Source organism: Rhineura floridana, chromosome 1 (genome assembly GCF_030035675.1).
Source record: "Rhineura floridana isolate rRhiFlo1 chromosome 1, rRhiFlo1.hap2, whole genome shotgun sequence".
Taxonomy (NCBI): Eukaryota; Metazoa; Chordata; class Lepidosauria; order Squamata; family Rhineuridae; genus Rhineura; species Rhineura floridana.
In genome coordinates, this window is record NC_084480.1 from 278121227 (window position 1) to 278371489 (window position 250263).

Here is a 250263-nt window from a genome sequence, read left to right on the forward strand (position 1 = left end):
AGACTATGCTTTCTAACATCGTAATAGCATTCCAATGATTGTTTCATCTTCATTGTAAGTCGTTAATGAACAAAGTCTATCAGCATATTCATGATTGATTGGTGATGATGTCAGCATTGCCGGGGACTCTGGGAGTTGCTGTCTGTGTAGCTGCATTAGCTTTTACCCCCTTTCCTGCAATTATTGTGCTTAGGCGCAGGGAGAGAATAGGGTTGTAAATGCCTTACAGTGGTGCAGCTATGTTGTGCCGTGTACTGGGAACTATGACAGACCAGGCTTGCCTTACCAGTGAATAAGTTATGAAAATAGATGCAAGGAAGGAAGGAAGACCAAATTCAACAGAAATGGATGATGAAGCTGGGCCACAACACAGCCCTTAGAATAACGAAACAAATTTTTTTAATGGACATAATATATCTGTATTGATTTTTTTAAAGTCAAAATTTAATTTCCTACTAGCAGTAATGATCATCCCTGCTGATTCTGCTTTTTTCTTTTTCTTTTTCAAAAAGAAAATTTAGCCTCCTAGATGGCAGTGTGTTAGAGTTAATAAAAATGTACTGAGCAGCATATCTGTGTGCTTAGGCTCTATTATTATTAGTAGCAGTAGCAGTAGCAGTAGTGAAGGCTTCCTGGCTGTTTTGCAATAGGATACTTTTCTAGAAAACTGGATCTTTGTGTTGTGTATGTATAGATTTTAGCAAATGAATACAAGCACGATTTTATCTATATCTATATCTATATATATCACTGTCATAAAACATTTCACACTTGACTTGTGTGCATTCAGGCACTCTACTGCTTTGCAGTAGCAACAACATGGTTATACTGCAGCACTTCACAAACGTACACATAGCAATTCTCTGAAATTTTGCTCTCAATCCAGCCCTTTTGCACACTGACTGGGTGGTGCAAGCACGACACTTTATGGCAGAATTGTCCAAGAGTAGAGTGGTGCCTACAGCCCCCACTGGCAATGCAGGCATGTTGCTGCATGCCGGTCTTCATACTTAATGCAGAGGGAGGGAGGGGAAGACTCCAAGAGTATGATGGCTCCACTGGAGTTGCCACAGAAGGAAGGAGCTGTGCACTCTGGCCACCTTAGTTTCAGCTACAGAAGAAGCCAAGCAACCAAGACATATTACCTTTCCAGGCTCTTTCTGCCTCCTTGGGGACCCAGTAGGGACTTTAAGGGCTCTCTCAGTTATTATTCAATGGTTACTTTGGGATAATAATATACTTTTAAAATCAAGTGGTCCTGAGCCATCTTAAAAACTATTCTGTCTGCGTCTGGTTTTTGAAAATTTTATAAGTTCCTGACCTAGAAATTTATTGATCCACATTTCTATCTTGCCCCCCCCCAAAAAAAATAGTTATTGCTGTTTCTCTTAGGTTCTGCATAATCCACATATTTCTTCAGGTCAGATATTATTAGTGTGGTGCCATCTGCTGGACATATTGATAGACACTCCCAATAACTACAGCCAAACCTGACATTTCAAACCCAAATATTTGCTCAGCGGTCACCAGGTACACTGTTGTAACATCACTGCAATTCTGATGAAATATCATATTTTGTGCAGAGTCTATCTTACCATGTAGAGCACTTGCTTTGGGTAGTGGATTCCAGAATTTTTGCATCTGATGTTCAGTCATCTCTGAGAATGTCATTAATTATTGAGATCCGGGCATGGGTGGGGGTGTAATTGTACCTTTTTGCTTCAAGTGCAAAAATGTCTAACACTGCAATTCTATATGTATCTACTCAAAAGTAGATCCCACTGGGCTCAAAAGACCTTCTCCCAGGAACCTGTGTATAGTACTGCAGGCTGCTACTTGGTTTGTGAAATAGCACTGGCTTAACTGTTCGCATTCCTAGTCTTAATGCAACATGAGACATGTAAGTGCAGGCAGAGAACATTGTGAGGGCCACAATACACAGGTCTGCCCACATCCAGCATTCGTCCTCTGTTTTCCTTGGCAGCAACTCCCAGACTGGTTCATTCATGTGAACCCAAGACATCCATCTGCTTTTATAATCAAAACTTTTTTTAAAAAAAAATGAATAATTTGTTGTGGTCCAGAAATAGGGGTGAAGAATCCAAACAGGGGATTTATTCAAAGCATTGATTTCAAAATAAATTTTAAAAAGCAATATCTTGTCTATAGAATCCTTGAGATTCTAGGTCCTTATTTTTCTTATTGTGGTTGGCGCATCTGTTTTAATTGCTTTTTACTGATAGTTTTCTTCTGGGTCCTACAAGTGACCCATGCTGGAAACTGTCATCAGGAAAGACAAAATGGAAAGTATGTGTGCACTGATCTTTTGCACACATACATGTGGAACATATGGATTGCCAACTGTATTCTGCACGTGCAATATTTGGACCACATCCAATACATCCAGTGCACATGGAATCTTTGGACTGCAGCAAGTATGTTCAGTGCACAAAGGCCTGCTTATCTAAAATGCCTTGAAGTTTGAGTCTAGTAATAGGCCATATATCTGCCTTTTGCAAGACTTTTCCAGCTTCAGCCCCATGTAAACTAAAGTCAACCCCATCAAAACAATAGGACTTCATCGTAAACATGCATAGGATTGTCCTATCTGTGCCTTTGTTTCATAACGACAAGCTGTTTCAAATGGCGACCCTCCCAGTGGCAGTAACACCATGGCTCTAAAATAGCCAGATGGTCTTCAAGTGTTTCTTCTGTGATGAAGAAAGAGGTCAGGGTGCGGAGAGAGAGAGATTGAATAATTGAGGGTATTCATGAAAAGCACATTAGACACTGCATTCAGTGAGCAAAAGGAATGGATTTTATTTATTTACATAGCGGCATCAATACAAAAGTGGCACTTTCACAGAGCAGCATTAAAAAAGGTAGGGAGGGAGTCCATGGCACAAGGAACTTACAATCTAAATTTAGACAGTGCAGGGAGACAACAGAAGGGAGACAATAAGGGCAGCAAATCATTAGAAACAAAGAAAGAATCAGCAAGTCAAGCGTAGTGAGGGATAACATGAGCAAATATAGTTCATTTAGGGAATTTGATGTCCTGTCTCAGAGCAGATACCATCTCTTTCATGAATGCAAAACAATTAAGGTGTTCAACTTATTATATAGAGCAGGGATAGGGAAAGAACACAGCCTGGGATCTATTGGTAGATTCTGAGTGATTTAAAGCACATGGGCAAAGGTTTCTGGGCTTCCAGTTGTTTAATGATAGCAATAATTAAAAGGTGGGTAGGTCTTCCACTACCACCCCAATTAGGCTACTGAAATGAAAAAAGTTGGGAGGGAGGGAGAAATGGATGTTTAGGTGAAAGGGCTGTGAACCTAGTTCTGAAAACAAATTCTGGGGCTAATAAAGCCATCAGTAGCATCCCTAACTTATATCAATCCAAAATCTGAAGAAGTGCCCATTTCAAAGGAGAGCCTCATTTCAGTTTGTGTAGTGTTTAGGAAAGATCCTCTGTGGCGCAGAGCGGTAAGCGGCGGTAATGCAGCCGAAGCTCTGCTCACAGCCAGAGTTCAATTCCAATGGAAGGAGGAAGTCGAATCTCCGGTAAAAGGGGTCGAGGTCCACTCAGCCTTCCATCCATCCGTGGTCGGTAAAATGAGTACCCGGCATACGCTGGGGGGTAAAGAAAGGCCGGGGAAGGAACTGACAAACCCACCCCATATAAACGGTCTGCCTAGTAAACGTCGCAAGACGTCACCCTAAGAGTCGGAAACGACTCGCACTACAAGTGCAGGGACACCTTTACCTTTAGTGTTTCGGAAAGTGTGAATTAGGTGGGTTTGTGTTAAAATGTGAATGAAAGCAGTGGAGACTAGTGGCTCTGATGTCAGTGGGGCAGTGAATCCACTCTGGGTTTTAGACTAAAACCTGGAGATTCACTTCCCACTGACATCAGAGCCTCCAGTCTCCACTGATGGAAAGCAAATTTCCTCCATGTGGGGAGGAGGGTCCAGGAAAGCCCCTCTTTACGAACAGCATCCCGCTCATGCTATTCTAGATCCAAACCACATTCTTCAACTGATAATGCAGCCAAGTACAAACCTTTGCCCTTACTCATATTTATAATTAGGTGGTGAAACCTCCAGCAACAACTGCAGATAGCAAGTGATTTTGTCAAGAAACGCAAAATGAATTTTAAAATGGACAAAAGGCAGATATAAGAGAAGACCCCCAAGCATGAAAAGGGAAGCATATACATACTGCACCTTTGGAGACCAGACTATAGGAGCTAAAACTAAGAACAGTGAAATTGCCACCATTCCAAAGGCGACAGGTAAGAAAACCTGCAAAATAGAAAAGACAGGTTTTGGAAAGTAAGTGTCAGCTATACAAAAAAGAATGGGAAAACTGTATATTCTGAACACGGACGATGCTTGTGCTGCCAGCAATCTATTTTTGGATATAGGTGGCAAGAACTGAAACAGCCCCAGGCAGAATCTTTTTAGAGTTGCATTATACAAGACGTTTCCTCCAGACTTCCTGGGTACTGAATGATCAACTTGCAGTCACAAGGGACAGTAGAGAGAACTCTTCCATCATTTTTCACATGTGAAACTTACAGTGCAATACTTAGAATTAAGCCTCATTGACTTCAGTGGGGCGCTGGACAAACCCAAGAGATTGCGCTGCCTGAGCCACCACTACAAACCCCACTCCTCTTCATCTCCTCTGCCCCTCCTCTTCCTCTTCATGGTGGTGGCAGTGAGTGACTTCAGCAGCCCCTTTCTTGGCTTACTCTGTGTGTGTGTGTGTGGGGGTGAAACAACAGCTTGAAACCAGTAGGGGCAGGTGGCGCTGCACTGCCAACCTGGTTACCCAATGCTGTGGGACACTGCTGGTTACCGAGAGAGACGCAGGGCAGTGGGCAGCTCAGCACGGTGCAAGTGCAAGGGAGAGCCAATCCAACACTCCTATCAATGTGCCCGCACTACGCTGAACTCTATGCTGCCTTGCCCCTCCCTAGGGTTGCCAGGCTCATGGCCTGAGAATGATTCTGTATCTTTAAGAGAAGAGACAATTCAGCCAAGTGCAGGTTTTCTTGCAACACTGTAATGGGAAAAACCACAAGGTGGAATTCTCCCTTCCCCCTGCACAACTTTTAAAGATACAGAAAACCTCTTGGTTGCCAGGCCCAGCCTGGGTCCCCAGACTACAACTCTCATCAGCCCCAGCCAGCATGGCCAATGGTCAGGAATTATGGGAACTGTAGTCCACCAGCATTTGGGGACCCAAAGGCTGGCAAAGGCTGCCCTGGACCCCTTCCTAGATCAGGGCAGGAATGGAGGAGGAGGAGGAGGAGGAGACTAGAGAACCTCATCATAGGCAGGAAGGAGGCAGCAGGGCTGGCCAAAGAGGCAAGCAGTGGGTCCCTGGGGGCAACGCATTGCTGCCCTCCCCTGACACCTTAATCATTTGCTTCAATGTGCCTAATGATAGGTGTGGCCCCGATGGGGCTTACTTCTAGGGAAGTGAGTATAGGATCGGGACTTACCTCCAAAGAACTGGGTATACAATTGCAATCTTGTACCCACTTCCCTGGAAGTAAGTCCCATTTAACTCAATGAAGCTTAATTCTGAGTAACCATGTTGTTAAAGTTGCTTTAGTTTAAATTGGTGACTAAAATGAATGTAAGACCTGCATTCATTGCCAGGGCCGGCTCCAGGCATGCGGGGGCCCTTGGGCATCAGCTTGCCCTGGCCCCCGGTGGGTGGGTGTGCACGCGTCCCCCACGCGCCCCCTCCACAGCCCCCCTACCTGTCTAGTCTTTACCATTGCCCTTAATGAAGATGGCGGCTGCGGTTTCCCTAAGGGGAATGAAGCCTCTGCCACCATCTTTGTTGATGGCACACGTGCATGCTACACGCACACATCTCTGCCATCAACTAAGATGGCAGCAGCAGCTTCAGTACCTTAGGAAAGCTGTGGCCACCATCTTCATTAAGGGCAATGCTAAAAAGCCAGCTGACAGGTAAGTGGGGGCATGGGGGGGTTGCGGATCACGGAATGGGAGCGGAGGGCCCCTCAGGGGCTCCTGTAGCTCCGGGGCCCTTGGGCCAGTGCCCAACCTGGCCGCCCTTTAGAACTGGTCCTGTTCGTTGCAATGTACATTCAGACTTTCTTCCACACTTTCTACCATGTAAACAGCGCTTCTACAAAGCACCAAACACTTGAGAAAGGCTCAGATATGCTTGTTAGGCTCAAATGAGATGTGTGGGGCAACTACATGTGTATTAGACATATGCTTGTTCTTGTTAACATAAAAAGCTATGGATGTAAGTATGAAATTTTTAAAGTAAGGGGCCACATAACTCAGTGGTAGAGCACATGCTTTGCATGGTAGAAAGTCCCAGGTTCAATCCCTGGCATCTCCAATTAAAGGTATTACCTTTCAGGTGTTGAAAAAAAAACTCTGCCTGGCCCTCTGAAAGAGCTGCTGCCAGTCAGAGTATGCAATATGGGCTAGTTGGACCCATAATCTGTCTAAGCATAAGGCAGCTTCAAATGTTCAGATGTCTCACTTGATATCAATGGGGCTAAAGCTTGCTTAGTTAAGAGATCACAATGTCCAGGGCCGGTTCTAAAGGGCAGCCAGGTTGGGCACTGGCCCAACGGCCCCTGGAGCTACAGGGGGCCCCTCAGCCACCCCTCTGTTCCCCTTCTGTGATCTGTGGCCCCCCACATACCCCCACATCTCCCCACTTACCTGTCTGCTGTCTTTTACCATTGCCCTTAACAAAGATGGCGGCCGCGGTTTCCCTAAGGTACTGAAGCCCCTGCCGCCATCTTAGTTGATGGCAGAGATGCACACACGTAGCACGCATGCATGCCATCAACAAAGATGGCGGCGGAGGCTTCATCAGCTTAGGGAAACCGTGGCCGCCATCTTGGTTAATGGCAATAGTAAAAGACAGGAGACAGGTAGGTGGGGTGGGCTACACGCACATGCACACACGCCAGGGGCCAGGGCAAGCTGATGCCCAAGGGCCCCGGCATTCCTGAAGTTGGCCCTGACAATGTCCATCACTTAGAGGTTTGCAAACCCACATATTATTTGTAAGACAATTAATTACACATTTTAATTTCCTTTTACCTTATATGGCCTGTGTAGATTAGGCTCTCGGTACCGGAGGACAATCAGGCTAGTGCATGTTAATCCAATCATGAGCCAAATGGAGAAGCCAAAATAATTGGTTAATGCAATTAGATCTGATGGGATAATAAAAATGGATGCAATAACAGTTGAGAAAATCATGGCTGGTGCTGGAGTCCAATACTGGACATTAAGCATGGATACTATGGTGGGCAAATGTCCGGACTGGCTTCCAGCATAGGCTAGTCGTCCGAGTGTAAATACACTGCTGTTGAGGGCGCCAAATATTGAAACAGCCACAGATACAGGAATTATCCAAGCAACTGAAGGTATCACTCTGTCAGCCCAAGTGACTGCTACAGCAACTGCAAGAAAACATCAGCATCATTAACAGGCTCCTGGTAACAGCTCAACAGCCTTTCTGGAGCTGTTCATGCAAAGCAGGATCACCGAGTGAAGCCCACAGTGAGGCCCCCATGTTGCAGTGAATATTGAAGAACAAATAGTTTTATTCCAGACTGTTGAAGCACCAGTGCTTCAAGTTCCTATATTAGATAATCATGTGCCTTTTAATGTGCCTGTACGGAAGCCAGTATTTCAAATTGTGTGCTTTCTACCACCATAAGATTGTCCTGGAGACAGTCAAAATTATTTATTTGTTATTACATGCACAGATATCTTCCCCACCTTTCAGGATACAAATCCTACCAAGGCAGATTCTATACAGTGTGCAACTGTAAATGGCACTGAAGTGCTATTCCATACCAAATGAGCCCATCCAGTACTGCTGACAGGACACAGTTTTGTAACTGTTGATTCTTAGCATTCTTCTTTGGTTACTGAAGTGTTGCAATTATTTCATCTGTATGCCCAGAAACAAAACCGAATGCCTACAGCAACCAAACAAAAATCAATAATAATGCTGATCATATTTAACTGATGTCTTTATACTTTGTTGTTGTTATGTGCCTTCAAGTCGATTACGACTTATGGCAAGCCTATGAATCAGTGTCCTCCAACAGCATCTTTATACTACAAATCATATATCATTACAAGGAAGCAAAATTCATCAATAAGTTTCAGTGAGATTTGAGTCTCACGTCAAAGTAATGGTAAATTATTTTAAACTTAATATCAGATGAAAACTTAAAAGCAGGCACTTCTACTTACAGGAAACTACATTCAAATTTTTGCAAAACTAGCCTGGAATGGTGGCTTATTTTTTTATTTCATAGAATCATAGAATAGTAAAGTTAGAAAGGCCTATAAGGCCACTGAGTCCAACCCCTTGCTCAGTGCAGGAATCCCACTTAAACCATACCTGTGCATGCTTAATCCCTTACACCTGATCTCTATGAAGCTAAACAACTGGCAATTTTAAATGTACTTCAAAAACAGCCAAATGAGGTTTCAGTCAAATATACACACAAATGCAACTGTGTTTTTCTGCCTTCTTCAACAGAATTCATAATCACATGCATTTCAAACTCTGAATTTATTGGAATGGTCAAAATCTCTGTTTTAGTTTGCCTGAGACTCTGACTTGCCTGCCCTTGTCCAAGTGGGATGGGGTTGGAATTTGCTTTGGTTTGCTTTTAATGTGAACTTATCTAATTCTCACTTCCTGAAACGATACATGAACCAAAGCACAGCCATCCTTCAAAATGCACACTTCTCTGAATTTTGCCATGTGGTTCTCTAACCAAAATATGAGTTCAAAAATGCATATATTTTAGAGGAAAGTATACATAGCAATGAATATATTCATGAAAATAGCATACAAAAATACATTATGTTAGCTTGCAAAACTGTTTATATTAGTCAGAATTGTATACAAAAATGTGTATATCACACATACACAGAATTGAGTACATAAATGTGTAAAATGCTGAGTATTCTTTTTTTACAACAAAATCACAAAACTGATGCAGAAATGTAGTGAACTTGACTTAAGATTGGGAAAATGAGAAATGGAGAGAAACCAAAACTGACATATGCCTCCATCCCTATTTTCTACTGAATTCTGTGTTGTATCTATGGTAGGTATGATCAGTCCTTTTCCTGAATCAAAAAAGCAAACCAATCAGCATACCTGAGGAGACAACTTCCTTTGGTGTGAGAACTGTTAGGTATGAAATGTTTACCAGCAAGTAAAACACAGTTACTGAAGGAAGTGCAGTCATCACAGTCCAAGGAATGTTTCTGCTGGGGTTTTTAATCTCTTCTGGAATACAAAAGTTAGAAATAATTCCAAAACATTTGTTTGAAAAGAGAAAATGTGTACATCATAAATATATAGACTCATGACTATTGTTTCTGTTATTTTTCATGAACTGAAGCAGGCACTGAATCTTGTGAGTGCCAGCTTTATATTTATTTTAATACCATGCTTCTAGCTGGCATGATTATGTTTTTTCCCCTCAAACTATCCAGTAGTTCTACAAAACAAAGAATTTAAGCTACCCATAGGGCTTCTATTTATGCTTCTTTATTCATATCTTCTTCACTGGCTTATGTTCCTCCTGATACCATACTGATCCTTGCAAAATAATTACCCACACTACAGAACGAAAACAGAGAAAAATTAGATAGATATAAATATTATTGCTTTTCTATACCAACTCCAAGCCAACAGATCTGGGGTCAGTGCAGAGGTCTGATGCAAACAAAGGCTGTGCCATTCATTCCATTGGTTTGGGATGTTCTCTATGTACAGCCTTTCTTGAAATGGAGGAGAATGCGGTGTATTGCCACATGACTGGAATAATCTAGATGTGCAAGGAAGTTTAGGAATGGCATGTGCATGGCCTTTGTCCCATAATTCACGCCTCATATTCCTCATATCAATAATATATTGGGGTGCTTATTGCTTTGCACACTGTAATGGCAATGTGTTGAAGTTTAGAGAACTCAAAGGACAGGCTTTGTGAGATTATTTAGAAGAAGCTAAAAAAGAAGTTTCTACTCTGTGTTCAAAAACAGCACTTTGGGAAAAGTTATTCAGTTAACCAAAGCAATACAGCTTGTCCCATGCTTCTGCTCTGTCAGGTGGGATTGTTTATGGCTTTCTCAAATTTTGAAGGGATGGTGAGCTAATTGGCTTACGCATGGTCTCACTTGGCTAATGTAAACAAGTAGCCTGATAGTCAAAACAAGCCACTGAACTGAGGGTACAGCTGTGTTCTCAAGCCAAAGTTGTACCACTTGCAGAATCACGAGAGATCACCTGATAATTAAACCAGCTACCTGGATGATGGGAAGATAATGATCTAATAGGTGTAAGGTGCCCCTCCCAGGGGGGCTTGGGGGTATATGGGACCCCTAGATCAGGGAGATTAAGCCTCCAGGGGGCTGACACAGCCTCGACATATCATCAAGAAGCAACATGAAAAAGAAGACTGAAGACTCAACCCCTCCCAGGCACGAATCTTCAGTGTGCGGTTGGGAGGTTTCCAGCCAGTGATGAGCGTAAGATGGGGGGGGGAGAGAAGAGAACTGCTAGCTATTTAGTTTCATTTTAGCTACTTGTAAACAGCTTGCTCCAATAAAACCTTTAACTTCTTCACCAGCAGTGTTCATTACCTTTTTGAAATCTGTAACTTATTTGTCTTGGCAAGGGCTAGGCATTTGGCGTTACATGGAGCAACCCCTGCTTCAGCAGATTTCATTGTGTACCTTGAGGCATATGGAATTTTAGATCACAGCCATTGTGTTGCACTGAATCAATTTGTAATTATTACATCTTGAGTTACTGCTGGCCAGATCACTCCTCAACCAGTAACACCAGTCAATTTGATGCTAGTGCATGGTCTGAGTTCTGTCTTGAAAATACAAAACGAGTTCAAAGACCTAAGCCAATTATCATAATATTTATACTCCTCAGATTTGTTCAACCTTCACCAACAGCAGCTGTAACCAGATGTAACCCAATGGAAATGTTTCACCTCCACTGTGGAATGTTCTAAGTTGGTAGTAACTATGTACCAACCTTTCCCCTTATCTTAAGTCCCCGCTCTTGGCACAAAAATACATTCCTTGCACCACATATGAGAGGGCTGCTTAAGTGGAGTTATATAGCTCTGTAGCTTAGCTAAGTGTGTCCTAGCATACGTTACAGTTTGGCTAACAGAGGTATGCAATCTGGAGCTATCTGGGGCAGGGAATGGAGGGACTGGGAGAGGTGGGGGGAGAAAGCAAGAAGCTGCAGGGAGCAGGATAGAGAAAAAATAGTGAGTGGGGGAGGATGGAGTGTTACAGGAGAAAAAGGGATAAGGTGCATGAGAACATATGTGCTGGCTTAGTCAAATCCTCTTGAAACTGCATGTCTTCCATAGATCCCCCACTCCCAACCACCAGCAAATTACAGAACCATAAAAATCAGATCCATGTTCTGGTGCTTTCCAGCACTGCCATGGCACCAAAACATGGATTTGAGGGACGGATCCTTATGGATCCTCATAATTTTTACAAGGGATCTCCTCAAAACCACTATTAAATGATAGGTCACCTTTATATCCACAGATGTAGATTTGTTGATGTTTTTGTTATCACCCAACTGAAAAATCTTGAAAATCCACGAGGATTCATGCCTTGGATCAATGCTTTTGAGGTATTAGCAAGCACCAGATCTGTGATTTTTTTTTGCTGAACAATCTATCAATATAAGCTTCAATTAGATTGTGGTTTTGTTGGTGGAGCCCATGTAAAATCATACAAACTCAAGATGATATGTGTTAATTCTGCTGGATCTGACTTTCACTCAGACCGTATGGGGGAAAAAAGATGTGCATGTGTGTGTGTGTTCTCCTTCTGTCTGTCGCAGGGAAAGAAGCAACAAAGAGATGGTCCCCCCCCCTCAGCACTCTCCCAACATTCTGAATGAGCCCATGTGCTAAGAAGTGGTTGGCAACCCCTAGATTATAAGCTAGTCTTGTCAGTCACAAACCAGCTCTCCCTTGTTCTTCTCCCCATCTTGTTGTTTTCCTTATATGGCAAGCTTGGGGAGAAATGTTTCATCTTTTGCAAACATACGATCTGTACAGTTTTTTTAAAAAAACATCCAGATCTTTGAATCACGCCAAATAGCTTTGAAGGTCCCCACTTTAGTTCTGGGTGCTTCAGAGAGATCCCACTTCAGCTTGGAGAAGTCCTGAATCTGTCCATAGCAGACACCTCAGATCTTCATTCAGGATTTGTCTGAATCCAATGCATACCTCTAGTGTATATCCAGGATCATATTTTACAACACACCTGGATCAGATCCCAATAGCATGGTTTGCATCAGGGATGGGAAACTGGTGGCCCTCCAGATGTTGTTGGACTTCAACTCCCAACAGCACCATTGAGCAAGGCCAAAGGTCGGGGATGATGGGAGTGCAACAACACCTGCAGAGATGAGGGGGCATAAATTTCCCACTCATGGTTTATACCCTCTCACTTTTATTCTTGATAGTGCTGATAAAAAGAAAAAGCACCAGGCCACCTATTTTATATGCATATAAAATGAAAAGAAACATGTTTTGGGTACTATTTACAGTCATACCATTTAGGCTCTGGGAATATTAAAAGTGGCTTTTCAGCACAGTGCACAATGGAAGCACAGTTCCATACAATGATAAAGCATGTTCCAAAACATAACAAATTATACCTGACGGAAAGCCACAAGGATACTTCTACATGGCTGAAACTGCCCCTGAATGTAGCCTAACATGGAGCTGCTCTGTGCATTCATTGACTTAATGACAGTGGCTCAAACAGAACATAAACTGGTAATTCTAGGGTTCAGAAATGTGATGCATTCTGTAAGATTGAAGAGACTGTTGCTCTGTATTCAATCACTGTGAATTAATTCTTCAATGTCCTCTTAAGAACAATCCACCCTGCAGAGTCCTCCCTCTCTCGCTTTCCTTGGCCTAGAAAATCCCTTCTTCAGGCCTCTATTAAAAACCCTGACCGGAAGGTGTACATGACTCTATTAATCAGCTAGTAAAGTCACACCTGTGCAGAGCCTAAATTCCATAGCCAAGTTTCAGCAAACAACATAGCTGCCATTTGAGAGCCAAAATGAGAAATATACCTGCCAAATAATTGAGACCCCACCAGCCGCCATATGCATACAGCCCTTGGTAAAATGCTTCTGCAATCTGTGCAGCGTCAGGGATCTCTGAGCTGAAAGCGTTCTCAAATCTTCCTAAATTCTCTTTCCTTCCTCTTATCAGCAGGACAATTCCACCAATTGCAATTACAGAGAGAGCCATCATCTTCAGGACAGTAAAAACAGTCTGCACCCAAGCAGCCATCTTGACACTTCGGCCATTAAGGATCCCGAGAAACCAGAGGACTGCCAAAGCCAAACATTTCTTCAGCACATCTGGAGCCAGGCATTCACCATAGAAAGGCTTGGTAGCGTATTCAGCAAACAGCAAGGCTCGAGCAGCATTTGAGGCAGGCTTGTTAAACACTGCTGTCCACATGAAGATGAAAGCCAACGGAGAGCCAAGGGCTCTCTTGATGTGACTGTATTCTCCACCTGAAAGTGGTAAAGCCGTGCCTAGCTCTGCATAGCAGAGAGAGCCCATCAGAGATACAATGCCACAAGCTGTCCAGATGATCAACGCAACGCCAACATTGAGCAAAGAAGATTTCAGCACGCCAGTGGGGGAGACAAAAATCCCAGCACCTACAATGGTGCCCACTATAAAGCTAACACCTTCAAAATATCCTATGGTTCTTTTGAGCTCCATCTTGCCATTTTCACTTTTATTTCTTTCATTAACCTGTTCACACTGGTCTTTCCCCATGTTTTTTCTTTCTTTTGCTGGTTTTCTCCCTCACAAAAAAATTGTTGGTAATTTGAAGATCTAAGTCTCCTTCCCTGACTGTAGTGAAACATTACTTGGAACTGTTTGCAAGGTCGTAACAGAGCTGTAGCCTTTTAAGTTTAACAAGAAGAGTGCTGATGATTAACCATGTCTTTGCAAGAAAGTTGGCAGAGTGTTAAGAAAATGACATTCCCAACACCAATGTGTTCTTCAGTTAAGGCTGGAAACCTATTCAGTATATATGTACCTGGAAGTCAGTCCCACTGAATTTCTGAGTAGACATGTAGGGGCTTGCAATGTTAGTCGGTTAAATGGAGTATTCTTCTTATGCTCTTAACACTTACAACAGATATAAGTTTATAGGCAATAAGGCCTATGAGTGATCATTATTTTGGTAGTGCCTGTAACAAGAAGAATCTGTACTGTCCTTATTAGTCATGGACCCATGGAAGCATGCTAACTCCCAGCATACTACTCATGCTCAGTAGTAATTGGTGAACCCTGCCCTCCTTCCTGATTGGATTTGGAATTACGAGCTGCATGCCACACCATCCATTTAAAGCACATCCCCACCCAAAGAATCCTGGGTACTGTAGTTTGTTAAGGGCCCTGGGAATTGTAGGTCGGTGAGGGGTATACTACAAGTTCCACAACTGTTTGGAGAGGGAAAATGTGCTTTAAATGTATGATGCGTAACACAACCAAGTTGTGCCAGGCCAACCAAGCAATTCTTTTGTTACTCCCAGAAGGAGGACAGCTCAATCCATTTCAAACCCAGTTTGGTCCCAGTGCCATATTTTTTTTTTAATAATTTTTATTCAAATTTTTCCAAAAACAAACAAAACAAAGTCAAAAAAACATAACAATACATCAACAAAAAATGAAAATAAAATAGTTGACTTCCGATTTGTCGCAGATCAGCTATAAGTATATAATATACATCAAACCTGTCCCTTAATGTATACATACAGAGTCCCTTTTCTCCGTAGGCTGTCTTAATTAATCGTCAAATCCCAGTATCATCATTTTATTTTGATCTTTCAACAAAAAGTCTAAGGTCCCAGTGCCATATTGTCAGAAGTGTGACAGGGTCAGAGTCCCTACCGCCAACCTCTGGAGAACCCCCATCCCCCACCTTGCTAATAAAGCAGCACCAACAGCTTCAGTTGCTATTGCAGCCAAGAGCGGCCAGTGCAGCAGGGCAGTAACATGGAGACTGCCTCCTGACATGAGTGTCACTGCTGCTTACTAGAATGATGCAGCGGATAGGCAGGACAGTGACAAGGTCAGGGCAGTGCATGTCTCACTTACCATCCCAGTAAGCAGCAGCAACACTGTTGTTGGCAGGGTAGCTCGGTGGCACCATACCACCTGCTCCTGATTGCACCCTTGGTGGTGAGCAAGAGGGCCTTTATCCCTCTGCTTACACCCCCCTCTCTGGTGCTTTAAACATTGCTACAGCTGTGTTCCAAGTGCCAGAGCAAAAAGGAGTGGGGAAAGAAGATGGGGGAAAGACCTCCTGTCCCACCACCTTTGCAGAAAAATCTAGGCAAATGAATGGGAGGAGTGGGAGTTATTTCTGGTTCAGATTATAATCTGAGTTGGAGAAGAACCAGGTAGGGGTGGGAGTGGCCCATTATGGGATAGTGGTGTGCATGCTAGTGGAATAGCATGCCAAATTCATATTCCAACCTAAGCCATGACAAAATGCAGTGATATTTGTAATGGGCAGACCCAGCTTGGGAGTTAACAAATTGAAATGTATGCTATAAAGCTCTTACATTGGCTCACATCACTTAGGGGTAGCTATGACCACAGTGCCATACTTCGTTTCATACTCAGACATATAAAGATAACTGAGCTCTATTCATGTCTTATCCAGTCTTTTTTTTAAAATTGAATTTATATCCTGCCCTTCCTCCTGAATGAATGCACAGATGATGGGTTGGGAGAAGCCTCCTCTCCACCCTGTTGCCAAATCTTCAATGTGTGTCCACACATACGTGTAGCAGACTGGTAAAGCTCCATAAGATCAGGAACCCTTTAAACTGGAGGTCGCCAACCCAACACTTCAAATGCCTTCACTGAGATGGAGCTTGACATCACTCGGGATGGGAGAGAAATATGATTCAGTTCACATTTAAAGGCAAACCTACCTGATTTGCACTTTTCAAAACAATAAGAGAACTAAAATAGCCATCCTTCGGTATTCACATTCATCCAAATTTCGCAGCAGTCTCCAGCCAAGTAATATGTGCATAAAAACGTATATATTAGTAAATTAGCAAACAAAATGCATTGCATTAGTGAAAATTGCTTTATTATTTTTTATAAAATTGCAAAAATGGAAAAAATCATACAAAAATGTGTATTTGGAGACATTTGTGCAAAAATGCTGATGAATTTTCATGAGTTTTTTAAAAAATCACAAATTGATGTGGAAACATGAAGAACTAAAATGAGAAAAAGAGAGAAACCAACATTGATAGATTCACCCATCCCTGGCCACTAGGGTTGCCAGGTTCATGGCCTGAGACTGATCCTGTATCCTTAAGGGAAGAGAAAGTCAGCCAAGGGCAGGTGTTCTTGCAACTCTGTAATGGGAAAAGCCACAAGATGGAATTCTACCTTCCTCCTGCACAACCTTTAAAGATAGACAAGACTTCTTGGTTGCCAGACCCCACCACCAAGAGGTCTTCTGTATCTTTAAAAGTTGTGCAGGGGGAAGGGAGAATTCCACTTTGTGGTTTTTCCCATTACAGTGTTGGAAGAATACCTGCACTTGGCTGACTTTCTCTTCTCCTAAAGACACAGGATTAGTCTCAGGCCATGGACCTGGCAACCCTACTGGCCACCACTCATACAACCATTCATACATCCCTATTAACTGGTATACACAAATCAGGAGCTCAGCTGACATGCTGTCTATGTACCCCTTTATTATTTGATGCATAAGCCTTTCCAATCTCATTGTGCATCCTCCTGCTATTTAACAATGCAAAGCTATATTGTTGGTCACAGTTTTTGAACCACCAAGCAGACTTCAAGAATGTTCTTAAACATGGGAGGATTGTGTTGTGGATAAACTGAAAATCATTGTAGACATACAGGTCACATCCTCAGCACACATTTAAAGCACTCTTATGCTACTTCAACAGTCCTGGCTTCTCCCAAAGAATCCTGGGAACTGTAGTTTGTTAAGGGTGCTAGAAATTGTAACTCTGTGAGGGGTTTCCTCACAACTCAGCACCCTTAACAAGTATAATTTCCAAGTTTCTTTGGAAGAAACTGTGGACCACTAGGGACTCTCCTGCTGCTCCCTGTTTTTTACTTACTTGGATGCAGGATCTGGGACCCATTCCACAAGGTTTGCTCCTAGGGACTCTGATAGAAAACAGCTGGAGTTAGATGCAGCCCTGGAGAATGACCTTGAAAATGCCTTGGATTCTTCTATAAAAGTTGATCTGGCGGGAGAAGAGTAGTAATAGAGAGACAGGCTAGAGTCCTTATCAAGCCAGAGACTGCTAGAGAGAAAACACCTGCAGGAAAAGCTAAAGTGCCTAAGTGAGTTGTAGTCCTTGTATGAGAAAAGGAGTATTCTGAGTTCCTGAAGGAGGTAAGTATGGACAGGGAAGCAGACTTTGATTCAGCAGACCATTACCTCAATATCTGCTTAACTAGAAAGGTCTTGGCAGGGAAATGCAAGAGAGTCCTTTTCTTTCTTTGTGCCTGCCCTAGCAAAAGGCTGAGGCAGAGCTGCTAGAAAAGGACAGGTCTTGCTTGAACAAGTAAAATAAGGGCTGCACTTACAGTTTGCATGGGAACCCTTGAATTGGGATCAGTGGCTTGGACTAGGGTCTTGAGGGTGTGCTGTAACACCGAATGCCTAACTGAAGCCATTGAACTGAGCATTCCATGTGACTGAGTCTGTTTGCATACAGGAAGAGGAGGACAGTGGGAATGGAAGCAGGTTCCTCTGATGTGCTCCTGTCCATGGATGCCCCACAGAAGCCATGACAGTTAAAATAGTATCAGTGTGCTCTAAATGTATGGAGTGGATGTGACCATAAAAAGTAAAAGAAATATGGAATGCAATATTAATAACAACAACAAAATTTATATCCTGCTCTTCTTCCCAAAGGATCCCAAGGAAGCACTTGTAATATCCTAGCTTAGAGTGTGAATGCTAAGACAGGGTAAATTTCCATTTTGCCTTAAGTATGCCTTCTACAAGTAAAATATAACTTCTCTGCATTAAACAAGGCCACGTCTTCCACATATTCTCAATTATGTCTGTAGAAACTGAGGCACAGCTAACAGCAACTAGTGACAATCCCTTGGTAGCAAACTCTCCCAGTTTTATATTGATTAATTATATTCATTAAATCTTTTGAGCCAGAGTCTCAAGTAGGATCAAAAGCAATTATAAATACTTGTTTGTCTATCTGAGATAACAATAGGATTCATCTTTAGACAAACAGACACATGGGTAAACAAGCTTTTTGGAATCCGATTACCAAGTTAGAATCTGATTGCACATTCAGATTTCCTTCCTCTAGGAAATATTTACAAAACTTTTAGAAGAGAAGATCAAGAACATGATAGATGTTTTTAAATGTCTGAAGGGCTGTCATGCAGGAGATGGTTGTGTTGCTCCAGAGAGCTGGACTAGAAGTAATGGAAATTGCAGGAGATTTTCGGAGGAACTTCATAAGTGTGAGTTGGATGGCCAGATGCAAAAAAGAACAAGACTCTAATAGTTGTGCAGAGGAGGGGATTTCGGCAGATGTTCCTTTTTATGCAAGCTTAAAAATCACCACAAAATTTTCTACAAAAACAGCCAAGAGAAAATACCTGGGTTAATTATGTCAGAACAAATATAAATTTAGTGAGTATACTGGATATCAAGGAATAAAACAGAAACTGCAGATAAGAGACAAATATTAATTCTTCCATGCATATTTCATCCAAAACCTGTCAGCATGCAATAAATATCTGATTAATCAAATTGACATGCTTCCCATTACTCTCCCCAGATTATTCATTATAAGAAACATATGGTCATAAAACTTTACTGATTCTTTGCTGATTTAGCAAATGGTCTCACTGGGTCTCAGCCACACTTCAAGGACTTTATATGTGCCATTAGTTTTAAAAAATTCTAAAAATGCCATCTGCTGCAATGTTTTGATCCTTGGTAATTTAGGCTGCAATCAAATACCTGTCTACTCAGAAGTAAGCTCCATTGGGTTCAATCGGACTTACTCCCAGGTAAGTGTGTATTGGATAGCAGCCTTAAAAACTATTTTCTTACCTTTTCTATTGCATTTACAGCACAATCCCATGTGTTTATTCAGCAGTATCGCTGAGTTCATTGAGATATACTCCCAGGTAAGTGTGTGCATGCAATATTTATCTGGGAGCAGGTCCCATTGAATATAATGGACATCAGAGTAGACTTGTATAGGGTTACAGTGTAAGTTTTATAAACTGATAGCAGTGTCTATTTCTCCAAAATTGCTAGCAGCGAGCTTAGTCTAAGGATGGAGTGAGGAACCTTTGGCCTTCCAGATGGTGGACTACAACTCCCATCAGCCCTAGCAAGCATGGCCAATGGGCAAGGATGATGGGAGTTGTCGTTCAGCAACATTTGGAGGACCAAAGGTTCCCTACTCATGGCCTAAGACATAGCTATGATGAACTGTTCTGATGTCCTAACCCAGCCTGTTTGACTGTGCCATGATTCCAAGTTCCCTTGCAAATCTGTGCATGAAGTCCCTCTCAAGCAAGCATGCAGTTTTGTCATCTAGAAAACCTATTCTGCAAAACATGGGTGCAAATTAGGGTTGCCACATTCAGGGCCTGAGACTGATCCTGTACCTTTAGGAGAAATGAAAGTCAGCCAAGTGCAGGTGTTCTTGCAATGCTGCAATGGGAAAAACCACAAGGTGGAATTCTCCCTTCCCCCTGCACAACTTTTAAAGATACAAAAGAACTCTTGGTTGCCAGGCCCAGCCTCCAAGAGGTCTTCTGTATCTTTGAAAGTTGTGCAGGGGAAGGAAGAATCCCATTACAGAGTTGCAAGAACACCTGCACTTGGCTGACTTTCTCTTCTCCTAAAGATACAGGATCAGTCTCAGACCCTGAGCCTGGCAACCCTAGCACTGCAAATTTAGATGCCCCTTTAGATTAAAAGCAAAACAAAACACCAAAGTGGTTTATTATAGAAGAAGCTGGAAAAAATAGGACAGAATTTATTAGGCAGCTGGCTGTCTTCAGTGCTTGGCTTGGGTGATCATTCTAGGCTGGGTTCAATACTTAAATAAGTGACCCTTTGTTTCAGGTGTCCAGGATAGTTCCAACTCAACAATTCCTCAGCCTGGAGCAACTCCAGGCAAGCCGTGGTGTCCTCAGGCAGAAACGGGAGAGAAGTAGAGAGAGCTACAAGCCCTTTTAAAACTTCTCCAGTCCACCTCATAATCTTATCCTTACATCTCCAGGGCCCAATATATTATGATGATTGATTTCTTCCTCCCAAAACGAACCGAGGACAGCAAAGATCAAGTGATAAAACAAGTGAGGTATGCCCAAGTCTGATTCCAGACTACCACTATTTTGCAGGTGAGATTCAATCGCATGCTATTCAGGTTGCACAATTAAAGTGGTTTTGGTGCTCTTGCACAACAAACCTGCTTTCCAAAAGAGAAATAAAATTAAAGTCACACTTGTGGTGGCAAGGACATTGATGGGGAAATGCACTAGAAAGTGTGGGATAACAATAGCTTGGGACGTAATGATGCGTACAGCCTCCCTGAAAACAAATTAGAATAAAAGCTCAATAAACAGCTGACATCATATAAACTCCCTGCAAGCTCTGTGCAAACAAATAACGAATGTTTAATATACAGGTCACCTGGAAGCAACCCAACTCACCAAGCCATAAGGATTTCTATTATGAATTTGTTTGGTCCCTCAGCATTAAAGAAAATGCTGTAAGCTTTCCCCCACCTGCCTATCATTGATTCTAGTGTGTGGTAGTGGTGAAAATGAGAGCAGACAGAATCCATGGATTGCTGCCTCCTGGGTAGCAAACAGGATTAAGACAGTGGAAATTAGACCCATTCTAGCCCAGGCACTATCATCACAGATGGCACTGCACTTAGAGACATGTGTGCCCTTCAGATTAATACTCAGAGCAACCTGTTCATTTTCCAGAGAATGGCAAATGCCTTATGAGAGAGTATATATTTTCCCTAAGGGGTGCCAGCTAGGTTGCTCATAATTCTTAATGAAAAATAATTATTGTATTAGATTTCTTACTTGCCCTTTACCGTAATGTCCCAGAGCAGGTTACAACAGTAAAAAACAATTCTAAAACACAACCATAAAACAAGAAAAGTGTAAGAGCAATTAAAGGCAGTTCCATATATTTTAAACAATTCCATGTATAAAAACACTACAAACATTTAAATACGGTTAAATAGTTTCAATATAGAGACAGCCAGTGTGGCGCAATGGTTAGAGTGTTGGGCTATGACCTGGGAGACTAGGATTTGAATCCCCACTCAGCTGTTAAGCTCCCTGGGTAAGATTGGGCAGTCACCTTTTCTCCATCTAATCTACCTCAGGGTTGTTGTGAGGATAAAAGGAGTGGAGAACCTTACACAAATAAATGTCCTACTCGAGCCTATTTACACATTACTTGTGTGAGGTCAGTGTTGTGTTTCCTTTGGAGCAGGGCCATGCTTCTAGCTTTCCCTGGATATAAACTATATTGGAAGGGCAGGGGTGATGTATTGGAGGTGGTGTTGCTCTATATGTGAAAAAGGGCATTGACTCTAGCAAGCTAGAAACCCTAAAAAGGGGGGCTCCTCCACAGAATCATTTCGGGTGGTGATACCGTACCCTAAGTGTAACTTAATACTGGGGACATTCATTGAGATGAGAAATGAAATTGAGGAAACATCCAAACCAGGAACTGTTGTAGTAATGGATGATTTCAACCACCCTGACATAGACTGGCTACATATGTGTTCCAGTCATGACAAAGAAGCAAACTTTCTAGATACCCTAAATGACTGTGCCCTAGAACAGTTGGTCATGGAACTGACCAGAGGGATGGCGATTCTGGACTTAATTTTAAGTGGCACCGCAGAACCTGATGCAAGATGTAAGTGTTGTTGAACCAGTTGGGAACAGTTACCATAGTGCTATTAAATTCAACATATATGTAAATAGACAATTGCCAAGAAAATCCAACATGGTCACATTTGACTTCAGAAGAGGAAACTTCCCCAAAATGAGGGGATTGGTAAAAAGAAAGTTGAAAGACAAAGTCCAGAAGGTCACATAACTCCAAAATGCTTCAGAATTGTGTAACAACACAGTAATAGAAGCTCAACTGGAATGTATACTGCAGATCAGGAAAGATACCACCAGGGCCAAAAGGATGCCAACATGGTTAACAAGCAGACTCAAAGAAGCTATTAGAGGCAAGAAGGCTTCCTTCAAAAAAAATGGTGGTGACGAGAGATGAAGTTAGGCTTAATAGACAAAATAAAAACTGACAAATTGCCGGGTCTGGATGACATCCACCGAAGAGTTCTAAAAGAATTCAAATGTGAAATTGCTGATCTTCTAACAAAAATATGTAACTTGTGCCTTAGATACCCTCCATACATGAGGGCTGGAAAGTGGCCAATGTAATGCCAATATTTAAAAAGGGATGAAGGCTGGATCCTGGAACTTACAGGCCAGTTAGCTTAATGTCTGTCCCAGGAAAACTGGTAGAAAGTATTACTGAAGACTAACAAAGCATAAAGAAGAACAAGTCTTGCTGAAGCAGAGCCAGCATGGCTTCTCTGTCCCAGGAAAACTAGTAGAAAGTATTACTGAAGACAAACTAACGAAGCATATAGAATAACAAGCCTTGCTGAAGCAGAGCCAGCATGGCTTCTGCAAGGAAAAGTCTTGTCTCACTAACCTATTAGAATTCTTTGAGTGTCAACAAGCATATAGATTGAGGTGATCCAGTTGACATAGTGTACTTAAGACTGTCAAAAAGCTTTTGACAAGGTACCTCACCAAAGATTCCTGAGTAAGGTTAACAGCCATTGAATAAGAGGTCCTCTCGTGGATCAAGAATTGGTTAAGAAGCAGGAAGCAGAGAGTAGGAATAAATGGACAGTTCTCCCAACCAAGGGGTGTATAAAGTGGAGTCCCCCAAGGATCAGTACTGGAACCTGTGGTTTTTAAGGCTGTGACCACACTAGTTAGCTACAGCAAAGTGGTTCCATCAGCCACACCTGGAGTGGGAACTGGTTGATCTGCTGATCAGTTGTGAAATCTCTTTAAAGCTTAATAAAACAACAAAAACACTCAAGCAGGTTTTACAGTAAAAAGGGGGCAAGGTTTAACAAGCCCCCATTTTCAGAAGAGAGAGGTGGAGATGCACTGGAACCGGTAGAATAGTGAATGTGTTTCTACCCTAACTTGTTCATAAATGATCTAGAGTTAGGGGTGAGCAGTGAGGTGGCCAAGTTTGCTGATGATACTAAATTGTTCAGGGTTGTTAAAACAAAAAGGGAATGTAAAGAGCTCCAAAGGACCTCTTCAAACTGAGTGAATGGGTGACAATATGGCAAATGAAATTCATTGTAAACAAGTGTGAAGTTACGCATATGGGAGCAAAACATCTTAATTTCACATATGCATTCATGGTGTATTGTGGTTCATTTCAAATCTTGCAAATATTACACATAGGGTCTGAAATGGCGAGACCTTGGGGTTGTAATGGATAGCTCGATGAAGAGGTTGACCCAGTGTGTGGCATCTGTGAAAAAAGGCAAATTCCATGCTAGGAATCATTAGGAAAGGTATTGAAAATAAAACAGCTGATATCATAATGACGTTGTATAAACCCATGGTGCAGCCGCATTTGGAATACTATGCACAGTTCTGGTCACCTTGCCTCAAGGATGTTGTAGAGCTGGAGAAGATTCACAAAAGGGCAACCAAAATGATAAAGGGGATGGAGCAACTGCCCTATGAGGAAAGGTTGCAGCATTTGGGAGTTTTTAGTTTAGAGAAAAGGTGAGCAAGAGCCAACACAACAAAAGTGTATAAAATCATGCATGGTATGGAGCAAGTGGATAGACAAAAGTTTTTCCCCTCTCTAATAACCCTAGAACTTGTGGATATCCAGTGAAGCTGAATGTTGTTAGATTCAGCACAGAAAAAAGAAAGAACTTCTATGGAATTTGCTCCCACAAGGGGCAGTGATGGCCACCAACTTGGATGGCTTTAAAAGAGGATTAGACAGATCCGTGGATAGGGCTATCAATGGCTGCTAGCCATGATGGCTGTGTTCTGCCACCATAGTCAGAAGCAGTATGCTTCTGAAAACCAGTTTGGAAACCGCAGGGGGAGGGGGGAAAGAGTTCTCTTGCACTCAGGTCCTGCTTGCAGGCTTTCCATGGGCATCTGGTTGGCCGCTGTGAGAACAGGATGCTGAACTAAATGGGCCACTGGCCTGATCCAGCAGGATTTTCTTATGTTCTCTCCCCCCCCCCCTGCACATCCATTTGCGCGGAGACCCTGCACAAGAACAGCAGCTGGCACGTTGGAATTTATTTATAAACAACTGCGCGCAACATGGTTATGTGAGAAAGGAAGCGCGAAATAGGGCTCAGGTTGATTGGAAAGTAAATGTAGTTAAACCGTCCCTGACAGCGCTCCTTTGAATACAGACTCTTTGGCCTCTATTCATTTTGGTGCCGATGCAGAGAATGGGTGTGTCCGTCCCACCACCCCCACCACGCGAAGCGTAAAACCGAGATCTCAAATTGAACGGTACTCTCTCTAGGCAATGCGTGTGAGATCTAATTTTTCTAGCTTTTGGAGACCACTGATTCATACGGTAGCCATAAGTCGTAATCGACTTGAAGGCACATAACAACAAATGGGTTGTACCCACGCCCCCGTCCTTTTCCGACGAAAAGTCTTCGCAGCCCATAGAGATGGAAAAAATAAGAGGCACACAACCATACTTCCGATATCTATTTGAATATGCGGGGTAGGAGCAGGGAGCGAAAATAGGGAGCTGCTCTTCACACTCTCCCTCGATCTCCATGGTGCTCTGATTTGTTCGTTTCACAGATATAAGAGAAGAGTGGTGCACGTAATGGTTTGAATAGGAACTTCGGGGTTCACGTTAGCCATTCTGAGGTTAATGCCCTGGCAAAGCTATTTTAAAATATTTATAAACTTAGCTGAATTTTTCACAAGGCACGAAAGTTAGAAAGAGCAGGAAAAACTCCTCTCTTCGCCGCTATGTTTTATTTATATTTATCACATAGTCTTAGACGATACTTTTTCTCTCGTCACAACAACCCTGTGTGGTAGGTTCAGAGATAGCGAATGGCCCCAAGTGAACTTGCTATCTGAGTGGGGGATTAGAGGCCAGATCTTCCGAGTCCTGGTGTAACACTCTAACCGCAGACCACATTGGTTTTTCTTCCTTTTGGGCAGGGGTGGGGAACCTGTGCACCCCCTAGACATTGTTGGACTCCAGTCAGCTACAGGAGGGATGCAGTTCCCCTTCTCTGCTTGCACAGTCACAAGAACTGCAGTCAAAACTTAATTTTTGCATTGATTTTTATGGACACTTCTCACTTTCGTCCCCCAGGGTGGGGGTGGGGAATGAGAGAAAACGAAAGAAGAAATCAATTGAAACTGAATTTTAAAGAATAACGCAATGTGTCTCTCTACCCTTTTTTTGCGTCTATGGTTTGTTTGCTATGGAGAATTTTTTGCGACTGCACCGCTCTTGCTCCGTCTCCACCCCCATCCCTTCCTCCGCATTTGCTCATAGGAGCCGCAAAGTAGAGCCGGTCCTCCCGCCATGCCTTGCGGTTGGCAGGATCACAGGGAAAGAACGGGGAGGTGGGAGGAGTTTAAAGCTGAGAGCGGCAAACACCGCGGCTGAGAGTTAGTGACAGAGGGGGCTTGGGAGGGAGCGGGATGGCGGAGCCCGGAGCAGGTGAGCTCAGCCTCATGGACAAAGGCATCAAAAGGTGAGCGGCTGTAGGGAAGGGAATACAGAATTTGGTCCAGACTACTTGGAGTAGACCCATTGAAGTAATTTTGGAGGGTCTGCTCTAAGTATGCCGTCCTATAGCCACGTACTTGGGAGTAAGGCTTATTGGACTCGAACGGGGCTTATTATCGAATAGATATTTTTGGATCCAATCCAGAGGTAGAGATATGGCTAGATCCTTTGAGATTTCGCTGAGCAGTTTGGATGCAGGATACATTCACTTTCTCTAGATCAGTAGTCTGCAGTTTCTTCAGTCTCTTCTCTCCACTTTTAACCCAAACATATTCGGGAACCCGTGTCTTAATTTGTTACAATCCATTTGTATGGACCCACCAACTGTGCCCCATAGCCTAATTTCATGCAGGTGACAAGGAATGGAAAGAGAGCTGTTGGAGAGGGAGGGAGAGACTGCTCCACCCACCAGTGGCACATGGCCCCTGACAAATTAACCCAGAGGGAATGTCACCCTTGGCAGGAAGGTTTTTCACCCCTGGACTAGGGCAAGAGAGGCCTGGGTTTGAATCCCTACTCAAAACCTGAACCTTCCGGAGTTAGCAGAGGCCAGTCGCTATCTTTTAACCTGACCCTAACTCACAGGTTTGTTGTGAAGATAAAAAGTGATTGATGGTGAGTGACTGAAAAATGGAATGGAAAGACATGGCAATTGCACTGTTTAATTGTTACAACAACTCTCTGAGGTAGCACTGAGAGGGGAATTGGCCCAGGATCATCCTGTGACCTTTTACAGCTGAGTGGGGATTTGGACCTGCATCTCCCCAGTACAAGTGGAACACTAACCATACATCATACTGGCATTCATCACTGCCATTTGCAGCCAGTGCTTAGTACTAAAGACCCAGAGACATAGACAGACTTGAACCCTAATAATGATAATACTGATCTACCTTACATATCTGCTAGGGGTTCCTATGAGCTTTGAACATTTGATATGTGCTATATAGATACTGTTATTTATTATTATGATTATTAAAATTTTCAAAATTGTTATATTCTATCACATGCTTTTTTTTTAGTTTAGCAGAGATACCTTTAAGCTCAGAACTTCACACACTCAATTTGCACTGTAACCAGATCTCCAGGATTGAAAGTCTTGATCATATGTTGAACCTGCAGCATCTAGATCTATCATCCAATCGCATACATTGGATTGAAGGATTAAGTTCCCTTGCTAACCTGTGTACCTTAAACTTAGCTTGTAACTTGATAACAAAAGTTGAAGGTTAGTCCTTGGCTTGATTGTTGTTTTGTTGCTAGTGTGAATGTTGCATTTAATTAATGGTTCTGATTATACACTAAACCATACATTGACTAGTGCATGCCACCAAATCGCTTCCACTGCATTCTTCCCCGATAAGAGCAACAAACCATGAACCTTGGCTTACCATGTGTGAAGCAGTGCTTGGCTTCAGATCATGGCTTGGTCAGAGGAAACAGACCCTAAGCACCAGTTCACATCATGGTAAGCCAAGGTTTATGGCTTGTTGCTCCCACTTGCACTAGGGGAGGAGTGCAATTTGTTCACTGCAAGCTATACTTTATGGCTTATTCCAGTGTCATCCAAGCACAGCCAAATGTCTTGTGAATTTCTGAAAGGCTCATTCAAGAGTTCTTATAAAAGCACATGTTGTTGTTGTTGTTGCTGTTTCCATTTATATCCCACCCTTCCTACTGCAGGAGCCCAGGGCAGCAAACGCATCAATAAAAAAACTTTCAAAAAATCATTCTAAAAATAATTAGAAACATTCTCTCAAGCAGTGATCTCAGGAATACTAAGAACAGTGTCTTTCAGCCATCAAATGCCTGGGTAAACAGGAATGTTTTTAAATACCTCCTGAAAGTCAATAATAACTTTCAGGAACATTTTTATTTTATATTTAATTATGTGCATCGCTTGAAAGGCTGTGCATAATGTAGACTTACTCCATAGGAATAACTGCATTTTGAACAGGACTTACAACTTTCCGTGCCAGTTCTGAAATACTGATTGATTCTGAATTTTCAGTTCTGAAATTCTGATTGCTTCAGCATCAACAACTCTTTTTGCCATCATGGGTAATCTGTTGCCCCTTGGCAAGTGTGACAAAAGAGCTCCAGCTTGGAGCTGGGGTGGCAATCGTTGCTCAGAAGCAGAGAGCAACTGCAAGGAAGATTTCCTTTCTCCAGCTCCAAGCTGGATGGGAAGGTTGTGGCTTCGCATCTTGGTGATTGACAATCCTGCCAAGATGCTCCAAGTGCTTTGGCAGCCCAGTGCTCAGGCAAGCCTCTGTTCCCTTCCCCAGCTCCAAGTTGATCTGGAGAGGTGGAGATTGTCTTACAGCTGTGCTGGGCCTCAGAACTAGAGACACAGGCCCCATCCGCACTCATAGAATCATAGAATAGTAGAGTTGGAAGGGGCCTATAAGGCCATCAAGTCCAACCCCCTGTGCAATGCAGGAATCCAAATCAAAACATTCCCAACAGATGGCTGTCCAGCTGCCTCTTGAATGCCTCCAGTGTCGGAGAGCCCACTACCTCTCTAGGTAATTGATTCTATTGTTGTATGGCTCTAACAGTTAGGAAGTTTTTCCTGATGTCCAGTCAAAATCTGGCTTCCTGCCACTTGAGCCCATTATTCCATGTCCTGCACTCTGGGACGATCGAGAAGAGATCCCGGCCCTCCTCTATGTGACAACCTTTCATGTACTGGAAGAGTGCTGTCGTATCTCCCCTCAGTCTTCTCTTCTCCAGGCTAAACATGCCCAGTTCTTTCTATACATTCTATACTATACATTTAAAGCAGCATTATACCACTTTAAACAGTTATGGCTTCCCCGAAAGAATCCATGTTAGAGTATAGATTTTTAAGGGTGCTGAGAGTTGTTAGGAGACCCCTATGTCCATACAGAGCTGCAATTTCAGAGTGGTTTAACAATCAATCCTTCTTCCCAGACATCTCTGGGAATTGTAGCTTTGTGAGGGAACAGGGGTCTCCTAACAACTCACAGCACACTTGACAAACCACAGTTCCCAGGATTGAATAGGGGAAGCCCTGACTGTTTAAAATGGTGTAATATTGCTTGAAATATGTAGTGCAGAAGGATCCACAGTGTGAAATCGGGGAAAAGAGAAAGTACAGGATCTTGGTGATTATACATTCTTATTTCTATATTACCTAATTAGTATATATACTTTATCTGTTCTCTGTGGTCAGTAAACTTTTGTTTTGTTTTGCTGCTTTGTTTTTTACTTTTTTCCTCTCCAGGACTGGAAAAGCTGTTTAACTTAACTAAACTGAATTTGTCTTACAACCGCATACATGACCTTACAGGTAAGGTTTTTCAGCTCAATCCTGTGCCTATCTGATTTGTTTATTTCGGTACAAGACCAGCAAATTTAAAACAATAAGATTGTAAACAATGACCAGATCAGGTACAAAATAGTTACAAGAAGTGTTAAAATGCTTGGGCCAAGCTCTTTCTGCGTGCCATGGCCGCCACACAAAATCTCGCCACCATATCCCTAATGAATGGATCACGGTCGTCAAGTAAAACATGCACCTGGATATCTTCAAAAGGTCTGAATCTTTTTAAAAGGCAAGGAGATATAAACAAAGTGCGAAGGTCTGTGTAAAAGGAGCAATGTAATATGACATGCTCTACTCTACATGTGCCTATCTACAGTAGGGCCCCGCTTATACGGCGGGTTAGGGACCAGGCCCCCGCCGTAAAGCGGAAATCGCCATCAAGCAGAACCCATTGACTTTAATGGGTTGCGTCGTGCGAAAATACCGCAAAACGGCAAAATTGGCTTTAAAACAGGGAATTTCCCCTGATTGAAAGCCACCGCATCAGCGGAACACTGGAAAGCAGAACACCGGAAAGCGGGGCCCTACTGTACTTGGAATTAAGTTTTACTGAGTTTGATATGACTTACTCCAAGGTAATTGTGCAAAGGACTACAGTCTTTGACAGAAACCATTAGCAATTATAATGCAATACAATTGGAGCTGGAAGCTTAAAAGTGCAATCTGATACGTATCTATTAAAGCCTCACTGAGTAAGTGTGTTTAGGATTGCAGCGTAAATCTTGGTTGCACACTACTACAAAGAGGTTATTTAGCCATGGTAAATTTTGAATGAAAATAATGATGGGGCTTAGTAAATGCATTAGTTAAAACACCAAAAGTTATATTCTAAAACATTCTAGTGGAAAAATTTACTGTTAATACAAATGTCCCACTGAAATTTATCAGAGACCTTTGGGTTTGAATAGGGCTACCAGAGCTGGCTGGCAATTTTCCATACTAGAAGAGGCTTGACCTGTTTAACAGCTGTATGGCAGGCAGAAATTCAAGCCACAAAAACCCTGTTTTCCCCCCAATGCCAAACCTAAATCAAAGCCTAGGCTGCCATCCTGTACTCCCTTGCCTTGAAGTAAGCTCCATTAAACACAGACTTACTTCTGAATAGACATGTACATTGCTGTACTGTGTGTTAACTATACAGTGAACTCTTAATAAATCCCTGATATTTAGCTTCTGCAAAACAGAAAATATGCCTAAGCTCCTTTGCAAAACTTTCACATTTGTCTTTTGGTCAGAGGGATATTCTTCAATGTAGTGCTTACATAACTAGTGTGGGTGACTTTGCAGAAAATGATTTCTAGTTACTACGGTGAGACCACAATGCTGGCTGAGATGGACCTTTGGTTTGACCCAGCAAGGCTCTTCTTGTGTTCTTGAGAATGGTTTTTGACACCTTGCATCTATTTCTACAGGACTTCTGTATCTTCGTGGAACCAATTTTAAGATTAGTCACATTGAGCTACACAGCAATTGTATAAGTAATGTCAACCATTTACTCCAGTGCTTGACAGGATTACAGTACCTCTCCAATCTTTCTTTAGAGAAGAATGGAAAAAGTAATCCAGTGTGTGCAAAAATAGGTAAGAATAGTGTACAGGATATATTGGCAATATACTCTATTTGTGTTTTGAAGGTTAGTACAACCAGTGTCACACCAGGCTATGGCTCAGATCCAAAGAACTGTTAGCAGAAGGAGAAAAGTGTGAATGCTGCTCTATGAATATTTATGCTAAGTTAGTAGAAAACCTGTTGCAGTGTGATCGTGCCCCCACACACTATGAAATGTCTGCTCCTTGGAGGCCTGGCTGGTGTTGACATTGATCTCATTTCGGTGCCAAGACCTGGCTTTTGGGTCTTGTTGACTGTAGCTTAGCCTTGATTTATTTGCTTGGTTTTAATTATTATAGTGGACTGTAATTCCACTGTTGTGTTTATGAACTGAATTGTTTTCCTGACTGTATTCCACTCTGAGATCTATTGATAATAGGGTGGGTTAAAAATATTGTAATAAATAAAATATTGGTGGGGTGCCTAATAGTATGAAAAACATGCTGAATAAGGAAAACTGTAACATACAAAGTTTAGTGGGCCATAAGACCCTGAGAAAGAGCTTGCACAAAAGGAAGAAATGCTTTGGTCCCTTCTCATGCAGCACCCTTCTGCTTGATTCAGAAACAGCCCTTCTGTGAGTGGAAGAGGCTTTCTGCTAGCAGGAGGACATCTTAGGAATGGATCTGAGCCCATAATTTAGTTCCACAGTGAGTGATGTTTCAGATAATACAGAGGCAAGGAACCTGTGGCCCTCTAGATCAGAGCTTGGAAAAGTTACTTTTTTGAACTACAACTCCCATCAGCCCAATCCAGTGGCCATGCTGGCTGGGGCTGATGGGAGTTGTAGTTCAAAAAAGTAACTTTTCCAAGCTCTGCTCTAGATATGGTTAGACTTTAACTCCCATAAGCCTCAGCCAACATAGCTAATTGTCAGGAATGATAGGAATTGTAGTCCAAAACATCTGGATGGCAACTGGTTCCTCATTCCTGAGATAATGAAATGTATAGATATGTTATACTGAAATGAATTTGCAGTACTGTCAGATCTTTAGAAACAAGCATGGAGCTTAATATCTTTATTGTTTTAAGGCTACAGAGAGATCCTCCTCCAGGCTTTGCCACAGCTAACCATCCTAGATGGAAGGAATATATTTGGTGAACCAGTAAACTTCGTGGAAGCAAATTCATCAGATTTGAAGTGTTTAGAAGGCCTTTTGGACTGCTTGGCTTCATCCAGTTCTCCTATAGATGAAGAAGAGGTGGTGTGACTCCTTGGGGGGGAGGAAGGCTTTGTCTCTGAAAGCATAAAAGCAGTGTGAATTTTCCCCATATCACTAATGCATTATTTCTTTTACACAGGCATGTATTAATTTGCCAGTGATAACACCCCATATTGACAAGGTGTTAGCTCAGTTTCACCAGCATGCATGTTTACCAACCTGGCCCACCTCTTGCTCTTCCCCTGAGGTCATATCTTCTTCTGAGCCAGAAAGAATTAAATTGGACAATGACACGAGAATAAAAAAACTAGAGGATCAGATATCACACCTGCTGGAAAAGGTACATGTTATGTTGTTCATTCTGGCTTGACAAATGTTTGTTTGCTGATGTAGTTACATCTGAAACACTTGCCTCATGTGACCATAAAACAAATGCTTGTAGAACTGCAACCTTAGACAGGCAATAGCAAAGATATGTGGCTTTTTGGAGTTGCTGCAATATGATCTATTACTTTTTATATTTCACTGTGCAAAAATATTTGTAGGGCAGAATTTTTAACATAGCATCTCCTTTTTGGGCGTTTTGAAGTAGAGACTAACTTGCACTCTTTTTATTTTTACCACATACTTTTCTGCTCCTCCTTGCAATAATTTCAAGGATCCATGTCTAGGGTCTGTGCAGGGATGGGGCGCCTCAGGCCTAGGAGCAATATGCAGTCCTCCAAGCCCCACTGTCTGGCTCTCGGGACTCCCCGATCACACACCCTGCTGAGCCACACCCCTCACCATCCCTGCTTTGCCTGAAATGTGTCTTTGAACTGTGATTATTGCTTCTTGCTGCTGCGGATGGAGTATAGAGAGGGACATGTGAGTGTGAAGAGGCTAGCCTACTGCACAGAAGTTAAATTCACGTTTGTTGCTTTGCTGACTTCCGCCTCTGGCCATGCCCACCAATGGCTTGTGGTTATCAGAAAGTTACTCAAAAGGGATTATGTTCCTTGGTATGAACAAGGATTTCCTCTTCCAACAAGCCTTTTAAGTTGAGACCTATCCCAGCCTGCGTCTGTGTTAGAATTGCTTTTAATATGTCTTTTAATATCTTTAACCTTTTTTTAAAAGATGTTTTTAAAGTTTTTTTCTTTTTATGTTTTTAACGTTGTTTTAATGTATTTTAAGGTCTTTTTATGATGTTTTAAAGAGTTTTTGGTGTTTCTGTTTGCTGCCCTGGGCTCCTGCTGGAAGGAAGGGCGGGGTATAAATAATAAATAAATTATTAAAGGATCCATACCCTGGCCTATGGCATATACCCAGTGACTTTCAAACTGTCCTTGAAGCCACCTGAAGCTTTCCAGGGATTCCTCAAGGAGAATAACAGTAGTGATGAACAACTACAATAGAGCATGCTTCCCTATTACTAGTCTAGCCACAGGGAGTATTTGGGTCATGTGGTCAGTTCATACTGGCCAATGGTCAGACTCAGTGTTACAGCAGCTTTTTCCAACCTTTTGGTCCCCAGGTGTTGCTGGACTACAGTTCCCATAATTCCTGACCATTGACCATGCTGGCTGGGGCTGATGGGAGTTGTAGTCCAGCAGCATCTGAGGACCCAAAGGTTGGGAAAGGCTGCAGATGTTTCCCAGAATACTCTTCAATGTGCAGGAATGCTCTACAATATACATACTAGGCATCTGGAGATCTTGCAGACAGGTTGATGTGGAATATTTTGAAAACCACCAGTCCTAGAATTCTGTTTTCATTTCCCATTTTTTGATGCTGCTAGTCATTTTTTTTTTTAATCATTAATTTTATTCAAATTTTCAAACACAAAACGAAACAAAACAAAAAAGAAACAAATTAAACAATAATATAAAATGTTGACTTCCGGTTTGTCGCAGATCAGTTATAGGTCTATAATATATAACAAACCTGTCTCTTAATATATTACAAAATCACTTTCCTCCAGTAGTTATCTTAATTAATCATCAAATCTCATTAACATCACTTTATTCTTTCCGCAAAAGTCAAAGAGAGGTTTCCACTCGTTGAGAAATATATCCATCGATTTTTCTCCAAATAAACATGTCAATTAATCCATCTCATCAAGTCTGCTAGGTCCAGTAATTTCAATAGCCATTTTTCCATTATCAGTGTTAATTCCATCTTCCAACTTCCATCCTTGCACCCATAATAATCTTGCTGTCATAGTCATATAATAAGAGTCTGATGGGAATTTCCTTCATCACAAATATTTTCTTGCCATCAATTCTGAATGTGTTGCTGAAATATTGTTGTAAAGTCATATCTCTGTTCCTCTTTTTTACGAAATGCACTAGCACATCTCTTGAGAGTTTTTCCATTGTCACATATCTGGAATTAATTCTATAAATTTTCTCTATTTCAAGTTCCATCAAATCGTTCCAGTCCAGAAATTCCATCGAAACATTGATAGCTTTATCTCTGATATCTTCATCAATTTCTCCAGGGACAGCGCCGAATTCCAAACAGTAATCTTTATCTCCAGGGTCCACAAACTCCAAATATTTTTCCAGTTCCACACTTGATATATCTATTCCAATCTCCAGGACTTGCATCCTCCCTTTAATTTTTCTTTCATCTTCTATTGCTTGTCCAGTTATATCTTTGATCTCATCTACATCCTCTCTCATAGAATCCCCTATTTCTTTCAGCTCCTGCTTCATTTTGCCAAATTCAATTTTCATCTCTTGTCTACCCTGTCTCAGCTCCCGTTTCGCCATCTCAATCTCATCCATTATTTTCTGAAACATATTTAGAGAGAGGACCCCTTCCTGTACATCCAGGGTCTCAGCCACTTTCTTGATTGTCATTCTTAAGACCGAGAAAAAAAAAACCCTTCAATTTCCAATATAGCCACTATTCCCAAGCAAAAAGCAATTTATTTCTTTTTCCAGCAACAAAGGAGTTAATATTCCAAAAAAAGCCTTTAATTTCTGATATTAACCACTGTTCCCAAACATAAAGGCTTTTTTCCAACAACAAAAGAGTTAATATTCCATGCCTGTTGACATCATCTGGCCAGCACAGTTCTTATCTCCCGCACGTCCAAGAATGCAAAACAAATTTGGTTCACAGCGCCGAACAATTAGTAACATACACGAACAGCAGATTCGTCTAAAGAAAGTAGTCCAAGAAAAAATAGTCCCAGACATATATCAATCAAATAATCATCTAAATCAGATTTTCTCTTCGGGTAAGTTGCCCCTCATCCGTTTTAATCTTTATAGTTTCCAAATTCAGGCCGGCTTTTTGCCATAAAAAAATAAGATAAGTTTTTTTAAAATTTTCTTTCCTCCTCCTTAATTCCTTGTATAAAAGAGAGAAGTGTAACTCACCCAGGTATCTTGATTGCTGATTCTTAAACAAATCTCTTTTGCTGTAGTAATTTAAGCCAAATGATAAGATTAGACAGAAGAAAGCTCGCCTGTTGTAGATCGTTTAAAAGAAAAACGTCTCGCTTTTTTCCAGTCCAGCTTGCTGGAAGTCCTAACTCCGTCCTCGGCTGCTAGGTATGCCTTCTTTTCCCAGGGAATTCCTGATCAATTCCAGCCACCGACAGCCCAACGAAGTTTCTGTGGATAATCTCTTCGGTTCACCCTTGCCTGGGAGAACATTTATACCAGTCAAAGTTCCCTTTTGACTGATTTTAAACTTAAAAAAGCTTCCTCTGAGACAGAGCTTATCTCAGAGGTAGCCACAGGCGGAGCAATCCTTCCGGGAAGTCCCGATGCTGCTAGTCATTGACTGACAATGATTTATCCACTATCTACTACTTTTCCAGTGACTCAAAGTAACTAAGAGCTAAATGTCAAACATCAGAATCAAGACATCCATTATATATTGTGCACCTATGAGTTAGAAAATCGCAATGGCTGCAATAAACCTAAAACAATTGAACACTTCCCTTTTCCCCCATTTGATTGCTTCTGACTCATTCTTCTTGTTTTAACTCTGAAAGTCTGAATGGACATTGATCTGTATTCCATGACTTTGGATAAAGTATAATCAACAAACCACTTGAGCTACTGTAGACCCAGAACTACAGTGTGAGTAGGCCTCAGAGTGTAGGTTGAGTCAAGTACTTGATAGCAAAATGGTGCTAGTGGTCTGAGTGAAACTGAAGCTTGTAGCTGAGGAGCTTAGGTTGGGTATATTGGGAACTTAAAGGGAAGGAGTAGCTTACTTAATTGCTGCTTGAAGTAAGAAAGGGCACTTCTTACTTTTGGAGCGAATACATTTTCACAGATTATCCTGCTATAAGTGGCTTTTAGCATAATCAGCCTCTCAGACTAGAGACCTTTTTGTCTCAAAGTGATAGGTCTAAAGATTAAGTAAGACAAAAAGAAGACTCTGAATTCTGTTGTTTTTAGATTACTAATTCTTCAAAGGCTGACATCGCTCTTAATGTTCTCAAAGCAAAAAGGGACACAGATCTCACTTCAGAGAGTGGTGGTGAAAGTGGAAAAGAGAACAGAAAGGTAGCTAAGAGAAGCAAGTTCCTTAATTATCGAAAAGCAGCTTCATCTACCAAGTACCATTCTCAGAGAGACAGAACCTCAGACAGGTATCTTCAGTTCAGTGATGCATACTTTCATATTCACATGCAATCGTATACCCACTTACTTGGGAGTAAGCCCCATTGAATCTGGTGGACTTACTTATAGACATGCCTGCTCAGAAGTATGTTGTCCACTGACTTTTTAATATACTTCTAATTGGTACCTATTGGATCTTAATTTGCAGGGGGCGGGGAACCTTTTGCTCTCTAGATGTTGCTGAACTACAACTCCCATCAGCCCCAGCAAGCATGGCCTATGACCAACATCTGGAGGGTTAAAGGTTCCCCATACTTGTTTTATGGTATCACTTAAATTAACTTACCAGTCAATCATAAATATGTTTGTCTTGGATGTATGTTCCATAACTTCATGTTACTTGGATCCTATATAAACATAGGAGTGGGCTGGAAAGCCAACCGGCTCTATTGACAGCTGTCTTGTCTTCTTTGTATAGATAATTTCTAGTTCAATTGGAGTAGCTTGGGTATTAAAAATAAAACAAATTGTTAATATGCTTGTTTATGATGGTAAAGAAAAAGCACAACAAATTCAGCTTCTACTTTTAAGATAACTGCATTTTATTTAACTGTAACATTAACTATCAAACTTATTGTGCAGCTAGTCCGCAGGCACAATTTTACAAATAGTTCAGATCGCAATTGTATTCTGTTTATTACCATTAAGTATTTAGAAGGCATTCTAAATATCCTTTTGTAACATTTAGAAGTTTTTTTTGTCATATATATTAATGTGTTTTAATTCTTGGCTGCATGTGTGAATTTAATTTCTGTATCATTTTAGGGCACAAGAGCAGACTTGCGTGAAGTCAAAAAATCAACGCACTCAGGTTAAAGAGAAAGAAAATTCAAGCCCAACTTCAGAAGCACCAAGCTTGGATATAGTGGGGAAATCACTCCAGAATTTGGGTGGGCAGAAAAATCCAGTGAAAACACTGAAAAGTTTAGATTCGGATACTCAGGAAGAGTCCACTTATAGGGTAGATATATTTTATTATTTTTTCAAGGTACTAAGGGCTTAAGGCTAAAATGGTTTTCACACTTGCCATAAAAACATCACTAATATGAAGACTGAACAACAAAACTTAAGAGTAATTTTTCAAATCAAAGGTAAGATGCGAGAACCCCTAAATGGGTAATGACATTGTAAGCATTCTAGCTGTCAATCTAATGAGCACAGGTTCTCTTGCAGCTGAATCTGATCATGTATTGAGGCTTGCAGATATCGCTACAAGGATCCACAGAAATGCATTTTTTTATTATATTTCTTACTAGCCCTTCACCTTACGGTCCCAGGACAGCTTATTTCTATATCTGTACAGAAACAGCCTCCTAGCACTGTGGTTCCCAACCTGGGGGCTCCGAACAGTAAAGAAATGAATTATTAATTTTTTTCTAAAAGTCTTCATTTCCTGATACTGACTGCTCCCCAGTTCTGCTGCAGACAACACCTCCCCCTTGCTCCAAACAAGAGGGGAAGACTTTTGCTGAAGCGCCAGAACATCTTTCATGCGCGCCAAAGGCAGGCATCTGCCTATAAAACATGTGGCAGATGCCAAAGGAGGCTGAGTGAATTGCTGCCAGGAAGAAGAGGGGATTACTATCCCAACTCCTCGCACTGCCACTGTTGATGATGTCCTTTCTCAGAATGAGAGGAGAGGGCTTTTCATGAAGCAAAAAGAAGCAAGACTGCAAGGAAAGGCTGCCTTCCCCCTTCCTTCCTGCCAGCCAGCCTGCCTGCCTTTCTTGGCTCCTGATTCACTGCCAACATATTTTAAAAATTCTTATTTGTGAGGCTGCCCAGCTGGAGCCAAGGAGCAGTGAGGAAGCTCAGGACTAGCTTGCCCCCCATCTCTGAGGCTAAGTGTGTGTGCCAGCGTCCCCCTTTCTTCCACCTACAGTCTCCCCCCACCAGGCTCTCTCTCCAAGATACTGCAGCAGTTGAGGGCTTCCCCCCTCCCACATGCCCAAATGCATGCATGCCTGCAGATGCTTGCAGGAGGGGCAGGTGTATTTGTGTGTGTGCATGCGCTGATCAGTCTTCTGCTCCACTCATTTCCCAAGTGTGCGCTAACCAAGTCATCAGTTCTGATGATCGTCCCAAGGCCTAAAAGCCTACTCAATCCCCCCTACTCAATCTTTCCACCCTTTTGTCTTCACAATCTAGCATCCCCACCACTACCACATTGCTGCTTCTTTATTATTATTATTATTATTATTATTATTATTATTATTATTATTATTAAAGCTCAGCAGGTTGGCTGAGGCTGGGGTCCACATACTGCAGCTGAAATGTATTTATTTATTTATTATTGCATTTATATCCCATCTTTCCTCTAAGTTGTTCATGGTGGTGCATATAGTCCCCTCCCCCCTTTCCATTTTATCCTCACACAACCCTGTGAGATAAGTCAGGCTGAGTGACTGTGTCTGGCCCAAGGTCACCCAGTGGCTTTCACGGCTGGGTGGGGATTTGAACCTGGATCTTTGTCCAACACTGTAACCCATTGGTGTTGGGAGACAGGACTCTACATCTTCAGATTGTCGGGGGGGAGGGGGATCCCAATTTGATTGGACCTTTGCATTAAGAAAAGAAAGCAGCACCTCCGTGTCTACAGGGAGCTTTTTATGGAAAGGGCTATTTGGAGATGTGATTTTTGCCATGTACCATTTTTTCAATTACGAGATTAAAATTACAATTAGCAGGGGGTCACAAAATGTTTGAGCTTATAAAGGGTCCTGTACTCACAAAGGTTGGGAACCACTGCCCTAGCATATGGTGCACAGAAAGACTGAGGTGAAAGTACTAACGTGCAGTACCCCTTACACACATGCTTCTACAGTTGCCTGTTTCAGTTCCTTATTTTTTTCCATGCATTAGCTCTTCCTTCAGCTTCTACTTATTATACATTTCTTCACCCTGCTATTTTGGAGTCTGTCTTTTTCTTTGCAGTATTTACAGTAAACCCTGAATACCTGGCTAGCATTCTTACATGGGCATTTTTCATTTTTTCTACGTGGAAACTGGAAAAGATGAAACTATTGTATGCCTGTTTCCTTCTCTTTGTTACACACAGAGGGCACTGATAATGCAAATTGCACAGGTCATATAAGCAGCTTAAACATGAACCTACTTCTTTTCTTGGAAACCGCACATTTCTATCACATTTCCTCCTTGTCGAATAGCTTCTATTTTCTAGCATGTCTTGACTTTACAATTGTCAACCTTCATTGTGCTGAAGGAAACCATTTATTGATAAGCCCAGTACTGGTTTTTAAAGTTGATTTGGTAAGCCCATAGATAAGCCCACATCTTCCCCTGCTACAGAGGCCATAGTATGTCACAGAAAAAGATTTTAGCCTAGAAATCTGAAATCCTAGGAAAAAATAACAAGGTTGATTTTTTAAAAAATCTGGGCTTTCACATCTCTGTTCAAACCTAGATTTCCTCCTTGCACCTCATTTTCTATCTAAAAGATTTTTGTGTATGGAGGAGACTTCAGTTATGGGAACCCCCATCTGAAGTCTGAAATTGTTCTGGTTGGGCACCTGTGGTAAAGTAGGTCCTAATTCTTTGTATTAAATGGAGACCAGAGTTGATGCCTTATTTTGTAAGGTCTCTGTCTGAAATTCTAGACAATCTTGGCAGAGAAGTCGCATCATTTGCTTAGTCTTTCCATAAACACAAATTCATAAACTCAAATCTTGCCTTTTATACCAGACTTAAGTAAGAATACTGAAGTATTCTTAAGTCTTTGTCTTCCCTTTAGACAGAAGGTGGGAGGAGGCAAAGCCATGTTTTTTCCTTTGATATAATCTTGTTAGGATTTGTTAGTTATTAGGGGAAAGTAATCCCTGTGCCTTGGCTGTCTAGTATCCCAGTTTTTAAACCTTTCCTCTAGTGTAGCAGCCTGTGGTGTCAAAGTAATGGTCATATAACATGTTATCTTTGGGAAGGGCAAATGGGGTATCTATTATCCCCCCCTCAAAAATGCACCTACTTCTTAGCAACAGAAGCAATTCTTTTTTATTTGTAGTTTCACTTTCAAAATGTTGTCTCTCTTGTTCAGGCACTAATTCAAGAACTGGATCAGGAGAGAGAGAAGAGGTGGAAGGCTGAGCAAGCTGAAAAGAAACTGAGAGAAAATATCAAAGAGCTGCAAAACCAAGCAAAAGAAGAAAAGGGTATTCAAAGTATGGCTGTGTATACTACAGATCGGTAAGAACCCAGCATGTTCAAATGACTTCTTTAAAATTAAGTACAGATTTTTTTCACTTGCATATTTTCAGGTAACAGAGGAAGCACCTTAGTGCAATAAAATGTAACCTAGTCATGTAGGTGCATGTAGATTTATTTGCAAATCACTTCCAATGCGTTTTAGGCTATAGACTTTCCTGCATACTTCTTGTGTACTACTACAGACTCTTCAAACTGAGAACAAACGGTGGCAAAGGTGGATGTAGGAGGAGCCCTGCAGGAAACTGATCCCAGTACATTCAGAACAAGTTCACTCTTCATCAGGGTGGTACTATTAACAATAGGGTGTTTGACTTTCCCTTTAAATAACATTGAAGTGCATTTGGAAAACACTTGTTAACACTTTTGACTTTTTGGACATGATTCTCCACAAATTTTATATGCATAGCTTATCTTTCATGAAAAGAATATTACTTCTACAGCATCACATTTCAAACATAGGCCTGGTTTGCACAAAATGCTAATTCTTGGTTTGTTAAACCACAGGCTTTCTTTTATTGTCTGAACTGTGCCCAGTAGCTTAATTATGGTTTGTTTACTGCCAACAATATCTGAAGGCGTAGCATGTTGTGGAATGCACAGTCCCATGCGGTGTTTTTCAGGTTAAAAGAGCTGGTTTTGAGAGAGAGAAATGTGAAGACAAAACTTCAGATGGACGTTCAGCAGCTGAAAGATGAAGTTGAAAGACTTAGCAAGGAGTTAGATCAATCAAAACATAAAGAGGAGGTTCAACAAAAGGCACTGCAGACTTTAGAGGAAACGCTGTCCAAGCTGGAGACACAAAGAGTACAGCGGCAAGCTTCAGAGGTACAATCTTGAATTCCGATGTGCACGCCAAATTTCTGAATGGAGGTATATTTGGTGGCAGGGAGCAGTGCACAGGAAGGGGAGGGTTAATCCATCTCTTCCCAACTGTGACCCACATGCACACCTGCAAATGACCCCCATGTGGCATTAGCCTTGAAAACGGCCTTCTAAATGGCCTTATTTTTGTGCCAATGGAAGGCAGTTTTCAAGCCCAGTTAATGGAAGGGAGGATGGAAGGCTGCAGTTTGGATGGAGCCCTCGTGGGCTGCCTACAGCTGCTGGTATCTCCCCGACTGTATACAAATGACAAGATAAAGGGTGTTATATAAGGCTTCAGTGTTGTTATACTAGAATTATAATTTTGTAATTCACTGAAAATTCAAAATCACTAGCCAGAATGATAAACATCAGGAGTTTTCCATGACAAATCATGGCGTGATAAATCATGGGGAAACAGGCAGCTCCACCAAGACATTGTAGTACTAACCCTTAGCAACTGTGATTGTCCTTTCCTTACCTTGCTTCAATGCATCACACAGAGGAAGCAAATTCAAGCTGCAGAACTCAGAGCTTCCGCCGCTGAAAGAGAAGTGCAGTTGCTTCGAATTTCTCTGCAGCAACAAAAAGAGAAGGTGGAACAAGTCCATGAGCTTCTTATGTTGAGAGAGCAGGAACACAGGTACGTGCCTCCTGACAATTCAGAAAGCACACGTCACGGAGTACATTAGGAGTTTTACATTTAAAAAATATTCAGCTTTGGGTTGTTGAAAATAGCTAAGGCTGCAATCCTACCCCCACTTACCAGGATTAAACCCCATTGGATTCAATAGTACTCACATTAGGGTACGCATGGTAAGGATTGTGCTGTACATTTATCTTTTCTAAAAAATAAAACTCAGCCACCTTCTACCACAGAAAGCATTTTGCAAGTTTTAATAGTGAGGTTTCTTGGTTGGATCTTGCCTAGCAAAGCTAGCCTTTTTTCCATGTCGCTCTACCTGTGGTCTGACAGAATAATAGTATCATAGGATAGTAGAGCTGCAAGGGGCCTATAAGGCTATCAAGTCCAACATTGATAAAATGTTCTATTAAAAAAAGGTGGGGCAGTTTATTCTGTATTTCTTACTGAACTTTTGTTTTCCCAACAAATCAAAGGTATCACTCGTCTTTTTTAGCAAGATTATAAATTAGCAGGTGTGCCTTTTTAAAGTGTAGTATGCAAGCTCCTTTTGGAAGGAGCCTGGGGAAAAAGATCCTCTTGGCAGAAATTGTCCTGTAGGTGAAGCACTATCCACTCAAGTTTTGTATCTGAACTTGTTGGGAATCTCAAGCACTGTTTGTGCCTCATCTCTACATATATGAGCTTCTAAGACATATAGAAGAACTCCACTTACAGACGAGCAGTTCTCATTCATCTTAGGGTGTAGTTTCTTACCCATATGGCTTGTCGTTCCAGAAAGGAACTTGAAACTAAAGTTACATTGAATGGCTCAGAATTCCAAGAAGCTTTGTCAAAAGAAGTGGCTAGAGAGCAGCAGAGGCACGAATACCACATTAAAGAACTGCAAGGAAAAAATCATCAGTTGAACCAGAATTATAAGGATCTAGAAGACGAGTTCCGCATTGCATTAACTATAGAAGCCAAAAGATTTACAGAGGTAAGAAATAGAGTATATGGGGAGATAAACCTTAGGAACTCCTAGGCTTGCACTAAAAAAAAAAAGTTATTAGCTCTTTTTTTATCATTTTGAAACATTAAATTCATTCCACATTTGCAAGACATCATACCTTAAGTGTGGTAGCACTTGCTCTGTAACTTGCTGTACCTTCATAAGAACATAAGAGTCTGTTGGATCAGGCCAGTGGCCCGTCTAGTCCAGCATCCTGCTCTCACAGTGACCAAACAGCTGCCCATGGGAAACCCAGAAGTGCAAAGAGCACTCTCCCCTCCTGCAATTCCTAGCAGCTGGTATTCGGAAGCATACTGCCTATGGAGGCAGAGCATAGCCCTCATGGTTAGTAGCCACTGTTAGCCTTTTCATCCATGGATATGTCTAATCCTCTTTTAAATCCATCCAAGTTAGTGGCCATCACTGCCTCTTGTGGAAGCGAATTCTATCATTTAACTATGCGCTGTGTGAAGAAGTACTTTCTATTGTCTCTCCTGAATCTTCCAACATTCAGCTTTGTTGGATGTCCACGAGTTGTAGTGTTATGAGGGAGGGAGAGAAACTTTTCTCTATCCATTTTATCCATACCATGCATGATTTTATACACTTCTATCATGTCACCCCTCAAGTTCAGTTTTAAATCTGGAAAATTGGTTTTATTTATTTATTATTTTATTTATACCTTGCCCTTCCTTTCAGCAGGAGCCCAGGGCGGCAAACAGAAACATTAAAAACACTTAAAAACATCATAAAAAGACCTTAAAATACATTAAAAGAAAACAACATTAAAAATATTTTTTTAAAAAAACTTTTATCCCTCTGTATTTTTCCTTTTTTTGGTTAACTGTTGAAATTCAAAAGCCTTTTTTAGTTCTTAATTATGGAATGACTACTAGACATCTCTATTCCCAAAATGCAGGTAATATTCAGTGTTCAATGTCATATGTTTTCAAATTAACCTCCTGCCATTTGTTGAAATGTTGTTTGCAGTTTTTATTATAGAAGAAATAAGTTGCACATAGCGGTAACCTTTCTAATAGTCTGTCATTCCCCCCCCCCAATTAAATAGGTTAAAGAAGCCTTTGATAGTGTTGCCACTGAGTTGGCAGATCATAAGCATCTTCTTGTTCAGTCTCAGCAAAAAGAAAAGCAATCGGCTACCCTAATCCACGAGCTGACATCCATGGTGAAAGAACAAAAAGTAAAGATCACAGAAATAGTCAAATCAAAGCAAGAAAGAACATACAGCTTGAGGGTATGAAATTTAGGCTCGTCCAACCTTTATATGTTGTCTTCTGTAACCTGCATTTTGTATTAATACACAAAAGACTGATGTTAGTTTACAGCATGGAAACATTTCACAACGCTGCAGCTTCAACTGTCATGGATTATTTCATATACTCATTCCATACTTCCTTTTGTCTCCAAAGACAATGAAAGCATTTTTTCACAATAGCTTGTATTCTGTATGTGATCACTAGATAAATTGTGCAGCTAGTAAGCTGGCCTGAAATTCAGTTGTATATTTCTTTTTTAAAAAAAATCATAATAAATAGAAAAAGCTAGAAAGTTTAATATCACAATACAATAGTTATTCTAGGGGTAACCATCATGGTGCTCTCCATATATTCTTGGACTTCAGCTCCTATCATCTTTGACTGCCGGCAGTACTGGCTAGGTGTATTTGGGGGTTGATGTTCACAACATCTGCACAGCACCACATTGGCTGCCATGGATTAGTCTTTCAGGTGCCATGCAACTCTGGCCGAGTTCAGCCATAATGGAAAACCATGGTTTCTCTCTGTGTGAATGGGTTGCAACAAACATCAGACTCACATGCTCCCTCTTCTGTCTGATCTTTTACAACCTAAGGAGGAGACTGGAAACTTTGCTTCCACACTGAATCAAAACACAGCTTCTCCATTAAGTCCAAACTTGGGGAGCTGTGTTTGATTTGAGCTATGCTTTGTGAAAACAAGTTAAACTACAGTTTGATCCTGGCTTGTTTCTTACTAACCAGAGTTTGAAGTACAGTTCCCCAGTTGTTTAAATGTGGCAGAGAAAGCTTCCAATCTCCTTGTGGCTGCAAAAGATGAGAAGGCAGGAGTGGGGAGCACATGAATTCAATGTGGCTCCTTCACATGGACAGAAACTTTGGTTTTTCAGTGTTTTATTGCAACACGCTAAGCTTCTGGACTTTAGCTTTATATGAGAAAACAGGAGTCAAAGAATTGGCTAGTTACTAAAAATATGTCACTTTCAGTAGTCTCAGGAGGTTCCCCAGGCATATTTACATTTCCTGCCCCTCTTTCCAGTTGCTTTCCTGTTAGATTCCTTTTCCTTATCACCTTTTTTCTCCTTTATTCTTCTGGATTGATTCTCCTCTAACCCACAGATTTCCTTGGTATTTTGCCTTACTGGGTTTCTGCCTCATCTTTTCCTAGACCCTTCTGACTGTTCTTTTCTTAAGATCAGAGAAGCTTGGCCAATAGTTGCAAAAGCCTGTCCCACCCTACTGTGACATCAGGGCAGATCAGTCACTTGCTGCTAGAGGCTTCACCAACAGCAATATGCAGTCCATTAGCTACTACAATATTTGTCTAGAGTACCTCTTTTTAAGAGTGCGAAGACTCATTAAAGTTTTTTTTTGTAGAGTCAGATCCGAACACTTGAAAATACGTTGGAGGAATATAAACAGAAGACTATTCAACTTGGGCTTCTTAAACAGGAAAAATCAAAACTTATTTCACAGATAACAGCCCAGGAGTCTGTAATTGATGGATTAAAAGCAGAGAGGAAAATATGGGGACAGGAGCTGGCACAACAGGGTAAATGTCTGCCTTCTATTTTGGTCAGATGCAGATAAAGAACAAAGCAAAACTTAAACCTGCATGTTAAGCCTAAGAGTGCAGTGTCTACATTCTAATGGTGTTATAGTGGGCTATATTGGTAACAAGCCCCATAATTGCATAGCTTGTGTCTGTTTCCTGATGCATTGGCAGCTTTATGTTTTGTCAGTACTTTACACAGTTAGAGGCATTCATTCCGTCCAGCACATCTCTGCTGAGAGCAGGAAATCTCACACATAAAGCTGCTTCTCTTTTAATTTCTGAAAATGTCTAGGTGCCTATCCAGCACTATTGTGAGTTTCTAGAAATTAATTTCCAAAATGCTAACTACTTACTAATATAAAGTTGTTCTGTTAATGAGACTTGGTTATGCTTTTTCCATTTTTAAGCTAAATAGAGGAACAATTTTCAAATGATTTCTACAGTGGCCTAAGCAGAGATATGTTTGAGAAACTGTCTTTTTTCCTGACTGGCCACTGGTATTTTCTGCTCTGGGAAGAGCTTGGTTAACGCTGGCCAGGCCATTTAGAATGTTTGAGAAATGGAGAAGAAGTGGTAGATTTAGTTACTTTATAGTCTTGACAAAATTACCTTCAGTATCTGCAGCTCTGAAAACAACCAATTTGTTTTGTGTCTTCCTGCCCAGGAGCTTCTCTTGCTCAAGATCGGGGAAAACTGGAAGCCAAAATAGAAGTACTAACTAGTGAGACTGAGGCTCTGAAAAAACAAAACGAACGCAATAATGATGCGTTGAAGATTAAGTCTAAAATAGTGGAGGATCAAACGGAAACCATTAGAAAGTTAAAAGAAGTAAGGGCTCTACAAAAAGTCTCCTAAAAACAGATGTTGAATAAAGGTTCTTGTAATAATGTGTGGGGAAAAGAAGGAAATGGCATTGATTGTGCATGGGTTGTCTTCACAATGTTGTTCATCTATGTTAGGGGTATAATAGCCATTCCTCCCCTCCCCCTTTTTTTCTTGGCAAGTGCCTTCTGCTTTTAACAGCATGAGGTTGAGGATGTGTGTGTATATAGTCGGTAGAAATGTTCCTGCTGATGCCCCTTACATCTTTTTCTGCAGTTGAAGGCAATTGAAGAAGCTTGGTGGAATGGTCTCTGTGTTGATGACAAGAATTAAACTCTATTGGGTGGTATCCAGCACTCTTTCTGTAGTGCAAGGGGGTTGCACTAGTGAAACAACTTTCCTCTCCTGTCCCCTGCAGTCCTCTGTGCTCCCTGGTCCAGCAGGCTCTTCCATCCCTATCTAGTTAAATGGTAAACCGCTATGAGAACTGGGCCTTAGTAGTGGGATTGCTCCCAGTGTGTCTTGAGGTCAAATAAGATATGGGAGATCTCTTTTTATTTTACGTTAAAAACAGTTGGGTTGGTTCCACTTGGTTATACTTTTCCTGACTTAAATGTCTTTTCCCCACCCTCGAAAGCTGCTATTTATTGCAAACAGGGAAAGACACAGACACCCATGTTGTACATTTTTACCCTTCTTAGGCTAATAGAATCATAGAATAGTAGAGTTGGAAGGGGCCTATAAGGCCATCAAGTCCAACCCGCAATAGCAAATTTTGGGTGCGGTAAGGAGAGAGATTTAAACTGGGAAAAGGTTAATCCCGCTATCTCCAGAATCCCCAAATTGAAGTTCACCTACAACCAAAGACATGTGGAGGTTAGATCATGGATCTAGAATGCACCACCTAGTTGGGTCTTTGGAGCAGAAAGCGTAAGATAATAGCAGCTCTCGAAACTTTTATCTATTTGATCCCAAATTCCATGATCAAATAGATAGACGTTTTAGCAGTGAAAGAGTAGCATGCTGTCTAAAACTCACTAATATATTTCTAAATTACTAAGTTTTTCTCAAATATGTTTCTGTGCTTCTCTACTGAGACGTACGTGGTCTTACTCATGATGACTGGCCAAACCAAGTCATGTCCATCTTGGCTTCTTGAACATTATGCATCTTGCTTAAACTCATAGGCCAAATAACATCAAGTTTAAAAGTTTGACTTTTTCCCCTTGTAAAGGCTATGGTCAAACCCTACTCTAAATTTGGTTAAATAATCTTGCGATAAAGTCACCTATTATTCCTTGAAAGCAACTAAACTTTTGTCAAACTAAGGTATTAAGGTTTTTTTAGCTGTGGCCCAGTACACATACATCAATGAATAAAATTGTTCTCAAGGCCTTACAGGAGCGAGATGAGCAAATAAGAAAGTATCGTGAAGAAAGTACTGAAATACAGAAGACACTTCAGGTGCAGCTAGAGGAAAGAGATGCACAGCTGGATGACCTTATGGAAAAAGTGGAAAGGCAAAATAAGAGGAAAGAGGAATTAAAACAACAGTTGCAAGAAAAAGAAACGGAGCTTGAAGATATCAAGAAAGCTTATAGGTACTTAAAAGTAGTAATGTTGTAAATGCATGTTCAAATGTTAATAGGTGATATTGAGGCATGATGGGGAGATACAGTTTTTCTTTTCCCACTATGAAAGCTTGAAAGTAGGTATGTTATTTTCCTTGTTGTAGTACGAGTAATCTCTGAAGCCTCTGTGAATATGTCCCTTATATTTCAGTGTGATGAATAAGAAGTGGCAAGATAAAGGAGGATTGTTGAGCAAGCTGGAAGCACAAGTTAAACAAATGAAAGAAAACTTCGATATAAAAGAAAAGCAGCTGATTGAGGAGAGAGATAGAAGTCTTCAGGCACAGAAGTAAGTTATTTGCCTTTCTGATTGTGTTAATATGAACTCATTCAAGACAATCAGAAGCTTGGGTGTATGTATTCTCCATGCAAGATCTGAATAATAGGGTGTCCTTCAGGAGAATAGGATTGTATTTACTGAATGGTGGCTGCAGTTTTGGGGATACTTCTTGCTTGCAGTATAATGGATATATCTTATTAATGAAAAGTGCCAGCAACTGTCATTACAATATGTCTATTTCTATAGCTAACAAAATAGGAAATTCAAAAAGGAACACTTGTAGCCTAATAAAATTAGAAAGCAATTATTTAGCAGAGATAAGTGTTGGTATTTGGAAAAAGAGAGTTTCCCCATGGAAACACAGTATATTTCTGTTACTGATCTTATATTTGGAAAAATAGATAGGGCTCTTCCTTTTTGCCAAATGTATTCCAATCCAACAAAGGCTTCCACACAAAGGAAGGGGGGAGAAGCTATTTTTTGTGATTCCTGTTCCCTCTGCAGTCCCCTGTGCCTCCCAATAAGCTGCTCCAAGGGGTCTGAGTGACCCTTTGAAAACAATGTGGGAGATGGTATTGAGGCCTGTAGAGGAAAGGAAGAATTGGTGAAAATTGCTTTCTGCTTCTCTCTATCCCCTTCCCCTTCCTTCCAGTATAGCATCCTGCGTGTGGAACTGTGTTCATTGGACGTCTGGATTATATGGTTTAAACTTTAGATCATGGACATCACCAAATGATCAATATAGGAATCAAATTGATTATATAATTGGTAACAAAAGATGGAGCAGTTCCATACTCTCTGTGAAAACAAGACCAGGAGCAGACTGCAGTACAGATGAACTGGTAATATCGAAAATCAGAGTAAAGCTAAAGAAGAAGAACAAAGCAATCATAATGCCAAAATACAATGTAAATAACATCCCAGAAGAATATAAAGATCAAATAAGGAACAGATTTGAGGCTTTATATGTAGTTGACAGAGAACCAGAAGAACTATGGAGTGAAGTCAGAGACATTATCAAGGAAAAATGCAAAAAGACAATACCTCTAGTTAAAAAGAGAGAAAGACCTCAATGGATGAGTGATGAAACTCTTAAAATGGTTAAAGAGAGAAGGAAACAAAAGGAGATAGAAACATGGTTAGAACCCTAAATGCAACTATACAGCAACTAGTACGTAGGGACAGAACTATTACAATAGTTATTCTACAGAAATAGAGGACAACAAAAAGGGTAGAACAAGAGCTCTATTCCAAAAGATTAGAGAAATGAAAGGGAAATTTAAACCAAGAGTAGGGATGTTGATTAATCAACAGGGGAACACACTGACGGAGATGAAATAAAAGGAAGATGGAAGCAATACACTGAAGAACTCTATAAAAGAGATGCCAGGATGACAGATTCATTCATGGAGGAACTGTATGATGAAGAACCAGAAATTTTAGAATGCGAGGTGAAAGCTGCTGTTAAAATACTTGGAAGAAACAAATCACCAGGAACAGATGGCATACCAATAGAGTTGCTACAAGCTACTGAGACTGAATCTGTTCAAATTTTGACAAATTTGTCAAGAAATATGGAAAACTAAACAATGGCCCACAGCCTGGAAGCATTCAGTATACATCCCAATTCCAAAGAAAGGGGATCCCAGAGAATGCAGTAATTATTGAACTATTGCTTTAATATCCCATGCAAGTAAAGTAACACTCAAGATTCTACAACAAAGGCTCTTAACCTATATGGAGTGAGAAATGCCAGACATCCAGGCTGGATTTAGAAAGAGAAGAGGCACCAGAGATCATATCGCAAACATACAGTGAATAAGAGAACGGCCAAGGAATTTCAGAAGGAAATCACCCTCTGCTTTCTAGATTACAGCAAAGCCTTTGATTGTATAGATCACGAAAAACTATGGAATGCTTTAAAAGAAATGGGGTGCCACAGCATCTAATTGTCCTGATGCGCAACCTATACTCTGCACAAGAGGCTACTGTAAAGACGGCATATGGAGAAACCGATTGGTTCCCCATTAGAAAGGATGTGAGACAGGAGTGTATTTTATCACCCTGTTTTGTTTAATCTATACGCAGAACATATCATACGGAAAGGGGGATTGGACAAAGATGAAGGAGGTGTGAAAACTGGAGGGAGAAATATCAATAATTTAAAATATGCAGATGATACCATGCTACTAGCAGAAACCAGTAATGATTTGAAACGAATGCTGATGAAAGTTAAAGAGGAAAGTACAAAAGCCGGACTACAGCTGAACGTCAAGAAGACTAAAGTAATGACAACAGAAGATATATGTAACTTTAAAGTTGACAACAAGGACACTGAACTTGTCAAGGATTATCAGTACTTTGGCACAGTCATTAACCAAAATGGAGACAATAATCATAAGAAGGTTAGGACTGGGGAGGCCAGCTATGAGAGAACTAGAAAAGGTCCTCAAATGCAAAGATGTATCACTGAACACTAAAGTCAGGATCATTCATACCATGGTATTTCCGATCTCTATGTATGGATGTGAAAGTTGGACAGTGAAAAAAGCTGATAAGAGAAAAATCAACTCATTTGAAATGTAGTGTTGGAGGAGAGCTTTGTGCATACCATGTACTGTGAAAAAGACCAATAATTGAGTGTTAGAACAAATTAAACTAGAACTATCACTAGAAGCTAAAATGATGAAACTGAGGTTATCATACTTGGACACATCATGAGAAGATATTATTTACTAGAAAAGACAATAATGCTGGGGGAAAACAGAAGGGAGTAGAAAAAGAGGAAGGCCAAACAAGAGATGGATTGATTCCACAAAGGAAGCCACGGACCTGAACTTACAAGATCTGAACAGGGTAGTTCATGACAGATACTATTGGAGGTAGGTGATTTATGGGGTCGCCATAAGTCGTAATCGACTTGAAGTCACATAATAACAACAAATGTCAGATGCACAGTTGCTGGAAAAGTTTTTGTATTCTTTTTTCTCTCTCTAGAAGGCTGTTGCAACAGATCCATTTTTTCCCTTCACGGGTGTCTCCTGATTTCTACTCTATACATATACTGACTCTTCTAATGTGGTCTCTGGAATGAAATATTTATAAGACTACATTAGAGAAAATTCAGTCATGAGCATTCCTAAGAAAATGCTTGTTATGTGTGGACTAGCTACTGGGATACAATTACGAAATAATATTCTGATTGTAGGCAAGAAGTGTGTCTTTTATCCCAGTAATAGTGATATTCACTAATAGGCAAAAAAAAAAACCCTTGCAGTTTCAGAACGTACCTATAGCCCACAGATATTTCTATCTAACTTTAAAAAGCAGGGAAATTGGGCAGCTATAGTGAATGCACCAGGGGAGCAGGAGACCTGGCCTCCTCTCTGAGATACTGTACTGCCCTACTAATTTGTCAAAATGCAAACACAATTTGGGTTGGTCTTTCACATCCAATCCACTTCCTGTGTAGCTTGAAAGAATTTGGTATCGTGTACCTCTGAGCATATGGTGAGTGGTGGCAACACCTGCCATCTCTAAAGATGGAGAATTACATTATTTGATGTTTGTTGATGTTCTTCTTACTTTGCTTCTTTCCTGTGTTACTACTGTTTCTACAGAGAATCTGACCTACAAAATTAGATTTATTTTATTATTCATCATAAAAACCTGTCAAATTTATTTTTATTTCAAATCCTTTTTATTGGTCAATATCATATGATGGTGAAGACAGTGTATTGTGTTTCAAACTGGAAGTTCTGTTTCTATTTTGGGTGCATTAACAGTTGAATCTGGAACTGTAGATTGATTGAAAATCAGACTGATTACAATATGTTGCTACTTAAAGCAATGAATCTAGCTGTTGGAAAAAACAAACTTGGCCAGCCCAAGATGCATGATTTCAGCCTGCTATGCTAAAACCAATTAAGGAAAGGTGGGCATGGTCAATTAAAAACAGAGCACACCTAGAATTTTGCTAGAATATATTTCACCTACTGTTTTATCGTGTGCAAACTGAGACCCTCCTCATGTCAGTTGGAAACTATTCTGCAGAATAGTCAGTGCCATTATTCTACAATTGTTTTTGGATTTTTTAGTGTTGCAATGCGTTGCTGTGCTTCACATATTCACAGAAAGAGAAGCAAAAGAAAATGATTTACTATAGGAAACTTCACTAAAATTGCAAAGTAAACCAAAGATATTTAAAGTTACTATCTGAACTATACCAACTGCCTTAATATTGTTGCTTCCTCCGTGCTGAAACAAGATCGGCACAGCACATTTCTTGTTTGTTATTTGGGCTGATTGCAGGTGTTGCCGCCACTCACCATATGCTCAGAGGCACATGTTACCTAATTGTTCCAAGCTACACAGGAAATGGTTTGGACTGTGAAAGACCAACCCAAATTGCTCCCCTGGTGCATTCACTATAGCTGCCCAATTTCTGTGCTTTTTAAAGTTTGATAGAAATATCTGTTGGCTGCAGATATGTTCTTAAACAGCAAGGTTTTTTTGGCTATTGGTGAATTTCTCTGCTTTTTAATCCGGGAGGTAAGAAATGGGATTCTGTGCAACTTTGCTGAGAATGGATTGATCATTTGCATGCTTATTGAGTTCAGTGGGATTTGTTCCCCTGTAATCAGGGGAAACTGACTACAGAGGAGGAGGAAGGAGGAGGGAGAGCAGAGGGGAGGGGAGAAGGGGAGGTTTGATCATTTGCATGTTTATTGAGTTCAGTCATGCTTAAGATAGGTAAAACTGATGGGGGGAGGAAGAGAGGGAGGGCTGGAGTGGGCAGGGGAGGAGGAAGAAGGAAGAGGAGAGGGTAAGTAGGGGAAAGGCAGGTCTGATCATTTGCATGTTTATTGAGTTCAATGGGATTTCCTCCCGTGCAATCATGGTTAGGATCGGTAAAACTGACCATAGAGGAAGGGCTTGGGGGGGAGGAGGAATGAAGGGGAGAGGGGAGTGGAGGGGGAGGAAAGGGGCAAAAGGGAGGTGATGGGAGAGAGAAGGAGGGGAGGGCAGGCTTGATCATTTGCATGCTATTTGAGTTCAGTAGGATTTACTCCCCAGCAGTCATGCTGAGGATAGGTGAAACTGACCTGGGGGAGGTGCAGGGAGGGGGGAGGAGGGCAAGAAGGGGAGGGGGAGAGAGAAGTCCAACAGGTCTGGGTTTTTTCTCTTTTTATACTTTGAACTCTTAATACTCTGTGACTGTTTTGTATATCACAATGAAAATCTAGAGGGTTGTTAAGCAAGTGTTTCTGAGTTCAGGACTATTAAGTTTTGTAAGGTTTTGTTCTGACATTAGCTTATGGGAAGCATCAGAATGGTATGCGGGGTATTTTCAATTTCACATTGCGGAATGCGAAAAATTCATGCTGGCTATAGTATACAGCCACTGTCATATAATAACATTGTGTATAATGACATTGTGGTGTTATGAAAAGATTTAAGAGTTTAGCTTGTGTTTAGGACTTTGATGGAAAAGATGCATTCTATGGATGATGCGTTCAGAAGACAACTTGAATCAACTCTAGCAGCACATCAGGCAGAATTGCTGCAGTTAGCAAATGAAAAGCAACAACAAATTGCAGCAGCAAATGGAAAGGTGAGACATGCAATTCCTCTTTTTTATATGTTAAAAAATAAGTCTGCTACTTTTTTTCTTTGCTAGTAACATGAAGATAATTCATTAATTACTGGGGCTGCCTCAAATGAATGGTTAGTGGATGCAGAATGTGGCAATCCACCTTTGGATATGGATGGGTCAGAGTAAATACATAAAACCAGTGCTTTGGCAATTTCACCCACTACCATTCACTGTATTCAAGGTGATGGGGTTAACCTATAAAGCTGGTGTGGGGTTTATGCAACTACAGCTTCCATCACCCCTGGTCATTGGTCATGCTTGCTAGGGCTGTTAAGAGTTGTGGTTCAGCAAGATCTGGAAGGCCAAATGTTCTCCACACCTGCTGTACAACCTCTGGGCTGGCTCCTTTCTCACATGACCTTAAGGTTGGCTGGGGATGTTTTGCTACCAATAAGTCCAGAAATGGTCAGTCCAATTTCTCAAGAGTGGTCTGCAGGAGGCCCATTTCCCCCCTAATTTCTCATTAGGAAAGCTTTTTAAAGTTTGAGTGAAATTGTTCTAGAATAAATGTGTTCTCGGGGGGGGGTATGTGTTAGTCTGTTTTTGTGGGAGAGTTCACAGATGAATCCAGAAAAAAAGCCCATAGAAAGGGCTAGCAAATGCTGATTTCCTTGCTCCATTCTTCCCTGGTAGTCCCTACGTCTCCCCATAATCACTTTCAAGTGTTAGGGAACCATACTAAATTAGGAGGGTTTTGACGGAAAGGGAAATTCTGGAAAATCAGGCAGAGGTGCTTGCCAGGGGAAGGAGGGGATGGCAAAGCCAGCTCCTGCTAGCCCATCTGTGCTTTTCTCTGGATTTAGCTGATTTATACTTAAGGCATTACTTATTGTATATATTTTTTAAAAGCAGTTCAGTGTGATATAGCTTTTAAAAACACAATAATAGGTTTTGCATAATAGGGACTATACATATCGGGTAATAAGGGTTGGAGAAAACGGCCATACTTTTGTGCCTCTGTCTATCCTTCCATCCATAACATTTTCTGAAGAAATGTAAATTCATAGTATGGGTGAAACAGCAATATGTTCCTACTGAATGTTTCATTATACAAATACTGTAAGTTCACAAGGCCGTTGTTCACAACCGATATTTGCTAAATTTTATTTCAGGTTTACCACGTTGAAGAAGAAATGCGTCAGCTCCTGCAGGAGACCGCAAACAATAAAAAGGCCATGGAAGACAAAATTAAAAGACTGACAGCTGCATTGAGTGACATTCAGCAAGAGTTCTGAAATACATAGAATCCAACACTCGCGTAAAGGCTTACCAGATTCACTAAGTTAGCAGTTATTTGATGGCTGCACCCATGACGTTAGCTGGTTATTGAAAATTATTCTCCTGGAAAAAAATGCTACATATTGGCATGACTTATATTTGCACTTTATGTATAATAGTTTCAAAATTGTTAACTTTCATAGAACTGTCTACTGTCACTAAAGTTCAAGAAAAATTAAATTTACTATAAAAAAGTAGTTCAATACTAAAGAGGTGATTCAAAAGTCTGAAGAACTCTCCAAACTTGGATAGGCTTAAAAATTGGTCTTTCCTCCTTTTAGTACTAAGGCACAGTAATCTTATACTTGCTGGGGCTGGGGGGAAACATACACCAGTGTGCGCACTGCTCTATGCAGTGGGTTCCCAGTCCAAGAGGCAGCCAATGAACTCATACCATTTCTCCTGCTATACTCACATACCTCACCAAATAGGAACATAGGATGTTGCCCTATACTTAGTCAGGTCCATTGGTCCATCTAGCTTAGTATTGTCTATACTGACTGGCAGCAGCTCTCTAGGGTTTCAGACAAGGAGTCTTCCAGATGCTGGGGATTGAACCTGCTCTACCACTGAGCTGCAGCCCTTTCCCACAAACAACGCTGCCGTAACACTCCACCTCCAGTGCCATATCCAGCAATGATCCTGTTACTGCTAGTCTGTCTATGGAAGGGGTTTGAATCCCCTTATGCTGCTCCCAACCACTGTTTTTAAACACAACACACAAGATGCTATATCACAGATTTCTCTGGGACAAGGGTTCAAGGTTTCCCTCTTTCCCCCCTCCGCGGAAGAAAAACTTTTTTTTGCCAACCAGTACAGGCAGCCACAGCCTCACATAACAGCAACCACCGGTACCTTGTCATCCTGGGCATGCGGTTAAGAAGCAGGGAAAGAGAGTTCAAGCCCCATCAAGGGGGGGGGAGGAAACATGCCCACTCACCTTCAGGAGGGTTCATAAGTACCCTTACCAGGGTAGTTGTACCACACAGGGTTGTTGTGAGGACAAAAGGGGGGTGGGAGAACCATGTTTCTACCCCACCTTGAGTTGCTTGGGGGGAAAAGGTGGAATATAAGTGTAATAATCAGGGCTGTAGTCATCTGGGGACACGGGGTCATAGACCCCTTACGTTTTTGGGAGCAGGATCCCAGCCAGATACCTACGCATGAGCCAATCATCATGAAAGGGAGCATGTTAGTCACTGAGAACAGTCCTTATCCTTTTGTGCTGATTGGAGCCAATCGGAGTGGAGGAAGGCAGTCATCCACTGAGAAGACTCTTCTCAGTAGCTAATATACAGACTCCCCTTTCCTGCTGATTGGCTCCTAGCAACATCTGTTGTAGTTGAGTATGGGCCCAGAGAGCAAGGGAGTTGAGGAAAGTGGAAAAGGGAATGTGACAGTGAGGGGGCAAGTGATTATTATGAAGGAACCCTGCACTTCTAAATTTGCCACTACACTTCCTGGATAATAAAATTAACAGGGACAAAAGTCTTTCAAGGACTGAAACCTACCCTGGTGTGTGGGTTTTTGTTTAAAGTACTTTTCAGATAGAGCAGGATTCGCTCTTCATGAAGTAATGACGGTTTAGTGCCATCCTGTGTATGTTTACTCGGAAGTAAATACCCCCATACTGAGCTCAATGGCGTGCTTATCTCATGTCAGCGTGCACCGACTTGAGGCGCAACCCATTAGAAGTTATTTGCGCGGAAGTAAAGCCCTATTATTATGCCCAAAGAAACGATAAAAGCGCGCTCAGACACTGGGAAGGTAGGTTTCCCTCGCTATTGACTCCTTCACACCATGGAAAACAATGTGCCAAGCCCTGTACGATTCGTGTTGAAGGAGGGTTGAAACCCACTCACCCATATAAACCCCTCAGGCTCCACCTTAAAAAAAGCAACAAGCCTCTTTTCTCTCTTCCCTACACAAAACTTTGTCTCCCAGCAACTGCGTGGGTAGCGTCACTTCCTTTCTCCTCAGACCAGCCAGCGGTGGGCGAAGAGGTCTGGTTCCACTCAGGGCCCAGCTGCGCTCCCTCACGGCCGGAGGAAGGCAGCCCGGGAGAGCCACGTGGGGACGCCGCAGCCGGGGAAACCCCGCTGGCCGAGCTTGGGGGGGATGCAGCATGGCCGCGGCGGCACTGGTTGAGTTGGTTTCCAGCAGTAGCAGCGGTGGGAGCCTGGAAGGCGGCGCAGGCACGGCGGGCGCAAACAGCAGCAGCAGCCGGCATGAGAAGAGCCTGGGGCTCCTCACCACCAAGTTCGTGTCCCTCCTGCAGGAGGCCAAGGACGGCGTCCTCGACTTGAAAGCGGTGCGTGGTACGGGGAGGAAAAGATGGTGGGCTTCTTTGGGGAGGCAGCCAGGGTTTGGGGGTGTTTGGGTTGCGTGTGGGGAGTCCTGCGATTGGGGGAGGAGATGAAGAAATGAAGGTGTCTGTGTAGCGTGTTTATGGGGGGGAGAGGCCCTTTATGTTCTGAGGGATCCAAAGGGAGAATCTGCGGACTAGGATCTGGTGAGGGGGGAAATGCAGAGTCAGATTAGGAAAGCTAAAGGTCCATTTGTAATATATGTTTATTCGCCCCTTTCCTCGAGCCAGCGTACGCGGTTTTGTTACCTTACCTCCCCTGCCGCACTTTATCTTCACAGCAACTCTGCGAAGTAGGCTAGTCTTAGGGTTCAGTTGCTTACCAATGCATTTATGTCCCATGTTAGTCTTGTTTCCTTCTGCATGCAAGTGACTTGATATCTCCGTTTTCTCTAAGGAACTGTGGGCAGTATGAACTTTCTGCTCTTTCTCCCACTGTCTCTTATCTCCGCAAACAGCTCTGTAAGGTTGGTTAGGCTGAGAAATGGTGACTGGCTCAAACGCGCACAATAAACTTCTGTGGCTGAACAGGAATTCGAACCCAGGTCTCTCTAGTCTAAACCCAGTCCTTAACTGCTACATTTGCTGAGCTAGCTCGTGGCCCGCAAACACTCTTTGCCTATATGCTCTTTACATCATTGTGTGTTTGAGACCAGCTGATGGAAATTTTGGGGGCATTACCATGCCCCCCATGAATTCTTGCAACATGTGGAGGATAACTCTGTATAGGACTTCTTCTCTCCCCCCCCCCCCCGAGTTTGTATTTCCTGGAAATGTTCTTAAGTAGAAGTGTGCATAACTTCTGAACTCTTGCAGCATCTCTGTATTGGAGAGGTGGATGGAGGTGTTTAGGAGGTGTTGGATTCAGGTAGCTTCCTTTTTTAGGGGGAGTAGGAGAAGGTGTAGCTAAGCAGTAGAGTTATGTTAAGAAATCAGTGTTGTGTTTTGAGGAGATACCAAGTTAGGAAGATAGGGAACTGCATGAAAATCACACCTGAGAATTGTTGGCCTAAGGCTGTAGAGTGAATTCCTTGGAGAAGTGAGATTTGAATCCAGCTCTCTCCTGTAATCCAAGCTGGGGTGATGAGAAATCTTAGGCAAAATAGACAATGTTTTTGTAAAGAATTTTGAGGGGTTGTAGTGGTGGTGAGTTTGGAGCAGCTATGGAAAGGAAGTTGTGGGGGGTCATGATCAGGTGGTTCTAGTCCTGGAGTTGGATAAAGGTTGTAATTCCGGCTGTATTCTGCACTCCATTGATGGCCCAGGGCCATCTATTTAAATGGAAATGATAACGGCCTGTTTCCCAAGACCCTTTAATACACAGGGAAAAGGAAAGATTGTAAAATATAAAACAATTCTCCCCCCCCCCCAAAAAAAAATACAAGCTCGCAGCAACAGCAGTAAGTCCCAATGAATTCATTAGGTTTTGTGTCCAAGTTAACATGTCTAGGATCAACTTATCTGAATACTCTTACTAGTAGAGTAGGTTAGTCCTTTGCTCCAGCACCAGAAATTGAAGCGTTTCCAACATATATTTAGCTCACGTTTATATTCACCTGGGTAAAGCAGTTGCATTCCAGCTAAGGATAAATTTGTACATTACCCAACTGAAGATCCTCTGCATGGCAGAGAAGCATGTGTGTGCACCTTCCTCTATCATGCATCATGAAGGAGAATGTAATGTGAATGCTCCTCATATAACTAGTTAATGCTAGGTCAGTTAAGCAAAAGATCCCCCTCATCCATGATGTGATCCCGGATGAGAGGGCAGGCCTGGCTTGCATCACAGAGACCTGGATGGATGAGGCTGCGGGTCCCATCTTAGTGGCCGCATGCCCCACTGGGTTTCTGTTTGCGCAGCAGCTGAGGATTGGTGGCCGGGGGGGGGGAGGAGTGGCAGTTCCCTGTTTCTCTCCAGGATACCACTCTGTGAGACTAAGATCACTGATTGTCTCTACTGGCGATTGGGCCCAACGGGCAGTCTCGGGTTTCTATTGATTTATCGGCCACCACGCTGCACCTCAGACTCCGTGGCCGAGGTGCTGGAGGTGGTCTCGGATGTATGTGCGCAATCCCCAAACTTGGTAGTTCTGGGGGATTTTAATGTGCACTCCGAGGCCCCTCTCTCAGGAGCGGCCCGAGACTTTCTGGATTCGATGGCAGCCTGGGAGCTACAACCTATTCAAACAGGACCTACTCATGCAGCAGGTCATGCCCTTGACCTGGTCTTTTTGTCAGGAGAGGTGGGCAGCGACTTGGAAGTCTGGTCACTGCCCCCCTGTCCTGGTTGGACCATTATTTGGTCAGAATAGACCTTCATGTGTCCCCTCCCCCTCAGAGAACTGGAGGGCTCACCAGGACGTTTCGCCCGAGGCGGCTGTTGAACCTGGATGGCTTCATACGCGAACTGGGAGATTTTCTAAATGCTATTGATGGCCAATCAGCTGAGACCTTGGTGTCCAGCTGGAATGCAGGGGTGACCGAGGCGGTGGACCGGTTGGCCCCGAAACGCCCCCTCCCTTTAGATAGATGCAGGACAGCACCTTGGTACACCCCACGGTTGCGTGGCTTACGGCAGGAGGTAAGACGGCTTGAACGCCGTTGGTGAAAGACACGTGCAGAGGCGGATAGAACTCAGAGTAGAGTAGCAGTGGCCGCTTACCAGACGGCAATGAGGAGAGCAAAAAGGGAGTTTTTTGCGGCCTCCATAGCTGCTGCGGAAAGCTGCCCAAGGAGACTGTTTCAGGTGGTCCAAAGCTTGGTGAGGCCAGCTGTGCCAGACCCGACAGAACATGCCTTGGCCTCCTGTAATGACTTCGCAAAAATTTGCGGACAAAATCGATTACATCAAGAATTCCCCTGCCACAGCCTCAGTAATGGAACCAGAAATAACCATCGAACCCTCAGGGTCTTGGGATAGTTAACAGCTTCCTTCCTCTGAGGAAATCACCAGGGCCCTATCCTCGCTTAAACCAACTTCTTGTATACTCGACCCTTGCCCAGCGTGGCTTATTATGAGCTGTAAAGACAAACTTGGCAAGTGGATTAAGGCAATGGTGAATGCGTCTCTTGATGAAGGCCATCTGCCATCAGCCTTTAAAGAGGCAGTAGTAACCCCAATTTTGAAAAAGCCCTCCTCAGACCCCTTGGATTTAAACAATTTCCGCCCAGTTTCAAATCTGCCATTCCTGGGTAAATTGGTCGAATGGGTGGTGGCGATTCAATTACAGGTGTACTTAGATGAAGTGAACTACCTTGATCCATTTCAATCAGGATTCTGACCCAGTCATGGGACACAAGTAGCCCTGGTGGATGACGTGAGAAGGGCACTAGATAGAGGGGAGCATATCCTCCTTGTTCTCCTGGACCTTTCGGCGGCTTTCGACACTGTCAACCACGATATCTTGTTAGATCGCCTTGAGACTCTGGGGATTGGAGGCACAGTTTTACGGTGGTTCCGCTCCTTCCTCTCTGGGAGATACCAGAGAGTGGTACTGAGAGAGGAGGTCTTGGAGCCTTGGCCTCTTACATGTGGGGTACCACAGGGCTCTATCCTCTCTCCCCGATGTTTTTTTATGTCTATGTAAGGCCACTGGGAGATATCATCAGGAGATCTGGACTGCAATTCCATCAATACGCAGATGATACCCAGATTTTCCTCTCATTTAAGTCCCCCCCACTGGTGGCGATAGAAAGGCTATCTAATTGTCTGGAGGCTGTGAGGGATTGGATGAGCAGGAGTAAACTTAGACTGAATCCCGATAAAACCGAGGTTCTGTTGGTGGGTGATAAAGAGAAGCTGGGGATTACGGATTTGGTGCTTAATGGGATACAACTGCCCCTAAGAGATCATGTCCAGAGTTTGGGGGTCATTCTTGACTCCCAGCTATCCATGGAGGCACAGGTAGCAGCTGTTAGTCGGGTGGCGCTTTACCAACTTCACCTCATTCGTAGGATACGCCCTTACCTCCTGAGCCACCTGCTCCCTAATGTGGTACATGCTCTGGTTCTGTCCCGGCTGGACTATTGTAATGCATTATATGTGGGTCTTCCCTGGAGAACGGTCCGTAAGCTGCAACTAGTGCAGAATGTGGTGGCTCACCTGATTAAGGGCTGCCGCCGCCATGATCATATTACCCCAGTACTTAAGGAACTGCACTGGCTACCTGTGGTTGCTAGGGCCAAATTTAAGATCCTGGCTTTAACTTTCAAGGCGCTCTAGAGGATGGCCCACTTTACCTACAGAGTCACCTCCACTCGCACCAGGGGCGCCGGCTTACAAGATCGTCCTTGAATGGTTCACTTCTTATTCCCCCAACAAAAGCAGCGAGATAGGGGAGGACACGGTCCAGAGCTTTTTCAGTAGTGGCTCCCTCACTTTGGAATTCTTTGCCAACTGACCTCCGTCAGGCCCCTTCCTTGTTATGCTTTCGTCAGACCTTGAAAACCTGGCTCTTTAACCAAGCTTGGGAAGGGGGTTAAGGTGGCAGAGGGTAGTTCCGTGGAGGTTTATTCAGTTTTAAAATTTTATATTGTTTGCTTTTTGAATCGTTTTTACATGGATTGTATTGTATTTTGTTGTACATCGCCCAGAGTGGCAGATTAACCTCTGACAGATGGGCGTCTAACAAATCTAATAAATAAATAAATGGGTTCTAATGGATCTAGTCAGAGGCTGTGTACATCATATGTTTCAAGCACATGACTTCCCCCCAAAAATCATGGAAACTGTAGTTTGTTAAGGATGCTGGGAATTGTAGCTCTATGAGGGGTAGACAACAGTTCTGAAGATTCTTTTGTGGGAAGTCATGTGCTTTAAATGTATGGTGTGTACACAACCTAAGTCAGATGTAGTGATGATTTCAGTGAGATTTAAATATAGCTAACAGTCTGGCTCCAAGCTTACCACATGTGCATGCCTTTTCCTTTAAACATGGGGATGGGAGAAGTGATATCTTATGTAAAGGCCTGCTTGTGAACTGGTCATGTTATACATTACGTTTTGTGCAAGGTGGAGAGAGTCATGTGCATCCATTGTACCATGGGAAAATGATCTTTGGGCGAGTATACCAACCAGCTCTTAGACCTACATTGCTGTATTAAGATTCCATCTTCACTCCAATTAAAGCAGGGATGGGGAACGTTTTTCAACCTGAGGGTCAAATTCTCTCTGACGGGTCCTATGCCAAAAGTGGGTGGGACCAGAGGCAAAAGTGGGTAGAGCAATAAATGTGATTCTTAGTTTTGTACAGTAGGTTACATTCCTGCCATGCGGAAGTTTGGTTTCTAGATATGCACCCGTCTTTACCACTATCCATTCAGGCAAAAAGCATTATCCCAGTTAAAGGGCATATTTTAGCCAGGCAAAACCACTTGCGAAGGGCTCTGAGAAGGGCTGGTGAGGAGTGTGGACAAGAGAGGTGGTGTGACCTGGGGAGAGTCCTGAGGACTACATGAGAGGCCACATTCAGCCCCCAGGCCTGAGTTTCCCTGCCCTTGACTGAAAGACATGTTAGCATGGAACTCTATATGTGTGTAGATGTGGCTGAGTCGTTGTCCTTTGTTTAGGAATTCTGAAAAGTTCAATCTCATAATTAATCCTGATTGGAAAGTATGGAAGAGCGTACTTAATGGGTGCACTGTGCACATTATTGGGTTTCATCTCTACGGGATTCACTCCTGCATCTGGTTTTGTGGTCTACACACAGTGTTGTGATTGCTTGAGTGTTGTAAAAATGGAGAGAGCAGGAGGATATATGAGACCGTAGTAAAGAAGATAAATCAAGTGGTGGCAGTTTGTGATTTCCTTTGTTAGTCACTTCTCTTAATATATTTCCCTTGTGCACTGGTCCATACCCGTTTTACAAAGATATGTGTAGTTTTGTAACTCAGGAATTTGGCTCCGTTTGAGTGGGGGGAAATATGTGCATCATGTAGTTTTGTTCCTTGGCAGCCGTATCTCTTGATATCATACAGTGTTAGGTTAGTGAGTGATAGATGAGTGTGACCAGCCAAAAAGAGCCTCCTGGGCCAAATTGGGCAGCCTGAGGGGCCTAATTTGACCCTTAAGCTGACGGTTTCTCACTGCTGACATAGCAGATTTCCTTATATGTTTTGCAACAACAAAAGACATTTCTTGTAGGCGTTTTAGAACATAACATGTATGGAGGTGTGTAAGAAAGTAGTCCATAGTTTTGTTTGCAATATTATGCCTCAATACTGGGTGATTTTTTTCGATCAGCTAGGAATGTCATGATAACTGTCCCAGGATATATTTAAATATGCTTTAGATGTTTACTGCTGGTCAGTATTCTTTGTTGTTACCTGTTTTCTGCCAAGTTTTGATATTCCCCTAATTTCCAAAAAGCACCCTTATACTGATTTTTTTTCCTTTAATTGAAACCAGTGCCAAAAATGTACTGAATTGAAAAATGTACTGAAATTCAAATGTTTGAATTTGCAAATGTACTGCAACACTTCTATAAAAAAAAACCTTTTTTTACTATGCTGTAAGAGAAATCCAGGTTTAGCAGCATAGATCAATTCTGGTTAAATCACATTTGCCTTATCTTCCCTCTGTTATTAGCTGGAGATACAGTGGAACAGGACTAATGGAAGCTGGAGTTTTAATTTTGTGCTTAGGATTGTGTCTTTAGTTTTGAATGATCATCTGTAAACACAGATTTGGAGAAGATTGTTATAGGCTGAATTGATGGTTGCAGCCTGGATCAAAACAACGAATGTGATTTACATTGCTTCTCCAGTATGGACATGGAAACATATCTTGGAGATGAAGAAGCTACCACTGAAAGCTGTATTTTTTGTGGTTGCTAGAAAGTATATGTGTATATCCCTGGGTTAAAGAACAATCCAAAGTCCTATTTGTTGGAATAGGAGGAGAAGTAAAAGAGGTGTCTTTCACAAAATAATACTAAAGTGAAATATGTCTGTTGGAATGGGGGTGGAGACTCAGGCAGCCTGATCCTCAAAGAATTCACATTGGTAAGAGTCCTGGACCCATGCCAATGCAAAAGTTTGACACTCACAGCTTAGGCTGCTAATCACGTTGGCTGTTACTTGCAGGTTGAACTTTACTCGCTTTCTGCTGTTACTTTCAGCAACACTGTGGATGCAATAATGCAAAGTGTCCTAGAGCACATCGCTCAAGCATCCCTGGTTTTAACTTTTTTTCTTTTCATCTTGTTACTACTTATGCTCATAAGGTCCGTGATTTCGTTCATTTAGTGTGTTCATCACTGAGGTTCCCTCTTAATCATTGCCCTTTGTATTTGGAATGATAACAAAATGATAACAAACTTATAATAACATTGTACTTCCATAAAAGATGTTAAGAAGTCTATCTTCCTTTGCTACAATGAATTATCAATTCCCCCTCCCTCCCACTAGTCTTAGTCCCATATTTTTTTTAAAATGCCAGATTATTCCTTCGTTTCCAGTTGAAGAAAGGCCATACTATCTTTTCAACTCCCCCCTCACCATTTCCCCACTTCTCATGCATGGCTAATTCTGAAAGAACTTGTTCCCATGTGGGGACTTCTATGAGCATGTTTTGAGAAAGTCATTCTAATAGGCATTTTGTTTGTTTGAAGGTGACTGTCCCTGTCCCAGAGTCGGGGAGGGTGGTCTGAGGCATCCAATTGGACATCTGTGACTGTGGCAGGTTGAAGATCTACCATTTTAGGCTTGTGATTAATATTCTCTAGGAGGTTTGTACAGCTTCACTGAAGCTGTTTAATGAGGCTCCCCTTTTGCCCTTCATCTGCATATATTGTTCTTTCTCTTACTAGGCTGCAGATACACTTGCTGTGAGACAAAAAAGGCGGATTTACGACATCACCAATGTTTTGGAAGGGATAGATCTCATAGAAAAAAAGTCAAAAAACAGTATCCAGTGGAAGTAAGGAACCAATTTTATTTTTTTTTCCGCATAGAAATGTTGAAGGCTATTTCCCTTCACAGGATGAATGTTATAATTGTTAGATATTTTTGTAATGGTAATAATATATGTCAGCAACCATCCATTTCTGTTATCTCTGCAGGCACTAGTCTGCAGACAGTGGTTTGGCAGAACCTGGAAATACATTTTGCCAGAAATACGAACTCTTTCATTGGTGGTCAGGCAACAGAGGCATCGCAATTTCAAGACATCACAAATGAAAACCCAAAAAGAGATGGCTTACCTCTGTTGTGCACAACTTTTGAAAAAAGTTTTTCCCTTACAAATGCAACTGCTAGCACATTCTTATATCACATGTTGATTAAAATTTGATATGATTGACATAGATAAAATTTTCAGTGCACCATCCTTGCCTTTTGTTCTGCTCAGCAACTTATAAGGCTGTATCATAATGGAAATGGAATACTTGCTGATCCAGTACAAAAATGATCCATATATGGTGAGTAAGAAAAATAGAATCTGAGCCTGGTGGTCCATGATTCATGTGTAAGACTTGGAGCCCAGGCAAACTCAGCAAACATAACAGATCAGGTCCCATAGACTCATCTTCTGCAGGTGATAAAACAAGACTGTGAAGAAGTCAGTGAGTTGCTTGGAGAGCTACATGGGACCTTAAAACTTTTTTTCACAAGTTGTGCACCTGAAAATTAAATGTTAATGCAGCATAGGAAGCTTCTAATGCTTGTCTGTGTGGGGCTGTCAATACATTGGGCCAGTTCTAAATCATCTTGTCTTGATCCCCAGTCTATTTTTCTAAGCTGTACATGAGCGATAAACAATAAGCAGAATTAAATGTCCATGTTTTAGTAGACATGTAGGTGAACATTGGTTAAAGTATGAAAATAACATTTTCTAAGTTGTTCCCACTGTTAAAAGAAACAACTAGATGAGGCAGCTGTTATGAAAAAGAATTTGAATGTTCAATCAAAGTAGTAGAAGAGAAAAAAACCAGATAGGCATGTGTTTTTGTCTGTCTTAAAAATGTTTACAATTTTGAAATTTGGATGTAGTTTTAAAATTGTTTAAATATGTGTTTTAATTGTAGATCGAAGTTTTAGTTTGTACACTGCCCAGAGAGCTTCAGCTATGGGGCGGTATAGAAATTTAATTAAATAAATAAATAAATAATTTTTCAGCTATATAATTTTTCATTCACCTCACACACGGGGACCTGTGGCCCTCCTGATGTTGCTGGACTTCAGTTCCCATCATACCTGATTTTTGGCCATGCTGACAGGCCAATGGGAGAGAAAGGCCAACAGCAGGTTCCCTACTCCTATCATACCAAATCAAAAATGTTATTCTAGCTTAGCTCAGGACACCCTTTATAAAATTAACGCTTCTTAAAAACACTATTATAATTTCTTTGCTGTTTTTGCCTATTTGTTGTTTGGTAGCATTAACTTTTTGCTCTCTTAAGAGGTGTTGGTGCCGGTTGTAACACAAAGGAAGTCGTAGATAGACTGAGATACCTTGAAGCAGAAATTGAAAATTTAGAACTAAAAGAAAAGGAGCTGGATCAGCAGAAATTGTGGTTACAGCAAAGCATCAAAAATGTTAAGGAAGATTCTACAAATAAAAGATATCCTTTAAAACATGCTGTGTGATTCTTGCAAATAGAATTATTGCAACTATCCTTTGGTGAAACAAGGCACACAGAAAATGGAGATGGGAGAAGTGATGGGCATTTTCTGTAATGGAGGTTAGGGGAGAAGGTTGCAAACAGTTAGGCTAATTCTCTGTCTGGCTATTGGAAGTGAGCGGTGGAGGCAGAGTTTCTTGGTGGAATAATGAGGAAAGTGAATTGTACATCGTGTATGCCATCTTACCTCCAGTCCAACTAAGGACAAAATGCCATTGGTAGCTTATTATTAGCTACCAGTTTGATCCCATTCATCTTTACTCAGGAGTAAGTGTCATCATATTTACTGTCTTGGATCAAAAGGTGTCATTTCAAGAATGGAAAGCATTTCTGCTCACACAAGGCAGGGCTCAGTTTTCACTTATTCCCCACCCACTGCAGCTTTCTGCACTATGTTGCATGTTGATACAGAAGGTCCCACAATCTTCAGATGCCGTTTCTGGGCTGCAGGAAATAAGGGTGCCAGCATTAACTAAAATAAGGTATCCTGACTTTTACAAAAAAACATTTTCCACTTACGCAATTGCACCTTTGGATTCAGGCCAATGAGCTTAGTCTCCAGTAAGATCATCTAGGCCATTTTATATCCCAAGTTATAAAATGGGAGGAGCCTATTTTTAACTGTACAATTTCTGTCATTGCCCCATTTTATACCAGGCAAAATATTGAAATAGAACTGTTGTAAACTTCCAAAAATTTAATTGAAAAGGTCAGCAGACTTGTGTTATCTGTTTGTTCTGAAAATTTCCTTGACGCAGACCACTTTTTCCTACATCACACATGAAGACATTTGTGACTGCTTCAGTGGTAAGTTGCTGAGAATTTTGATCTGTTTGTAAATGGTACCAAGGGAAAACCCACTAGTGTCCACTGTGGTCCACATAAGAGTTGCTGCCGTTGGTTTAATCACACAGCAGTTGATTGAAAATAATATTGAGTTAGCTTTCTGTTTTTGCAGATGTGGGGATATATCTGTATTATTAAAGAAATCCTCAAGAACCATTAGCAGAAGACCAACTTGCTTTCACTTTATGTTATGAATGGAGAACTTGTTGCCTTCTAGATGTTCTTAACTCCCATCAACTTTAATTATTGGCTATGGCTCATGGAAGTTGCAGTCTAACAACATCTGCTTTATGCGCCCCTGCTTTATGCAGACCTGGACTTGGGCTGCAATCTTAAAATACACAAAAGAGTAAGCCCCGTTGAACACAGTGGGACTTAACTTGTGAGTAAATATGTTAAAGAGAAGGCAGCACCAGATTTTAATTTTTTTTTTATTTTTTTGGTGGTAGGGGTGAGGAAATAAAGCTGGCAAAATACAGAAAAGTGAAATGGCCAATTTGGGATCACTTAGAGCTTCTTTCTCAGAAATATGACATTTCAAATTGATCATGTAAATTTGCAAGTATTAAGCTGGATTTTATGTTGTACATTTATTTTTATAGGTATTCATGTCCTATTGACCATGTCCTCTGCACAGTTTTTAAAAATTGATTGTGTAGCCTTCAGGAATGTGTGTGCATGCATGTAGTTAACACTTGACAATTACTCTATAACCAGGGGATACACTACTAGCAATTCAGGCTCCTTCCGGGACACAGTTAGAAGTTCCTGTACCTCATGTGGTATGTATATACAGTTGTTTTAAACTGCTTGATTAGAAAAAAAAAATTGTGTCCAAGCAGCACCTGTACTCTAATTGGGGGTTATGCTTGAGGAATGACTTTGTTTAATGAATAACACAGAATAATATTTCTAGTACCTTTTATGATAGTATTTTTTATGTTCTTAAAAACATGCAGCATTCATTATTTCAACTATTTTGATATAAATTATTACTTTGGTAAGGGTATTGGTTGTGTGTGTGTGTTTTATTTGTTTTCCCTTTTGCTCTTATGGAAATGATCTTTGCCTAGTTCTTACAGTATTGCGTCTCCAGGAGGGAGGGAAGTTGTGCTTGGGACGTGATCACCTGGGGAGCGGGGGAGGCAACTGCAGTGGTTCTAGGTAAGGAGAGGTATGGTGTAGGAGAGGGGGCAGACCAGGTAAAGGGCAGACCTCACAGACAATTGGTGCTTGTGCCATGTGCTGGCCCTCTCTCCAGTCTGAAGAATTGCAGTTGACTTATCAGCCAGCCCTTGGGTCTGTGGCTGGTGCTGTTGAATGTCTAGCCCAGGGGTTCTCAACAAGTGGAGAATTCCCCCCCGGGGGGGAATTTTAGGGTTCCGGGGGGGAATTGGGGCCACTATTCAGCAAAGTGTGGTGTCCTGTAGATTATGTACAATCTGTAAAATTGTAGTTAGTTTTTAATTTAATCTGCGACATTCAATAAAGTTTATTGAATGTCACAGATTAAAATCAATTCTTGAACATGCAGCATTATTTTCATTTGCAAAATTAAATTCTTATTTAAAGACCAGAAAGTGCTCCAAGAAATTGTGTTATAATATAAACTAAGAAATTTTTCTCTGACGAGAAACACCACCGTCAGTCACAAAACGTCAACACGCTATGAGAGACTATCTTGGGAAGGGGGGAATTATATTCTGAACAATGGTGAAAGGGGGGAATGGAGCAAAAAAGGTTGAGAACCACACTCTATCCAGTTTTTAAAAATATCTCCCTTTTTCATGACTTGATTGTGGATGAGGAGGCCGACCTGGTCTGTGTTACTGAGACCTGGGTGGGTGAGCAGGGTGGAGTGTGTCTCACCCAGCTGTGCCTACCTGGATACTCAGTTCAGCATCAAGGGAGATTCGAGGGTTGGGGAAGGGGTGTTGCTGTGGTCTATAGGGGTTCCATCTCCCTCTCCAGGCTTCCTGTCCGCTTGAGTGGGGATCTGTTCTAGAGTGTCTGTACCTGGTGTTGGGTAATCGGGACAGATTAGGGATTCTGCTGGTTTACAGCCCGCCTCGCTGCCCAGCAGTCTCCCTGCCTGAGCTGACAGAAATAGTCTTGGATATGGTGTCGAAGACTGCCGTGACAACCATGGGGCTATCCCAGCATGTCTTCCACTCAACTCATGTGGCAGGCCACACTCTGGATCTGGGTTTTTTTACTAGGTGGTGATCTCTGCCCCTTTACATCTGCAGATGTGGCAGTGGATGTTCTAGATCAGTGTCTTGCCTTGGTAATGGACTGGATGAGAGCCAATAAACTGAAGCTTAATCCAGACAAGACTGAGGCACTGTTAGTGGGTGGCTCCCTAAACCTGGAGGATGAGGCATGGCTTACTCTGGATGCGGGTATACTCCCTCTGAAGGAGCAACTATTTAGCTTGGGGGTACTTCTGGATCCATTACTGTTGCTTGAGGCTCAAGTAACAGTGGTTACATATCGAGTGCCTTTCAACAGCATCAGCTCATGGTGCAGCTGTGCCTCTATCTGGACAGGGATAACCTAACTTCAGTTGTCTACACTCTGGTAACCTAGGATGGACTACTGCAATGCATTATACATTCGGAAACTGCAGCTAGTGCAGAATTAGGGAGCAAGACTGTTGACCAGAATCGGATGGACGGAACATATAAGACCTATTCTGGCATGACTGCACTGGCTACCAATTAGTTTCTGAGCTCAATTTAAAGTGCTGGTTTTGACCTATAAAGCCTTACGCAGTCCAGGACCGCAGTACCTCAAGGACAACCTCTCCCCACAGTTTTGCGTGTCCCTCACCTGATGTCATCTGACATCAGGAGACGGACAGATGGATGTGACTTGGCTCAAGTGGCCTCACGGCCCAAATGGGAAGATCTGGTGGGTCTAATTATGCCCCTAGGTCACAGGTTCCCCAACTGTGGTATAAGTGGAACAATTGCCACCAAAAGCTGTGGTGACATTCACTGGAATTTTGATGTAGTTCTGTAATAGCGAATTCAGTGTGCATGGTCATTTCTAGATAATTTGTTTCCTGACATCTCGTGATGGTCTTGATCATGTGAAGATATAGGGAGTTTATTATGTGACACACTTTAGAAGTAGGAGCGAAGGGATACCTGTATTTTTCTTTATGCATTGATAATATTAGAAACATGATGCTCTTGTATTCAGAAGAAGCCAACAAGGGTCAACTTATCACGAAACAGATTCTCTACTTTCATCTACAGCTTTTTACTTCAATTAAATTTGGCTTAATTGCTGATTCTACTTCCATAAAGGATTGTAATTTTACCTTTTATCTATGTTTCCTTTCTAAAGAGACAAAACAAATACCAGATCAATCTAAAGAGTCATTCGGGGCCTATCCAAGTGCTGCTTATTAATAAAGAGTCCAGTTCCTCAAAGCCAGTGGTTTTTCCAGTACCTCCACCTGATGACCTCATGCAACCTCCAGCTCCATTGACTTCCCCTAAACCTAATGCAGATCCTCAGAAGTTACAAGAATTTAGAGACACTCATCAGGGGCAATCCCTTCCACGGATACCACCAGTCACAGTTATGCCATCAGGTAGATGCAGTAACTCCTTTGCCTCATAGAAATTAACAGGAAAACTAGGGTACAGTAGCAGTCGGTACTACTCTTCCTACTCTTTCTTGACTGTCTTATTAGGTTTCCAGGGATTTTGAGCTGTGATTCAGCAGCATGTTGAAGAATACCTCAGTGACCAGGAATGTCATGTTGAAAAGTATGCTAAAGACAGGACCAAGCAAGGAAGCCTGGTGGTTTCTTATACAATACAATAGTGCTATCTAAAGGTCTGTTTAGTTGTCTACTGAGACTGAAATAACATTACTGCAGATGTAGTGATTTCCTGTTTCCCAAACATACCTATTCCTTAGTGGTAGCTAGTTAACCATGCACTGTGTACTTTACAGGAGGTGGGGCGTAACCATTTTTTAGATGGAAGTACAATATTGAGTGACATCTTCTATATTTGACTACTCTAAAATCTAGCAACATAATCCATGTATCAAGAATTACTTTTTGAGGGTAATCAGCAGAACTGCTCCCTTTGAATCTTTAACACGTTTCAAGGCATACAAAACAAGACGTATATATTTTGCTACATTAATGTCACTGCAAACACATGTATGCTAATATTTTACAAAATGTGAGCTTATGGTAACGAGAGTTTGCCTTATATCAAAAAGGTAGTGTTCCATTAATTTGTCTATTGCATTGAGTTAATATTGTCAGTTTCTAATGGGAACTTTTCCACTCTCTAGACATGAGTTTCCAAGATAGCCCAACTCCTGAAACTCTTTATGCCAGCATTCCAGAATCAGAGCTGTATGACAGCGTGATAACAGAAACCACACCTAGCTCAAATACCTGCCAGTCCTTCTTTCCACTGGATGTTAATAGAATTCTGAAGCCAAATACATTTGACATAGCAAAGATGGATGAGCCTGGAGGTAAATAATATATTTCTCTTGATGCCAACTTTGAGAGGGGAAGGGGGAAGGTGGTCATTGTGCTAAAATGCAAAACAGAAAAGCAGCCTAGTGCTGCTATTTGATGACAGTATTGTAATTGTGGGCTTTCTATTTGATGGCTTAACACTGGCTGAATTTCTGTGAGAGAACCTTTACTCCTATAGTTGTTTTGTGAGATGCTGAAGCAAATGTTCATGGGCAAATAGGTTTGGTGGGAAAGGGGCTTTTGGATCCTCCCAATTACCCTTTCCACACCAGTCCATTCCAGTATCTACTGTGGTGCTTAAAAAAAGGCCCTTGCAATGCTGTAGAGCCAGTCAGTTTTGGCTATTTAACAATATCAGTCACTGAAACAAATGAAGCTCTTGCATTCTCCTCACTCTGATAGAGGGGAAGCGGAAATGCTCCCTGTCTTCTTGTACTCTGCTGGTAGCTTTATTGTATACCATCGCAACACAGCAAGACACGAAGAATATGTCCAGCTGCTTCAGCAAAACACAAATATGTTTCCTCTTCTCTCCTGTTCTATAATTGCACTTCACTGAGAAATCACTAAAAGGAAGGAGTGCTTCTGTGATGAGAAAGAAAAATCAGTCATCCTGTTTTAGATCAGCATTAGTTTTGTACATGCGTAGGATGGACACAGACCCTCCATGGCGCAGAGTGGTAAGTGGCGGTAACGCAGCCGAAGCTCTGCTCACGGCCGGAGTTCAATTCCAACAGAAGGAGGAAGTCGAATCTCCGGTAAAAGGGGTCGAGGTCCACTCAGCCTTCCATCCATACATAGTCGGTAAAATGAGTACCCGGCATATGCTGTGGGGTAAAGAAAGGCCGGGGAAGGAACTGGCAATCCCACCCCATATATACGGTCTGCCTTGTAAACGTCGCAAGACGTTACCCTAAGAGTCGGAAACGACTTGCTCTATAAGTGCGCGGACACCTTTACCTTTAGGATGGACAGAACATTCCAAGTGAGCATAGCAATCTTAGACTTCTGGTTTTCCTCTGTCATTAACGATAGCTAGAATTCCCAACTTTATACTACTTGGACATGCATTCTACCTGCTTTTTCTAAGCCTTAATATTCAGGCTTCAAAGCAACACCTAATCTGTAGCTCATTTGAGACACTGCTGCTTTTAAGCCTTGGTATGCAAACAAGAACAGAGAAAGTGGCTGCCTCAAAATACTGTTTCTACCTACAAGTTAGAAATGCAGTTCCACTGTGCACTGACTTGCCATTGTCATATACTGAAAAGCAATAGAAGTGCTGCTGTAGAGAATATTAATGTTGGGCAACTGGACATTTTGTGCTTGAATCCCTGTACAGGAATGTTGCGGAAACAATGACAAGCTCATCCCTGTATGATTTCAATGCATATGTGACTTCATATCTTCCATAAACTTGCTAGGTGACTGTAGACAGGCTTCTGTGTCTGAGATTAGCTCTGTTCCCCCCCCCCCCCCGCCCCATTCCCAGTAACACATACCAGACCGTATCTCCCTATATGAATCTGCCCGGGCCCTGAAATCTTCAGGAGAGACCCTTCTCATGATCCCAACACCTTCACAAGTGCGACTGGTGGGGACACAAGATAGGGCCTTTTTGGTGGCTGCCCCTAGGCTCTGGAACTCCCTCCCTAGGGAGGCAAGAATGGCCTCCTCTGTGCAGTCCTTCCGCAACAGCTAAAGACTTTTTTCTTCCGGCAGGCCTTTGGAACTGAAGGTTTTAAGGGTAGTGACTGAAGAGGATGCTGTATGTTATTGTTTTACTTGTATGCTCCTAAACTGGGTTGCAGTATTTTAAGTGTATATCTCATTGGTTTTAACATCTTAATAGCTTAATCCTGTTTTAATGCTGATTTTATGTTTATAAGTTTTATATTTTTATAGGTTCTTAATGATATGTACTTATTTTTATCTGGAAGCCGCCTTGAGTTCCAGTTTGGAAAAAGGGTGGGGTATAAATAAAGATAATAATAATAGTCTCGTCATACCGACCTATGTGAAAAGCTGCCTTCCCCAGCCTGCCTGCCCTCCAGATATTGTCAGACTGCAACTTCTATTAGCCCAACCACAACCAGGGTTAGTAAGAATTGTGATCCTAAAGTATCTGGAAGATGTCAGGTTGGAAAAGGTTCATTAAGAGGACGATCGCAAGGATTACTGACAATGTGAAGCATTTTCCATATGAGTCCGGCCATCACTGCGGGTTATAGCTCCACCTATCGTGCGAAGGCAAGAATGTTTTTGAAGTCAAGACTAGGGACGTCAGGCCCCTCCCACTCTTCAGTTCATTCTTGCCTTCGTACGAACAAGTTTCAAATTCAGTTGGCGTAGCTTCTAGCTAAGTTTTTGTACTTTTTCTGTGTATTGTCTGACAGAGTGTGGAGGTCTGTTTATGTGTGTTTCCCACGTTCTTTCCTCCCCTCTGTCTCGTGTTTAACATTGTCTTTGTCCTTATCCCTGGGGGATTTCCTTGCGGGGGCTCTCCCTTCCCGGGCCAATTTCTTTTTCCCCAGGTTGGAGCCTTACGGCTCTTTAACAGACCGCGGCTGCAGTTTTTTACCTTTTTCCGGCGAGAGCTTGCGGCTGCAGCTCTCTGCTCTCTCCCTTGCACGGGACAAGTTATTTTTTCCAGATTCTCGACTCGGCTCTGTAAAGACCACGGCTGCGGCTCTTTTGTTTTTTCAGGCGGGAGCTTGCGGCAGCAGCTCCCTGCCCGTCTTTCAGGAGCCTGCTTAGCGGCTTTCTTTGCTTTAGTCCCAGACCAGCTGCATTGCTGCCCGCCTCGATCGGCAGCGGTTTTTCCCCCTCTCTGCCCCTTTTCGGCCAGGAGCCTGCGGCTGCGGCTCCCCCCCCCCGGGCTACTCGACCTCCCTGCCTCGCTCCGCGGCTTTAAAGCCTTGCCGCGACGGGTTTTCAGTCAGCGGCTGTAGCTTATTCCCTATTACCCCCTCAGCCGGTCCTTCCCCAGCCGCTCTGCTTCCCTGACCAAGTCTCGCCTGTCTGCCTTTTCCAGCCGCGACTTCTTTTTTCCTCGCGGCTGCAGCACGCTTTTCAGACCCTCAGAGCCACCATTGCCCCTTCGTTGTAGCCGCCATTTTTGATTGCATTGTTTACCCACTCATAGCGGGCACCATTTTTACCAACTTTTTCCCGCTCTTTCTGTTCACCTCAGTACTAATAATAAAAGTGAGTCTAGCCCTGTATGTGTGCTGCAGATAAGAATCCACAGTTCTACATGCGCTAGTCTCCGCAACTACTGCTCCTGTTTCTCTCGGATGCTGCACGTTTGCATCCGGATCATCAAGGCTGTGGCTGGGCAATAGACTTTTTGATTTATACATTCATCCGTCCATGCACCAAGACTGCTGAGATTGTGCACGAGTTCTTTGATCTGTACATTCTGCCCCCTCTGTGGCCGTGTACCAGGACTGTATAAACAGTACATTCTGCCCCCGCTGTGGCCATGTACCAGGACTGTATAAACAGTACATTCTGCCCCCTCTGTGGCCGTGTACCAAGCTGCTAATACTGTAAGGCTGTTAATATTGTACGTTCTGCCCTCCGGTACATTCTGCCCCCTCTGTGGCCGTGTACTCAGCCATCTGCCAGTGCATTCTACCCCCGCTGTGGTCGTGTACTGAGCCTGTTCGGGTCTTTACATTCTGCCCCCTCTGTGGCCGTGTACTGAAACCCATAGAGAATATAAGATGGCGGAACAGCCAGAGATGCCTCAGACAGCCAAGCTACAACCATCTAAGACAACTAAGACTAAGCATGTCAAAGCTGCGGCCAAGACTAAACACCTTTCCAGCCACAGCAAACCCAAACGCCCACGCTATGCCTCTGCTCCGACCCACACTAGAGCAGTCCAGGAACAGTTAACAGACGTATTTCATTCTCCTGCTGCTTCCTCTGACGAAGAGGAATGTGCGGGTTTTCCTGCACAGCCAACAACTAGCCAGCCTCCTCCAATGTTGCTGCCCAGGGCTTATCCGATGTCACAGTCCACTGTGCCACCTACTCAAGCGCCTCCATCTGCGGCACCGGGGCTGCAGCTGTCTCATGAGTTCCTTTCACAGTTACAAGGCATGTTGTCATTTTTACAAACGCAGTCACCACAGGTCCCTGCCATACCTCAGCACAGTACGAACCAATATGTATATAATGAGGCAAATTCATCTTGCTCCCCAAATCCTTATGATACTGCCAGAGGCAGAGGTATTGATGACTTCTCGTGTGGGGCGTAGTCACCCTTCGTTGAACAAGCTGAAGGTGACAAATGAAGTGATTATTCGGAACATGAGGATACCTCGTACCGCTTGTTCAATGCCTCCGACTATCAGCCTCTTGTTCGCAGGGTAGTTAGCACCCTTGGTCTCCAAGCTATTCCACCTGCAGCTACCGCTCCAGCTATTAAAGGGGCCAGGGTTCTGAAATCACCTGCACCAGTAGAACATTACCTCCCGGTGCCAGATCCCATCGCAAAACTGGCCGCCGACGAATGGACTCATCCCTTGCAAGCTCGCCGCTTCAAGAACCTTGCGGACAAGCTTTACTCTCTGGCTCCTGACTTTACCAACAAACTGGCCGTTCCCGGCATAGACGAGTCTATTGCTAGTCTTGTTTCTCGCTCTCTTTTGCCACGGGAAGGGGAATCCCAACTAAAGGACGCTACTGAGCAGAGGTTAGACTTCGCTCTACGCAAGAATCATGAGGCCACCGCTTTCTCCATGCGTGCCTCCGCATCGGCTTCTATTTTCTCCAGGGCAGCAATGTTGTGGCTGGATGATCTTCTAGAGGATCCTAATCCTGATCCTGCATCGATGAGAAGGTCACTAATAAAGTTGCGCAAGACAGCGGCGTTTGTAGCTGATGCCACCTTGGACGCCAATCAACTGGGAGCACGAGCCATGACGGCTCAGATAGTCGCTCGGCGAACCCTTTGGCTTCGTCACTGGCAAGCTGATTCCACAGCCAGAGTCAATCTCTCCAGGGCACCTTACTCTGGATCTTTACTCTTCGGCGACGATGCCCTAAAGGCAGTGCTTGTTGATCCGAAGGATGCTCGAAAACTGGTTTTGGCCACTGTCAAAAATGTTGAGCACCGGCCTTTCAGGCGCTTCCCCTCTTTCTGCACGAACCAGCCCTTTCAAGGAACGCGGCCAGGAGGACGAGACCGCAACTTCCGATCCTATAACGCCCGTCCCTTCTGGGGAGCCTGGAACAGACGTTTCCAGGGCAGAGGTCAGTACCAAGGGCACAGAGGTTCCTCATATAGGGGAGAGTCTCGCCAGAACAAACAGTTCTAATGTACTACCGGTTGGGGGCAGACTGCTTATGTTTGGAGACCATTGGCTGCGTCTGACTAAGGTCGCCTGGATCAGGGACCTTTTTTGTTACGGCTATGCAATAGAGTTTTGGGCAACCCCACCAGGCAAGTTCCATCCCTCTCCCTGTCCCAGGGCGCCAGATAGGCACGGCATCATGCAGACAGCTATACATCACCTCTTGGACATAGCGGCGATAGAGCCAGTCCCTACAACAGAGAGGTCGGAAGGGGTGTACTCCCTCCTATTTGCTGTGCCAAAACAAGATTTGTCTATCAACCTAAAGGAAGCGTATCTCCATGTGCCCATTTGCATAGCCCACAGAAAATTCCTTCGGTTTGCTTTTGGCCCCCAGCACTTCCAATATAGAGCGATGCCGTTCGGCCTCTCCTCTGCCCCGAGAGTATTTACCAAAGTGCTACTCATCTTAGTGGCTTATCTCCGGATTCAGGGGGTCCATCTCTACCCATATCTGGATGATCTGTTAATACGGGCAAGTTCTGAGCAGCTGGCTCATCATCATATAATGCTCACCCTCAATGTCTTGCAGGCCTACGGCTGGCTTGTCAACTTTGACAAAAGCCATCTTCACCCAACCCAATGCCTACTACATCTAGGGGCGACGTTGGACACCCTGGAGGCAATGGTGTTCCTGTCTCCAGATCGCATCACTGCCATCACAAACATCGCAAGGTCCTTGATGCAACAAACATTCACAGATGTCATGCTTCTAGCCAGGGCGCTCGGAATGTTCATCTCTACCATCCATATTGTGCCATGGGCTCGAGCCAACACTCGTCACCTTCAGTGGGCTTTGTTGCCTTTTCAACAGGACATTGCCAGCTCCAATCATCGCAAAGTTCCGTTGAGCCCTGCACTGCGCCTTTCATTCCGCTGGTGGACAAGGGTCCAACATCTTTCCAAGGGCACTCCGTTCAGAGAACCCCGCAGAACTGTTGTCACCACAGATGCCAGTCTCATCGGCTGGGGAGCCCACTGCAACTCCCAGTATGTTCAGGGGGTTTGGTCCACCGCAGAGCAGACTCAGAGCATCAGTTGGCTGGAGCTAAAGGCTGTCCACTTAGCTCTACTTCATTTTCAGTCTCTGTCCCCTTTGGACCATGTTCCCATTCGAACGGACAACACGTGTGTAAAATCACATTTGAACAGACAGGGGGGCACCAGGTCCCGCCCTCTGCAGGACCTAGCCTTCCTCATCTTCGTCTGGGCAGAACAACATCTACAATCCCTGAAAGCAGAACATCTCAGAGGGATTTGGAATGTGACAGCAGACTGGCTCAGCAGACAACAGGTTTTTCCGGGAGAATGGAAGCTTCATCCAACCGTTTTCCATCGTCTTCAGTGTCGGTTCGGCGCCTTCTCAATCGACTTGTTTGCTTCCAGTCGCAATTGCCAGCTTCCCAGGTACTTTGCCCGATACCTGGACACAACAGCGGAAGCAGTGGATGCTCTGTCAATACCGTGGCCAGACGGTCTTTTATACGCCTTCCCTCCAATACCACTGTTAGCCAAAACCTTGAGGAAGGCGCGGAGCGAGAGGGCACGGCTGGTTCTGATAGCACCATATTGGCCACGCTGACCATGGTTCTCGTATCTTCTTGCAATGTCAGTGATGGATCCTTGGCCACTACCAGTCAGGCCAGACCTTCTATCCCAGGGTCCAATATGGCATCAGGACCCCACTTGGCTCAATCTAACAGCATGGCTTTTGAATGGGGACATTTGAGGTCGGCTAGCCTGTCTGACACTGTTATTGATATTATCTCGGCCTCGAGAAGACCATCTACCACTCGTATTTATCGACATACTTGGGTAGCTTTCTCCAAGTGGTGCCAGTCCCACCACCACGATCCTTCCCAGGCCACCATGCAACAGGTGCTGCAATATCTCCATAGTGGCTTACGTCCACATGCCTCGACTTTGTCGTCTATTCTTTCAGTGTCTCCTTCTGGTGCGACTATTGCCTCACATCCGTTCATCAAATGCTTTCTGAGGGGTGTTGCTCTACGATCTCCGGCTGTTGTCCATCGGTTTCCCTCATGGAGTTTGTCAAAGGTTCTGCAGGCTTTGCAACGTCCTCCGTTTGAACCTATCAGGACTGTGCCTCTACATCTGCTGTCCTTCAAGGTCCTGTTCCTGATCGCAATCACGTCTGCGAGAAGAGTTTCGGAACTGGGTGCATTGTCTTCTGCTTGCCATCTCTGTGTCTTCCACAAGGACTCTGTTGTACTGAAGACTGATCCTTCCTTCCGTCCCAAGGTCGATTCAGTTTTCCACTGCCACCAGGACATTGTTCTTCCTTCATTTTGTCCGAATCCTTCCCATCCTCTCGAGAAGGCTTGGCATTTGTTGGATGTTCGGAGGGCTCTCAAGACCTACCTGTCTCGGACCCAGTATATATGACGAACTGAGTCTCTATTTGTATCCTTTAATCCACGTTCTATGGGGCATAAAGTAGCTAATTCCACCTTATCCTGCTGGTTGCGGGCATGTATTGCCTTAGCTTACGAATCTCTTAAGCCTCCAGTACCAGCTAGCATAACTGCTCATTCAACCAGGTCAGTGGCTACTACGGCTGCTTTTGCTACAAACGCTCCTGTTGCTGATATTTGCAGGGCTGCTGTTTGGTCTACCCCACGCTCGTTTATAAGGCATTATAAAATAGATCACTATGCCTCTGCTGACGCCTCTTTTGGCAGACGAGTGTTGCAACAGGTTCTTAATGAGGATTAGCATGTGGGCGGTCCCTCCCTGTATGGGCTGCTTTGGTACATCCCGCAGTGATGGCCAGACTCATATGGAAAATGGACCATTGGTCTCACCTGAAGGGTGATTTTCATATGAGTACGGCCATCACGACCCTCCCAGTTGGAGGATGACTAGATTGTTTTATAATGTGTTATATATTACTGTTACGCTATTATATTTAAATTTTCTAGTGAAGTCAAGACTGCTAGTTCTGTTATCTTGCTGTGTTGGAGTCACGTTATTATGACTGTTATTATTGTGTTATTTTCCTGCTGGCAGGCCTGTTGGCCTTTTTCTTGTATTTTAAGATATTTCTCTTTAGACTCGCTGCGAATGAACTGGAGAGTGGGAGGGGCCTGACGTCCCTAGTCTTGACTTCAAAAACATTCTTGCCTTCACACGATAGGTGGAGCTATAACCCGCAGTGATGGCCGTACTCATGTGAAAATCACCCTTCAGGTGAGACCAATGGTCCAATTTCAACAAAGTTCTACATAAATGCTGAGCGTGTTTTTATTATGAAAATACTCTAAAGTGATCCTGGTTTCTCTCTAGCTGTCCCTTCAGGATATGTTAAAGAGGCCATGGGGCTGGTAGTTGACAATGTGTTCTTCTGGCCTGACGTTTTGTTTTGTTCTGAATCCTGTAACTTGAGAACAGTTGGGTGTGAAGCAGCTCTTTATTTCTGTTTCACCAGAGAATAGCCTACATGAAATATTAGAAGCTCAGGAGAAAGTTTCAGGAGCTTTCAATAACTGTAGCCAACTAATATGTTTACTTGATTAACTGCAAGTGCTAAGTAAAAGTACGAGAGCCTCACAGCTCCCTCCCATTTATTCACTAATTTGATCTTACTGCCTATGTAGATAGCCATGAATATGTTTTTGTGTTAACAGGCATAATTAACAGCGATATCATTGATGAATTGATGTCCTCTGATGGTAAGTTCCTTGTGTTCCCATTGTCTTGTTCTTTTTACAAAATGAGATGTCTCTGCTCCAGTTCCCTACAAACGCTATCCACTGTTTTAGATAGACAAATACTTGAAACAGACAGATTTTGTTACCTGTTCGGTTTGGCGCAGGTGGATTTTCCCTGCCATTAACAAGGCAGTGAGTTTCCCTCCTAATGTTATTTATTTATTACATTTATATCCCATCCTTCCACAAGGAGCCCAGGGTTGCAAACAAAAACACTAAAAGTACTTTAAAACATATTAAAACATACCAGATCCAGACTCTCAGGACTGACCAGGGTTAACTGAAACAGGATCTTTTTATTGCAGACTCTGAATGAGCAGATCACCACTTACATTAATCTATTTTTTTGTCATACCTTTTCCCACTTGGAAATTGTTACCAATTATTGCAACATTTTTGCAGAATTATTTAGTATTTTGTCCACCAACTTTCCAAGGTAAGGCAACACACTTGAGCCTTTCATTTTATCCTCTTAATGTTGCTGCAGAGTAAGATTAGGGACTGACTTAGTCAGGATTCAACCCATGATGCCCCCATGCCAACACATAGGAATAAAGAATTGGGGAAACTGAATCTCATATTATTAATCTCTCCAGAAATGCCCCAACTCTTTGCCCAAGTTTTCTTTTTGCACAAGCTAGTATGTAATGTTCTGACACTATACATTGCCAATGATGTGTGAATTACATCCCCAAATAAAACTTGGGCTATTACAAATCATGTACAAGGAGACTGTACTAGCATCATGTCTAGGCCAAAGCTTTAACCAAATATGATTCTCCCCCACCCCCATACCATTACATTTTTTTCCTTTTGGATTTGCCCATAAGTAAGAATGTGGGGGCTTTGCACCACCAAATTAGTACTGCCCCCAGTAAGATGTATTAATCTAAATGGTTGCATAAGTTTTCCTCCAAGCACAATTTTCCTGCAGCTAGAAATGTGAAAAGGGGTATGTGGCATTTCTGATATCCCTGCTATTATGTCACCCCTCCTTAGTAGAATCCTGACTGAGAATGTCATATATTTATCCTGGATGATGCAAACAAATTCAACAACTGCTTTTTTATAACCTCCTTACATGCCTTTAACAAACTAAGAGAGGATAGTAAAGCTGATATTATATTGTGATTTATAGGCTTAATTGTTTTAATGGTACATTTGATGTTACTGGTTTGTAAAAAGTCTCACAATTTTTGTCTGTTTGAAAAAATGACGAGGCCCCCTTTATATACACACAGCCCTATACCAGTGGGAATGTTCTTGTTCTTAAAGAATCCGTAGAAAATATCTGCTGTTGCCTGAAGACTACCACATCTCATGTTGTACACATCTCGATTCTACCATAAAAAAATCTGTTTTTTCCAAATTGTACAAGCGGATTTCCAGTGCTGTATAGGCTATCCCTTCCACTTTGTACCTAGAGGGAAAAGCTGCAGTTAAATAATGTGTGTTAAAAATTCCTTTTACAACCCACATTTTGATATATGTGTCAAAGCTAATTTCATGGCACAACTTTGTTTCTTATTCTTGTGTGTTGACTTTGGCATAATTACTTGTTAAAGCATGTTGTAGGGCAGAGTTGGACAGTGGCATCAATATATGTCTTGGTAGCCCAATGCTTATTTTACAGTCCAGAGGTGTGTAAACACAAGTTCCTTATTCAAGCTGCTTGTGAACAAGGAGCTGAGAGTCAGGAACTGCTTCAGTCTCATGCTTTATTTGATTTCACTTTGTTAAATTCCACCACAAGAGAATGTAGGCAGTCATTTTATATGCCTATTCTAAGTAGATTTCACCAGAGTAATTAATTGCATTGCACGGTATTTACTTTGCTATGGCGATTCGATTCAAAATTTGTATGGGCTACAAAACAAGCTGAGACTTAAATAGATATAGAATTTAAAAATCCACATAAAGATATACTTGCATTTGTGAATTCTATGTTTTTGGTACCAAAATCATTATCTATTGTCTATCCCTTCTAACAGTCGTTTGCCTTTCTGCCTAATACAAAGCCAGACCTAGGATGGATTTCTATTTGGCCTAGGTAGAGAGCAGTTCAGCAGGTACTGGAGTTGGACCTTTGACATCCTCAATTTCAGGAGAGATTCTAATGTCAAAACAGCGTTCCAAGATCTTGGAAGAATGTGGCAGCAATGATGCCAATTTCAGAGGGAGGAGATTAATAGGGTTTATTCAGAACCACCCATCTAGAACCCACTATACTTATGGTGCCTTGCAAAAGTAATCAGACCCCTGACAAATGCTCACATATTACTGAATTACAAATGGTACATTGTAATTTTCCGTATGATATCTTATTTTGAAACACTGAAACGCAAAATAAATTACTGTAAGGTGACATTGGTTTTATGTTGGGAAATATTTGTAAGAAACTTAAAAAACCAAAACATGTGGCTTGCATAAGTATTCAACCCCCACACATTAATATTTGGTAGAGCTACCTTTCACTGCAGTAACAGCTTTAAATCTTTTGGGGTAGGTATGTACCAGCTTTGCAGACAGTGTTAGAGAAATATTGGCCCATTATTTGGGGCAGATTCGCTCCAGGTTGGTTGGACATGGCTTGCGGACTGCAATTTTCAAAGAGCGCCACAGATTCTCAGTGGGATTGAGATCAGGACTTTGACTGGGCCACTGCAGGACATTCACCTTTTTGTTCTTGAGCCACTCCAATGTTGATTTGGCCTTGTGCTTGGGATCATGGTCCTGCTAAAAAGTGAATTTCCTCCCAAGCTTCAGTTTTTTAGTGGACTGAAGCAGATTCTTTTGCAGTATTTCCCTGTATTTTGCTCCATCCATTCTTCCTTCAATTTTAACAAGATGCCCAGTTCTTGCTGATAAGCATCCCCACAGCATGATGCTGCCATCACACTTCACTGTAGGGATGCTGTGTCAAGGCATGGGCAGTGTTAGGTTTGCACCACACATAGCGCTTTGAGTTTTGGCCAAAAAGCTCTATCTTTGTCTCATCTGACCAAAAAACCTTTTTCCGCATAGCTGCTGGGGCACTCTCATGCTTTCTGGCAAACTCCAGATATGCTTTCAGATGGTACTTTTTGAGTAACGGCTTTTTTCTTGCAACCCCCCACATACAGACCAGTGTTATGCAGAGCTCTTGATGTGGTTGACTGGTGCACCATTATTCCACTCCCAACCTCTAAACTCTGTAGGTCCTTCAGAGAGATTGTTGGCCTCTCTGGCTTCTCTCACAAGTCTCCTTGTTTGAGCACTGAGTATTGAGGGACGGCCTTTTCTTGGCAGTGCTGGGTGGTGTGATGTAGCTTCCACGTCCTGATTATTGATCCAACTGTGGTCACTGGGATATCCAAACACTTGGATATTATTTTGTACCCTTTTCCTAATCTGTGCATTTGTATTGCATTATCTCTCACTTCTGTAGAATGCTCTTTGGTCTTCATTTTCCTTCAGATCCACAGCTTGACCAATGGTCCTTCGACAGTGAGGTTTTTATCCTGACAGTGTGACAGCAACTTTAATGGTTCACAGGTGGAGGCCAATGGTAAGGTAATTGTGTCCTCGAGAGGGCAGTCTCTTTCGTCTGTATAAAGTGGGAGCTTCCACAGCACAGGGGTTGAATACTTATGCAAGCAACATGTTTCAGTTTTTTATGTTTCTTACAAACATTTCCCAACATAAAACCAATGTCACCTTACAATAATTGGTTTTGAGTTTCAATGTTTCAAAATAAAATATCATACAGAACGAAATCACAATGTACCATTCCTAATTCAGTAATATGAGACCTCTGGTCAGAGGTCTGATTACTTCTGCAAAGCACTATACATGGTTATTGCAAATGACTGTTTCTGTAGCTGTAGGACACAAACTCTGCTTAAATTAGAATTTAAGGACTCAAACTCTGTTTAAATTAAAAAACTTTCCCCCTGCAGTTTTTCCCCTCTTACGGCTGTCTCCTACTCCTGGAGATGATTACAACTTCAACCTGGATGATAATGAAGGAGTCTGTGATCTCTTTGATGTGCAGATACTGAACTACTAGATTTGATGCAGCCAGATTGCCTCATCTACCTCTAACTATGTAATATTGTAGACTTTCATAACACAAGTATTTAAAATAATTATTGTAAACTTTTGTAGTTCAAGACAGTGTACTTTTGCCTTGTTCTTTGTTATTTTGATCAACTTCTAAACTCAGTAAAACAGAAGTGGCCTTTTAATGCAGTGCAGGGACTGGTACTCCTAGAAATGTTACGGTAGCTTAATAGTTATCTGAAAACCCCAGTTTTCTTTATTTGTTCTTTAAGAACTGAAGCTTCATAATTATCTCAACTCTGCTTCCTGTACAACTTCAGACTGCTGCATTTTGTTCAGATGTGGCCACCTGGAAATTCTCTAGTCATTCCAAAATTTTGGCCTTACGTCTAAAACTTCCACTGCCAATTGTAGAATGAAGGGCATTAGCTAGGTGATACTACATTGTTTCAGTGAATACTTCTGTGGAGTGCCTTTTTAATTAGCACTTTAAGTTTCTTGTCTTTTCTTCTTTACTTCTTACATTCCACATTCCTAGCTTTAAGAAAGCACTATTTGCAGTTTGTATTAAAGAGTGCCAATGCTTGTACATTAACAAGATTTTTAAAATAAAAATTATAAAAGAGTTGCTTTTTGCTGATATACCGGGAGATGTGATATTGATTGCAGACACACTGGTTTTGGCACTACAATTGAGACAACAAGTTAGCCGCAGCATCCACATTGGCTGGTTCACAGTCCAGGGTCTTTGAAATCTGATGGGGAAGACACATACACTTTCATCTGACCATTATACATATCTCAAGACATCTCACGGAAGCCATCTACCCTACAGACATCTCATGGAAGCCTAAAAGCAGCATGTTCTAAGTCAAGAGTGTATTGAATATAGATGAGAATCTACTGGTAGCTATCTGGGTGACTTTTACAATAGATTGGCAAGGATTTCCAACTTCCAAATGTTTAATAATAGCAAAACTAAAAGTTAAAACCTGTGCTTTCTCTTAGCCTCAGTGTTCCTCACCTGTAAAATGCTAGTATTGCTTACTTTTGATGAGGTCTTTGCACAGCTCTAAAAAGTTTCAGTTTTGAATTTGATCTAAATTAAATGTAGATTTATATATATACCAGCCTGGTTCAGAAGTCATAAAACCATCATTAAAAAAAATAATGTTTTTATGTGAATAAGTGGTGGGCTTGTGCATGCTGCTCAAAAGTCTTGTTTTCTTTTCTTCCGGTCCTGTGTTATGTGTGAATTAGCACTCATGATTTGTTTTTCTCCAAATAATGCAAAGTCAGCCTCTGGTTTGTTTCCTTCCCAGTGGGGGAAGAAGCAAAGCAGGGACTTTTGAGCAGAATGCACTGATAACCATTGTTAATATGAACACAGTGTAACAACATATTTGAATCGGGGCATAATGTATGGCTTATTCAGTTACAGTACAGAACGATATCCCCCCCATCCCCCCTCACTATTTTGCACTTGGCTCTGATTAGTGGACCTCCACTTTCTATTAAAAACAAAGATTATACAAGCACCAAAATCTGCCCAATCCTGCCTCTTTAACTATTTCAGAACCCAGGTTCTCTAAGTCTAACTATGACACAGAGGCACTAATGCACAATAGCGCGAGCATCAAGCAAATATATGGACATGCAAAAGACTAGAAAAACTACAACTGAAGTTACTTCAATTTTAAATGTTACCCACAGATATTCACAATATTCCACGTTTCAGGATGCCTAGCACAATCTGATAGATATACTTCCTGTGCCAGCTTGTTCTGGGATGAAACTCTTCTAATTAGGAATTCCAACTAAAGGCTTCATTTTAGCAAAACCATGTGGATTTCCCTGCCCACCTCCAAAATTAAATTATTCAACAATTTTCACACTTAAATAATTTAAAGGATGTATCCGGCAGGATTAATATTGCATGTTCTAAAATGCTGTTCTTCAACCTTGGGTCCTCAAATGTTGTCTGACTACAACTCCCATCAACCCCAGCCAGCTTAGCCAATGGCCAAGGATGATGGGAGTTGCAGTCCACCAGCATATTGGGACTCAAGACTGAAGAACAGCGTTCTAAAAACTTTGCATGATAGCCATTTGTGCCCATCTGCCAATAGTTGAGAGACCCTCTGGAGCAGATTTGGGGGGCTGCAAGGGAGAGGAAAGGAAAGATGTCTCGCTATGCAAGCAGAAGCACACTTGTGTGACACTCATCTGAACAAAGACTGAAATCAAATTTAATAACAGTTAAAGAAAGATCTGACTTTTTTGCTTTTGTATAATCTAAAAGAATTACCTGATGCCTCTTTGGAGGGTCTGACAAAATGGCTTTGGACAATTGCTTAACTTCTTTTTGTACTTCTGTAAATATCTTATTTACCATGTTAACCTTTTCATCATTCACAATATTGATCTTTGGAAAAAGAAAACAAAGTTTAGGTTTTTTTATTTCAAGATGAATCTAAAGCATTTACTGTGCAATAGCTATAAAAACCGAATATACCAGATTTCAGTATAACTTTATTCAGCATAACCTAGTGTAATTTAACTCAAATTAATATTTCAAAAGTCTGGTAAAAAATGTATTAGAATAAAGATGTAAGTCACCAAGAAAACCATTCTTACATAATGGCTCAGCTTGTTAATTAGGCTGCCCTAGGAGGAAGAGTGGAATATAAAGTTAATAAATAAATAATATAATAAGCTGGGGTAGGGAGAAATCTTTGAAAAATATGCAAGAGCAGCTCTGCATTTTACACCTTACAAGAATGTTACAGATTTAAGAAACAAGTAAAGTGCTATGGGTGCTTCCAGACTCACTATGTTTGGGTGTTTTCAATCACATCACAGCCAATTCAGGCTTCACAATTAAAGCTAAGTTGAAGGTCTTGTGAAACAAATCCACTTCCCCAAAAGAGCAGACTTTTTGCAATAAGGAAAATAACCAGAAAATTCACTAGAAAGTGGGATAACACTTGCTTTGATGCAACATCATCTAATCTCCCCACAAAGAGGGCTGAAGGCTTATTAAACAGGTCATTTGGAAATGGAGATGTTCAAGAAGCAGCTAGACAGCCACCTGTCAGGTATATTTAAGCTGGAACCTTTCATTGGTTGGACTTGATGACTTTATAGGACCCTTACAACTCTATGATGATTCAGTCAGAGGGCTTAAGAGAACTCTCTTAAAGTCATGTTACTTCAACAAGCATGTTGACTAAATTTGTAGAGGGAGACCAGGAGCCTATTTGCTGGCCTCACAGTTGAAAGCATGGAGATTAAGATTTTGACCAGCAGGCATAATCTCCCTCCTGCATTCATTCACTTTGGATTTGAAAGCAAGAACAGGGCTAACAGAATTCAATACTACAACCTCTTCCATCATTCTGCAACTGAATATGCCATAAGCTAGGGCTGATTGCTTTAAACGTGCACAGTAGAGTTTACTAAGACGTTCCTGATGAATATTTTAAAACAATATCATGAGAGAATGTTCTGATACTAACCTTTTTTAGACTTGTTGTTACTGGCTTTGCTTTACTTTTAGCTTTTGCAATTTTCTTGTTGGCCACATGGAATACATTTATTTGCTTCTGCCCTTTTGCCTTGTTCTTGCCCATTGCCTGCAATGTATTTCTTTAACGTCATTTGTTTTGCCTATCAATGCTATTATTTTTCAACCAGTTCAGTAATACATTTTAGTTGCTGTAGTAAGCAGTAATAGTTAAGAGCTCAATGAATCTTTCATGCAAATATGGCTGCAATTTTACTCACTTACTTAGGACAAAGCCCCTTTAAAATAAGCCGGATGTGTTTTTGAATCAAGATGCAAATCCAAATGCCCAGTTATTCAAGCTCTAAGAATTAGCACACAGTGGCCAAAATTCTACACAGAGTTCAAGTGCACTTCAGCTGTTTCAATACTACAGTAGGGCCTCGCTTTTCGGCGTTCCGCTAATATAGCGGTTTTCAATTAGAGTAAGGCCCCACTCATACCGCACTTGTTCCGCTTTTACGGCATTTTTCAGGCATCGGGTGCCATTTTATTGACGGAGTTCCACTTTTCGGCGGGGGTCTGGAATGCAACCCACCATATGAGTGGGGCCCTACTGTATTGTGTTACAACTGTCAGCAATAAATTTAAAGGGCCAGCAGGGTGCAACTAATCATGTGACTCACCCAGTATAGCATCACAGCAATGCAACAGATAGATAATTGGGAGAAAAGACTCCAGCAAGTTGTCTGCCATGCAGGACTAAAGAATAATAGTAGTCTTAACTTCAAAATGTACATTTTCCTTCTGAATTTAAAAATAAATATATTTAATAATGTGAAGCATTTTTAGTATTTTGAAGGCATTTCATGTATATTTTCTCAGCAATCTTTACAACAATCGTAAGGTATGTCTGTATGTCAATGCTATTATGATATTGCAGATGGACAGGAGAGAATGATATAGTGGCTTGCCTAAGGCCATTCTGGATTCATGGCTAGATCAGAATTTATGAACTACAGATCTAACCCTGGTACCTGGAGAGAATACAGTTTTAAAAAAAAAAACTATTGTTTTTATAGCGCTTTCAGTTGTTCAAAACTTTATCTAGTTGTAATTTTTACAACAACCCAGTAAGGTTAGTCAGTATTATCTGCTATACCGTAAATAAGGAACACCGGCTGAGAGAGAATGGCTTTGTCTAAGGCCACCAAGTGAATTCATGTCAGAGGAAACATTTGAAGAGGCAATTGGACAGTCTCTTAGCCACAATACTACCAGGGAGAAGCAGGAAGCCCAATCATGCAAAGACCCTATGTGTGTCCTGTTGTATGCACAAGGCTGACTACAGACCTAAAAATGAACACATGGAGGTCAAATAAGCACTGATCCTATCCCTCCTAATATGTTCATATATTGTCTGTAAGGGCTCATGTAAACACCTATACATACAGCTTTGCACATACTTGGGAACTTGGGAGGGCAAAACCTAAAAGTCTTTTTCAGTTTGGAGATAATGAACACGTGTGTGGGCCACACTCCAAACACATTCAATTATTGCCATGTTAAACAACTTAAAAGGGTTCTCCAACCACGAGTACAGTTGTGTAGGTTCTGTTCAAACCTTCAGGTAAAAAAGCAAGGAGGTGAGAGGCAAGAACAGTCCTTTCCACACGTTCAGTTGTGCATGGGTGAATACACAAACCAGCCTGGAAGTCGGTATAAACGCTGTTTGTTGGATCAAGTATGAAACCTGATATTAGACCAACAAGACAAATATTAGAACCAGCAAGTCATCCTTTTCTCTAATAGCAAAGGCGAGTGATTGCCTATCAGTTTGGAACCAAAATGGGCAGCTTTAAAAAAAGTGAGTGGATTCTATATACTCTAGGACTCCCTCGTTATGCAGATGTCTAAGTCCAATAATAAAAATTCACACATACTATACAGAGGGAAAGAGGAAGGCCCTTTGCCCCTCCAGATGTTGCCGGACTACAACTTCCAGCGTCCCTAACCATTAGCCACGCTGGCTGGGGTTGACAGGAACTGGAAGTCCAACAATGTGTGGAGGACCAGTCTCCCTGGCCCCTTCTATACAGCGGCGTTTCAGAAGGAGGCAGGAGACACTCTCCAGAACCGCATGCCTCCTCCATCACAAGTTATCAAATGCTCAGTTTTGAGATTGGCAGTCCTCCAGCGCTTTACAGCACACCAGGTGGAGTAAGGAGAGGAGAAACAGAAAATTACTTTTCCCCTCCCCACCAAATTTACAAGGACGAGTCCAGGCTGGCTGCAGTCCTGAACAAGAGCGCTCCTCTTAGGCGCTGGGGATACACTGAACATTATCCTGCAGACCCCGCTTCTGGTCGGATAAAACACAACAGCTGGTACACACCTACGTCGCTCTCCTCCTCTGCTTGGCCTGCGACTTTAGCTTCTTGCACCCAACGTCCAAAAACACCGGCTCTGAAGCTCCGGCTTTCCGACTCTACCACGTGCGGCTGCGCCAGAGTCTTGACGTCATCCGAAAGCGCCCGGGAGTTTTACCACTGCAGGCTCGGACCAGAAGGCGGGTGTCTTGTGTATAAAGTGCCGCCCTTTGGAGAGCTGGGCGGCGCTTTCCTTGCCCCCGGTCGAACGGAAGAAACGGTGGGGAGAATCACCTGGAATTTGCGTGGTTGGGTGCTGCTGGGCATTCAGGTTTCAGTGGAAATGCTGAACTGACGCAAGATTGTTTCTAAGGCTACAGTTCCTAAGTACACTTGATAGACTCTACGGTGGTAGTGTACTGGCAAATTCAGAAGTGCAGGGGCCCTTCATGATAGTCACAGGCATGCCTCTCACCTCTTTTTTGCTGCGGGGTTGAGAATGAGATCCTTGTTAATGCGTTCTCCCACAAAAACAGATGTCCCTAGGAGACAATAAGTATGACAGGGGAGAGTGTTAGCTACTGAGAAGAATATTCTCAGTGGCTGACTCACCTCCTTACACTCTGATTGGCTCCAATCAGCAAGAAAGGATAAGGAAGCATGTTAGAAGACTCTTCTCAGTGGCTTACAGACTCCCCTTTCATGCTGATTGGCTGGTAGAATGCTGGAGACATAGGGACCCTGCCCCCCCAAAAGTAAGGAGTCTAAAGCCCCTGAGACCCCAGACAACTACACCCCTGCTCTGCAGACATAGAGGAAGCCCCATCAGAGCACAGTAGGGCTCACTTCTGAGTAAGCACGCTTAGGCTTACACAGGACACAAGATTGTGCAAAAGAAGGGCTCAGGATTTTAGCCTTCTTTTGTTTCTGGTAAGATTGATTCACGGCAGTTGCAAACAAACAACTTCCCTTTGCCATATAGCAAAAATACTTTGGATAGCGTCAGCTTAGCTGAGTCCAATTTATTTCCCAAAGTGAGGAATCTCTGGAGTACAAATTAGGATACTAAACGTTTCAAAAGTTATGTTTGATTGGACCACCAGGGGCTTAATTTGAGCTAGGGCTCAACCCCACTATCTTTAGTCAATGGTAAGGTTTAAACCTAGATGACTAGAATATCAATACTTGTGGCAAAGTCCATCGGACAATTTCTGGTGGGTCTTGCCCCACACAGCAAGGGCTATTTGACTAGGTGAATTTAGCTCTAATCCAGAAAAGCACTTTTAAGCAATAGTGAATACTCGGGAGCACTTGACATATATTTTCTTTATATCTCCCATTTATTTATATTCCATTATTTCTCCAGGAAGCTTAGGGTGGCTGGCAAGAGGGTAACCCCCCTCATTGTTATCCTTACAACAGCCCTCTGAGATAGTCTCCAAACACTCTTCACAACTGCAGCACCCCGTAGCTATAATATGAGATATTGAGTGTGTACTCTTATTTTGTTATTTAAAATATACCAATGGACTATGAGGATTTTAGTTTACTTAAAAAAAAAAAAAAGAACATCACAAGACCCACCCGTGTTAAGTACGCTTTCCTCATTATTGAGTACCCAGCCATGGCAGTGAGCCAGACCTGAGCCATGAGGTGTTAGGGAAGAACTTTCAGAAAGGACTGAGCCTAGGTGCTACTCAAGTTAACAAACGTTTGGTGGTAAGGTTGCTACTATGACAAGCTTTTTGACAACATCAGCCTATTTTTTTCTTTTTGTCTTCCTCCCCCATCCCCGCTTCCTCCTCCTGCTTTGCATAACATCCAGCCTGAAGAAGAGTTTTGCAGAATTTGAAAGCTTGCTCACTACTTTCTTTTTTTCTAATATAGGGAGCCCAACTGTGGGTTTTGAACTTTTCTTACGGACCAACATGGCTTGATTTGTTTTTTCAGAAGCTTTTGTTCCATGTGATTCTTATGTTTAACTTGGTATGAATGTCATTCAAGCTACTGATAATGTTTGCTTGGCAAAAAGATATAATAAGTGTGAAACTTGCAACAAAACACAAGTATAAGTAGGACCTTGAAAAAAATTGCAGTGTAAAGTGCTCCCTGTACAGGATCCCAGCTACTCCATTTCATTCCCAACCAATCTTCCATTCTATATGCACAGAGAGAGAGAGTCAGCATTCCATTGTCCATTCAATATTCAGTCCTCACTGGGCTGTTTTGGCTGTTTCTAATTGGGGGGGTTGTTTTGTGTTTTATTGGTAATTTTGCAAACCCCAAGGCTCCCCCAAACCTGCTGATACCTCCCTCTTGTGAGTAATACATAAGCAACAATACACCCTCTCAACACTAGAAGTAGAAGCAATGATGCTTGATAAGTTAGAGTAGCAAGTTGAACATGGCTGTATATGGCAGGTCAAACCGGAGTATGGACAATTGAAAACAAAATCCAAATTGCAATATCAGCACCAAACTGAAGGGGGCAGTGTGCTCTTATATTTTTATATATTTTAAGACAAGTATGAAAGTTTCTGGATCAGGCTAAAACACCACCTACAGTATTCTAGCATCCTATTTCACACAGTGGCCAACCAAAAATCCACAAGCAGGGCATGAAGACTATGGGTTTCCCCCACTGCTGTTTCCCCAAAACTGGTGTTTTCAGGGGCATCATGCTATAAATAGAAATTCCTTTTAGCTATCATGGTTCATTTACACATGCAGTAGAATAAGAATGAGGAACATAGGAAGCTGTCATACTGAATCAGAACATTGGTCTATCTACCTCAGTATTGTCTACACTGACTGGCAGTGGCTTTCCAGACAGGGAATCTTTCCTAGCCCTACCTGGAGATGCTGGGGATTGAAGCTGGGGTTTTCTGCATACAAGGAAGATGCTGTATCAGTGAGCTATGACCCTTCCCCTGTGGCCTTCCAGATGTTAGCTACGCTAGCTGGGACTGTTGGGAGTTGTAGTCTAACATGGAGGGCCACAGGTTCTCTGCAGCAGAATATAGTAGAATGGGCTGTACTACTTCAGGTGGAGATTACAATTAAAAAAAATACTTTGTGTAACAACTCCATCCATGTAGAACACTAGCACATGAGATGTTACATTCATGCTTGAGCACTCACAAACACATGTCCTTCAAACGACCACATGGGTGCATTTTCCCCAGAATTGTAGGCAATGCTAAAGAAGCCAGAGATAGAAAATAAGAGAAAGGTGCAATTAATGATGCCATAGCGTGAGTTCAGTTTGCCTGGAGCTCTGTTCAACATCAGACAGCACATGAGTCAGTCTAGCCCAGGATTCTGCCCAATTGTTGGGTAACATCTCGATACCAATTTATCTTTGTTCTATTGGCTTTCAGATGGATGCAGGCTTTGTGCAGTTTTCTTAGCGCTCAGAACTGCATTCATCCACAGCTCTGGTGATTGAGACGTATTTCATGCTTTTGCTAATTATCAGTGCAAAAAAACTACTGCAATAAGGAAATGCTTGAGTACATGGAGAACTGACATTTCCTTCAAATCCATTCTGGTTTTACCATTCTATGACAGAACAGACTTTCCTGGGCGGCCAGGTCATCATCTTCTTTTCTTACTGCATGCCACATTTTATGACCACATTTTGATAGCGCTTGTGTTACTTTATCTCTTCAACAACCCTGTAAGGTAGGACAGGATTATTACCCACATATTGCAGATAGGGAAAGCTGAGGCTGAGAGACACATGACTTGCCCAGGATCCCCTAGTGAGTTCTTGGCAGAGATGAGATTTTAACTGGATACCACATGAATCACAATTCTCTTTCTTAGCCACAGTGTTACTCTGATTGACTGCAACAGAACATTATTACTGAGGCAGATTAGGGGAACCTTAGACAGAGAAACGATTACCTGTAAAATAGTTCAGCGCTGTGTGTTCTAATTTAGAGACTATGGCACCACACACTTAGATTAGCAATTGCTGCCCAACAAAGTGATATTCTGAAGGCTCTTTGCTCAACACCAGTTTACCATTGCAGTAGTGGTTGGAACAGGTTTTTTAGTATAAGGGCAGAGGGGAAGAACAATCTTTTATCTCTCTGGCCAGTATTTTCCACACTATCTCATAGTTTCCACACATCCCTTACGTGTATTCTCAACAATCATCTCTCTCTTGCTGTCTTGGGAGCAGAGAAAACAAGAGGCAGCACAGAACGATTTGGTGTGCATATTCATTTCTTGCATACACAATTCATGACATTTGCTGTACAAAAGCTATTCTGCAATGTAGTGCACCTGCTTGCTCGCTCTTTGTGGTGCACTGTTGTCTGAGCTGCATAAGGTTGACAGAAGGGGAGGCTACTCTGGAGAGATGGGCTTGCCTTTCAAAGTAGGGGGTTAGGGCTGGATGATCTTTCTGTGGTTTTTATTGAATGTTTTTCATCTAGCCCTGGGAAACCTGCCACAGTGTGTGTGTTAACAACCACATTTCACATAGCAATGTCTGTCACATCACATCTAAAAAAAATTATATCAGATCTCCCCCAACCTGGTGCCCTCCAGATGTCTTGGACTACAACTCCCATCAGCCGAGCCAGCACGGCATATGATTGGAGTTGCAGTCCAAACTTTCTAGAGGGCACCAGGTTGTGTGTGTGTGTGTGTACTAAATGCACCCATGATACACTTACTCAGTTCAGACAGATGTTTTGTTAATACAATAAAAACCTCTTAATACAATAAAAACGTAAGTTACTTACAAGCATTCCCCAGTGATATCAGTGATAGCATTGACTTCTAATATGTGCCCATAGTCATATAATGACATTGCACACAAGAGATCACAAACAATGATGGTACTAGTGCAAATGGGACAAATTGCATTTTATTGGCAGTCTCCATGTACAGACATTAGTCTCCAAAACCCGCAATGCATCCAAGGGAAGAGATTCTGTATGCCCAACAATGAAGCGCATTGACCTCTCTCACAAAAAGAGAACTCAGTACAAGCCATTCAGATAAATGTGACCTAGTTGCTTCCTAGCTACAACCCCAGTATCAGACAAGAGTCAAGAATGCAGACACTGGGTTGCCCAGGGCTAGCCCTGCTATTAGACAGAGTTAGGTGATTGCCTCAGGCAACAGAAACTAAGGAACAGGCAGTGGCAGTGAGGGGACAGAGTTGTGAGTGCCATGCAGCACCGAATTTTCCTGCTTCTCTCAGGTGTGGTGGAAGGTGCTATACTGTCATTAGGGATGAAGTAAGATTTAGCTCAGACCAGTCAGTTCTGCATGTTGAGGCAGGAGGGTGCCACCTTCCCCTTTGACTCAGGGAGCAAAATATCTTGGGGTTGTCACAAGTAGGAAAAGGAATGTTTAACCAGAATAAGTCTGGCAAAAATTGGAAGCAGATCTATTCTACATCAGCCTGATATATTAGTTCTGCCCACCAAGCTGTTGCTGCTTAAAATTCCTGCCCATGGTGACAAACACACAATGCAATATCCTTGGGATGATGAAACAGTGGATGAGTTCTGTTTACACTTAGGGGCTGAATAATTGTCTTGTTTTGCATTTGGAATAACTTTACAAATCCCACCCTCTGCCACTGACCTGTTGGGCCTCACTTCCAATGTATGTGAATTGATAATGTTCTCTGAAACATATGAAATAGATCTCACCAGAACAGAAAGAAATATATGATATGCCTGTATAAAAATTACAGTAGAAGGGGTCAATTTTCCACATTAACTTGCTTCAGCTGTGGCAGTTTTGATTGGATCGGTTTGAAATTTGGCACATTCGTAGTCCTCATCAGGTAGACTGTGTATGCTATATTTCAAGTGATTTGTTCAAGAGGTGTCATTTTTCAAGTTATAGAATGTTGAGGTTTATAATGGTAGGATTTTTTTTAACGAAAGGGCCTTTGAATGCCCCTTTAACACTGCTACACATTTTGTAGGCTAAGATTGGTAGTGATGGGCAAGTTGCCTTTTGGGGAACCTTATCCCCCCCGAAACATCTTTTCATTGTGGAATCCCTGATAAGTTTCAAAGGACACTGCTCCACACACACTCTCCTGAGCCAACTGTGTAAGTTACTAATGAGTCAGTTGTTTAACTAGGGATTGGGAGCTATAGTATACAGGTGAATGGAAAGGGTGTGGCACTTGCTGACCCCTCCCCCCCACACCAATTAATATAAATTTCATAAATAAATAAATAATGTTGGGGTCCTGCAATTATTGATTGCAGCTCTGTGGAACACTATGGTTCGGATTGATCTGATGCTTTAAAACTGGACACTTTTTCAGCCCCTTCTTACTTGCTATGTTCCTTTTTATGAGAATAACAGTGCTATCCTATACATGTCTACTCAGAAGTAAGTCCCATTAAACTCAATGGGTCTCACTTCTGAGTAGACATGTCTAGGATTGCGCTGCATGGCTGCCCGGCTTGTAACCCTCCCAAAAGCAAAGCTGTTGTCAATGGATTTGGGAGATGATCCAGCAGGAATCTCTCCTGACCAGGAGTGTAGTAGCAAATTCAGAAGTGCAGGGTCCCATCATGTTAATCACAGCCATGCCCCGTCCCTGTGTTTTTGCTGTGGGGTTGAGAATGTGATTCTTGATAATGCCTAGTAACTAATAAGCATGAAAGAGAAGAGTGTAAGCTACAGAGAAGAATCTTCTCAGACTGATGGACTGATTGGCTCCAATCCACAGGAAGGGACAAGGAAGCATGTTAGAAGACTCTTCTCAACAATCTGCTTTCTTGCCGATTGGCTTGTAGGATGCTGGAGACATAGGGACTCTGCTGCCACTCTGGTCCCAAAAAAGTAAAGGGTCTAAGACACACACACCCCAGACCCTGCACGACTACACCCCTGCTCCGGACATTCTTAATCCTCTGCGGATTTCACTAGGAAGCAAACGGGATTAATTTCTGAGCAAACCTACTCAGGACCAGGTCTCAAAATGCAGTTTTGACCAAAGCAGAAGACCAAAGAAGGCGAGCCAAGCAGCGAAAAACCGGTGGCTCGAGTTTCAGAGAAAAGCTCTCTTCTCTAGTGACGCCACCCCGAGGTGGCTGCTGACGTGCCTTTGCTGGAACAGTCCCCTAGCGGCCGATTGAGGCACTGCAGGGCGCACTGAGCATAAGAAGGCGCCGCGGGGGCTGTCCTGGGCGCTATCGGTACCTGCCTCGTGGGTTGTCTGGTAGTTTCTCGTCTGCACAGAGACGGGCGTTCGCCTCTCTGCATCGCTTCCATCATCCTCAAGAGCATCCCGTTAGGGGAGTAGCCATGATGCACTGGGGATACGATGAGGACAACGGTGAGGGGGAGAGCTCCCGATGGCTCTCTGGGGTAATAGGACAGGACGGGAGGGGATTGTAGGGAGACGGAGCACTCAGCCCGGGGGGGGGGGAGAGAAAAGAGGGGGGGCTTCTAACCATGTTGCTCTTGTTTCCTTCCGCTTAGATTTATTATTATTATTATTAACAATTTAGTGGGACTGCAGCGAGTTACTTGTATGAAGTTAGGCAGAAAACAGCGGTTTTTCTGCATTAGTTTTCAGAGGACAACAACCGTGCTTCAGACACTTCCACCGCACGTGCATCTCAATCCTATGGGTTGTAGTAAATAATCTCTACTCAGTAGACCCATTGAAATTAATGAATCTGTTAGTTATGTCTATTAACTTCAGTGGGCCTACTCTGAGTAGGACTAGCCATGAATATGCGTGCTTACTCAATCCTATGCGGGTTAATCCTACACATGGAGTACGTCTATCCTTTGCGTGCTAATCCCGTCCAGTCCCAACTGTAGGGACTGCAGGCGGGCAGGAACGTCTGTCTTTAGCAATCCGTGGAATTTGCCCGTTCTTTCTTTCCCCTTCCATGATTGGATCTGTGCTCCTTAAAAGGCGAGCTCGATAATCGGATTAAGCATGATTTTTAAGAAGAAAACGCCTAGCTAGCTCCAATCCTGTTCTCTTTAGCAATCTGGCGAAAGGGGGAAAGGGTTGCTCTTTAGTAGGAGTTGTTAACCACAATTTGCCAAATATGCTTTGAAATGAGAATTTAAAGTGGATGATTTTGAACAGCGCTTCTAGAAGATAACTAGTTTTGCCAATTAGAAACAGCAGCTGCTTTTCATGTTATAGTGGTTTCTGCGGGGTGGGGGTATTTTAATATATATATACTCTGATTGCCAAATGAGATGCAAAGCTGTAGTAGTTTAATATGGTTGGATTTCTTTTTCCAGACTGCATTGACAACCTTTCTTAATTAATGTTGTGTTTCACAGTGTACATTCCTCCTTTCTAGAATGGACTCTATGGTTATAAATATAAAGCCCTTGAAATTGGTTCCAGGGCGGTGTTCACATAAGACCCTTTTCTCAGTGACTTTCAAAAACACATTTAGTGTGTCTCGGTTCTTTGTATGCCATGTGTGAATGTTGTCCATGTCAGAATGCAGAAGAGAAACTGGATTTTGCCCTCATATTTTAAACTGATTTAGGCTGCAGTCCTTATCCCACTTGTATGGACATAACCCCCATTGAATTCAATAGGATTTACCTTCTGAGTAGACATGGCTAGGGTTGTGCTGTGAAGCACAAACCTACCTGTTCGGAGATATTGAAGCTCCAAACTAATTTGCTGCAATATCATAGAGGTAAAATGAAGGGGCTCTAAAATTTAATTCTGCCTGAATTAATATTGCATACCATGGCTAAAATTTCTTGGGATTAAATTGAGAAGTGGAGGGCAAAGATTAAAGCAAAAATGAAAAACAAAATCCAGCAGTTGCGGAACACAGCCCCGCTGATTTTGGTGGCACCTCCACATACTTGCCTCAGTTCTGCTAGCTAATGCAGTCCTTGTATATATGCGTGAGAAAAAAAGGGGTAGCAAAAGAGAATCTGGGAACAGGATGACCATGCATTCAACAGCTCAGATGCAAGAACATTACACAACTAAAAGTAACAGGTGTTCTGTATAGTTGCTGCCTGCCAGTGCAGATCACCTGTTAGGGTAGTTAGAGGAAACGGAGGCATTTGGAGCCAATCTTGTTGCCCCATTGTCCCCAGCAGTGATTGGCATTGCTTTCTGGCAGGTGCTGATCATACATTGGGGGAGTAGGCAGGGCTCTCAGAACATAATTCTTTGGGATCAGGTTTTGTATGTTAGAATGAAGTTTCTGATACTAGAAAAAGGTGGTTAGGTATGAGCCAATAAGTCAGCCTTTAGAGTAAGCCTTTCCATGAAACACCATTGCCACGTGATGTGTCCCTTAATCTTTCTAACTTGAATACTGCTTTGTGTACCATAAGTTTCTAGGGGCTAGGTAGATGACTTCAGATACTCTTTCTATCTTCTGTAATAGGCAGGATCCAATAATATAACTAATAACACCTCTTTAAAACCAGCATTTCTTAGTTCATGCATACCTAGCAAGGCAGTTTAGTATATTGAATTCTTAAGCATTACCTTAGGCCACATACACACCATACTTTTAAAGCACATCAAAAGCAAATCCCCCCCCATCTTGGGAACTATAGTTTACTCCTCACAGTTCCTTGGATTCTTTGAGGGGGGGGAATGCTTTTGCTGTGGTGTGTATGCTGCCTTTGTCTGCAACCCTATACCCACTTACATGGTAAACCCCATTGAACTCAGTGGGATTTACTTCTGAATAGACGTGTAGGATTGTAACGTTAAAGTTGTATGCTTTATTTTATTTATTATAAAATTATTAAACATTGGGTTGCAGTTGTCTAATCCTGATGCAACAGCAGGGTGGATGAGGCTACTCATCAAATATAAAGTTGCACAACATTATGTTCTGCTGCGTATTGTGGAGCACCAAATAAGTTATTGTATGTCTGCCTAATAACATCTCAGAGCTTAGTAAGGTACCTCCTCTGCAAACTAAATAGATGGCTGACAAACTTCATGACCATCCAGCAGCTCTAGTGGCTCATAACACACTGATGTGCTTACAAAATGTTGAATGGATGCCCCATTTGGTTTCACTGGCAGAATATGGGTGGAATATTCTAGTACTGCAATGGAATATGTGGCTTCAGGAACCCCTGTGAGTGCACCAGACCTCTGAGGAATTTTGGCTTACTTATACAATTGTGCTTTATTTTAAAAACACTAAACAGTTCTGAACTGGAAATACCAGATGAATTCCCTAGAACAAGAATAGCCTTTATTGGATTAGAAGGTGAATTCCCATTTCAAGAGAACTATTACCCCATGTTCAGGTGATCATTTTTACATATATTCTACTCTTTATTTATACTTGACAGCTGATAAAATGCTCCTTGCTACATAACATGGTCTGAAGGCACATGAAGCCAGCTCCCTGCTGAAGCTAAGCAGGTCAGGTCTGGTCAGTGCCTGGATGGGAGACTGCGAGGGAACCATATGTAGGCCGCCTTGGGTTTCTAGCATGAAAAGAAAGGCGGGGTATAAATGTAATAAATAAATATAGGGTAACAAAGATGAGTAGTTTGCAAACTTTCTTTGAATTGAATTGAAATGGTCTGGATAGTGTAAATCACACACTGCTAAAGGCTTTGATAATATGCACACTTACATTGAACTCAGCGGAACTACTAAATAAGATTTTTCAGGATAGGATTGAACTCTAAATCAGCCTGCTTGAAATTAAAACTTTCTTGGTTTCAGTGAACAAAAGCCATTTTACAAGTACTTGTGCAGGCTTAGTTAACTGAAGGGTTTCACAGTTGAGAGGCTGGGTAAATTGGGTACAGCTTTTTGCAAATGAGTTCTTGGTGCTATATACTAAAGTGATTCCATAGACAGGACCGTTTTTTAATGTAAGAGCATTTCGTAGCTATAATTTGACTTACCATGTATGGTAAGAAACAGAGTCTGAAAGACTGGGATAGGTAATCTTGGTGGGACAGAAACATGTTTGATGTAAAACAAGCTGTGCATCCCAGATAATGTTAGAAGTGGTGGTGTTTTCCTAGAATTAGAGACACAGAGTAGGTCAAGATGTTATCTTGTCAGACTCAGCAGGTTGCCTTGGGTAAGTAAACCAGCCTCAACCCTCTGTCTGCAATCTTGGGATAAAAATGCTTGCCTACTTTACAGAGCTGTTGTAGGGATTGCTGAGCTAATGCAGAAGAAGTACATTGAACAAATGAAATGTGCTGTGTGTTATGATTCCCTTTTTTTGTCTTTTCTCCTAGCAGTAGTGGGAGTGAAGGAACACTTTGGTGCTAGAATTTACTGCCATGATTATGCTAGAGCAACAATCTTTGTTAATCTGTGGTGAATCAATTATAGCTCTAATTATATGAAGGTGTCTTGGGAGCAGAGCTTGGAAAAGTTACTTTTTTGAACTACAACTCCCATCAGCCCTAGGCAACATGGCCACTGGATTAGGCTGATGGGAGCTGTAGTTCAAAAAAGTAACTTTTCCAAGCTCTGCTTGGGAGTGTATAGGCATCTTGAGTTGCACACTAGTACATCAGTTGGAAATTGGCAGGGGGATCTCCTGGAGGCTGTTTATAATCTTTGCAAGCTTTCTAAGGATCTGGAAACTAATGGGATGGGAGCAGCAGAGGGGTCAGCCTACACTAAGCCCTAAACTTCACCAAGAGGATTTCTGACTTCATTAAGGAGATGAAGCTGCATTGAAGCCATTCGTCTCCTTGTGAAGAGTTCTTAAATAAAAAGAGGCGGATAGCTTTCTTTCTTATACAGTTAGAATTGCTTCTTGCTAACTATGGACTGAAGTCAGGGACATTATCAGGGAAAAACGCAAAAAAAACAATACCTCTTGTTAAAAAGAGAGAAAGACCTCAATGGATGACTGAAGAAACTCTTCAAATGGTTAAAGAGAGAAGGAAAGCAAAAGCAAAAGGAGATAGAAACAGGGTCAGAACCCTAAATGCAACTATACAACGACTAGTATGTAAGGACAAAGAAAACTATTACAATAGTTATTGTATAGAAATAGAAAAGGACAACAAAATGGGAAGAACAAGAGCCCTATTCCAAAAGATTAGATAAATGAAAGGGAAATTTAAACCATGAGTAGGGATGTTGAATCAACAGGGGAACACACTGACTGACCAAGATGAAATAAAAGGAAGATGGAAGCATGTAGATCATGAAAAACTATGGAATGCTTTAAAAGAAATAGGGGTGCCATAGCATCTGATTGTTCTGATGCGCAACCTATACTCTGGACAAGAGGCTACTGTAAGGACAGAATATGGAGAAACTGATTGGTTTCCCATCGGAAAGGGTGTGAGACAGGGGTGTATTTTGTCACCCTATTTGTTTAATATGTACACAGAACATATCATACGGAAAGCGGGATTGGACTAAGATGAAGGAGGTGTGAAAATTGGAGGGAGAAACATCAATAATTTAAGGTATGCAGACGATACCATACTAACAGCAGAAACCAGTAATGATTTGAAACGAATGCTAATGAAAGTTAAAGAGGAAAGCACAAAAGCAGGATTACAGCTGAACATAAAAAAGACTAAAGTAATGACAACAGAAGATTTATGTAACTTCAAAGTTGACAATGAGGACATTGAACTTGTCAAGGATTATCAATACCTTGGCAAAGTCATTAACCAAAATGGAGACAATAGTCAAGAAATCAGAAGAAGGCTAGGACTGGGTAGGGCAGCTGTGACAGAACTAGAAAAGGTCTTCAAGTGCAAAGATGTATCACTGAACACCAAAGTCAAGATCATTCAGACCATGGTATTCCCAATCTCTATGTATGGATGTGAAAGTTGGACAGTGAAAAAGGCGGCTAAGAGAAAAATCAACTCATTTGAAATGTGGTGCTGGAGGAGAGCTTTGCGCATACCATGGACTGCGAAAAAGACAAATAATTGGGTGTTAGGACAAATTAAACCAGAACTGTCACTAGAAACTAAAATGATGAAACTGAGGTTATCATACTTTGGACACATCATGAGAAGACATGATTCACTAGAAAAGACAATAATGCTGGGGAAAACAGCAGGGAGTAGAAAAAGAGGAAGGCCAAACAAGAGATGGATTGATTCCATAAAGGAAGCTACACACCTGAACTTACAAGTTCTGAATAGGGTGGTTCATGACAGATGCTGTTAGAGGTCGCTGATTTATAGGGTCGCCATAAGTCGTAATCGACTTGAAGGCACATAACAACAACAACCACTCCTATCATTTCTGCTAGCATTTATTTGTCCTTTAGAATTTTTCTTTATGGGTTAACATTTAAGGCTGGGAAAATCCCAACTGCTGGTCATCAGAGCACCTAAAAAATGTACTGGTGCCTGAGGTTTTGTCTGTGGTTTAACCATTATTCCCTTTCCCCAAGGAATTATGGGAAGTCAGAGCTTGGAAAAGTTACTTTTTTTGAACTACAACTCCCATCAGCCCAATCCAGTGGCCATGCTGGCTGGGGCTGATGGGAGTTGTAGTTCAAAAAAGTAACTTTTCCAAGCTCTGTGGGAAGTACCGTTTGATAAGGTGGGGTAAGGGATGATTAAAACAGAGGTGTCTAACACTCACCAGAATACAATTCCTAGGATTCTTTGAAGAGAGCTGTGACAGCTAGCAGGGCCGGCTCCAGGCATGCAGGGGTCCTTGGGCATCAACTTGCCATGGCCCCCTGGTGGGTGGGTGGGTGTGCGCACGGGCCCCCCCGCATGCACACCCACGGCCCCCCTACCTGTCTAGTCTTTACCATTGCCCTTAATGAAGATGGCAGCTGCGGTTTCCCTAAGGGGAATGAATCCTCCGCCGCCATCTTTGTTGATGGCACATGTGCGTGCTATGCAGGTAAGGGGGTGGGGGGGGTGCGGATCGCGGAAGGGGAGCAGAGGGCCCCTCAGGGGCTCCTGTAGCTCCAGGGCCCTCAGGCCAGTGCCCAACCTGGCCACCATTTAGAACCGGCCCTGACAGCTAGAATCATGGTATAAAATGAATCTGTTTAAAGTGTAGATATGGTAAGAACTTTGATTCTATTTTTCAAAAGCTGGTGCCTGTACCCTTTGCTCCTTGCTCCTAAAAGCTGGACTCTAGCCTATGTTTTCAGTCCTGTCATTCTAAATGTGTGTACATGATATGAGTTAACATTCAAATGACTGAGGGATTGCTGAGGCCTGGGCAATGGTGGCCATGTAAAATGGCATGGCAAAGATTTGAGGTAGTAGCAGAATGGACTGTACCACTTCAGAGTGCAGGTGAAGGTTGTTTTTAAAAATGCCTCCCTAGTTGGAAAAAAACTGTGCAAATGGAAAACAACACATCAGGGAGAGAGCTGAGATAGAACCTTTCTCCCCGCTGTACTCATTTTTTATGCACAAAGTGTTTTACGGGGAGGGACACTTTAAAATGATACCTCCCATCTATTGTCTGAAGCGGTGCAGTCTGTTCTACCACCTCACTTCCACCTCATTACTTATGCATGTGTAGACCAGGCCTGATGTATCCTTCTCATCACATCACGACAATAGTGGATGAAAATTGGGGCCACTATGTGGATGCCATATGAGGCAAGCCCAGTTCTGAGTGCCACCTTAAAGTGAAATGCAATAACCCCTGTCAAGTTTCCTTTCCCAACCCAGTGCTCTCCAGATGTTTTGGGCTATAGCTCCCATCATCCCCAATCATTGACTATGTTGACTGATGCTGATGGGAGTTGTCTAAAAAAATCTGAGATCACCAGTTGGGGAAGGCTGAGTGACATCTTTTGGGTGCTCCACAATTGGGCTCTGAACCAACACATGATTTTACAATCTGGTAGAGACACACATATTTCAGTGCAAAATGGGGAAGGGACTTAGCTCAGTGGTAGCGTACATGCTTTGTATGCACAAGGTTCCAGGTTCAATCCCAGGCTTTTCCAGGTGTTGTGAAGGATCTTGTGAAACCGTGAAGAGGGTTGGACAGTACTGAGCCAGATGGGCCAATGGTCTGACTCAGTTTAAGGCATCTTTCTACGTTCCTATGTCACTGAACCAGAATGAAGCATTTTAGATATGTGGATTGCACATTAATCAGCTAATGGGTGAATGTTCTCTGAATCTGTTGCATGTGTGTTAATTTCAGGTGCATGCTGCATTCCTAATGACCAGAATGCCTGGAAGTAGGCAGAAAATGACCAACCCTAGTGTTCTTACCCGCATCCTTGGGTATTTAATTTATTAGAATTAAGACTTGCTTGTGTAGAGAGCTGCCTTATAGCTCACCAAAGACAACTGGGTGGTGTACTTTCCATCCCTTTAAATCCAACAATTTTAATAATCTGAATAATATTTTTTAAGAAAAATAAGAAAATCCAGGTAGGTTCTTGTGCTTATTTTCTCATGACAATTCCTTTGTTTCTCGCACTGCATGGAATGCATTTTAATGAACAACTTTCCTACTACAATGCATTTTAGGGCCTTCTCGCTGGAAGGAAATTTTCCCTGTTGCTAATGGAGACCGTCAATCTCCCATTGATATCCAAACTCAGGAGACCAAATATGACCCCACTCTGCATCCTCTCTGTCCTAACTATGATCCTACCTCTGCTAAAGTCATACTCAACAATGGACATTCCACCAGTGTGGAATTCGATGACACTGAAAATAAATCAGGTTTGTTTCATGGTAAACTTAATTCTGCTTTCACTCTAGTATTTTGTTCTAGACAACTTTCAGTCTTACCTGAAGTGGCATCATATTCTGTGGTCTGGTTTATGAGTCATTTTAAACCATAGTTTAAAATAAACTGTGGTTTGATGTGAACTTGCAAAAGAAAATACTTTGCTGCTCTCCTGCACCTTCCTTCAGTGCATGGGGAGGAAACTGGCATTCATGGTCAGTTTTCCCCAGAAAACATGAGCATTAAGGCAAGAACAAACTTTGACTTACTGCTGGTCATCGGGTTTTTTTTGGGGGGGGGGGAACAAGCCATCAGCACAGGTTCACACAAAAACGAAACTCCGCTCGCCGCGCAGCTGACGAGCGGGGCATGATTGCAGGTGGGGGTGAAGACGCTGTCCCCATCTGTTAATGAGGCAACGTCGCACGTCGCGCCCGTGACGTCAGCGCGACATGCAGTGTAAGGGGCGGGGTCTATAGGGGTAAAGGGGGACTAAATAGAGATTTGTCCCCCTTCTGTGGCGGGAAGGTGCGGGAAGGGAAATAGGTAAGGACAGCTAGGTGGCCCCCTTAGGCACCTTTGGAGGTGATTGGCGGTTCCAGAGGCTTGTCTCTCAGGGCTTTACGGCTCTAGGGCAGGATATGGGCTGCTTCTGGGGCCAACTTATCCTCATCTACCCAGGGGTTATACGGCCCTGGGTGGGGATGATGTGGGAAGGCCCCCCTACTCACCTGCAGGGTGTGGCTGGGGTAAAGGGTAAGCAGATGGGCTTGCCCTTGCCCCAGCAGGGGCTGGTCGCCCGAGAGCTGTATGGCAAGCTACTTGCTTATAGACAGTTCCCGCACCTAGGTTTCCCTCTGCAGGTCACTTTAAATTGGGTTTTGTTCTATAATGTAAATAAAGTGGCCCTTGTTCAACCCAAGCTGACGTCTCTGTGTTTTATTTCACCCCTCAACTGCAATATAAAGCTAGCTTCTGATTTGTTTTCCCCCACAACTGAGGACAGGTAGGAGTGCTGGAGGAACGAAGCACTTGCAATTTGAGCAGTGTGAACTAGCCTGCTATCATTCACCTTAAACTATCATTTATTTTAACTACGGTTTAAAGTGATTTATGAACAGGGTCTACTAGTTGTAATATATCCAGTCTCCTTTTATTTTGCCTTTGGTATATCATCATTTAAAATTACCTTAGAATTCTCATAACATTCTCAGTTGCAGCTTTTTATATACACCCAAGTTCAGACGCGCTAACCCCATCCTGCTATAATGTGTTTCAGTCTCATTCACTGCAGACAGCTTAACATTTGCTCCAAACCCTGTTTAAATGAGGTAAAAATCCTTTTTCAAAAAAACAGCTTTCCTTTGCCCTGCAGCATAGTTGGAGCCTTTGTTTCTGACTGCAGGTCTGATTTCATGTGAGCAGTTCAAATTTCTTGTTTCTTTTTTGCCAGTAGTCACTGATCGAGTTATGTCCTAGCCTTCAGCTCATTTTCCCAAAATCAGATAATGGGAGGGGGGATAAAACAGTAAGTCAAACGATGACCTGCTAATTTCCCCGTCCTCACACAAGTTTCCTAGTGACCAAGGCTTTATGCAGTTTTGCAAATTCAGAGATCATTACGTTTAGTCGGAGACAATCTCTGTATTTCAGAAACATTTTCTTTTCAAGCTGATGGGCAAACTTGTTTATACAGAAAGTTCTCTTGGAGATACAGTCCAGCAATTTTCAGCAGAGGTCAACTGAGTATTCCAGGGAAACTCAGGAGGGCCACAGGTTCTCCACCTCTGAAGCACATTCTTCCCTGCAATATGTAGCTTGGCATAATGGTTATTGCCATCCCTTGCTTCTCCTCAACATTTGGCAATCAGAGAGATACTGTTGTAAACATAGATGTTTTATTCTTAACTGCCATGGCTAATAGGCATCGACAAGTAGAACTTGTGACAAGATGTTGCAGTGTAGGATTCTCCTGTTCAAGGTCCCATCCAGTTATGCCCTTTTCCAGAATACTCCATTTCATTCTTCCCTTCCTTCCCATTTTTCTGTTTTTGCCCCCACATTTTTAGCATGTTCATGATCATTTATGCTCATGGGGTGGTCATACACAATGCCTTTTTCAATACTATTTGCACCTGCAAATGTTTTGGAATAGTCATGCTGTTTCATTTCCAGTCAGTGCATACCTTGTGACTTCCTGCTGAAATCCTGTAGCTTTTCATACCACAAATGTTCTGGAGATGTGAAAATAGATGTGAAATCAGGAGATCCATGATTGAATATCACATCTGTTTTTAAAGCTTTGTGTTGGGTCTCTTAATTTTGGTCAGAGGAGTAGTTCTGGAGGAGGGCAAATTTGCCAGTTCTTCCTGTAATATTTTCCAGATCTAAACTGTGCACCCCCAACTCTGCCTGTATGTTTCCTGAATTTTCTCCCTCTTTGTTAGACCTAATAGTGCTCATGGAGGTGGGGATTTAGATTCAGAAAATAGTGTGTGAGGAGGAAAGAGTTAAACCTCTTCAATTCTGCAGATTCTGGAAAAATCAAGGTTCCTTGCAACTTCTTTAAAATTGGGAATGCCAATCACACTTTTCTCACATGTTTGTTTTAGCCCTTGGGTAGTACAAAGAAATGTTCAAATCTTAAATTTTCCAAGAGATTCCCAGTAATCTAACAATGCTACCCTCCTTTTTTGATATTTATAGTGCTGAGTGGGGGTCCACTCTCTGGAAATTACAGGCTGCGACAAATTCACTTCCATTGGGGACCCAGTGATGACATTGGCTCTGAGCATGCAGTGGATGGAACGAAATTCGCAGCAGAGGTAAAGCATTCCACTGAACTCTATATAAGTAGTTGTGATTTACTGGCTGCTTCCTTTAACAAAGCAGATCTGTTTTTTTAAACGTTAAAGTGATTTCTGCAATGAAATTATTCGTTTTCAATTGTAAATTTTGTTATGATTCAATTGCATGGGAAAAAGGGGGGGGAAATGCCAGCTGGAGTAATTTGGTGATGTGCGATCATGTGTGAACACAGGATTTATTTGGGTGTGATGAACTTGAATATTCAGGGTTGTCTGAATTTTTTTCTAATTGTTCGTTTCAGAATTTAAGTTCCATTTTATTCATCTTGTGCCCTGATAATAAGCATTTATTCTTGGTAGTAAATACCATGCATTTCAATGGGACTTACTTCCAAATAAATGTGATTAGAATTGCAACTTCAGCTGGTTTTTTCCCTAGAATCTGTGCCTTTTAAAATTTCTGGAAAATGTGCCCCGCTTTATTATAATTCTGCCTTTGATTTGTGTACTGTACATTTAAATTTCTAGAAATTATGCTGTCTAGTGAGGGCTGCTTCACTCATTACACAGCCAATATATTTCTACTGTTTGCCATGTATTGCTGAACACTGTAATGTTTGAAGGAAGGCACATTAGTAAATACGTAGGGATGCATGTAGGGAAGCTGCAGTATGCTCTGGCTTCCTAGCACATGTCTTCCATATGTCTGTGGATGCCCATCTCCCCTTCAAATGTTCCAGTGCTCTTTGCATGGTCACATGGTAAACACGGAGGACATACCTGCTGTGTAAAGGGCAGCAATCCTGAGAGAGTTAGGTGTTTTGTATGGTTTATTGCTGAATGCCACAGAATAGAAAAGCACAAACATTACATTTTATTATTGCTTCTGTGGGAATTTATTTTGTTTTAAAACATTAGTCAGATTCCTATAAACAAGTGGGGAAAAATAATTGGTATTCTGATAAACAAAAAATGCTCTAAAGCAACATGGACACAATTCAGTCCATTGTGGGTACAGCATTTACATGCAGACAAATTCTCTTCCGCTCAATAGATTCCTGCATTCCTCCCTCTAATTGCCTAAGCATATAAGGCAATACAAAAGTTCTGTTGGGATGAAAAGGAGGCTTGTGCATGGTTTCCGTTACCCTATCCCAAAGGGGATATAGGAAATGCATACAGGTTTCAAAGTTCACCTTAAAACACCTTCATGCTGTCTGTATGTGCATAGAATCATAGAGTTGGAAAGGACGTTGGAGGTCATCAAGTCCAGCCTCTTGCTCAGTTCAGAACTCTTGCAGCTATACCATCCCTGAGATGGCCATCCATCCTACATCCCTCAAAGGAAAGCCCACCCCTCCCAAAACAATATGTTCTGCTTGTCAAACAGTCATACAGGTCTCACTCCTGCAATTTCCACCTATTGAGTTCTGTTTCTACGATATTTAATAATATAAGAGCCCTGTTGGATCAGATGAAAGACATATTTTGTCCTGTTTCCCACAGTGGCCAACCAAAAGCCTATAAGAAGCGCACAAGCAGGATGCGAGTGCAGTACCCCTCTCCCATTGTTGTTCCCCAGCAACTGCTATTCGGAGGCACCCTGCCTCTGATCACGGAGGTAGCATACAGGCATCATGATGATTGGTGGACATTAGTAGCCTTACCCTTCATGAATTTGCTTAATCTCCCTCCCTTTAAAGCCATCTAAAATGATGGCCATCACCACATCTTGTGGAAGCAAATTCCATGTCTTCCATTTGAAGACAGCTATCATGTCTCCAGATAATCTTCTCTTCTTCAGGATTGAACAGTAAAAGGTAGGAAAATAGGGATCTGTTGAGCCTATGGGAATTCTCTACATGTAGGTGCTACATCCTCAGTATACTGGATCTTGTCCTTTATATGTTGTGCGATGTGATAGACACAGAGCGAGAGGTTTCATGAGTAAAAAGAGAGATTATAAAAATCAGGCAAAAGCCATCATTTCATACGTTTTATTGATTTGTTGGTATCCTGATGTGATCCAAATATTAGGTATAGTCCATGATCCAGATACTAAGTATACTCTGATGCACACAGTGTAATTTGCATGCATTGGCTGCCCTATTCAAAAGAATGTACACTTGTATCTGCTTCCTTCATTGAACTGAATGAAGAAGCACTTCCGGGTGAGGGAGTTTTCAGGTGCGCATTGGAACTTTGAAACTCTAAGGATTTTCTGTTCAATATGTTTGCATCCTCTGACAATTGGCTGTTTCATTGTTGAAGTGGAATGTCAGCAATTCTGACTTAGTGTGAAGAAGCTATTATTCATACATTAAAATTTTGAAACATTGATTCCTCCACCTTTTAAAAATGTAAATAGTTTCCAGTTAATTAACATTAAGATGTTTTAAAATGGAATCATATTCAGAAATGAGCTTGACAGTACAGTAGTACAAGTGCTAAAGACAGAGAGAAGCAATGTCCTTAGTGAGAAAAGTGTGGGAAAATGTTGATTGGCTAAAATCAGTGGGGGAAATCAGTGGGGCTAAAATCAGTGGGGAAAATGACATTCGCAGTGTTTAAAGACTTATGTTTTCCACAGGAACCAGGTGAGATGGAATATAACGAATTAATAAGAGGTGCTTAGAAAACAATATGTTCCAAAACAAATGCATAGCTGGAAAAAAATAAGTTCCATCTAAGAAACCAAATGGAAGGAGGCAATATCTAGGAATTTTTAGTCAGTCTAAAAAGGTTTCCCACTGCTGGTTATAAACATCTTCAAGAACCCAATAGAAACCCTTCTGATTTTGGAGAAAGGACCCTAGAATTGAGAGAGAGAGCCAGGCTAACCGTGCAGGTGGAGAGACCTCTGAAGGATCAGTGGTTAGGTAGCTATTTGCAGTACTTAGTTCTATGAAGAGGAAAAAAGGCTCTTTGACTCAAGAATGCACCTCTGCCAAACTGGCACATGCAAGAAGAAAGAGCTACTCTACAGTCAAAGAAGACAACGTAATTGCCCTTGGCAGATGAACTCAACAGGGCAATGGATCCGAGGTCCCATTATGCTGGGACAGCCTATCCACTGGACCCAGGTTTCTCCAGCAGGCTGTGGTACAGGAGTGCCGATGATGATGATGAGATGGTGATGCACACAAGAAACAGGCCTTAAAAGATTTCTCCAAAGCTGTGGTGCAGAAGCGGTGGTAAGACAAGATACATACATCCTTTAAAAGAGAAGTCACAAGCCATTGGGAATGGGCCTCCCCCACAGTGTTTCAGATTTTACTTGTGTCCTTTCTTGTTTGTTGTTTTCCATTAATCTACAATAAAAGCCATTCCGACCGAAAGCATTTGTTTCCTTTTTGTAACATTCATAATAGTTTAAGAATTATGCAGTCCAGCTTTTAAAAGTGAACCTAAAAGTGTGAGTGTTGTTGACACCTTAAGTTCCACAATACAGAATGATTTAATGAACCAAGCAGCCAAAACTCATATATCCTACTCATTTGCACTTCCATAGCAGCTTTCCTGCAAGGACCTTTAAGTCCTCAAATCCAGCGTGTATATCAGGATTCCTGTCAAGGGGGAAATGAGGGTGGGGACACAGCCTGGTGGGAGGGGCTGGCATGTGAGCAGGCCAGAGACTGTTGCTTTATTTTTTTATAAACGTGGCCAAGACTAGGACTGGCTAGAACGGATCTTCGGAGCTTTGGACCAACGAGCATGGAGCTTCCAAAGGACTTCATACATCAAGATGGCTTTGTGCTACTTGTTAAAAAAAAAAAATTAACCTAGCCCCAAATAATCCTCGTGAGATGTTACAGAGGGTTGTCTGGTTTCAGTAAAGTGACGATTGATAGTACTTGTCTTGCTTTTCAGCTTCACGTGGTGCATTGGAATGCAGACAAATACCCCAGTTTTGTGGAGGCTGCTCGCCAAGCTGATGGATTAGCTGTCATGGCTGTTTTCTTAAAGGTCAGGAGGTTTTTTGGGGGAGGGGGAGTCACTCTTTTCCCCCTTCCTTTCTGTAAATGTAAAACTAAGGTGGGAAGCCTTGAGCCAAACTATGTATGATGCTAAATGCACCACTTGAAGTTGTGTTAAGCTGTACACACACCAACCATACATTTAAAACATATGCCCCTCCCAACGAATCCTGGGAACTGTAGTTTACCCCTCACAGAGCTATAATTCCCAGCTCCCTTAACCAACTACAGTTCCCAGGGTGTTGGGGGAGAAGGAGTGTGCTTTAAATGTATGGTATGTACACAGTCTTAGTCTTTTAAAAATCTATAAATAAACAAAATGGTGTGTTGGCGGGGTAACCCTTTCTTCTTGCAACTAAGTCCCAACATAAATAATCCCCTCCCTTGAAGGTGCTATCTGGCACCGAAGTTCCCTTTTGTATCAATAGAAGTTTCCCTCTGAGCTAATAGCATTGGTGGAGAGAGGGGATATCAAGTCCATGGTACAGGAAGAAAGGATTAAAACATTCTCTTTACAGTCCTGATCCTAACCACCACCAGCAGCTGATGCTGTTTACAGCTTTAGAAAGATTCAAAGAACTTCAAGTGACGCGTTTAGCACCATACATAGCTTGGACCTATAACTAGCTCCAGATTACAGGTTCAAAGATTTTAAAAAACTGAAACCTGTTCCAAGATGTACTAACTAATATTTTGGAAATGTTTCTGTATTTCCTTGTGAGCCAAAACTCATTAATATTTTTGTTAAAACAAAAAAGAATCCAATCATTTTAACACATTTGTAATATATGTGGAAGATGAAATAGATTTTTTTAGTATCCAACAAGGAAAAATATAAGTCCAGTGGACCTCAGGAAACATCTTTTTCCAAATATTCATCAGTATTCTCCAAGGTCGCTCAAGGAAGCATTTCTTGTGGATTCCCTGTTCTGAAGTAAAATTGCAGTGGGACCACAACTGTGGAATAGCCTCCCCTAAAAGGCTCACTTACTGACAATGTGTTTGTATATTTTCCTGAAACATTCTGTTTGCCTGGGTATTCTGAAACATATTTATTTATTAAATTTATATCTTGCCCTTCTTCCCAGTAGGAGCCCAGGGCTGCAATGTTCAATCTTAACATTTTTGGCTTGAATCTGCTGGTCTAATTTTAAAGCTGTTTCTTCTATGCAGTTGTCCATATTTCTGGATTTTAAAAAAATCCTTTTCTTGTTTTATATGGTTTTTAAACCTACAGTTAATCAATCGAAATAATTATCAAAATAAAATGTTAAAAATGTATAAGGTTTTCTGAGCATGTTTATGGTTTTAATTACAGGTGGGTGAATGCAATTCACAGCTGAAGAAAATCACGGACCATTTGGATGCCATCAAAGTTAAGGTAATTCTAAACTTGATGCTTTTTAAAATCCACAACATTGTTACAGGTATAGGAGTGCTGCTGTGCTCATGGAAGCTCCACAGCTAATAACCGATTCCTTGTTCTTTGTGACAGGAGGCAGACCTGTCTGCATTTTCTGTGGTGCACAAAGATCTGCTTCCCCCACTGAATGAATGGGACACGCGCAGAAAACCGGTCTTTTTCTGCATGCTGAATTTCCACCCTCCTCCCCAAAAGCTGTTTTAATAATCTGCTGTGAACTTTACAGAAATATTCAAGTTTGTGTTATCATGAACATCAGCTTAAATGTCTTTGCTCATCTCATAGAACTGTAGAACTTTTAAAGTTGAAGGGGATCTATTTTGTTGAACCCTCTGTTCAATGCAGGATGTACCTATAGCATCCTTGATAAATGGCCATCCAGCTGCTGAATAAATGCCTCTAGGAAAGGTGAACCCATAACCTCCCAAGGCAGTCTATTCCACTGTCAAATAGCTCTTGCCATTAGGAAAGTTCCCTAATATTTAGTTAAAATTTACATTCTTGCAGTTTCCACCCATTGATTCTCTGCAGCAATTGAGGATGAGTCTGCTCAATCTTCTTGCCATCTCTTTGGATACTTGAAACCACTCTCATGTCTCCCTCCATTCCCCACCTACTTTTCCCAAGACTAAACCTATCCAGATCATTCACTTTTCCTCATAGGGTTTGGTTTTGAGGCCCCTCACCACTCCAGTTGCTCTCTTTGGACACTCTGTTAATGAACATGTGCAGAAAAGAATTTGACAAATGGCAGGACCAAGTGAGGGGAATAAATATTATCGCACCTCATGAAACCCTGTGAAAAAGTAAGCAAAAAGCTATATTGTCAGGCTGTATTGTTTTCCTCTCCAGCGCTTCCTGCTTATAGGGAGCCAGTTTGTCGTGATACCTCTGAAAGCAGTTGGCATTAGGGATGGAAGGTTCTATCAATTCTGGTTCTCTCCGTTTTTCATTTTTTCCAGTCCTAAATTCAGTCTCCGCATTTCTGCAGCGATTTGAGATTTATTTATTTATTATTATTATTATTTTTAAAAGCTCGTGGAAATATTTCAGCATTTTAGTGCCAATTTCTCCTCATACACACATTTTTGTATGAAGTTTTGACTAATATACACATTTCTTGCGAGCAGTTTCTCCTAAGAACCGTTACCACTCAGTGTCGACAGTACTGAGCTAGAAAGACAAATGGTCTGAGTTGGTGCAAGGCAGATTTCTGAAAGTCTAGAAGGTTTGTCTACTCAGGAGCCCATCAGCTGTGAGGACGGTGAAAAATCTGTAGACACAGCCCTAGGAACGGGTAAGATTCTTGGGAAAGAATATACAAGAGTTTGAGCTAGAGATAATGCAACCCACAGTGAGAGATGAGCTGCAGCCCACAGTCATGGCTGATGAACCTGCTAAACTTGGATGTGCCCACAGGAGAGAAGGTGGAGGAGGAAAAGCTAGAAGTGGCAAATCTTCTGGAGGCAGAAAGCCCATCCTATTCTGATTGAAGAACACAACAGGAGTAGAAATTACATGCATTGCCTACCAACAATAAAAACTACAGAGGGCCTTGTGACACCTTAAAGACTTAACACATTTATTACGGCATAAGCTTCCATGGACCAGAGTCTATCAGATAGATGGAATGTCATCCCAAGTTGTCAAGTATGGTCTCTTTCTCTCCACTCACATGTATATACCTGAAACGGAAGGTGCTGTTTCATACATTTGATGAAGTCGACTCTGGTCCACAGATTGTTTCATAGTAAATTTGTTAGTCTTTAAGGTGCACAAGACACTGTGTTTTTTGTGCTAGAACACACTAACACAGCTATCTCTCTAGAAGTTGCTACTACCAGTAAGGTAGCTATGAGCGATTTGGCAATATTTGCTCATTTATTTCTCTCTTTAGGGTAAGCAGCACAGGTTTACCAACTTTGATCCTTCCTGCCTGCTCCCTCATTCTCTGGACTACTGGACTTACCTTGGCTCTCTCACTGTTCCTCCCCTTCTTGAAAGTGTCATCTGGATCATTCTCAGAGAGCCAATAAGTGTTTGCTCTGAGCAGGTGCGTTTGATACCTCTGCCTTGTCAAAAATAAATGCCTTCCAAGTTTAAATCCATGTTTTCAGGACAGCACACACAACGGTTACAATCTATCACATTTTGATAATAGAATACACCTTCTGCCAACTTTAAGAGTTAAGAAATGTCAAGGTTGCGGGCCTAACCGTAATTATTAGAGCTAAATCCTAATTGTTTCTGCTTTCAATCCATCTTGCTACAGTACTCTCCCAAATGATCTCCCATTCAGTTACCTTCAGCTTAACTTCATCTGCTTGGAGAGCAGCTTTAGAAAAAATTCCAAGTTCAGGCTTGAGTTTTACAAATTCTATGGAATTTCAATATTTCGTACTAGCAAAGTGGCCTTCAATATGGCTTGTAGTGTGTGTGCGTTCCCATTAGCAGCTCCAATGTATCTATGTATGCTCAGCAGGCTCAAACACACACACACAAACCCCTCCATGCAGGATCCCTGCCAAGTTACCTGTATCACATAGGGATGGAGGGTGGGTTTTGTCCTCAGTGCATTTGCAGAACTGTTGTGCTTTACTTTTTGCAGTAGGATTGAGTGGCATTCATGCACCTGTAGCAGAAAGTAAAAACACGTCTGGGAATATGATTGTGTGACACCATAAAATAGATACCTATAATATATATATATATATATTAAAAATGAAATAAAGGATTGTACTTGAGGGAACCAACTTTGTGCTAAACCTGGCTCCCTGCCCCTGGTGGTCCCCTGACTCACTGAACAAACCTGCAAAGCCCTATACTTAACTTCACTACCTTAAACTTCTTGAAGGAAGTATACACGTTCCCCTCCACACATATATTTCATGAGTTCTGTTTCTTGGTCACTCCAATGTATGATAGAATTAAAAAAGTTGGCTCTTGGATAGGAGAATTTTGTGTGTGTTATATACCTTGTTTCTCCTGCTGAAGACATTTAAACAAACAATGGAACACTCAGTATTATCTCTAAGAGCTTAGGAAGAGCCCTAATGGATCCGGCCAAAGGCCCCTCTAGTCCAGCATCCTGTTCTCACGGTGATCAAGTAGATGCAAGCAAGACATGAATGTTCTGTTCAGTTATTGGGCATACTTGTGAGTTCTGTGTACAGATATAGACAGCAAATGCATCATTTACTCAGTTCTCCTTTGCAACAACATTTATGAAGTGGTATGTGTGTTTGCATGGAATCTTTTTTTACTAGAATGACATCTGAACTTTATGACAAAACTGAGACACCTACAGTAGGTTCCCTATTCAGCTCATGTAAGAGGGGACCTGAACAAGCATAAATAGATGTGCACTCAAAGCTATTCTGCTGAAGATAATAAAGAATTTCATATGCACAGGAGCGCCAGCTTTGTGGGTGGGGTGGGGAGCCTGCACAATGTACATATTTGCACAGTGGGCTGAGTTTTTGCATTAGTGTCATTTCTCTGCTGAATTTTGTATCATTTCCATCCGCAGCTTGCCAAATTTCGCAACCTTCTCTGTACCGGTGAGGGAGAGACTGCCTTCTGCATGCTGAAAAACTTTAGGCCACCACAGCCTTTAAGGGGCCGGGAAGTGAGAAGAAATTAAAGGAGAGAAAAAGCAAGGATAGTTCATAGCAATGGCTGATACTATTTAGGAAGCAGAACTGATTTTAATAGGCTATCTTATGTTGTTTTAATGAATTGTTTTTCTAAAAATAGGATGCAGTCTAATTAGGACAGGATTCCATTAATGGGAAGCATTTTTAAGTCTTAGGCATTTTGAAGGAGATATCAGCACATGCTTTAACTGTCCAACTGAAATTAATAGGCCTTAAAATACTTAAGATTTCCTGGATTGTGCCCCTAAATTTTAGCATACAAGTCATATTTTTGCTCAGTTATTTTAATTAATGGATACTGTTTTGTTGCTGTTTACTATGGTAGATAGGCACTCATTACTTAATATGAAGAATAGAATTGATATTGTAGTAAATACGATTAGGTACTATGTATTGTATTGTGGTTGATTAAGATACAGTCAGAATAGCAAAATTAGAGTTGTTCAGACCTGTAGCAGTTGAGCCAATGTTGTGTTTAGTGGCCTGATCCAATTTCACATCCTACTTGAAAGCACTGTAATGTGTTAGGTATGGTGATGCTGTCTTAACTGATGTCTGTCCAATCAAGGTGAGAATGTTAATTATGGGATGGCCTGCCTAAGGGAGAGGCTAGACCGGATTTTCCATTTGGGTCCCTTTCAACTTGCTTAGGATTCCAACTGGTTTGTTCCATATAATCCTAGGAATTGTAGTTCTGCAAACAGCTAATAAGAGATTCTTAGCCTTCTGACAGAATGGCAGTTCTGAGCATTTTTTGGAGGAAGCCATAGTAGTTTAAACAAAGTGGTTCAATCCTATTTAAATGCATAGTATAGACATAATGGGATTTGACCACTGACAATCTCAAATTTGTTTTAAACCCATTATGCCAAACATTCTCCACAAGTTCCCTGATCCTTCCTCCCCTCCACAAATTTGAAAGAAAAGTGGGCTAAGTTTTTTTTCCTATTGTTGCTAGATACTATAGGTAGATAATAAGTATGATTTAGGTATGATTTAGATAATTGGGAATATTCACTTTTCTCAAAATTTGCCCTCTCCTTAGAATTCCTGTAGAGCTGCCTCATTTGCTTTAACACCTTAAGCCTTAAAAATGGAATTGGAACCTTTTAAAAAAAGTGCCTTGAAGACGTAGCAACCTCTAGTGGCCATAGTTGCACTCTACAGGCAGAAATTATGCCATTGCTCTAGTCTGGACAGAAAACAATAACTGGGTCTCATTTTAAAAGAGAACTAAGGCTTGGAAAAGTTACTTTTTTGAACTACAACTCCCATCAGCCCCAGCCAGTATGGCCACTGGATTGGGCTGATGGGAGTTGTAGTTCAAAAAAGTAACTTTTCCAAGCTCTGAAAGGCCCAATTATATATAACAATGAGATGGGTGACCCGTGTCTTCCTGGTATCAAATATTTTTGGGGGTAATTTGGGCCTGAGAACTTGCCTCACTGGGTATTGGCAAGATATATCTACATGTTAAGCTAATTACAAAAATGAACATGTGCATGTGTATATGTGAGGATGTTGATGATACTTTGTCTATGGCGAATTTCCATATATATATATATATATATATATATATTCAATCTAGAGTTGTACCTGATACTTTCATGTTATCTGAATGTCTGCTTAAAAGATTCTAAATAAGTTATTTGTGTTGAGGCAGGAAACAGCATCGCTGACGTGACTGTTGCTTGTTCTGATATTAGAATGGGGCGGGGAGAGAAATATGTTCTAATTTATTAGGAATAAATTGAGTTTATTTTGCAACTTTATATTTATGAAGTAAAATAAAAGCAAGTGAGACAAATGTTTGTACTTTCCATGTAGTTTTTTTTTTTAACTCTGCAGCACGCATGAGTAGACAAGCTTGTTGCTCTTGGTTTGGGAATTTTGCTACTCAATTCCATGTTGGAATATTTTTTTAAATTTTATTTTACAGTAAATGGGAACAAGCTGCGGTTGGGCAATAGGTCAGGAACAAACACTCTGGTCCTACAGCACATTTCCGTGGAAGTAAGCTCCTCTTGACGCTAATAGAATTTGTGGCAAATGAAATATTTTATGGCTGAAGTTTATACAACACATTTCTGTGGAAGACTCCACACGAGTCAGCCCCCTTGATTTCATTAGGACTTGCTTGCAAGTGAGTGCATGCATGGCATTGCAGACTTAATTGTGGTGACTAGAAATGAGCTAGATTCGGGTAGCAGTTCTCTGCATACTTACCTAGAAGCAAGTCCTGTTGAACTCTTGGTGGAGCTTACTTCTGAATAGACATGCATAGGATTGTGTGCTGAATGTGCCAGTAAACCAGATTGGACTGGGCTAACCAATACATTTACACATCAAGAAGCTGGACCAACATTTTAGCTGTGTTGATCTGCTCTTGCAGGCAGATACCATGATGCAAATGCTTAATGTTAGGGTGTCTTCTGTTGTTCTTAGCTGCTGAGATATATTGGTGTTCAACAATATTGTATGTGTGTAGCCCAAGGAGTCTTTGACTATATCCCACTGCTTTTATCTCTGCTACACACTCCCCATTTTCCCAAGCAATGAGACATCCCAGGGGCCACATTTACCTGGTTTTGCTTTGGAGGAGAGACCATTGGACAACTGTGGCATTTTCTGTAAGATTTGGATTGATTTACAAATGTTTAAGTTGAGCAAAGGCAGAGGCAAACAGCACGTCACTCTTACATCCAACAGATCTATGGCCCCTCATCAGATCCACAAAGAGGCTGCTCCCCAAGCTGCTTTTAGTCTATCTCAAACTGCATTGTCTTAACACAAACACATTTCAGCAGGAAAGGAGAAAAGAGTCACCTTAATTATAAACCACCAATATCACATTTTGGGTCAGAAGGAACCAGCACCAGAACCTTGTACCAGAAACTATTTACCTTGAAATTCTGTGTCCAGGAGCAATGATAGATTAATTAATTATATCATAGAATATTAGAGATGGAAGGGGCCTATTAGGCCATCGAGTCCAACCCCCCTGCTCAATGCAGGAATCTTCCTTTTTGCACAAACACGCTAATTTTCCATGCAATACTGTAAACCAGGTGCAACAAAACCTTTGGAAATTAATCAGACAAAACTCAACATATTTTGAGGGAACCGTATTGGTTCCTTTTAGTGTCTTTCAATCAGTAGGTGTTACTGCAAGCAAAGTAATGTTCAACATGGGGATTAGAGAGCAGGGAAAAATTCAGTTCAGCTGGCATTCAAAGACAAATTTATCAAATTTACACTTTCCAAAACAGTATGAGAATTGAAATAGCTACCCTCCAAAATTTGCACTTACCTGAATTTTGCGATGTGGTTCTCCAACTAAACAATGTTTACAAATATGCATTTTAGGAGAAACTGCTTGCAAAAACTATGTACATTAGTCAAAACAGCATATAAACGTGTTTATTAAAGAAATTTGCACATTTTAGACACGAAGAAAATTTGCACATTTTGCACATGAAGAATGTTCATGAGGATTTTTTATTTTAAAAAAGCACATAAAAATAGCACATTGCTGTAGAAATGTGGAGAACTAAAGTTAGGAATGTAAAATTGAGAAGCTGAGAGAACCAAAATTGACACATCTTTCCATCCCTAATATGGATCTTGGAGAAACCAAATGATTTGGGTTATCATTACTTGAAGCCATTACGTTAGTTTTACGATGATCAATAGGCTAAGACTTTCAAATGATTATGAATTATATGTGGACGATTAAATTCTGGTGAAGTGTTTGACTCCTTTGCAGAGGTAATATCGGCCTATTCTTTTTTTTTCTCACAAATGCTGAAGAACTCGTGATGTATGAGACTCTGAAACAAAACATCTTGTTCTAAATTATCATAGCCCAAAGCAACTTTAATTATCTTAATTGTAATTCCACAGTCCTGTTGAACACTTACCGCTAGGGAAGCATGCGTAGGGTTGTGCTGCAAGGCTATTTCAGCACATTGGACAAAGTAGGATAGAGAAGAGGAGCACTCTGGAAAACCAGCTCCATTGGTGGGTTTTGAAAGAAACTCAAATCCCAATCAATCATCTGCAAGGATACTTCCGTAATTTTAAGGTAAGCACCAACCTGGGCATACGATTAATAGCACAGTTCTGCATCTTTGCTGACCTTTTTAATATTATAGACATCATTACACAGGGGTGATGTGTGGACTCTGCCTGCAGCTGCACTATACATTTAGAGTGCTATTATACCAGTCATGGCTTCCCCCAAAGAATCTTGGGAACTGTAGTTTATTAAGGGTGTTGACCTCACAGAACTACAGTTCTCAGCACCTTTAAGAAACAATAGTTGCCAGAATTTATTATTGTTAAAGTCCTAAAACACGCTAGAAAATCCCTGTTCCCCCCACAGAACTACAATCCCCAGAATTCTGTGGGAATAATTGATTGTTAATCCACTCTGGAAATTGTAGCTCTTTGAGGGGAATAGGGGGTCTCCTCTAAGCTCTCAGCATTGTTAACAAACTACTGTTTCCAGGATTTTTTGGGAGAAGCCCTTACAGTTAAAGTGATATAAGAGTGTTTAAAATGTATGATGCTGATGTATCTATTTCAACAGGTGTCCCATGAATAATTTGAGCCTGAGGTTTTCTTTCTTTTTTTTACAGGAATCTGATTTGAATTTCTTGCCAGAAAATGTCTACAAGGCCAGCTCACTCACTAGATACTCTTAGCTTGTACAGTTGGAATAGGTAAAGAGAATCAAGATTTGGCTTTAGATGGTGATGGACTGAGAAATGTGGTGGGTAAATGAGATGAGCATATATCAATATTTTTTCTATTTTGATTAATATAGCATGACCAAAAAGTATAAAGCAGTGGTTTGACAGATGCATCATGACTGACAATTATTAACATTTGATAACAAGTGCAGCATGAATACCTGTACTAAACATTTGCAGCATAGGCTCAAACACCAGATGGACAAAAGCAGAGACTGCAACAACTGACTCTGCAACTTCATTAAAACTATTTGCTCATTCATTGTCAGGAGAGCAGCCTCTTCAGTGTGTGTATCAACACTTTTTCAAGTGCAATGCTTTTTCAAAGACCATTCACTCTTTTACAATGAAGCAGCAGCATAAAAAATCTGGGAGAGCCAAGCAGGGCTATGAAATGTGTGTTGACAGCCCTAATGCCCGCAGACAACTGTGTCCTTTCACCACAATTTTAATTGCTTCACCGCCAGACATGTAAGCAGCACTATCCATCTGTAATGGTCTTAATTTGGCCTCATACTTTCCCCTCACAAGTAGCCAGCTAATTCTTATCTAACAATCTGCCCAGCAAAACCACATACGTTTCATACTGTTATGCACTCTCTACTTCTTTGAGCAGTAAGAAGTTCCCAGAGTAGCTCTGCTGGGGTTTGTTTCCTTTAGATGTGAGAGGATTGGAGACATAAGGTACCTTTGTAATATTTGTTGTAATTACAAAGATAAAAGCGGAACATAAGCAGAGGCAAAAGGCACTCCTGCAAAGCAGAAGATTCCTCAGAGCAATTTGGTCAGCCTCCTGGTTTCCCTTGCCCAAGTAACTCCAACTAGAAATTTACTAGCTGCATCTAAAATGCAGGGGGAGGCAGGTGATCCTCCTTGCCCTCTTCCCTTATAGGTGGACCTTAGTTCATTATCTGTTGTAATCACACCAAAGCTTGCCATTATATCCAAGCTGGAGCAATCCTTCCGAACCTGGATTGCAAATAAAGATTGTCACTTGCAGTCCAGGTTTGTACACGATCCCCCGGTCCAAGCCATAGTTAGATCAAGAGATCATCAGAATTAGCTTCTATTTTGCTATCTCCTCTTGAAACTACACACTGCAGTCTGTCTCTCTCCCCACCCAACCCCCTTCCCTGGGACAGCTAGAAGTCCATAAGGCCATAATAATATATTTGGAATGGAGCTAGGACATCTGCTCAGTGATGACATTTTCAAACAGTACCCACATTGGTGATCTGGTATGGGGACACTGACTTTTTTTGCAAATATTCCATACAGCCTTTCTAAAGGTTCCGAATAAGAGCCAAACTATCTGAGATGGTGGAAGATCAGTGCTTTTAAATGCAGGTCTGCTCCAATCACACGTGTGTTTGTGTGTGTGTGTGTGTGTGTGTGTGTGAGAGAGAGAGAGAGAGAGAGAGAGAGAGTATGGGCAGGAATGATAAACTGCTCCCTTGTATTCTACTTTCTCCCCACATTTCCCAGCCCCAGACTACTCCTAGTGTCTGAGCACAGCTAAGGGGCAAATAATCCAGCACCTTTCATGTGTTTGGAGTAAACCCATGTTTAAGGGAATAGGTCTGCTGTGTGGACACACCTACTTTTCTACAAATGCTGAATCCAAGTCCCACACACACACTTATTGAAATGGAAATCGCCTAATACTTCTGTACGGCTTGCACAATAAAAAATTCCAAAGGATTTTGCCCTTTATTTTTGCCCCATTTCCAACAAATGGGGGGAAAGTTCCATCTATTTTGATAGAATTCGTGTGGGAAACATTTATATTTGATTGTATTCATTGGGTTGAATTCAATGTAGTGCTAAGGTGAATGTTCCATCAGCACAAGGATTTCTCCTTGCACAACAGAATGTTTCCCCCCTCTTCTCCCCCTGTGTGCTCCCAAAATCTGTTCTGGAAGTTCCCCCAACCCACCAGAGCACCTTTGGAGATGGCACAGGGTGGGGGGTGGAGGGTGGAGGGTGGGAAGTCCCGTTGAGCTACCTGTAATCCTTGCACACACCCAACCATTTAGCTGAATGCTACCCATTGTTTGTTTTTGGATGGTTTTTTCCCCTTTTCTCTCCACTGCTATGAAAGCTTAGGTTTTGGCAACTGTGTCAGTAGCTCAATATGCCAGCAGGCCTTGGACTTCTTGTTTCTGTCACCTGTCAACACACTTTTGAAAGTCACAGAAATGTTTAAAAGCAAGTTTTGAAAAAAAAGGGGATCTTCTGCTCAGAGAAGAAATTCCAAACTGGGCATGTGTAAAGTGGCGCTTGCACTGTGGAACAGATGTTACGGCAGAAGAAGCATATGCCATAATAAACTCGGTAGTCCAGGGTGGGAACCTCTGTGGTCCTCCAGATGTTGCTGGATGACAGTGCCAATCATCTCTGACCGTTGGCCACATCGACTGGGGCTTATGGGAACTGGAATGCAACAACAGCTATAGGGCCACATGTTCCCCATCCCTGCTCTTTGTTCTCCCCTGTGTTTGCAGAATTTGAATAATACCTGATTCTGTCCTCAATAGTTTTCAGAAGTACTCCAATTTCTGTGGATCTTCTTTAAGTTAAACAGCCAATATGGTGTCGTGGTTAGCATACTAGATCAGCAGCGGAGAATCTAAGAACATCAGAAGAGCCTGCTAGATCAGGCCAACGGGCCATCTAGTCCAGCATCCTGTTCTCACAATGGCCAACCAGTTGCCCATGTGAAGCCCGCAACCAGAACCTGAGTGCAAGAGAACTCTCCCCCCTGCAGTTTCCAGCAACTGGTATTTGGAAGCATACCACGACTATGGAGGCAGGGCAGAGCCATCATGGCTAGTAGCCGTTGGTAGCCTTATCTTCCATGAATTTGCCTAATCCTCTTTTGAGCTGAACCGCAAACTCAGGGGGCCAAATTGAGCCCTCCTGGCCTCTGTCTGACCCTCAGGACCTTTCCCATGCCCCTCACCAGCCCTGTGCTGCACCCTGTTTGAGTGGTTTGGCATTTAGGGGCAGTTGATAGGTGTCACCTTTTTGTAACAGGAGACGGAGTTCTTCTGTTGGTACAGATTTTAGTACTAGTTTTAAAGTGCTTTTTAAGGTTTTAATCATTTTATATGTGTAAACTGCCCTGAAGTTATTTATGATGAATAGCAGTACAAAAATGTATTGAATAAAATAAAACGGGGTACTATGCTTATGCCTCTTGGGTAGATCAGACTGTACAGGTTTTATTACTTATATGAGCTTTATGAAAGTGTTTATTATGTTCGTTATGGCAGATACTGGAAACACTCATATGAAAAGATGGTTGGACGCAATCAGCAAAAACAGTATTTTTTTGGATTCTAGTTGCTGGGAATCACAGGTGGAGAGAATGCTGTCGTCTTCAGGTTCTGCTTGCGGATTTCCCACAGGCATTTGGTTGGCTACTGTGATAACAGGATGCTGGACTAGATGGGCCATTGGCCTGATCCAGCAGGCTTGTCTTATGTTCTTAAGAGCAGACTCCATTAAACTGAAGTTGCACCAGAACACATCCCTCTATTTTTTATGCAAGAAAGACATCCTGTGGATTATTACATCTACAACCCAGTTTAGAAATTCCCAGTGAACTAGACAGGCTGAAAAGAAGGGAGCACCATTATTGGTTTTCACAAAAGAGTGGTGATCTTAAGGTAAAGTGCATCCTTTTTTCCTCCTTCCAATCAATTTTCTGGAGTGCTCTGCACATATGCAAATGAAAAGGGGAAGGGTTTAGGGAAGACAATATATCCATCCAGCCATCCTGGGAAACAGGTTCGAATCCATGCTCAATTCTGGAGCTCACTGGATGACCTTGAGCCAGTCACTGTCTTCCAGACTAACCTAAATGGGGAGAATACTGGGAACTGTAGTTCGCCCCTCACAGAGCTATAATTCCCAACATCCTTAACAAACTATGGTTCCCAGGGTTCTTTGGGGAGGGAGGAAATGTGCTTTAAACGTATGGTCTGTGTGGAGCTGTGGAGAACCATGTATGCCACCTTGAGCTCCTTGGAGGAAAGGCAATATAAAGGTAATAATAAATACATAAATAAAATACCTATATAGATTATGCACACACAGCATGTTCCATGCCTGCTGTGGGCCCCAGACCCTATCAAGTATGAGGATTGTGCTGAAAATGTCTAACAAAAATGGCTACAACCCACAGCCTTTTCCCTTGGGTTGTATATGGCCAAGAAGACTCTTTGCAGCAAGGCACGGCCAGTCTTCAAATGCCAGTCTTGCATTCACTGCTCAGTTCAGAAGCTAACAAAAGGAAGTGGGCCCTGAATATGAATGCAATCATTCAAAGGGAAGCTGAAACAAGAGAGAAGTAAATGCAGTTTGCCAAGCAGACTAGAAGCTTCAGCCCTAAGAGACGTTTAACCATTAAGGGATAGGTAGCATCACATGTCACTGATATCTTGGCAACAGCTGTCAAGGTGGTGCGTGCAAGTTCACGATTTATCAAGCTGTGAGAAGTTAGCAGGGAACACAGAGTTCCTGTCCTTTTTTTCTTTTTCTTTTCTGCATTATCCAATATATGCAGTCAACACAGTGCAGTGCTGTCGAGCCTGATACGGGGGGGGGGGGGGCTCCACCCTTGTCTATGTGTCAAAGTTGAACAGCTTTGCGATTTCCGAACAGTACTAATTTTGAGGTTTGCAGCAAAGGGGGTTGCTCTGAGCTCCCAGTGCACACAACATGCAATGACCGCATTGGGGCAGGCCCCTAGTTTGTGTTTCAAAAAGCAGGCAAAAGCATGCAGAATTCTTACAAAGGCACATATTTTTATGAATGAGAAATGATCACTAATAGGACACATGCTTAACTCAAAGTAGCAATCCTATGCTTGGAAAACTGCATTGGTTGAGTTGTATTAATAATAATCTAGATAGCACTTCTTAATGTACAAAGTATTTTACAATCTTTTATCTTGTTTCCTGATACCCCTGTGAAGGATGTCACGATCAAATCCGGAAGCATTTCATGCCTCAGACTTGCAATTCTGTGTCAGGAAAATCTAGATTATCTACCCTCAAATAATATTTAATAAACCAAATAATATTTAATAAACTGAGTTTCTGTACTCAAAACATGGTATTCAAATGAAAGTTACAATGAATGTATCCCATTTCTTTCTAATTGTAAATGGTTGTGTGATTCAGAGGGTCTCATATGTACAAAGTCTAATGTGTACTGCATTTTCTCCCCCATTTCCCTCCCAGATTCCTGCATTGCACCTGAAACTGCTTTCAGAAGGAGCTTATCAAGGAATGTTGAGGTGAAAGAAAAGACTTGTCAAGTAGTGAGATAATTCTAGAATTGAGTATGTTAAGAGAATCCCTGCTAGATCAGGCCAGAGGCCCGTCTAGTTGAGCATTCTGGTCTCAGGGTGGCCAGCCAGATGATCATGGAAAGCCTGCAAGCAGGCCCTGAGGGCAATAGCACTTTTGCCTCTTGTGATTCCCAGCAACTGGTATTCAGTGGCACACTGCCTCTGACAGTTGAGGCATGATGATGATGACTTATTAGTCGCTTGCTATCCAAAGGTCTCCAAATGACTTACAACACATTAAAAACATCATTACCATAAAACCATAAAACAGTCGTAGGAAGTTTGGCAGCACACGAATAACAAAAGCATCATCGTAGTCTATCAAATACCTGGGGAAAAATAAGTCTTTACCTGGTGCTGAAAAGATGTCAATGAAGGCGCCAGGTGGGCCTTGCTGGGGAGAGCATTCCACAATGGGGAGCCACAACTGAAAAGGCCTCCTCCCTTGTCACCACCTTCCAAGTTCCCTCAGCAAGGGGATCTGGGGAAGGGTCAGAAGAAGATCTAAGGGTCCGGTAGGTTCATGTCAGAATAGATGTTCCAGATGATATTGGAGTCCTGAGCCATAAAGAGCTTTATAGATCAAAAGCAACACTTTGAATTGGGCTCATGGGATGACAGAGAAGGGTGGGCAAGGATACGAAGAGCAGCTGCCCTCAGCTCTGAGGGTCCTGGGACCCCAGGACTGTGGCACAGGCTTATTTATGTAGGGACATAATTGAATGCTCTGTCTGGTTGCGAATGCTTGGATAAAACTGTTGAGTAGCATTCTGATTATCTGAGTTTATTCAACAATTAATGCCTGCGAATGCAGGGCATTGCACAGATGTAATAGGAAATAAATCTAATAAGTCTAAAAAGGAGTTCAGGTGCAGATAGTTTCGCTATGACACTGGGATGCTAGCTTCAGATTACAGGCATGGAAAGTGTTGCTGCTGCTGATCAGCCTGATCTCCACATGCCAATAGCGTCCTGTAAGGCTCTGTACTGTCTGAACATGCTTGCAATGTGAGATCCATTCATTTACACTCACTGAGTCTAGGAGCTTCCTGCTCATCCCCTCCTTGCTTCTGAATGGCACTGAAGGCCTCTGACTACTACTGAAGTCCAAAGTAGCCCAGAGGGTCCTCTTAAGATCCTCTCTTCTGCTATCAGTGTGGCCTTGACCTCTGTAATGTTAGGCTGAAGAGGGGTGAAGGGGGGGAGGGTTCTATTGCTTTGGCATCTCTGTTGTAGTAATGGATAGCCCCTTAAAGTTTCTGTTATACTATTTTATGCTGACATTTAGTAAAGCATGCAGGTCCATTTGTTCAATGGGCCTATTCTTTTAATAGGTCTGACAGGAGATCCTTTGCAATCCACCTTGCGTTGGGGTATTTTTTTTTCTTTTTAGTTCACTTTAAGTCATTGCAACAATATCTGGTTCTCCTTTTAAGGGTAGAACAGTTATATTCTTGGCTTGCATTTATTTGTATTATAATTTCCAAATTAGGGCCTCAAAAGCCTATGCTAGGTAAGAGCTTGTGGAGGTGGAGAGGAGAGGAGCTGGCCACTCTGTTAACCTTCAGCTTTCATTTAAAAAGTAGGTTTCTCACCTTCTTACTTGTGGAGATCTAAGGAAAAACATGCAAACTATATTCTACCCGGTTGCTCACTGAGAAGCAACACCATTAGATCACTTTAAATATATTATGCCACCCTGCATTTATATGATGGCTATTCTGCAATGATTCCCCACCCCCACTGAGAGCCAGTGTGGTGTAGTGGTTAAGGTGCTGGACTACCAGGGTTCGAATCCCCACACAGCCATGAAGCTCACTGGGTGACCTTGGGCCAGTCACTGCCTCTGAGCCTCAGAGGATGGCAATGGTAAACCACCTCGGAATACCGCTTACCATGAAAACTCTATTCATGGGGTAAGTCGGAATCGACTTGAAGGCAGTCCATTTCCATGTTTAAATACATTAGAATTCCAACCCTGGAGCTTTGACAAATGAGACCTGCATCATGCCGTGTGGCATGTTCCTATTCAAGATTTCACACAGATAGCCTTGCCCTTTTGCAAGATACTCCATTCCATTCCCTTCACCCAGACCAGTTTTCCATTTTGCCAAGAATCAGTATGCATTCCGTGCCCATTGATCATGCTTGGTCATCATAGGGCTGTTTAGGGGTTCCCTCATAACAAGGTTTTCCCTAAAGATATTTGTATTTTTGTGAACCTTGGGGTTCCCTGAGTCTGCTGATACCTCCCTTTTGTGAGCAGATGGTGCCATTTTGGCTACATAAGGATTGGCACTCAGAAAAGGAATTCATTATTAATTTTATATCATATTGGAACTTAGGCAGATAGGAATTGCTATATTTTCCTTCTGTATTCCCTAGCAAGACTTCCATAGTATTTTTCCAGCATACCACAAGAGCACTGTGTAAGTATTGTGTAAATTCTAATCCTTGACAAAGACGTCTCCAGAGCCCTAGATATTTTCTCTTTTTGGCTGAAGAGCTTGAGGGTGGATGGGAAATGCAGTGCCCAGCTGCCAGTCAAAGGCCGATTTACTTCTAGCTGCATGTTTCGTTTTCCAAAACCCCTGCTGATTACTTGACTCCTTAAAACTTCTCTTTGCAAAAATGAAATTTTAGAGGGTTGACATGATTCTACAGCTGGAATGTGATTCCAGGAGAAATTCTGTCCTCTGGCTCTTCTGCTCTGGCCCTCCACTTGGGAGCATCTGTACTGACTCTTATTCTTGCAGATATTAAGGTAACTTTCATGCCAATCTCTAAAACAGTGATTGGCATTACTGCAATGAGCCTGGAGGTCTTCTCTACTGGTATCCTGAGTCATTGTGGTTGACACTAAAGCCACTTGACAGTGTGTAAGTATATAATGTGATTTTGCCTGATGAAGTAGAATAAAAATATATCCCTTACATTCTAAATTCTCAGAAAGTTAGTGATTTCAAGAATTTAAAAACTCTTTTAAAGAGTAATAAAGTTGTATTTCATACTTGTGCATGAATTGGTCGTTTCAGGTAGTGGTTTTTTTTTAATGTTAGCAGAAACTATAGCAGATATTCTATGTTATGCATATCTCAAAGGGCAGCTTTTTGTCCTGAAGATTAGGTACAATCTGCACTTCTTGTTGCCTGCAATTTAGGTAGTTCCTTATTTCATTCTATTATATGTTTCAAAGCAGAGTCTCTTTCCAGTTAATCTCAGTGCAAATATATATTTGGAACTTGCAAAACTGTAAGAAGGTGCAAAAGGAAATCACACCTAACAGCTAAACAGCAAGGAAATATATAAACTGGAATGAATAATATTCAAAACATATTGGGGGAAAAACCTGCAGTAAAGTTCACAAAATGGTGGAACACATTTTATAACAACAAACATTAAAAATAGCCTAATAGCCACTTTAAGACATATACAGGAATTTCTTCATTTGAAACACATCTATTAATAAGCACTGATGTAGTGCAGGGTAAAGTAGAGGAGTGCAAATCTGGGACTTTTTCCAGAGCAGGAGCAATGACATAATCTACAGGAGTATCAGAATAATTAGCAGATATCCCACCCATCCACCTTTTTCACTGGCCACTGAATGAAGTGACAATGAGTCTTTCACATTTGTTTGTGAAATATTAGCATATAGCTGCCTTCACCAACCTGGTGCTCTCCTGTTGTTTTGGATTTCAATGCCCATCAGCTCCATCCAACATTCCAATTATCAGGGAGGATGGGAGTTGTTGTCTAAAACATCTGGAGGGCACCAAGTTAGGGAAGACTTGCAAAGAGGAAGTCAGAGAACGAGGAAAATAATAAATTAGGGGTTGGATACTTCTTTCCTTTTCTTTGATGGGGTTCCTACTTCACTGTGACAATTTAAATGATACTTCTTTGCAAAAGTGTTTGCATTTCTGATTAAAAGCCAAATGTTGCATTTCAGCCAGCTAAAGAGCTTGTGTTAAAGCTCAATGTGTTTTACAAATTGAACCTATGCAGACAGAAGTAAGCACCACTGTGTTCAATAGTACTTATTCCCAGGCCAAGAAATTATGCATTGCAGCTACGCTTCAAAATTTACCACTACACTGCTGCTAATAATAGCTCTGAACTAATGTACTTGGATTACTTCATGTATTATAACCAAATGTGTTTTGACTATATATGGTCATTCTCAGTGGTCTCATAAAGTCTTAATGATCCAAATTCTCCTATAACACATAATAGGCAATACCCTCATGAACTTCTTCAACATTTTAATGCAAATTTCTTTTAATAAACATTTTTGTATGCAGTTTTAACTAATGCACACATTTTGAGAGCACTTACTCTTAATATAATGGATTTTTATATGTTATTTTCACTAATAGATTCATTTTAATGCACACTTTATCCTAATATATTCATGTTTGTAAACATTTGTTAGTTGGGGAACTGCATCACAAAATTCAGATAAGTGCAAAATTTGAAGGATGGCTGTTTTCATTCTCATATTGTTTTAGAAAGTGCATATTTGATAGATTTGGCTTTATATGCAAAATAAATCAAATTTTTTCCCCATCTCTACTTACAAATTTATGTTTGGTTGGCATATTATATTGCTGTGTAAACAAACAAACATGAGAAAGATGCAAGTCTTACATTTTAACACTTGGAAACTGCTCTTTGTGACTGGCAGCAGAGAAGACCTAAAGTACAAAATTCATCTGACAATACATTGATGAGTCACTGTACCAAATAGATATGGACTTGTGGATCACCATACCAAAAAGGTTGAGAACCACTGATGTAGGAGAGCAACAGGCCAGGGCCATTCTTGTCTGGCCTCATCTGGAGCTGGTTGCTGGGAAGACACAGAGGCCCGATTCACTCTCTGTGCTGAGTCCAAAGCTATGGCTTTTCTCCCCACCACTCCCAGGCACCTAATGGGAGAGCAAGATCGGTTGGACTGTTAAAGCTGCAAGACATCTCATGCTCAGCCTGTATATATGTGTAAATAAAACCATACGTCACAGTCTCCAGTGACCTTCTTTCCAAGGAAACCAAACCAAAGGTATGGGATGGTGTATCAGTCTCTTTGGTTCTATGAGGCTACTTAATAAACAAATAATGCAAACACAATTACAGTCTTGTAAACATCTGAAAGTTTAGATCAGCTAGCAAAAATAACAATAACAATACAACATATCCCACCAGAACATAGCATATATATCCAGAATATAATAATTCCCAAAGTTCCATGCATCCAACAAGGCACCAGCACAAGCGCTGCTTGCAGAAAAGTCCAGGACAGGAAGATCAGGGGTTCCCATACAGAAAACCTTAAAGCCCTAAATAAAATACAAGATAGATGCATAAAGCCACTAAAAGGAATTTACTCTTCCATTCCCTCCTGCACACATAAAATAAAATCCCATTACCGGACTTCCGGGAAGGGTGACTTCACTTGTGCCTGCTTTTGAGACGGGCTCCCGCCTCAAAAGAAGCTTATTCAGATATAAATCAGTCAGAACATTTTTTTTTGACAGATGAAATTTCTCCCAGGCAGGGAGAAACGTAGAGATCAACCTCAAAAGCCTGTTTTCGTTGGGAGGACTGGATTTCATTAATTTATGAGAAAAGGTCCAGCCAGCAATGCCGGACGGACTTCCGAACAAGCTCTATCTGATTAATGCGATACGTTTATCTTTTCTTCAAAGAGAAAACGGACTAACAGGCAAGCACCCTTCTTTCTATTATTTTTTTTACTTGGTTTAAATTGTTGCAGCAAAAAGAGATTTGTCAAATGAATCAGCTTTAAAGAACTTCTGGGTGAGCTATAACTCTTCTCTGTTATTCACGAAATTAACAGCTTATCTCAGTTTCTATTGCAAAAAGCTGTCCTGGAAGTGCATTCTAAAGATATAAACAGAAGAGGGATTTCTATTCCGAGGAACATTATATTGTCTGGGACTGTTCTCTTTTTGGTCTATTTTATTTTGACGAATCTGCTTCTTCACGACGCCACTAACTGTTTTGATGCTGGGAACTAAATTTGTTTTGTGTTCTTGAACATAGAGAGATAAGGCAGGCTGCTCTGTTTATACTGTGATGTCATCAAGCCTGGAATATTAACCCAATTGTTGCTGAAATAAGAAGTGGTTCTTCTTTATTTTTGTTTTGTTTTGTTTTCGTGGTTTTAAAAATGGTAATCAAGAAAGTGGCTGAGAATCTGGAAGTAATTATGTTTCAGAAAATAATGGATGAGATTGAGATAACGAAACAAACCCTGCGACAGGGCAGTAAGGAGCTGAAAATTGAACTGAGCAAAATGACGCAGGAGCTTAAAGAAATAGGGGATCCTGTGAGAGAGGAGAATGAGATCAGAGATGAGAAAAGAAAAAATAAAGGGAAGATACAAGCCCTGGAGATTGGAACAAATGTGGAATTGGAAAAAGATCTGGAGTTTATGGATTTTAGAAATAAAATCTACTGTTTGGAATTTAACGTTATCTCTGAAGAAATTAATGAAGATATTAGAGATAAAATTATCAATGGCTTGGATAATCTTCTGGACTGGAATGACGTGATGGAGCTTGATATAGAGAAAATCTATGGAATTAACTGCAGTCATGTGACAATGGAAAAACTCTTAAGAGATGAGCCAGTGCATTTTCTAAAAAAGAAGAACACAGATATGACTTTACAACAATATTTCAGCAACTTATTCAGAATTGATGGCAAGAAAATATTTGGGATAGAGGAAATTCCCATCAAACTCTTATTATATGACTATGGCTATGACAGCAAGATTATTATGGAATACTGATAATGGAAGATTGGACACTGAAATTACTGGACTTAACAGGACTATTGAAGATGGAAGATGGAATTAATATGGATAATGGAATAATGGCTATTGAAATTATTGGACCTAACAGATTTTGATGAGATGGATTAATCGATATGTTTATTTGGACTATGGTTATGACAATAAGATTATTATTATTAATGAGATGGATTAATCGACATGTTTATTTGGAGAAAAATTGATAGATATATTTCTTAAAGAATTGAAACCTCTCTTTGACTTTTTGTGGAAAGAATAAAGTAATGTTTATGAGATTTGATGATTAATTAAGATAACTACTGGAGGAAAGTGATTTTATAATATAATTTAAGAGACAGGATTGTTATATATTGTAGACCTACAACTGATTTGATCTGCGACAAATGGGAAGTCAACATTTTATTTTTTTGTTTAATCATTTTTGTTTTGTTTTGTTTTTTGTCTTTGAATGTTTTATGATTTTGTTTTGTATGTTTTATGAAAATTTGAATAAAAATTATTGTAAAAAAAAAATACATACTGGAAATAAGATGTAACTTCGAAATTATCTTATAGCTAATTGTTTCAAATATTCTTAATGGAGATTCTTTGTAATAAGGAATTGTCCATGGGCTCATTTTCTTTTAATAAAACACTTTGGATTACCTTCAAAAAAATAAAAAATAAAATCCCATTACCTAATTCAAGGTGGCAAGGGCCATGGCAATAACAGCTCCTTTCCTCTCCAGGTCTCTCATTCTCATCTAAAACTCACAAGTACAGCCCCTCCCTTAAGCTTTCTCCACATATTGGGCCAAACCAATAATCCATAGGGATTACATTGGCACCCCTGAGGTCTCTCAACCATTTGGAGATGAGGGTGTGTGTAACACTATCACCATCACTTTTGTAGGGATGAGGTCAAAAAGCCCACAAAGGTTTATCAAGTCATAAGCTTTTGTGGATTGCAGTCTATACTCCCACATGTATGAAGTCAGAACTGTCCCGGGGGGAGCGAATAGGGGCAACCATCCTAGGCCCCACTTCATTTTGGGAGGCCTAGCATCGTGGTTAGTGGCCACATCTGGCAACCCCACTGCATGGCCAGCCTTACAGATTCCCAGCCATCCAGTGATGCTCTCGGCCTCTTCCCTTCCTAGAGCAAGGGAGGGACAATGTGGACCCTCAGTGGCCTCAAAAGAAAACATCTAAGTGGGGCGGGGAAAAGAGAGAGAAGCTGCAACATCAACAATATAGGGAGGAGGGGCTGCCACCACCATCAACATGAAGAGGAGAGGGGCAGAGGCAGGGGGAAGAGGAAGGCAATGGCTTGGGGTCATGACCCACAGGTTGGGGAGTGGGGTGGGGACAGAGTATTATTTGCTCTGGGCCCAGGGACAGCCTTGCACAAAGTAGATTGAGAACACGATTAAGTATATAGAATTATAGAACTAGAAATGTCATCTACTTCAGTCTCTGCTCAGTGCAGGATCTGCAAAGAGGGATACAGTTACAACATCCCTGTGCAGCCTCTGCTTAAATACTTTCAGTGAAGCTAGTAAATTTCTCCTAAAGTTTAACCAAAATCTGCTTCCTTGCAGTTTCCACCCATGGGCTCCAGTCCTGGCTCCCTGGAGCAATAGTGAACAAGCCTGCTCCATCTTCTTCAGATACAGTATTTGAAGACAGCCTTCTCTCTACTTAGCCTTCTCTTCTTTGTGCTAAACATGCTCAGCTCTTTCAATAATTCCTCTTAGGACTTGATTTCCAGACTTTTCACCATCCTAGCCACTGTTCTCTGGACACGATCCAATTGGTCAACATCATTTTATTATTTATTTATTTATTTATTACATTTATACTCTGCCTTTCTTTTCATGATTGAAACCCAAGGCTGCTTACATATGGTTCCCATGGTTCATCCAGGCACTGACCAGACATGACCCTGCTTAGCTTCAGCAGGAAGCTGGCCTTATGTGCCTTCAGACCATAGCCTAAATAAATAAATAAATAAATTTTTATGGGAGGACATTTTGTTTGAAAACCAAGTTAATAAAGGGTGTTTCCAGACTGTTACTATTTTGGGGTAGGAGTCAAACACATACAGGCAAATTCAGGTTGTGCAATGAAAGCTGATTTGTTGCTCTGGCACAACAGAACCACTTCCCACCCACTCCCAGCCCTGAACAGGCTTCTTGCCATAAGGAAAGTGATGGAAAAATGAACCGGAAAGTGTGCGATAACCTCATGTAACATCTCTGCAAATGAATGCTCAATAACCAGGTGGTATGGAAGTGACTGAAGTGAGTTTGCAATGTTCACATCCACCCCATACATTGAAAGCACTTTTGTGCCACTTTGTCTTGGCTTCTCCCAAGGAATCCTGGGAGCGCAGCTTGTTAAGGATGCTGAGAGCTGTTAGGAGACCCTTGACAAACTACACTTTCCAGGATTCTTTGGGGGAAGCCATAGCTGTTAAAATTGTATGTTTTAAATGCCTGGTGTGGATGTCATTCTCTGCCAGCCGAGTTGAAAAGTTTATAGCTACAGTAAAGTAATTAACAGATAATGGCCAGCAGCCAGGCTGTAAATCTGTCAGGCTTGAGTTGAGGAGAGGCCAGAAAACAGAACAAGCATGGATACAAGTTTGGAAGAGCTGAGATAGTGGAGTACAGACAAATTGTTGGGGCAGTCCAGAGTCAAGGTACTGAAGATCCAATTGGAAAGGCCAGGATCGAAGGCATGGGATCACGAGCAGGGCTGGTGACAATCTGACATGGAGGTCCGACGTTGTTTCCTGCAACAGCCCAAGCCACTCATGATCTTTTAAGCTCAGCATGAGGTCAGATGTTTGCAACCATCCTTCCCTCTTTTGAGAACTTGTGGTTTTTAAACAGGCTGATTGCCCCTATTGTTCCAACACCCGTTGGCATCTCCTCTTTGCTGGGGGTCAGAGTAGCTTCCCAGTCTCTCTCTGAATCTGACAAGAGGGCTCCAGCAGGGTCCTGCTCTTTGTCTGATGGTGAAGGGTCTTGAGCTGCCTCTCTGCACGTCCCTTCTCATGGGTCTGAGGTCTCCCACTCCCCTTCATCCTCTGTTGAGCCCTCGGAGGGAGGCACGGCACCTAGTGGGGACGAGAACTCATCCTGCTCTGCTTACCCTTATTACCAGGAGCCCTCACAGGGGGTATGGTAGCATATCTCAAGCTAATGAAAACACTCCAATTTAGAGTCATTTCACTCTTCCTGCCTTTGTCCCCTTGATCTCCAGCAGATCTGCTCATGCACCTAGATATTTGCCATACATAGTCTTGTGGTGCCCCACATAGGGGCTGGTGTGTGTTGGGGAACAGGCAGTGATTGTGCAGGATCAGGTTTCAGTGCCAGCATTGGAGGGAGAGGGATGGACAAGTTGTCTCCTTGAACTAACTCTGAGGCTGTCGCTCTCCATATGTTTTCTCAGCATAGTGGCTCATGGGATTAGCCAGCAAAATTTTAACAGGATGGTTTTATTCACCCACAAAATTTCATGATCCCGGGGTCCAGTAGCAACCAGGACACCAAAACAGAGACTTCAGAGCTGCTGGCTGAGGAGCTGGCCCAGGTTCCTGGCTTTGAGCCTGATACTGGTGATGAGGGGCCCATTGAACTTGAGGCCAGCAGGTAGGAACCCACTGAGTTAGGCCTCACAGCACCAGAATCTGTTGAACCAATCAAATTGCCCAGGCAGGGCAAGAGGAGGGAGGCCATGGAGTGAAGAAGTACCCAGCTTCCAGCCAGAGCATTGGCCCTTGAAGAGTCTGCTGTTGTCCAACAAAGAAGACAGAGCATAGGAGAGGTGGGCTGGAGAGAAAGACTCAAAAGGCCTCCGTTCCCCTCCAGCCCTCGTTGGAACAAGTTCATCAGTTGAAACTCTCTGAGTAGTGTTGCAACAACTAACCTGCTTTCCTGTGTCCTATTAGCTCCTCCTTGGGATCAGAACACAGCATACGTGTACTCCAAATTGGGTGGGTCAGATCTATGAGAAAACAACATACATATAGCATCTACCCAGGTGATGCTTTTAGTCTGGGACTTGTGGGGAAACTTCACAAATGTGGATCATTGCCCTCCCCTTTTTACTTTAAAGGGCTGAATATGTATATACACCATTTAGAATAATAATTTTGTCATCATCATTAGTGCACCACATCTGTTTTCTAAGACGGAGTTGAGGAACAGGCTCCATGTAGGATAAGGCGATCAATGGCTGCTAGCCATGATGGCTATATTCCACCTCCACGATCAGAGGGAGTACACTTCTGTGTACCAGTTGTAGGGAATCACAAGTGCAGAGAGTGCTGTTTTGCTCAGAAGTCCTTTCCAGAGGCATCTAGCTGGCCACTCTGAGAACAGGATGCTGGGCTAGTCTAGGTGGGCCTTTGGTCTAATGCAGCGAAGCTCTTCGTATGTTCTCATGAGTGAAAATTGTGACATGGGAAGTGACTGTAAGATATTATTGTGTTGTATGAATAGTAACAAACACACACAAAAACAAATGCCAAAGATGCTTAAAAACATTGTGCAAACACGCTTGTACTTTCGTCATACAGGTCTATAGGCTTCATGTAAAAAAAAAGGTCATGTTTAAAGATCTCTCCACCATCTTGACTTGGGGAAAAAAAACAAACTGAGGCATACTATCTTGTTATTTACTACATGATGCTGCTGCTCTTGGTGGGTACACTTTGTACTGTTATCAGTCTTTTGCAGATGTCCCTGGATGACGACATTAAGCATAGATACAGCCATACATTTCATTTGCATCACTGCCACTGCTGGAATTGTCATCACACTGGTACAGCATATGTACTAGTCTCCTAACATTATGCACAAAGTTTACAGCAGACATGTTCCACCACAATACAGAGCCCTCAAAACTCTTTACTACATTCATAACTGGAAGTTTAAGTCCCAAATGTGGAACTAAAGCAAGGTATTACAGTAACCTCAGGTGATAGATCTGAGTGCTATTAAAGGATGCAGAGTGGAACGTAGATGGGATTGAGCTATAAGGCACAGTGCCCTGGGAGGTTCTCTGCAAGTCCATAGCAATGAATGGGATTTAGGCAGTTAGTGTTACAAAGAAAGATATGGTGTTAAATGCATATTTGCATTAACACACACGGTTTTAAAAATGCAGTTGCATCATTAGGCAAGGGCCAATGATGATCAGGATGACAGCAGGCTCAGAGGGGAATTTTAACTCTTTCCTCCCCTAATTGGGTCCAGAGAGAAAAATCCATCCTTTGGCACCAACAGGGAATTTGTTCCCAATGTAAGTACTAGCTTCAGATTATAATTATAACTCCCCCCCCCAGCTGTAGCTATTTACATTTTTAAAAATCTGCACATTAAATGTAAAGATACATTTAATTTAATGTCTAGTTTGGCCCATAGTGAGAGGAGGAAACATTTGGCTTTTCTACCTCAAGCACAAAAACATGTACAGGCAACCCTGAGTTAAGAATCAGCGTACGTATTTTCAGTGGTGATCCCTCTGTGGAAGTTCACTGACGTAATTACATCAGCATATTCCATCTTCTCCTCCAGAGCAAGCTCAATCTTTGTTCTGGTTTCCATGTAGAGCAAAACCTGGATTCAGTGCTGATTGGCCAGTCCTGGTGTAAATCGTGAAGCCACTTCCACCATTTCAGAGCAGGGCTGTGCACAGCATTGAATGACTGGCCCATACGTCAGTCATGAAGCCACCTTCCTCCTTCTTGCAGCATATTTTTAAGTTTAAGAAAGTGTAATTGTCTTTAAATTTGTATATTTGTTTTAATGTTTTTAGTTACTGTAAACCGCCCAGAGAGCTTCGGCTATGGGGCGGTATACAAATACAATAAATAAATAAATAAATAATAAATAATAAATATAAACAAATGCAATCATAAATTACATAAATGCATTTATTCCACACCCGCTCTTCCTTGCAAATATAATTCCAGAGTGAGTTACAATTAAAATAGAAGGCATAAGCACAATAAAATCAGTTTTAAAAACAAGTCAGATAACAGAGCAATAATAAAATAAACATCCCTCCTAGGAAAGGAAAAGGTACACTTGTAATGGGATGAGTGTGTTTCCAGTGCAGCCCAACTGCTCTGGGGTAGCCATGACTCACACATGGCCAAAAAAGAGGAAGTGCATAATCAAAAAGAGAACAAAGGAGAACATAGACTTGCAAAAATTTGCCTGTGATAATTTGTTTGTACAGATGCAAATTTAGAAATAATTACTATTGTTTAAACAGAAATACATCTCATTGTGGAGGAGGCTGTGACCAGGTGAGTTGTGTCTGCTCAGTCTGCAGTCCAAGCAGGGAAGAGCGGTGGCTCTGATGTCAGTGGAGCAGTGAATCCACTTTGGGTATAGTCTGAACTTTCAAGGAGCTCTCCACTTTGACAGCTCCTTGAAAGTTTGTACTAAAACCTGGAGCAGATTCACTGCCCTACTGACATTGGAGCCACCAGATTCCACTAAGTCCGGGTGCTAACTGTTGAGATGGGCAGCTTCAAGGCACCCCCAGCTCTCCCTTCTTAGGATTTTTTATCTTTAAACTGGACTTGTATTGGACAGCCCTTCAAAAAGGGCTATCCTCTGATGGTGCTTTAAATAGAGGCTACCTTACCTCCCAGAAATATTTCTGCAGACACTGTTGCCCTACACTGCTCCAAAAATCCCATGTCTGACTTCACTCCCTTTTTTTCCAGATAATCTATTGTGTTAAGAAAACTGTGGGCATTGTGCACAGGCTAGGATTAAAACAGGAACAGGTATAACAGTGGGTGCAAACACAAGGCAATTGTGATAGCCTAATAGGACCAAAGACAGCTTGCTAATGGACTAGACAGGAATTTTTTATATAAACAAACAACAAACCTATTTATTGCATCTACAGTATTTTGATAGCTTGATCAATGAAGAAAGATCTCTGCTCTGATAGGATGTAGGCCAACAAAATATTAAGAAATCATATCATTAAGAGCAAAAAGATTTGAATAAGATCACTTGTAATTCTTTTAATAAACAAATAAAAACAAATGCTTGGGAATAAGAGCCAAGTGAAACATAACTCTTATCCTAATAGGCAGATGCAAAAGGGTTATAATCTGGAAAAGCATGTCACAGTATCTTTTGCAATATCAGTTAATTGCTGTTAATTTTCTGGCTATGAAAAATATTTGCTCAGCGTGTGAGACCATGGCACTGGTTCAGTAAGAAGATCTTGGTGGTGGAAGAGAAATGACCTTTCACTGTTTTGTCTGCTGGCCTTCTAAGTAATCCTAGAACCCCCCCTTAATGCCATGAACTGCTTATGACTGACAAGACAACTGGCCTGTCTGCTTAGATGCAAAACAACTGTTTCATATTCACCTTTGAGGCATCCCTTACATTCTGATATATTTTTGTTTGCATCCTGATGCGGACAAATGAGAGAGAGAGAGAGAGAGAGAACAAACAGCATTTGCTCATCTTCTCCCCAAGAGGAGACTGCTGATCAGTAAAAAGTCAGGAAAGTGTCTGCATTGAATCTTTGGACCAAATCCAGAATATTCCAGTGCAGGAAGTGGAAGATTTCTGCACCAGCAGTAACTCTGTGTGAGTGTGATCTGTATGTGGAAGCCACCTTAATCCAAGTCAGCCTATTTGTTCATTGTTCTAGCCCAGTATTACCTCTGACTGGCAGTGGCTCTCTAAGTCTCAGGCAAGGGTATTTGCCAGCCTTGCAATTTTATTCTTCTAACTGGAGATGCCAGGGATTGAACCTTGGACCTTTTATATGCAAAATATGTGCTCTCCACCATTGAACAACAGTCCCTCTCCATAGAAACTCCTTTCTATGTGCAAATCACCACTTGCTGGACATCCAAACAATCAAAAATAGTTTGGATATTGTTGAGGAAGAAGCCCTATTTGGTCCAATAGTTATGGCGACATTGTAAATATGCATGTAATTCCAGAAGTATTTTAAATAATTGGCTTGAACTTTATACTTTCATTCCTCTGGCCTTTCTTTTAGAACACACTGACTTGATCAGGGCAGGTTTGTAACTCAGTGGTAGAGCACAAGCTCTGCATGTACAAGATCCAGCCCAGGTTCAGTCCCCAGCATCTCCAGCCAGGGCTGGGAAAGACTCCTGCCTGAAGCCGTGAGGAGCAGCTGCCTGTCAGTACTGGCCAGTGGTTCACAGACTTTTTTCCCCCAGGGACCACTTGAAAATTGCTGATGGTCTTGGTGGACCACAATGATTTTTCAGTTTGTTGTAGCAACTGTAATATGCTGTGCTAGATGCTGAATGATTTAACTGTATTTTTATTGCTTCTTTTATTTCTTATCTATTGATTTTAATTGTATTACACTTTGAATCCCATAGAATTCAATTTCTAATGCAAAAAACACAACATAAGAAATAAAAGAAGCAATAAAAATTATATTAAAAATAAATATGAACTTTTAATGCCATGGATGTGCCACCGCCTCCTGTCTTCAACCACAAATCCACAGACAAGCCATGGACCACCTGAATGAAGCTCATAGACCACTGGTGGTCCGCGGACCACAGTTTGTCAGGATGCAGGATTGGGACCCTAGCACTTCAGAGGATGAGCAGGAGATCACTTTCTCAGAGCTGGGTGAAGAAGGGGAGGGAGAACTCTCAGAGATAGTGTTGCCCAGTGACCACAGAGGCCTTGAAACTCCAGCAGACAAAGTTACAGACACTACTCAGGAATTTCCCACGCTTACCCCCCTCACTGAGCCAGAGCCGTTAGACCAAGAAGGAGGGGGGATTCCACTCCCTCCTCAGCCAGGGAAAAGTCAGCCTGATGGGCATGACGCTCACCCCCCCTTTCTCCAATCCCAGAAACAGAATCTTCAGAAGAGGAGGGGGAGGCAGAACTTCCACCCTCACCACGAACCCGGAGAAGGGAAAAACGAGTCAGGGGGAGAGAGAGAAGGGGCGGGGAAGAAATTGTCCTAAGGCGGAGTGAGAGAGTTCGCGCCAGAAATCCCCCTTAAAAAGGATAAGGGGGGGCGGGAATTCCTTGTTCTGTCAACTCTCTTGCATGTCGCAGGACACGTGTATTGTGTTGCTTCATGAGGAGACGTAGTCTCTGTCTGGATATTACATTAATAAAAACTGAATTGCTTTCATCGACTGGTGTGATTCCTGAGTCCAGCCCTGGACACGACACAGTTTGGGAATCCCTGGTGTCGGCAATACTGAGCTGGATGGACCAATGCCCTGACCTGGTATAAGTCAGCTTCCTGTGTTTCTATGATCGAAGGCTAATAGGCATAACCATTATCTCACATTTCACATCTTACTGTAAAACCATATTCCGATTTAGGCTGCAATCCTATGCATACTTGCCTGAGTAGTCCTACACAGGATTAGTCTGTCAGAGATTCTCTCAGTGTAGGTGAATGAAATGGGCATTAAAAAGAACAGCCTATAACAACAGCTGCTCTTCCAGTTAAGCCATTTTACAGTACAGACACACACCCTAGCTAAGGTTAATGCTTTCTGCTGGATCAATCATCACAGTGCCTTACAAAAATTTAGAAGATTCACTGTAGGACTACCATCTATGCCTCCCTCAAATGTTTTCATTAACAGCATCATCATATACATTTCTGCTCAGAAGTAAGTCACACTGAGTTCAATGGGGCTTACTCTTGAATATAGTATTGCAGCCTTAGTAGTCGCCATGCAGAGTCAGTTCAAGGTATTCTTGTTACTATATGCTTCCTTGCAGTCCCTGCAGAACTTACACATTCAAACCATCAAGCATAAAGGCAGCTGATATAAAACTGTCTTTTTACACAAGCTAAATAAAGCACACACAACTATGGTTTTTGTTGTTGTTGAGAAATGCAAAATTCCATAGATGTGGAAGCCAAGGCTCCAAAAAGCCATCTCTCATCCTAGTCATAGATACTAGATTGGGCTTGTCCACACCAGAGCAAAACGTGAATTCACACTGGACTGTCTCCCCATTAGTGCAGGGGCATCCACATTAATTTGGGCCCCATCCCAGTGTTGTCCAGAATCTTTCCCCCTTTAAATGTGGAGTTTTTCAATCCTTGGAAAGTCCAGAACAACCAGGATTGAAAACTCCATATTTAAAGAGGAACAGGTCTGGGACAATACTGGGGTGGGGTCCAAATTTTGTTCTGGTGTAGCCTGGATCCAATACAGACAGTGCTCAGCACATCGGAGCAAAACGTGGGCACCCACCCCAGTGTTCCCCAGATCTTTCCTGCCTGTATGTGCTCCATCTTATTACCGTTTCCCCCACCCCTTTAACTTTCCATTCAGGATCAAACACAGGGAGTGCTTAGACCCAAGTATCAGTGCTGTTTCAAAAAGTCATAAAAATTACTGCACTTCTAAGATCTCCTAAAGCATTGGTTCCCAAACTTTTTCCCCCTCAGAGACCGCTGGCTAACTGCTGATGACCTTCATGGACCATAATTATTTTTTCTTTGCCTATTGTAGCCATTGTAAGAACATAAGAACATAAGAACATAAGAAGAGCCTGCTGGATCAGGCCAGTGGCCCATCTAGTCCAGCATCCTGTTCTCACAGTGGCCAACCAGGTGCCTGGGGGAAGCCCGCAAGCAGGACCCGAGTGCAAGAACACTCTCCCCTCCTGAGGCTTCCGGCAACTGGTTTTCAGAAGCATGCTGCCTCTGACTAGGGTGGCAGAGCACAGCCATCATGGCTAGTAGCCATTGATAGCCCTGTCCTCCATGAATTTGTCTAATCTTCTTTTAAAGCCGTCCAAGCTGGTGGCCATTACTGCATCTTGTGGGAGCAAATTCCATAGTTTAACTATGCGCTGAGTAAAGAAGTACTTCCTTTTGTCTGTCCTGAATTTTCCAACATTCAGCTTCTGTGAATGTCCACGAGTTCTAGTATTATGAGAGAGGGAGAAGAACTTTTCTCTATCCACTTTCTCAATGCCATGCATAATTTTATACACTTCTATCATGTCTCCTCTGACCCGCCTTTTCTCTAAACTAAAAAGCCCCAAATGCTGCAACCTTTCCTCGTAAGGGAGTCGCTCCATCCCCTTGATCATTCTGGTTGCCCTCTTCTGAACCTTTTCCAACTCTATAATATCCTTTTTGAGATGAGGCGACCAGAACTGTACACAGTATTCCAAATGCGGCCGCACCATAGATTTATACAACGGCATTATGATATCGGCTGTTTTATTTTCAATACCTTTCCTAATTATCGCTAGCATGGAATTTGCCTTTTTCACAGCTGCCGCACACTGGGTCGACATTTTCATCATGCTGTCCACTACAACCCCGAGGTCTCTCTCCTGGTCGGTCACCGCCAGTTCAGACCCCATGAGCGTATATGTGAAATTCAGATTTTTTGCTCCAATATGCATAATTTTACACTTGTTTATATTGAATTGCATTTGCCATTTTTCTGCCCATTCACTCAGTTTGGAGAGGTCTTTTTGGAGCTCTTCGCAATCCCTTTTTGTTTTAACAACCCTGAACAATTTAGTGTCATCAGCAAACTTGGCCACTTCACTGCTCACTCCTGATTCTAGGTCATTAATGAAGAAGTTGAAAAGTACAGGTCCCACTACCGATCCTTGAGGGACTCCACTTTCTACAGCCCTCCATTGGGAGAACTGTCCGTTTATTCCTACTCTCTGCTTTCTGCTTCTTAACCAATTTCTTATCCACAAGAGGACCTCTCCTCTTATTCCATGACTGCTAAGCTTCCTCAGAAGCCTTTGGTGAGGTACCTTGTCAAACGCTTTTTGAAAGTCTAAGTACACTATGTCCACTGGATCACCTCTATCTATATGCTTGCTGACACTCTCAAAGAATTCTAATAGGTTACTGAGACAGGACTTTCCCTTGCAGAAGCCATGCTGGCTCTGCTTCAGCAAGGCTTGTTCTTCTATGTGCTTAGTTAATCTAGCTTTAATAATACTTTCTACCAGTTTTCCAGGGACAGAAGTTAAGCTAACTGGCCTGTAATTTCCGGGATCCCCTCTGGATCCCTTTTTGAAGATTGGTGTTACATTTGCCACTTTCCAGTCCTCAGGCACGGAGGAGGACCCAAGGGACAAGTTACATATTTTAGTTAGCAGATCAGCAATTTCACCTTTGAGTTCTTTGAGAACTCTCGGGTGGATGCCATCCGGGCCCGGTGATTTGTCAGTTTTTATATTGTCCGTTAAGCTTAGAACTTCCTCTCTCGTTACCACTATTTGTCTCAGTTCCTCAGAATCCCTTCCTGCAAATGTTAGTTCAGGTTCAGGGATCTGCCCTATATCTTCCACTGTGAAGACAGATGCAAAGAATTCATTTAGCTTCTCTGCAATCTCCTTATCGTTCTTTAGTACACCTTTGACTCCCTTATCATCCAAGGGTCCAATCGTCTCCCTAGATGGTCTCCTGCTTTGAATGTATTTATAGAATTTTTTGTTGTTGGTTTTTATGTTCTTAGCAATGTGCTCCTCAAATTCTTTTTTAGCATCCCTTATTGTCTTCTTGCATTTCTTTTGCCAGAGTTTGTGTTCTTTTTTATTTTCTTCATTCGGACAAGACTTCCATTTTTTGAAGGAAGACTTTTTGCCTCTAAGAGCTTCCTTGACTTTGCTCGTTAACCATGCTGGCATCTTCTTGGCCCTGGCGGTACCTTTTCTGATCTGCGGTATGCACTCCAGTTGAGCTTCTAATATAGTGTTTTTAAACAACTTCCAAGCATTTTTGAGTGATGTGACCCTCTGGACTTTGTTTTTCAGCTTTCTTTTTACCAATCCCCTCATTTTTGTGAAGTTTCCTCTTTTGAAGTCAAATGTGACCGTGTTGGATTTTCTTGGCAATTGGCCAGTTACATGTATGTTTAATTTAATAGCACTGTGGTCACTGCTCCCAATCGGTTCAACAACACTTACATCTCGCACCAGGTCCCGGTCCCCACTGAGGATTAAGTCCAGGGTTGCCGTCCCTCTGGTCGGTTCCATGACCAACTGGTCTAGGGAATAGTCATTTAGAATATCTAGAAACTTTGCTTCTTTGTCATGACTGGAACACATATGCAGGCAGTCTATGTCCGGGTAGTTGAAGTCACCCATTACTACCACATTTCCTAGTTTGGATGCTTCCTCAATTTCATATCTCATCTCAAGGTCTCCCTGAGCATTTTGATCAGGGGGACGATAGATCGTTCCCAGTATTAAGTCCCTCCTGGGGCATGGTATCACCACCCACAACGATTCTGTGGAGGAGTCTGCCTCTTTTGGGGTTTCGAGCTTGCTGGATTCAATGCCTTCTTTCACGTATAGAGCGACTCCGCCACCAATACGTCCTTCCCTATCCTTCTGATATAGATTATATCCAGGGATAACCATATCCCACTGGTTTTCTCCATTCCACCAGGTCTCCATTATGCTCACTATATCAATGCTCTCCTCTAAGACCAAGCACTCCAGTTCTCCCATCTTGGTTCGGAGGCTCCTAGCATTAGCGTACAGGCACTTGTAAGCAGTGTCTCTCTTCAAGTGTCTTTGGCACTTTTGGTTTGGCCTGTGGTAATTTTGCCCTTCTGAATTGATATCCTGTGCCCCTGCTCTCACAATGCCTACTTCTCGGCCTACCCCTTTTAAACTTTAATCATTTCTTTGGTCTTTATCCCACGGGGGCGGTTTATTCCGAACCAGACCTTCCTCAGATCCTGTCGGGTTTCCCCCCTCAGTCAGTTTAAAAGCTGCTCTGCCCTCCCCTATGTGACAACCTTTCTTGTACTTGAAGAGTGCTATCATATCTCCCCTCAGTCTTCTCTTCTCCAGGCTAAACATGCCCAGTTCTTTCAGTCTCTCCTCATAGGGCTTTGTTTCCAGTCCCCTGATCATCCTTGTTGCCCTCCTCTGAACCCGTTCCAGTTTGTCTGCATCCTTCTTGAAGTGCGGAGACCAGAACTGGATGCAGTACTCAAGATGAGGCCTAAACAGTGCTGCATAGAGGGGAACTAGTACTTCACGCGATTTGGAAACTATACTTCTGTTAATGCAGCCTTATTTAAAGACACTGTAAGATTTCTTAATTGTGTTTTGTTGCTTCTTTTATTTCTTATATGTTTCATTTGATTGTATTACAATTTGAGTTCCATAGAATTCAACTTCTAATATGCCCACCGCCACCATATAAAAAAATAAAAGAAGCAATAAAAATTCAATCAAAAATAAATATGAGCATTTAATGTGATGGATGTGCAGGCTCCTGTCTTCAACCACAAATCCATAGACATGACATGGACCACCTCAATTAAGCTCATGGACCACAAGTTGGGAACCCCTGTCCTAAAACATTAGATTGGTACTACTAATACAAATGTCACATGAAGCAAAGTCAAACTCTCTCACACACTAAAAGTAAAACTCATTTTTTAAAAAATGTTGTACAGAAATGGAGATAGCAGGCAGGATAGTCACATACACAGAGACCACTCCCCAGAGCTGATCACTTAATGTGCCTTCTTAGTAAGGCCTGCCCATAGTTAAGCTTAATGAGGAGAATTTGTCTGGAGCTCTATAAGGGTTTGCACTCTCCATACCAGTCCACCTCACTTTCACAGCTGAGCTCCACAGGCTGCTTCTCTAAGCTTCTGCCACACAACCATTACAACCCTCTTCAAAAAAGGCCCTAACTTTTCTCTAGTGAGTTCAGAATTATGCATTTGGGGGAAATGGAGGGATGGAAGCCCATTTAATCCTGTGAGGGAGAATGCAGAAAGTCAGACAGAACAAGTCTAATACTTTTGATAGGAATGATACAAGCAGCCGCCGCCAAGGCGAGCCAAATCTTTCTACGGCAGTTTGAAAGCTTTCGGGGGCAGGTGCAAAACATCAAGAAGTGGGTGCTTGGCACAATTTCAGTAGTAAGTACTGCCCTCTGCTGCCCATTGGAGAGATATGAAATACAGCTGAAATGGAAATATTTCTCTTACCTCAAGTTCCTGTAACGTATATTAAGGACGAGCCATTACAGATAATTAAGAAATAAATAAATAAAATTATAGCACAAGTATTATGATTGATTTATAAAATTGCAGTATTTTAATTGCACACCTGAATCATCAGAGTTGTGACTTAGGGGCATTCACAAGTGTATTGTTTGTTTGCTTGTTTAAAGCATTTTTACCCTGCTCTTTAGCTGAAAAGATTTCCACAGCACCTTACACAGACCAATCACTGCAAGACATGACACACAAGGGAAAGGGATGAGAAGGGAGAAGGGAAAAATCAGGCTGACACTCCAGATCTTAAAGTGACCACAGCTGGTTTTATGGTAGGAAGGATGGCTACTTAGGGTTTGTTTGTCTATATCCTGTTGTAAATTAATCCCCATGCCATTTTAAAGTATTATTTAAAATGAGTAAATGAGTTGTTAGAGGAACAGTTTACATCTGATCCTCCCCCTGTGCAGCACCATCCCTTCCCGTTTTGGTGCTATGCAAAAGATTTGTGCACAAAGTGGTGTCCGTCTACCATCCATCTGCGACAGCAAGATGATCCAGGTTTGGCAGCTGATTCTGGCGGGGACATGGTTCATTGTTATGTCGCTCAGAGATCATGCAGCTTATTCCTATGTGTGTTTACTGAGGTGGGACTCCTAAATGTGTATAAAATTGCAGCATATTAGTAGTGGGATGTTTTAGCACCTCACCAGAAATTACGTGAAAAGCAGGACTGAGTTGCTGCAAAGTGTAACTATCCCATCTACATCAAGGCAGCTGATAAGTTAATGCATATTCAGAGATAAACACCCCAGCATCAATGGATGTTTTGTGGATCATGTGTGTTTCTTTGTAAGGCAGGATGTGGCCAGATTTGTTGATTCCAGTTCACTGTTGATTCTAGTAGTTATTAATTGCCTCAAATATAACTGTTTCTGAACCCAGAAATATCTTGGCAAAAGGAGTGCACTTTTGCAGCAGTAAGGTAATATTACAGCATGGCTAACCCACTCCACCCCCCAGTGCCTAATCTCATTGTTTGTTTTCATTGTCATTGGGACTCACATAAAATCTATTAATTTGCAACTTGGCAACTATAATCTAGGAATCACTGCTGGTCAACGAACAGAAATAGCTGCTTGGATTGTTTGTAGTCCATGAAACCCCATCGACCTTAAATCACTGCTGCCATTTGCAACAGACACTCAAACCCAGCCTGCTTCCACCTAACTGAAATGCATTTGCATTCTCCTTATCCTTGACACACTGCTGGATAATAATCTTCATTCCAGGATGGTAGGATTCATGGAATACAAAAATAGTTTGTGTTGTTGCTTTCAGCTATGGTAAGTGTTCTGTGAGATAAGGTTGATAGTTAATTAGAGTTTTAAATCATAGTTTTAGAAAATTTATTAAATGCCAGCTTTTAAAGGTGCTTTCCACTTACTTTAATTTAGAGATTTGATGCAAACCAAACATGGTCTATGTATGGCAGAAATTTAATTTCCTATTTCCCCTTCATTCTGCACCTTAGAATCCTGGTGCTGTTGAAAAGGAACAACTTGAGTAGGTGTCTCTTGGCTCCTGCAATGAGTATAGGGTGGCCACATGCCCTACAATTCTCTTTTTTGAAGGAGTCCTCTATTTGAAAGGCTGTCCACGCCAAGTTCAGTTTAAATAATAGAGAGCCCTAAGGAAGGAAAGCAGGAGGCACCTTGAAGCTGTCCACCAAAAGGACCTGGACAACGGAATGAGCAGGCACACAGGCCACCTGGTCACAGTGTTTCCTACTCTGGCAAGATTTACTGTATTTCTATTTAAATTAGAATAATTATTTCTTTATTTGCATGTATACATGTGAATTAGCATTCGCACCTTTCCCCCCTCAACTCTGGGTCCTCTTTTGTCTGCTTTTCTGGTGATGTATAAGTGGGTCACCCTAAACTTGTACAGTAATACCTCAGTTAACAAAGCACATGTGTTCCTGGACATTACCTCTTTAACAGAAACTTTGGTACCAGAGGTACGAGTAACATGGAAAGAATTGGGATAGGTTTCTACACCACAAAAAAGAAGAGCAGTGCAACAGATTTCAGCAAACTTTTTAGTCAAAAGTAATAATATGCATGTGTGAAATGAAACTGGTTAGGCAGCACTGGTTAGGCCTCATCTTGAGTACTGCGTCCAGTTCTGGTCTCCGCACTTCAAGAAGGATGCAGACAAACTGGAACGGGTTCAGAGGAGGGCAACAAGGATGATCAGGGGACTGGAAACAAAGCCCTATGAGGAGAGACTGAAAGAACTGGGCATGTTTAGCCTGGAGAAGAGAAGACTGAGGGGAGATATGATAGCACTCTTCAAGTATATGAAAGGTTGTCACATAGGGGAGGGCCGGAATCTCTTCTCGATCGTCCCAGAGTGCAGGACACGGAATAATGGGCTCAAGTGGCAGGAAGCCAGATTTTGACTGGACATTAGGAAAAACTTCCTAACTCTTAGAGCCATGTGACAATGGAACCAATTACCTAGAGAGGTAGTGGGCTGTCCGACACTGGAGGCATTCAGGAGGCAGCTGGACAGCCATCTGTCGGTAATGCTTTGATTTGGATTCCTGCATTGAGCAGGGGGTTGGACTCGATGGCCTTGTAGGCCCCTTCCACCTCTACTATTCTATGATTCTATGATGGCCTTACAGACAACGCTACTATTCTATGAAACAACCAGGTCAGGTAAGCCTTCAAGGCTTCTTCTAAAATGCATCCAGGAATGTCTGCCTTGCCTTTTTTTTCTTTTATCATGTAGCGTCTTGCTATAACCATCTAAAGTTTTGAACTCAGTTCTTCTCTATGTGTGCTAGAGCAGGCAGGCAAGGGGCAGACTTCACCACCACCTTGTGCTTGGTCTCTCTCTCTCTCTGTGCCATCCTCCCTACACTTTGAGCAGATGCCTTTGCAGTAAACAGTGCCTCTAGTGCACCCGAAGCACTATTTACTGTGGAGATACCTGTTCCACCTGGCAAGGAGCATCATTCCAACCATGATGAGAGAGTTGCCTGCAGCAGCCACAATCCAGTAGACAAGGACCCACATTTTGACTATGCATTAGTGTGCATGCCCCCCACCCCCCAAAGAAAGACTTTGTTAAAAGGAGCTTCTTTCCTGGAGGATTTGTTTACTGAGGTATTCTTGTATAATCAGGGGATCTAGAAGCCCCATACGTAGCAAAAGGCATTGCTTGCTCTTTCCCAGCTTTAGTATGAAGCCTGGTAAATACTTGGGTAGTGCTGAGGAATCAGCACTGACATGGTTCCCTGCACTGTCAGCAGGAATAACCCAGGTGCAACGGTCAGCCTGTGTATGGCTCAGAGCCAGTGTGGTTAGCTAGGATTGGGGAAACCCCACTTTGAATCCCTACTTGGCCATGAAGCTCACACTGGATGGCTTCGCCCAGGCAGCAGTACCTCTTTGCCTAACCTACTTCGCAGGGTTGTTCTGAAGATAAAACCAGTTGAAAACCATCATGCTGCCTTGAGTTTCTTGGAGGAAAGGTGAGACATCAACATCAACATACATAACAATGATGATGATGATGATGTAGCAAGATCTCCATCCCAATTTCTTTATGAGGCTTCAGGGTCTAGCCTCAGGATTTGGGAGATACACATAAAGCTGACCTTTCCAGTCCTGACCTGCTCTTGCAACATGCAACATGAGGCGATAAGTTTAAACACAGGCACACACACACACATGAGTGAGGGCCAAGGATTTGATGGAATCAGATGCCCCCATCCCCCGTCTGCTACTATGGTATTAAATGGCAGCAGAGTTGTGCTTCTTAGTTTGTGAAGAAGAGTTTGGAAGATATCATACTCCCTCTAGTCTAGATAAATGTATTCATTGCTCTTATACTTACTGTGTTGAATGTAGTTGCCTGTGTATCATGAACACCTATTTGATATCCTCTGCTGTAATGTTATACATATAAGAAATGACACAATTTGTCCTCCATGCTCGCTCCATTTTTCAGGAGGTTGTTGGTTTAACTTTGCTCCAGGTAATAATAGCTGCTTCCAATGTGACAGGGAGGAGCATGGAACACTTGGGCTATCAATGGTTTTTAACTGTGACAGCTAAGTGGAACCTTGAAAGGAATATCTGGATACATGCCTCAGAGTATCCAATCAGAGCTGGCCCCAGAGGGTGGCCAGGCTGGGCCCTGGCTGAGGGGCCCTGTGGCCCAGAGGGGTCCCTGAAGGGCTTCTCCTTAGGGTGGGAGAGTAGCACTCCCATTCTGTGATCTGCAGCAACAGCGATTCCCAATCCAGCCATGGATTGAGGAGAGGGAACTCCCAGGCACTCCCACACACAGACAGCACAGACTTCAATAAGCCCTCACACCTACCTTTTCCACTGCTGTGAATGTCATGGGCACTGCACACACATCCCTGCCATCAACTAAGATGGCGGCAGAGGCTTCCCTAAGGGGCTGACACCCCGCCACCATCTTGGTTGATGGTAGGCATGCACGCACAGCACACACAACATTCACAGCAATGGGAGAGGTAGGTGGGATGTGTGGGCGGGTGCCACAGGCCCAGGGCAGGCTAGTGCCCAAGGGCCCAGTCATGCCTGGCCCTGGCCCTGGCCCTGGCCCTGTATCTGATGTTGGGGATGACCAGGGGTTTTACTGTGACAATACTCACCGGTACTGAGTACAGGCATCTCTTCTTATTTGCTGCCCATTGCAGACATTTTCTTCTGGCACCCATGGCACTTTTATCAAGTATTTACGAATACTGGCACCTCATTTTCTACCAAAACAAAAAAAACACTGGGGATAACTAGAGAGAGTAGCCAAACTACCTTGTGGGCTTGGGGGAGAAATTTGATTCAGTTTGCATTTAAAACTGAATCTATCAAATTCACACTTTCCAAAACAATATGAAAACTGAAACACAGCCATCCTTCAAAATTCACACTTACCTAAATTTTGTGATGCAGTTCTTTCACCAAAAAATGCCTATATTAGAGGGAAGGTATGCCTAAAAATGAGTATATTGATGAAAATAACATACAATAATGCCTAATATTAGGAGAAATATTTTGCAAAAATGTGTACATTAGTCAAAATGGCATTAAAAAGGGTTTATTAGGAGAAATTCACAGTAAAGCGCTGAAGATTTTTCATGAGGATTTTTTTAAAAAAAATCTCAGATTGTTGCAGAAATGCGGAGAACTGAATTTAAGTCTGGAAAAATTAGAAATGGAGAGAACCAAAATTGGCAGATCTTTCAATCCCTAGATGGAGGCTACTTTTGCACATAGAAGATCCAAAGTTCAGGCTTTAGTGCCTGCAGTTAAAAGGCTCAGACAGTTATTGATGGGAAAGACTTCTGCTTTTCTTGAAGAGAAATGCTTCCAGTCAGGGAAAACCAGAGATGGGGAAATTGTATTGAGCCCAAGGGCAACCTTTCTTGTGAGCAACCTTCCAGGGGCTACTACGTGTCAGTAGCTGAAGCTGAAACCAGAAATGCTTGACAAGATGGAAGTTGCCCTGATCTCATAGAGCAGCCTTTTGCAACCAGTGTGCCTCCAGATGTTGTTGGACCACAACTCCCGTCAGCCTCAGCCAGCATTGCCAACATCTGGAGGCACACCGGTTGGGAAAGGCTGTCATAGAGCATTTCTCAGTAGTGACCATAAAACCTGTTGACTGTTCACTTTTAGTCTCTTTTCTCCTTTTCTGTCAAAATTTCTGACAGCCAGTGTGTGTTTTTGCCACAAGGGGGAGCTAATAATTTAAATATCTTGTGCCATTAGAGTTGGGGTGCTTCCAGGCCCTCACTGTTTTAGGGTGGGATTCAATCACGTAGCAGCAATTTCAGGTAGTGCAAAGAAACTGATTTGGAGCTCTTGTGAACAAGTCCACTCTCTTATTTGCTTGAAGCATAGTCCATCCCGCAAACAAATCACACTGAATGCTCAATAAATAGTCAACATTCTCTAATCTCCCCACAGACAAATCCGGATGAGTGCTCAGTAATTAGGTCATCTGTAAGGGTACATTCGCAGCCCTACCTGGGACTTTCGGTATGCATGCACTCTTCCTAGCATAAAAAATTGGCAACTTTTTATTATTAATTTAGCAGAGCCTGTTTGTTAGAAGACTCAATGTTTACATTTTTAATTTTTTTTTCACATGCTTCCTTGTTTAAATGGGAGGAATTTGCCTGTACTAGATTCACCAAGACATTAATGGTGACAAGAGAATCAAGAACAACAGCATGCTTTTTAAAATGTTCTTTAAACAAAAGTATAGTGCTGTGGGAGGTTCCAGGGCCAATCCAGCGTCAAACAAAACCAGGCAGCTGCTTGGAACCCCCTCTCCCAAATGGTTTTTGAAGGGACCACCCATCAAATATGTAGTAGGTACATATTACCTTTAGTGTAGTGGCACCTACCCTTTGGAATTCCCTCCCCTTAAATATTAGACAGGCACTGTCTCTGTTATCTTTTCGGCGCCTACTGAAGACCTTCCTCTTTCAACAAGCCTTTTAAGTACAGCCCTTATCCCAGTCTATGTCTGTGTTGGAATTGCTTTTTAAGATGTTTTTAAACCTTCTTTTTTAAAAAATAGATGTTTTAAAAACGTTTAAAAATGTTTTAAAAGTTGTTTTGTTTTAATATATTTTAAAGTCTGTTTTTATGACATTTTAAAGTGTTTTTAGTGCTTTTGTTTACTACTCTGGGCTCCTGTTGGGAGGACAGACAGGAGATATATATATCCTGCCCGTCCTCCCAGCAGGAGCCTAGGGTGGTAAACAAAAGCACTAAATACACTAAACTTCCAGAAGTTGGGAAGCCCAACCATAGGTGGAGCCAGAGCCAATGATAGACAGAGCCAACTAATTCTATTTTTGGTCCCATCCTCCTTTCTGCTGAGTTCTACAAAGTGCAATCTGAGACTAAGGAGGAGGAGAATGCTAACAGGCAGGGGGATCCCCTAGCTTTGTTGTAAGTAAGGAGGTAGACAGGAGAGAACTGGCTGAGGGCAGACTGAACATGGTGGGGCAGTGCCCCACTTGCCTTAATAGACCAGCCTCCACTGTCCTGTCTGTCCTAATTGCTTTCCTAGGACTCAGGGGATTAATTAGAAAAGTGGATTCAGGATTATAGAAGTGAGCAAACAGTATTTCTCACTTGGGGAAGGTGGGGAAGAGATGTAAGGAAAATACTATGGAAAGTGTGAATTCCTGCATGTCATATCCTGGAGTATGTAAACATCTCCTCCCTGTTATTATTTTTTAACAAAGTATTTGCTTATCTGAGTCCCTGAAGTGGGAATCTTCAACAGCTCCACAGGCCATAAAACATCTCTTTTTGTATCTTGCATGTTTAGGATAAGAGTAACTGCTTCTGGCCAAGCTGTATATTTGGAATTTGGAAGGGGAAACAATTATAAAAGTTTGGGACATCCTGTCCCCCCACTTCAGGGAACAGGACATTCATCTCACAACTCCCGCTCCGCAAGGTACTTACCGTCGCGGTGTGAGATTTGCGGCCCGGGAGTGAAGCCCTAGCCGCCATGGTGAGGAAGGGCAGGCGCGCCAAGGATGACATGACGTCATCAGGGCTCGCCGTGGATGACGGGCGGCCGAGCTTATTTAAGCCCGCGCCGGCCCCTCAGCCACCTCTTCTCTCTTTGGCAGCCTGAACATCGTAGGAGGGAGCATCAGTCTGCAGATCGCGGACGCCATTTTGAGACGGCGCGATCGTGGCGTGGCAGGCGCCATTTTGGGGTTTTTTTTGTGCATAGGCTGAGGCGGCTACCAGGTTTCACTTACGAGGTCCGGCTGTCAGCCAGGCAAAGGCGGCTGCCTCGGGCTTCCTCAGGGCCCGGCCCAAGTAGGCCTGTGCCTCATTTCTCTATTCATCAGGGAACACTTTACAGGGCCCGGAGCACCTTACGTGGCCCGGCCCGAGTAGGCCTTTTTACTAGGCCTCCCAGTCATTTCTCATTGCGTGACTGCTTTGGCTTAACAGGGCATTTTACAGCAATGCCACCCAAAAAGGGACAAGGGGGGCCAAAAGGAAAGGGCAGGGCCCCTAGAAGGGATGTTGCCCCCCCTGGGGCTGACAGTGCGGGGGAGGGAGAGCCACCTTGGGCTGCCATCCTGGCACGCCTGGAAACATTGGAAGGGGGTCCCTCATGGAGTCTTGCCACAACTCATGTTCCCCCTGCAAAGCGAGCTAGGGGGAAGGGTCCACAGTGGGCTAGGGGGGGAGGGCCACAGAGGTACACCGTGGATTTTAATGCCCATGCCCCCCCGGCTTCTTCCTCTCATCAAACCACTCCCATTAGGGTGGCTACTGCCGGGGCTCACAACCCATATGCCAAACAGTTTACCAACAGACGGCAGCAGAACGTGACCCCCGCAGCTGCTGCTAGTCAGGCTGCCCCCATCACCAAGCGGGTTAAGGAGAAGGGTCAACAGCAGCCGAGCTTAGGAGTCACTGACCAGTCGGCTTCTGCTGAGGATGCCACTAACCAGGCTTTGAATTTGATTCTAGCTCGTTTGGATGCCCTAGAGGTGGGACCCAGCCGGCTGGCTGGGGTGGCGGCTCATACTACCCAAGATGGGGCTGCAGCTCAACAGTCGTCGCGGGATGCTGGATCTGGGGACAGTTCGGGTGAGTGTGTCACGGCTAGCTCACAAGGACCAAGTTCCGTGTGGGGTTGGCCTACATGGGGCTACCCATATTGGGGGCCAGGGCAAGCTTGGCCCTTTTCAGCACCAGTTCTGGGTGCAGATGAGAGCCAACAACCCACCCCTATGCAGGCTTGTGAACAGGTCTGGGGATCCTCACCTGTTGAAATGGCGACAGAGGAATTAAATCCTTCGCGTCCCACACCTCCGCCTGGTGTCAGCCCTATGGCGGCTTCAACCGACCCCCTGGGGCGGATTAGTGAAGGAGCCCTTCCTTTTGGAGAGACCTCTGCCCCCTTAGGATTTCACTTACTGCCAGCAACCAGGGAAAAGATATGGGCGGGAGACTACATCGATTTGTTTTCCCTGCTGTACAGGGAGCCTATGAAGAAGGAAAAGGAGAAAGGGGAAGAAGAAGGGGACAGGCCAAAAAGGCGCAGAGTAGAACGTAACTGGGCTAACTGGCTGCCTGCTTTCTTAACTTATCTGGGAGTAGTCTTACAAAAACAGCCCCAGAAGTGCTCTGTCATGATTAAATATCTTGACATCATTTATAGAGCATACACAGAGTTCCAGGGTACGGCCTGGCTTTCGTACGATGAAGCTTTTTGTATGAGGGCCGCATATGACACTTCCCTCCCCTGGGACAAGAAGGAGGCTGACCTGTGGCTGCAGTTCATGTCTCATGCGAGGCCATCACCCGGTGACAGATCAGATAGCGGCCACCTTCTGACCAGACAATCATCTTTCCCCCCTGCCCGTGGGACCGCGGGCCAGGGGGTTCAATCCCGCCTACTCTGCTGGGAGTTCAGCTCCCGTGGTTCCTGCAGTCGCAGCTCATGCCGTTTTAGACACGAATGTTCTATGTGTGGCGGACAACATGCTTGCATGGCCTGCCCCAGGAGGCGTTTCTTTAGGGGTGGGAATAGAGATCCCCCCGGCCCCAGGAGACAAGGGCATCAAGGGGCAACTCAAGGTAAAGGGCCCCAGCCCAATTAAGTTAGCGGAGTTACAACGCTTGTTAACGTTTTACCCCTTAGTTAAAGATGTTCGGTTTCTTTTAGAGGGTTTTACTTCAGGGTTTCGGATCCCTTACACTGGACCTGGGCGCGCATTCCGGTCCAGGAATCTTAAGTCTGTCTTAGGCATGGAACAAGTAGTCCAAGAAAAGATAGATAAAGAGAGGAAGGCGGGCAGGGTTTTAGGCCCCTTCCTTTTACCACCCACCGCCTCCCTGCGTGTCTCTCCTCTGGGCATCGTTCCAAAGAAAACGCCTGGTGAGTTCCGTCTAATCCATCATCTTTCTTATCCCCACGGCCAGTCTGTAAATGATTTTATCCCGCACCACCTCTGTTCGGTGCGATACACCCCATTTGACTGTGCAGTTACCATGGTCAGGGGCTGTGGCATCGGGGCCTTGATGGGAAAGTGTGATATAAAATCAGCTTTCCGCCTCCTCCCTGTCCATCCCAAGGACTTCGAACTGTTAGGTTTTGCTTTTGCAAACAAATTTTATGTAGACCGAGCATTGCCCATGGGCTGTTCGATTTCTTGCTCAGTATTTGAGCGTTTCAGTTCTTTCCTGGAATGGGCGATCAAGAGGCGGTCTGGTTCAGAATCAGTGATTCATTATTTAGATGATTTTCTGTTTGCTGGCCGTGCATACACTGGCGATTGTAGGGATCTTATGGATCAGTTCGCTGGATTATCCGATGACTTAGGAGTCCCATTGGCAGAAGAGAAAACCGAGGGCCCATCCCCTATTATTACTTTTTTAGGTATCGAAATAGATACCTTAGCTCAATGCTGCAGGCTCCCACTGGAGAAGTTAGACTTACTAAAAAGAAAGGTGGCACAGATTATTACATGCAAAAAGGCAACTCTACTTTCTCTGCAGGAGCTTGCAGGTTCATTGAATTTCGCTTGCAGAGTAGTTGCGCCTGGTCGCGCCTTCCTTCGAAGGGTATATGAGGCCATGTCAGGGCTTTCTCACCCACGTCACCACGTTAGGGTCTCAGCAGCCCTAAAAGCAGACCTTACAATCTGGTCTACGTTTTTACGCGAGTTTAACGGGGTTTCTTTTTGGCGACAGGACCGCCTCTTGGAGGCTGAACTGCAGGTACACTCAGATGCCTCTGGGTCTTTTGGATTTGGGGTTATTTTCAATGAATTATGGTGCCATGGTAGCTGGCCACAGACCTGGGTACAAGAGGGTTTGGTTAGGGATCTGACCCTCCTGGAATTCTTTCCAATAGTGGCAGCAGTGTATCTTTGGCCGGATAGGTTGCAGAATACCACAGTCCACTTTTGGTGTGATAACTTGGCCACGGTACACGTTATCAATTCACTGTCATCAAAGAATCCGAGGGTCATGCACCTAGTACGCGCTTTTGTTTTACACTGTCTCCGATTTAATATATTGTTCCTGGCACGCCACGTCCCCGGTATTGATAATAGTATTGCTGATGCTCTGTCACGGAACCAGATGGAGAGATTTTGACAGCTGGCACTGTGGGCCAGGGCTCAGCCAAACGTGGTACCGCCGGAACTATGGGAGATTGGCGTCTCGAATCTGAACAGGCAATAAGCCTATCCATTGCGCCCGGGACTATGGCCAGCTACCAAAGATCAGGTAGGGAGTTATTGGCTTTCCGGGCCGAAAGGGAATATATACAGCAATGGCCTATCCCCGTGGAACACCTCATTGAGTTTTGTGTGGAAGGCAAGAGGAAGGGCCTTGCAGTCAAGACTATTAGAGGTAAGCTTTCCGGCCTTTCCTTTTTAGCCAAGTCTCAGGGGTTTCAGGATTTCTCGAACGACTTCCGCATACGTAGGATGTTGGAAGGTTGGGCACGGGGGCACACAGTGGCTCCAGATGCCCGTTCACCCATTCACCCGGAAGTCCTTCAAGGACTTCGGCTACAGTGGGAGGTATTATGCGCTTCCCTTATGAAGCACGGTTATTTCACGCTGCCACACTTACCCTTTTCTTTGGAGCATTCCGGATCAGCGAGGTAGTGGCCGGGTCCAAGGCTGATTCGTCCTTCAGGGCTCTGTTGATATCTGACCTCATCTGGAGTAATGAGCAAGCCCTGATACGGCTACGATGGTCAAAAACCGACCAGCGTAAAAAGGGACGGGTGGTTTTACTTTCTCCAACACGGGATCATGGTATTTGTCCAGTGGCTGCCTTACGGAATTTTGTGGCCATGAGGGGCCAACACCATGAATATCTGTTCGTTCATCAGGATGGGACACCTCTCTCTAAATTCCAATTCTGGACACTAACCAGGAGGGCCCTTGCTATCTTGGGGCTTGACCCTAGGTTATTTGGGACTCACTCCTTCCGTATTGGTGCGGCTTCCACAGCCGCATGCCTGGGCTTTTCACAAGAGCAACTGCAGGCACTGGGGAGGTGGCGTTCTAATTCTTATAGATCTTACGTTAGGCCATTCCAAGGGATTCGACACACCCAACCTTGAAAAATTTGTTGTTGTTTACATGTTTTGCTGTTTGTTTTTGGCAGGCCACTGGAGGGGAGACGGAAGAGCACGCATCCTTCTTTGTGGCCATAGCATGGTCTTTTGGGCAGGCCGTCATGCAGCGAACTCACGTGTTGGCACACAGCTGGGGCTGAGCCAGTGGGCCACAGTGCAGTGGCTGGGCCGCCGAGGGATGCGATGGGACGGGCTCCTCCCTACGCTTTTCCGTTCTGCAGTGGTTCGTGAGGTACCACACTTTTTGGTCATTCACCTGGGCGGCAATGACCTGGGGATGCTGAGAGGCAGGGCTCTTATTGAGCAGGCGTGCGCTGACTTCCGAGCCATCGAAGGACGCTGGCCGGGAGTGCGTGTGGTGTGGTCTGATATTTTACCCCTTAGGCAGTGGAATTGCATAGGTGACCCTAGGGGCATAAATAGGACCCGCAAGAAAGTCAATAGGCAAATCAGGCTGGCTCTTCTGGGCTCTGGTGGGGCAGTTATACACCATCCAGAGATAAGACACACTAGGTTGGAACTTTATAGGTCAGATGGAGTCCATATGACAGATATGGGTAATGACATCCTTTTGAGGGACCTGCAGGGGGGTTTACGTGAGTTGCTCGGCTGTGGGTAAGTGGAGACTAAACCGAGGTTTGTCCCCTCTTTGGTGGCAGAGAAGTGCGGGAAAGGTTAAAGGTGAAGGGCAGCTAGGTGACACCTTTAGGCACCTTTGGAGGTGATTGGCGGTCCCGGAGGCCTGCAGCTCCGGGTTTCATGGCCTGAGGGCAGGATACGGGTCGTCTTTGGGGCCAACGTGTCTCATCCACTCAGAGTTTCTGGGCACCGAGGGCAGGCGCTGACGCAGGTTGGCCTTCCTACACACCCTATGGTGGGTGTGGTCAGGGCAAGGGGTTGGCAGATTGGCAGCCCCTTGCCTGGCAGGGGTTGAATCGCCCCAATAGCTGCAAGCAGGCTTTGCCTGACTCACCAGAGAATCCCGCACTTGTGTCCCCCTCTGCAGGTTCATTATACAATGTGAATTTGGTTAATAAAGTGGCCCGTTATTTAACCCAAATATATATTGTGTCTGTGTCTTATTTCACCCCTGGGGCCGCAACTTTGATACACAGTTTGCATGCATGGTTTATCCTTGGCATATAAGATGACAAATTCTCATGCATACATGCCCTCACAATCTCTCACACCCTCACCATTTGTTGAATGGGCACTGATGGACACTGGTGATGCATGTTTTTCTGTAATAACATTTTATTAATGTTAATGCAACACTTCCCATTTAGGACAATGTTGCCAACTTTAGAAGTGAAAAACAACTGTTTGTAATATTTGTTTCAGCCAATGAGCGAGTCATTGAGTAGAGAGCATGTGGTATATGCCTTCAGTCAGGGGTGCAATCCTATACATGTCTACTCAGAAGTCCTGATAACAGAGTTCCAGAAACAAAGTTCTGGATGTACGAAGTTTCAGGTACGTGTGCACAGGATGGAAGCTTAAGCATTGTATATTAAAAGTTTACTACATCAAAACTTTGATTTTGGACCTCTGTTACCAGGACACTGAACAATTCCAGTGCAAGACAAGCATTACCCTTGTCTGGTGCTTGCTTGTGGTGCTGTATACAGCGGAAGGAAACAGAGAACAGAGCATGCAACTACAAAAAAGATCTTCTCCTTGGTTGCATGCTGAGTAAATTCACTCCCTCGTTAGCATCCTGGCTGGACTTAGAAAGCTTCAGGAGGAGAACAAGCCTTTCTTCAGTTGTGCCTCCACTTCATTCTCTTCCACTTTGGCGTTCTGGCAGGCACTAAAATCAGCCCATCAAACTGACAAGCTAGTAACAGAATAAGTTCCACACTTCTACCAGTTGTCATTAGCATAGCAGCCAACATGTTCATAAAAATGGTCAGTTATGTGCACTTAAAGTTTAAACACATTGAGGCTGAAATCTGAAGCCTACTAACTTTGTGTTTTCATGTAAATGTAATGTAGACACATTTGAATGCACACATATTTACATGGCTTCTCATCATGTTCTGGTGGTGGGAGACGTATTCATCTCTGTGCAACCTGTGAAACACTTCTTCATAAATCTTGCATCTTATCCGTGAAAGCCATATATATATTGAAGGAAACTTCAATATACTGCATATGGAAATGTGTCACATTTAGGAAAGGGGAGAAATTTGATTCAGTTTGCTTTTAAAGCCAAATCTATCAAATCTTCCCAAAACAACATGAGAACTGAAACATAGCCATCTTTTCAAATTCACACTTATCTGAATTTTGCAATGCAGTTCTCCAACCAACCAATGTTTACAGAAATCCACATATTAGGGGGAAATATGCATTAAAATGAATGCAGTAATACCTCAGTTAACAAATCCTCCAGGAAGGAAGCTCCTTTTAAAAAAGGCTTTTTAAAGGTGAAACTGACCAGTTTTGCCTTGCTGTGGATAAACTTTCAAGCCTGTGCCTTTGCTTTAAGATGAAACTGACAAACCTGTGTCATTGCTGTGCTATAAAGAAATTGACAAGCCCATGCCTTTCTTTAAGGTGAAACTGACTACTGTGTCTTTGCTTTGCTGTGGATAAACTTTCAAGCCTGTGCCTTTGCTTTGCTTGGTAAACTGACAAGTCTGTGTGTTTACTTTGCATTAAACAGATCTCTTGCTTTCTCCCAGGGCTGGAGAGTGACTGATCAAATACATTCAGAGGAGGAGAAGGACTCGGCACCCTTTAAAGCCCCTGTTGAAGCTGTCGCCACCACCTATAAGCTGGTGTAGGAAGTTATCCCTATCCTTTTGAAGTTAATCCTATCAAAGTTTCTGTTACAGAAGTAATGTCCAGGAACAAATCTACTTTGTTAACTGAGGTATTATTTTATATTAATTAAAGTAGCTTACCAAAATGCATTGTTTTAGGAGAAACTGCTAGCAAAAATGTGTACATTAATTAAGCCTCCATGCAAAAATGTATTTATTAGGAGAAATTAGCAATAAAATGCTGAAGAATTTTCATGAGGATTTTTTGTAAAAAATACAAATTGCTGCAGAAATGTAGAGAACCAAATTTAAGATTGGAACAATGAGAAAGAGAGAACTGGAACTGACATATCCTTCTGTCTCTAATCACATCAAACATTAACGTGACACTTTTCTGGAAATCGGTGAAAATGTTTTCATCAGTATACATACAGAAATTATAAACTGTTATTTACAAAGGTAGGAAAAGTTTATAAATCAAGTCATTCTGCAGACATGTATTACATTGAATGACAGTATTAGCAAAAGCATTGTGGCTGAAACTTTTGAATGTGCAAAAACTTTATAAATAGATTATCCTGGTTGCAAGTTTATGGATTATTGCAGAGGTATTTTTCTCATGTTTAGACAATTAATTCTTTGAGTAGTTGTACATATTTCATGGCTTGTGCTTAAACTGTGATAGTCCTATTTGTAACCTCATAAAATTTACTAGGGTATCCACTAGGAAAGTTGAGACAATCATAAATCCATTCACCTTGAGTTGTCCTAAGTAATTATAGCTCCAAGATGATAACAATTCTTATTTCTTCTTTCCTCTGTAAACATCCTTGAGATTTTGTTAAAGGGTCCTAAAGAATGACTGGACACTCACCAGAGGTTCACATATTTATACATTTACTTAGAAAAATGTAGAAAATGTCAGAGAAATTTAAATTCCAACAACAGCACTTAATACAGGACAATATGGAAACTTGCCAACCCATATGTGTCCAGATATATATATATGGATTGCTATGTTTTTCATAATGTTACTTATTGAGAGATTTATGAGCATTAAGACTCATATATTTTTCATGAAATGTTCATTTTACTGGCACTGAAAATATTCTATGAATAAAGGTGTGGTGACTTTCTCATTCTTTGCAGTATGGGCGATTTACACTTATTTTATTAACTGTAAAATAGTAAGGCTTCCTCCTGTGGGGGCTAATTCACACATGCCAAAATTCCTATACAGAAGTCCCTTTCATGTAAGAATTGGCACTAATTCTAATCTGCTGTGTACATTGTCAGACATATTTCATGTGTCTGTGTGTGTGTGTGTGTGACCTGTTTATTGAGCATTCATCCTGATCTGCATGCACAATGCTTACATGGAGATTAGACTATGCCAGGTCTTAATTGAGCATTTGCTCTGATTTGTGTACAGGAAGGTTATACAACAATGAGCATTTATCCTGATTTGCTTGCAAGGTGTTTATATGTTTATTATTTATTTATTATTAAATTTATATTCCACCCTTCCTCCCAGATTAGTTGTCTTCCAATTAATCATTTGTTCATCCCACACTTTCTTAACTGCAAAAAGTCTTTTTTTAAACAAAACAGATTTCTTATGCTAGTGTGACAGAGCACTTTAAGCTACTTCGGTTGCATAAACCTAATTTTTAGTGTGTGCTTGAATCCCTTCCACAAATTACTGACCATCTGAAGGTGATCTAAGTTTTCAGGTGGAGATACAGCAGGATATGTTGCATCAGCCCTGTAGCCAGGCTGGTGCAAATGGGTGCATTGCCCCCTTTAGAGCTGTGCTCTCATCCCCCCCCCCAGATTTTTAAAGAAAATTGTGTCTTCATTTGTGACATGACAGAGAATGACAGCCTCCATTTAAAAAATGAAAGCTTGCTTTAAAAACAGGAGCAGTTTAAGATTAGGACCATCTGAAAAAATCACTGAACAAGGCAGGGCAAGTGCACAAAAAAGCCTCATCTGGAAGAACACCCAGAAGTCTGCTTACTCAAGACTTTCCCTGACTGAGGTGGATTTTTCATGATCACATTCACTCTATAACTATGTGAGTGATCCTGCAAAAAACAATAAAAGAGTTAAATATTAGAACTTTGTATTTTGGGCTAGAGTTAGACACCACCCCTTGGACCTTCCTTTGCTCTGATTTTCATTTTTATTTTCAGTTATGCTGTCTACCCACCCAGCAATAAAGGATCATGCTTGTTTGCCTGCAGTAAGAAGTAAGAGTTTGTTTATTCTGCAGTTATTAACAATGAATAGAGCAGGATTGGGTGCTTATTGCTAAAGGCTGAAATAAAGAGATAACTGATCTGGAAAAACATCTACCCTAAATTACCCATTATTCTTTTAAAGTACTTACTATACTCACAACCATGGTGGCTATTTTTTCTTCTTTTTCTTGAGTATTTGAAGGTAAAGGATGAAAACAGCCCTAGAGGAATAGAAATGCTGCTGGATGCAGTACAGTTATCTGGCTGGCTGGTTACTTAGGCCCTAATTTCTGACTTTCCCAATGTGTGCAGCTCAGCACAAGGCCTTTTTAGGGTTTCCGGGCAGAAAAATAAACCTAGCAACCAGTAAAAAAAAATCCAACTGCTTTCCACAATTAGTTTCCAATTGTTTAGTTAGTCCTTTATATAGCAACCAGTCAAAATATTTTTGCTTGATTGTCCAATAGGAAGGAAAATTTACAGGTCAGGAACAAGACTAGGAAGGACCCTCGAGAAGGTGTTAACAAACACACCCTGAAATATTTATTTTCTCTCTGCCCTTCCCTAAACTTGTAGTATGGATAACTTTGTTTTTTGGGTGGAATCTAAAACTGAGATACCTAATGCAGCATCAAAGACAAACTTAGGAGCTCACTGTCATTACCAAATTAGTTCATTTCATGAAGAATCAGAACACAGGGACAGACTACAGGTGAAAGAGGACTGTAGCTATATGTAAAGTCAAGCTTTTGAGTCTGATATCCTTGGGGATCTCTCAAAAATGTCTGAGACAATTCAACAGATTAAACTTCATGTAAGTTGACATACTCCTTTCGTGGAGTAGTAGTGAGGGGGAAATCACCGCTTTTCTCTTTCCTTGCCCTGGCCTTCTCATCCTCTCCACCACTGGGGAGGATTAACACACCTGTGTCCTCTTTTGTTCTCTTTCAGAATGTGAAAGTGGCCACCCTAATGCGGTTCCAAATCTCCTGTCAAAGGGGCCTTTTGGAGCCTTTCTGGCAGGGTTTCCAGCAGCAGATGGCAGAGTATGGTGGCGGCAGTCACCTGACCTCTGGTGGGTCACATTGCTGCTTATGGGAGGGAGAGGGAGAGGGGAGAGGAGTTAGGGAGGTTGGTGCAGAGCAAATGCACTGGCAGAGCCAATCTGGGGCTTCTTCCAGTGTGTTTGTGCTGTGCTGACTTTGCCCCACTTCACTCCTCCCACTCTTTCTCCTAGTAAGCAGCAGTGATGCAACCAACCAGAGATCAGGTGAGCACCTTTGACCCACCATGCCATTCCCTATTGATTTCCCATTCTGTCCTACGAGAAGAGAAATGCTGTCCCCCAGTCACACAGAAGATTCCCTTTTTTTGCTGAGGGGAAGAGGAAGTCAGCACTGCATTTTTCAACGGTTCATCATGTTTCTCTTCTTTCAGGACCCAAGAGCACTGGGTGCCTATTATTCCTGGGACCTCGAAATTTGCAAGCGTTTCTTCTGTGGCTCTGAATTTCTCTTCTGACAAGGCCTACTTTGACAAAAGGGCATCATCAAAGCATATCTTTTCTAATACAAGAGAGCTGAGTGGGTGGCTATCAACAGCTATCGCACCTCTGAATTTATGGCTAAACAAATGCTGCTGGCCTAGGGATAAAGGCATGCGAGTTGTTGACCTGTTGCCCAACTATGTGTGTACATTCTATAATTGAAACACTGAGTTCATGCAGCTGTAGGAAAAGGTAGAGGGCTGTAAATTCAGAGAGAATACCTTCCATGCTTGAGGTCTTTAGAGTACTGCTATACTATAGCTTCTGCTGAATAGATATTAAAAGTCCATGAAGCCCTAACTCGCTGTTTGGGATATGGGAGCGTGAAGCAAATGCTTGTAAAATGTTAGGCCTTTATCAAACTGGAGAGGATGGGCAGCTAAACTTAGAAGAGATGAAAAGGCTGATCAATAAAGAACCATCAGCATGCATTTTAGGTGGCCGCTAGTAAAAAAAAAAGTTCTTGCCCAATGTAGTTAAGGTGAATGTAAAACATGGACATTGAATGCACCCATTCCATGTGAGCTGATATAACTGACCAGCTTTCTCAGTTGCTTCACAATGACAGACAAGCCAGTCATTAAAACAAAAAGCATTATTAACAAGAAAACAAGGAAAAGACCTAAGCCATGGCTGCAACATTTTTTCTTTCACTCCCCCAGGGACCGGGACAAAAGTACAAGTCTTTGCTTAAGGGACCGTGGTGAAATTCAAAACTTTTTGGGGAAAGGAAAAGAATAACTAAACAGTTTTTATCCTGTTACACTGACTCAGGTTGTTCTGTACTGCACATGGAAGAAAAAGCTGGCTCAGGTGCACCGTAATGATTGATAGATGCTGCTGTAAAGCGGGCAGCCAAGGAATTGCAATCAAGAGAGAGACGGATCACAAATGATCTGCCTTTGCAATTGGCCACAAATGGCTATTTGCCTCTGAATTCAGGTGCAATGGAGAATTTCCATCAAATTACAGTGGGACGATGATGATGATGATGACTTACTATTAAAACAGTGCAGGTGATGTACAGTAAGAAAATTTTAAAGTATTGACAATGAAAAGCTACTGTACAAAATCTGGAGGTGACAGCTAAACACAAGAACAAAAGCATTACAACATCCAACTTGTTTCCAATTAGAATTAAATTAAAACTTAGTAAGGTTAAGCAAAAGAGTATTTATAGCACATTTAAGATTCATTAGACTGTGACAAACCTACCTGGTCACAGAGCTTGGAAAAATTACTTTTTTGAACGACAACTTCCATCAGCCCAATCCAGTGGCCATGCTGGCTGGGGCTGATGGGAGTTGTAGTTTAAACAAGTAACTTTTCCAAGCTCTGCCTGGACATGTGTGGAGTTGACTGTATTAAAGATGCCTGTTGCTTTTAACAGTATTTTTCTGCTGTGTACTGTTATGATCTAAGTTTGAACAAAAAATCAGTAGTCATTTTTATTAGGAAAAACCTGATAGGATTCCCTGGAAAGACTGTTCAACAGCTCCAGTGCAGCTACTGCAAAGGCTGTGTGTTCCAAGCACTATGTATGTGGCCAGCACTGGATTGATCATTATACTGTAAGTCAGTGGCTTTACTTCTAAGTTAATATTAATAGGATTGTGCTCTAAAAGTTGCTATTGCTGTCTCCAGCAATCTGGTGTCATAAAAACCCTGTTGGGAGACAGTTCCTTATGCTTATGGAATAAATTTGGGATTACTACTTGTTTTTCTGTAACAAAAGCAGTGCCCTCATTTGGAAGGAAATGATGATGGCAGGTAGTTCTTGGTGAAGGACTGGTTGTTGCAAAACGGAATGTTCTTGGAAAGGGTTTTGGGTTTCTTTAATAGGATAGACTAACCTTTGATGGAGATTAAATTTATAAAACGTCATGTGCTTGTAAGGGATAATTTTCCCAAAGAGGAATTTTATGGGCAGCCTGTGTACCTTATGTGAGGAGCTAAGAATTACATACTTCAGAAGAGTACAAATGTTTTACAGATGGGAGGAGGGGGAAAGGCATCACATATACTAAAAAGAACAGGTCAACGTCAACAATCATTGGACTGGACAAGCACGGTTCTGCAGGTTCTTCCAGGTAATCCGTAAATTTGTTAAACCATGTGGCCTTACCTGCCTGCAGTGTTGCAACAGTGTCATGTCTGTGCCTTCGCACAGGGTCAAGCAGGTGATACCTTCCACCTTAAGCACTCATTTGTTGGTGCAACACAACAATTCTTGCTTGGCGGGTTTGTTATATTAGCTCATACCATCTTAAATGCAAGCATTACAGTTTAACTTGTTGGGGCTGCCTTATAGGTTGTATACATATTACATTTTCACACACTTTACTACAGATCGCAAAGTCTCTCCTCTGGAAAAGGACCATAGCACATAGGAATGGGATGCAGCTTTAGGGAAAGGGCCATAGCTCTGTGGTAGAGCATCAGTGGTGGTGTTGGGATTCCAATTCTAACTTGATGAGTTTGCATGGGGTTAAAGACAGTAAGAGTAAGGACTCCAGATTCCTAGGCTGTTTTTTTATTTTCAAGCCGAACATTTCAGTGTGACTAAATGCAGGAACGGTGTGCTGCTTCAGTCGTCATTCACACACATACAAAGCTTGCTCAGACATCCATTAGCAAGCTCAGCTAACAGAAGGTCCGAGGTTCAGTCCCTGGCATCTCCAGCTGGAGCCTCCTGCCTGAAACCCTGGAGAGTTTCTGCCAGTCGGTGTGGGCAATACCACTGGTCTGACTTGGCAAAAGGCAGTTTCCTATGTTGTGTGTTCCTCTTCTCCAACTCAACAGTAAGCATGATTCGATTCGATTTGATTTTGAGTTCACCTTGTGACAAATTAGACTTTCTTTGGTGTAGTAACTGGAGGTATATTGTAGGGACTGTGGAGGTATGCTGTAGTTACCCAAGCAGGAACTGAGCACAATAGCACTCTCCCCTCCTGTGGTTTCCAGCAACTGGCATTCAGAAGCATATTGGTTCTGACCATGGAGGCAGAACATAGCCATCGTGGCTAGCAGCCACTGATAGCCTTATTGCTATCAGTGGTGAGACCATGTAATAACATGGCAATTGCAATATAGTTATTTCAGCACAGTGGAAGAACTTTTGATAAGGAAACTTTCTGGGCATGTTGCTCCCATATATACCTATAAGGCATAGAGGTCCTCAATTCCAATCGGTAGATAGCCAAAGCATGGTTCATGAGGCACATTTATATTCTATTTTTTATTACCTTTATATCCCACCTTTCCTGCAAGGTGGTGTACATGGGCTTCCCCCTCTACATTTTATCCTCATAACAACCCTGTGAGGTAGGCTGAGAGAAGGTGAGTGTCTCCATGGTCTCCTAGTGAGCTCATGGCTTAGTGGGGATTTGAACCTCAGTTGCCCATGCCCTATCCAACACTCTAACCACTATGTCACAGTAACAGGAGTGGGGAATCTGTGGTTCTGCATATGTTTGTGGCTCCATGCAACTTCCTTTTACCGTAAACAAAAGAAAACAAATTCTGCACTGATTTCTTCAAAAGTAAAAAGACTTCTCTTAGGGAATGTGAATAGCTTCCTGTACTTACAGGGAAGCTCAGCTGAGGAGTTAATGGGAATTTCAGGAAAAGTGGGCAGCGAGGATGGCTGCAGACTCACAAGAGATGATCTGTCGAGTGAAAGGAAGGAAACGCACAAACACTCTGTGGTCGCCTTCTAAGCAGGGTAAGTGCAACAATAGCACTGAACCCCATCTATGAAAACTTTCTCCCCCCTTTTTTCATTTTTGAATGCAATTTCTTTTCTCATCAACTTATGAAGAATGGTGGGGTGGAACGAGAGAGAAATGTTCAGCATAGCACTAGCTCACTCTAAATTGTAGTTGGTTCATTTTCCTTTACTGGTATCCAGTAGGCACATATTTAATTTTGCTGTATCAATATATGCTTGCTAAATTAAGACTTTGTTTCTGCATTAATGCTACCATCAGTGCTATTCATCAAACTGTAATCAGTAGCAGCCTATGTGGTGGTGGGGCGGAACTGCCCTCCAGACACCGGTATTGCAGCAGTTTGCCTGGATGGGGATGGGGCAGGGTGGGAGCAAAGTCGGGGCTGTGCAGCCACCTGCTGAGTTAATCTTGTGCTCCTCCTGGTGCTGCTCCTGGTGCTCCTGCACACCCCAGTCCTGTGCAGGTAAGGTGCAGTGATGCTGGTATCGGGAGGGCAGCTCCATGTTCTGCCCCATGATACTAAAATTGTCATCAGAGGACCTCATTTCCTCCTGAACTGACCTCACCTGACAGCCATGGTTGCAAGGTGGCAAATGTTGTAGATAATCAAATATTCCTGTTGGAATGTAGTGTTCAAGGTCAATGTGAGACAAAAAAGCTGCCAATCTTCTGGAATTTCAAAGTACACACGTCCAGTGTTTATGAAAGCAAACAGCTTAGGTCAGGTTTTCATTATTGGAATACTCTGAGTCATCCTTGCCAAAATGTTTAAAAGAAGATAGCTCATCTCAGATTTTCATTCTTCAATTGAGATTTGGATTTCAGTGCATATGTCATGCAAATGAATACCTATGACAAGTCACCTACTTACTGAGATTAGTTAGTTTCAGTGTATCAAATCTGGAAGCTGTGCCTTAAATAGATGAAAGATTTGTGTTGTCTAAACCCCACACATATTAATTGATTGCCTAAGGACATGACCATGGATGGATACTCTCTTTTCTGGTATATTCTACAAGATATCAGTGTGAAACATGTATTTGTTTTGTTTCCTAAGGTTCTATGCTCAACACATGTAATGTTTTCATTCAAATGTTCTTAATTGTATATCCAACTTTATGTGGGCGAAGGAATGCAATTGTATAACGTAACTGAGATGGGACTTTACTAGTAAGCTGCTGTGTTCTGTGCTGACAGCCTTTGTGTTATAACACAGGTCTTCTAAACTGTAGTAGCTTGGTAAAGGATTTCTGTTGTTTTAAATATAAAAGAAGGAAATGGTAGTTTAACAGACAAATCTCCTTTTAATAAAAATACCACAATATTTGCCTCCGCATTTTGCTGTTTTAGCTTTGACAGCTCTTTCCAACACAGACCTGGCTCTTGGGGGGGGGATTCCATACATACCTATCCTGTTTTCCATTTTGTGGCATGCATCACAGCAAAGGGAAAGGCATATGACAGTCTGGCTGGTTGGCTTCAACATACCACCAAGACCTTGGCATCACTGAATCAAACACATGCCTTCAAATGTACCAAGAGGCATGTTACATGTCAAATGCCATCAAATGTTGAGCTCCCCTCTCATATTATGTGGAATCAGCTCTTATAATTAAGGCTCTCATATCTTGCAGGCTAATGACAATCACAAGTTCTTTTATATTGATGTTACCAACTACCATTTCATTTTCCGGCACTGGGCAACAGATTTTTTTTAAAAAAACTGCTAATCAGTTTCTGCTGTTGAGAAAGATTTGCAGCTATGGCCTGTACAGAAGGCTACAGTGTTTACTTGATTAGCCAGTTCAATTCATTGAATAAAAATGTTTTGAGTGACTAAAACACATTTCTAATCAGACAATAGCTTTTTTTAAAATGCTAATTATTTTAGTACATAAACGTAAACAACTGTGGGTGACAGGCTTAGACATTTCCTCTTCTCTGAAACATAATCCCTCTTCTCTTAAGTACAGGAGGGAATGCTTCCAGTCTGAGCTTGGAAAAGTTGCTTTTTTGAACTACAACTCCCATCAGCCCCAGCCAGCATGGCCACTGGATTGGGCTGATGGGCGTTGTAGTTCAAAAAAGTAACTTTTCCAAGCTCTGCGGATGCCTGCTATGATGTATGTAGATTATCTATCTATATATATTGTTCAGTAGCCTTGGTTTATTATATGCCATATTTAATTGATTTATAATTCTTTGCTAAAATTCATGACTAAGATATGTTTCATCAGATGACAGCCTTAAAAATTTTTCTTTTCCCTAGTGGAGCGAAATTTGACATAATCTATCATAGAAAACTGTTTTATACTGAGTTGAACCATTGGTCTTTCTAGCTTAGTACTCTCTACACAAGGACAGGCAGAGGCTCTCCCGGGTTTCAGAGGGGAGTCTTTCCCTGCCCTGCCTGATGCTCAAGTTGAGCCTTTTGCATGCATAGCAAGTGCTCTACCACTGAGCTCTTGCCTCTGATATTATCTTGCCAAAAGGTTCACTTCATCTTCCCTGGTATACAGTAGTGTAGTGGCAACTTTGGAAGTGTAGGGTCCCTTAATGATAGTCACAGCCATGCCCCCTTCTAAGATTATAGAATAATCTGGCCAGGCTTGAATACTGCTTTTGAAGACTCTTCTCAATGGCTATCACACTCTTCTTTCATGCTGATTGGCTCATAGGACTATGGAGACATAGAGACCCTGCTGCGACCTAGCTCCCAAAAAAGTAAGAAGTCTAAGACTCCCCGAGACCCTGGATGACTTCAGCCCTGCTGGTATAAAACTTACTGTTTGCCAGTGGAAAAATCCTGCCTTCCTTAGTGGAAGCATGCCTGACCTCGTGCTCTTTGAGAGGCCTTCCGCACAGCCCAGACTTATTGGCTGTCTGTTTAAGTCAATACTATAGCTCTATTAAGGCATTATTGCTCCCGTGTAAAGCAACACAGAAGAAGGGTGCGGGGCTGTGCTGAGGGTCCCCACTCCAATGTTACTTGCACTGAGCATGGTGTCCATGCATACCCCATGAATATATGCAGAGAGGGAATATACGCAGGGCAGGATTCACACGGCTGAATGTGTGAAGGCTCCCCTTGTGGTGTCTGGGGGGAGAGGTTGCTCAGCACACACAACAGCAGGGGTGAGACTACTTGGTACGTCTCTGCTCCTTGCACCTATGTTGCTCTGCATGGGGGCAATAAGACCTCAGCAGAACGTATCTAGCTTTCCTCACTTTGCGCCCAGCACTGTAATACATTCTGTCCCAGTGATATTTAGCTGCTGTAATATCTCTCTAGGATGCTTTAAAATGGGTGTTTATTTCCTCCTGGATTAAAACATGCCAATCTAATTTGCCCTAGGGGACTGGTCCAGTGATAACCATTTCATGATTGGAAAGGACAGAGATAAATGGACCGTTTTCGCTGAATATTTTTGCTGTGCTTCCCCGAGAAGTCCCATAAGCTTCAATATAATAAGGAGCAAGGTTAGAAGCCGTCCCGTTCCCTCTCTTTCCCAGCTTGAGTCCATCCAGGAGAGCCTGTCACTTGGATTTAAAACCCACCAGAAAGCATTTCGGATCTATGCAATGATAATTAGAGCTGGCTCTTCTGCTTGCATCTTTCGTTGGGATGACAGATGTGCAAAATCCCCTTTTGGACAGGCCGTGGAGGCTGAAGTTACATGATGTACTGCAGTTTTGTAATATGTTTCTGAGAGGCCAAGTATATGTTTTTCAAACTATGTTGTTCCAGGGATATTTGGAATTCCTTGCAAGCTTATTCAGAGGAGTTCTGCAAACAGGTGATCGATGATGTTGGACAAGAGTCCCTGAAAAATAACTTTTCCACCTGCAATGCAAAGCCACATGGTTTGTATTTGTGTGTGTGTGTATGTGTTTTCTAGGATACACTTGCAGTTCACTTGGGGTAATGATGAGGTCTGGTCAGCCTCCATAGGAATTCATTGTGCAGCCTGGAACATCCCCCAGGATGTTCTTTATCAGGGATAGCCAATATGGTGCTTTACAAAAGTTGTTGGGCTCCAACTACCATCAGTCCCAGCCAAAATGGCTAATGGTCAGGGATGGTGCAAACCGTAGTCCAGCAACATCTGGAGAACACCTTAGCGGCTACCCCTGTTTCGCATTCCTCAGCAAACAATTTATTATGAACTCTTGCTTATTGCTAGACTTTATCTATCAAATGTTATATAGCATGACTGTCAACGTGTAGCAGAGGAGCAACATATCCATGAGACTTCTGATACCACCCAGTCACCAGTGCTCAAAGTGGAGTGGATATTGGTGTAATGTGTTGTATGGAATTATTGTTTGAGTTATGTGTGAGGTTGTTAAAGTTTATTGATGTTTTAATAGTATTGTGTTAACTGTGTTTTTATGAATTTTATGTATTAGATTTATATCCTATACTTCCCTCCAAAGGACCTCTCCTGGAATCTTCAGATTCAGGGCAGGTGTGTGTGTGTGTGTGTGTGTGTGTGTGTGTTTGGGTAAAAAATGAAGTATCAGTACTCATACCTTGATAAAAGTGCTGTGGGTGGCAGCACAAAATGGTTACCATGGGCAGCCAAAAAGCGGTGCTGGTACTCTCTATGGGTGAGTACCATTGCAACAAAAGCACTGTGGAGAGAGAAAGAGACAAGAGACAGAGAGATTCCTGTGCTTCCACTTGCTGAGAGTGGGTTGTCTCTAATGTTTCGTAACTCTTCCCATTGTGACGACACCTGCATCAGGTGCACTTCTGCTATGCTAAGCAGGCCTGTAGCCAGGAGAGGGGGGCAAATGGGAGCATTATCCCTCCTAGAGCTGTGCTTTGCCCTTCCGAGGATTTTTTTAAGGAAATTATCTTATTTTTAATTTGTGACATGACAGACAATGACAACCTCCATTTAAAGACTGATAGCTTGTTTTAGCAATTGAAGAATAGGATAGAAATGTAAGAATAGGACCATCTGAAAAATTCAGTGACTAAGGCAGGATGAGTGCACAACAAAAGCCTCTGCTCACTCAAGACTTTCCCTGACTGAGGGTGGATTTTTCATGATCACAGTCATCCTATAATTATTTAAATGATCCTGAAAAAAACAGCCTTTATAGGACCTTTGAAGAGTTAAATATTAGAACTTTGTATTATGGGCTAGAGTTAGACATCACCCCTTGGACTTTCCTTTGCCTTTCATTTTCATTTTCATTTTCACTCTCTACCCAGCCAGCAATAAAGGATCATGTTTGTAGAGCAGGATTGGGTGCTTATTGCTAAAGGGTGAAGTAAAGAGATAACTTGAAGTGATCTGAAAAAATGACTACCCTTTATTCTTTTACTCACTATCATACTGGCTATTCCCCCCCCCTTTTTCTTGATAACTTGATGGCAAAGGATGACAACAGTCATAGTAGAATAGAAATATTGCTGTGTACACTACAGTTAGCTAGCTGACTGGCTGGACATCTAAGCTGTAACTCAGGCCTAATTTCTAATTTTCCTAATGTTATGTACAGCTCAACATGCCTTTTCATGGTTTCTTGACAGAAAAATAACCCACCAACCAGTGAAAAAAAAATCAATTGCTTTCCACAATTACTTTCCAATTGCTTAGTTCATCCTTTATATAGCAGCCAGTTAAAACATTTCCCCTGGATTGTCCAACAGGAAGGAATATCTAAAGGCCAGGAAGGGACTCTCAAGGAGGAGCTAACAAGCCCACCCTATAGTATTTATTTTCTCTCTGCCCTTCTCCAAAGTTGTAGTATGGACAAGTTTGTTTTTCAGATGGAATCTAAAACTGAGATACCTAATGCAGCATCAAAGTCAAACTCAGAAGCCCATTGTCTTTATCAAAGTAATTTTCATGAAGAATCGGGACAGACTACAGTTGAAAGGAGACTGTACTTATACAGTAGGGCCCCGCTTATACGGCAGGTTAGGGACCAGACCTCCGCCGTAAAGCAAAAATCTCCATAAAGTAGAACATTGATCAGCTGTAGTGCGGGGAGCTCCCCCCACAACAGCTGATCGATGTTCCACTTTTCTCCACCACCTCCCTTGCTTGTCCCCCCCACCAATCATCCTCCCTCCTGCACGTTTGTTCACTCTCTCACTTTTCTCCGCCGCCTCCTTCGTTTGTCCCCCCTCCCTCCCACCCCACTGTAATATAATACAGTACAGTACGTACAGTACTGTAATCTTAACCTTTGAATGTTTGGAAAATTGCCAGAACAGAGATGCTGAATGCACAAACGCTGAATCAGACTGCACCAACAATAATGTATACAAAATGACGCCCAACACTTCAACTTCAACTCCCATCAGCCCAACTGTGGGAGGAACATTTTCAAGCTCTGATGACGCACTCAGAGCATCGGGAGCCATCAATTGCATCTTTGCGGTATGACAGAAAATCACCTCAAAAACGAAACAAGCTCCGCAAATACGGGACATGGTCATAATTCAAAACCGCTGCATAAACGAAGCGCTGTAAAGCGAATTGCCATAAAGCGGGGCTGTACTGTATAGACAAAGTCAAGCTTTTGAGTCTGGTATTCCTGGGGATCTCTCAAAAAAGGGTGAGATGATTCAACAGATGAAGCTTCATTCATGTAAGTTAACACACTCTCTGGATGGAGGAGTGAGGGGGGAAGTCACTGCCTTTTCCTCCCCCTGGCCTGGCCCTCACATCCTCTCCATCAATGTGTGTGTGTGAGAGAGAATTGGCTGGCGCTACGCACCTCTCCCTCCCCTAATGCCCCACCTAGAAATATGGCTGCCCACCTAACAAGGAAGGCTGTCTATAGGGCTGATGCTAAGCATGCTGTGATGTTGTCCTGCCATTTGTGGGAAGCTGAGGTCCTTCTGGGTCTTGCCTACAAGCATTAACTGATCCACTCTGTCCCAAGCCCCACATGTGATGTGCTGCTGTTATACATCAGCAAGTCATGCAGCAGCGAGGAAAATCTTTAAAGTGATTCAGCAGTTTCTTTTTTTTTTAATCATTATTTTTTATTCAAATTTTCAAAGACAAGAAACAAAACAAAACAAAAACAACCAAACAATAAAATAAAATGTTGACTTCCGATTTGTCGCAGATCAGTTATAAGTCTACAATATATAACAATCCTATCTCTAAAATTATATTCTAAAATCACTTTCCTCCAGTAGATATCTTAATTAATCATCAAATCTCATAAACATTATTTTATTCTTTCCACAAAAAGTCCAAGAGAGGTTTCAATTCCTTGAGAGATATATCTTTCAATTTTTCTCCAAATAAACATATTGCTTAATCCATCTAATTCAAATCTGTTAGGCCCAATAATTTCAATAGCCATTCTTCCATTATCTATATTAATTCCATCTTCCATCTTCAATAATCCTGTTAAGTCCAGTAATTTCAGTAGCCATTCTTCCGTTATCAGTATCCCATAAGAATCTTGTTGTCATAGCCATAGTCCAAGTAAACATATCAATTAATCCATCTCGTCAAATCTGTTAAGTCCAATAATTTCCATAACCATTCTTCCATTATCAATATTAATTCCATCTTCCATCTTCAATAGTCCTGTTAAATCCAGTGGTTTCAGTATCCATTCATCCATTATTAGTATCCCATGATGATCTTGCTGTCATAGCCATAATCATATAACAGGAGTCTGATGGGAATTTCCCCCATCACAAATATGTCCTTGCCCTCAATTCTGAATATGTTGTTGAAATATTGTTGTAAAGTCACATCTCTGCTCTGGGTGCATCTCTGCTCTGTCACATATTTGTAGTTAATTCCATAACTTTTTTCTATGTCAAGCCCCATCACATCATTCCAGTCAAGAATTCAGAATATGTTGCTGAAATATTGCTGCAAAGTCATATCTCTGTTCTTCTTTTTTACAAAATGCACTGGCTCATTTCTTAAGAGTTTCTCCACTGTCACATATCTGTAGCCAACTCCATAGATTTTTTCTATGTCAAGCTCCATCACATCATTCCAGTCCAGAAAATTATCCAAGACATTGATAACTTTACCACCAAAATCTTCATTAATTTCTTCAGAGACAACGTTGAATTCCAAACAGTAAACTTTATTTCTAACATCCATAAACTCCAAATCTTTTTCCAATTTCACATTTGTTCCAATCTCCAGGGCTTGTAGCTTCCCTATCCCATCAAACTCCTCTCTCACAAAATCCATTGTTTCTTTAAGCTCCTGCATCATTTTGTTAAATTCAATTTTCATCTCCTGTCTACCCTGTCTCAGGGTTTGTTTCGTTATCTCAATCTCACCCATTATTTTCTGAAACATAATTTCTTCCATGGTCTCAGTCACTTTCCTGGTTGTCTTTCTTAAAACCACAGAAACAAAAATTATTTCAGCCACAATTGGGTTAATGTTCCAGGCTTGCTTATATCAGTGTAGACAATACAGCCTGCCTTATCTCTATGTATTCAGGAATACAAAAACAAACTTAGTTCCCAACATCAAAACAATTAATGGCGTCGTGAATAAGCAGATTCGTCAAAATGAAATAGACCAAAAAAAAAGTTTTTGTTCCCCTCTCCTCGAAATAGAAATCCCTCTTCCGTTGGTATCTTTAGAATGCACCTCCAGGACAGCTTTTTGCAATAAAAACAAAGATAAGCTTTTTCGATTTCTTTCCTCCTTAATTTCGTTAGTGAAAGAGAAAAGCCCTCACCTAGAAGTTCTTCACAGCTGATTCATTGACAAATCTCTTTTTTGCTACACCAATTTAAACAAAGTAAAAAAAGAAAATAGAAAGAAGGATGCTTATCTGCCTGTTGGTCCGTTTTTCTTTAAAGAAAAGATAAACGTGTCGCTGTAATCAGCAAGAGCTTGATGAAAGTCCGTCCGGCATTGCAGTTTGAACCTTCTCTCATAAATAAATGAAATCCAGTCCTCCCCACAAAAACAGGCTTTGTGGTTGATCTCTACATTTCTCCCTGACCGGGAGAAAATCTTTATCAGTCAAAAAGAGCATTGTGACTGATTTTAAAGCTGAAAAAGCTTCTTCTGAGACAACAGCTCGTCTCAGAGGCAGCACAGGCAAAGCAACCCTTCCCGGAAGTCCCCAAGTGATTCAGCAGTTTCTTTGCAGTTAACAAAGGTTGGATCCAAAGAACAATGAGCAGAATGAAAATGGCTGCTAGTACCTTTCTGCAAACACTCAGGAGTCTACATAGTGCTATATTAGGCATGGTTTTCGTAGCACTTCTACAGAGATCACACAATTATTTTAGTTCTATGAAAACAATATTCAATGTTACTGTACTGTACACAGTTTTTGAGTACGCATGGCATTAAAAATGTGAAATTTGGTAAATGTAAGATGACAACAAAACGGCAAATGCAGAAACCTGGAAGAAGAGATAGGAAAAATCAATGGTTTGGATAAATTAATGTGTCAGATCCCATCCACAAACAGATGGGCTCTTTGCGTATATGGAGGGCTTTCCATTCAATGGGGGGGTCCCATTGGCAGAAGAGGAGAAGGTGACTTTTGTCAGTTCTCCTTGCAGCCCCCACTGCCACCTGCCACCCTATTCCAGATGGGACCCCAACCCTCTTAGTCAATTTTAGGCAGAGCTTGGAAAAGTTACTTTTTTGAACTACAACTCCCATCAGCCCAATCCAATGGCCATTCTGGCTGGGGCTGACAGGAGTTGTAGTTCAAAAAAAGTAACTTTTCCAAGCTCTGATTTTAGGGGGCTGTAGGGAGAAAGGGGAACTGCCCAAATTCACCCCCTTCCACTGGTGGAACTATGGATCCAAGCCATTCTCTCTCTCTCTCTCTCTCTCTCTCTCTGAAATAACAGACTGTAAAGTTTTTCTACAGTGTCATCATTTCAGCATTTTCCATAAACCAACTATTCTGCTTGGTTCAACAACGTCTTCTGAGAATTCTCAATCAGATACTGACAAGGGATAAAAAGTGCAGATAGTCATCCTCCACCTAGGGAATGGCTGGAAATTAATTGCCAGCTTTGCTAATGGAAGTATCATACACTTTTCTTTATTCCTGTTCTCCACCTTATATGGACCCTGTATATTCCGATTAGCACCAGAGACCACTCTCAGTTAGTGTTGGCATTTATATTTCAGAGGGAATCGTGTCCTTTTCTCTCTCTCTCATCCTAGTAGCCTTGGCCCCAGTAGTGTAACTTGAAATATATTTTGGACCAAGCAGGAAGTAACATAATTCACATCTGCAAACACCACACATGCTCCCACTTAAGACCTTCTTCAGATTGGTCCCAATAAAAGCTATTCTGTTACTGTTGTTTTTGGCAATGGATGTTGTTCTGCCAGAGCTTGGAAAAGTTACCTTTTTGAACTACAGCTCCCATCAGCCTAATCCAGTGGCCATGTTGCCTAGGGCTGATGGGAGTTGTAGTTCAAAAAAGTAACTTTTCCAAGCTCTGTTCTGGACAGAGATTAAAGTTGTTCAACACAATCTTACACTTGACTGTTAAATTTTTTGTTTGTTTTTTAATATATGCAATGCTTGAGAAATGAAGTATATCCTAGCATTCTTTAGATTAGCATAACTTATTCCTAACCTTTTATCTTAAACTGTGGTCTCAGGACAGGTAACACTCATTCAATAAAACCCTAACAAGGCAATAAAAATAATAAAAATAAATCAAAACCACAGTATATTGCATATTTCTCAGCTGACTGTACAGGTCAAACAATTCCCAAAGGCCTATGTAAACAACCAAGTTTTGATCTAGCATCTAAATGACTGAAGTGTAGATGCCAGCTGAATTTCAAGAGGCAGTGAATTCCAAAGTACTTTAGTATTTTTATATTGCCATCCAGAACAAAAAGCCCTATCAAAGTGGTTCACACAAAAAAACACAATTTTGGATTACACATATGCAGAGTTCTGCTCTGTACAGGTTCTATGTATCTGTATATCTGAAAGATCATCTTACCTCTTATATACCAAGTCAGTCAGTGCACTCTGCAGGCGAGGGCCTCCTGCAGATACCATCTTATCAAGAGGTCCACTCCGCACAACATGGGAAGCAGACCTTTAGTGTTGTGGCACCGACACTTTGGAAGTCTCTCCCCTTAAATATTAGACAGGTGCCATCTCTGTTATCTTCTTGGCACCTATTGAAGACCTTTTTCTTTCAACAAGCCTTTTCAGTAGAGACCTTACCTCAGTCTGCATCTGTGCTGGAAACTAGATTTTTAAGATGTTTTAAAATATTTTATTTTTAAAGATGTTTTTAAAATGTTTTGTTTTTGAATATGTTTTATATATGTTTTTAGTGTTTTATCACCTGTTTGCTGCCCTGGGCTCCTTTTGGGAGGCAGAGTGGGATATAATATAATAAATATAATATAATATAATAATGGGTTAAATCCATAGCATTAGAACTACCTTGCTAGATCAGCCAAAGGCCCATCTGGTCCAGGATACTGTTCTTACAGTGGCCTACCAAACGCCAGTGGGAAACCCACAAGCAGGACATGAGCTCAGCAGCACTTTCCCTACTTCTGAATCCCAGCAACTGGTATTCAGAATAGGGATGGAAGGATCTGTCAATTTTGGTTCTCTCTATTTCTCTTTTTTCCCAATCTTAAATCCAGTTCTCCATATTTCTACAACCATTTGATTTTGATTTTTTAAAAAAACTCTCATGTAAATTCTCCAGCATTTCAGTACAAATTTCTCCAAATAAACACATTTTTGTATGCAGTTTTGACTAATGTACACATTTTGTAAACAATATCTGCTAATATAATGCATGTTTGTATGTTATTTTTACTAATACTGTATATTCACTTTTATGCACACTTTCCCCTAATATATGCATTTTTGTAAACACTGCTTGGTTGGAGAACTGCACTGCGAAATTTGGGAAAGTTTGAATCTCAAAGGATGACTGTGTTTCAGCTTTCACATTGTTTTGGAAAGTGCAAATTTGACACATTCAGCTTTAAATGTGAGCTGAATCTAATTTCTCCCCCTTCCCTAATTCAGAGGCATATTAGCTTCATGAATTTGTGAAATCCATTTTAAAGCCATCCAAGCTCTCACTACATCTCATGGTAGTGAATACCGTGCCGTGTGAAAAACTCCTTCCATTTGTCTATCCTGAACCCAACATTCCTATATTCAACTTCATGGGATGACCCAAGGTTCTATTTTATTTATTTATTTATTTATTTATTGCATTTGTATAGTGCCCCATAGCCGAAGCTCTCTGGGCGGTTTACAACAATTAAAAACATTGAAAACAAATATACAAATTTAAAAACACATGCTAAAATGCCTGGGAGAAGAGGAGTCTTGACCTGGCGCCAAAAAGATAACAGTGTTGGCGTTAGGTGCACCTCATCAGAGAGATCATTCCATAATTTGGGGGCCACCACTGAGAAGGCCCTCTCCCTTGTTGCCAGACTCCCAGCTTCCCTCGGAGTAGGCACCCAGAGGAGCACCTTTGATGTTGCATGTAGTGTACGGGTGGGTTCGTGTCAGGAGAGGCTTTCCATCAGGTATTGTGGTCCTAAGCCATGTAAGGCTTTATAGGTTAAAACCAGCACCATGAATCAAGCTCGGAAACATACAGGCAGCCAATGCAAGCATTCTAGTATTATGAGAGGGAGAAAATCTTCTCACTAGCCACTTTTCCCATACTATGCATAATTTCACACATCTCTATCATGTCCCCACTTACTTGCCTTTTTTCTAAACTAAAACACTCCAAGCTCATAGAGGAGTTGCTCGAGCCACTTGAACATTTTAGTTCCCCTTTTTTGAACCCTTTCCAGTTTTTCAATAAATAATCCCTGGTTGATTGAGATGCTTCAACCAGAACTTTACACAGTATTTCAAGTGTGGTTGCAACATAGATTTGTACAGTATAATGGTATTATGATATTAGCAATCTTATTTTTAATCTCTTTCCTACTGATCCTTATCATGGAATGTGCCTTTTTCAGATCTGCCACACACTGGATTAATTTGTTCATCAGGCTATCCAGCACAATCCCAAAATTTCTTTCCTCGCCAGTCTCCACAATATATGTGAAATTAGGATATTTTTTGTCCAAACGTGAATCATTTTACACTTCCTTACACTGAGCTGTATTTGCCATTTTAATGGCCATTCACTTAGTTTGGAGAGATTCTTTTAGAACTCCTGAAATTCCCATGTTGTTTTTGCCACCCTGAACAACTCATGCAGACAGATAGGGGCTTCCCTCATGATACCGTGCCCTTTTTATGTATATAAATATTTTAAAATAATATTACATATCTATATTAAATACAGCAGCTAAATCCAATTTTATTTACAACAAAGGAATAATGCTAAAAACAACTACATGATTAAGGAAATGCAATATGCCTTTTAGCATTATTAGTGGACTTCCAGATTTCAATATGCTTCCTTTTTCTAATTTAAAATGTACTGCCTTCAAGTCGATTCCAACTTATGGAGACCCTATGAATAGGGTTTTCATGAGGCCGAGAGGCAGTGACTGGCCCAAGATCACCCAGTGAGCTTCATGGCTGTGTGGAGATTCGAACCCTGGTCTCCCAGGTCATGGTCCAACACCTTAACCACTACACCACACTGGGCCCCTTTTCTAATTTACCAACCTTAGAAAGGTATTCTAGCCATTTCTTTGCTGGGCACGCAACTCCTTTTGAAACAATGCAGGCTCCCAGCTTTGATCTCCTTGCCAGCAACATTCTCCTCTTTTTTTCTGTTGCCATTGCTCATAAACAGGATTTTGTGCAAAGCTGATACAGTATAAGCTTCTTCGTGCAAGCATCTTGTCTTTTCAGCATCAGAGAAACTGAGTGTGCAGTTATAGCTTGGTAATTATAATAAATGACATACATTTGATAATATATTATAACTGGTTTGTTCAGTGTGATATCCAAAGTCATTCATTGCATGAAACAAGCTGAGTGACTGGAGCTGAACCAGGGCCCAGATCTTCTAGACTTGAATGCCTTTTGGTAAAATACTAAAATGCCTTTTAGTAGAATGTCAGATCACTCTTAAGGATCAGAGGAAGCATTGTCTAGGATTACACTCAGGACTTCCAGCATGAGTGCAAAAGGATCCATACTTCCTTCTTGCTCCAGTGCTGGGAACTGGATCTATTAAAATACCCCCCCCCAATCCATCAGTTCTCCTGCTCCAGCACAGGAGCAGTGGGTATCACAGAATGGTTTTTTTGCAGAGTGGAGAAGAAGGGATGTAGAAGGGCCAACTGCTGCTGGGATTTCTTACATATTCCTTGCCTGCCTATAGCAATGCATCTCTTTTTTTTTCTTCATCTGTTGCTACAGTTAAGCCAGCCTTTCCCAACTGGTGTGCCTCCAGATGTTGTTGAACCACAACTCCCATCAGCCTCAGCCATTGGCAATGCTGGCTGAGGCTGATGGGAGTTGTGGTCCAACAACATCTGGAGGCACAACGGTTGGGAAAGGCTGAGTTAAGCAATAGAAACACAGCAGAATTTGGAAGGATACTCCTCATTGACTGCTGCAGCAAATGTGCTACTCTTTACAAAGTGGTACTCTACTGAGTCTTCAGCTAGATCTTCTACAAATGATTAATCTCTCCTGCGGCTTTATGTAATCTCTCTGAGGATTCACCTTACATTATACAATTCAAGGTCAACAGAGGCAGGTTGTAGGATGGCAGGAATGAGTTGCCAGTCTTCTGGAATTTCAGAGGAGGCACGCCTCAAGTTTCTAAAAGCAAGCAGCTCAGGTCAGATATTAATTCCTGGATTTTTCGGAGCCAGACTGTGCCAGAGTTCATAAAAGTAGATCGTTCAGCTCAGGCTTTCATTCTTGAAATAGGTTTTAGACTTATCTGTGCAACAAATATTTGATGGGTGAAAAAATTATAGGGCTGGGTGCATGGGTTTCAGTGAATTCCAAAATATTCTGAAGTACAGAAATGTATTTTGAGTTCGCTAGAACTATAAAATTCAGTGCATTTTAACATTCATTCTTATAACTGGGCCTCTACACATGTTACTTACCTTCTTTTTTTGGGAAAATGGAAAAGAACAAAAGTGACAAACAAGTTTGAAAACACATGCACTTACCACAGAGTTGGGATTGGCTGTGGCTCCCACTCGAGTGCATACTTGATATTAACCATGTGTTTCTTGCGTAATATATGACATGGCTCTGAGATGTCCTGGCACCCACAAAGGCACCACAGAGGGTTTTTCTTCAATTGTCACTTTTGAATTTTGCTGCCACCACTTTCAATGCTCCTACTTTCAAATCTGCAAATTTCAGATTGGGTCACCAGGAGGGACTGGCACAGTCCTTGTGTATTTTAAGGGTATCAGCCATGCTGAATCCTAGGCCCACTAGCAGTCTTCATGCTGTTTTCATACATTATGCATTTTTAATGTGTAAACATTTCCATCTTGCAATAAAACTTACGCACACCAATGTTCATTTACGTATGTGTGTATTATACAGCTACATGAAGCAGCTGGCTGAAATTGGCAGCAACTCTATACAACATATCAGGAAGATGCAAAGCATGTAAATGGCCTCATTATCCAACCTGGCTTCTCCCCTCACACACACACATACTTAAGGCTGCAATCAAACACTTGTTTACCTGGGAATATATGTCATCGAATACATGTAGAGCTTATTCCTGCATGTGTGATATATATATATATACTATCCAGATAACTGATCAATTGCCTGCTTGGACCTGGCTATATTCCCCTTGAAAGGGCAAATTCATAGTCTCTGTCATCTCTGTCACTAGGGGAAAAGGTGACCTCAGTGGCTAGGTTGCCTTTTACCAGCTTTGGCTCATAAGACAGCTACAGCCATCTCTGAACCATGATAGCCTGACCACTGTCATCCATGTGCTGGTAACCTCAAGAGTGGATTACTGCAGTGTGCTCTATGAGGGGCTGCCCTTGAGGTTGGCCTGGCAGCTGCAGCTAATGCAACATGCAGTGGCTTGGTTGCTCGCTGGAGCAAACTATTGCCACCATATTACACTGCTACAGAAAGAATTGCACTGGCTACCAATTAGCTACTGGGCTAAGTGCTGGGTCTGATGAACAAAGTCCTATAATGCTTAGAATGCTTATCAGGATGCATAAAAGATTGCCCCACCCCTTATATACCCAATCAGTGACTGCACTCTACAGGAGAGAACCTCCAGCAGATACCCATCTTATTAGGAGGTCCATTCCACCTGATAGAGCAATTGGTCCTTTAGTGTGGTGGCACCTGCCCTTTGGAACTCCCTCCTGTTACACATCAGCCAGGCATAATCAATATTGTCTTTTCAGCGCCTATTGAAGACCTTCCTTTTTCAACAAGCCTTTTAAATTAAGATCTTTGTCCCACTCTGTATGTGTACTGAAATGATTTTTATATATGGAATTGTTTTTAATTGTTTGCACATATAGGATTGTCTTTACATATGGAATTGTTGTTTTTATTGTTGATGCTTTTACTGTGAAATTGCTTTGAGATATTTTATGGGAAGCGATTCATAAATGCAATCAAAACAAAACAAATATATGCATGGCTGGGCTATTGATCACATTTCTCTGCATGTAGCTGAGTTTAGCACACTTGCCCTCCCATACTCCTTGCATTAAGATAAAGGCATTTCAGGGTGCTGGTGGTGCTGTGTTTCAAGCTACCCGGCATTGTCAGCCTCAGTCTGTCTCCTCCTACCACAGTGACAGCTGTCGTCAAGTATGGGACAATACCAGGTCTATGAGTGAGACAGAGAAGTTGTTAACAAGCAGCTGCTACTTTACGGGAAGTGAAGAGAGGGCAGAGGGCGTAATGTGTCAGTGCCTCTTCATGTGACATATTGATGATTGGTCACCCAAGTCATTTTACAGCCTGATCAAAGGGCTCTTGCGCCATTGCAGCCATGGCATCAGATGTCATTGCTAATGCTAATATAGATACCACTGCTTTGAATGGAGAGTGGAAATGATCAAGTCATCCACTTAAACTCAAATAATAATAATAATAATAATAATAAAATCTTTCTGCTATCAGAAACACTTGCAGATCACTTGTCACTTTATGTGGGAGGTCTGAGGAGGGTGTTCTCCCCCCCCCGCTGAATTTCTTAACCATATATGGTCAGGAAAGTGCATAGCCAACCCCTATCCCTTCCCCCCCCCGAAAAAGAAATCTTTACAAGTGCCACGTTTAGTTCTGCCTGACATGGATTCATACATTCTATCCAACCATTTTAATGCAATGTCATATTTTTCAGCCTGATCCACAAACTTCAATCTTCAGTCAGACTAAATAGCCTGCCTTAATGATTTGCAGGTACAGATAGACCATAATCTGAATTTTTAAAGGAAGCTTGCTTGCTTACTCACAGTATTTATAGGCCACCCCACAGCAAAGTTGTGTCTCAGGGTGTCTCACAGCAAGAAATAAATTAATTTAAATTCAGTGTTAAAATGTAAAAACAATGATAGAAATAGTAGATAGCATAAAAAGACAAGCTGCAGAGGGTAAAGCCAGGTCAAAAAGAATGGAAAATTAATAGATTTTTGCCTGGTTTTGAAATGATACTAATACAGGTGCCAGACAAGTCTCTCTAGAAAGAACATTTCACAGTCAGGTTGCCACCACTCCCTCCCACAGCCATTGGCCACACCTCACTTGGCATCAAAACTGCTCAAAGTCAAAAAGATCTCATATTTAAACACTAGAGGGAAATCACAGTATGGTTAATTAATGCTATGCAAATAGCAGGCCTGTCAACTGTTTGAACTATTTTTCAGTTTGGTTAATAACTGATCTTTTAACTAAAAAAATCAAACATTCAGACTGAAATACATTTTCATATTACTGAAATCTCAATATAATTTTTGAGATATTTAAGGAATTGCAAGGTAAATGAAACATGTTTACTTGGGGTTAAGGCCATTGGATATCAGTGGGACTTACTCCTATGTAAGCATGTTTGGGATTGCAGCTAAACTCTACACTTCATTGTTAGAAAGATCCTTAATCATTTCTTTTTCATTGTGGATGACATATTTGAACTAAAATAGTATTTTTAAAAAATTAACCGAATGCTCCTAACTCACAGATACGCTATATAAAAAAAAGAATTAGCATCCCAGGTTACAGTTGTACTCTGCTAGTTAAAGAAGCTTCAGATGCTTAATCTGTCAATAAAACAATGAACACTTGCAGGGATAATAGAAGTTTACAAGATCACAACAAATTGCTTGATCTGTAGATAGGAATCCTGTGCAATCCATTGAATATGATTAGACTTACTTCTGAGTAAACCTGCACAAGCTTGGCCTGTAAATTTGTTTTGCCCGGGGTTGCTGGCAAAGCAGTGTCAAGTCATGTAACAGAGAACACAATGAGCACAGAGGTTTATTCTGAGGATCATCTGCAGACAGATAATAGCAGTACTTCATTGGAGACAGACAAGGTATCAAGTGACCAGCATGTTAGATTTAGCTGTGGGAATCCCAGGTTTAAAGCTCTGTTCAGTCGTGGTGGCCTTGGGCAAATCACCATAGGCATAATCCAGCTAAAGTTAATAACATTTAAGACTATAATCCCGAACAGGCTTACTAGGAAATAAATCCCATTGAACTCTGTAGGATTGATATCTGAGTAAACATGCTTACAACTGTATGGCATATTATACTGATCTTAATGAGAGAAAGTGCAGCCCCAGCCAGCATAACCAATGGTCAGGGGTGATGGGGACTGTAGTCTAGCAACATCTGGAGGGCTGCAGGTTCCCCAGCCCTGTTGTAAAATCCATTGTGAGGTCCTTGGCTGGTTTCTTCAACTTGCTAAATTCAACGCATTATATCAGATCACTATACAGTGACCTCTGCATAGTAATAGTTAATGCAATACAATATACTTGCATTAAATACCATTACGATATTTGTAGTGTCCACACTTTATAGTCATGGGGAATTTACAAAGGAAATGCTTGCTATAGCTATCTTTGCACTGCCCCCCCCCGGAGTATTTTTATTGCAGGTGTATTCTGCAACATCTTCTTGACATAATAATAGTGCACTAGCTATCACATTATTGTTGTCTGGCGTAATAATATAGCGCAACCAAAGTGGGACAACAAACAAACCGCACCCTAGAACATTCGTGGTATGAAAAGTTAGGGCGTTGAAGGTGAAAGTTACAGGATATGCACTGACTGAAAGTGAAGCAGTCTCATCCCCAAACCCTTTGCAAGTGCAAAGAATAGTATTGAAATTGGGATTGTGTATGAGGGGACCTAAATATGGAATGCCTACTCTTTGTCCTTCAAAAACATCAGCGTGAGGGAAGATGGGGGATGTGCCTGCTGAAGAACAGAAAGATCTGGAGCTTACAGTGGGAGAACAAGGAATTGGCAGTGCTAAAAAAAAATCCCAGTCTGGAAATTGTTGTTGTTATGTGCCTCCAAGTCGCCTACGACTTATGGCGACCCTATGAATCAGAGACCTCCAAGAGCATCTGTCATGAACTGTTCAGATCTTGTAAGTTCAAGTCTGTGGCTTCCTTAATAGAATCAATCCATCTCTTGTTTCGCCTTCCTCTTTTTCTACTCCCTTCTGTTTTCACCAGCATTATTGTCTTTTCTAGTGAATCCTGTCTTCTCATTATGTGTCCAAAGTATGATAACCTCAGTTTCATCATTTTAGCTTCTAGTGATAGTTCTGGTTTAATTTGTTACAACACCCAATTATTTGTCTTTTTCGCAGTCCATGGTATGGAAATAATTTCAGTTTATGCATTTCACCCAAAATTGGGAAATCCCATCGTCGGGGGGGGGGCGCCTTCCTATAGTTTTTCTCGCCGCCACCCCCCCTTTTTTTTACAAAACATTAATTAAATTTATTACAGAAAAAAATCTTCCCCCCTTACTTTTTTTGCACCCCAACCCTTTCTTTTAGGCTAGCTGCGGACCTGGAAACCACGTTGTTCCAATTACAGTATAAACGTCAGGTCTCGACTTTCTTTCCTTCCATGCCCCCCATATATATATATATTTAAAAATTCACAAGTGAGGATGATCTAGAGTAAAAGGCATTAAAATACATTGGTTAAGAAAGAAAGAAAGAAAGAAAGAAAGAAAGAAAGAAAGAAAGAAAGAAAGAAAGAAAGAAAGAAAGAAAATCATATTCAATGAAAGCTGTTCGATCCCCTTGGAGGTTCTAAATCCCAACTATTCTGAATCACGGCAAACAAGAGAGAGCGCTAGAGAGAGGAAAGGCGATTGGAAGATTCCTTCACTGCCGTTTCCAACCACAAGAAGAGGTACGCGGGAATCGGGCGTTGCCGATTGTCTTGCCCGATCAGATCCTTTTTCTTTCCTTTTTTTTAAACGCAAGGAAACGGTCGCTTTCAACGCCGGCGGTGGCTGCAGCTGCGCTGCGCGCGAGAAAGGGAAGCATCCAAGGTGTCGAGAGAACCTGCCTGTCGCTCCTCCCTCTCCCTGCCCCTCCCCGCCCCTCCCCTCCCCTCTCCTCCCCCTCCCTCTCCCTCCACGAGCCTCCGGCAATAATCGCTCTTCGCGCCCCTCCGCCTCCCCTGGCCAGACTCTGGCTAAGGGCTGGGATCGGCCGAGCCCTATAAATGGCCCTCCCAGGGAATGATCGGTGCCATCACAGCAAGAGAAGCCAAAGCGCAAAGCGAGACCATGAGCCAGACATCGTGGGGTTATGCAAAGGAAAATGGTGAGTGAAGAGAAGGAAATCCAAGTTTCCGACCACCCCCTTCCGCATGTTAGTTGACAGCATCCTACTGCGCCCCCCTTCCCCTCATAATGGGAAGGGGAACGAGATGAGGCTGGGACACTAGACGTGAAAGCTCCATCTCCCAAATGGGGAGTTTGGTTTGTTTGGTTTGGGTTTGTTTGGTTAGAGTGTTGGACTACGACATGGGAGACCAGGGTTTGAATCCCCATACAGCCATGAAGCTCACTGGGTGACCTTGGGCCAGTCATTGCCTCTCAGCCTCAGAGCAAGGCAATGGCAAACCACCTCTGCATTCCGCTTCCCATGAAAACCCTATTTGTAGGGTCACCATAACTTGAAGGCAGTCCATTTCCATTTTTTCTGAATGGGAAAGAGCATCTCTTGTCTGCTGCAGAAGGTGTTCCTTGCCCAACATGGGCATAAAAATCATATTCATGTAACATTTATGCAACATTTGTGTTGCATAAAGCTCCCCAATTGCATTGTTCTCTGTGTTGTTGGATTCACATTGCTCTGAGGGCAGACTTGTATGTTCTGTTGATGGACCTTTTTTGGGTTAGCAAAACTGAGCAAAAGTTTACAGGCAGCTGTTTCATCTGGCTCAGGAACCACAATGAGTCCAGGGATGGAGAACCTGTGGCCCTCCAGATGTTTCTGGACTACAGCTCCCATCATCCCTGACTGTTGGCTATGTTGTCGGGGGCTGGTGGGAGTTAGGGTTCAATGACATCTGGCAGTTCCCCATATACTCAGATTGCTCCTACTCATGCTGGTAGGTTAGCACAAAGTGCTGCTAGTCATCCAGAGGAGCATCCATTTTGATATGTTTAGTGCAAAGTGTGTAGGGAGCTTATATGTTGCGTTAAGCCATTGTTTGAACATTTTCCAGTGCAATTTCCTGGGACTTTACTTGCTACAAATTGCCAAGGGTTTTGGCAGACCGCTTGATGATTTTTCTGCCTGTTGTAGCAATTGTAATGCACCGTGCTAGAAGCTATATGATTTTTTTATTGTATTCTTTCTTTCTCTTTTCCTTTCTTATCTTGTATTACAATTTGAATTCCACAGAATTCAATTTCTTATTCAATATAAGTAATAACAGAAGCAATGCAATTAGATATAAATATGAAGATTTAATGTGGTGGATATGCTGTCTCCCGTCTTCAATCACAAACTTATAGACATACCATGGATCACCTGAATGAAACTCGCAGACCACTGGTGGGCTACAATTTGGGAGCCTCTGACCCAACATTTTTTCCCTGGACATAATCAGTATGTAGGAAACGGACTTACAACAGGTCCAAACATTTATCTGTCTAGTCCACTGTTGTTTGACAGTGGCTCTCCTTGGTCTCAGTCAAAGGTCTTTTCCATCACTCTCCTACTAACTGGAGCTACCAAGGATTGAAGCCGGCACATTCTGCATACAAGAATGTGCTCTGCAGCAAAGCAATGCGGGACTTATTAAAGCTAACCTTGACTGAATTTATACTTTCTGACTAAATTTTGTAGAAATAGTACAGTAACATCTCTCTCTCTCTCTCTCTCTCTCTCTTCTCCCCATATATTTAGCTTAATATCCTGCCTCTCTTCCACAGTACTCAAGGTGGTGTACATAGATCAGGGCTTGTCAGGCTTCGGACTTGGAGGATCAACCTTGGGTTTCTTTTTTCACTAGAAATCGAGGAAGACCCAGGAATTTGTTTTCAGTACCAGGACGGAATGGAGCTCACAGTCTTTACACACATACATCCACTCCTGGTTACCCCAAGCTTTCTTTAATTCAGCAGCCAAATGTAGGAGGGAAGTCATTTTGCTGCTGTTTTTATGAAACAATTGGGATCCAGAATTTCTTGCCAATTTATTGCAAACTACAGAGATCTACTGGTAGATAAGGATCTACTTTCCACCCACAGTTTTCAGGCACTCTCACATCCAGGCTTTGACCAGATATAGGCCTCCTTAGCTTCAGCAAAGTTGCGTCATCATGTGCTAACAAACATGCATATGCCTATGCGTATTTATATATTTGTGAATGTGTACATATGTATATGCTGCTGCTGCTATCTTAATTCTTATTTAACAGAGCCTAAAATGTTCTAAGTGCTATGCAGATATTAAAAACTGAAACAGTTCCTGCCTGCAGGCTCACTATCTCATGGACACAGTACGAAAGGAAAAAGGAATAGGGAGAGAAGAGAAAAGCAAACACTGGAGCAGCTGGACCTTCATTGGCCAATAGACAAAGGCCAGGGTGTTCTTTCTGAAGGTGCAGCCTCCCCATGGCCCCTGATGCTTTGACCAGTGCCACAGGCAGTGTGTGCCTCCCGTCAGCTCTGCATTCCCATGGTAACTGGCGGATGGAGCAGAGTGGCTGCCTCTCCAGGATTTTCAACAGGGTCCTCCTAGTCCTGGAACTGGAGATTCTGGGGATTGAACCGGTGACCTTCTGTATACAAAGCAGGTGCTTTGCCACCAAGGTATGACCCATTCCAAGCCATGTATGCCATGGCCACCCTTAGCTCCTTAGAGGGAGGGTGGGATAAAAGTGCAGGAAATAAAATGCCTCTCCGCCAAGTAACAATAGCCAGATTTTAGGCTTCTGGAAGCGAACTCCATTGAACTTAATGAACTTCTGAGAAGACATGAATAGGATTGTGCTGTAAGAAATACCTTTCACTACACTTACTTTCCCCCTTGCATTTTCTGTCAGTTCAGTGAAGAAATCTGGGCACAACTCCCACTATAGCTGTGCATTTATTTCAGTGGGGCTTCCATGCATTCTTCACAAGTTCCTTTTGAAAGAATGGAGATTTCATAGCTGAAATATATCGGCCAAATATATCAGTTCTAGAGATCAATATGTTGTGTAGAACAATACCCTTATGAGCTTTTCTGAGTGGTGAATAGGCTTTTGTCATCTGGCCAAGAGACCATTGCCCTGACACCATCGGCATCCTGCTATGACACATTTGCAAGGCACTTCAGAGACAAAACTGCTCAGATATGAACAGAGTTGAATGCCACAGTTAAAGCGAGTCCAATGGAGGTGTCCAGACACCCACTTCTGTCTCTCTGTTTTATCTGAATTAGGAGAGGTGGTTGACGTGCCAGACTGGTGCTTGGAGGCAGTGATGAACTGGATGTGGGCCAATAAACTGAAGTTGAATCCTGAAAAGACAGAAGTATTATGCGTTCTGAGTTCTCAAGTCCAGAAGGTGGGAGACTGCCTGAGTTGAATGAGGTAGCAGTCCCCTGGAAGGAGCAGGTCTGTAGCTTAGGGATATTCCTGGATCCAACTTTGTCACTGGAGACTCAGGTGGCCCCAGTTATTAGGAGTGCCTATTTTCAGCTATGATTTGCCACCTATGGCTTCTTTTGGGAAGAGATGACTTGGCCACCATACTCCATGCACTGGTAACTGCCAGACTGGATTATTGCAAAGTACTCTGTGTGGGACTGTTCTTGAAGACAGCTTGGAAATTTCAACTGGTTCAAAATGAAGCAGCCAGACTGGAGCCCCAGCAAGTATTTAGAACCTGTGTAATACCTGTTTTAAAATAACTGCCTTGGTTGTCAGTTTATTTTGGGGCTCAATTCAAGGTGCTCACATCACTGTTAAGGACCTAAATGTCTTGGGTCTAAATATCTGACAGACCACTTCCTTTCCTACAGACCCTCTTGTTAAGATCGGCAGACTCCCCCATCCCTAGAGGTTTCACCATTCTCAGAAGTTTGGGGTGGTGGTGGTCCAGGAGAGAGCATTCTCCATGGCAGTCCCATAGAGGTGGAATTCCTTTCCCCACAAAGATACATCTGGCACCTTGATTTTTGTCATGCGCTTTACCCCGGCCTTTGACACCTGAGATATATATTTTAGGACCACCCTGTTCTCTGGTAACCTGTTTAAACTGTTTTTACTATTGTATATTTAAATTGTTGTCATCTGCTCATGCGACCTCAAGGTGAAGGGTGGGTAAGAAATCCTAATTATTATTATCATTATCATCATCATCATCATCAAAATCCATGATGATGGGGGGGGAATGTACCACACTTTCTTACTTTCTTGCAGCACAATTGTACACGTCTACTAAAAAGCTGAGTTCAGTAGGATTTACTCACAGGTAAGGATGTATAGAACTGCAGTCTACAACCTTTAAATTAAATTTTGGCTGGCCATTCATTCTTACTAAGTTACGGGAATGTTGTATAACTAATTATTAGGGAGGTTGTGGGCTCTCCAACACCAGAGGCTTTCAAGAGGCAGCTGGACAGCCACCTGTTGGATTCCTGCATTGAGCAGAGGGTTGGACTTGATGGCCTTATAAGCCCCTTCCATCTCTACTATTCTATGATTCTATAAGCAAGATACTAAATTGCAAACAACTATTTTTTCTATTAAACTATTAAATCTTAAGTTTGCCCTGTCTGATTGTCAAAAGCTATGAAACATGAAAGTAGGTATCATATGCAATGTTTGCAGAACTTATAGCATCTGTTCAGAACATAACATTCCCTTATTTCTTTTTTCCCCAGGGCCAGATCACTGGCATGAAACTTACCCAATGGCCAAAGGAAATAATCAGTCGCCTGTTGCAATCCTTAGCAAGGATGTCTACAAAGACCCTATTCTACTGCCTTGGTTTACTAGTTATGACCCAGGTTCAGCTAAGTCCATAAAGAACACTGGGAAGACTTGCCGAATTGCATATGATGACACTTTTGATCGCTCAGGTAAGTTTGAGTTTAAATTTTATGAATACTTATAGTTAACCAGTGTGGACCCCTGTCAAATGAGATCGGGGTCATTTCAACTTCTAATGTTTTCCTGCAGGGATGGGGGGATGGCAGGCACCCTCTCCTACTTTATTCTTTACTGCATGATGGGATGTTACTTAAGTATCCTATCTATCTGTTTATTTACAGTAAAAGAGTTCTCAGGGCAGCTTATAGTAAGAAATAAAACAATTTAAGATTCAATAACAATAAAAGCAACAACATTTACAGCCTAAAACAATCTCAGTGAGAAAAAATAGTTTAAGGTAAGACTAAAAATCACTAACCATAACACCAAGACAGATGCTAGTTAAGCCTCTGTGGGGAGATTACTCCACAGCTAGGGTGCCATCACTGAAGAGTCCCTCTCTACATTAGCCACCCAATCTCACTCACGGGTGCACTTCAAAAAGACCACCAAAGACAATCTCAAAATCTGGCTAGTTCAGAGGTAGCCAATGTGGTGCTGTCTAGATGTTTTTGAACTCTAGCTCCCATCAGCCCAGCCAGCATAGCCAACAGGCAGGAGAAGGGATGTCCCTCACCAGTAGAGCTTCTGCTTTCCATGCTGAAGGTCCCAGGTTCAATCCTCAGCATTTTCAGGTATGGTTGGAAAGGACTCATAGCCCTACAACCTGGGAGAGCCACTGCCACTCAGTGTGGACAATACTGAGCTAGATGGACTAATGGTTTGACTCGGCATAAGGCAGCTTCCTATGTTCCAAAGATGATGGAAGCTGTAGTCCTCCATGCTGGTTACCCTTGGGCTAGATAACATGTGGAGAGAAGAGTTTCTTTGAGTGCCCTGGTTGCAAATCATGAAGAGCTGTAATAGTCAAGGCCAACACCTTGAAATGGGCCTAGAAGTAGAGTGGGAGCCAGCGAGATGATGAATTGCTTGTGATGTGCTCATATCACTCAATCAACTGGGACACTCCCTACTTATGGTCCAGTTAGGCAATCACAGACTTTATACTTTTATAAAAATTACCATCTCAAGATGATCACAAGCTGAATTTGAGCCAACAGGGCGATGTGGCTGCAGAAAAGGCAAATGCTATTTTAGGCTGCATTAACACAAGTATAGTTTCCAAATCATATGAAGTGTTGGTTCCCCTCTATTTGGCACTGGATAGGCCTCATCTTGAGTACTGCATCCAGTTCTGGACACCGCACTTTAAGAAGAGTGCAGACAAACTGGAACAGGTTCAGAGGAAGGCAACAAGGATGATTAAGGGACTGGAAACAAAGCCTTATGAGGAGAGATTGAAAGAACTGGGCATGTTTAGTGAGAAGAGAAGGCTGAGGGGAGATATGATAGCACTCTTCAAGTACTTGAAAGTTTGTCACACAGAGGAGGGCCAGGATCTCTTCTCGATTATCCCAGAGTGCAGGACATGGAATAATGGGCTCAAGTTGCAGGAAGCCAGATTTCGGTTGAGCATCAGGAAAAACATTCTGTTAGAGCAGTATGACAATGGATCCAATTACCTAGGGAGGTGGTCAGCTCTCTAACTGTGGAGGCCTTCAAGAGGCAGCTGGACAGCTGCCTGTCAGGTATGCTTTAATTTAGATTCCTTCATTGAGCATTGGGTTGGATTCGATGGCCTTATAGGCCCCTTCCAACTCTATGATTCTATGGTTCTAAGAGGGCATTACTTCGTATCTGACAACATGTGGTAAGGCACCCTTGCTGCATTTGGGAACCCTCCTGCTCTTTCTGCTAAGTAGGGCCCTGGACTGCTATCCTCAAAACCAGGCCCTAAGAACTTTTGTTCTATCTTTGTAATTAAATCTGTTGTGTTGTTATAAAAATGTAGCTACTTTTAAGGTCTTTGGATATATATAATGTTTCAAAACAGATAACAGTAGCACACAATTGCAAGTTGCTGATGCTGCAGCAAAATAATATAGTTAGCTATTCCTAGTAGGTAAATGGCCACCTCTGTTATGCATTGTGCACAGAAGATGAGTGATCTCCATTGAAATGCAGGGAACAAGCAATAGCGTTTGGCTTAGATAATAATGTCACAGGTAGGGGTGGGATCCATTGGCTGGTGCTGCTTTGAAAGCATTCTATCAACCTAATAGGCTGGTATTTATTTAGATTTATATCCCGCCCTTCCTCCCAGTAGGATCCCAGGCCAGCAAACTTGATATCTATTCAGGTTTGTTCTTTGTCTGCTATCCACTGCTACTGATCCTTTTTTCCCCTCCTGTTAAAAATTGATATTAATATTTATATTTTAAAAGGAAATAGCAATATTTTAAAGGAAATATTGATAAATGAAAGGAAATATTGATATAATTATTGTTCTTTATATATATATATATATATATATATATATATATATATATATATATATATATATATATATATATTAGATGTAGATTTTTTTAAAAAAAATCCGTATTTGAAAATAGCTGTGGAAACTCACTACATAAAAATTTCATTTGCAACAATAGAGAATAAGCAAATTAATGGAAAATTCAGTATCAAATTTGAATTGGGTGGAATTCTAGCACATCCCTAGTCACAGGTAAATGGATATTAATTGTGAACATTCTGTAAGTTTTGAAATTGAAATAAGAATTTTTCCACAGAGAATTTTCTTTTGTGATCCAAGAGCATATTCTTAGCATCTCTCTCCCTCTCTAGCATACCCTTCTGTACTATATTTGAAAAAAATTCCCTAAAGAGTTCGACTCATTACATTGGAAGTTCCCAATAAATTTCTTCTGAGCACTTTAGCTGCAACCTATGCATGTTTGCTTGAACTCAATGGGGCTTGCTTCCAAGTAGCTGCACGTATGATTACACTATTAAGGGCACTTTTTCTTCTCTACCTGTAGCTATTTGGTTGCTGGCCTGTTTTACAGGCAATTATGTCCCTATATTACATCCTAATTGATAAAACCAAGGGATGGATGTGAATGAAAAACAGGAGAATCACCCTATCAAATGTTCAGGGAATTGGGGAAGAATTTGGGACAATACTAGGCAGCCTATTCTATCCTGTGTTACACTCTTCTGAGATATATTTTACTCATTCACAATCTTCACATCTGACACACTTATGTATGTATTCAGGTGTCCAAAGGTTTTTGGTTGGTTGTTTTAAAAAAAGAATTGGTCAGACAATGTCAATAGAGTGCATTTCAGTGAGAAAAAATCCTTTGAGATTCAAAGCTAGAATGTAAGCAGAAAGACACGCAAAGCAGTTCTAACTCTGGTAAAGCTCACACTGGCCAGAGGTTTTGCTGTTGCTGCTGTTGAATTGATAAAGAATTACGTAATTAGCCTTATAATAGAAAAACGTTTATTTTAATTTATATATGATCAGGAGTTGATCCCATTCAAAAACACTCATTTTGGATCTGTGATAATGTCTTCATATAGTCACATGACATTTGCAATTTCTTGCAAGAACTATCGCATAAAAAAGAACATGCATATTGATCTTCAGTCTATGCTGTCCCCTATGTTTCAGAGGAATATTGTTAATAAGGAACTGTGGTGTTGGTTTTCTGTTTGGTTTTAAAAAGAACATACAACCTTTGTAATCTTGTATTGGTAAAAAGAATTAAAACATTGCCTATGTTTCTGCAGGTTTCAAATGAACGATTATGAACCTAGACCAGTTAGTGCACTTAGACTGGAATTACAAATTATGTAGTAAAATCTGACAGCTATTTCTTTGCAAAGCAGCTTTGGTAGAAGGTAGTTGACGTTGTTACACTTAACAAAAAAAATAGTATGGGTGCTCCCCCACCCTCAGGAATATTATGACAATTTATATGTAAATGCATTTAGTCCCCCCCCCAATTTCCCACCAAATATGGCACACACACAAAAATAACTATGTATATAATAAGTGTATTCAGGGCTTTATTTCATTCATTCATTCATTTATATCCTGCCCTTCCTCCCAGTAGGAGCCCAGGGCGGTGATGGTACTCACTGGTGTGAGTACTGGCACCTCTTTTTTGGCTGCCCATGATAAATATTGGGTGCTGGCACCCACAGCACTTTTATCATGGTATGAGTACCAGCACCTCATTTTTTAACCAAAAAAGCAATGAGCATATGTTTGGTATCCATTTCAGCACAAGGATCATGTAGAAATTTATGATTCCACTGGTCAGTACCTGCTACCATACTCCTACATACTGGTTCAAATATTGTAATTTTAAGATACGGAATCACTCCTGTGAGTGATTTCTGCACATGGAGACCCATGAAGTGTAGTATCTGAATGTGTAATACATGGGGGTTGTTTCACTAGCAATCAACATATTGCAGGAGTTTATAGATTTGTGCATATAAACACAGTCACACATTTCCCCCTCCCCACCCCACGCACATATGGATTCAGACACAGTATCACTAACAGAAGAAACCCATGTCTAAAAAATGTCATGTGTGAGCTGGCCTTAAATTCTGTCATTATGGCAGACACATTTATTCATTTTCTTTCATTTCCACCCACCTTTATTTTGCCATGGGACCCAAGGTGGCATATATGTGGCGATTCCCAGGTCTTCACCCATCCAGGCACTGACCAGATGCAGACATGTTTAGCTACAGCAAGGTGGTGACCTCATGTGCCTTCAAACCATACACTTTCCGAACATGAACAAGCATTAAAACAGTGGAAAATAGAAATACGGTTTTATCAAGCTTGAATCTACTTTTGAAGGCCAATTTGAATATTCAGAAGCCAGAGAGACTTTATGCCTGTATCACCCATGCATCTAATTTCCTGCTTCTAAAATAATAATTCATGGACCTCATCATGGGGGTAAGTCAGTCTGAGAATATGGATCTCATCAAAGAATAGATGGCCTGTGAGTTCCTGTTCCATTCAGATAATAGCAACAGAGTTATTTATTATTATTATTATTTATTAAACTTATATACCGCCCGACTAGCAATAGCTCTCTGGGCGGTGAACATAGAAATAAAATAACATAGGAAATACAATAAATGACACAATATAATACAAAATAATACAGGCACCCTGTCCAGACGGTGACTGGTCTGGAGTGTCTCCACCTTGTGTTGGGCCAGCAAGACAGATTGGGAATTCTGTTGGTATACCGCCCACCTTGCTGCCCAACAGCTTCCCTAGCTGAGCTGACAGAGATAGTCTCAGAGGTGCTGTTGGGATCCCCTAGACTTTTGGTACTGGGGGATTTCAACATCCATGCCGAGGCTGTCTTATCTGGGGCAGCTCAGGACTTCATTGCCTCCATGACAACAATGGGGCTGTCTCAATTTTCTACTGGCCCAACGCATGTGTCGGGACACACTCTTGATTTGATCTTCGCCACTGGACATGGAGATGGTGACCTGCAGGTGGGGTGTTTTTCATCTACCCCATTGTCATGGACAGATCACCGCCTACTGAGATTTAGGCTTACGGTGACCCTTTCCCTCTGCAAAGGTGGGGGACCTATTAAGTTGGTCCGCTCCCGGAGACTAATGGATCCTCTGGATTTTCAGAAGGCTCTGGGAGATTTTCCGGCTGATAAGACTAGTGCTCCTGTCGAGGCCCTGGTCGAACTGTGGAATACGGAAATGACCCGGGCTGTTGACACGATCGCTCCTGCGTGCCCCCTTCAATGTAGAGCTCATGCAGCCCCATGGTATACCCCGGAGCTGAGAGTGATGAAACAAGAGAGGAGGAGGCTGGAGTGCAGATGGAGGCGAACTCCAAACAGATGCAATTATGCCTTGGTAAGTGCCTCCACTAAGTTGTATATAAAAGCGGTAAGGGCAGCAAAAAAGTGTTATTTTGCTGCCACTATTAGATCATCTTTATCCCGCCCAGCGGAGCTTTTTAAGATAGTACGAGGACTTTTACACTCTGGCCCTCAGGACATCACAGAGGCATCTGAAGCCCGCTGCAACGAGTTTGCGGGGCACTTCCAAAATAAAATCGCATGCATCCGTATGGATCTCAACTCTAATGTTAGAACAGTTGAATCTATTGAGGTACCCAGATCACGATCTTGTCCTCAATTATTGGATGAGTTTCAGTTGGTGCAGCTTGAGGAAGTTGACAAGGTGCTTGGACTGGTGCGTGCGACCACGTCGGTACTGGACCCTTGCCCCTCTTGGCTAGTAAAAGCTAGCCGGGCTGGAACTGCCGGATGGGCCAAGGAAGTGATCAATGCCTCCTTGAGAGAGGGAGTTGTCCCCCGTTGTCTCAAGGAGGCTGTAGTGAGACCTCTTTTGAAGAGGTCCTCCTTGGACCCAGATAATTTGAACAACTATCGACTGGTAGCGAATGTTCCATTTCTGGGCAAGGTCTTGGAACGGGTGGTTGCCGCCCAGCTCCAGATGCTCTTGGATGAAACTGATTATCTAGATCCGTTTCAATCCGGTTTTAGGCCCGGTTTTGGCACCGAGATGGCCTTGGTCGCCCTGTATGATGACCTCTGTCGGGAGAGGGACAGGGGGAGTGTAACTCTGTTGATTCTCCTTGATCTCTCAGCTGCTTTTGATACCATCGACCATGGTATCCTTCTGGAGAGACTCGTGGAGTTGGGAGTTGGGGGTACTGCTTGGCAGTGGCTCCACTCTTACTTGGCGGATCGTCTCCAGAAGGTAGTGCTTGGGGAGCATTGCTCGATATCCTGGACACTCCATTGTGGAGTCCCTCAGGGATCGGTTCTGTCCCCCATGCTTTTCAACATCTACATGAAGCCTCTGGGTGCGGTCATCCGGAGTTTTGGAGTGCGTTGCCATCAGTATGCTGATGACACGCAGCTCTATTTCTCCTTCTCATCTTCTTCAGGTGAGGCTGTTGATGTGCTGAACCGTTGCCTGGCCGCGATAATGGACTGGATGGGAGCTAATAAACTGAAACTCAATCCAGACAAGACCGAGACGCTCTTGGTGAATGCCTTTTCTGCACAGATGGTGGATGTTCATCCTGTTCTGGATGGGGTTACACTCCCCCTGAAGGAACAGGTTCGTAGTCTGGGGGTTCTTTTCGATTCTTCCTTGTCACTGGAGGCTCAGGTAGCCTCGGTGGTTCGGAATGCGTTCTACCACCTTCGGTTGGTAGCCCAACTACGCCCCTATCTGGACAGTGATGACCTCGCCTCAGTTGTTTATGCTCTGGTGACCTCTAGATTGGATTACTGTAATGCACTCTACGTGGGGCTGCCCTTGAAGACGGTTCGGAAGCTGCAGCTAGTGCAAAACGCAGCAGCCAGACTGTTGACGAGGACCAATCGGTCATCACATATTACACCTGTTCTGGCCCGTTTGCACTGGTTGCCGATTTGTTTCCGGGCTAGATTCAAGGTGCTGGTATTGACCTATAAAGCCTTACACAGTGCGGGTCTGCAATACCTGATGGAACGCCTCTCCCGCTACGAACCTACCCGTGCACTTCGTTTGACATCTAAGGCCCTCCTCCAGTACCGACTCATTGAGAAGCTCGGAGGGTAGTGACAAGATCCAGGGCCTTTTCGGTGGTGGCCCCCGAATTGTGGAATAGTCTCCCCGAGGAGGTACGCCTGGCGCCTACGTTGTTATCCTTTCGGCGCCAGGCTAAAACCTTTCTATTCTCCCAGGCATTTTAATTCATGTTAAAGTATTTTAATGTTTTAATGGTTTAGTGATCTTAATATTACATGATTGTTATTATGTATCTGTATTTTTTATATTTTGTGATTTTTGTTGATTTATTGTATTGTCTTATGTTGTACACTGCCCAGGGAGCCGTTGGTTATGGGCGGTTTATAAATGAAATTAAACTAAACTAAACAGTCTAAAATCAATACAATAACATTTTTAAAATTAAATCAATTTAAATTAAAATGCTTCAGAGAATAGGAAGGTTTTAACCTGGCACCGAAAAGAAAGCAGAGTCGGCGCCAGGCGCACTTCCTCAGGGAGACTGTTCCATAGTTCGGGGGCCACCACTGAGAAGGCCCTAGATCTTGTCACCACCCTCCGGGCCTCCCTATGAGTTGGAACCCGGAGGAGGGCCTTCGTAGTAGAACGTAGTGTACGGGCTGGTTCATATAGGAAGAGGCGTTCCGCAAGGTATCGTGGTCCCGCACCGTATAAGGCTTTATAGGTTAATACCAACACTTTGAATCTGGCCCAGAAACATATTGGCAGCCAGTGCAAGCGGGCCAGAACAGGTGTTATATGCTCAGACCACTTGGTCCTTGTTAGCAGTCTGGCTGCCGCATTTTGCACTAGCTGTAGCTTCCGAACTGTCTTCAGAGGTAGCCCTACGTAGATCGCATTGCAGTAATCCAAACACGAGGTTACCAGAGCATGTACCACTGATGTAAGGTCCTCTTTACTCAAATAGGGACGTAGCTGGGCTACCAACCGAAGTTGGTAAAACGCATTCCTTGCCACCGAGGCTACTTGAGCCTCAAGTGAGAGGGAAGAGTCTAAAAAGACTCCCAGACTACGAACCCGCTCCTTTAGGGGGAGTGTAACCCCGTCCAGGACAGGGTATATATCCACCATCCGATCAGAGAACCCGTCCACCAACAGCATCTCAGTCTTGTCTGGATTGAGCTTCAGTTTGTTAACTCTCATCCAGTCCATTGTCGCGGCCAGGCAACGGTTCAGCACATCAACAGCCTCACCTGAGGAAGATGAAAAGGAGAAGTAGAGCTGCGTGTCATCAGGATCTAGATAATCAGTTTCATCCAATAGTGCCTGGAGCTGGCCAGCAACCACTCGTTCCAAGACCTTGCCCAGGAATGGAACATTTGCCACTGGCCTGTAGCTGTTAAAATTGTCTGGGTCCAAGGAAGGCTTTTTCAGAAGTGGTCTCACCACTGCCTCTTTCAGACAGCCAGGGACCACTCCCTCTCATAAGGAGGCATTTATCACTTCCTTGGCCCAGCTACCTGTTCCATCCCTGCTAGTTTTTATTAGCCAAGAGGGGCAAGGATCCAGTACCGAAGTGGTTGCACGTACCTGTCCAAGCACCTTGTCCACGTCCTCGAGCTGAACCAACTGGAACTCATCCAACAAAACATGACAAGACTGTGCTCCGGACACCTCACTAGGATCAACTGCTATAACTTGAAAGTCTAAGTCCCGGCGGATGCATGAGATCTTATTCTGGAAGTGATCAGCAAACTGATTGCAGCGGGCCTCCGATGATTCCACCGTGTCCGGAGGGTTTGAATGAAGAAGCCCCTGGACAACTCGAAAGAGCTCCGCTGGACGGCAGAGAGATGATTTAATAGTGGCAGCAAAATGATGTTTTTTAGCTGCCTTCACCACTCCTACATACAGCTTAGTCGAAACACTAACCAGCGCATAATTGTATCCGTCGGGAGTTTGCCTCCATTTCTGCTCAAGCTGCCTCCTATCTTGCTTCATCGCTCTCAGCTCCGGAGTATACCATGGAGGTGTATGAGCTCTACACAGGAGAGGGCGTGCAGGAGCGATCGTGTCAACAGCCCGGGTCATCTCCGTATTCCACAGAGCGACCAGGGCTTCAACAGGAGCGCCAGTCCTATCAGCCGGAAAATCCCCCAGAGCCCTTTGAAAACCTTCAGGATCCATTAGTCTCCGGGGGCGGACCAATTTAATAGGTCCCCTACCCTTGCAGAGGGAAGAGGCTACTGAAAGTCTAAACTTCAGCAAGCAGTGATCTGTCCATGACAAAGGGAGTGTTGTAAGACTCCCCACATCCAGATCACTATCCCCATGTTCAGTAGCAAAAACAAGGTCTAGAGTGTGCCCCGATACATGCGTTGGACCACTAACATATTGAGACAGCCCCATGGCTGTCATGGAAGCCATGAAGTCCTGAGCCGCGCCAGACAAAGTAGTCTCGGCATTAATGTTGAAATCCCCCAGTACTAATAGTCTGGGGGATTTCAACAATATCTCCGAGACCACTTCCTCCAGCTCAGTTAGGGAAGCCGTTGGGCAGCAAGGTGGGCGGTACACCAAAAGGATTCCCAGCCTGTCCCTCTGGCCCAACACAAGGTGCAGACACTCCAGGCCAGTAACTGCATGAACATGGTGCTTGGTGAGTGAGATGGAACTCTTATAGACGACAGCAACCCCACCTCCCCGACCCTCAGATCTACCATGATGCTAAACCAAGTACCCCGGTGGGCAGAGGTGAGAGAGACCAACTCCTCCCTGCTCACCCACCCAGATCTCGGTTATACATGCCAGATCGGCTGCCTCATCCACAATCAAATCGTGGACGAGGGAGGTTTTATTATATACCGATTTGGCATTTAAGAGCAGCAACTGGAGATCTGAGAGTTGGCTGAGAGGACTACCAACGACCTTGCGGGTGTGGGAAGGACCGGAACAAGGCACAGCCACAACATGTCTGGGCCGCGTTCCCCTTACCTGGCACCAGAGCTTGGAAAAGTTACTTTTCTGAACTACAACTCCCATCAGCCCAATCCAGTGGCCATGCTGGCTGGGGCTGATGGGAGCTGTAGTTCAAAAAAGTAACTTTTCCAAGCTCTGCCTGGCACGTCATAGTACTGTGATGGGGGCCATGTATTGCTCATCATCATGCTTTCAGCTGTAATTCTGCACTTCACAAACCTCTTCAGGTGATGCTTTGGTTATACCAGGGATGGCTAACCTATGGTCCTTCACTTATCATCTTTGGCCATTGGGCATTATGGCTGGAATTGATGGGTATTGTAGTTCAGCAACATCTGTAGGGCCAGAGGTTAGCCACCCCTGTCTTATGCTATTAGGGCACCAAGAACAAGGACTGTAATCCTGAAAATATATATTGAAGTAATTTTCACTTGTCACTGGAATATTCCTCCATGCTTTTCTTGCTGTGGGGGGAAAGATACAGGGAGGGATCCAGTATCTTTTCCCCTATGAGTGGTGAAGTAGCTGTTAGTGAATGAGTTGGGTTTCAAATTTTGAGGAGACAGATCCTTGAGTGGGAAACCAGTAAACCTCTCTTCACTTCTGATAGAAGCCCTTAGCCTGTTTTTCATTTTAAAAAATATTGGGAGACTGACACATGTCTCTCTTTGGTCCATAGTCTAGAGTAAGTTAATTTTTTAAAAATGTTTGTTTGTTTTAATCACACTGTTAAGCTGCAATTCTCAAGGGATGCTTTGGATAATTGCTTTCAATGGGACTTCATGAAACTGCTTCACATATTTAAGGATTAGAACCTTGCATGCTGATTCTAAACATTTGTAACATATCTGCTTGCATTGTTTTTCTGATATTGCTGCAGCACTTATGTAACTTTCATCTTTTGGGATGCTGTCCTACTATAGCAGTTGTTATGCCCCATTTTTGGCACATATGCTGAAGGAGCAAGTTCCAGGTCCTGACTGTTGGGACACAACACTAGCCCTAGTGGGGATTCTGCTATAGGGTTGCCAGATCTCTGGTTTTCAACCGGAGACTCCAGTTTTTGGGGGTCCTATCTGGGTCTCTGGGTGAGTCACCTTAACCTCCAGACTCTAAGCTTTCTTTTTTTAAAAAAAAATTAAGTTTCTAGGTGGTCTGGTTCAAAAGATATAAACCAAAATGTCAGCCACCCCCTCCACAACTTCTTTTAGTACCGGCAGCTCTAATCCCTGCCCTCTCGGGATTTTAGCCAATAACTGAAGTCAGGGTTATGATTGACAAGATTTGTTGACCCCAGGCAATAGCTAAACTCACAGTTTCCTTTTCCTGCTTGTCTCACATCAGGAATTCAGTAAATATATGGCTTTCAGCAGCATAAAGAGTACTTTCTCTGTACAGGATTGGGACTCGCTTCTGAGTAAACATGCATAGGACTGCACTACAACAGAAGATCACAGCAGGATCTTGGTAGGCATAAAAGTGTACATGCAGGGTTTTTTAATTAGTTGCAAAAATAGCATATTATACATTTTATCTATCAAATAATTTTTGAAGAGAAGTTTTAAAAAGTGTACATGCTGCAGTGTTACACTTTTCTAATCAAGGAGTCAAACAAGTTTAAATTTTACTGGACTGTTGAAGAGGGCAGTTTATTTGTCTTATTCATAGCCTGTGTTGAAAACCTTCCCAGTACGAAGTTTATCTGGAAGTAAAGCTGCAATGCTAATTCCACATACCTGGGAGGTAACTCTATTGAATTCAGTAGCCCTTACTTTTGAGTAGACATGGTTAGGATTGTGCTGGAAATCATTGGGACATTTGAGTGAACATAGAAAAAGATTGCTGCAAATCTTTCTCTCCCCCTCCAACCCCCCTTTTTTTAAGCAGTTAGGCAGAGCTTACTTAGGTATCACTGCTTTTATTTGGCAGGAAACTAATACTTATTTTTTTTAAAAAAAAACGTTCTGCAGTGGCCAACTGGTTTTGACAATAAACAATTATATGGGGTGTATGTATTTTTATATCTCCAGTGTGTGAGAGTATATGGAGTCTTTTCAACAACCCTGTGAAGTAGGGTTGGAAACCAAGGCAGCACACAAAAAGAAATAAAGCCATTTAAAATCCAATAACCATAAAACAAGTATAAAACAGTTGCAAAAGAGCTTAACGTGTCATGATTCTGAATTTTGGATTGGGTGAGTGAAGTTCCTTATCACTGAACTGCAGTCCTGTGCATGCTTCCCTGTCTGAGTAACCCCATTGAATACATTGCAACTTGCTTCTGAGTAAACATGCATAGGATTTTACTATAAATATCTGGTTGTGTAAATAATATCTTTGACATTCATGTTTATTATACAGCCACGAGAGTCAGCATGGATTTTTCACATTCCGCAATGTTAAATTGAAAATAACCTGCATGCCATTCTGATCTCTCCCATAAGCTCATTTCAAAATAATACCTTACAAAACGTATACTCCTGAACTCAGAAATGGTTGCTTAACAACCCTCTACATTTTCATGGTGATACACAAAACAGTCACAGAGAATAAAGAGTTCAAAGTGTAAAAAGAGCGGGGGGGGGGAACCAGATCCCTTTTGGACTTTTTTCTGTCAGAGTTCTCATAATCTGTTGAAATTAATTACAAATCAGCTATGTTGACAGAGTACCTGTAATCCAGTTACTGACCTTGCCCCATACTCTGACCTTCATCTTCTGAAGTTTAAAAGTTAAAAAAATGCCTGGTTGATTTTTAATTAATTTAAGAAAATTTGGCTGGGCATGCTCAGTAAGAACCAACTGTCAGTGTTTTAAAAGCCTCACAGCTGCTGGGTTTGCCTAATCAGGGGGCCACACCAGGCTTTAATTTCACATGAGACAGTCATGGCTTCCCTCAGAGAATCCTGGGAAGTGTAGTTTGTGAAGGGTGCTGAGAGGAGACTCCTATTCTGCTGACAGAGCTCTAGTGGCCAGAGTTGTTTAACAGTGAGCCGCTCTGATTGAAGGTCTATGAGGGGAACAGGGCATCTCCTAGCAACTCTTGGCACCCTTCACTAACTACACTTCCCAGGATTCTTTGGGAAAAGCCATGACTATCTAAAGTGAAATAAATGTCTGGTGCAGATATGGCCAGGGACAACTTTGGTTTAAATTTGGGTGGGAGGCTACATGTGCCTGCTGTAGAATAAAAAGGTGGGGGAAACCCTGAAAGAGAATGATACTGTTCACAGTGTTTTCCTTTTGGAAAGAAAGGGGCTTCCCCTCTGCCCAGTGCCCACCCATCCAATCTCTTCCCCTCCCCTTTCCTCCCTCCCCCTCCAATTCCTGCCCTCCTCTCCCTGCCCCTTCCCCAGGTCAGTTTCACCTATCCTAAGCATGATTGCACAGGAGTAAATCCCACTGAACTCAAAAAGCATGCAAATGATAAAACCTGCCCTCCCCTCCTCCTCCCTCCTATCCCCTCCCTCTCACCCCTTCCCTCTCCCTTCATCCCTCCCTTCCCCTCCCCATCCCCATCCCCTTCCAATCCCCACCTTCCTCCTCTTCCTCCTCCTTCCCCTTTCCCCCTCCTCCTCCCCCATGGTCAGTTTTACTTATCCTAGGACTACGACCTGGGAGACCAGGATTCAAATCCCCACACAGCCATGAAGCTCACTGGGTGACCTTGGGCCAGTGACTGCCTCTCAGCCTCAGAGGAAGGCAATGGTAAAACCACCTTTGAATATCGCTTACCACGAAAACCCTATTCACAGGGTCTCCATAAGTTGGAATCAACTTGAAAGCAGTCCATTTCATTTTCAAGCATGATTGCATAGGAGTAGGATGCACACCTTAACGTGGTGAGGGGGGTTGAGAGTGTTGAAGAAGCTGAGAGCAATGCCGCCAGGAGTCTAGACCAAGAGGCTAGACTCCTAGCAGGGGCACCCATGGTGGAATGGTCAAAGCTGAGACACCAGACTAAGATGCATCCAAACTCAGAGGAAGGCAATGGTAAACCACCTTTGAATATATCTTACCATGAAAACCCAATGAACAGAGTATCCAAAATGCAACACAAGATAGTGCTGGAAGATGAGACCCCCAGATCAGAAGGCACTCAACAAGCTACTGGGAAAGAACAAAGGACAAGTATGAGTAGCGCTGTGACTAATGATGCAGCTGCATCAAAGCCGAAAGGAAGCCCAGAGGCTGATGCGCACAAATACGAAAGGAGAGTCCGGAGTTATACGACGCACACAATAGGAACATGGAATGTGAGAAGCATAAACCAGGGAAAGTTAGAAATTGTCAAGCAAGAAATGGAACACATCAACATTACAATACTTGGTGTGAGCGAACTAAAATGGACGGGAATGGGACATTTCCAATCAGGCAACTACAAAATATTTTATGCAGGAAATGAGAAATTAAGAAGAAATGGGGTTGCTTTAATAGGAGAAGTGATGTAGCAAAAGCAATTAGGAGCTACAATGCAAGGTCTGAGCGAGTGATATCAATGAGATTAAATGGGAAACCTATTAACATAACCATCATCCACGTCTATGCTCCAACAGCAAACACAGAAGAAGAGGAATTGGAGAGATTTTATGCAGAAGTACAGGAAGAAATTGATCACACACCAAAACAAGATGTGCTTATAATCATGGGGGATTGGAATGCAAAAGTAGGGAACAGAGAAGAACTAGGAATTGTGGGGAAATGGGGCTTAGGAGACAGAAATAAAGCAGGAGAAAGACTTATTGAATTCTGTGAAGCCAATAATTAGTTTCTTGCAATTACATTTTGTGAGCAACCAAAAAGACGACTGTACACATGGACATCACCAAATGCTCAATATATGAATCAAATTGATTATATAACCAGGAGCAGACTGCGGTACAGATCATGAACTGGTTGTATTGAAAATCAGAGTAAAGCTAAACAAGAATAACAAAGCAATCATATTTCCAAAATACAATTTAAATAACATCCCAGAAGCATATAAAGATCAAATAAGGAACAGGTTTGAGGCTTTAAACTTAGTTGACAGAGAACCAAAAGAACTATGAAGTGAAGTTAGAGACATTATCAGGGAAGAATGCAAAATGACAATACCTCTCGTTAAAAAGAGAGAAAGACCTCAATGGGTGACTGAAGAAACTCTTAAAATGGTTAAAGAGAGAAGGAAAGCAAAAGCAAAGGTCAGAACCCTAAATGCAACAATACAGCGACTAATACGTAGGGACAAAGAGAACTATTACAATAGTTATTGTATAGAAATAGAAGAGGACAACAAAAAGGGAAGAACAAGAGCCCTATTCCAAAAGATAAGAGAAATTAAAGAGAAATTTAAACCAAGAGTAGGGGAACACACTGACTTGCTGAGATGAAATAAAAGGAAGATGGAAGCAATACACTGAAGAACTCTATAAGAGAGACGCCAGGATGACAGATTCATTCATGGAGGAACCATATGATGAAGAACCAGAAATTTTAGAATGTGAGGTGAAAGCTGCTCTTGAAATACTTGGAAGAAACAAATCACCAGGAACAGATGGCATACCAATAGAGTTGCTACAAGCTATGGAAACTGAATCTGTCCACATTTTGACAAAAATCTGTGAAGGAATATGGAAAACTAAACAGTGGCCCACAGACTGGAAGCGTTCAATATACATCCCAATTCCAAAGAAAGGGGATCCCAGGGAATGCAGTAATTATCGAACTATTGCCTTAATATTTCATGCAAGTAAAGTAACACTCAAGATTCTACAACAAAGGCTCTTACCATATATGGAACGAGAAATGCCAGATGTCCAAGCTGGATTTAGAAAGGGAAGAGGCACCAGAGATCATATTGCAAACATACGTTGGATAATGGAACGGACCAAGGCATTTCAGAAGGAAATCACAGTGTGCTTAGATTACAGCAAAGCCTTTGACTGTGTAGATCATGAAAAACTATGGGATGCTTTAAAAGAAATGGGGTGCCACAGCATCTAATTGTCCCTGTCCTATACTCTGGCCAAGAGGCTACTGTAAGGACAGAATATGGAGAAACCGATTGGTTCTCAATCGGAAAGGGTGTGAGACAGGGTTGTATTTTATCACCCTACTTGTTTAATCTATATGCAGAACATATCATACGGAAAGCGGGTTTGGACCAAGTTGAAGGAGGTGTAAACATTGGAGGGAGAAATATCAATAATTTAAGATATGCAGACGATACCATACTACTAGCAGAAACCAGTACAGTAGGGCCCCGCTTACTTAATGCATTCCGGCATTCCGCTAATGCAGCAGCGGGAAATTCCCCTTTTTAAGGCCGATTTTGTGACATTTTCACATCATTTTCACGCGATGGCCCCATTATAGTCTATGGGTTCCGCTTTATGATGGAGGCCTGGTCCCTAACCCGCCGTATAAGCGGGGCCCTACTGTGGACTGTGAAAAAGACAAATAATTGGGTATTAGAACAAATTAAACCAGAACTGTCACTAGAAACCAAAATGGTGAAACTGAGGTTATCATACTTCGGACACATAATGAGATGACATGATTAACTAGAGAAGACTTTCCCGAAGTAATTTAAGCATAGCAGGCTGAAAATATGCATCTTGGGCAGGCCAAGTTTCTTTTTTCCAACAGCTAGAGTCATTGCTTAAGTAGCAACATATTGTAATTAGTCTGATTTTACATCAAACTGCAGTTTCAGATTCAACTGTTAATGCGCCCATAGTAGAAACAGAGCATAAGCTTGAACAAAAAAGTTTGAACACAAAAGGCTATCTTCCCCATCATATGACATCGACCAATAAAAAGGCTTTGAAATTAAAAAAATGAATTTGACACAGATTTCTACGATGAATAATGAGAGAAATATATTTTTCTAGGTTCAATTCTCTGTAGAAACAATAGTAACACAGAAAAGAAGCAAAGTTAAGAAGAACACCAACAAACATACAAAAATGTAATTCTCCATCGTTGGAGATGGCAGGTGTTGCCACCACTCACCATATGCTCAGAGGCACGTTACCAAATTCTTCCAAGCAACACAGCAAGTGGATTGGACTGTGAAAGACCAACCCAAATGGTGTTTGCATTTTGACAAATTTGTAGGGCAGTACTATATCTCATAGAGGAGGCCAGGTCTCCTGCTCCCCTGGTACATTCACTATAGCTGCCCAATTTCCCTGCTTTTTAAAGTTTGATAGAAATATCTGTTGGTTATAGGTACATTCTCAAACTGCAAGGTTTTTTGCCTTATAGTGAATATAAATATTTCTTTATACTATGTCTTGTTATGTATCTGATTTCACACTATGGTTGTAAATTATTATTTACAAATTATTATTTCCTCTACATTCTAAGTGTGCCCTTCTTCCTTGGGGTGGTCATAGTCCACCTCTGTTGTTTTCACCCTGAGGGGCAGATTAGGCTGAGAGAGGGTGCGTAGCCCATGGTCACCCAGTAAACTACATAGCTTATTTCCATTTTAAAATTGAATTAAAATGATTTATATGCAAGCAAAGTTTATGAAGTAATGCAGATCCACATAATACATTTAAAGCACATCCAACTCACATTTAAAGTCCATGACTTCCCTCAAAGGATCCTGGGAAGTGTACTTTCCCCCTCACAGTTATAATTCCTGCCACCCTTAACAAACTACAGTTCCCAGGATTCTGTGGTTGGATTCATGTGCTTCAAATGTATGTTGAATGTGCTTTACGTGTATTATATGGATCTGCCCTAGCATACTGTACATTCATTAGTGAATTGAAAAGAACAATTTTAAAAGATACTGTTTAAAACAGGGCTGTAGTTCAGTGGTAGGGCACATGCTTTGCATGCAAAGGTCCAAAATCCAATCTCTGGAGGAGACTATTGCCTGAAATCCCGGAGAGCCAAGGCTAGTTCATGTCATCAGTACTGAGCTAGATGGTACCAAATGGCCTGACTCAGTATAAAAGAGGAAAGAGACCCAAGGGCCACAGTGACTCTGAAATTTATTTATGTATTTTATTTACAACATTTATATACTGCTTTATTATAAAAATATGAGGTTTATTATAAAATGAGATTTATTATAAAAAACCCCTCAAAGCAGTTTATAGAAGGAATTACAACAATATAATTATTTGCCAGAAAACTTAAAGACAGGTATTTAAAAACATTCAAAATAATAAAATGAACAATGAGTTAAAAGCAGATAAAAAACATAATAGCTTCTAAATCCCTGGGTAGGCTTGCCTAAGCAAAAATGTTTTTATCAGGTCCCAAAATGAGTACAATGCAGGTGTCTTCCTAAATAGGTAGGGAGTTCCACAGCATATGTACTGCCATACTAAAGGATTGATTTCTTGCAAGAGCAGAACAAGTACTATGTGGAACCCATAACATGGCAAGCACACCTTGAACTTGGCCTGGTAGCAAATTGGCAACCAGTGCAGATTTCAGAGCAGATGCATTATGTGCTGATAGGGTATCACTCATGTCAGCAATCATGACACAACATTCTGCACTAACTTCAGCCCCCAGATCAGGTTGTGCTGCATGGTGATTTCTGTAACATTGGCTGACTGGCTGCCAGGATTCTTTTAGTTTTGGTTAGGAACCTTGAGTGATTGTGGGCTGAGTTTTCTGTCTTACTCCTAGGAGTCTTGTTGTTGGGGGTATGGTATTTAGAAAATCGTCACTGTCTTTCCTTTTCCTTTTTCTATTTGCATTTCATTTACCTCTGACCTTACTGCCTTACATCCATAGAAGCAACAACATTGGTTCCATGTGATCAGCTCAACCTCCTTAAACCCACTGATGATGCACCTTGTTATTTGCATGATGGTTTGTTTCATGCCCAATAGAGGTGAAAGAGAATTCACATACTGGAAAGTATGGCTTCAATTGCTGTTGTTCCCAATCTACTGCCTGTGAAGGCAGACCAAACCATGTGCGTTTTCTCTCTATCAATTATTAGTCACTGGAATTGGGTTGGCTCTCAAAGTGAGTTTATAGCAGCCCACAGAGTAGGCAGGAAAGAGTAGAGAATCTTCTTAACTCTTACTCATTTCTCAAACCTCTCTCTGCAGTGAAGGGTCAAGTCTGTAAAGAAGTTTGGAGCAGCCACATTAAAAGGCAGGCAGGGCATTCCAGGCAGGGGGTTGCCAACCCTACTTTGATATGGATATCATTGCAGAGGATCCCTAGTCAAGCCTTACCAATAGCACAATCCTAAAGATATCTACTCAGAAGTAAGTCCTGTTGGGTTCTATGGGGCTTAGTACCTTAGTAAGTGTGTTTAGAATTGCAGCCTTCAGGGGCATCCATCTTTACTTCTGAGTGCTCACATCTAATGTCTCCAGAACACTAGGCTCCCTTCATCCTACAATAGCCTTCTGGTGACTGGCCTGGCCTGAGAGCACTAAACCAGCCTTTCCCAACCAATGTGCCTCCAGATGTTGTTGGACCACAACTCCCATCAGCCTCAGCTAGCATTGCCAATGGTCAGGAAAGATGGGAATTGTGGTCCAACAACGTCTGGAGGCACACTGGTTGGGAAAGGCTGACTTAAACCTTTCTTGGCAGAAGCAAGTAGGCTAGATTAAATGTTCCTTACCCAGGCTCTCTAAGCAGGTGAGAAGGAGTGATCTCGGCATTTCAGCTGGACCTGGAAACAGTCGTTTAGCTAAGATTTCTCTTAATGTCCAATCAGAGAAATGTTTTATTTGAGCGGTATGCTCCAAGCAACTGTGGTTGTTGCTTAATGTATCATGCTTGATAACCTCATTAGTGAGATCACAAGGGCCCACCCCCATGACAGGTCTGCCCAGCAGTGTCACTAGCGGGAGTGCGGGGGGGGTGCGGACCTCCGGCGCGCAACCTCCCAGGGGCATGGACAGGGGTGGCTGGTCGCGTGCGCGCTTGCTGTGCTCCACGCTGACGGTGGAAGGCCCGTACAGGCTTCACTGCCAGCGAGCAGGCGCCTGCTTTTGTTGCGCACCGGACCGGGTGCCGGGGGGCAGCAGTGTCACTAGCGGGAGTGCAGGGGGGTGCAGCTCTGGGTGTCACCCCCTCATGGTGTCACCTGGGTGCGATCTGCACCCCCCGCACCCCGGTAGTGACGCCCCTGGGTCTGCCCCTGAAATCTCAGGGTTTGGGATGCTTCTGACCTGGCAACCCTATTCTGCTATCAATTTCAACATGGAACCAGGCCTCGTGCTTTTTCTCTCTCGTCATATCTTAGTGTTGTTACTCTTTATATGGGTCTTTGAGATCCTTACATAACTGCATTTTGTTGGTGGTGATTTATTTTTGTATGGGTGCATCTGTAGACCAATCAGAATGAGAAGACACAGCTGGAGCTGAGAGACGGAGGTTTGTGCAGGCATTCCCATACCAACTAAAGAAAGAAAAGTCAAAGTTAAGCCTTTCACTCTGTGCTTAATACAGCTTTTATCCTTGGGCATTTCAGCACATAGGGTATCAATCATTGACATGAATTCCAGTGCTCCAGCATAAAAGAATTTAAGATCTGTGTTAGTATTAACTTTGAAATTCCATGCTATCGCTGGAGGTCAAAGAATTTGAATGTTGTTCAAATGAAGCCTTCCGGGATTGCCATAGTATATTGGGTTATCAACTTTCTGCCTCTGGTGACATGGGTTCCTTTCCCTATTTAGCTGCATATAAAGACAAGTTTAGTATCTCAGGAGGCCTGGGGTTACAACAGTGGGCCAGGGGCACTGCAGTTCAATTATGAGGTCCACTTGCAGAGCACCATGTCAGGATGTTTCCCAACACCTCTGCACTTTTTGTAGATGCTATGAGGTCTACATGCCAGACTCTCATACAATAAAGGCCTCACTGCTGTTGACAGTTGTTTTCCACTTATGAAAAAGTAGCATTGCTTTAGATGGAAAATTTCCTTGTTGGAAATGCAAGCCATGTAATTACACATTGTCAAACATACATAGCTGACTTTATTGACCATAATGACAAAGAACATGCCAAAACAGTCTGCCAACCAAATGTTTATTTATTTCTGGACCTGTTAATGCATCATTATTGACATGACCAACTGTGTTATACTGTTACATTGTTTTTATACTAAAACAACACAGCAAAGCCACAATTTTGTATCTTGGAGAAGAGTTGGTCTCAATATTTGCACTTGTGGAGTATAATCTGTCACTGTAAATCCGGGAACAGGTGAAGCTTTTCAAACCTTTGCGTCAATAAAACTTGGTCTCCCGATATATATATATAAACAGGACTAACATTGCTTGCCTGATAGATTTTGTTTTTACCTGGCTCCCAATGGCATCTGTCTTGTGGAAAAATCAATTGTCCTTTCACTTGCAACCTGCTAGGTGGAATAGACTTTCTGGGGATAACAACCTTTTATTGATTTTACTGGAGATTGCAAGCTGCCAATTGCCGGGGTTTTTTTGCTTTTAGCTGACATAAATATGCTGTCATATGCTTGAATTCACACTAGAAATGTACAGTATAATCAACAGATCAGTCCACACACACAAATCGGTTGTATGGTAAAAACACAAATGCCCTAATGGGGAAAGTTTGTTGAAGAACCTAAGAAAAATCTTGTTGGGTCTGACCAAATGCCTACCTAGTCCAGCATTTTGATCCCACCATGGCCAACCTGTGGGAAACTTGCAAGGAGTGCATGTGCTCCCCAGAAAATACTGCCTCTGATACTTGACATATTATATACTCATCATGACTATATAGCCCTTGATAGCTTTATCCTCCATGGGTCTTCTTAGTGGTGGCCAACCTCTTATGGAATGCTCTGCCCAGAGAGGCATCCCTTGTGCTGTCATTATCTATCTTTAGGTATCAGGCAAAAACATTCCTCTTCTCCCAGGCATTCGGCTCTTAATTTTGGGGAGAGTTTTTGGATGGCTTTTGATGTTGTAGCCTCTTTTAGGGGTGGTTTTCCTCTGTCTTATCCATGTATTGTGTTTTTTTAAGACTTTTTATTTGTGTTAGTTTTACATTGGTTTTAATCTTTTTATTTTACATTGCTTTGGGTTCGTTTTTATGAAAAAAGCGACCAATAAATTTCATAAATAAATAAAACTATCCCATTTTAAAGCTGTCCAAGTTGGTGGCCATACCTAAAATCTTATGGTAGTGAACTTTTGAGGGTTCTTCTTCAGTGAGACAATGTCATAAGGAAAATCTAACAAATGTGTATATGAATTTGCCCCTGCAGAATGGTTGCTACATGAGCATTTGATACTTTTTAGGAAACTCTTTCCATTACCCCCTCCCTTGTTCTTAAACAAAGGGGGATGGTCAGAATTAGGGATGGGATTTCAAACTGGGTGGAATGTGACTGGAGAAAGACAAACAGCTTTTTCAGAGAGCTGAAGGTGGTATGATAGAGACATTGCTGCTCATGGTATGTATGCTTTTTACTTTGTTTTTACTATGATCTCTGGTCAAAAAGATTTGCAAGTTGCTGTAGTACTTCAAGAGTCAGCACTCCCAGTTTTTACCAGAGACAAGAGCAGGAAACAAGAATTTAAAGTGTACACACTCTGAGTGATGACGTTCTAGAGAGGTTCAGACATCCCATGCATTGAAAGAATGTGTGAGGGAGACCACAGCGCCATGTGAGTTTGCCTCACCTCTGCCTTGGGCAGCAACATTCAGCTAGTTTGCCAAGGGGCTCTGTGCATGTGACCTCCTTCACATGCCCGCCAAATGTGCAAATGCTGTCCATGTTGGTGGGCAGTCTAGCCAACACCTTGTGGTGGGAGCTCGGCTAGCTCACGTGACTTTGCAATCCTCTCACACTTCCTTTCAGTGCATGGTTGTGTCATCTGAACCCCTCCTTCTGTCATACCATTGTATGACAGAACACTGAGAACCAATGTGGTGTAGTAGTTAGAGTGTTGGACTAGGACCTGCAAGACCAGGGTTCAAATCCCCACTCAGCAATGAAGCTTACTGGGTGACCTAGGGCCTCTCAGCCTAACTTACCTCACAGGGTTGTTGTGAGGATAAAATGGAGAGAAAAGAGAACAATGCACGCTACCTTGAGGATAGGAGTGATATAAATGTAACAATAAATAAATACCAGCTTTGGCTCTGCTAAAAATTATTGTCTCCAGCTTAATATTCTAGAGAAAATTTCTAAACCTTATTATTTTATAATATTCAGCACGTGGATGGTTAACTTATTTAGTCTCAGTGGCCATACTCTAGCCAGCCTTTCCCAACCTTTGGGTCCCCAGATGTTGCTACTCTACAGTTCCCATAATTCCTGACCATTGGCCATGCTGGCTGGGGCTGACGGGAGTTGTAGTCCAGCAACATCTGGGGACCCAAAGGTTGGGAAAGGCTGCTCTGGACAGTCTAGACACTGATCTGAGGGCTGAAAGTGTACTTTGCCAAACAAATTGTCAAGCTCATATAACTAAGCTAGCACCATGTAGCAATAAAAGCAACTTTTCCTAACCTGGTGCCCTCCAGATGTTTTGGAGCATGTGGGCTGGGGCTGATGGTAGTTGTAGTCCAAACATCTGGAGGACTTCAGGTTGGAGATGACTGCAATAAAGGATTCAGTTTTGGAGCATATGTGTTCAGGAGTAGTTTTATTTTGAAATACAGACATAGAGATTGCATATAAAATCCAAAAGACATGTTACATTAAAATGTTGATTTTTTGTGTGTTTCATATGACTTAGAAGTAATTCCTCTTTTCTTTTCAAGTGAAAATATTGGCAAACTTTTAGCCATATGATGTAAAATTTCATATGGCTGCCAGAAGCCAGGGATAATTGCATCAGGGCCCAGATCTGATTACTGTCAGCCAGATCTGAGCATGTTTTTTTCTATATGTCATCAACTGCATATCTGAATCCTTGTCAACCTAAATCAGCCTTTCCCAACCAGTGTGCCTCCAGATATTGTTGGACCACAACTCCCATCTTTCGTAACCATTGGCAATGCTGCCTGAGGCTGATGGGAGTTGTGGTCCAACAACATCTGGAGGCACACTGGTTGGGAAAGGCTGACCTAAATCATAGTAGAAAAAATAGTATTAGCTTTCATATGTGAAATACAATAAAACAACTATTAGCTGCATCCACTTTTATTCAGTGACTGCTGCCTTTCTGTTGTTGTGTCTCAGCCCTTCATGCACAACCAGGGATGTGCCACTGGAAGAACTGTGATCCCATTGTGGGTTGTTGTTATTTTTAAGTTGAATAACTATGAGAGGCTTGAAATTTGATCAGATCTGCAGTGCTGGGGAAGAGGACTAAGCCCCTTCCTTCTGAACTGTTTTCCTGATGGAGTATTTATCCCCCAAACTCTTTGCCCCAAATACAGATTCTATGTGGGATATCAGGCATGTGGGTGGGTCGTGGGATGTGAGGTTTATTGTAAAAACAATAAGAGGAAAGTGTTAACTCCTCCATTCCCCAAGTCACTGAGCCATTTTGAGCGCTGCTATTAAACTTTTTTTTTTAAGTGGGATATTCAGTCATGAATCTCCATGTCATTAAGTTAGAATATCCAGTTGTGCATTGGAGAATGCCCAGAATGTCACTGGAGAGGTCTGAAATTTGTATTTTCTGTGTTTGGTGTGGACTATCTCTATGGGCCTTTTGCAGAGGTCTAGATTATGAATTTATTTTATCATAAAATAGGCAATATGAAGGAGGGCCTCTCTTTCTCCACAGTGCTTTAGACAAAGAAGCTGTCTTATAAAAAACAAAAAACAAAGCTGCAGTTCTACATCTGTTATCTTCCTTCCTTTTTTGCCAACTGCATGAGCAGCAGAGGCAATTGGCGGATGAGGTATCAAAAACTACACAGAAATTGGAATTTTAAGCAAGCCTGCAAAAATGGCTGTCATTCTCTCCCTGGACTTTTGATCTGTGGTCCTGTAACCTAGAGGTGCAAAATATAATTTACTACTGATGGAAGTTTGATAATGTATAAAGATGAAAATAAGGAATATATATGTTAAAAAGAAATTCTGGTCTGTATCAGTTACTTTACTGGGCAGATTCCTGACTGTGTGGGAAGCTCTTTGTGTAAAATGGCTCCCCCATATGGCCCAATTGTTTTCAACTAGAGCGGAGCTGAATTTTTTCAGGAGACATTTCTGAGAGAAACCTTTTTTTTCTCACAACCCCCTAGGTTAGAAAAAGAAGGCCACATTGCAGAATTTTATCTAAATATTCTCCACCATATGTTTGTGGCAGCTGCCATTTTCTCCCACAATTCCCTGGTATGATGTTAGGTCTGGCACACTGTGCAATCTGCAAAATTGTGGCCAAGATGTCAACACAGCAAGACAAAAAAGTGTGTGTGTGGGGGGGGAATGAGCCCATTCCAAAAGTATTGGAGAATTCTAGTCCCCCTGGAGATATTTGATAAAGTGGTTTCCCTAATTTCTTTGCTCACAAATAGGGTGGTGATTTTAGAGAGGCCAGTTCTAATTTCTACCTCCATTTTTTTCAGGTTTCCCTGGTGTGACTGAAACTGTTTGATCTACACAGGGAATACTTTACAAAAACATCTTCTCTCATGGTGAAGAGCCCACACGTAGCCCTGGGTCACTCTTTGTCACACCACACCTCCCTTCCCCTTGTGTTGGAAGTACAAGATTCTTCACAGCAATTCCTGATAGATGGGGATGTCAGGAAGGAAATAAATACAGACACCACTTTCCCTCCTTATTTATTTAACTTTTTTTAAAGGGGGGGACACTGGCATTATAAATTAAACATTTGCATGTGGTTAGAGAAAGGAGTAGTCTTCAATAGCTACAGTGTTGTGATGTTGTATGCTTTGTACTTAAGGTCTTAAAAAAGAAGTAACTTCAGATGCCTTTCCTGTGATGTTAAATGTTTCACAGGTGCCTTCCTTGCCATTATATCTGGTTCTTCATTAAGTTAGAAGTCAGGGCTCTACTTATAGATGGAAAGGGGTGTGAATTTTAGGCAAAGGCCGAGCCGCACATGATACCCACAGACTGGCATGTAATTAACTCACAACTGACAAGTGTGAGCTATTATGTTCTCAAAAAAGATTATAATTATTTTTATTTATTTATTCCATTTACATCTCTCTCTTCCTCCCGAAGGAACTTAGGGCAGCAAACATAGGGGGGGGGGGAGAAACTTTAGCAAGAAAGAAAAGCATTCTAAAAACAATAAAAAACATTCTACATTGCCTGCGGTAGTGTTGTGGCAAATTCAGAAGTGCAGGATTCCTTCACAGGCTACAACACCCCCCCTCACAGCTATGCCCCTTTTCTACTTTCCCTTGTTTCCCTTGCTTTCTCTGTCATCTCACAAGTCCACACTTCAGTACAGCAGTCGTCCCTAGGTGCCAAGCAGCATGAAAGGGGAGGTTGTGTGTTAGCTATAGAGAAGAGTTCTCAGTGACTGACTCACCTCCTGTCAATCAGCACTAAAGGACAAGGACTCTTCTCAGTGACTAACATGCTCCTTTTCATTCTGATTGGCTCATACACAGGGACCTGGCTGAGACCCTGCTATCAAAAAAGTAACAGGTCTACAACCCCTCCCCCCTCAGCCCCAGATGACTAGACCCCTGTTTGCCCGTTTTTAATCATCAACTACAGGGCTATTGGTAAGCCACATGCCTCAGTGGTGACCCAATGTTTGTGGAATTCCTTCCTCAAGGAAATATGTGCAGCTCCATCAGTGCTGATTCTGAAGAGAGCTTTGAACACATTTTTACTTTGATACACTTTAATCAACTGCTGCGTTTTTATTGTTACTGCTCTATAGTGTAGTTTTAATATGTGATTTACTATGTATTTTTTATGAATTGTGTGAACAATGTGCCTTGAAGGATAGTTTAAAAACTGACAAATAAGTAAATAAATAAGTGCTCAAATAGAGTCCTTACAATTGGCAAAATACCATGGTCAAGCATTTTTAGACCCAACCCGAAGACCAATTTGCACACTAAAAACAGCAATACATGAAACAGCCCTCTTGGGACTATACCACTTTAGAATGGAAATGGGGATCACATAATTGTTCTTCCATATCAAAATGTTTCTGTTAATGCAAAGTTAGGATGACTGGGAGAAGGGTGCCAGTGTAACCTAGCCATCTTCTTGTTATGCTAGCTTTTCATTTGTAGGGATTAAAACAAAACATGGAGGAGCATTTCTGATTCATTCATCAGTGATATAATCCCAAGAAGCTATACCACACCCTGACTCTAAACATTTAGATGGGCTTTGAATTTAAGATGAAACTATATACCCTTTGCATATATAACTTCCCAATCTTCCCTGAGGCTCTATGGAATTATGCTGTTGGTAACTTCTGCTCAGGTGTTTGATACTTTTGGGCTGCTTTAAAACATTTTATGGTTAATCTTTATGTGTGGAAAAGAACCACATCAAAGATGGTTGCTATGAATCTGACCTTTTATTTATCCTGTATTTGGGGGGAAAGGCAAGTTAGAAAAAAAGTAAAGTGCCAACTATTTCTTGAATTGTCATTAACAATTCTAATAAGAAAGTAATAGGGGCAGCAGTAGTAACAGTACTGTGGACACCAGGTATGGTCCCAAGTTTGAGGGAGCCGCTTGTCCATCGGTGGGCCCTGGTGGGCTTATTAGGTAGTGGCTGCAGCAGTGCTCAAAGATGCTGGTCTAGGTGCCATTTTAATTTTTCACAAGGCCTACAATAGTGTGGCATAACCTTTTTGGACCAGAGGGCCAAATCTTTATCTCTCTCCAATCTCACAGGCCTAATTTGTTGGGTGGGTGGGACTAGCTACCTGCCCATCATCTGATGTCATAATGACACCCAAGTGATGGACATCTAGGTGGTCCTGCCCACCTGCCAAAGTTGGCTGGTGAGTTGAGAGAGTGAAGTAGAGGATTGCACAGGGAATTCAATCATGCCTTCTGGGGAACTCTCTCATGCACCTGAGGATTTCTGCAGGAACCGGCTGTGTGAGCACATAGGATGTTACATATGATATCAGGTGTGGGACAGATGGGCATGGTTTGACAGAAACAGTCTTAAGGGCCAAATGTGGTCTGGTAGGTCAGATGTGGATCTTTGCTATAGGGCATTGTAGTAAATGGTGGCTAGGCTCAGTCACCCACTGCTGTTTGAAGTGCAGGGCTGGGGAAAAAATTAAAGGGGGGGGGACAAGGCAGGTGCCAGCGATAGGCCGTGCCAGTACGGCTGGAACCCTGGCAGCTGCCTCAGGATGCCAGTTGCTAATGTGACCCTGGTGATGCTTCCTTTCAAAAGGCAGTGAAAGATGAGATACCCTCTCTGACATCAGCCATATTTGCAAGAGATGCTCATCGACCACAAAAATAAAAAGCCCTCAAGTACATGGTTGTACTTTTTTGTTTTGGCACATAAAAGCCTTCCATTAATCTAGACTATTTGTTGCAGTGCTAAGGGGAGGACCACTCCAGGGAATTTACAGGCTGCGTCAGCTTCACATCCACTGGGGTTCTACAGATGACAAAGGCTCAGAGCATGTTGTGGATTTAACAAGGCAGGCAGGAGAGGTGAGTCTTTGTAAAGGAGAGAATGTAAAATCCCTCACACACACTCAGATAGACAACCAGGCTCAAATCTTCTTTTGCTATTTCATATTATTTCCACTCCCTCTGCCCCACTGCTATTTCCAAAAATATTGTAAGCAGGTTACTGTGATTTAATATGTTAAGACTATTGGCAAGCAAGTGCTTAATGTCAAATCCTATTATGAGATGGCAAGATCCTAGCAGGCTGCTTCTTGGGAATATAATTTAATGGCGGGTTTCAATTGAAGGCAGACCCTCCCACCCACCACCCAATAGATCCCACTCAGTGCACATAAACAATTGCCCTACAACTTATTGCTGTGGTTATTGCTGATTCCCCATAAACGCTTTTAATATCAGGGTGTCTATTGTGTGGTTTGTTTGGGGACAACATATGCTCCAACTGTTCCTATTTATCAGGGACAATCCTGGTACTTTCTGGTACTGCCCCTGTTAAACCAATCCCTTTTTTGTCTTCTGGGGATGCCTTGTTAATTTATTTTAGTATAAATTGCTACAGTTTTTTTGTGTGGGTGAGCAGATGACATAATTCTGCTGCCTGCAAGTAGGTCATTCAAGATATGAAACAAACCTCAGATCTATGCAAGGGTGCAGGACAAAATTTGGGAAATTTAAATGGGGGCTTTTAAAATGTTTGAAGCTTGCCTGCCCTCCTAGGAAACCTATAGAAGTAGGAGAATGAGAGGCAGGGGGTGGAATTATAATCCATGAAGAAGGCAAGTGCCCACAGATGATGTGTGGCCACAGCCTTCGAGGCCATAATTCAGCATTAAGCACTCAGGCCAAGAGGCAAGAGGTAAACATACAACAGCAAATCTGAGATGTTCTGCAGCCTGCTGTGGTCTGTTGAAATGTGTGTGTGCATGTATGTGAAACACATACTTTAAAAAAAGGAAGTTAATTTCTATTTTTCTGTTAATCTAACACAGCATTACCCAACCTTTTTTGACCCAACGCCCCTTTGCAAAATCTTTTTGTGCCCAACACCCCCCTCAGATTAAGTATATGCCAGTGCTTCCTATTCTTCCCTTAAAATATGAGTAATGCATAAAAGGTATTTTCAATGATTATTACTGATCGTTTTTATTATGCCTTTTTATTGCACTTAGATTACACATTGAATTCTTAGTATGATTTATTAATATACATACATAGTTATAGAAAAGTAAATAAAATGAGATTTATTATAAAATACTAGTGTGATCCTTGAGCTTGATGAGTTTTGGCTAACTTCACAATATCTGGAGTATACTTGGATAGTAATAGTCTTAAGTCACCACGACTAACAATATCCAAACAGTTTCGATTCTTCACTAGTATGCGATTCACTGCACTAAATCCTAACTAAGTCCACACAGTATGAACCAATAGAATACACTGTGTTACTTAACAACAAACTCATTCAGTTTACCAGCATTGTTTCGTTAAACAAGTTCATTTAAACATCACAGAAACAACGGGTAGCGAGTGTGTCCCATTCCTGAAGAAAACCAGCGAATAACTGACTGTCTGCATCACCCATTTGCACACGGCACTCATCCGTTGGAAGAATGTGCCCTCCAGCAATACACCCAGCTTATCAAACACTAGTGATTGGTTCCAACATCCCTCAAGACAGCGTTGGAACATTACCTAGTGCTGGGGCGTGGCTAATATCCCCATTCCTTGATATGACACTGGCCGCTATTCAGAATTTCTTTACTAAAGAGCACACACTATTTATAGTGTTATTTCCATGAATTGAGACTATTAAATACATTCTAACTGGGGACAAAACAGTTTAAAAATTAATTATTTGTGTATTAAATAAAATTAAACTTAAATGCTTCAACTGTCGCATCAGACCGCCAAATGTCAACACCCCCCTAATGAACCCAAACGCCCCCCTAAAGTTTGTAGTCATGCCAACACCCCCCTGAAAGGCTGTAACGCCCCCCAGGGGGGCGCTACTGCCTACGTTGGGAATCGCTGATCTAACACAAACAAAATGTTATATACTGAAACATTAGTATTAGCATTAGTATAAGTAGTACTATTTATACCAGGCCCACATGGGCCTACCCTGAATTCAACCCCTGATGAGTAGGCACAGAGATCTAGAAAACTATCTAGATTCCAATGCAGAATTCCGCATTTCTTTGTCTCTGCCAACCATGGAGATGAGGGGAATGCATAATTTAAAAGGATCCTGATAATCTTTAATGATTAAAGATTCCCCCAGGCACCTGGTTGGCCACTGTGAGAACAGGATGCTGGACTAGATGGGCCACTGGCCTGATCCAGCAGGCTCTTCTTATGTTCTTAACACATGCAAGCATAATGGTGTAAGCACAGTTAATTAGATGTGACATCAAATGGTGCCAGTCCATTCTGCAGCAGAATTCCACTCACGCAAATGAGAATTCCCTTTCCTTTTCTCCCCCTGCAGCTCCCCATGCGCCCCAAAATCTGCTACAGAGGGTTGGGGATCACTCCAAAGCAGATTGGGGCTGCAGGTGGGAGGAGAGGAAGGGGAAGTCCCATTGTGTCTACCAGCATGACGTTGGATCTCATCCTTGGAGTCTTGTTCCCTTTTTTCGTATTTTATCCTGAAAATACAGTTATGATGCATCAATTTTTTAATCTATATTTTTACATAACAATGACCCAAACATTAAACATCAAACCATCCCATATTCCCCCACTACTTGTCCATCCTACACCACCCTATCCCTCCCCTTCCCTCCTTTCCCAAATTTACATATTTATTGAGAGACTGGGGAAAACATCTTCCCATTTTTCAGTTCGAGAGGCTCTTTAAGATAAAAATGTATAGATTTTCAATGTATTGTTGATGCATAAACAAACAATGTATATTATATTATCTAATCCTTCTCAAGTAACTTTGCCAGTTTCTTCTATTTCATACTCTTTTTTTCAGATTCACATGGTTCACTGGTGTAATAAGTATAGCAATTATGCAGAAGCTTTGAAGAAAACTGATGGTGTGGCTATTTTGGCCATTCTTCTGCAAGTAAGTTCCATCTTTCCATGCATGTATTATATTACCTGGCTACCTTTCTGCCTGTTTGTGAAATCAGGTCCTGACACTATCCTGTGCTCCGTTAATGTGCTTAAAGTGTGATTATACTAGATCAGGACTGCCTAACCTTACTACCAGTGGTGTCCTGCAGCTCATCATCACAGTGTCAGATACTGACACTATCCTGTGCTCCGTTAATGTGCTTAAAGATACTAGATCAGGACTGCCTAACCTTACTACCAGTGGTGTCCTGCAGCTCATCATCACAGCCCCCATAGCCATGCTTTAATTTGTTCTGCGATGCTACCTCATTACTATTGTCTGGATGGCTATAGTGTAACTAAAGTGGAATAAAAATAAACCAAAACTTTTGTGGTATAAAAAGTGACAGGAGAGTCCATAGTCATACCCTCAAGGAAAGTCCAAAACTGCAGAAAGTTATATTGACCCAGAAAGCAGCAGTACGGATCATAACTGCAATCCTTTGCACAGTTTCCTGGGAGTAGGACCACTGAACTTCCTGGGAGTAGGGCCACTGCATGGGTTCAACCTGAAATAAAACACATTGAGCTTTAACAAAAGACCTTCACACAGCTGAAATGCAAATAATCTTGAAAAGAAATCTTATCATTTAAACTGTTCACCCCATAAAAGAAAAGGAAAGAAATATTCTGCCTCTGTTTAATTATGTTTCTCATTCTTTGACTTCTACTATGCTACTCGTTTGCAAACAAACTTGACTACATTATCACTAGATTTCCTTGCCTGAGCAAAAAAGGGCTGTTAAATGATCCTAATGCTCAGGCAGATAATGCTACTGCTCTGAAAAAGTCCTGGAGCAACATTCTCCTGAGCTTCTCTTACACAACACTTCTGTTTATTGCACCAAGAAAACACAGTTAAGACACTCATTAAACTGCCAAATCTGTCAAGCAAATCCTTGAAATCCTATCCACTGTACTTTAAAAAAATGATTATTATCTTGTAAGAGTTAAAAACTCACAGTTTCTTTCCGTTATGAAGGAAATCCTAATCATGTTTACCTGGAAGAGAGTTCGACTGAATGCAGTGAGTTTAGAATTGCAGTCCTAGTTGTTTAATTGGGTTGACCAATTGATGAAAAACGACTTTTGAAGGACTTTTGAAGAACTAGAAGTGCTCTAATTAATCAGGCAGCTCTTTTTTACACAAAACAACAACCCGAAACTAATTATTTTTATTGCAAGTACTTATGAAAAACACGGATAGCAGATGCCATTTTAGTATTCCTGTTGGAGATGAACTTACTATTTTTGCATTTCACTACCACTTTGGACAATAGAAAAGCAGGATAAACGTAAGTAACAACTGACTTATAAATGGCTTAACACTAGACATGATACAGTATCCTTCCTTGGAATTTTCAAGGGCATTCTGTACAGGTTACCCTTAACCTACCTTAGACGGTAGGAAGTTAGACCAGATGATGTAGCCCAGGCAAAATTTAGAAGTCTTTGTGTACCATCTGTGCCCTCAGCAAAGTCCTATTACTTTCTCTTTCAGCAGCATCACAGCTGAACGTACAAAATGCTTTCAGAAACTGTAGCACACCCACTGAAATCAGTAGTTGCTTCATAATTAAATGACACCAAACCAAGTAAAATGAACAATCAGGCAAATACTTTATTCCAAATGTTATTGTCTGTTGTTTTTAAACAAAACAGGCATTATTTTTGTTGTTTTTCCTGTACAAGATGTTCTCAGAATTAAACTGACAGATGGGGTAGTTAAAGTTTAATTCTGTAAATTGTCATGATTTATAAGTTGGCGGTATGATTTATAAGTTGGCTATGCATCTTGTGCTTTCTCTGTGATAGGTGGGAAAAACTCCCAAGCCAGAGATGAAAAGAATTCTTGAAGAAATAGATACTATTAAGACAAAGGTAACTTACCAGTACACAATTAAATACTGTTGTGTGCCTCCCCAATCTCCGAGCTGTGAGATTTCAGGGGTCCCTGCATTCATCCAGGGTTTGGTTTCCTTTGGGAAGGTCAGCGGAGACTGTGGTGTCTTTATGAAATATGGTTTGTTTATTTACACACATTCCAACCTGAGGTTAGGATGGAGGGATTCAAGGCATCAGCAGTCCAATATCCAGCTTTCCCATCAGTATTACAGGAGGCATCCTATAGCCATGATGCAGAGAACCAGCCTCTCTGCCTGCCTCCAGTTCCCAGGCATTCTCAGACACTCCCCCAAAACACTCAAAGCACAAACTTCTGCTAGCTGCCAGGAGGGGGGGAAGCTGTCCTGAAGAGTTTCAATGACAAAAGGGTCTTCCTGGCCCATTCACCAGTTGCTGGGCAACTGATAGACCCATTATTCTATCTGGCTATTCTATTAGCTTAACAAAAGACTCATCTGACCGGCAGAGCGAGTTCCTCATTCCAAGGCACAGGATTCCAAATCAGAGGTTGGAAAGGGGACCCACAGGGATCATCCATTCCAACCCCATACTCATAACAATACTATTTGCAAAATAGCAGCAGTCTGGAGCTGCCATGGAAACAAGGAGGGAGATTGTCAAACTAGTAACAGGAATGACTTACAGGAGAGGCAGGTGGCAGTTAAAATGCAAGTAGCAGAAGGATTTACTGGAAAAGTAGATCTTAAGGCGGGACATAAAGTCAGCAACTTTTCCAGGAGCTGGGACCAGCATGGAGAAAGTAATGGGAGAAAAGAAACATTAGCAGGTCTGTTTTTATGACAATACTCACCAGTATGGAGTACCATCACCTCTCTCCCCATGCTGCCTCACCACTGGCAGCCATTTTGTGCTGGCACCCACAGCACTTTTATCAAGAGATGAGTACTGCCACCTCATTTTTTTTACCAACCCCCCCCCGAGTGTTAGCATAATTAAAGGGAAGGATATTTTTCCTCCCAGATTTAGAATTGAGGAGGGGGATATGATTAGCTTTGCATCCCCCTATTTTCTGCAGAAAACTGTGATCACAAGAAAAGTGTGTGTATGTGTGTATGAAAACTTTAGTGTAAAATGGCTGCCAAAGGTGACTGAAGTGTTAATTAAGCCTGTCCATGATCTCAACTTGATCTTCAACTGGATTTAATTGTGATATTTCTTTTATTTGTTTAAGGGGAAAGAGGGTCCTTTTCCAAACTTTGATGCATCAATCCTTTTCCCTCAAAATCGGAGCTACTTCACCTACAATGGGTCCTTCACTACACCTCCTTGTGAAGAGTGTGTTACCTGGATTGTTTTGAAAGAGCCAATGATTGTCAGTGTGGACCAGGTAAACGTTTCTTAAACATGAATTCCATGTGAACTAAGTACACATACAGTTTGCTGAAGGCCTTGCTCTCTTAATAAGAAATTACATGCCTGATTCAATGCTGACAACATGCATGAGAAATGCTGGGCCATTTCTAAAGCAGAAGAATCAGAACTACAAGCAAAGACTGAAAAGCATCTCAGTTTTTGCATTTATTCATCCAGCGGCCAGCCAGAGAATCAAACCAATTTTCTGATGCATCTCAAAGAATGTCTTACAATATAAATGAACAGGAGGATTGATTCCAAACTAAGGCCTGCTTTGCACAACACAGTAAGCCAGACTATCTCTTACCAGGACTGCAGGCTGCCATTTTGCTCCTCCTCAGTCCTCTTTACTCCTGTGCCAAGCTGAGGCTAAGCCAAGGTTTGGCATGTAGTTTAAGCTTTTTCCTCACTAACCATGAGCTGTAGCCAAGAACAAAAAGAATACAGGACATCTAAGTCACATTGCCATTCTTATTTTTTCCTAGTTTTCTGTTGGTCAGACACTTCCTTGGAATGCAAAATGCAAATATATTTTGGTAGGATTTCCTGGTTCAACAAGAGAAATTGTACAGAAGCCTCTCAGCCTTATGCCCTTTACATAGAAGTAATGTAATGGCTTTAATAGAATACACTTCCAAGAAGGCTACAATCCAGAGAATTTCATACCCAAATATATATGAACCCAAAGCATGTGATCTGTCACACACACAGTCCAGATACCCACATAACTTATGTTCGACCAGTAGAGGACACTTCAAATTTTTTAGGACTTGAACCAACCTCAGAACTGGCCAAATATACCTGTTTATTTCTTTGCAATGTACACAGAATGCTGGGCTGTGTACATTATTTATTTGGATCTGACCTGAAGACGTTAGCAAACACACACAATTTTGGGCAAGGTGGCCAGACCAATGCCTGTGTCACCACCATGGTTTGCCATGGCAGCTAAAAAGATTTTTTAAACTTGGATTATTTTTTTAAGCTTTAAAAATCCCTATTTAAAAAGCCTGTCTAGCCGTAGCAGCAAATGAGAATCTTATATGGCAATTACTAGGTCAAAGTTTGTGGTACAGTTGCATATTGTTACAATTTTTATAACAAGCAGATCTTGCTTTTTAAAATTTTTAAATTACTACTATTGTTGTAACTGATATTAGTGTTTCTGGAGACTTACAGAGTCACATAGGCAAAACAGACAGGTCACTACTTGTCCAAGCTGAGTTATAGGCAATGGTCAGAGGTAAGACAGAAAGAACCACAAGCCAGAAGTTAGGCCAGGAAGCCAGAGATGGAGGGGTACACATAAACGCACAAGAGCCAGGAAGACCTTGTTGCTCACCCAAGGTTCCAACTCAAACAGGAGCATATAGCTCTTCCTATCCAAGAAGGCCCAATGGCCAGCCAGCTGAGGTATGCAGGGCTAGTCAAGAGTTTTCTAAAGGCCCTTCCAGATTGGTGTTTTATTGCAGGTGTATTCTGCAACATGTTCTTGACACAATAATAGTGCATTAGTCATGGATTTTTTGTACTGTAGTTTGTTCTGTGATGCTTCCACATTGCTGCTGTCTGGAGGGGCTATAGTGCAACAAAAGTGGGACAAAAATAAACCAGAACATTTGTAGTATAAAAAGTTCTAGGATTTCAGTAGGAAATTATAGGATATGCACTGACTGGAAATGAAGCAGTGTGATGGCCCCAAAACTTTTGCAGAGGCAAACAGTATTGAAAGTGGCATCGCATGTGAGTGTCCTACTAGTACAAATCATCATGAATGTGCAATAAAAAGGATGCCTGGAGGTGCCCTAATACTTCATTGCTAGGAAGATGTTTCAAGGTGCAGTTCTAATAGTTCACCATATGGCGCACCTGCCTTACCTCCTGACTGCTCAAGGAATATAGAATCTAAAATAGGTAGTTGGGGAACCAACAGAAGAAGGAAGGGAGAGACATGTGTATATTGCATTATTCTATGAATGCAAAGTAAATTTCATGGGCATTGTACAATGCATGGTGAGAGATCATGGTGTTAGAGAGAGGGCTACCAGCAAATGAGCCAACAGGATTTGATGGAGTGATTCGATATACTCTGCAAGAAATAAGAACCAACCAGTCCTTCCATTGGGTTGCAGGCACCCCAGCCCCCACCAACAGCATGACTCTGGCAGCTTTCTGATGAAATTTCATTCCAAGTATCTGCATCAGTGCTTCACACATCTCATTAGTTTAGTTTTAGCTTAGACACTAGATTGGTCCTTATGACAATGTACTTATTTTACTTCTCTGCAGATGGCAAAGCTTCGTAGCCTTTCTAGTAACACTGCAGATGACCCTCATTGTCCTTTGGTTGATAACTGGCGGCCTCTTCAGCCTCTCAATAACAGGATGATAAGATCTCCATGCCAGTAGAATCATTGCTGAAGTCCAGGATTCTTCAGTTGTGAAGACCCAAGACTGCACATTTGTATTGTATATGACCCGCTGTTTTTCCTCTGGATCTGTGCTGTTGAGCTAGAAATTCTGAGTGATGAAACAGGACAGATTGCATTAAATGAATCTTAAGTTCTAGAGGGCAATAACAACAACAACAATAACTCTGGCAAAATTCTAACTATATTAAAATGTAGGATCTCTGTATGCAATCTTTGTGAACACAAGCATTTTTATGAATAATTCTGTGGGGAGGAAAGGTCACGCATAATTTAATGCTTCAAGAAACTCTCTCTCTCTCTCTCTCTCTCTCTCTCTCTCTCTCTCTCTCTCTCTCTCTCTCACACACACACACACACACACACACACACACACACACACACACACACACTTGTAAATGAGGAATATGTAAATGGAGAGCATAGCAGAAGTTGAATCCATTTCAGTATAATATTCATATATAAACTACCATTTAAATATCCAAATTGTGAAGGGGGGAAGGGAACCAACCCGAAGTCTAAGCCTGTATCTGTTTTATTGTCAACATTGCAATTAAGACATCCGTTCAACTAGAACATAATATGGGACGAATTCTTATTTCATTCTACAACTTCATTTCATGTTGCTCTATTTGAAGTGATTATGAATCTTCTGAACATCCAGGATTTTGTTTAATATGTAAGTAATCGTGGTAAATCCAAAGCAGGCTGTTTTTCTGGGGATGGAAGAAAGTATTATGAGTTATTTTATTGTCAGGTTTATTGTATCATTTCTCCATGTCAAAAAGTCACTTCTGGTTTTATTATTTTACAGTTAATTTTATGTTAGTGATGTTGATGTGCATTTATTCAGGGTTGATAATAGAAATAGGATTAAATTTCATGATGTAATGAAATGTTGATGGGAAACCCATTTCAGTTGTGAAATACTCAGATGAATTTAAAAATGGGAAATATTTCATAGGTTCAAACTTAAAATGCCAACACTAAGATTTTTTGAAATATACTTTTGTATGTAATAATAATAATAATAATAATAAACTTTATTTCTACCCCGCCCTTTTTCCAATAGGACTCAGAGCGGCTTACAACTAAAAACAACACCATTAAAACATACAGAAATATACAATTAAAATAGAATTAAACTATGAGAAAAATTAAAAACCATAAAACATACGTTAAAAACCGGACAATTTAAAATAATAAAATCATATACTGTAGTCACCAATCCTATGACATTTAATCTTGGTCGTTCTCTATCCCAAATGCCCGTTGAAATAAAACAGTCTTTACTTGTCGCCGGAAAGACGGCAAGGAGGGAGCTAATCGCACCTCACTCGGGAGTTCCATAGCCTAGGGGCGGCCACCGAAAAGGCCCTATCTCGTGTCCGCGTCATATGTACTTGCGAAGGTGTGGGGAGCACAAGAAGGGCCTCACCTGAAGATCTCAAATCCCGGACAGGTTCATGTAGGGAGATACGATCTGTCAAATAGCCTGGACCTGAGCCGTATAGGGCTTTGTAGGTCAAAATCAGCACTTTGAATTGTGACTGGAAACAAATTGGCAGCCAGTGGAGCTGTTGTAACAGGGGAGTTGTATGGTCCCTGTAACCAGCTCCGGTTAGCACTCTGGCTGCAGCTCTTTGTACCAATTTAAGTTTCCGAACAGTCTTCAAAGGCAGCCCCACGTAGAGTGCGTTACAGTAGTCTAAGCGAGATGTAACCAAGGCATGCATCACCCTAGTCAGATCAGGCAGCTCCAGGAACGGGCGCAGCTGGCGCACCAGTTTTAATTGGGCAAAGGCGCTCCTGGATACAGCAGTAATCTGGGCCTCCAAATTCAAAGCTGAGTCCAAGAGTACACCCAAACTGCGAACCTGAGACTTCAGGGGGAGTGCAACCCCATCCAGCACCAGTTGAATCCCTATTACCTGATCTGCCCTCCGACTGACCAGGAGTACCTCTGTTTTATCAGGATTTAATCTCAACTTGTTTGCCCTCATCCAGTCCATCACTGATGCCAGACACTGATTTAGGACCTGTATGGCTTCCTTGGCTTCAGGTGGAAAAGAGAAATAGAGTTGAGTGTCATTGGCATACTGATGGCACCGAACCCCAAAACCCCGGACAACCTCTCCCAGCGGTTTCATGTAGATGTTAAATAACATGGGGGACAAAACTGAACCCTTTCAGTATGTACTCTTTCAGTACCTTGCAATCAGTAATTTACAGATGTTTGAATACCGTCTTCCAGTTTTAAACAAAGTGATATCCAACTAAATCATACTCAGAGGAAACCCATTGAAATAAATGGCCTTGTTAGTCATGACGAATTTGCATCAGTTGATTTCATTGGGTGTGTCCTGTGTATGACTAGTCAAGACACCACTATTAATGAGGTTTTTCTTTCTTTCTCAAATGTCAAAAACAATAAAAATGAAAGAACTATAATCTATTTAGGATTTAAGTTGCAGTCCCTACATTTGTAAACATAGGGTGGTGCCCAACTAAGTCATGCTTAGAGTAGCCCCATTGAAATCAATTAAGTATATGCTCGTGTATGACTTTGTTGGGTACCAGCCATAATTTGTTTCAAATCTGAAACCCATTTTCAAAACAATTTAATAAAAATAACAGTTGGGGTTTTTTTAACCATCTCAAGTTGTTAATAAGGTATTTGCTGGGGTTGTTTTTCTTCTTGCTTTGGGCTTATGCTTTTTAGTAAGAGCAATTCAAATAATACTGTATGATGACAACATATTTGCTTTTGTAACAGAACAAACAATAAATCTATCTCAGAAGCAAAGTTTTCAGAATTCCCTATGATGCACCTTAGGTGATTGTAAAAGGATAAAATGAAAAGTCTTTCTGTACTTGAATAATTTTGCTAGTTGTTTTTTTTATTCCACAGGGCTAGCCATGCTAGTCAACTGTATCAGAAACAAAACCTGGCAAGGCAATCTTAACCCAGCCTGGGATGATTGGAGTGGTAGAGCCCCACCACATCAGAAGCCCTGCTGACTGCTGCTGGTCAGTGTGGAGGGTGAGGATAGTTGGGGGGGTATTTTGCTATGTCAGGTCTAGGCTGGCAACAGCAGAACTTGAACTGGAGAAGGGCAATAACTTAATGGTACAGCATTTGTTTTGCATGCAGAAGGTCCCAGGTTCAATCCCCAGCATCTCCAGGTAGGACTTGGAAAAATTCCCTGCCCGAAATTCTGGAGAGTAGCTGCCAGTCAGTGTAGAAATGCTGAACTAGGCTGCTTTCATACTGCACTTTATTCCATAGCTCTGGGATTTATGGCCCTGTCTTGACAGGATGAAGTCTTGTAAAGTGGCTCAAAGGTGGAGCAAGGGAAGGCGCAAGATGTGCAGAGAGTTGGGAGAGCTACAGTGGCCATAGCAGCAGGCAACCCTACACAGACAACATCCCAACTATGTGTGCACTTACTCACACCTCGCCTCTAGTGACATTTGCACTAGACATACCGCTACAGCTACACAAATGGGGTATGTGTCCAAGCACATATACATGTACAGGCAAGCAGGCAAAGCTGTTCACCAAAAATATACACTCTGGCTGCATTACACATCATACGTTTAAAGCACATGATTTTCCCCAAAGAACCCCGGGAACTAGTTTGTTAAGAGTGCTGGGAAATGTAGCTCTCATCAAAATCCTGCCCTTACTTTTAAAAAAATTGAATCTGGATTTCCCCATACTGCAGAAAGAAAGATAAGGGGGGGAAAACCATCTGAAGTCACTGTTCCCATGCAAGCTCATTAACATATTTTGGGGGATGGGCAGTTTTTCATGAGTGTGGCAATATTTTGGTGGGTAGGACTCTAATGCCACGCCTTTATTTCCATTTGCTCATTACTGCACTTTATTCCACTTCATCATTACGGTAGGGCCCCACTCATACGGTGGGTTACGTTCTGGACCCCTGCCGAAAAGCGAAAACCGCTGAAAAGCGGAACTCATTGAATAGAATGGCACGTGACACCTGAAAACTGCCGTAAAAGCAGAACAAGCACTGTATGAGTGGGGCGTTAATCTAATTGCGTCTAATTGAGACCGCCGGATTAGCAAAGCACCGTAAAGCAGGGCCCTACTGTATTCTGATTATTTCTTACCTGGCCTGGTAATTCGCACATTGTATTTTATCTTTCACACAATGTACAAGCTAGTTCTGGAATTCTAGTGGAATATAGTACAAGCTCAGAGCAAATTTTCATGATAAATGATACCAGAAATAATCCGTTTGCAAGCCTGGGAACCTGGAAAATCATGGGAGTTTTTTGCTAGCTGCAGCCACTCATGTGACAGGCATCCCAGCATGCAGTGCATTCCCACCCTTTAGGTGCACTTTTTATTGCCTGATGACAGTTGCACCAGTATTCCAACGTAGGCGTGGGTAGCAGCAGCATTTCCCACACACTCCTGTGTCTATACAACCATATATATGCCAGATGCTAAAGGGAGGGGGTTCCATGGCGACGGGAAGAGATCTTTGACCTCCTACAGTGTAGGGAACTACAGTGCACATCTGTATAAAAGGTGAGGGACTAAAACAAGATGTTGTTCATTGTGAAAGACAGTGTGAAAGACATTTGTGTGAAATGCCAGTAAATCAGCTGAAAAAGCTACTGTTCTTTAATACAACAGGTACTGCAGTGCGGAAAATTTTAGAAATCGAGAAAGAAGCACTACCTTTTTAATAGGTTAAACTAACACAATAAGCCCCATGTCTGAAAGCAGCCTTAGATGGACCAAAAGTCTCACTAAGTATAAGGCAGCATCCTATGTCTCTATGAATCTGCTGCCTCTCTAGGAAGCAAGCTGGTTTTGGATCCAGTGGTTCCGTTGCTGGACTAGCTCTGCCCCTGCTCCATGGAACACCCTGTTCTGGGGCCCTTCGTTGGCTACTACCAGTGGCCAGAGAGCCAGTGTGGTGTAGTGGTTAAGGTGTTGGACTACAACCTGGGAGACCAGGGTTTGAATCCCCACATAGCCATGAAGCTCACTGGGTGACCTTGGGCCAGTCACTGCCTCTCAGCTTCATGAAAACCCTATTCAAAGGGTCGCCATAAGTCAGACTCGACTTGAAGGCAGTACGTACTACCAGTGGGGAGACTGCTGGTGGCAGGCTCCTAGAAGTGGGCCTCTGCTGCAGCCGAGCTCTCCCCCTGCTCCCAATCAGCAGTGCTCCACTTTGCTGGCAAAGTCTGGTGGAAAGGGACTTGCACTTCATCCTAACCACTGTAATGGAAGGGGAGGTTCCTTCTTTCCACAACTGCCTCTTGAGGTAGGTCAGTCGTGTTCAAACATCCATAGGCTGCCGCCACACCCCCTCAACGTCCTCTAACAAATTCACTAATAGGCAAAAAACCTTGCAGTTTAAGAATGTACCTATAGCCCACAGATATTTCTATCAAACGTTAAAAAGCAGGGAAATTGGGCAGCTATAGTGAATGTACCAGGGGAGCAAGAGACCTGACCGCCTCTCTGAGATATTGTACTGCCCTACAAATTTGTCAAAATGCAAACACAATTTGGGTAGGTCTTTCACAGTCAACTATGTCAACTGACTTAATAATGTTGCTTTTTCCCTGCTAAAACAAGATCAGCACAGCACATGTCTTGTTTCTATTATTTGGGCTGATTGCAGGTGTTGCCACCTCTCACCATATGCTCAGAGGCACGTTACCAAATTCTTCCAAGCTACACAAGCTAAACAGGATGTGTAATGTATAATAGACTTCAATGTAAAATTTCTTAAATTAATTAAAAATCGGCCATGCATTTTTTAAACTTTTAAACTGCAGAAGATGGTCAGAGTATCGGGCAAGGTCAGTAAAAGGATTACAGGTACTCTGTGAATATGACTGATTTTTAAAATTAATTTCAACAAATTATGCAAACGCTGACAGAAAAAAGTCCAGCAGGGGTCTGGAGTTTTTTTTCCACGTTTTACACTTTGAACTCTCGATTCTCTCTGACTGTTTTGTGTATTGCCATGAAAACTTAGAGGGTTGTTAAGCAAGAGTTTCTGAGTTCAGGACTATAAGTTTTGTAGGGTTTTGTTTTGAAATGTGCTTATGGGAAACAGCAGAATGGCATGGGGCATTTTCAATTTAACATTGTGGAATGTGAAAAATCCATGCTGGCTATAGTATACAGCTACTCTTGTGGCAGTATAATTTGAATGAGATACTAATGTTGAAGCAAAGATACTGCCTCCTAGTGGTTTTCTGAGAGCTAATCTGTTGGCATTTTGTCAAGATGATGGCTGTATGTGTTAATCATTTCATTATAAATAATAACAATGTTCCAGTTATCAGGTATTGTTCAGTTTTCTAGCTGGATGGAAGTTTCTGATGTGCTATCACAAAACTATTAAAAGTATCTTGCAGGGCAAACTACCAACTACAGTCGGAAATCATATCCCTCTGAATAGCAGTTGCTAGCAATTGGAGGTGAGGAGAGTGCCGTTGAGCTCAGGGTTCTGCTTATAGGCTTACCATGGACATTTGGTTGGCCATTGTGAGAACAGGATGCCGGACTATATGGATTTTTGGCCTGTTCTTTTGTAAAGATTAACAAATGCACTCCTATCTCTTGGTTTTATGGCTTCTGCTGGTAAACTCTCCCTCCCTCCCTGCCATAGTGTACCCATGTGTTTACCTACTTACCTGATTAATTTTGCTTTGTATCAGAAAGGCTTACATGCCAATATATTTGCAAGTATGTATTATACAGTCACGAGCATGGCTGTATACCATAGCCAGAGTGGATTTTTCACATTCTGCAATGTTAAATTGAAAATACCCCTATGCCATTCTGATGCTTCCCATAAGCTCATTTCAAAACAAAACCTTACAAAACTTACAGTCCTGAACTCAGAAACGCTTGCTTAACAACCCTCTCAATTTTCATGGCGATAAACAAAACAGTAAGAAAGAATCGAGAGTTCAAAGTCTAAAGAGAGAGAGAGAGAAAAAACCCAGAGCCCTTTTGGACTTTTTTCTCTGAGAGTTCTCCTAATCTGTTGAAATTCATTAAAAACCAGCCATGTTCACAGAGGACCTATAATCCTGTTGCTGACCTGGTCCCATACTCTGACCATCTTCTGCAGTTTAAAAGTTAAAAAATAACTGGCTGATTTTTAATTAATTTAATAAATTTTGCTGGGCATGCTCAGTAAGAACCAACAGTCAGTGTTCTAAAAGGCAGACTCACAGCTGCTTGCCTTGCCTAATTAGGGGGCCACACCCACACCAGACTTTGATTTCATTTTAGAAAGTCATGGCTTCCCTCAAAGAAGTGTAGTTTGTGAAAGGTGCTGCGAGTTGTTAGGAGACTTCTATTCCCCTGACAGAGCTCCAGTCACCAGAGTGGTTCAATGGTCAGCCCCTCTTCTGAGGATTGTAGCTCTGTGAAGAGAATAGGGCCACTCCTAGCAACTCACAGCACCCTTCACAAACTACACTTCCCTAGATTCTTTGGGTGAAGCCATGACTGCCTAAAGTGAAATAAATGACTGGTATGGATGTGGCCAGTGACAGCTTTGGTTTAGATTTGGGTGGGAGGCTACATGTGCCTGCTGTAGAATAAAAGGGTGGGGGAAACGCTGAAACACAATGATACTGTTCACAATGTTTTCCTCTGCCCAGTGCCCACCCACCCAATCTCCTCCCTTCCCCTTCCTTTCCTCCCCTTCCTCCCCTACCCCTCCTCCAAGTCAGTTTCACCTATCCTAAGCATGATTGCACAGGAGTAAATCCCACTGGACTCAAAAAGCATGCAAATGATCAAGCCTGCCTTCCCCTCCTCCTCCCTTTTGCCCCTTTACTCCCCTTCCCCATCACTTTCCAACCCCTCCCCCTCCTTCCCCTCCCTCCTTCCCTCTCCCATCCCCTACTCCTCCCCCATTGTCAATTTCACCTATCTTAAGCATGATTGCATGGGAGTAAATAGCATGCAAATGATGAGACGCCTTTCTCCTCCCCCTCTCCTTTGCCTCCCCTCTCCTCTTCCTTCTTACACCTCCCCTATCCAGCCCTCGCTCCCTCCTCTTCCTCCTCCCCTATAGCCCCTCCCTCCCCATCCCCTTCTAATCTGCTCCTTCCCTCTCCCCCTCCACCCTCCTCCTCCTCCCCATGGTCAGTTTCACCTATCCTAAGCATGATTGCAGGGGAGTAAATCCCACTGAACTCAAAAAGCATGCGAACGATCAATCCATTAGCAGCAAACTTACACAGGATCCCATTGCTTACCAACCCTTGTTGTTTATGTACATACAGCCAACAGATATTTCTATCAATTTTTTAAAAGCAGTTGAAATTGGACAGGTGTAGTGAATGCACCAGACCTGACCTCCTCTCTGAGATATTGTATTGCCCTAAAAATTTGAAAAACTGCAGACATAATTTTGGTTGGTCTTTCACAGTCCAATCCACTTCCTGTGTTGCTTGGAAGAATTTGGTAACATGTGCCTCTGAACATATGGTGAATAGTGGCAACACCTGCAATCAACCCAAATAACAGAAACAAGACATGTGCTGTGCTGATCTTGTTTTAGCAGGGAGGAAGCAACAATATTAAGAAAGTCGATATAGTTCACATAGTCACTTTAAATATGTTTGATTTACTTTGCAATTTTAGTGAAGTTTCCTATATTAAATCATTTTCTATTGTGTCTGTTTCTGTGAATAAGTGAAGTACAGCAACACTTTGCAACGCTAAAAAACCCTCCAAAAACAATTGTGGAATAATGGCACTGACTATTCTGGAGAATAGTTTCCAATGGACACGAGGAGCGTCTCAATTTGCACAAGCTAAAACACTGGGAGGTGAAATATATTCTAGCAAAATTCTAGGTGTGCTCTTATGTTTTTAATTGTCCATGCCCACCTTTCCTTAAGTGGAGTGGTTTAAGCATAGCAGGCTGGAAACATGCATTGTGGGCAGACCAAGTTTGTTTTTTACAACAGATAGAGTAATTGCTTAAGTAGCAACATATTGTAATCAGTAAGATTTTACATCAAACTGCAGTTTCAGATCCAACTGTTAATGCACCCAAAATAGAAATAGAACATAACCTGCAGTTTGAAACACAAAAGGCTATCTTCACCATCGTATGACATTGACCAATAAGAAAGCTTGGACATTAATAAAAATAAATTTGACACAGATTTCTATGATGAATAATGAGAGAAATATAATTTTCTAGATTAGATTCTCTGTAGAAACAGTAACGTAGGAAAGAAGCAAAGTAAGAAGAACACCAACAAACATGTAATTCTCCATCTTTGGAGATAGCAGGTGTTGCCACCACTCACCGTATGCTCAGAGGCACATGTTACCAAATTCTTCCAAGCTACACAGGAAGTGGATTGGACTGTGAAAGACCAACCCAAATTGTGTTTGCATTTTGACAAATTTATAGGGCAGTACAATATCTCAAAGAGGAGATCAGGTCTCCTGCTCCCCTGGTGCATTCACTATAGTTGCCCAATTTCCTCGCTTTTTAAAATTTGATAGAAATATCTGTGGGCTAAGTTGTCACACTGCATTCACACTGTAGTCCGCTTCACCACAAATGGCGCTGGAAACTATAGCATGGTTGCTGCCACCCAGGCAGTTACACTGAGACAGTTAATGAGAATGGCAGCCAGAAGCAGCAGCTGGCCTTGGTGGCTGCAGCAGCAGATTACCAGCTCAGCTGCCCGCTGCTTCTGTCCTCCTTACTGCTCCACTCCTCTTAGCAGACTGTCTCCTCATCCTAATTGGCCGGAGAGCAGCAAGGCAAGCAGGCATCTGTGCGAGTGACCAACCATGGAGTATGAGTCGGCACAAGGCGGGCCAGCATCAGGCAAGTGAGGTTGCTGTGGATGCACCTTAATGCCTAGGGGCATGGGATGGCGGCAAGAGGATGGGGGTACCTGTGGTTGCCATTCCTGGAGTTAGGTGGTGAAGCTGACATGCAGAGCACATGGGGCAGCAGCCCCTAGTCACACTAGAAACATATTAGCATTTGTTCCAACAGAAATCCTTGGCCTATATAACCTTTAGTAATTTGAATTTTCTGGCTCATTTCTAATCATAGTTAAAAATAATTATAAAATCCCACTAGCAAATCTGAGCCCATTCTTTCTTCACATCAGCAGCAGCTCCTTCCCCCCCCCCCACAAATGTTTCTAATTAAATAATAGCATTAGTTCCCTTGGATTATAGAATCCTGTTTGACTGATATGTACCTTTTGGTTGAAAATGTGTCCTTATTTCCATTACTCTTAAAATGTCATGATAAATCAGGTTATAGAGATTCATGTTTGTATGAACCAAAAGCAGATTCATTACTGATTATGCAATCTACCACCTTCCCCCCCCCCATCTGTCACCTTTGAAAATCATTAGAACTCCACTGGCTATAATGGAAAGGATAAATGCAGAAAGGCTGAGCCTGCTGCATACACACCATACATGACTTCCCCCAAAGTATCGTGAGAACAATAGTTTGCCCCTTGCAGAGTTACAATTCCCAACACCCCTACAGTTTCCAGGATTCTTTGGGGGGAAGCAATGTACTTAAAATATATTTAAATGTAGCTGTTTTCAATTCACAAGCACGCTGTTTTTGTTTGGATTTACATTCCAGTAAGAATGGTTAGGACAGCAGCCATTGCTCTAAAGCATTTAATGCTGCTAATGCATTTAACTTTTACTCCCCTAGAAAGAAGAAATAATGGATCAGGAGAAATAATATGTTACATTTCATGCTGTTGGTCTGCAAACAATTCTTGAATGTATTGCATGCCAAATGCAAATGTTCATTAATGTTTGCAAATAAGCCAACGTCCGTATGTTCACAATAGTTTAGTATTTATATAGTAATACAGATCTGTCATCTTGGTGGCCACTATTCATCTTAGACTGAGTCATAAGTCTCCAGTGTACAACATCAATTAAACAAATGTCAACATTATTGCAGTACTGTCCTGCAAATGGAAAAACTACAGCACATCCATTGTGACCTTTCCATATTATAATTCTTTGAGAGTAGTCTGTCTGCAACACCAGAATGCCTTTTGAATTTGGTTGGTGAGATCAGGAAATCGATCTGACAGAACAGTGCAAAGCACAGGCACATTTATTGAATGCCTTAGGGACAACTGGAACACTGGGATAATCATGTCTGGTGAAACAAGCATGCTGTTTGTAAAAGCATCAAGTATCACATGCTATTTCTTCCTGTCTCAGAATGGAAAGAAAATAAAAGATCTTATTCCCCGATATAACAGGCAGTTTCTTCAAAAAACAGATTGCAATATGACTAGCTGTCCTCTCTTAATGCAAATTGCCTTGAGAAACTGATATTTAAAAGAGTCATTGGGGTGGGAGTGACATTTATGTACTTGGTTTACTCCTGTATGCACAGTAACTTTCTCTCTAGCAAGTGCTTAGGACTGCAACTTGAGGTTGCCAGCCTATGCATACTTATCTAAACATGCTTGGGATTGCACCGGGGTTAAAATATTTTCTCAGAATGATCAAACATTTCCCACTATTGCTGCAATCAGTTTTTATATACAAAGGATTTTAAAAAAATGTATAGCAAGGTGAAACAAGGAGAGAGAGGGAGAGAGAGAATTCATGGGAAAGTTCTGAATATCCTAAAATTGCTGGTATCTGAGAGTATATAGGAATGCATTTCCCTCAACATAAAGAAAATTCTGACAATATTCATCCACATGGGCTTGGGGTGGAAGGTATTCTGCTTGGGCCCTGCTGCTTGTCTGGTCTGCTGTGGGGTAATTTCTAAACAGAAATGAATGAAATGTGGGATCTGTGATGGATGGTCACTTCAGTGCCAGCCCAGCAGAATAGGCCCACTAGAAATGGGTGACTTGTCCTATTTAATCTCCATCCTCTTATATGTCACCTAGGGCAAAGTGCAGGATTCTCACTGCCTAGTGATGGTTTACTCAGGACAAAAGTGGGGATTCAAAACTAAATTCAAAGTTTCCTGCTCAGCAACTTCTGCCCATCTCCCCTCCATCTCTACCAAGCTCTTTAACAATCAGTAGCGTAGCCCAAATGGACTAAGGAGTATTGGGGGGGGACACATCAGCACAAAAACCAGTACAGCTCAGAAATCTAATTAAGCAATTTATTCAAAGGAGTATAGAAAATTGGGTAAAGGGTAGAACTGTGTGTATGCACAATCAAAGTAAAAACAAAGCACTACACCAGAATATTTGGTCCGGCTAACCCTATAAATAGCAAGTCAAACATAGCAAATTTACTCTCAGTGGTCACCTCTGGCATTGGTAACACCTAGTGTCAGTTCGAGGATGAGGAATCTAAGGGGACAAGGGAATGTTGGCAACCTTCCCGCTTTGAAGGGCTCTTGTCTTGACCCAGGTGGGCTCTGGTTGATGGATGGCTCTTAAGCAGCCACTCACAAGATGAGCATGTACAGCAGGGAACTTAATACCTTGGAAAGCTGGGAGATGGGCTGTCACAATAGTGTTAACTACTGCTGGATTGCTTGGATGTGTCCACCTCCATTGCAAGACAAATTGCTTTATTGGAGTGCAGGGGGTGTGTGTGACCTCTCCACCTGGATACGGCAAGGAGTA

The 250263-nt window shown here is 42.2% G+C and overlaps 7 protein-coding genes and 2 long non-coding RNA genes across 16 annotated transcripts; 6 read left to right on the plus strand and 3 right to left on the minus strand.

Moving 5' to 3' along the window:
- Positions 1 to 4074: 4074 nt before the first annotated feature.
- SLC7A13 (solute carrier family 7 member 13) lies at positions 4075 to 14068 on the minus strand. 2 transcript variants are annotated; one of them, XM_061602381.1, is made up of 4 exons: positions 13193 to 14068; positions 9209 to 9340; positions 7117 to 7481; positions 4075 to 4308 (listed from the first exon to the last, which is right to left on the minus strand). In XM_061602381.1, exons 1-4 carry the CDS (start codon positions 13914 to 13916, stop codon positions 4075 to 4077), a joined length of 1455 nt encoding a protein of 484 aa, XP_061458365.1. In that variant the 5' UTR covers positions 13917 to 14068. The 2 variants fall into 2 exon arrangements, 1 of the variants encoding a protein (XP_061458365.1); XR_009759614.1 differs by lacking the exons at positions 4075 to 4308; positions 7117 to 7481; positions 13193 to 14068 and adding an exon at positions 7828 to 8006 and having other exon boundaries at positions 9209 to 9290.
- A 3340-nt stretch (positions 14069 to 17408) lies between these two features.
- LRRCC1 (leucine rich repeat and coiled-coil centrosomal protein 1) lies at positions 17409 to 56199 on the plus strand. Of its 6 annotated transcripts, none has more exons than XM_061602330.1 (20): positions 17409 to 17553; positions 20281 to 20558; positions 27069 to 27274; positions 29297 to 29362; positions 30811 to 30978; positions 32039 to 32208; positions 32309 to 32509; positions 36576 to 36769; positions 37566 to 37761; positions 40852 to 41000; positions 41642 to 41846; positions 42386 to 42525; positions 43303 to 43504; positions 44586 to 44771; positions 46170 to 46344; positions 47012 to 47175; positions 48562 to 48770; positions 48952 to 49089; positions 54559 to 54694; positions 55849 to 56198. In XM_061602330.1, exons 2-20 carry the CDS (start codon positions 20521 to 20523, stop codon positions 55969 to 55971), a joined length of 3066 nt encoding a protein of 1021 aa, XP_061458314.1. In that variant the 5' UTR covers positions 17409 to 17553; positions 20281 to 20520; the 3' UTR covers positions 55972 to 56198. The 6 variants fall into 6 exon arrangements, with proteins under 6 accessions (XP_061458314.1, XP_061458324.1, XP_061458351.1 ...); XM_061602340.1 differs by having other exon boundaries at positions 20438 to 20558; XM_061602367.1 differs by having other exon boundaries at positions 17428 to 17501; positions 20438 to 20558.
- On the minus strand, positions 32045 to 40950 carry LOC133373117 (uncharacterized). Its single transcript, XR_009759615.1, has 3 exons — positions 40783 to 40950; positions 37087 to 37243; positions 32045 to 32245 (listed from the first exon to the last, which is right to left on the minus strand). It is a non-coding gene; the product is annotated as an uncharacterized LOC133373117 (long non-coding RNA).
- Positions 56200 to 57774: 1575 nt separating the features above from the next.
- Positions 57775 to 87144, plus strand: E2F5 (E2F transcription factor 5). The gene is made up of 9 exons (XM_061602397.1): positions 57775 to 58325; positions 66188 to 66297; positions 67778 to 67939; positions 68763 to 68806; positions 69563 to 69627; positions 72200 to 72449; positions 73169 to 73357; positions 82378 to 82422; positions 86400 to 87144. The coding sequence occupies exons 1-9, from the start codon at positions 58140 to 58142 to the stop codon at positions 86507 to 86509; spliced, it is 1161 nt and encodes a 386-aa protein (XP_061458381.1). The 5' UTR covers positions 57775 to 58139; the 3' UTR covers positions 86510 to 87144.
- Positions 82738 to 92572, minus strand: RBIS (ribosomal biogenesis factor). Its single transcript, XM_061602412.1, has 5 exons — positions 92403 to 92572; positions 90021 to 90137; positions 88811 to 88927; positions 87148 to 87257; positions 82738 to 83881 (listed from the first exon to the last, which is right to left on the minus strand). Exons 2-4 carry the CDS (start codon positions 90132 to 90134, stop codon positions 87189 to 87191), a joined length of 300 nt encoding a protein of 99 aa, XP_061458396.1. The 5' UTR covers positions 90135 to 90137; positions 92403 to 92572; the 3' UTR covers positions 82738 to 83881; positions 87148 to 87188.
- A 6965-nt stretch (positions 92573 to 99537) lies between these two features.
- On the plus strand, positions 99538 to 121707 carry LOC133373123 (carbonic anhydrase 13-like). Its single transcript, XM_061602433.1, has 7 exons — positions 99538 to 99706; positions 107818 to 108015; positions 110729 to 110847; positions 114700 to 114795; positions 116125 to 116187; positions 118127 to 118282; positions 119759 to 121707. Exons 1-7 carry the CDS (start codon positions 99676 to 99678, stop codon positions 119870 to 119872), a joined length of 777 nt encoding a protein of 258 aa, XP_061458417.1. The 5' UTR covers positions 99538 to 99675; the 3' UTR covers positions 119873 to 121707.
- An 11150-nt stretch (positions 121708 to 132857) lies between these two features.
- On the plus strand, positions 132858 to 136990 carry LOC133375449 (uncharacterized). 2 transcript variants are annotated; one of them, XM_061607049.1, is made up of 2 exons: positions 132858 to 132877; positions 134686 to 136990. In XM_061607049.1, the coding sequence occupies exon 2, from the start codon at positions 136192 to 136194 to the stop codon at positions 136813 to 136815; it is 624 nt and encodes a 207-aa protein (XP_061463033.1). In that variant the 5' UTR covers positions 132858 to 132877; positions 134686 to 136191; the 3' UTR covers positions 136816 to 136990. The 2 variants fall into 2 exon arrangements, with proteins under 2 accessions (XP_061463033.1, XP_061463043.1); XM_061607059.1 differs by lacking the exon at positions 132858 to 132877 and having other exon boundaries at positions 134509 to 135060; positions 135536 to 136990.
- A 29844-nt stretch (positions 136991 to 166834) lies between these two features.
- LOC133375458 (uncharacterized) lies at positions 166835 to 172283 on the plus strand. The gene is made up of 3 exons (XR_009760239.1): positions 166835 to 166940; positions 169026 to 169082; positions 170511 to 172283. It is a non-coding gene; the product is annotated as an uncharacterized LOC133375458 (long non-coding RNA).
- Positions 172284 to 194765: 22482 nt separating this feature from the next.
- Positions 194766 to 240497, plus strand: LOC133373133 (carbonic anhydrase 3-like). The gene is made up of 7 exons (XM_061602445.1): positions 194766 to 195103; positions 199667 to 199864; positions 228687 to 228805; positions 231765 to 231857; positions 233723 to 233788; positions 235005 to 235160; positions 237476 to 240497. The coding sequence occupies exons 1-7, from the start codon at positions 195019 to 195021 to the stop codon at positions 237593 to 237595; spliced, it is 837 nt and encodes a 278-aa protein (XP_061458429.1). The 5' UTR covers positions 194766 to 195018; the 3' UTR covers positions 237596 to 240497.
- Positions 240498 to 250263: the final 9766 nt, after the last annotated feature.

What these genes read in the sequence shown, in the direction of transcription:
- RBIS (XM_061602412.1), bottom strand. Translation starts at nt 90,134, where the DNA reads ATGGGCAAGAACAAGGCAAAAGGGCAGAAGCAAATAAATGTATTCCAT. An exon ending in TAACAACAAGTCTAAAAAAG is followed by an intron (nt 88,928 to 90,020) that starts GTTAGTATCAGA and finishes CTTTTTCCAAAG; the next exon opens with ATCAATATTGTGAATGATGA. An exon ending in ACCCTCCAAAGAGGCATCAG is followed by an intron (nt 87,258 to 88,810) that starts GTAATTCTTTTA and finishes CTTCCCCATCAG; the next exon opens with ATTTCAAAGACCCTGGACTG.
- E2F5 (XM_061602397.1), top strand. Translation starts at nt 58,140, where the DNA reads ATGGCCGCGGCGGCACTGGTTGAGTTGGTTTCCAGCAGTAGCAGCGGT. An exon ending in AGTCACAGTTATGCCATCAG is followed by an intron (nt 72,450 to 73,168) that starts GTAGATGCAGTA and finishes TCCACTCTCTAG; the next exon opens with ACATGAGTTTCCAAGATAGC. An exon ending in AAAGATGGATGAGCCTGGAG is followed by an intron (nt 73,358 to 82,377) that starts GTAAATAATATA and finishes TTGTGTTAACAG; the next exon opens with GCATAATTAACAGCGATATC.
- LOC133373133 (XM_061602445.1), top strand. Translation starts at nt 195,019, where the DNA reads ATGATCGGTGCCATCACAGCAAGAGAAGCCAAAGCGCAAAGCGAGACC. An exon ending in TGACACTTTTGATCGCTCAG is followed by an intron (nt 199,865 to 228,686) that starts GTAAGTTTGAGT and finishes TATTTGTTGCAG; the next exon opens with TGCTAAGGGGAGGACCACTC. An exon ending in TAGATACTATTAAGACAAAG is followed by an intron (nt 233,789 to 235,004) that starts GTAACTTACCAG and finishes TATTTGTTTAAG; the next exon opens with GGGAAAGAGGGTCCTTTTCC.
- SLC7A13 (XM_061602381.1), bottom strand. Translation starts at nt 13,916, where the DNA reads ATGGGGAAAGACCAGTGTGAACAGGTTAATGAAAGAAATAAAAGTGAA. An exon ending in AAAGGAAGTTGTCTCCTCAG is followed by an intron (nt 7,482 to 9,208) that starts GTATGCTGATTG and finishes GTTTTCTTGCAG; the next exon opens with TTGCTGTAGCAGTCACTTGG. An exon ending in ATCTACACAGGCCATATAAG is followed by an intron (nt 4,309 to 7,116) that starts GTAAAAGGAAAT and finishes TCTATTTTGCAG; the next exon opens with GTTTTCTTACCTGTCGCCTT.
- LOC133375449 (XM_061607049.1), top strand. Translation starts at nt 136,192, where the DNA reads ATGGTAATCAAGAAAGTGGCTGAGAATCTGGAAGTAATTATGTTTCAG.
- LOC133373123 (XM_061602433.1), top strand. Translation starts at nt 99,676, where the DNA reads ATGATGCACTGGGGATACGATGAGGACAACG. An exon ending in TCATGGCTGTTTTCTTAAAG is followed by an intron (nt 114,796 to 116,124) that starts GTCAGGAGGTTT and finishes TTTTAATTACAG; the next exon opens with GTGGGTGAATGCAATTCACA. An exon ending in TAAGTGTTTGCTCTGAGCAG is followed by an intron (nt 118,283 to 119,758) that starts GTGCGTTTGATA and finishes TTCCATCCGCAG; the next exon opens with CTTGCCAAATTTCGCAACCT.
- LRRCC1 (XM_061602321.1), top strand. Translation starts at nt 25,959, where the DNA reads ATGGCGGAGCCCGGAGCAGGTGAGCTCAGCCTCATGGACAAAGGCATC. An exon ending in TCCAGTGTGTGCAAAAATAG is followed by an intron (nt 30,979 to 32,038) that starts GTAAGAATAGTG and finishes TATTGTTTTAAG; the next exon opens with GCTACAGAGAGATCCTCCTC. An exon ending in TATCACACCTGCTGGAAAAG is followed by an intron (nt 32,510 to 36,575) that starts GTACATGTTATG and finishes TGTTGTTTTTAG; the next exon opens with ATTACTAATTCTTCAAAGGC.